The sequence below is a fragment of the Meriones unguiculatus genome, chromosome 2 (assembly GCF_030254825.1).
Source record: "Meriones unguiculatus strain TT.TT164.6M chromosome 2, Bangor_MerUng_6.1, whole genome shotgun sequence".
NCBI lineage: Eukaryota > Metazoa > Chordata > Mammalia > Rodentia > Muridae > Meriones > Meriones unguiculatus.
Window position 1 is genome coordinate 179,434,218 of NC_083350.1, and position 264,724 is coordinate 179,698,941.

Below are 264,724 nucleotides of genomic sequence, written 5' to 3' on the forward strand. Positions count from 1 at the left end.
ATCTCCCATGCTCATGGCTTGGCAGGATTAACAGTAAAAATGGCCATCTTACCAAAAGCAATCTACAGATTCAATGCAATTCCCATCAAATTACCAACACAATTCTTTACAGACCTGGAAAGAAAAATTCTCAACTTCATCTGGAATAACAAGAAACCCAGAATTGCTAAAACAATCCTCTACAATAAAAGATCTTCTGGAGATATCTCCATCCCTGATCTCAAGCTGTACTATAGAGCAACAGTTATAAAAACTACATGGTACTGGCATAAAACAGAATGGTGGATCAATGGAACCAAACAGAAGACCCAGAAATAAACCCACACACTTATGGACACCTGATCTTTGACAAAGATACCAAAACCATACAATGGAAAAAAGATAGCATCTTCAACAAATGGTGCTGGTCTAACTGGATGTCTACATGTAGAAAAATGAAAATAGATCCATACTTATCACCCTGCACAAAACTGAAGTCCAAGTGGATCAAAGACCTCAACATAAAACCAGACACATTAAATCGACTAGAAAAAAAAAGTGGGGAATACCCTAGAACTCATTGGTATAGGAGACAACTTCCTGAACAGAACACCAACAGCTCAGGCTCTAAGAGCAACAATCAATAAATGGGACCTCATGAAACTGAAAAGCTCCTGTAAAGCAAAGGACACTGCCATCAGAACAAAACGACAGACAGCCTACAGATTGGGAAAGGATCTTCACCAACCCTATATCTGAGAGAGAGCTAATATCCAGTATATATAAAGAAATCAAGAAGTTAAACACCAACAAATCAAGTAATCCAATTAAAAATGGTGTACAGAGCTAAACACAGAATTCTCAATAGAGTAATATCAAATGGCTGAAAAACACTTAAAGAAACTCAACGTCCTTAGTCATCAGGGAAATGCAAATCAAAACGACCCTGAGATTTCACCTTACACTAATAAAAATGGCTAAGATAAAAAACTCAAGTGACAACACATGTTGGAGAGGTTGTGGAGAAAGGGGAACCCTCCTCCACTGCTGGTGGGAATATAAATTTGTACAACCACTTTGGAAATCAGTCTGGAGCTTTCTCAGACAATTAGGAATAGTACTTCTTCATGATCCAGCTCTACCACTCCTAGGCATATAGCCAAAGGATGCTCAAGTACACAATAAGGACATTTACTCAGCAGTGTTTGTAGCAGATTTATTTGTAATAGTCAGAAGCTGGAAACAACCCAAATGCCCCTCAACTGAGGAATGGATACAGAAAGTGTGGTACATCTACACAGTGGAATATTACTCAGCAATAAAAAACAAGGAAATCATAAAATTTGCATGGAAATGGTGGGAACTAGAAAAGAACATCCTGAGTGAAGTATCCCAGAAAGAGAAAGACACACAGGGTATATACTCACTCAATGCCTCTACCATCCAGGGTATCAAAGCAGATACTGAGACTTATGGCCAACCTTTGGGCATAGGCAGAAAATCTTATGAAAGAAGTGAGAAATAGTAAGACATGGAGAGGACAGGAACTCCACAAGGAGAGTAATATAACCAAAAAATCTGGGTACAGGGGTCTTTTCTGAGACTGATACTCCAACCAAGGACCATTCATGGTGATAACCTAGAACACCTGCACAGATGTATCCCATGGCAGTTCAGTGTCCAAGTGGGTTCCATAGTAATGGGAACAGAGACTGTCTCTGAAATGAACTGATTGGCCTTCTCTCTGATCACCTCCCCCTGAAGGGGGAACAGCCTTACCAGGCCACGAGGAAGACAATGCAGCCACTCCTGATGAGACCTGATAGACTAGGATCAGAAGGAAGGAGAGGAAGACCTCCCCTATTTGTGAACTTAGGGAGGGGCATGGGTGGAGAAGGGGGATTGAGGGTGGAGTTAGGAGGGGAGGTGGGAGGGAGCTACAGGAGGAATACAAAGTGATTAAAGTGTAATTAATAAAAAAAGACACAAACCATTTAATTCAAAGGCTATTGATGAATCATTTCAGTTGTGCTGATCTTGAATTTATTTTCCCTCTGATCTTCTATCTGCTCTGGGCTGTATGGTAGTGAATTGCTTTCCGTAGGACAGTCTTCTTTGGTTTCTTGTCATTTGTTGCCCTTTTTCTCTTGGTGAACATATATACATGTGAAATGAAGTTGAAGTCTACATGGTTATAGGTCTGGGATCGCCTCAGGGCTACTGGGATGCCCAGCTCTGAGGAACAATACTCAGTCTGAGGTCCATCTGATAAAATAAAATACAATTGTACAGAATGTAGGCTGTGTACCACTATTAATGGATGAGGCCAGGAGCATAGAAAGGGACAAAAGAACTCTTTTAACAATAGTTTTATAGACTGAGTAGAGCAAGGAAAAAACAGTAAACTAGAGTCAGAAAATATAAAACTATCATTTTATTGCAGAAGTGAGAAAAGGAGCATAATAATAAAATCATTAAAAAAGCAACTGTGTATTGGTATGTTATAAATATTTAATTCTTCTGACTAAGGGAAAGTAAATGTCAAAGATCTTTAGAAATGAGCACACTAATAATGATCCACTAAAGTCTTTAAAGATTTAATTTTAAATATTGTTTAAGTTTGTGTTTATTTATTTATTGTGTATGTCTCTTTCTCAGTATACATGTATGAGCATGTACATGCCACATTGTGCATGTGAAAGTCAGAGCACAATTTTCAGGAGTCAGTTACCTGCTTCTACCCTGTAGGTCTTAGGAGTGAAAGTTATGTTACATAGGAACCATGGTAAGTGTCTTCACCTGCTGGGTATTTCACCTGCTCTTCTATGAAGATCTTTAATTTGGAATTCATTGTTTGAAAATTTTGTACAGTGTATTTGATCCCTGAATCCCCACTCCTACTTGACTCCCCTTCTTCAATTACTCAACTTTGTTTCCTGCTGCCCACACGTTACTAGTTGTGTGGCAGTCCACAGAAAAGTACGACTTGCCAGAGCACTCTAAGATAGAGCTGACTTTATTCCCCCAGTGTCTAGCAGCTATCCACGGCTAGGGATGAGGTCACTGTGTCCAGCCCCCCTCTCCGTGTTGGACGTGTCCTGTGGCTGCGGTCATAGCCACAGTATGTTCTCATCTTCATCTGCCCTACTATGTGTAGACGACAAGGTCTCCTTACAGCCATCCACTGCTACTGTCTCCCACTCTTTCTGGCCCCTTTTCCACAGTGGTGCCTGAGCCTTAGGAAAGTTAGGTGCAGTATGTTTGTTCCTTTAGAGCTGAGCACTAGAGAGTCTCTTATTTTCTACACCTTGACTACTTATGAAGTGTCTGTGTTAATCACTATCTCCTACAAATAGAAGCTTTTCTGATTAGAGTTGCGAGATGAATTCATGTGCGGATATAATAAGTCATTAGGAGTTAGTTTAATGCTATGTCCATTTAGCAATAAGAGTCGGTTCTCACCTCAGAGCCTATGACCTTGTCTAACCATGGGTTCTTGGGCTGATAATGTTACCAGGTATGGGGTTCATTTGATAGAGCAGGACTTAAATCAAACCAGAGTATGGTTGCTTATTACCATGATGTTCAGCTCACTATTTCACCTGTGGGCATGACTTTCTCCATATGTCATTGTTACAACTTGTAGGGTTTATAGCTGGGTAAGATTAATGCTTATTTTTCTCCTCAAGAATGGTTCATAGTACCATCCAGCACTATGGCATAATTAGTAGGGATGAAGCCTCCAGGTCAGTACCAGCTTGATTTCCCCATGTTCGATGACTCAAGCATATGGTATTTTCAGCAATAGAGTCTTAGCATCAAGTTCTGTTGAAATAAACAAAAGTGGCAGCTGTTGGGCAGGGTGGGGGTGGGGGTTCCAGGGAGTTCCCTAGCCAAGAACTCCAAATGAAGTAATGATTCCTTATACTGGGCTTTTCATTTGTTAACCAGTGGTGTTAGGTAAGAGCATTATAGCCTCATTATAGTGTAAATGAACGTTAATTCTTTGTCTGTCTGTCTGTCTGTATATATATATATATACATATATATATATACATATATATATATGATTCTATAAAAAATAGCTGTGTTTCTGTGTATATAGGGGTGCTCACAGAAGCCAGAAGAATGTGTCAGATCCTCTGGGGCTGGAGTTATGTAGATAGGCATTTTGTAGCACACTCTTAGCCACTGAACCATCTCTTCCACACACCCCAGTGAATATTTTAATTATAAAAAGTCTATTGACAAGTTTCCTTTCACTTTTATTTCAAAGGACAAAGGATTTTGATATGCAACAAAATTAAATTACTTCAGTGGCATTTTATTTAAATACTTCAAAAAAGCAGAGAACGTTTGTGTTTCTATTTTCAAAAATGAGAGAGCTAAGCAGAGTAGCTTACTATTCCTCTCCAGTACTTAAAGAACTATCACCACAATGTTATATCTGGCTAATACTGGAGAGTAAAGATGTGGGGGGAAGCCAATGCTCCTATTCACACAACAAGCCATGGCATTGTTTGCCTTTTCTTTTCCTTTCCTAATCAATAAATTCCTCATCGTTCCACTTATAAACATAAACAGTTTTATTATTCATGAATTTTGATTAATAATTCCTTTCTCCTGCATGTAAACTTTCCTCCCATGTTCTCTTTAGATTCATCAGTAGTCATCAAATGAACTGTTAAAATTTAATAAGGGAGCAGCACCTGGGATTAATATTAACCAAGCAGCTACTACACGGTGTGTTGATTCCAATGATATTTTTTCTAAACAAAAGAATGTACACAAGCATAAACACAGTTCCTTTCCTACCTTGTGAAAAAAAATGTCATATGTGTATTATTTCTTTGCTTTAACTTTCTTGAAACATTGCCTAGTATTATATATTAATATTTCATTCTCAAATGTAACTTGTCAAAATAGAGTTGTGTCGACCAGCAAAAATCATAGGATACAAAATTTTTCTGCTTCCCCCCAAAAAACATTGTTAACACAGTAGTGAATAAATAAAAGGAAAAGGCAGGAGGGAGCCTTTTTATGGTGAGAGAAATGCAGACGATGACAAAAGTTATAAGACTAAGAAAAAAACAAATCATCCTTAGAACTTTCCCTTGAAACAGCTTTGCTTTTCAAAAAAGAAAAATGTCCTGCTGAGTCAGCAGCCTTTTGGTTGGGGGGGTGGATAAATTTTAGGTGATTTTTGAAATACTAAAAATGCTCACTGGCAAATATGTAGCACATAGACAGATAGACTAAATCTGCTTGCTTATAAAGATTAGCCTAAGCTCAGAGAACCACAAATTGCAGACAAGTAAGATCAAGTAGAGGGGAGTGGGATAACAGAGAAGCACATCAGTCCTGACAGTGTCCTGATACTCAGGAAAAACGCGTAGTCTGTGGTATTCCCATTTTTACTGGTCTTTTTTGTCTAGCTATATGGAAAAAATTATATGAATGGGCTCTAATTCTTGTTTAGTCATAGAACTGTTCAGTCAAGCAAGATGATAATGAATCTCTACAATGGGAAATTGATTGCAGGCTCTCAAAATCTCGTTTTATTTATGTTCGGAAATGTGTGGATGTGTCGGGATTTCTTAGTGGAAATTTTTCTCTCGTCAATATATTATCCCATGAAAAGCAGATGATGACTGCTACTGAAATGCAAATTTATTTTGTCTTGAGGTATCATATATTGTCAACCTGAAAAAAAAAAAGGTAAAAAAGGAATAAGATTTTCTAAAGAGCCAGATAATCTGGTCTGTAATATGTTTTCAATACAGAAGATAACCAGCTCCATCCAGTTAAAAATCTGAGCATAATATTTGACCCTGGAAAATGTAACCTTTTAAACAGAAGGCTTATTAATAATATAAACAGTCACGTGTATATTTTGATTCTTATGTGTATGACATACAATTGAAAATATGTGAAAATCATGAGAGATGAATTGTTTCTACTATGAGATCTGTTTTTCAAGGAAGACTGAATCCTGAAGATGACTAGTGTTATGTAGCTTTTCAGTGAGCACTGAGCTCAATAGGCTCATTGCAGTAGCACCTTGAGTGGCTGCAATGTGTGTACACCTTGTATCTACAGAAGGAGCCATGCATGGTCTCTGCTACAGTTTGATTGATTTTTAAGGTTTTGTTGTTATTTTTCATTATTATTATTACAATTTATTCACTGTGTATCCCAGTTGTAGCCCTCTCCCTCATCTCCTCCAAGTCTCACTCTCCTTCCCTCTCCCACCCCCATCACACTTCCCTAGTCCACTGATAGGGGAAGTCCTCCTCCCCTACTGTCTGACCTTAGCCTATTAGATCCCATCAGGATTGCTTGGATCTTCTTCCTTTGTGGGCTGGCTAGGTCACCTTACCAGAGAGGCTTGATCAAGGAATAGGCAACTGAGTTCATGTCAGAGATTCTCTCTTCTCCCCTTACTAGGACACCCACATGTACGCTGATTTGTCTATTGGCTACGTCAGAACAGGAGGTCTAGATCCTCTTTATACATGTTCTTTGGTTGATGCATCAGTCTCTGCAGTCCCCCCTGGGCTCAGCTTTTTTTGTTTGTTTGTTTGTTTGTTTTGTTGGTCTCCTTGTGTGGCTCCTGCCCCCTCTGGGTGTTTTTATATACACCTTCTTCCATAAGACTTCCTGTGGTCTGTCCAAAGTTTGGCTGTGAGTCGCTGCATCTGTTTTGATACTCTGCTGGTTGGAATCTTTTAGGGGACATCTGTGATAGGCTCCAGTCCTGTTTCCTCTTTTCTACCACTCTGATATGTATATTGTTTTCCCTTCTAAATGAGAATTAGGCATTTTCCCTAGGAACATCCTTGTCATTTAGCTTATTTAGTCTGTAAATTTTAGTATGTTTATCCTATATAACATGGCTAATATCCACTTATGAGTGAGTATATACCTTGCGTGTCTCTCTGCTTCTGGGATTTCCATTTTCCTGCAAATTTAATTATTTCCTTGTTTTTAATTGCTGAGTAGTATTCCACTGTTGTAAATGTACCACAATTTCTGTATCCATTCTTCAAGTGAGGGACATCTAGGTTGTTTCCAGATTCTGGCTATTAAGAATAAAGCGGCTATGAACATAGTTGACCAGAAAAAAATACCATTAGATTCATACTTAGCACCCTGAACAAAACTAAAGTCCAAGAGGATCAAAGACCTCAACATAAACCAGACACACTAAATCTGTTAGAAGGAAAAGTGGGAAGAACCTTGAACTCACTGGCACAGGAGACAACTTCCTGAACAGAACACCAACAGTTCAGGCTCTAAGATCAACAATCAATAAATGAACCTCCTGAAACTAAAAAGCTTCTGTAAAGCAAAGGACACTGTCATCAAAATAAACGAATGCCTACAGACTGGGAAACTATCTTCACCAACCCTATATCTGACAGAAGGCTGATATGCAGAATATATATATAAAGAACTCAAGAAATTAAACACCAACACACCAAATAATCCAATTTAAAAATGTGGTACAGAGCTAAACAGAGAATTCTCAACAGAGGAGTATCAAATGGCAGAGAAAGACTTAAAGAAATGCTCAACATCCTTAGTCATCATTGAAATGTAAAGCCAAGTGACTAAGATTTCATCTCATACCCATCAGAATGGCTAAGATCAAAAACTCAAGTGACAACACATGTTGGAGAGGATGTGAAGAAAAGGGAACCCTTCTCCATTGCTGGTGGGAATGTAAAACAACCACTTTGGAAATCAATCTGGCACTTTCTCAGAAACCTTGGAATTGTGCTACCTCAAGATCCAGCTATAACATGTTTAGGCATATATATGAAAGATGTTCAACCATACAACAAGGACATTGGTTTTTAAGTTTTTATAATATTTTATATGTAGTTTATGGTAGGAAACTACCATTGTCATATATCATCATATATGCAATTATTTACACATGGTTTTGCTTCGTGACTTACTTTATTGATTCAGGTGAGGTATAGCAATAAGCCTATGTCTAAAATCTTCAATAACTCTTGATAGGAAAACAACTGGTTAGCATCTTTCTTCAAACAACATAAAGGCAGAAAGTCATGTGGGGGAGGAAATGCCCTGGAGTCTACTTTGGGACACCTTTGCAATATCTGTAAAGAACTGTTAGGTATCTCAAGTAAACAATGGAATCTGCATAATGAGAAACCAGAAACAGGACATGCAAAATATAGTTACAGTGGTTGAAGTCACAATAATGGTTAAAGAGAACTATCAAATACCAAAAAGGGGGTAAAGGGAAAATCAATGGACCCTAACATCACAGCAAACAGTAGAAGATGATACTGCTACAGAGACCAAAAAATGTACACAAATAAAATTGTATCCAGATAAAAGTACATTTTAAAACCAATGAAAATGGGAATTAAAAAAGAGCATTACTTTCAAGCAAGTTAAGTGCTTCAGAGAAGCAATAAAGTTTTTGGTGAATAAAATCTTGTTCCCTGGTATAAGAATTAGGTTGAGAAACTGACTGTTAAATTGAAAACTGAAAAGAGAGAGAAATATACTGCAGAAGAATACTTCCCTATATTTTTAAAGGGAGACTTTTAAGCTAAATAGATGCTCCTGACCTGAAGTCAGTCATTAAAAATGTATTCCCATCATGCTGGTGTCACACATCATCTAAAAGCCTGACACTTGAACTGTGAGGAGAATGCAGAAGGCTCTTCCCAAACAGAGCGTTATCACTGTCTCTGGTTATTTATTTCAATACAACCTACGTGACATCTTCAGAGCCAATTAGCTTTTAGATACGTATTTTTCAATGGGCAGCCTGCCTGTGTGCATGATCTACAAGAGGCATTTATCTACTAAATGAAATAACAACCTTAAAGACAATCTACTTCTGGTTCTCATAACAACCAGGGAGCAGGCTGGGCCTCCCCTTCAGCTATACTTACAATTAGAGATGTTTTCCAGGGAACTTAGGACATTGGAAGTTCTATAAATGAATGAAAGTGGTTGAGAAATCTAAATCAGCACTGCAAATGAAATTCGCTTTTGGACAATCCTGGCTTGACCACCATGGATAAATCCAGAAAAATGTTTCACAGTTCCTATTCCATGGTTATTGGTAAACATTCTTGGTTCTCTACTGAGATCTGTGGAAATTTAGAAGAGGAGTAGGCACCAGGCAGAGCTCAGCCCTTGCTGCCTCTATAAATGAGAAAAGGCATGAGAACCTTTTTTTTTTTTTTTGCTTTTTAAATATAATTTTTATTTATTATAATTTATTCACTTTGTATCTCAGCTGTAGCCCCACCCTCATCCTCTCCCAATCCTGCCCTCCCTCCCTATATCTTCTCCCATGCCCTTTCCCCAGTCCACTGATAGTGGACTCCTCCCCTTCCATCTGACCCTAGCCTATCAGGTCTCATCAGGACTGTCTTTCATAGTCTTCCTCTGTGGTCTGGTCAGGCTACTCCCAAGCTCAGGGGGAGTTGATCAAAGAGCCAGCCACTAAGTTCATGTCAGAGACAGTCCCTGCTCCCCTTATTATGGAGGCTATTTGGAGACTGAGCCGCCACGGGGCACCTCTGTGCAGGGGTTCCAGGTTATCTCCACGAATAGTCCTTGGTTGGAGTATCAGTCTCAGAAAAGACCCAGAGTCCCAGATTTTTTTTTTTTTTTTTTGGTTCTGTTTATGTAGGCTTTTAAAGTATCAAAGCACACCTCTTCTCCAACAAGGAAGGACTTCCTAATCCTTTCTAAAGAATTCTACCAATGGAATCCAAACCTTCAAATACATGAGCCTATGGTGGAGCTCTCTTATGCAAACTACTACATGGACCCTTTGTCCCATTGCTTCTGAGCCTGTGTTTGGAATGTATAATACAAGAAAAGCCACTCACTTCGTAGTCTAAAAGTAAGTGGGAGAGAAAAGTGACGGGCTCCCACTATGAGTTTCTTTTTCTTTTTCTTATTAGTTACATTTTGTTAACTCTGTATCCCAGCTGTATCCCACTCCCTCATTCCCTCCCAATCTCACCCTCCTTCCCTCATCTCCTCCCTGCCCCTTTCCAAGTCCACTGATTGGGGGGGACCTCCTCCCCTTTCATCTTGTTTTATCAGGTATTTTCAGGACTGGCTGCAAAGTCCTCCTCTGTGGCCTAACAGGACTCCTCCTCCCTTGGGGGGTGGGGAGGTCAAAGAGCCAGCCATTGAGTTCCTGTTAGAAATAGCCCTTGTTCCCCTCACTATGGGAAACCAATTGGTTACTGAGCTACCACGGGCTACATCCGAGCAGAGGTTCTAAAGGCATGAGAACCTTACAGCGTGGAAACCTTTGTGTGTAGGAACTGGCAGCTGAAAAATACCAAGTTAACAACAACAACAACAAATATCAGTTTTCTCCTAGTATTTCTGAATGGCCTGCTTGCCTATAGACACAGACTATAGAAAGAGTCTCTTACTTGGCCATCCCATGTTTTTGTTTTTGTTTGCTTGCTTGCTTTGAAATGAATTTATTTATTCACTTTACATCACGGTCAAGGCCCCCTCTCTTTTCTCCTCCAGGCCCCACGCTCCCTCCCTCTTCCCCACTCTCCTCTTCCACAAGAAGGGAGGCCCCCCAACCCACACCCACTCATAAAGTCGAATCAGGATTGAATGAGTCCCCTATGGCCTTGTGAGGCAGCCTCGCCAGGAGGAAGTGATCAAAAAACAGGCAACAGTGTCCTGTTAGAGACAGCCCCTGCTCCCCTTACTCCCAGGAAACCCACATGAAGCCTGAGATGTCCATGAGGCTTCATGTGGGCTGTGTAGTGGCCTAGGTCCAGTTCATGCAAGGTCCTTAGTTGGTGCTTCAGTCTCCCCAAGCCTCTCTGGGCCCTGGTTAGTTGGTTCTGTTAGTCTTCTTGCGGAGCTCCTGTCACCTCCAGGTCCTTCTATCCTTCCTCCCACTTTTCCACAGAACTGTATATCCTTCCCCAAATGTTTGGATCTGTTTCTATTCACTACTGAGTGGAGCGACTCAGAGGACATCTATGCTAAGCTCCTGTCTGCAAGCATAGCAGAGTATCTCTAATAGTGTCAGGAGTTGGCTCTCCCATGGAGGTGGGTCTCAATCTCTGCTCCATCTTTATCCCTATATATCTTGTAGGCACAGTAAATTTTGGATCAAAGTTCTTGTGGGTGGGTTGGTGTTCCTCTCCCTCAACTAGGAGTCCTGTTTATCGAATAGAAAGTGGAAGTGGTAGAAGAGAGGGAACAAGGTAGAAGAGAGAAATAAGGGTGGAGATCAGTTCTTGGGAGAGCGGAGGAGGTGGACAGAGGGCCTACAGAGAGAAGAGAAACCAAAGGCAAACACATTGCTGTGATAAGCTCGAGAACTAAGACAGGGTAGGCTTCTTGGAGGATATGGGGTGACTCTAGAGAGATCCCTCGTAGCAGGGGGTCGTGACTAAAGAGCAGATCCTCTTCTGTTCCTTTTCCCACCTTCAACTTTTCACGAGTCAGTACAAAGTAGTCAGTACTCGTTTGCTCTGCTGGGTGGCGCCAGATCACCACATAAGTGTGAGAGCCCAGCAGCACGAATTATTTACAACACACACACACACACTGCATAGTTATGTTTATGATCTTTGCTCTATATTTTTAATTTCTCTAACAATCAAGTAAGGACTCTAGAAAAAATGGTTAAAGAAATATTTCAGATATAAATTCACAGAAGACTTTTTCTTCCATTAATGCTAAAATACTTATGTGCAGAAATGCCTCAACCGAATGCCTACATGCCTACGGTTGTTTTCCAGGTAAAGAGGCAGACTTAGGTACACTATTGTTTGCAAAGCCCCTTACTGGGTGGCGGGACCAGCAGAGATGCCAGCCATTAGGTTGTGCCTGCCCCTCCCTGGGGGCTGTGTCGATGTCTGTGGCCAATGTTACCAGGGAAAGCATGTGATGTGCAGACGTCTGTTGATGTCCCTGGGCTGTACTGCTTCTGAGGGCCAGGTGGATGTCCGTGGTCTGTGTTGCTGCCTGAAGCCATGTTGCCACCGAATACTGATGTGAGTATCCTGCCTTGCCACCTGAGGCCATGCTGCTATCTGTGGCCCCAACTACCTCAGAGGGCTTTGTCCCGGACCACGTGGAGACCTGTGATATGTGATCCACTGACTGGAAAGAACAAGGAGGCTATTTTTTGCTGTGATAGAAATGACTGCAGACTCACAGTTAAGAGGGAGGGACATGGAAGGCTTCTATCACAACCTCTCCTCCCACCCCTACTTCCCCACCAGAAGAAAGTAACAGCCTCGGCAGGAAGCACCAAAGAGAGCCCTTAAGAAGTGTTCTGGGGTGCTCAGGTGTGCCTCTCCACAACTGATGGCTTCTGGCAGGGGGGCTGGAGGGGAAGGACTCAGCTCTATTTAAGGAGCAGGCCACTGAAAGTTTGACTGCACTCCGTGAGTAGATAACACAAAATACAATATTTTCATTCTTAGTCTAATTTTTACTTTTTAAATTTATTTACTTACTTACTTACTTATTTGGGGGGGGCAGACAGGCCACAAGGATGTGGTGCATGTAGGCATCATGAAAGGACTGGGAAGTGAGTGGATCAGGACTCCTCCTGTGAAAATCCCAGAAAATCAACAGAAACATTATGCTGAAAAATGACTCTATATAAAACTTTATACTTACTGATGTAGTCAGTGCTAAGCTGGTCTTGCCCTTTTGTGCCACTAGCTCCTTATAGGACGTCTGTTATATCCCTAAGAAATCTCCTCCAGTGTCTCCAAGTCTACTTTTCACCAAATCTTTATCCTCTGAGGTTATCATAGGCAACTATAGACTCCCAACTCATAGGGAGGGACTGTGATCCTTGTCAACTTGCCCTTGTCTCATGGAAACTATCCTCCCTCTGGGTCCTATAATTGCAACATCATATTGGAGGAATTGCTACTTTGTTGACTAGACTGTGCAGAAAATCTCAATGTTCTGAAAGAGTCTGTAGAGAAAGCTTCTTTTGTTTATTCAAGACCATAATAACACAGTCCACAGTAGCTGAGACTACTCAAAGAAAATCTACATTTTTCAAACTTATTTGCATTTATTTCTGTGACTTATGTATATAAAAGTGATAAGTGCAATTTCTGCTTCACTAGTTTTCTAACAAAATTGCTATCCCCTATCATTTTTTTTATCATGCAAGTAAAGGCATTTCCTAAGGAAACACAAATTTTATTAAGCTACTGTATTCCACTTTAAAGAGTGGTAGCTAATTCTTTAGCTAACTAGTACTGACGTTAATAGACCAGTGAATTTCATCTCCTGTGTTTGAATTTTTAACACCGTCAGCACGGAGCTCTAGTTGCTTAACGACCAGAACAACTCTAGTACAAGAATTTCCACTCCATGACAAGCCAGCTACATCTGCTATTCTCACAGCACTAATGACTTTAAAATCAAAACACCTTGTCTTTCCACTTCCAACAGAGTATAGCTTTAGTTCAAGGCTCGGTGCGTGACTGATGTTCATAAACAGAAACAGAAAATGTTTGCAATTTCTAAAACTGGGGCATACTGGTGAGCTACTTTCCTCCTTATGCAGAAGGTGAACCATGAAAAGGTTCAGATTTATAAGAAGCCCCTCCAAACAGCTAAACCAAACATCAAGCTTGAAAACAGAGCACACTGCCAATGCTTAATCTGGCTCCCGCATTTTCACCTGCCAGAAAATATGGCAGTTCATTAGAGCAGCAGTGAATAATGTTGACATCTGATCTCTGTTTTAATAGTAGATGTCACAAAATTGCATGGATGCGGAAATGTCTTACGACTCAATGCAAAAGAAAGAGAAAGATCCCTCTAAAACCTAATCTGTCAGATGAAGGGAGATAAGAAACTCAGCTTTATTGTCCTGTTGACACTGATGATGTATAACAGAGCCCCAACTCGTCCTGTTGCATCACATGAGCCTGCATCAGTGAAAGTTAGGGCACACAGAGACACTGATCTCATTGATGGACCATCTTTCTGCAAAGGGCATTCCTTGAGAGAACTTTCTGCCATACTTTATTCACAATAATTTCAGTTGTAGGTTTGGCCTGCCAAGTCTAAGTACCTAGATGTGAAAAAGGCTCAAAAGTAATTTAAAAAAAAATCTCAATTTAGCAATAACAGCAAAATGATTGATGAAAGACTTCAACCCACAGTTATTTAACCTAATGTGTCTTCCAGAATAGAAGTAGTACCTTCACAGTGCTTGTTGTTACATCTTCATTAAGAAATCATAGCCAGTAAAAAGAAAGTGCCCATCAGGACTCCGAGTAAGTCTCAGAGAACAGAATCCTGAAATAAATGTATTTTGTCTGCTGTTCCCCTGGCTTTATAGTAAAGCAAGTTTGCCTTATTCTCCTTCAGAAGGCATTTCTTAAATTTGTATTTCCTAGTTCTTGACAATCAAGTAAGACAGGGTTAAATGTAGTATAAGCTTGTGGGAGAGATAAACAATCTTCTGTGTCTGCTTTCATTCCCTCTTAAGCTGTCCAATTGTAAGTTAAAGGATTTGCTTTTATCCCTACTTCTCCAACCTCACCTATAAAACAAACAATTTAGAGTTGAGATAAGGAATTGCATTTAATAAAGCATTTGCATTTTCCTTGACACTCCTAAGACTCTAAAATGTTGCTTTATTATATTTGAGAGTCATTGGGGAAGAGTGCAAGCAAAGGCCCATATGTTCTATATGATATATGAGTCTTTAAAACTTCTAAAGCATACCATAGGTTGAAAGGAAATAATGGCCATTCTCTTACTTAAGCGAACCTTCAAAACAGCTGGTAAGTTTGGATCTATGAGAATTCTTCGCATTTACTGAGTTTCTTCATAAGAGAAGCAGCTTTTACATGCACACAAGCAAACTCTTGTGTTCTACCCCTGCCTCTCTGCTCTACACTATGGTGACTAGTGGCATTTCCATCAAACCTCCAAGTCCAAACTACATCTTTGTTATTACAGGCACAGCTTTATGGCCTTTTCCTTGGATCTTGCAGTGGATATTCTCCAGAATATCTCCAGATATTCTACAGTCGAAAACTTCTTATTGTCAGTGGACTTCACAAAGCATACTAAGCAAGGGTTGGAGATGGGGTTGGGGTTCTTTGGGAAGTGAATTCTAGGGTACAAATATGGAAAACATAGTTATAAAAAATAGATTACCCAAGGTCAAGAGTTATATAAGTTCCTCAACAGTGTGTGCTTTTAGCTTCTAAGAAAATCTTGGTAAAACAAGGACCAGAATAGGCTTGTCATGTGGGACTAAACTCCCATGTCTCATTATGAACATCATGTTATGTCTTCGGCAGCAATGGGCTGGCAACCAGGATAAGATTGAGATGTTAAAGCTCTCGTCCTGTTTCCTATTAATGCCTCATGATTTCAGCGTTTGAAATTCAGACTTTTGACAATAATGGTCTACTGTGTTATGTTTTGAGTTGTAATCAGACCACACAATACTAAGTCTCTGAGTTTCTGAAAAATGATATCTGAGTACAGCTAAGAAGAACATAGCTTATCATAAATAAGAAATTCCCAGGGGTCTATGAAGATTTCACATGAATTATTTATAAAAATCTATTATGGCAGTATATGCTATGTTGACCTAGCTAAAGTATGAGCCTGATTAAGATCTAACTTTATAATCTGAAGAATATAAATGTACAAATGTTTTTTTTCCTTTGCAATAAAGTTATTTATACATTAACAGGTGCTCACAAGTTCCATAAGATCCCAATAAACCTCAATGTGACTTTTAACCCTCTCGCACCATAAACTAAGGATAGAAATGTATGTATGGTAAAACAAAAGCAAAAACCAAAAACAAACAAACAAACAAACAAAAGACAAAAAACAAAAAACCCAAAAACACAAGAGTGATGATTTCTCAACATTCTCTAGATAGGACGTTAAGGAGAGAAAATCACATTCCTCCTGAACTGAGCCCATTTTTTAGGTATGGGAAAGGTTCTTGTTACATGTCCAACCAAATGGTACACATTCATTCATTTAGGCTGTTAGCTAGGAATGAATGACATTTAGGCTATAGGCGATAGAGCCTTCAAACACAGAGCATTTGAGAAGGAGGACTTCAACATGTTTCCTAATGCCAGTGTATCTACAGGCTTCCACGGAGTGCATACACACCTCCACAGTCACTTTATGAAATTGTTTTGGCCTACATATATATATATATATATTTGCACAATTTAGTGTCTAAAGGGGGATAATAATTATATCAATGCAGAAATTGCTTAGGAAATCCAAAAATTCATAAGAAAAATTATCCAGGAGTTGTTTATCAAGAACATTTGTTTGTTATCTACAATGATATATAAAAATATTTATAGCAGTTTCTAAGCTATTGTAATTAAGTGATAAGATCAGTCTGGACTGAGATCCACTGAGACAAATAACTTACTCAGTGACAGCTATTTTGGGTGTACATTTACAAATGTCATTTCTAGAAAAACTGTTTACACAGCTCAGAAATCACTTTGCTGAAAACTAACATTTTTACATAAGCATCTGTTATGTTACATTATTCCTGGATAGACATGAACAAATATCTACTCGTTCCATATAGATAACGAACAACAGCCCAAAGTATGGATAGCATCAAAGTACAGTCTGGTGAGGCAGTGAGTTCTATTGGTATAACTTACAGAATATGGATGAAAAGTTAGCTACAGGAGCAGATGCTTCAAAGACAGCTGCATCACCAAAGGTCCATCTTGACATCAGTGACTGTTCACAAAGGCTTGACACCTGGAACTCATTGCACAACTTAGAAGCAGCTCAACAGACTGGAGAATACCTTTTCCAGATGGTCCTGCTGCTCAGTTTGGGCCTTTTCAAGGCATCTCAGCTTGTCTGAGAGTGACTCGGCTGTCATTACTTTTGGAGACATAGGAGCTAAGTGAATCCTATCAGTTTCAGGGACTTCCTGAGGTATTTTGAGTTTCTTATTTATAGTCTTAAGGAGCTTCTTTTCTGTTTCACCCCTTCTTCTCCCAAAACACCTTTAAAAACTTTCTGTCATAAAATATACTGTTGTTTCACTTCCTTTTAGTATCCTGTGTCTTAAGAAGTTTCCCTCTGATATGAAAGGTTTTAATCTTAGAGGAAACTGCCACACAACATTAACAGCACTATTGCTACCAAATTCTCTAAAGCATAGCCAATTTGAACAGAGGTGGACATACATCCCAAGGTAGACCAATCAAATTATTTTAATCTCTTGGAGTTGACATTGATAGATGATAGCCACTCTCTTCTATTGGTTTATAAAATGGGAACTTAACATGGGTTCTAGCAAGGCCATATGCATGAAGCAACTACAAAGCCTATCTTCGAAGACAAATCAATTTTATCAAGACCCCCAAAGGAAAGTGAAGGAAAAATATATTCTGAAAAAAATATATATATAATAGCTTTCTGGGGACTCAGTGTATTACTGACCTCTAGTGTCTGCTGAAGCTGTGTTCTTTCTCCTTGGGCAATCAAATTTCTCTGTATACTCAAATCCCTTTTTCTTGTATAACATGGATAATTTTCTTGCAGGAAAAACCTTGACTGAACACTGATGAATTTCTAGTTTACCCTATAAAGACTACTGCAAACAGTGAGGAAACTAAATAATTTCCCATTCTTGGAACAAACAATCTCTAAAAACAATGTCCTTATGTACCTCTAAGTGAAAAAGACATTTAGAAAAGTTTTCTATTGAATTTCTGAGACCTTCCTGGTGGCTATATTTTAGTGTTCTTAACCATCCTATAGTCATGTGCAAATATTTTATTTCTATTCTCCCTTCTTGATTGGTGTAAGAAAAAAGGGTCTGATGCTAGTGTACTTGAATCAGTTATCCGCACTGTAGAGCTGTTCATTGCCTCTTCTCCAATATCAGATACTGGTTTTGCAGATTCACACTTCCACTCCTTTCTTTACTTACTACAGATCTTAAAATAATGTTTTTCTTATGTCATTGAAGCTTATATAAACATACAATGCAGTGGTGCAAAGTTTTTGTTTCATGGACTAGTTCTATACTTGAAAGTCTGTCTCTTTCTGCATTTATGAAATTTGTAATTTAGAAATAACAAACAATATTTCTGTTAATGATAAAACTTCTAAAATTAGGAAAAAAATCACTGTGAATGCCAAATAGTTTTGCAATACTAGGAAAGAAAGGTAATGTACAGCATATTTATGCTAAGTAATTTTAAAGGAGCAGTAATGTATATGATAAACACATAAAATTCTAGAAACCCAATTTCAAAGCTAAAAATATCACAGAGAAGAGTAGAAGTCTTTGACTTTTTCTAATCTGGTTTATTTCTCTTGCAGTGAACAGATGTGGCCTTGTACATGTCTTTCCCATTGCCTGTTGCTGAGCGCTGTAGTATGCCACTGGTCACTCATGAGAGTCAGGACGGTAAGCTGAGAAAACAGCTTTAAATATCATCACATAGGCGGGGGCGGAGCCAAGATGGCGACTAGCACACACAGTTTCTGAGTGGTGGGATACCTGATCTTCTGAGTTGGAGAATGGAAGGACCCCCAACCCAGGAAAACCACAGCGAGGCTTTCTGAACAAAAGGGAACATCGCAGGAGGTGAAAACTTTGGCCTCCGGTCACCCGGAGACTTGCTTGGGGAAGGAGAAAAACGATCCTTTGTTCTTGCGGCACTCCCTTCCCCCAGACCTCCTTCCTCCTAGGCACAGTGGCGCAGCGACTCATCTTTCTCAGCGCAGACCTAACTGCCTGGGGTATACGGCCGCTGAGACCCCCAAGCACTTTAGTGGCAGACAAAAGCCAGCAGTAAGTGTCCCAGAGTCCCAGATTCGCGCAGCGGCTGCACCATCCTCCCAGGGCGCGAATCTGCTAGACACCATACTAGCTCCACAGGATCGCCATCACTGAGGGTACAGCCCGCCCAATTCCACAGTGACAGAGAATACACTATATACTCACCAAAACCAGGCAGAAACGTCATACAACCTGGACACACCAGTCGCTGGGCCTCCCAAGCTTGGAGAGCACAACGAAGAGATCCCAGGACTTCCCAGAAAGCACTGGGATTAGCAACCCAGTCTCCAGTTACAGTGGGACGTGGTGACGGAGCAGCACTGAACTGGCGTGGCACCACAGCCCTCCAGTTTAAGACTAACCAGGGCCAAACCAGAGAACAGAGAGCCTGGTTACCCCATCCCTGCTGAAGTGACCACCCTGAAATCTTCAGCTGCAGCAAGACCTCAGAACCTGGCAGTGACAGCAGCACAGAACTGGCGGAACACATCAAAGAAGCAGGGCCAAACCAGAGAGCAGAGAGCCCCGGATACCACGATCTCTGCCAAGAGACCTGCCTGTAAGTGAGTGCACCCTTGAGAATCTGCAGTTCCCCAGATCCTGGGTCCTTCTAAATCAGAAGCCAGGTATCGAACCTCCCTCCCACCCACATACCCACTTTGGGAAGCAGAGGGGCACTAGGGACATTGAAGTTCCTGCCCTGTGGGCCTGATTGAGGAGTTAAGACAGTTAATGCCAGAAATTGCGCTGCGATCATCATTAGTGCCTGCGACATATACAGTGCAGAGCCCCTCCCACACACTCAAGGGTTCAACATTAGCCATCACTCTGTCCCTCCAGAAACTCATCCACGCACACTTACACACACAGACACACACACGCGCGCGCACACACACACGCTTGCAATTGCCCCATTTGTGTCTGCATACTTTCCTCCCACAGGTACAGCTAGTCCTCAGCACACACTGAGAGTGCTCAGCTTCCTGAAGAACTCTCCAGATACCAGAGAGAGACAGCACCAGTCTGATCTGCAGAATCCAAAAACAAACAGGGAAGGTTTCAGATAAGCCAATGGCCAGGGGTAGGCGAAAGAACACTTCCAACATAAATCAGGACATCATGACTTCACCAGCAATCCCCAAAATCGATGGATAATCCAGATGGATTCAGCAGAAGCACAGGAAAATGATTTTAAAGCCATGCTTGCCCAATTATTTGAGGCTCATAAGGAGGAAATGAACAAGTCTTTCAAAGAGATGGCCAGTCAATTGGAGGCAAAGAAAGAAGAAATAGACAATATCCTTAAAGAAACACAGGCAAACATAGCCAAACAAATAGATACACAAGTAGAGGAAAAATTAGTGGCATATAAGAAGGAAATGAAAAAAGAAATAGAGGCCATCGTAGAGAGACAGGAATCCAAATTCAAACACATGAAAGAAATGGTGCAAGGAATGAAAACAGAATTAGAATCAATAAAGAAAACACAAAATGAGAAAACCCTTGAGCTGGAGAACTTGGAGAAAAGATCAGGAACCACAAAAGTAAGCATCACCAACAGAATACAAGAGATGGAAGAGAGACTCTCTGGAGCTGAAGACACACTTGCAGAAATGGATACTTCTCTCAAAGAAAAAGTAAAATCAGAAAAGTTCCAATCACAAAATATCCAAGAAATCAAGGATGCTATGAAAACACAAAATCTAAGAATAATAGGAATTCACGAAAAAGAAGACTCCAGACTCCAAGGTCCAGAAAATATTTTCAAGAAAATCATAGAAGAAAATTTTCCCAACTTAAAGAAAGAGATGTCCATAAGTATACAAGAGGCCTACAGAACTCCAAATAGACTAGACCAGAAAAGAAACACATCACGTCACATCATAGTCAAAACACTAAATCTACAGAACAAAGAAAAGATATTAAAAGCAGCAAGGGAAAAAGGCCAAGTAACATATGAAGGTAGACCTATCAGAATCACACCAGACTTCTCATCAGAAACTATGAAAGCCAGAAGGGCCTGGGCAAGTATCATGGAGACTCTAAGAGATCACAAATGTCAACCCAGACTACTATACCCTGCAAAGCTTTCAATCAACATAGATGGAGGAAACAAAATATTCCATGACAAAACTAAATTTACACAATATCTACACAGCAAACCATCCCTACAGAAGATACTAGAAGGAAAACTCCAATCCAATGAAAACAAATTCACCCAAGAAAACAGGGCATACAGATAATGTCCCAACAAAAATGAAAAGAAAACAAGCAATGAAACAGGGTTAGATCATCGACTCCATTACAAAAAGAACTAACATGCATTGGTCACTATTATCTATCAATATCAATGGACTCAACTCACCAATAAAAAGACACAGGCTAACAGAATGGTTAAGGAAACAGGATCCAACATTCTGTTGCATCCAAGAAACACACCTATGCAACAAAGACAAACACTACCTCAGAGTAAAGGGCTGGAAAACTGTTTTTCAAGCAAATGGTTCCAGAAAACAAGCTGGAGTAGCCATCCTAATATCTAATAAAATAGACTTTCAACCCAAGTTAATCAAAAAAGATAAGGAGGGCCACTATATTCTCATCAAAGGAAAAATCCACCAAGAGGACATCACAATCTTGAATATCTATGCCCCAAATACAAGAGCACCGACATTCGTAAATGAAACATTATTAAAGCTTAAATCATACATTGATCCTAATACCTTAATAGTGGGAGACTTCAACACTCCACTCTCACCAAGGGACAGATCAACTAGACAGACACCAAATAGGGAAATAAAAGCACTCACAGAATCCCTAAATCAAATGGTCCTAATAGATGTCTACAGATCATTTCACCCAAACTCAAAAGAGTACACTTCTTTTCAGCACCGCATGGAACCTTTTCCAAAATAGACCATATAGTGGGCCACAAAGCAAGCCTCAACAGATACAAAAGGATTGAAATAATCCCTTGTATACTATCTGACCACCATGGACTACAGCTCGACCTCAACAACAACAGAAACAACAAAAAGCCGACACGCACATGGAAACTGAACAACTTACTACTCAATGACAGCTGGGTTAAGGAAGAAATAATGCTGGACCAACTGGATGTCTACATGCAGAAAAATGAAAATAGATCCATATTTATCACCCTGCACAAAACTAAAGTCAAAGTGGATCAAGGACCTCAACATAAAACCAGATACCCTAAATCAATTGGAAAAAAAAGTGGGGAACAGCCTAGAACTCATTGGCACAGGAGACAACTTCCTGAACAGAACACCAACAGCACAGGCTCTAAGAGCAACAATCAATAAATGGGACCTCATGAAACTGAAAAGTTTCTGTAAAGCAAAGGATACCGTCATCAAAACAAAACGACTGCCTACAGATTGGGAAAGAATCTTCACTAACCCTTTATCTGACAAAGGACTAATATCCAGTATATACAAAGAACTAAAGAAGCTGAAAAGCAGCAATCCAAGTAATCCAATTAAAAAATGGGGAACAGAGCTAAACAGAGAATTCTCGACAGAGGAATATCGAATGGCATAAAAACACTTAAAGAAATGCTCATCCTCATTAGCCATCAGGGAAATGCAAATCAAAACGACCCTGAGATATCACCTTACACCCATCAAAATGGCCAAGATGAAAAACTCAAGCGATAACACATACTGGAGAGGTTGTGGAGAAAGGGGAACCCTCCTCCACTGCTGGTGGGAATGTAAACTGGTACAACCACTCTGGAAAGCTATCTGGCGCTTTCTAAAACAAATAGGAATAGTGCTTCCTCCAGATCCAGCTATACCACTGCTAGGTATATACCCAAAGTTTGTTCAAGTACACAAAAAGGACACTTGCTCAACCATGTTTATAGTAGCTCTATTTGTAATAGCCAGAACCTGGAAACAACCCAGATGTCCATCAACGGTGGAATGGGTACAGAAATTGTGGTATTTTTATACAATGGAATACTACTCAGCAATCAAAAAGGAGGAAATCATGAAATTTGCAAGAAAATGGTGGGATCTAGAAAAGATCATTCTGAGTGAAATATCCCAGAAGGAGAAAGACAAACATGGGATATACTCACTTATATAGACCTATAAGATATGATAAACATAATGAAATCTATACACCTAAAAAAGATAATCAATTGAGCGGACATGGGGTAAGATGATCAATCCTCATTTAGAAAGACAGATGGGATGTGCATTGAACGTATGACAGGAGTCTACTGAGCGCATCTGAAAGACTCTAACTAGCAGTGTTTTCAAAGCAAAGACTCATGACCAAACCTTTGGCAGAGTACAGGGAATCATAAGAAAGAAGGGGAGTTAGTCTGATGGGGAAAGGATAGGAGCTCCACAAGGACCAAATATATCTGGGCACAGGGTCTTTTCTGAGACTGACATTCAACCAAGGACCATGTATGGATATAACCTAGAACCTCCACTCAGATGTAGCCTGTGGTAGCTCAGTAACCAATTGGTTTCCCAAAGTGAGGGGAACAGGGACTATTTCTAACAGGAACTCAATGACTGGCTCTTTGGTCTCCCCACCCCCAAGGGAGGAGCAGTCCTGTTAGGCCACAGAGGAGGGCTTTGCAGCCAGTCCTGAAGATACCTGATAAAACAGAATCAGATGAATGGGGAGGAGGTTCCCCCATCAGTGGACTTGGAAAGGGGCAAGGTGGAGATGAGGGAGGGAGGGAGGGACTGGAAGGGAATGAGGGATCGGGACACGGCTGGGATACAGAGTTAATAAAATGTAACTGATAAAAAAATTAAAAAATTAAAAAAATATATCATCACATAGACAGTTTGACCTTATAGAGGATCAAGATCCCTCAATCATTCACATGCAAACTTTTAAGTGTTGACTGACAGTGTGAAATCACACTGTGTAGATAATTAAAAAAAAAGTTTAAAACTGAATAAGTATCTTAAAAATTATTTTGGTTTTGCATTTTACCTAAGCCAAATTAATTTTTATATTTGAGGCATTCTATATCAAATATTCTGAACGGAGATCCTATTTCTATTTTAAATATATTAATTTAAAAATACGTTGATAACATTTAAATATGCATGAATAGTGATCCATGGAATGAGCTTTTTCAAAGATGTATCGTCGTTTCGATAGAGTTAATAAGTTAGCAACCGACTCTTCTACAATACTTTATATTCCCCATGTTATTTTCTTCTGTATAGACCTTGAAACGTAACTGAACCATTACAGCATTTTTCAGGTTTGGTGTATTATTTCACAACAAAATACCTGACAGAAACAACATAAGAGAAGAAGAGTTTCTTTCAGCGCATTGTGTGGGGAAGGCAAGGGAGTATATGGTGGTGGAAGTGTGTGCCAGCACATCACATTGTGACAGACAGGAAGCAAAGACCTACACTGCAGGAAAAGCGGCCTTGTCTTTAAGGGCCCACACATCCTGGCATACATAATCCATCTTGGCCCTACACAAAGGTTCCACTATCTTCCAAAACACAGATACTAACCAGGGACTATGTGCTCCAGACAGGAAACTAGGAGGGATATTAAAGAATCAACCCATATTATTGATATATCTTAAACCTAACTGACTGGTTTAATTAAATTTGATCAAAATCAAAGAGTAGAATTATATAAATCACTAGTGAATGCTGAATATAAGTCAAGACTTGAAATATTTGACAATTTCAACCCACAAATTGTCTTTAATGATCTCTAGGTAATTTCATCAATTTCTCCTTACAGTCTTTTGAAAAAGCACCAGTGTACACTGATTTAAATATAGTCTACTGTTTAAGAGATCTAATTCCTTGCCACATTAAGTGTGAGAATATGATACTGTTCATCTCTCCCTTGTGGGCATTCAAAGCCCTCTGGGAAGAGAGGGTAGAAAGCATTCCCTGAAGAGGCCCTATCTCACAGGAAACTACTGTGGAGGTCACAGAGAGAAAACAGGTTCTAGCATTTCTGTCACAACTATGTTTTTCTTCTTTTATTCAAAGGAGAGGTACAAATATAGACACAAGGTGAGAAAATAAGCATAAAGGAGAATAGCAAACATTTACTCTATCAGTAAGAAAGTAGAATTTTGGTCAATGGTTTCCAGAACTTCTCATATAGGTTAACTATTCACATGCAAGTCATATATTACCCTTTTCATATTATTTTTTTGAATATAGATGAATTTTATATGTTTGATGTTACAAAGACCAGGTCGCCCTAGTTGCTTCACCACCTACTAAAAATGCTGCTACTTCTTTTGTATGACAGATACCAAAATTCAGAACGCCAGAATAATATCAGTTAAAAAAATAATTTTGAACTCAAACAAAAATCATTGTGTGCATGCTTAAAATGTAATTCCCAAATCAATGAACAGTAAAAGAGACCTTAAAAAGAGAGTGATGTTGCACGTATCTCACAGACTTTAAATAAGATGAATTCAAAAGTGTAAAGGAAGAGAGAGGAGGTAGTGGTGGTGAGGAACTGGAATAAGCAGAGGGAGTGGAAACTGTACTCTGATTATACTGCATGAGAAAAGAATCTATATCCTGCACAAAACTCAACCCAGCTGTATCAAAGGCCTCAACCTAAAACCAGATACAAAAAGCTTGGTAGAAAAGAAAGTGGAGAATAGCCTTGAACTTACTGGCACAGGAGACAACTTTCTGAATAGAACTGCTTTATCACAGGCTCTTAGATCTACAACTAATAAATGAGACCTCATGAAATTGAAAGGCTTTTGTATGGCAAAGGACACCATCAATAGGACAAAACAGCAGCCTACAGAATGAATAAAAGCTCTTCACCAACTCCACAACTGGGAGAAGGCTCAAATCTATAAAGACATCAACAAACTCAATATTTTAATTTTAAAATGAGGTACATATCTAAACAGAGAATTTGCCACAGAAAAATCTCAAATGACTGAGAGGCACTTAAAGATGTATTGAACCTCCTTAGCCATCAGGGAAATACAAATCAAAACTTCATTAGGATTCTCTCTTATACATGTCAGAATGGCTAGGGTCAAAAGCACAGTGAGAGCACATGCTGGTGAGGATGTGAAACACAGGGACAGTCCTTCATTGCTGGTGGGAGTGAAAAGTGTTATAGCCACTTTGCAAATCAATATGGATTTTTCTCAGAAAATTTGAAATCAATTTATCTCAAGACCCACTTGTATCACTTACAAGCATATACTAAGAGGATGCTCCATCATACCACAAGGACACTTGCTCAACTATGTTTGTAGTATTTTATAATTCTCAGAAACTGGAAACAACCTAGATGTTCCCCAGTCAAAAATGGATCAAGAAAATGTTGTATATTTACCCGGTGGAGTATTACTCTACTGTTAAAAATAATGACATCATGAAATTTCCAGGGAAATGGATAGAACTAGAACAAAATCATGAGTAAGGTAACCTAGACTCAGGAAGACAAACATGGTCTGTACTTGCTTATAGGCGGATATTAGCTGTTAAGTAAAGGATAACTATGCTGCAGTCCACAGATCCAGAGATTAAATAAAGAGGAGGTCTCAAAGGGTGGGGTTGGCAGTATGGTGGGAGCAGGGATCTCTCTGGGAAAGGGGAATAGAATAGATTTCGCAGGAGGACTGGGGGAGGCTGAGGATGGTAACAGTCAGGATCAGGTGTGGGGGTGGAGGAAGAAATTACTGGAATTAGGGTGCATTTGGGGTTTATGTGGAAGTCTAGCATAACTGAAACTTCCTGAAATCTACAAGGTGATCCTAGAGAAGACTCCTAGTAATGGGGGATATGGAAACTGAACTGGCCATCTTCTGTAACCAGGCAAAACTTCAGTGAAGGGATTGGGACACCAATCCAGTTAAAAAAAAAAAAAAACAATCTGGTCTGCCTACAAGATAGGCTGGGGTAACACTGACCCAGAACTTGTTGGAGTGGCCAACCAATGACTGGTTTATCTTGGAGCTCATATGGCCAGGAAAAGGATGAATAGGCCAGAGACCTGGGATAAAACCAAAAAAATCTGGCAGAAAAAAAAAATCAATGAAGTGATTCCTGATGATATACTTCTATACTCATAGACCAGATCCCTGCGCGGTCACCACCAGAAAGGCTTCAGCCAGCAACTTCCAGGGGAAAATGCAATCAAACATTAGGCATAACTCAAGGAACTCTGAGGGTAACAAAGACTGTAGGAGCTATTGGGGTAAAGGGCAACACAAGAACATGACCTACAGAATCAAATAGCCTAGGCTCATAGCAACTTGCATAGACTGAAATGTTAATCAGAGAACCGGCATGTGGGTGACCTGAGTCCTCTGTGTATATGTTGTCATTGTGTAGGTGGAGTTCTTGTGAGACTCCTAAGGGTGGGAGTAGGGATGTCCCTGACTCTTTGGCCTGCTCTTAAGACCTTTTACTCCTGCTGGGTTGCCTCATCCAGCCTTGATTTGAGGATATGTGCCCAATCTTACTGTAACTTGTTATACTGTGTTTGATATTCTTGGGAGGCCTGTCTTTTCTGAAGAGAAATGGAGGAGGAGTGGATTTAGAGGAGAAGGGAGGTATGGAGAGGGACTGGGAGGATTTGAGAGAGATGAAACTGAAGTCAAGATTAATGCATGAGAGAATAAATAAACAAATAAAACAAACAAATAGAAATTAATCTGTACAATAAAATGGGAAATTTTAAATTAATAAATAAATAATGCCTGAATACCAGGCAAAATCTCCAAAACCATAATACAAAAAAATAATAGAATTAAATACAAGTTATATCCAACACAAAAATGTAATAAACTGTAAGATATTACAATATAAACTATACCAATTCATAAAAAGTGAAACATTTAAAAATTTAGGATCCTGTGATAGGAGTCAATGCAGTCTATCATGTATGGACTTAAAAGGCAGAAAAGCTAATTAGAAGAAAAATATTTGGAAAAATAATGGCCAATGAATTAAAATTTTGTGTTGTAAACAGAAGACTAGAAATTTTCCTCAGTTCTTTAATTTGGTGAAGTATAGATTTGAGTACTGCGGCAGAGGTCTGCTGCGCTGCCTACCAGATGTTCTCATTTGCAAAGCCTCAACTTAATGAAATGTTAGTTTCAGCCTAGTATTTGTGTAGCCTTGGAAGCTAGGATTGATATTATTAGTAAACATTGCCATGGCATCCGTGTAGACCTTTTTATTATCTCCAAAAGGCAAAGTGTAGCTTCCCCATTTCTGCTTTCATCTGACTTAGAAATAGGGATTTGACCACTGAAACTTGCAAAATAACTAGTATTAAAGTAAGAGCATAGGAATGGCTTCAAAGGTTCTAGAGTGACAACAACCGGAACTCTTTTACTTAACAAAGATGAGAAGTTCTGTAATTTTCTCAATCTCTTTATCTGGAAAGTTGAGGAGCCAGTCTCTTGCGGATTGCTCTGGCAGTTGAAATCGAAATTTTCTTATACAATTATTACAACCTTTCTGTCTGCGTTGCACAACAATAAAGACAGGCACTGCAGTGCTTCCAGTGGGTTTGGCCCCCATAGACTCGTGTGTTAGAGTACTTGGTCCATAGGGAGTGGCACTATTAGAAGGTGTGGCCTTATTGGAGTAGGTGTGGCCTTGCTGTAGGATTGGTTTTCTTTTTTTTAATTATTTTTTTATTTTTTATAATAATTACAGTTTATTTACTTTGTATCCCAGCTGTAGCCCCTTCTTCATTCCCTCCCAATCCTACCCTCCTCCTTCATCTCCTCCCTGCCCCTCTCTAAGTTCACTGATAGGGGAAGTCCTCCTCCCCTTCCATCTGACCCTAGTTTATCAGGTCTCTTCAGGACTGGCTGCAATGTCCTCCTCTGTGGCCTAGCAAGGCTGCTCCTCCCTTGAGGGGGGAAGGTAAAAATGAGCCTGCCACTGAATTTATGTCAGAGACAGTCGCTATTCTCTTTACTAGGGTACTCACTTGGATACTGAGTTGCCGTGGGCTATGTCTGAGCAGGGGTTCTAGGTTATATCCATGTATGGTCCTTGGTTGGAGAATCAGTCTCAGAAAAGACCCCTGTGCCCAGATATATTTGGTCCTTGTAGAGCTCCTGTCCTCTCCAGGTCATACTAACTCCCCCTTCTTTCATATAATTCGTTGCACTCTGCCCAAGGTTGGGTTATGAGTCTCAGCATCTGCTTTGATATACTACAAGGTAGAGTCTTTCAGTGGCCCTCTATGGTAGGCTCCTGTTCTGTTTCTAGTTTTCTCCTATTTCCAATGTCCATCCCATTTGTCTTTCAAAGTGAGGATTGATCATCTTACCCTGGGTCCTCCTTCTTGTTTAGCTTCTTCAGGTGTATAGATTTTAGTATGCTTATCCTATCTTTTAGGTTTAGTATCCACTTATACGTGAGTATATACTGTGTGTGTCTTTCTACTTCTACGATACCTCACTCAGGATGATCTTTTCTAGGTCCCACCATTTGCCTGCAAATTTCATGATTTCCTTCTTTTTCATTGCTGAGTAGTATTCCATTGTGTAAGTCTACCACAATTTCTGTAACCATTCTTTCATTGAGGGACATCTAAATTGTTTCCAAGTTCTGTCTTTATTACAAATAAAGCTGCCATGAACATGCTATGAACATGTCCTTGTTGTGTACTTGAGCATCTTTTGGAGTGGTATATCTGGATCTTGAGGAAGCGCTATTCCTAATTGTCTGAGAAAGCACCAGATTGATTTCCAAAGTGGTTGTACAAGTTTACATTCCCACCAGCAGTGGAGGAGGGTTCCCCTTTCTCCACAGGCTAAGGACGTTAAACATTTCTTTAAGTGTTTCTCTGCCATTTGATGTTTCTCTATTGAGAACTCTCTGTTTTGCTCTGCACCCCATTTTTAATTGGATTACTTAATTTGTTGCTTTTTAACTTCTTTAGTTCTTTATGTATACTGGATATTAGCCTTCTGTCAGATATAGGATTGGTGACGATCCTTTCCCAGTCTGTAGGCAGTCATTTTGTTTTGAGGAACATGTCTTTTGCTTTACAGAAGCATTTCAGTTTTCACTAGGGGAAGAGCTTTGAGGTCTCAGAAGCTCAAGCCAGTTCTCTTCCTGCTGCCTACAGACCTGCAGACCAGACGTAGAACTCAGAGCGCCTTCTCCAGCACCATATGTGCTTGCATGCCCATGTCTACAGGCAGGTTGCCATACTTCCTGCCATTATGATAATGTACAGAACCTCTAAAACTGTAATAAGTTAGCCCCAATTAAATGGTTTCCTTTATAAAAATTCCCTTAGTCATCATGTCTATTCACAGCAATAGAGGCCTAACAAAGACAGGCACTTACACTAGCAATTTATACTTTTATGTATTTGTCATAGAAAAAAAAATTGGGGGTCACATTTAGACACAACACTTGGCAATTATCCATTGTTGCATAGTCACAATTTAAGCCAATCCAATTTCTGTATCTATCTCTAAACATAAATGGAAACCATGATCCATAAACTGCATATACTTATTAGGCATAACTCAGTAAACCAATCACCATCAGACAAATCCACTTAATTCCTTGGCCTTGGATAAATATTAGTGTTTAGCACTGATCACAAAAAGGTGAGATTCTTTATGCTTTATAAGGCGTGTCATAGTTGCTGTCAGGTGAGCTTCTTTATTTATGACAGGAAGCCTTTGTATAACATCCACATAGCTCATCGAACATAAAGAACTATAGCCGGTACTTGCATGGAGCCTTCACACTATTTCTAATCTCTTTGGCATGATAAGGTACTCTGCAGGCTATAGAAAAAGAGACCTAGACATCAACCCAGCCACAATACCCTCCATCTACCATCTGCCCAGCCTGCAAGACATGCTAGGACAGTTTAGGCACAGAACTTGTGTGAATGGCCAACCAATATTTGGTTTAAGTTGATGTCCACTCCATGGAAGGGAGCATATGCCCAAACAGTGCTAGGATGCCCAGGAACCAGAGACTAGATAGTCCAGAGACCTAGGGTAGAAGAAAGTATGGCAAGAAAAAAAAATCAATGTAATGATTCCTAATGATATTCTGCTATAGTGATAGATTGGTGACTTGTCCAGATAAACTTCATCCAGTAGCAGTTGGGAGCTGCTGCAGAGACCCACAGCCAGACATTTTGCAGAAAGAGTCTGAATTGGAGGGCTTATCCAGGTCCCTCACCTCAAATATAGGGGAATCCCACAGAATAGGGGGAAGGAAAGACTGTAAGGGCCAGAGGGGATGGAGGACACCAGGAAAATATAGCCCACTGAATAATCTAAAGGATGCTCATATGGGCTCAAAGATACTGAAGCAACAAGTAGAAGGCCTCCATAGATCTGCACCAGGTCCTCTGCATATATAATTTTGTTATTAGCTTGTTGTTTTTGTGGAACTCCTAATGGTGGGAGAGGTATATCTCTGACTCTTGACTGCTTTGGGACTCTTCTCTTCCTATTGGCTTACTTTGTCCAGTCTCAATATGAGGGCTTTTGTCTTGTCTTATTTTATCTTGTCTTATCCCATTTGGCTGTTGTCTCTTGGAGGACTTTCTTTTCTAAAAAGGGGTGGATCTAAGGGAGAGGGGAGGTGTCAGTGAGCTGGGAGAAGTGGAGGGAGGGAAACTGTGGTCAGGATGTATTGTATGAGAGCAGAATCTATTTTCAAAATAATGAATAAATAAATAAATAAAGTGCTGATATTCCCAACTCAGACCCACCAAATTAGGAGCACAGAGCCTGGGACTGAGCCACTTGTGTACTGACGGTCCCACCAGGTAACTCGGATGCAAAGAAAGTGTAAGAATTGCTACTAACAAATGACGGGTCATGTGACCTTAATCTTCACTGTCGACTTGACTAGACACAGAATTGCTGGGAAACAGACCTCTGTGCATGTCAATGAGGGCATTTACAGAAAGGTTTTGACTGGGCAGGGAAGGTGGCCAGCATCATCCCATAAACTGGGATCCCGGGTTGAATTAAGAGAGAGCTGGAAAGCCAGCCAATCACCTCCCTCTGTTTCCTGATGGGAGAGGCAATGTGATTACCTGCCTTATGCCCAGCACTATTCTTTCTTTGACTGGAATGTATCCAATCAAACTATTGTCTAAAACAAGTCTGTGTACCTTAAAGTTTCCTCTTATTAGGTCACCAGATTAAGAAAAGTAACCAGTAAGTTAGAACCAATGTTTCAACCACCAAATCTACTATTAACTACACAGGGCCTTGAAAAAAAAAAAAGTTAATATTTCAGAATTCAACTCTCAGTTTTAAAGGTGTAAAAGACTTACAAAGATTATGTAAAATACTGTGTTACTCAGAAATAGTAAAGTTATCCCTAAATGTAAGCTACTACTGTTTAACAGAATAGAAGGCATTCTTACAATTTTTCTTCTGAATATGTTCACAGATATAAGAATACAAGCAGAATGACACAAATCATGTTAAATCAAATGATTCATGTGTGATATGTGTATATAATCCAAAGAAAAAAATCCGTTTCAGTTTCTGTAGATGCCTGTGAAAAACTTGCTGAAATCAGCTTTTAGTGTTCTGTGATGCGTTTAAGTACATGCTTCCAAATATTATTAGCAAGGTCATCATCTGTTACAAGCAGACAAAGATGTTTGTTAGTCAAAAACCTGCTCCAGTCAAGTTCTGTGCTGCCCATGGCGTGTGCACACACACACACATTTCCAAATGAAGTTTGCTTTTATATTATAAAAATTATTCTGAACCAAGAAAGCTATGTGTGGCTGCACACAAAGCACCACAAGTGTGCTTTGTTTTCTGTGTCTTTTCTTCTCTTTGGAGAAAGGAACATTATTGTCATGGAGATGAGCAATTTGCATGGAAAAAAATGTTTAGAACATTATTTCTGAAAACTCTCACATAATTAGAAAGACAGAAAAAAAGAATCCAGAATGCTCTTCTACCATATTTCAAACATCAGGGTAAAAACACACATGTACTCAGTGCTACCTCATGCCAGGGACCTGGATCTCCGTGCCGTACATTCACTGTTCTTGGTCAGGCTCACAGCACGGATCCAGGGCCCTGGCTAACACATCCTGTGCTCTCTGCTGTGTGAGAGTTTTATAGTCCACCCTTAATTTGATATCCACCAACAAAGTGGCCAAAAACAGAGAGAAAAACAGGCAAAGTTTCTTTTTAACCAGTACAGCCCTCTGTGACACCATTTCTAAATTCTGACTTCACTGCTAAAATCTCGTTCCACACAGTATCAAGCTCTAAGGCATCTGAGACACAGCTTTCAATGGATACTAGAAAAATGTGGTCTATTTATGACCACATTTTGTAATATGTAAAACTATGTAATATGTAAAACTCATATTTTCACATCTGAGTTATCTCTCCTTCTTTCTGGCCTGCCATGTCTATGTTGATGGCTGTGATTTGCTGTCCAATATAAAATACCCTGTTAAAGGCCAAAAAAAAAAAAAAAGGAATACTAGCAGTTGACACATATAATCCCTCAAATAGCAATGAAAATGTAATTCTGCTCATATCACAGTTTGATCCAGCTATTTTTGTTTGGTGTTAGCCCATGCTACAGAGGTGTTCTGTAAGAAACTGGAAATATCAGATATATCATCTTCTAAATATGTCTTATGGGCCGCTTTGAACAGTAGCATCAAGATGGTGCAGAAGGAAGCATTTTAAGCAGTGTATCTGTCTCTTCATCATCTGGGCTTACAGGGTACACACTGGCCTCTAAGTATTACACCGCTAAATACCAATTGTAAGGCTCTGTGGGTTAAGCATTAGAGGAAGAGAAACAAGTTTCCTGATGAAGTGACCACTGGCCATCAACAACTTTGTACAGGGAAAGTTTGGGCATAAAAACAGACTAGTTATTCTCAGACAATTAGGAATAGCGCTTCCTCAAGATCCAGCTATACTGCTCTTAGGCATATATCCAAAAGATGCTCAAGTACACCACAAGGACATTTGTTCAACCATGTTTGTAGCAGCTTTATTCGTAATAGCCAGAACCTGGAAACAACCTATATGTCCCTCAGTTGAGGAATGGATACAGAAATTGTGGTATTTTTACACAATGGAATACTACTCAGCAATCAAAAACGAGGAAATCATGAAATTTGCAGGCAAATGGTGGGACCTAGAAACGATCATCCTGAAAAGCAAAAAGCAGAAAGACACACATGGTATATACTCACTTATATAGACCTATAAGATAGGATAAACATACTGAAATCTATACACCTAAAGAAGATAAACAAGAAAGAGGACCCAGGGTACGATGATCAATTCTCACCTAGAAAGACAAATGGGATGGACATTGGATGTAGGAGCAAACAAGTAACAGGACAGGAGCCTCCCACAGAGGGCCTCTGAAAGACTCTACCTAGCAGTGTATCAAAGCTGATATTAAGACTCATAACCAAACCTTTGGAAGAGTGCAGGGAATCATAAGAAAGAAGGGAGAGTTAGTATGACCTGGAGAGGACAGGAGCTCCAAAAGGACCAAATATATCTGGGCACAGGGGTCTTTTATGAGACTATTTTTCCAAACAAGGACCATGTATGGATGTAACCTAGAACCTCTGCTCAGATGTAGCCCTTGGTAGCTCAGTATCCAAGTGGGTATCCTGATAATGGGAACAGGGACTATTTCTGACATGAACTCAATGGTGGGCTCTTTGACACCCACCTCCAAGGGAGGAGCAGCCCTGCTAGGCCACATAGGAGGACTTTGCAGCCAGTCCTGAAGAAATCCGATAAACCAGTATCAGATGAATGGGGAAGAGGTCCTCCCCTATCAGTGGACTTGGAAAGAGGCAGGGAGGAGATGAGAGAGGGAGGGTGGGATTAGGAGAGAAAGAGGGAGCAGGATACAGAAGAGATACAAAGTTAACAAACTGTAACTAATATTAAAAAAATAAAAAAAATGGAAATAAAAACTGAACTTTTGGTTTAATGAATTAAATATCAAACAAAGAGCTGAGGACAAAGGTTGTGGATAGGGTACTCTAGCTTGCACAATGCCATGGATTCAACCCCTAGCATCACAGAGCCATTACCAATAAATATCATACCCTTAAGGAAGGTGTTCTAAATGTGTATAATGTCATAGACAAAGATTCCAGTGAGAGAATATTCTAGGAAGTTATGTTTTGTGAAAAACACTTCTTATAATAATAATAGCTCAAAAGAATTAGTTCAAATATGAGGCTCTGTTGAGTAGGCCAACATTTGAAACAAATATATATTTTTAATATAGGATTTCTAACTCTTTTCTGTACAGGTTAGGACACTGAAGCCCCAGAGAACTGAGGTGACAAGCCAAGAAGCATAACCCTAAACAGTAAAAAATGTTTCCACAATAGCGTGCTACCAACATGGTCACTGGAGACATAAGAAGGCAGAAGAAAATAGAGTTTTTAAAAAATATTTTACCTATTATGTCTCAGATTTAGAGATAATCACATAAGCAACTGAGGTGGATTGAGGAGAAGATATATAGAAGATATATACAAGAGAAAGTACTCTTAGCAAGTAAGGAGAACAAAGCAGATGCACCTCCCCACCAAATGCAGGAAGCCAGTCTCAAGCTGGCCCACCCTCTGGCTCCCTCACAGGGTTCATTTCAATGCTCTGGGCCATGCTGTGAGGACTTATCTTATTTTAACAGGTTTAAAGCAAAGAATTATAATGATAGCCACCTGGAGTTTTCCCTTTGTCTTTATTGCTTTCAGTTGTTTATCTAATTCAGAATTGTATAAATATCCTCCCAAACCAATATTCCACATTTGATTTCATGTTTCCCAATGCCTGTTTTGTTACAGAATCCTCTATAATATGCCTGGAACTCTAACTCTATAATGTCAAATTAAGTTGATTCCAGAGTGTCCACTGGAGTCCTCACAGATGGGTGAATATTTTGTCCTAAAGAGGGAAACAATGTGACTCAAATAAAAATGAACAATAGACTAGATGTTTATAAGGAGTATTATTTTAATAAAATTTTATATATAGATGATGTACTTTCCAAATCCTAAAGTTTTCAATAGCTTTTTGACACTGGAAATTAGTTAATACTCATTTTATTGAAGGAAAAGGTATGTATTTCAGATACTGTTACTTTCATGATATAGGGCTACTTTAAATACTGCAGTCACTACAACTGAAAGGGAAGATTGAAGGAATTCATCTGGAAAGCAAATTGCCAACAGTGCTTCTAGCTCAGAGTCAAAGACGAAATATGTTCCTTGAACCCACACCAGAAAGCTTGTTTCTCTTTGCTAGCAGCTAGAATTTCTCTTTTGAAGCAAACAACACACTAGTAAAGAGAATGAAGTTAAACAGGAAAATATTCAAACTTCCATATAATGTAGATAGCTTCAGTAGTAGAGAATTAGAGGCAAACATTTAGCAAATTTTATTGCAGAAAAGCAAATGTGCTTTGTTTTGAAAATCATGTTCTTGAACTTAAAATTAGCTTCACCTAATTACAGCACCTTAATTATTAAAGCTTCACTTGTTTCCTAATCATTGTTTTTATTAAGACCATTCATTTTACTATTTGAAATCAGCTTCTTGTTGTCTTTGCCCCTTGTTTGCTGTCTTTCAGCAATCAGCAACAATACCTCTGCTCTCTGAGGCCAGAGACTTTGTTAATTTTGTGCACAGGTATATCCTAGAGCCCAGAACAGTGCCTAGAACCTTGCAGGAGCTCCATTAATATTAGGGAATGTAATGAATGAGGTCCCATGTCAGGCTAAAATGTAGAACCTGGAAGAGGATTAGGACTGCAGTAATATAGAACAAACAGAAAACATATCATATCTTAGCGAAAAAGAACTTTATTCTTAACTGAGCTCATATGCTTGCAGCAACAGCAAAGTTGATATATTTTTAAATTTTGAATGTTTATACATGTGATGGTGTGCATGCATATGCATGAGTTTTGTATGTGTATTTGTGTCATGTTTGTCCACAGGTATGTGAACGCGCCTGTAGATGCACAAGGGTGCAGAGAAGGATGTCAGGTATCTTGCTCTACTACTCTTCAAATTATTCACTTGAGTCAAATCTTTCATGGAACCTGGTGCTAGCCTGACCATAAAGCCCGAGTGACCCTCCTGTATCCATCTTCCAGGTGCTAGGGCCACTTCACAGCAACTTTTCATGTGGGCTCTAGGATCTAAGCTCAGATCTAAGCTGAGCATCAAAATATACGACACTGTCATTAGAGTTATTTTTATCGAGAGGCAATTCAGAAGCAAGCACAAGAAAAGCTCTCTGCTTCCCCTTCATTTACCTTAAAGAAGAAAAAACACTTATGGAACAAACCTTGTCCTCTTGCTATCAGGAAGAAAAATTGTTGATCACAGAAGGGAGCTTTCAGCATATCCACGCTGGATAAGGCATCATAGATACCTGGCTAATGCCCTTAACCAGTCAGACTCTGGGCATCATTTCCCTGGTTTCCTGCATCATGCCAGCTCTTCCTACATCATGCCAGCTCTTATAGACTCGAGATTCTTTTTGTTCTTCAGTTTTCCCCAGACCTTACTATTGTTTGTCAAAGATGCTGTGTATAAGTTATCATTCAAATCATATATTAAAATTTATTCATTTTCCACGGGTTTCCCCTAATGCGCATGAAACATATATTAACATGCATGTTTATTTGCTCTTATTATTCTACTTTTGTTACAGAGAGTCCCAAGAAAGAACTATTAGGTCAGAGAGGAAATTGCTGTTCTCTTTCTACAAAGGCTTAGTCTTCTAGATAAGATAGACACGAGCCCAAATTTATCCCTTTCAACAATATTTTCATGCACTGACTAATTTCTCGAACTTCATTGAGTCATAGGTCCCCCTGAGAAGCAAGGTAATATTATTTCTTGAGATGTTGACTACATTTAGCATAATAAACATAGAATACCTATTTCAATGCCTGGAATGTAATTAGGGCACAATGTGGGTAGTTATTATGATTAAGCTAACTGTCAAAAATTGCCAAAAGATATTTTCCATCAGCATAAAAATTCATTAAAAAACTGAAGCATGTGAAGCTTTTTTGAAGTATAGCAGTTTTGTTTCTTCTAAGGTTCAAATGTTAGACTTCAGAGCATAGGGCTGACCTAGTTAGTTTCATTGTTAATGTGACATACCCAGCAAGGAGGAATCTCAGTCAAGGAATTGCCTCAATCAAGTTTTACTGTGCCCATGTCTCCTCCCAGTCCCACCCACCTCCCTCTTCTCCCCCTATGCCCTTTCCCTAGTCCTCTGATAGGCGAGGACCTCCTCCCCTTCTATCTGGCCCTAACCAGGTCTCATCAAGGTTGGCTGCATCATCTTCCTCTGTGGCCTGGGAAGGCTGCACCCCTTGGGAGAAGCTGATCAAAGAGCCAGGCACTGAGGTCCTGTCAGAGACAGCTCCTGTTCCCCTTACTAGGGAACCCACTTGGAAACTGAGCAGCCAATGGGCTTCCCCTGAACAGGGGGTCTAGGTGCTCTTCATGCATGGTCCTTAGGAGTATTGGTCCAATGCAGGCCCCCTGGGCCCAGGTATTTTGGCTCTGTGTTCTCCTTGTGGAGTTCCTGTCCCCTCCAGGTCTTTCTATCTTCCTCCTCTTCCATAAGGTTTCCAGCACTCTGCCCAGAGTTTGGCTATGAGTCTCAGTATTGCCTTTGATACACTGGTGGGTAGAGTCTTTCAGAGGTCCTCTGTGCTAGGCTCCTGTCCTATTCCCTGCCTTCTCCTGTTTCCGATGTCTATCCTGTTTGCCCTTCTGAATGAGAAGTAAGCATCTTCCCCAGGGTCCTTCTTGTTGTTTAGCTTTTTTAGGACTATAGATTTTATTATGTTTATCCTATAATATATAGCTAATATCAACTTATAAGTGAGTATATATCGTATGTGTCTTTCTGCTTCTGGGTTACCTCACTCAGGTTGATCTTTTTTTCATATTTTTGTGTCACTATACTTTGAACATGTTCACCATCTCATTGGTTACCTTTCTTCCTGTTCTGATACGAGCCTCTCCTCTCTTGTCCTCTGTATGTGAGTGTTTCTGTGTGTGTGAGTGTGTGTTTTTGTTTTCTTTCCTCTTCCCATTATCTTTCCTTAGAGATCAGACCTCTACTCTTGCCTGATGTGTCTAAAACAAAAAGGGGGAACTGTAGAGAGCTGTGTAATGCCGCGCCTTAAAGATGGAGCTGGTTTCCGCCTTCCACCTTCCCGATGGTGAGTGGTCTCTGTCACAAACAACTCCATATTTGGCTAAGGCTGAGCATCTGGCTTGCTTCCCTGTATGTGGACCTATCTGCATTGCCCACGTGGCATGCTGGGGTTGGCTACCCAGAGGCTATTTAAGCTGTGGGCTGGCTTTCCCCAGGGTCAGAAGATTGTTCAAGGTTCCTGAATAAATTGCACTGAGAAGAACAACAACAACAACAAAAATCAGAACGAAGAAGAGGAGGACCTCCCCTATCAGTGGACTTGGGAAGAGGCATGCATGCAGAAAGGGGGGGAGGGTGGGACCGGGAGGGGAGGAGGGAGGGGCTAATGGGGGGATACAAAAGGAATAAAGTGTAATTAATAAAAGTTAAATAAAATATTAAAAAAAGAATCTAAAGCAAACACAGTCCAGCAGTTACAAGCACTTGCAGTTCTTCTAGGCGACAGGAGCTCAGCAACAGAGAGCAATAAATGCATGTAATTCCACCTCCAGGGGCTACAACTCCCTTTCTGGCTTCTGTTTACACACGCACACACACACACACACACACACAGCGCACAGATGCATATAGACACATACATACAGATAACTAAATTATTTTTAACACACATATACTTGAACATTCATGTTTATTATAGCACTGCACACAACTGACAAAAATCAAAGCAGCCTAGATGCCCCTCAATTTATGAGCAAGTAGATAAAGACAGTGTGGTTTATACACACAATGAAGATTGAAACATCCATAGAGAAGAATAAAATTATGTCACTTTCAGGAAAATGGAACTGGAGATTACCATGCTAAGTATAATAAGCCAGATTTAGAAAGATAAATATCACATGCTTTCTTTTGTATTCAGAATCTAAATATTTTATAAGATATGGACATACTATGGAAAATAGGAATGGGATTATGTAATGAGAAATAATAGGTCAAAAAGGGGGAAAAGAAGAAGGGTTCTTTATGGAGGACAATCTTGGCTGTATCTATCAATGCTATGCTAGCTAGTTTTTCAAAATTTACGGGTAGTAATCCTCTCTAATCACGTTGACTTGGTTGCCATTTTTATATATGCAAACTAAGAATTTTATCAAAGTTTTCAGTATTCCTGTTTTCCATATACATCTATAGAATAAATCAGTAGGAAAAATGATGATGAATCCCAAATGATACAGAAAAGTACAGACATTATTATAACACAAGGAATATCAAAATTAGTGAAATACACAAAACTTGTAAGCTGTTCACAGATCCTAGGATCTCTACACCACAACCTAGAGAGGAATCTACCATGGGTATTCTTTCTTGGCTTTATTCTGCTAAGGTCCAGATAAAACTACCATGAGTGGGAATCCAACAGTTCAGTCTTTATATTTGATATCTAAATTTATTTTTTGTGTGTATGTGTGTGTGCATGTTTGTGTGTGAGAAAATGTACATGTCCACATATGCATGCATATGTGTTTGAGGGTGAACATGTCTGTGTATGCATCCATTTGGACACATACATGTGGAGACAGGGAGGCTCCCATTGTGACACTATCCACTGTTTTTGTTGTTGCTGAGATAGGTTTCTCACTGGCTTAGACCTCCACAAGAAGGCAAATATGGCCACCCATTGAGTCTCAACGAAAAGCCTGGCCCTGCCTCCCCAGTGCTGCAAACACAAGCACACCAGCACGTTTGGCTGCTCTTTACCTGGGTTCAGCGGCTGAACGCAGGCACTCGTGCTTGCAAGACAAACACTTTACCAACTGAACTCTCAGCCCCTGCCAAACAAATGTGATGTCAAATTCTCTTAGAATTTTTTGAACAATTGGGATTTATTTATGTTTTATATAGCACAGTTCTTTAGAAAAGCATAAGAAGGAAAAGATTTATATTTGTCTTTACTTATTTTATATGCACAGTTTTAATCAGAAAATGTTCGAAAATTTTTGAAATGATGACATTTTACCCGTCAACCATTTTCTAAAGATTGTCATGTATTACGAGACCATGATTTTTATTCACAGTGAATCTAAATCTCTCCCTTTCATTGTTTGGATGTCAGGATCTGTCACCCTTCCCATAAACAAAATCGATTCTAGAAAAAAAGAAAAAAGAATACTTTAGAAATTTCTGGAAGAAAAGCAATAATTATTTTCTTCACTATTTAACAATGCTTTACTCATTCTTTTCTACAAAGTCTGATAGCAAGACCTTCTCCTTTGTCTAAAACATTTAGATCATCATTAATAATTTTAGTAGTTTGAGACATATATAAAACCTTACAACACTTTATCATGTAAATGCATTAGTCTTGTTTTCCATGAGAGACTTTTTCTAAATATAGAGCCCCGCCAGGCAATAACAGCATAATAAAGTAGTGACGGGCACAATGCACCTTCAAGTCTAAAGAACTGGCAGGGATCTTTTTTTTTTTTTATGCACAGAATATGAGCCTCAGGGTTAAAAGTGCAGTTTCCCCAGGCGTCCTTTAGCAGTGAATCAAAGCGTACTTCACTGCTAAAGACAATATTTTCATATTGCTAGTACTTTCAAGTGCTCACTAAATTGATATAATACCGAATACAAGTACAAACACCTGTTTTCAGGCAGTCTGTGTTTGGCAGTGAATGGAACAAAGAACAAGAGGACAGACCAGGAATTAATGATGCGTCAAACCTGGATTTCACCTGGGAAAGGGAAGTGGCTGAGGATCAATGACAAAGACTGCCATAAACCTCTTAATTGCAGATTGATGAAGGTTAATTTTAAAGGTGGCAAAATAAATTTTGCTTAAGTTAAAGCTAATTAAAGCAGTTAGATATCTTAGAAATAACAGCAGGAAAGTCCTATGCTTAATTAACTCCTTACCATTTAATCAAAGACAGACACATGAATTTGAAGGCAGTGGGGAGGGTCATATGGGAGGATGGATGTATGGGAGGAATGGAGGGAGGAAAGGGAAGAAATTATATTATAATCTCAAAAAAGAGATACAGATGTGCTCATAAGAGAGTCAGTGACATGAATGGAGATGTAATCCCCAACTGATGTTTTTTCTTTTATTTTTCTTCAAAATCTCAAAATTATACCAGGACAAAGAAGAAAATAAACAGTCAGTTTTCTGCTAAATGAGGATGGACCTTTCTCAGGATGATTAATGAATTTAGCCACAATAGGAAGCATCACTAACGTGGGTCTCCATAACGTTCTGTCATAAGATACTTCTCAATAGTTGGGAGGGTTTCAAGTCAAGTTTACAGGTAAAAAGATCAAATAAAATTTAAATGCTGCAGTGTACAACATTTAGCAAACACCACCGATCCCAGTGTTTTCAATCTGGTTATTTTACCATAGGGAATCACACTTTGAATGGATCTTTCTATGCAGTCACTGCCCTGGACTCTACTAAGTTCTGAGAGTTGGTGGAAGTCCCTTAACAAAAGACCAATGGCTGTAGAGAGCAGGATGGACAGGAATACTGCTTGCATTGTCTCCCCTATATATGTGTCCACTACATTTAACTAAATTATTTACTCCAGCTTTCCATCCAATGGAAACGATTCATAACTGCTAGTATTAAAGTGCATAACATTACCAAAACATATAACTAGATTCCAAGATTTACTCATAAATATTATTCAAGATGATTCTTCCTTTAGCTCAAACCCAGAATTCTAAATGCAATAATTTTTTTGGATCAGGAGTACTGTCACCTTGAAAACTGTGACTCGGTGCTTCCTCAGAAATGGCACATTTCATGTCTTTGATAATTTTCATCTGGCAGCCTACAGAGCTGGTGTACTACCTCAGCTTAGGAAAACAAGTGAGTTATTTCTCTCCTGCAATTTTAATAGCTGCAGATAAATATACTGCAATATACAACTCCCTTAGAATGAAAATCCAGATAATATATAGAGTTGTTTTCTTTACATGAGGAGTATTTGATAAAGATAAAAATTTAAATCCAGATTTTAAATCCAGACTTTAGGTTGTACAAACCTAAAGTCATCTGTCTCCATACTTCAAAATTGTCAACTGAAAATACTTTCTATAAAGCTTAAGGCTACTTCATGACCTGCCAAGTCAACATGTTATTCTTATCATCTTGTGGAGTTCATTTATGAGACAGAAAAGTAAATCACAAAAGGTACCCTGCTTTAAGATAACAGCCTTAATGATTTTTAAAGATTTTTTTTTAAAAAATTCTTTATGCACATTAGTGTTTTGCTGAATGTATGTATGTGTACTGTGGGGGCGGGGAGAGCTGTATGGAAGCTAGAAAAGGGTGTGTGATTGCCTGGAACTGGGTTTAAAGACAATTGTGATGTATATTCTGGGAATTGAATGCAGCTCCCTACAAGAACACCAACTGCTTATTATCACTAAACTATCTCTTCATCCCTATTCTAAATTTTATATCACAGTTCATACCTCCTAGCAAATGAGGGAGCACTTGCATTAAGCAACACTTTAAAGGAATAACTCTAGCTGAAAAAGCTTCATTATAATAATGGCCATAGAAATTGTCACTCAGGTCTAATCGTTAAACATTATCACAAATGAACCAGTAGATGGATTTTTTATGTTTGGAATTTTCACTGCTGTAATACAGGATGAAATTACATGGCCTTAGAATAAAACCATCAATTTAGAGAATAGAATCAAACATAATGAATCTAAATGCCATTTACTTGTGCATTGATGTCTACTTTAGACTCATTTCTTTCTATTCTTCATACTCAATAATTACATACACTAATTATTAGAAATGAAGATTGTTCAATAGATAAAGATGTATGGGTCAAACAGTATACTCAAAATGTAAATCCACTACTGGGATTTAAATTGTTTTAATAAAATCTCAGTGATTTTAAAGCTGTTTCAATATTCTAAGAATAAATCTTTTAAAAAGGTCCACTGGCATTAGCTTTATAGAGCTAGAAAAAAAAGGTTAGTGTATCTTTTATTGTACCACAATCAAAATCTCTAGTTAATGTAACAAAATCACCTTCTCAGACTAACTATGCCTCTTTTCCTTATGAACATATTACTTTATGTTTATTGACTCATTTTTAATGAGATCCTACTATGTACTAGGTAGGATGTAATAAGCTTCTAAATTATTTTATGTTGTTTTTAAAATATTCATATTTATAAGCATGAAATACAGAAATGTAACTTAAGAGAGATGATCAACACGAGTTGAATTGTTAATTGAGCTGGCCATGACCTCATGATGTGTAGGACTATTGACATTTTTTCCCAGGCTTTTTGCCATGCTCTAGGCTGAATGAAATATTCTGCATTTCCTGTGTCTTGTGACTCTCACAGGACATTGTTGTTGCTATCTTAAGGATTCCCTAAAGATGACTTCCCCAGTGCTTTCATACTCTGGCAGATCTTTTTATAAAAGTGAATGTTGACAATCTATCCTGACAACCTGGGCTTGTATATTCTGCCATTGGGCCAAATGGCCATCTATACCGTCACTACTTACTATGCCCTTTTGTACCTTATCGAACCCTCTTTTGGAGCGTTGAAGTCATGCTTGGTCCCACCTTTCTTCTCAGAGCCTCTATGAGTCACTCTTCTCACAACTCCACTATTTCCAGTTTCCACCGTAGTATCACAGCAACTTAACCTCGCTTGTCACGCTGCCAGCTTTTAATTGTATGGTGCTAGGCAAGCTACATTTTCTGTCTCCTAGCTTCTAAATCCTTATTAGTCAAATGTCTAACTGCTGGGGCTGATGTTAGCTTAATACATGGAGCAGCTGTGCCAGAGACCATGTTACCACTACCCTAATTCAGGCTCTCATCACAGCTTATAATACCATACCTGATGTACAAAATGAATTTAGCAAATACCTATCGAAAGAAGATAAGATTTCACATATGTGTATAAAACTGATAGCTTAATTTAATCAGTACCTACAAAGAGATTTCAAAAGGAGGTACCTGTTTGGGTGTGCTTCATAATAAACAGAAATGGATGATTTGCTAGAAACTGAGTTTGAGTCAAACTCATGATCGCAGGGATGTTCATACCTATGGAAAAAAGGCATCAGTCATTTACATATTTACACTTACTATATATAAATAAATTATATTATAGTAATTTTCATAGACAAAAGGACTTTGCATAATACATCCTAAACACAAAGAAATGTGTAATTAATCTTAACTCTTCATACAGAGGACTAAATATTCGCCTGTTCATGAATTCATTCTGACTTCTCATTTCTGTTCAGTGAGGAAGAACACCAAATACTAGATTCAATTTAGTGGAAGCAATGAAAAATGTCATATTCTCAAAAGTAATTTTCTGCCCACTATTTACATTATATGATCTGTTCTTAAAATACTTCACCTTTTAATTCCTTTGCTGACATGTTTGCACTTTATTGTTGTAGTTCAGACTGTGAGGATCGCATCTGTGCTTAGAAGTACTTATTTTGTACTTACATTGCCAGAGTTACTTTGTGATCTCAGCATTTCTTGTGTGTGAATACATATATAATTATTTTATTATAATAAACTATATTTTACTGTAAAACTAGAAGCATATATTTTCTTATAATTTTTTGTTATGATAAGTAAAATTAGTTCAGCTTACATGGCATTTGTCAATAATGTTGGAAATTTCAGTGGTCAGACTTTTTTTGCTAGGTTTTTTTTTTTTTTTTTTTTTTTTTTTTACAGTAATCTCATTTTTACACTAATTGCAAGTACTCCTCAACTCAGATCTGACTGGGCTGGAGTGAGATCTGAAAGTGGCAATTTCTGAGTAGCTCCAATGTGATGCCTTGCTGCTGGTCTCTGAAATGCATTTCTTGTCTCAATGTAAACTGCATCTTAGTCTCAATGGCCCTGTAAAATTTTGTCCAGACACAAGGAAAAATAAAGCAACATGTGTAGTCAAAATTGAAAAACAATGAAATATAATCTTACTAAAATTGCATGAGTGATGATCTTCTATACTGAATAACCATGACAATTCCACCCAAATTACCAGTGGAATAAGCTCAAGTCTGAAATGTTGAGATAAATCAAGAAAGTAAAGCCAATTTTACTTCCATTCTCCTTTTCTGTGAACACTTTTTTTGTCCCTTTTTGTTCTTGAACAACCCCAGAGCACATTCTTTAATGTCAAAGTCTCAGGCTATTCTGGGGCATGATTCATCAGGTTATCTGCTGACTCCTATTTCCATCTCCTAATGAGTGTAATCCTCCTCCTGGAGAATTCTAGCTTTACAAAGAGAGGCAGTGTGCAATAGCAAGATGGCTTTGAGCTAAAACCAGGGAACCTGAGAGCAGTTTAAAGTCTGTCAATTAACAGCACGGCCCCAGGCAAGTGGCTTCACATTTCTGAGGCTTTTCCTTCACTCATATAATTAGAAAGTTGCTCAGTAACTGATGAGAACCCATTCAGCATTGTGTAAAAGCAGATGAAATTTTGTGTTCATGAGACATTACCCTTATCTGAATACATAGCTCTGGTTTCTGTAAAGATTGATAGCGTTCATTCCTTTCAATCTGTGTTTCTTGAGCATAGCAACACAACTCCCTTCAAGTGAGGACGGAATGGCAAAGATAGACCAGGGTGTCCCACTTAGTTGTCAAAATTCATGGTACAATGCAGTACTATGAATTAATAAAGAAATCACCAGGTGGATATGGTTTGGGAATATTTATCAATAAAACCTTTTAACTTATGACATTTTAAAGCATTCATTAAAATCTAAGTAGTGTGAAAAAATTAAAACAGATCTATGAAGGAGGCACTATTTTTTTCTTTTTTTTTATTTCTGGTTGATTTCAAGCCTTTGCATCCATTATCTTTTCCAGCATTATTTACACACAGCATAGATACTATTCAAAATACCATCTATGCAATGTAGTGCAGTCTGGAGATTATTCTTAACCTCGAATGTACACACGGGCCAACTATTGAGTTCAGGTAGCCAGGATCTGACTGACTGAGTGACTCCTGAATGAGACTTGAAATTCTGCGTTTGTAACATGTGAAGCGCTTGCGCTGGTCTGCGCATGTGCAGTAAATGCGTAAATGCAGTAGTAAATGCAGGCTGCGAGTCACAGTGCAGCGCTTGCTCTAGATGGACGTTGACTGGGACCATGCACGGAAATTTAAGAAAAACCTTATAGTTTGGACCTCACCTACAGAAACACAGTTGTAACTGTTCTAAAGCACTGTCTGGGCGTAGATTTGTTAAAAAAATATCCAGCTGGCTCTAATATTGCAGCTAAGTTTCTGAACCCCTACTACCGAGATAATAACAAGAGTTGAATTAGAAAGCTAACCGCTAAATCAATATAATAAAGAATAATATTAAAGAGGACAGCGGTACTGAGCACTCTTAACAATGAAGATTACATGAGTCCTGACAATTTCTCCCCAGATCCTATGTGCTAATTAGTAGTTATTCCAATTTGCAGATGAAAAAATATGAATAGATGACGCTCAACTGCTAACCAAATCTTTTCCTTTCACATTATGCTTAAAGAACATATATATATCACATACATATACCTTCTTCCTTTATACAGAACAAGAGAAAAGCGAGATTGAAAGACGGCAGAGCACCCCAAAGCCTCCCCCTGCTCACCACTATCCCTCGCTTCTCAAGAATCCATTTGCTTTACCTGTGGATGTTGCAGCTTCGCTTCCATCTTCATTTATCTCAAAGAAAACTTTCTGCATGACTTTGGAGACATACACTTCAGATGAATCTGATGAAAACATGAAGGATTCTTTAACAGTTAAAATCAAAGTTTTTGCCATTAAGTTTAAACAATTATACGTTCAAAAATACAGGAATGGTAATTGAACAAATGAACTCGCTCTAATTTAGTCACTTTTCTGGAGATGTTTAGGGTAACTATAAAATTCATGAAATATACAGTTAGGACAAGTTTGCCCAGACATAAATTGCATAGGCAGAAAGGTATAACCCTCAAATCAGGGGCCCTACTATGAGGAGGATTTGAATGGAGGCTTCCCACTTCACCATAATCTACAGAAAGAATGAAAGATCAACGTCAAAGCCAATTTGCTTTTTAAATTATGTATTCACATCTGCTCTGATGTTAAAACAAAATTTACTTTCCTTCAAAACTGGTTATGTCATTAAAGTAAAAAGCCCCTGTGTTGTCTGTCAGAAAAATCACTTCAGAGTGGTGCATTTTAAAACCCCAATAAATGTTTTAGTGTAGGACAGTGTCTAGCAACATTTGCTCTGTTGTGCGTGAGTGCTGAGGGTCCCTTTCCCCACTGGTGGAACTGATGTGAAATGTTTCTGGCATCGTGGCATCTTAAAAGTGCAGTCATCAGCTGTATATCATATCAAGTCAGCTTTGCAGGACCATATATATCTATTTCATATATATATATAATTATGTAATCGTAAATGCCTAAATTATATAAACATATGAATTATGTAAATATAAAATATTGTGTATAAATAATTAATAATTTATAAAATATATAATGATATAAATTATAAATATACAATTATATTTATATATCTACAATTTATATATACTTATATATATATACAATATAATTTATAATTATAGTTTCAGTGTGGATTTTTCAAAATACAAGATGACACATGTAAGGATTGCTTATAAGAATTGCCAGTTAAAATGGCACCCAAGACACACTAGCTTAGGACAATGAACGTGAGTTCTGTAGACTCATTGCTATCTCTGTCTTTGTAGTAATCATTTCTTTTAAATCTCCATGAAAAGATAAAAGCTTATAAATTTTAAATGAAGGAGCCTACAATATTTCTAGTTTTTCTAGATGTTCAAGTGAAATTTAAGTATTTAATGTTTTATTTTTTAATTGTGTGTGTGTGTGTGTGTGTGTGTGTGTGTGTGTGCGTGTGTAAATGTAAATGTATGCAGGTGCTGGTAGGCCACAAGAGGGTGTCAGACACCCTGAAACTGGAATTACAGTTTTTTGTGAGTTGCTATTGTAGGTGCTGGCCATACTACGTCTTCTGCAAAAGCAGCGAGCAATCTTAACTACTAAGCCATCCCTCTATGTGCTAGATGATTAGGTGGCCTACATAATTTCACTACTTTCCAAAGATCATTAAGACATATTTTCTCTCTTAGAATAAAAAGTTGAGGCTCCTAAAAATTAAGACATTACTGAACATGACTTAGGAACTAATAGCATAGTAAAAAGTCAAATTTGAATCCCAAAGTTTCAAAGGTATAAAATATTATATCCAATTGTCTGAGAAAGTGCCAGATTGATTTCCAAAGTGGTGGTACAAGTTTACCTTCCCACCAGCAATGGAGTAGGGTTCCCCTTTCTCCACCTCCTCTCCAGCATGTGTTGTCACTTGAGTTTTTGATCTTAGCCATTCTGATGGGTGCAAGGTAAAATCTCAGGGTGTTTTGTTGTTGTTGTTGTTTGTAGTTATTTTTAAGTTTTTTCATTATTATTTTCTAATTATTATTATTTATTCACTTTGTGTCCTGGCTGTAGCTTCTTCCCTCATGTCCTCCCAGTCCCACCCTCCTTCCCACTATGTCTCTCCCATAGTCCACTGATAGGGGAGGACCCCTTCTATCTTTCCCTAGCCTATAGGTCTCATCAGGACTGTCCGGATCCTCTTTCCCTGTGTCCTAGTAAGGCCACCATGCAAGAAGGAAGTGAACAGAGAGCAGGCAGCCAAGTTTACACAGTGGAATACTACTCAGCAATTAAAAACAAGGAAATCATGAAATTTGCAGGAAAAGATCATTCTGAGTGAGGTATCCCAAATTCAGAAAGATGCACTTGGTGTATACACACTTATAAGTGGAGATTAGCCATAAAATACAGGATAAACATATTAAATCTATAGACCTAAAGAAGCTAAGCAAGGAGGACCCTAGGGAAGAGGATTAGTCCTCATTCAAAAGGGCAAACAGGATAGACCTCGGAAGTGAGAGAAGACAGGGAACAAGATAGGAGCCTAGCACATAGGACCTCTGAAAGACTCTACCCAGCCAGCCATGTATTGAAGCAGATGCTGAAACTCATAGCCAAACTTTGGGCAGAGTGCAGGGAATCTTATGGAAGAAGAGGTAGATAGAATGCCCTGGAAGAGACAGGAACTCCACAAGGAGATCAACAGAACCAAAATATCTGTGCCCAGAGTGGCCTGCAGAGACTGATGAATCAACCAAGGAAAATGCATGAAGAGGACCTAGACCCCCTGCTCAGATATAGCCCATGGTCATCTCAGTCTCCAGGTAGATTCCCTAGTAAAAGGAGCAGAGGCTGCCTCTGGCATGAACTCCGTTGCCTGCTCTTTGATCACCTCCTTCTGGCAAGGTTGTCTTACTTGGCCACAGAGAATGAGGATCCAGTCAGTCCTGATGAGACCTGGTAGGCTAGGGTCAGATAGTAGGGGAGGAAGACCTACACTATCAATGGACTAGGAGAGGGGATATAAGGGAAAAGGAGGGAGAGAGGGTAAAACTGGGAGAAGATGAGGGAGGGGATACAGCCGAGATACAGAATGAATAAATTGTGTTAGTAATCATAATAAGATCAAAATCAGTGAATTATGCCAGTATAAAATATCTATTTCTTGCAGATGCTCCATATCACTAATATTAGAGTAGTTTAGACTGCATTTTGGTAACATTTTATTGTATAAAAATAAGTAAGCATAGCAGGTGTTATAGCCTGGATAAACATCCTTTCAAAAGCCTCACGTATGGTAGGCTAGGTCCTCAGGTAGGGGCAAGAAATAGATGACACTGAGAGAAGCTGGCCAATGTGTTTTTAGAGCATCCTGTCTCTGCTCCTTCCTTTCTCCCCTCTCTGCTTCTTGTCTTCTACCACATGTCACTGCAGCCCTTTGTCTGGTCCAGTCCCAGAGGGCCAAACCACCATGGACTGAATCCTCCGATACCAAGAGCTAAAGCAAACTGTCCTGTTTTGTTTCATTATATAAGCATTTGTTTACTGCCCTGCAAAGTAGTAGATACAGCATACGCCAATTATACCAGCTGTAGTGTTAGAATTGGCTGGTTTATTTCAATCAGTGAGGCAGGACCAAAATGTTAAAACAATTTAAATAGCTAGCCCAGGAGGGAAGAAAAGCAGAAAATGTTAGATATTTATTCTCTGTTAGGGATTATTCTTTTGTACAAATTATTTTATGAAGCAGCTTGGAAGTGTTTTCATAAATCATCTTGTGAAAGGCTTATGGAAGTTACAAATTGCTGGAGTTTAAACAGTGAGTGATGTTTAAATGCCTAATGTGTACTGACTGAGATTCCTAAGACCAGGAAGAAGTTTTAAGGGGAAGAAGTGCTTGAAAAGTTCCTGGTTATTATGGGTTGTGGAGGTAGCTATGGTTCAGGGCACCTTAAAATAGCATCTCTTGAAGTGTTTAATGTTGACTGTTACTGCTGGTACTGTAGACACTGGCAAGAAGTCAGATCCAATTGCCTGTGTGGAAACAAGTAGCTGTGTCATGAAGGTGATAAAGAACTTGTATGGCACCTGTGCACATTCTCCACTTCCTTCAGACACTTCCTGCAGTCTCCACCCATGGACCTACATGATTGGTGAATGAATAAACCGACCAATACGTCTCCAAGTCTACATAGTCACATAAAAGTTCAAAAAGGCTTTGTACTGCATTTTTTATATATGGTGATACAAAGTAGACTAGTCAGCTTACCACCACAGCCCTGTATATGACAGAGAAGGCTGGATTTTTCAAAGTGTAGGTGGTGTATATGGCACTCTTAAGTTCTACTTGTTCAGTTATTTAGTTTTCAGTTATCATTTTTTGTCAAGGACAGAGCTAAGAGAATGTCTGGTGTAGCTGTGGAGGTAAGGGAACCAGTAAGAAGAGGTTCCCTGGATTTATGTTAGCATGAACATTCCATCTCCATTTGTTGTCATCTTAAAGGCATCTGGAGGTATCTTTGTGGGCTTTGATACTACACTACTAAATTACATTTGAAAATTAGTTGTCCATTTGAGTGTATTTGTCCTACTTAAATGACAGATGACCTGTTGTAATTCCCATTTTGAGTAAGGGAATACAAACAGGGCAGAATATATATATAATTCTTCCATTTATATTGTTTTATTAAAAGTATGGTAAGAATGTTTATCTAACATTAAGAAATGTTTTCTGGGGCTGGAGAGATGGCTCAGAGGTTAAGCGCACTGGCTGTTCTTCCAGAGGCCTTGAGTTCAATTCCCAGCAACCACACGGTGGCTCACAACCATCTATAATGAGATCTGGTGCCCTCTGCTGGCTTGCAGGTGTACATGCAGACAGACCACTGTACACATAATAAATAAATAAATCTTTAAAAAAGGAAAGAAGTGTTTTCTGATTTTCATTGAGGAAAACTTCTGACCTGGGGAGACACAGGGCCTATGAATAAGATGCTCAGCCTTAGTGTGACATTTATTCACTACACAAAAGCTTTCTGGGTCTGAGTGCTCTGTCTTTTAAGATCAGTCTGCTAATATAATTCCAGGAAAACAAATCAACATGACAATATAAAAATTAACTCATCAGCAGCATACCTGTTATTCCAGAAAGGTCACAGCCACCACTAAACATCTCAGTTACGTTTAAAGAATATAATGCTTCCTTGAAATCTAATTTTTGTTCTATTTTAAATCTGTTTCAAAAAGATGAAGAAAAAAATGACTTAAGACACAGTGCACATTTTCTAAGAAAAAAAAACATTTTATGACATAGGTGACTTGGCAAAGTTTATATTATGAATCTTTGGTTTTCACCAGCCTGGTTTCATTTTCTTACATCTCACATCTTTTATATCCAGTTCCATTAATTGGTTCCAAATAGCTAATAACTTGCTTCCTAGATATATTTTTTTGGTGGGGATGATGAATAGGCTGATTTTGAAGTAACAGTTACCAACAAAACAGTTCTATCTAAATTTCCTTGTTTAACTTCATACTTTGTAAGAAGTATGAACCTTTCTTCTAGAAATTTTCTGTATTCAGGATGTTCTAAAAAAGATGTTCAGTAGCAGATGCTCACAACACTAAGAAAAGAAAATAGCAGTCAACAGTCCTGGAGAAAGCTTGTTGGCTGTGATACTCACTGAGGCATTTACCACTCAGCATCCTTCCTATGCATTCTCACATTTGCTGTGGCTCTTTATCTTGTGGATACCCCTAATATCTTAATGAAAACTTCATGTGGGTAAAACATTGGAAGGGAACAGGGCAAAATGGATAAGAGTTATCAGGTCAGGGGTCAGAGACCTGAACAGTGTTTTTAATACTAGCCTATATGAAAAGACTACAACATACAACTTACCTAAGTTCCTCATTTATGAAGAAGGAACTAACTAGAGAATCTCAGAGATTCTCTTGGGTATAGATTTTTCATAGTTCCAAGAAAATTGCAGGTACTGAATCTCATGGTGTCATTTAAATGGGGGGGAGGGCTAGTACATTGTTATTGCATAGATGCTTAGAGAATGTTTTTTATTAAGCTATCATAAACTTTTTTTTTAAGGCAAAGGCATGTGTTATCTGTAAGTGCAGAAATGGATTTTCCTGCTTCAGTGACATTCCCCAGAAACTCCCACCTCAAGAGCTCCCACCTCAAGTCCCTGGACTGACAGGGACTTGTCCTACTATATGTAAACAGCTGTTGGAGGATCCTGGATCTAACACCTAAGCTAAAGCCAGCTACAAATTTGATGAAAAATAGATCTAATACAATCACAGTTTTAATTGACAAGTATTGATTAAATTTCTTTGCTGTAGTTTTTCAAAGTAACACATATCCTATGGGAGCATACTAAAATTATTTTCTGACACGATAATATGTATTTTGAAATATGCTAAACATTCCAAAACCTAAGTACCTGGAATAGTGGGGCACATGAAGCCTAAAAATCTATTTTGAATGAAAGTAGCTTATTTTATGCTACTATTTTCAACTTCTTAATAATTTCTTACTGGAAAAAATTAAATATGATTGCTTTAAAAGTATTCTCTGTCTTTATTATACTCTTTGTACTGAATAGCAATAAAGGTGGAAACTATATGTTCTAATATACCTACTATTTTTAGATTAATAGCCCAGCAATTTCAGGATAATGACAAGAATACTGAAGACTTATTACAATGTCTAATAATGTGTAATTATCACTAGAAAGTCATTTAAATAATAGTCCTGCTCAGAGAGTAGTCCAGTGAAGCCTACAGCAATAGAAACACATTCAGTCATTTGATAAAAGCATAATCTAAGGCCAATACCTAATTATCCATAATTATTCCAGCCATGAACAGAGGGTATGAAGTAGCACTTCTGTGGTTAGGCACTTAATATAGATCACAGTTTTTAATGTTTATAAGATTCCTAGGAAGTCGGCCTTATCGTTATCATTGACATGGAAGAGAGCAATTGTAAGAAAGGTGATTTCCAAGCTCAAGGTCAAGCCAAGTATGAGAGCTATGATTTAAACTTAGGTCCATTTAGATCAAAGCTTGTGTGCTGACTCTTTCTGTCTTCTAATCAAACTATAATTCGAAACCATGATCTTCATCAATATATGCAGTATGAATCATTATTCATTACAGTCGTGTTTCATTTCCCTTGACCCTAACCTAAATTCATCAAAAAAAAAAAATAGCCAAAGGTAAAAGAGTAAGCAACAAAAGTGGCGGTTAGATAAATATTAAATTAAATAATCATGAAATAAACTATTTAGCATTCTATTTGCTTTTCAAGTGGAATTTGCTTCCATGTGTAAGCATTGAGTTGAAACGGGTCTCACATACGTAAAACCTGCAGACAATGTAAGAAAATCTGAATTTCTGTGCTAAGATGGACCCAGTCATGGTTTCCAGTAACTTCTGTGAATTTGCCTTATTAATTCCCTCTCCTATACACTGAGTGTTCTCAGTAAGTGGGGAAAAATTAGAACCTCTTGATGTCTCCCTGTGAGTCCCTATCCTATTAACTCAAGTACCATTGTGTACATAATGACTTTAGCTAAAAGTAACCAAACCAAATCTATAGAAACACAGCATTAGCATTGAAATGTAAAAGCAGAGACTGGGAGACAGTTTTTCAAGTGTTTGCTTCACAAACATATGGACACAAGTTCGGATCACAGGACCCATGTAAAGGCCACTGTGCATTAGGATGTGTTTATAATCCCAGCATTCCTATTGCAAAATAAGAGGCAGAGACACAATAACAGGCTTCATACACATACACATTGGCAAATGTCAAGGTTCTCAAACAAGGTGCAAAGAGAGAAATGACACCTGAGCTTGTCTTCTAAGCTCTACACACAAATGTGCACAAATGTAGGCCCACACACATGAGGCACAACACAGAGACATGATATATATGCACATATATGTAGTTTGATACAAAAGTAAGGTTCTGTGTAAGTGAAATTTGCTAACAGGTTGCCTTATCTACAAGCATTAAGTGCTCACTTTTTATCTGTACACATAAACACATTCTAACGATGCTTCTTCTATACAGGAATCTGACACACCGCAGGCATATGTTAGACTCTCCAACCTAATAAAGCTAGAACATTTAGCCTACTGTCACTCTTACAGGCTTTGACTCTCAGTTCATTCTATGTCTAAGAAGAAAAGGGGACCTTCTACAAATAGGGGCTATAATCCAATCCATCCCATGTTCCTTCCTACTGTCTCTTGTATATGGACAACACATGATGGTGGTTTGTGTTGCTCAGAGCTGATGTTGTGTAGGGCCACACTTAGGCTGCTAACTCCAAGGATTGCTGGGCTCTATCAGAAGCTAAAGAGAGGCAAGGGCAGAGTCCAGGCACAGCCTTCAGGTCCATGTGGCTTTAAAAACAACTTGACTTTATAGTTTTAAACCAAAATTACGAGAATGAATGCCTGTTGTTTAAATCAACTAGCTTGCTCTCTGTTTCTTCTTCACGGTAGCTCTGGAAATCTGATGACATTGATTAAATTCTTCCAATCACTTCACTTACCTGTTTATAACTCATTACGTACTCACAGGTATAAAATAAATGCAGCACTGAATAATAAATTTTAAACTTCTCACTGAACATTATTTCCAGTGTCCACACAGTAGAGGCACGGAGATGGTGAGTTTCATGCTAGCCTGGTCTACATAGTGGCTTCAGAACGAACATGGGATACACATAGTTACTCTTCAGAGATGGTGCACAGATGGTTGAAACAAAGTCATCAGTCAACACAAATATTTACTGAGCCTATATAATTTTCTTTCCACTGTTCATAAGTAAACACTTTTTTTTTTTTTAGTAAGAAAATGGTTAGTTTGGAGAAAATGTACTTCAGAACTTTGATTTCATGATTTTAGTTTATAGGAGTATGGATCAGATCTAGGAGAAATGAGAAGAAATTCTGAGGGGAGAACAAACTCAAGGAAGTTAGAGAATAGGGATAAGATCTGGGAGGAGTGAGGGGAAATAATGAGCAGAGCAATGACTACGGTCAAAATTTGATGTATGAGTATGAAATTCTCAATTAATAAACTAGTATATTAAAAAGTATAACAAAATGTTAACACACACTAAAACATAAACTTTGCTCCTTTGGTACACCATTGGCTCTGAATATTCTTTTTTCTCTCAGAAACATATTAGTGTGCATAACCATTGCTGCCTATCGGATCCCTTGTAATTTCAGTGGAGTGTTATTTACCCAAACCTGACCAAAGGATTCCATTTATAACTCAAAGATCAGTAGCAGAGAACATGACCCACCGAGGCAGGCTGACTTCCACTTCCTGTTCATGTAGCTCAGAGAACCATCTCCGGATGCGATGAACAGTAACTTGTTTTTCCACTTCTTCAATGCTCACATCTTTTGTGGGAAGAATGATGACTAAACTAAATTCATCAGCCTTGTAAGGCAGTTCCAAAACCTGGCATGTCATAAGTGACTCAGAAAAATAACCTGGAACAAAGAAAGTTCATTAAATATATTTATCAGTTATCAAGCCCTTATTTAAAATGTTGTTTCTCATATTACCGTATTTTGCTCTCAACCGAGCCTTCATCATTGGAACTTTGACTGTTGAGCGGTCTTTCTTACTAAAATCTGTCATCTCTGTGTCTTCTTTTCTGAATTTCTGCTTCCAGTCACCCTTGAAATAAATGGCATTTACCAGGACCAGACGAGTCAGGGGGCCAAATTCTTCCTCTGAAAACATATCTTTAATTTTTCCTATAAAGAGGTTGGAGAAGAATGTCGGGAGAAAATTAAGTAATGATGTAATGTAATTGGCTAAAATAAGCTAAAGAAAATATGTCTTGTGCAGAACTGGTTTGCACAGGGTATTGTATCATTTAGCTTTGGCAACTGTAAGAGCTAAATACTTCTCTAAGAAATAGGCACAAACAGAAACACCAAGAAATAGAAAATGAGAGTGTTCTAGGAAAAAAAAATGCACAGAGCTACGTAACGAACTCTATGGTGAGATCATGTCCATGAATTGTTGTTCAGACAAGAAGAGAACTGAAATATGTCTCCCTGTATATTCATCAGTATTATTCAGACCAAAGGACTAGGTTGCCCACCAGGACAACCAGATTTTGTAGTTCAGAGGTAAACCCAAATTTATTATTCTCATAGCTGCAGCCAGTGACCAGTTGTTAGTCTGATTTTGGTCTTCAAAACAACCATCTCTTCTTCTCTTATTTCTCTGTGCAGTAAGCAATTCCATGTCCATAAATACGTTATTTCCTTATTTCACATCCCTATAAATCCTGCTTCTCACCACCATGTCACAGTGTCAACGGATACCTTTCTTTTTGTGCTTGCCCATGAAGATACAAGTAACAATTCACACAATCACAAATTTCTTCAGAGTAATCATCATCAAAGAAAGAATACTACTAAGGGTCCATTATGTTATTATTTTACACATATTGTTAAGGTTTCTAACAACTGTAATATTTTAATAGTGCCCTAATTTTAAAGAGAACCTTACAATGCTCTAAACATTGAACTCAAATCTAACCTCTATTTAACAACTTTGTAATGTTTGCTACATAAGGTCTAAAATTAGATTGCCATATTTATGATAAGATTGTTAGCCTTAGTTTTAAACATTAACATAATCTACTAAAATATTTACAGTATACTTGGGAAAGTGGCATTTGGAATTGACATATCTAATATATTCCTGGCCCAAGGTAGGCTTCCTGTTTTCATGCCTGAAAAAAAAATCAATACTTGAGCAAGAATTATTGCTGAGATATTTCCATCAAGAAGAGGAGGGTGTCTGGAAATTAGTGCATAAGTCAATACACTTTTCAATACACAGTTCAGAGTTTCTGTAGATTTTATAATCTAGCATTAATTTAAATAACAGTGAGATGAAATGAAGATGTGTCCCCTTTGATCCACAGTAGAATGGGAAAATATTCAGCCACTCTTTAGGGTATTAAAAGCTATGAATCCAACAGGAAGTAACAGTTTTATGAAAATGGGAAACTTTACCATCTGTTTTGCTTTCTACCCAGGTGCTTATTGTCTGTGCGCAAGATTTTGCATCCAGAAAATCCACCAGTTTTGTAGCACTCTGAAAAAACTGCTTGTTGCCATGGAGATATGTTTCCTTCACAGTGAATCCTTCTTGGAGGTAGAGGGCACTGGCAAGATTAAATGTAAATTCTTGTTTCTTCTTCGCGATGGCTGAAAAAAGTGACTTCAGCACAGAAAATTCCTCTCCTACAAAATAATTATATACTCACATACTGAACAACATAAAAACAATAACTTTGCCACATGTCCTGATTCTTATCACCAATATTCCATGCTGAGACTGAGACGTAACTAACAATGTGACATCACTATAAAGATTTTGAACATTTACCTCCTATAAAATGTGAATTTTGCAGAAAAATCAATGTTTATACTAGACATAGAATGACCATGTAAATTTAATTTTTTCTAAAACAAAATTATGAATTTATGCAGGCTGAAGAAATTTAAAAGCAGGAAGTTTTCATTTAAGACCCCTTTCTTTAAAAGGAAAATGCTAATGAATATTGGTGGAGGTATGACAACAATGAACACTTTTTCAAGGTTACTTTTATTTCAGCTTCAAGAGTGCATGTTCTTTACCAAGAACTACAGCTGTCCCGGTTTTAAGGTTTACAAGATAAGCCCTGTAATCATCTCTAGACTTACATAAAAATCAGAAGTGCCTGTTTGTTTTGGCTATCTGTGGGAACAATAAAAGCCTGTAACCATTCCTACTAGAGCTACCAGGTAGAATCAATTAAAATAATTACTACCAGCTGATTATTGGTGAATGGATCTTACCACATAAGAATGGATCTTACTTCACATATTCCTAGAGTGCTCTGTATGACTCTAGGACTTGCCTACTCTGATGATTCCTTCCATAATTTCTTAGTCATTTCCCAATATTACAAACATTTTATGTACTTCTGACTTAATCCTGGAACTTGGTTATCAAGCCAAAAGCCATTTCAGATCACAGATTATTTTTAGGCTTCATTACATTTTCAGCAAAAAACTGAAATGTCACTTATGTAACTTGAAAGTTGAGAGTATTTGATTAATCTCCATTAAATGAAATAAACATAGTTCACCATTAAAACATACTCATCAAGTAGAATTATGGAGTGGGCTGCGGAGATGGCTCAGTTAGTAAAGTGCCTGCTGGGCACATGAAACGATTTGAGTTCATTCACCTCATAAAAGCCAGGAAGAGCATTTCATGCCTGTAATCCCAGCATAGGTAGGCAGAAAGGTGGCAGAGGTTTGCTGTCCATCCAGTGTAGCCAAATTGGTAAGCCTAGGTTAAGTGAAAGAACCTGTCTTAAATAATAAAGTGGAGAACAACAGACCAAGTCACCTGACATAGACCTCTGACTTCCACAAGTACTTGCACAGCCAGGCACACACACAGAGGAATACACACACACACAAACACACACACACACCATAAAACAAGTATCATTGAAAACTTCTTTGTAAGTATCTAAGGGAGATAAAGTATGAGAGTACACATCCTTTAATTATAAAACTAGAGGTCATAGTCTTTGTGTGAGTAAGTTGGCACTGGAGAGCTGCCTTCACATGTTTTTCATCCAGCTGGGGGGAAGCTACACTTTGGTCCCTAACATCTCCATGGTCTCGGGTTCTTGAACAGGCACAGTCTGTATATATATATAAAGGAAGCCATGACAGATTATTGCGTTATCTTTGAAACTTTAGGTCCTCTTCCCACAGGAACAGAGACAAGGATATGCAAGATTGTAAGTTTAAAAATACATTTCATGAGGTCCCATTTATTGATTATTGCAAGTAAATGGTGGGATCTGGAAAAGATCATCCTGAGTGAGCTATCCCAGAAGCAGGAAAATGCACATGGTATATACTCACTCATATACACATATAATATAGGATAAACCTAATAAAATCTGTACACCTAAAGAAACTAATCAAGAGGGAGAACTCTGGCTAAAATGCTCAGTCCCTATCCAGAAATGGCAAAGAGGATGAACACCAGAAGAAGGCAAAAAGAGGGAACAAGTCAGGAGCCTGACACAGAGGACCTCTGAAAGGCTCTGCCCTGCAGAGTATCAATGCAGATGCTGAGACTTATGGGCAACCTTTGGGCAGAGTGCAGGGAATCTTAGAAAAGAAGTGGGAAACAGTAAGATGTGGAGAGGACAGGAACTCCACAAGGAGGGCAACAGAACCAAAAACTCTGAGCATAGGGATCTTTCCTGAGACTGATACTCCAACAAAGTACCATGCATGAAGATAACCTAAGACCACTGCACAGATGTAGCCCATGGCAGTTCAGTATCCAAGTGGGTTCCATAGTAATGGGAACAGGGACTGTCTGACATGAACTAATTGGCCTGCTCTTTAATTACCTCCCCCTGAGGGGGAAGCAGCATTACCAGGCCACAGAAGAAGACAATGCAGCCACTCCTGATGAGACCTGATTGACTAGGATCAGAAGGAAGGAAAAGACCTCTCCTATCAGTGGAGTTGGAGAGGGGCATGCATACAGAGGGTGGAGGAAGGGAGGGATTGGGATGGGAGTGAGGAAGGAACCACAGGGGGGATACGAAGTGAATAAAGTATAATTAATAAAGAATTTTTTAAAAATTCATATAATTATATTTGATGACCACCATGATTTCTGACAACCCTGGGCTTTTTTTTTTTTTTTTTTTTTTTTTTTTTTTTTTTTTTTTTATAGGAGGAGATGGAGAAAGTTAAACTGTTTTGCTTAGTCATGCAAGGATTCTGGATGCTGTTATTCATTCCTCAAAATGGCATATTTCAGCTGTTGGGTGGCTATGGAGAGGACTTCCCAAGCACAAAAGCTTATCCAAAATAATTAATGACAACGGCAAAGGAACAGAATTCTGAAGTAATTTTTTAGGCATTTATAATTTAAGGACACTTTTAAAGGAATGGTGGAGGGAAAAAGAAGAAGAGAAAAATAGCTGTTCCTCATTTATCACAGCAAATAGAATCATGTCATATGTAGATCTAAGACCTATTTCAAAGAACTGAACTTTGATAATTACTGGGCTTCTAAACCAATGTAAAACTATCACTAAATATCACAAGATTGAAGGAGATTTTAAAATTATTAGTCTTAAAATTTTAATTATATTATTAGGTTAATGACCTCATTTAACACAGATTGAAAAGAATACATATGCATGGCTCCTAATCAGCAATGAGAAAAACATTTAATTTCCTAAAATGGAAACATGGAGAAAAATGATGGGGTGAATCTGTTTGATTTTACTAGCCCTCTAGAAAATGTTTTTACAATTCAGCACTGGTTTTCTTCTCCTGATGTCAAGAATCTGAAGGCCAATAATGTGTGCATGTACCTAAGGGCTGGCGAAAAGGCTCAGTCTGCAACATCCTTGCCACTAAATTATGAGGTCCTGAGTTTGATCCCAAACTCAAACATTAAAAAAAAAAGAAGAAATAAAGAAAGAAAAAAAAAAGGAAAATCTTCAATTTCTTTCTTCAGAGACTTGAAATTTTTTTCATACAGGTCTTTCACATGCTTGGTTAGAGTCACACCAAGGTACTTTATGTTATTTGTGGCTATTGTAAAGGAGGTCATTTTGAGAGGACCTAAAATCCCTGCTCAGATGTAGCGCCACCTCCAAGTGGGGGTCCCTCCTAAGGGGAGCAGGGGCTGTGTCTGGCATGAACTCAGTGGCTGGCTCTTTGATCACCTCCCCCTGGGGGATGTGGTCTTGCCAGGCCACAGAGAAAGACAATACAACCAGTCATGATGATACCTGATAGGGTGAAACAGAAGGGGAGGAGGACCTCCCCTATCAGTGGACTTGGGGAGGGGCATGGGAGGAGATGAGGAAGGGAGGGTGGGATTAGGAGGGAATGAAGGAGGGGGCCAGGATACAAATTGAATAAATTATAATAAGTGATAATAAAAAAAGAAATAAAAAAAGAAGAAAAGAAAATTCTGAGCGTAGCAACACACGGTTATGAGCTCAGATCTATGGAGACAAAAACAGATGGATCCTTTGGGTTCACTCTTCAAACATCTTAATAGCACATCCCAGGGCAGTCCAAGATTATCTCAAGAAAGGGTGTGTGTAGAGGACTGAAGAGATGTTCAGCAGTCAAGAGCACGTACTACTCTTCCAAAGGACTAGAGTACCATTCTCAACACCCATGTCAGGGGCTCACCGCAATTTGTTCCTACTCCAGCAACATGTCCAAAACCTTTGTCCTCCTGCAAAGGCACCTGCACTCAAGTGGGTCTACACACACACACACACACACACAGTCATGTACAAGCACCTATGCACACACAGGACACACACACACACAGGACTACATGCAGTTTAAAACAATAAAAACAAGTTCTTTAAAACCTGGACAGTTGAAGAACAGCACTGTCTCCTGGCCTCCAAAATCTCATTACATTCATACATGTGCACTCACACATACACATGTGTTAGTGTACACACACACACACACACAGAGACACACACACAAAGTGCCGGCTCCACTCTTGTCAACTTCCTCAGCTCACTTCAGACTGTCTGAGGACTCTTCTCCATCTGCTTATCCTTCACTCCCTCATTCTTTCTCATTTCTTAACTGTGCATCTTTTATTTCTTCATTCCTCTATTTCATTTTCTTACTTCATTTTCATTATTTTGCCTTTTGATTTTCTTTTCCTTTACTACTTATCCTCCTTGTGTGTCTCTATGTCACTGGGAAGGAGAACTGCAGATTCCTCTCACTGTTTTGCCATCTGTATATACCCTTATAAGGACAATATAAAACTTCCCTTAAGACTCTCACTGCATCCTTTTGTGAAATAACACTGGCCAAAGTACTCAACTCCCTTTGCTTTGTCTTTCTCATATGTTCATTAGGGGTATATGTATCTTATGTAGCTATTATAGACATCACATCATATGGTTTGCATCAGACATGTAGAGACTACATCCATGCTTGGTGGAACCTCATTATTGTTATTACTTTGATTTTTACATTAATTCCTACCATTCTTAAGACATTTATGTTTCCATCTAAAATGTTTCCATCTGGGAATTTAATTTCAGAGACCTATTTGATAGCTTACCATAGACTCAACTTTGCACGCATTCATAAACAATATATTACTTTTTAAAGCAGGGCCAGGAGATATGATGTGTCTGGGAGTAGAGTGCTGGGACTTGCTGAAATTAATCAACATGACTACAGTGGCTTCGTTATACATTACTCCCCCCCCAAAAAACCCATTTAGCTCATTAGTAATACCTCTTTTGTACAAAATTTCTTTTATTTAAAACGAAGCAGCAAATATTATGAGAAGTCTTAACCTTAGATGTACAAAAAGGAATTAATGCTCAACTAAAAGGAGGTTTGATGGTGTTCAATCAGAGGATTGACCTCGTGCAGGAGCAAATTGATACCCTATGGCAAATCGCTCAACTTGGCTGTCAATGAAAGTATGCTGGACTTTGAGTCACTAGCATACAACATGAGAATTTTCCCTGTGCTGCAAATCTGTCTAAACAATTGTCTAGCTATATTTTAGGTAATTGGACTGGAGAATTCGATACTACGATGGAGCAGCTGAGAGTGGCTATTGTCACGGTAAATTCTACCAGAGTGGACGCAGGACTAGCCACAGGATTATCATCATGGATTGCTGCAGCCATCAATCATCTGAAAGAAAGGGCGGGCATGGGAGCGTTAGCAGGCCTTCTGGTGTTGGTCACCTTGGTTTGCCTGTGGTATAGATGCAAGATTAGAGTCTCACAACAGCGTAATGCAGCCATGACCATTCAGGCCTTTACAGCCATTAAAGCAGGACAGTCTCCCCAAGCATGGTTGGATACCATAAAAAGCTAAAATGTTACGCTCAGGATGCGAAGCTAAGCACTGCACTCAGGGTCAGCCGCTTTGGACCCAGAGAAGAGCATGTCTGGTTGCATGCGGGTTGATGCCCCAGGTCCCGCCTCTGAGAAAAAGGTATCCCACGGGTCTGATGCTCTTTGGGTGGATGACACCTAAATGAACATCAGTACAAAGTCCCAATTTATTTCTAATATCAGAGATCAGACCTCTACTCTTGCCTGATGCGTCCAAAACAAAAAGGGGGAACTGTAGAGAGCTGCATAATGCCACGCCTGAAAGATGGAGCTGGTTTCCACCTTCCACCTTCCCGATGGTGAGTGCTCTCTGTCACAAACAACTCCACATTTGGCTAAGGCTGAGGATCTGGCTTGCTTCCATGTATGTGGACCTATCTGCATTGCCCACGTGGCATGCTGAGGTTGGCTACCCAGAGGCTATTTAAAGTGGGCTGGCTTTACCCAGGGTCAGATGATTGTTCAAGGTTCCTGAATAAACTGCATTGAAAAAAAAAAAAACAAAACAAAACAAAAAAAAAAAAAAAAACGAAGCAGCATAAGCCTTGCCAAAACTTTCAGAAAAACCAGTTCCTATATACATATAAACTGTGCTAAGGAAAATATATTGAAATTAATTGTTTTTGTAGTAACTAAACTCCCAAATCAAAAATTTAAATGTAGATGAGGAAGGGAGGAAGGGTTTGGGAGGGAAAGAGGGAGCGGGATACAGCCAGGATACAGAGTTAATAAAATGTTACTAATAATAAAAAAATAAAATAAATAAAAAAATAAAAAAATAACATCCTCTTCAACAGTTGATGCTTGGAAGTCTGGAGAATAACATGTGGAATCATGTGATTGTCATTATTACATTGTAGACATGAAAAGGTATTTTTAACTTCACTAAATAAAGGTCCCTGACATTAATTTAAAAAAATTTAAATGTTTCTGCTGATGTTCAGGATATGCTGTGGGATAGGAATATAAAGACTTAAAACTAGGATCATTATGAGCAGGAAGTATGAGTCAGACGGCCAGGGAGATGTCTCCAATGCAATGTCAGGTGACTACACGGGACCTTAGGAGAGTCCAAAACAACCACGCACATTAAGAAACTTTTGACGGATTACTTAAGTGCTCCCTTGCCGCATTTTATAAAGTTAATCAGGAAGCTTATAAAGCACATGTTAATGGTCTTTTGGTGAAGTAGTACAGTACTTTTGTGAGAGAAGTATGAGAAACAACTACTGAAGAAAGGTTGAGTAATTAATACCCTTTCCACAAGAATAAATAAAATGAGAGGTTAAATTATATTTTAAATTAGTTCCATAGTATTAAAAATCAGTAAGTGGAAATATACAAAACATTCAGAGAAAAATACACAAATATATAGAGAATGTTATTTCTGTATAAGATTTAATTTCTTAGTAAAGTATTTTGCTACCCATTTTAGGAGGAAACAATATAAGTGAATAAATTGCATACATGCATACATTATCTGTTCGGTTATGATTTGGTATTGTCTGTGTTTATTTTCATCTCTTGAAGTTTTTTGAGCTGAGCTTCTCTCTGATATGCTAAAACTAAAGCTGACCATATCTATAGACAGTCACATGGAAGACATTCACCTGATGAGGTAGCCTGCATCCTCAAAGTTTGCCGGATCTGCTGTTGTGCTTTTCCTTTTGCGCCTAATTGGACCATTCCAAGAAGCATAGTTGTTCCGAGAGGTGAAAATATGATGTTGTTCTTGTGGGATAAACAAATAGCCTTATAAAGATCCACTGTGAATTCAGCATTTTTCTGAGCCGCTGTTCTTGAAACTTGACTCTCGGAAACAAACAGCAGAAAACTCCACAATATGATCTTATCCATCTTGACTTCTGTGTAATAATGTAAAATGTATTGGGTTTTTTTTCACACTTTGTTTATTGATTCATTTCACATCCTGATTACAGCCTCCCTCCTCTCCCAGTTTTCCTCATCGCACACCCCTTTACCACATTCTCTCCTCTCCTTCTCCTCAGAGGGGAGGTCCCCCAGGGGTACCAACCCGCCCTGTCACATTATGTTGCAGAGCTAGGCACATACTCTTCCACTGAGGCCACACAAGTCAGCCCAGCTATGGGAACTGGATCCAAAGAGAGGCATCAGAGTCAGAGAGAGCCCCTGCTCCAGTTTTGGGGGGATCCACATGAAGACCAAGCTGTATATCTTAAAACAAACTTTATCATAGTAAGCTTACCAGTAGAGTTTTCATCTATTACATTACCCTGCACATACGTGTAAGTATACTTATAAGATGTATATGTATGTCTATGTATTTATCTGTACCTATATATCTATATACACAAAATATTCTGTGTAAACTAGCATAATATATACTCTGAGTTTCCTAAAACCAATGGTAAAGCTCTAGTCTTACAACATTCTAAGTGACAGTGCCACTTTTAACTAACTTTGTGATTCTTCTCTCCTTTCTCTTGACTTTAATGCACCCCTGTGACTCTAACACAAGGGTTCAGATTTTGTCAGGTTACCTGTTCAGGGTATGTCAAAGGCTTTATAGACCTAAAGCAGCAGAACCAGGAAGCCAGGCAATCTAAGCCAGCAGGGCGGTCTGGCTTCCCCAACAACAGCTCTTCTCATACACTAAGAATTTACTTCTAAGATCAAAATATGACAATAGCTCACTTCACAGCTTTTCAAAGGAGAGAAAAGGAAATGAAGAAAGAGTGAAAGGAAACAAAATGCTGGTCAAATGCAAATGGTAAAATAAAAACAATGAATGAAATTTTCAAACACTCTGACTAAACAATGAACAGCTGTAAGGAAAACAGCAACATAAAACTATAACTATTCACAAGAGTGCTCCAGTCATAAAGTGTCCGCTAAGATAATCACAAGAAAATCAACTACCTGACTATACCTTCAGTGGAAACAGTTTTGAATGTTTCGTAGAATAGTAACGTTGAGTTCTCAGAAATTTCAGTAATGCTAATTTTACTTTACAAATTATACCTATTAACTATTAATGGGGAGCTAGGACAGGATCTTTCAATGAGAGCAAAGAGTAAAGCCTTTAAAATAGTGTCATTAGCCTTGAAGACCTAAAATACTACATTCTTAGAGTTACAGGGTAAAAGTTACTAAGAGACATTAGTAGATATAAAGGAAAGAATAACCGAATAGCCTCAAAAAGTAAGATATAAGCTATTATTTTTGGTATTTCATATTTTTAATATAAGTGGAAAGATTCTACTTGCAAAAACATTTTACTTTACTTGCGTTTACATTTTACAAAGGGCAAAATGTAATACAAGGCAACTAATAGAAAGTAATGTGTTTATAAGGCATGATATAGCTGTAAATGGTCATACAGATGCTTTATTTAGAATTAAATCAATATGCTACTTTTTGCAAGGATAATAGTAAAAAGCAATTTATGAGAGAAATTTTACACATAAATTAATGTGTAGATATTATGCTCTGATATATTTATATGCATGTATATATGTACATATATGTTTATATATAAACATGGCTTTGGTTTTAAATTTTTATGAATATATATAGTATATTTATGAATATATGTGTGTATTCAACTTTTCAGAATATTCCTGGACAAAATATCTGTTTAGAGCTATGTAAGGCATCAAAATGTTATCAGTACTCTTCAAAAAACTTGGACTTCATTAGATATATCTTTATGTATTGGCCAACAACGGGATAATAAATATTAGTAAGAATGATGTAACTCTCCCTGACATAGAGTCTTGGTCTTAAAATAATACTGGTACTGGTACTTCTCATAATAAAAATTTACATCTATGAGCAGCCACTTACACTATAAATTTTCTAGGCACTTAATAAATTATAGCATCAAACAAATAACTGATTTTAAGTTCGGTTTTGAATAATATCTTACCAGAAAGAACAAAAAACTAAAAAATAAACAACATGATGAATAGTTCTATAAGAGTTTGACCTTTCTAGAATAAAGAGATTTAAGGTGAGTGAAAGTAACATTTTATTTTTTAAAAATACTTTAATTATTCTTGCACAAAAATGAATCAAATAGCCATCTCCATACTTAAACAAACAGTCCGTGTTACTAAATATCTACTTTTAAATTTTAAGGTACTTACCCCAGATTAACTTCTGGTTGTTTACTGGAATGCTGTAAGTAAAATATGCTTACTGGAAAACACTCTTATATGAGGTAGCCGCTTATCGGTGAAGGCCAGCTCTATTTATCCTGAACACTGCATGATTAATTCTTCCACAGCCAGAGCAGGTGTGCGCTATGCTGTGATGGGATCAAGTTAATGAACAATGATGAAATATAAATGAAAGGAAAAACAATATGACAAAAATTTAATATTATTTCATCAGTTATTTCATTTCCTTTAAAAATTGAAAAAATGTGACAGATATTTATATGTGCTGGACTCTAATAGGACACCAAGTAAGATAAAACATTCAACCTATCATAAATGCTGCAAAGTACTTGTGAGGAAAAGGACAGGCCAAAATCAAATCCACTCTACAACTGCCACAATTTATCACCTCACACACAGGTCAGAAGCATTTCCTGTGTCTATGAGTCCTATTCTAACTTAAAGAATCCATATTGATAAATATACACTTATGTTTATTTATGTACATTTATTAAGAATATTGAATTTTACCAAATTACACTTTAAAAATACTGTTAATCCCAGGTAATTTGATAGAGAACATTGGGGTTACTTAAATGTGATTTTATCATTCTATATAACTGTCTACACAGCACCCATCAGTAAAAAGCAGATGTATAATTCAATGGGTTTTTTCTCATTTTCATAGTTCAATTCTATCATGTCAGCGGCAGGAAGGTATTAAGCACACATATCAATTGTGTGGCCTCTGAGAAATGGAAAATTTAGTGTGGTTTCACTGAAGCAAACATGTGACTATTGATCACCAAATTTAATAGTATTTCTGTTAACCTCATGAGAATGAAATAAAATATATGCATCTTAAAACGAATATCTTAAAGGAACACATCTTCTAAAATGTTTATCCCATACTTTGGACCTTGTTAATGGTCTCAGTGTTCTAGCATAGCCATGACCCTGAGACAGATCTGAGAAGCATGATGGCTACGAGAAGCCGCCATAGCCTAATTAGCTAGGTTTTACTGTTTTCAGCACTACAGATCCAAGCTAGATTGTAATTCCCTCTGGCCAACATCTTTTTCCATCAACCAGCATTACTGATTATAGAGGCATTCCCAAAGGTTTGTTTGTTTGTTTGTTTGTTTGTTTGTTTTAATCTTAGGGTTTCTTCCAACATTACATTTTCTAACCTAAGTATTTTTCTAGATTTAATGATGCCATAATTATTTCCCAGACTGTGTCTGTCCAGTACAGGAGCACTGCCTTCTGACTTGTTCTACACATATAACCCAGGCCAGAAGGCTAAGACAATCTGCCAGTGCTTTCCTCCCACGTGATGGCACCAGCGACCGTGCAGCCCTGGTAACCTTAGCGACCAACGCGCCCTGCCTGCACCTTCCTCAGGTCACAGCGCGATTCTTCCAAGAACCAGCCAGTACTTCTCTTCCTAGAAAGGTGTACAGAGCCGCTCTGCCTTAGACCATTCAACGTGAGTTTTCTGTAGACACCTTAAATTAGAATAGTTCAAATGAAAAAACAAAACAAAAACAAAAAACAAACAAAAAAGTGCACTTTCCCACCTTTTCTAGAGTAAAAAAAAAGTAACTGTGAACTTTTGTTTCCAGGTTTAATTTTAGTAGCCAACAAAGAATAGTTGATTGTAAACTATTATTATATACCATTTAAATAGCTTTACAAATCTGTTCTTTTCACAACTATATTTTGCCCCTAGACAGTCAAAGAAAATGTGTTCATTTTTTTATAAATTTTAGTACCATCAATAACAAGGATTTAGTTTTAATCTCGTCACTTTTTTAATATTTTATAGTTCATTTTTTAAAATAAAAATATACTGAATTCCAAACTTTAAATGCACAAAGGCAAATGTACTCATCAATAAAAAAAATTTAAAAGTTAAGTTTTCCACTTGCTCACAGATGGATCTCAGGCATCTTTTATTCTGTCAGTGTATTCCATATATTTTGAGTGATAAGAACAACATATTCTGAAAAGAAAAAGAGTTACATTATATCTAGTATAGATTTACATATTACAAACAACTATTGAAAATCAGAACACATTTTATGTGACAAGTTCCTTTCACTGTAGAAAAATGGTTCTTAAATAATTGCATCTAAATATTAATTTCAGGAACACTTTATAATTCTCCAGTCTATTAACATTTGACAGGCAAGACCCTGCTACTTGCTTAGCACAATTAGGTGCTGTGAAATATGAAAGAATAGTTAAGATGTAATAAGTAACTGTCATCCCTTTGCCTTTTGTGTCTATTTTGCCAGGTTTTTAGAAATGACATTAAAAGAGACTTCCAGAGCTTTAAAGCTTCTTTTGTACTTTGTAAATTCATCAACTGTACTTTGAGGCTGCTCCTCATAATTCTTTTCACAAAGTAGAGCCTAAATAAAGTTCATGAGTGATGGAATTAGAGTTCTACAAAGCATCCAGCTCTGATGACATAATAGTCTACTAAGAGAAAATCAGTCTATATGGAGCAAATTATATTATACCACCAATCTCTTCAAAAAGACTTCGTCTTGGGAAATAGAAATAAGATGTGACTATTGAAATAATTTCTAAATTATACATAAAACCAAATAATTTCTTTTTTGATCTCAGCCTAATTAACCATTATATTATTTTTGAATCCACTTGAGAAAGCTTAAGGCCAGGTGAGGTTTTGTTTTGTTGTTTTGTTTTTGTTTTCCTGTAAACACGTGAACAAGTGGACTTGCCTCTGCCTTCTATAACCAAACTCTGAATGACTAGATGGATTCATGCATTCATGAATGGGTAGATGACTGTAGATGGAGAAAAGAGTTGTCACAGACGATTTAGTATTTTTATGATATCCCTTTTACATCTTAATAATCCTTTACATTTCTGGGAATGGACCTCTGATTTCAGTTCACTGTACTATCATCAATCTATGACTCATAAATCATTGTTCTGAGTTTGTAATGATGGCTTATCCAGCCAAACACTCCATTTACTGTAGTTTGCTTCTGTTTGAAAATCTAAAAGAATCCTTTATATCAAAATAATTTTTTTTAATTTTTATTTTTTTATTAATTACACTTTATTTACTTTGTATCCCCTCTGTAGTTCCCTCCCTCCTCCCCTCCCAATCCCTCCCTTCCTCCTCCTTCTCCACGAATGTCCCTCCCCAAGTTCACTGGTAGGGGAGGTCTTAGCCCCACAAGGAGAGCAACAGAACCAAAAACTCTGAGCATAGGACCAAGTAGCATGCATGGATATAACCCAGAACCCCTGCACAGATGTAGCCCGTGACAGTTCAGTCTCCTAGTGGGTTCCATAGTAATGGGAACAGGGACTGTCTCTGAAGTGAACTGATTGGCCTGCTCTTTGATCACCTCCTCCTGAGGGGGAAGCAGCCTAACCAGGACAGAGAGGAAGACAATGCAGCCACTACTGATGAGACCTAACAGACTAGGATCAAAATAATATTTTTAAATTTTTAAAATTTACATTGAAATATTTTCAAATTTACATAAATTTGCCTGTATGGTACAAAGACCTGCAATCTCCATGATCCTCGTTCAATTTCTCCAATAGTTATTATATCCTTGGTCAATATAAAAGACAGATACAGACAGATTATAGATAAACTGTTAGGTAACAACTAGGTGAGAGACATAGGTACATACATGTATACACAGATGTATATGTGCTTTTCATACTCATAATACTTTTTAATCCTTTGAGGGCACGATTCAGCTTTCTATTACATAGAAAGATTCCACAGCATATGATATATCTCCTGTAAAGAGCATTTTCCAGATAAACAACTCAACACACACACACACACCCCTCATGTATTTTTGCCATATATGATTGCAACTCAGTGAGAAGGTAAAGGCATATACATTAAGATTTATATTATCTGACTCACTATTCACAAAAACGCAGACAGAAAATAAGTCTATATTTGGAAACCCTTTCACCTCCACCCATTCCCAAGTCAAAATGTTTGTTCTAACGATGCATGAAAATCTATTATTAAATCCCGTCTCATTAAATATATCCTGTGAAGTGAACAGAACCATGAGTCACAAATGCCTTCATCTTAGAAATAAACAGACCAGAGTTATAATCTCAACACTGACATTTTATCACTAGACAATCTCATAATGAAACAGTATCTCACATTTCAACATTAAAATAGATTAAGTTTAAAGGGTTGCATATGGGATTTAAATATATTAAATCTGTTGGTTGCTCATCAAAATTATCTGCTTTACATTAATTATTTACTAACATGTATTATTGCAGTAGTTTTAAAGTCCAAATATTTTTAAAGCCTCTTTAAAATATAAACAGATACAAATAAACTGAAGCTATGGAAATGAATTTATTAATTCTTTCTGAAAGGAACAACAAAAAAAATCACAATATTGATTTCCTGGAGCATGATGATGTAAAGGAAAGTTTGTCACAAGGAGAATCAGTATGTTTCAAAGCCAAACACTGCCTAATGAGATCTTCAAGGACACCGATATCTTTATGAAAGAAGGACCAGGCGCTTTGCTGGTTGTTCCACTGGTTTTTCTGGCTATTAACTGTTTGGGTGTGGTAGGCTACTGGGTTTTCAAGTACAGAAGGCCAATCACCCTCACCAATTCCCCACTCAGGGCACAAGAGAATGAACATAAGAATGATCACTAGGAAATAGCAATTATTCCCATTTGATTATTACATATCAGATACATGTGCTGAAATATTAACCTCGCTGCATACATCCACGCGTGCAAAGATCACATGCTAGTCAAAAATACTTGAAAATATTTAATGACTTGTCAGTGTTCACAACCCCAATATGGTCATTAAGCACTTCAATGTCTACTAAATTTTAAAACTGTGCACCACAAATTTGTACATCTAAAATAAAAGGTATATTTAAAAAGAACAAGATGTGCTGTCATTGTCAATATCAGTATCAAAACTGTTGGAGTAAAATTATGAAGAATAAACTATTTAAAGTAAATTTCTAGAGTTTTTTGTCTTTTCCATACACATATACATATGTTAGTAGTGAAAGGACTTTATTTCCCCTTTTAATTCTAGTTTACAGTTCAGCGTAGTAGAGAAATCACAGTGGCAGGAGCTTGAAACAGCCAGTGATACTGTATCTGTAATCAAGAGCAGAAATGAATGCACACATGTCTAGTATATAGCTAGCTTTCTGTACTCTTTTTTAATTAAATTTTTTGTTTTTTATATTAATTACAGTTTATTTACTTTGTATCCCAGCTGTAGCCCCTTCCTTCATTCCCTCCCCGTTTCACCCTCCCTCCCTCATCTCTTCCCATGTTTCTCTCCAAGTCCACTGATAGGGGAGGTCTCCTCCCCTTCCATCTGACCATAGCCAATCAGGTCTCATCAGACTGGCTACATTGTCTTCCTCTGTGGCCTGGTAAGGCTGCGACCCCCTCAGGAGGAGGTGATCAAAGAGTTCTTTCACATATTTTAATGAAAATTTTGTAGTAAAACACATTATAAATGTTTGTCTACGGGAGCAATTACAGGAAATACTAGGTAAAATACTTTCTTCTGAAATAGATAACCCCACTTGGTATTGCTCTTCTTTAAACCAATCTTTCTTATTATTAGACTGCAAAGACAGGGGAGACTCGAGTGCCGTCAGCACAAACACATAGTCTGAAGGAAACGTTTCTTGATGCTTACACATAAAGTAACAGAGAAAGGACTTCTGGGTATTTCTCAGCCTTCGTGGGGGTGCTTTATGTCACAGTGGTGTGTTTGTTACTTGATCATAATTACTTCTTATTTCTCTTTATCTTCACTTCATTTGTTTCTTGACACAACGGCTTGTCTTGTCTTTCACGGTCGAGAATTTCTTTGGGGAATAGGCTTTTCTCATCAAATACAGCTTTCAAAGCTACAGAATGATGAAGGAAACAGCATGAACATTACATTTAGTAAGAGACCCAGTTAAATGAAATAGCAAAGATAAATCTCTCTCTGTTTTGATTTAATTTTTTTGTTTTTCTTTGTTTGTTTTTCCTGAAAATCTGTTTCTGGAAACAAGAATGTACTGGGAAGAGTTTTTTTTCTAAGCTTCTGCTATTCATTTATGTTTATTTAAATATAAAGTACTCCTCTCACACACACAGAGGCACACACAGATACACACATATATACACACGTACTTACACACACATGCACATACACACACATACACATGCACACACAGATTGTGCTATTCCTTTATGGTATAATGGCAGAGACTAGTGATTTAAGGGTGAGAACTAAATAAGCTGATGTTTTCTGTTTTTGTTTTTAAATCTGCTTAACAGCTATCAAGGGCTTGTAAAGAGCCCAGAGCAAATTATGCTGTGTTGAAATAAAACAATTAAAATAATCAACACAGAGTTTGACTGTCTGAATGACTAAACATACACACATATCCTTAAAAAACATTCTAATGTGCAAGAACCTGTAGCTTCAAAACAGAAAAGCAGAGGAAGAGATAACTTACTCCTATTGCAGGTGATACTGCACAGCAAGAAATGGGAGGAATTTGTGCCACACAGTCTAAGAAATAATCTTTGCCTCCTGTGTCACTCTATCATTCCACAGGTGCATACCGGAAGGACATTATGCAAACGTTTTGTACTAGAGCTCTGGGACACACCAACATAGCTAAGTCATAGGCTTTACTTTGAACTGGTTGAAAAGCAGAAGCAGTACTCATGTTGATTAAATCACAAATATCATAAACAATAGAATATGGTGCTGACAGAAAATAGGCAACACAAATCACACATAAGTAAATAAAAAAACTTAAAACAATATGAAAGGATTAAGGTAAAGCTTTAGGTATTATTTGATATGGGGTTGAAGTGCAGGCAGGATTTTAGTTATTTGTTATGAAGATGCAGATGAAGAAAAAATGACAAACATGAACAGAAATGTCAGCTAGAAAAAGCAAAGTGTTTGCAAGTACAGAAAAACGGCACCTTTCTAGGTGATAGGATAACTAGGTACAATAGAGTACAGACATAAAGAGGAGAGAAACAACATTGCTGAAGCTGAAGCTTGGCTTTTGAGCATGTTAAATACCAAGCCGAAGAATACTGAACAAGAAAAAATGGAGGGAACCAACATTGGATTGCTCCTTTGTCCTCCACATGTTCATCATGTGCTCACTTACACACACACACACACACACACACACACACACACACAAAGTATCTTTCCTGAGTAACACCGACTTATGAACCTGCAACAACTGTCTTCAAGGCTACACAGCTTAAAACCTTGGAGAACAATTTGTTCAACTGTTAACAACAACCACTATTGCTTCATTGGTCACACAGATCTTTAAAGAGGCTGAAAGCATCCTTTCAGAAATTCAGAGAACGAAACTCCCTGAAGGGGTACCATGGTCTCACAGGAAATCATCCCTGACAAGCTTTTCAATCTTTTCTTGTACTAGAGTTCTCAGTGACCTCCAGATACGGTAACCTTTGTTCTGCCCCTGACAGACACCAATTTTGCTTCCGTCTCAGTGGCTTTATACTTCTGTGCATGGTGCTTAGACTGCTCTGCCTCAGTGTCTGTGTGGAGTCCATCACTTGGAATTTGCCTCTCCAGTCAGACCTCCTCTGGATGCTTTAGGCATGCTTTGCACCGGCCTGATCATATAGCTCTCTTGTGGTAATTTGGGTACTGCATGTGAAAAGCTCTGTTACAGTTCCCTGCATAGCGCAGATTCTCTTTCATTCATTTATTTATCGTGTTAGTTTTCCCCTTGCTGTGACAAATACTGAGAACAAAATTTAAGGAAGAGGTCACTGTTCCTTGGCTCCTTTGATCCTGGACCCACGGGGAGGAAGCACGTGGTGGTTGAAGCTTGTAGGCGCACTTGCTCACCTCACCGCAGAAAAGCCGAGAGGCAGGGAGCAGGAACAAGAAAAACCCTCAAGGACATGTTCCCAGCGACCAGCTTCCTTCCTCTCCCTAAAACTTCACCTCTCCTGAATAGTTCTTCTATCTGAGGACCAGGCACTCAATACATCAGAAAAACAGTTCATATTCAAGACACAAAACTTGTTGTCATCCTCTGAATGACAAGTTCAATGGGGGAAAACCCTTGCCTGACCTTGTCCCCAGTATTGTCTCCAGTTAATAGTAGATCAAATATCATACTTACATACATGCATGCATGCTCATTTGTTGAACTAATAAACAAATAAATGGGTGCTGCTCACTCCTCAGACTTTGAGATCCTTACATTGCAGAGATTGGGGCACAATAATAATGAGAGCAGTGTAGTTGTTCATGGTAAACATAACCATATGTTCATGTGTTCAACAATAATGTCCTGAAAAATCAAAACCTGGGGCCTGTTGAGATAGTTCAGTGGGTAAAAGCACTTTACCGCAAGCATAATAGCCTGAGTCTGACCACTGGGATCCACATGATAGAAGGAAATAGCAAACTACCACAAGTTGCCCTCTAACCTTTACATGTATCATGGTGTAAACATGTTCTCTCTGTCTCTGAATCTCTGTCTCTCTGTCTTTCTCTACCACATCTACAAAGAAAAATAAAATAAATAATAAATAAACATGTAATAAAAATTTAAAAGTTGTGTCTATGGGTTGGAGAAACAGTTCAGCATTCAAGGTCTCGGATGTTCTTTCGGAAGACCTGAGTTCAATTCCTAGCACCCATGTTTGACAGCTTACAACTTCCTGAAACACTTGCTCCGAGACATCTGATGCCTTCTTCTGCCTTTTAAAGGCCCCAATGCATATGACACACATGCAAAGAGACATACCCATACACATAAGTAACAATAAATCTTAAAATGGAAATCTGTTGTCTCAATAACCATTTGCATTCATTCTTTCCTACATGGAAAAATGCAGCATTAGCCTACTCATCACTTAACTTCATAGCTGGCTGTCTGACAACATTTTCTATAATGACAACCACAAACTATTTTTAAAGTGATAAAAATAAAGTATGTGCTGGTTGTAAAGTACTAAAAAAGAAAAAAAAAAGCATTTTCACTAAAATAATACGATGTCCTGACTTAAAAATGACAAGGTTGGTTTATCTGCTTCTAACTGGACATCTTTTCCCCACTAATTATCAACTTCATCAGACTGATGACAATAACAAAATTCTCAAAGATGACCTGAAACGTGGAAGATGCTGTGTAAACAGCACATTGAAAGCAGCTGTGGATAATCTGTGAATGTTCTGAAAAGGTTCTGAAAACCTTCTTCCACATATTTCTAGCCACATTTTCAATACTGCACACTTCTGAATTGCACTCTTTATCTAACTGCAGTGTACATAATAGATGTGAGACTCACTTGAGAGTCTTGCTAAAATCTATTCTGATTCAACCAAGGGCAGAAACCAAGTCTCTACCTCTCTAACAGTTATGCTCAACCTTGTGATGTCCCAAGTAAAATGCCTCAGCATATGTTCTAGGTCAGCATTGTCAAAGCCTGCTCAGTTTTAGCCTCTATCAGATTATAATAAGCTGGGAAGAGTAGAGAACAGAAAAATTGTGGTCAGGATGCATTATCTAGAAGGAAGTTGGGTCACTATTAACTCATCCTAGAAGCAGATGTTGAGACTTTGCTATTGAGTCCAGCTAAGTAAGATGACTATTTTCTTCTGTCACGTGCTTCCTTCCTTGGTGTGATTCCTAGCCATAGGCCCAGAGTAGTAAAGCCAAGTAGTCATGAAAGAAAACCTCTGAACCCATGAGCCAAAATATTTTCTCTCCATGTTAAGAGTCATCAAATATTTATCAGAGCCTCAGAAAGCAGAGCAGAGCAGAAGGTTACTGGTGGATACGCAACTCTACTTTCAGGTAGATTTAATTGACTTCCTTCCCTCTCTGGAGACAGCAATTTGGGTGATTGTGTTTAAAGTATGTTAGAACACATTTCCCTATACAAATTATCATTACTAATTCTCAGTTCTTTTTCCCCTATAAAGCTACAACCATCTGACCTAACTTTTCCAATTATTGTCCAACATATCACCACCCCATGACATCGCTAAGAACTAAATCCCAACAGCTCAGACACTGCCAGGCTCTAGGAGTTTCAGCCATCCAAAACTACCACCTCCCAACATGTGGTTCAGCCAGTGTTTCAGGAGCTACGCCAAACAAGGATTGCTGAAAGACGGTGTCTGAGATCCTGCTTTCTCATACCCAGAAGGCTTCCAGATTCCTCTGGCTTGCTCAGTAGTAACTGATATTAATTCATCACCCACAAAGCAGGGCCTGACACAGGCAATGTTCACTTTTACCTGAGACTGAGCTTCTGCAAAGTAGAAATTGTTAAGAAAGCCCATCTGTCCTTTGTGCTCCAGAAACAATTAATCACAAAACACCTCAATTTCTCTCACATTACTGAGACACAACCCTCTCAGTCCTTCTTCATTATTTTCAAAGACTCACAAATGACTTTTTCATTTGTGCAAAAGCACAGGCTTCCTTCCAAACCTGGGTTGACCCTCCTTAGTGAGAGGCATCCCTATTACAATGACCTAAATAAAATCATCTCTAATTATTATTTGTAATTTGTCTCAACAGACCACAATGACAGCAAAGCCCACATTGCCTGAAGTGCCCTTAATACAGCACATTCTCTACACTGGAAGTTTTAAAGATTCATAGAATCAGTGCGATGGTTCTGCTAGTTTACTGGGAAACTTGACCCTGTGCTAGCTTTAAGTGCTGTGAATAAGACATATAAAAGGGAAGTTTCAAGCTGTTTGAGAACCCACTGGGAACAACATGGACGCTAAGGAGAGGGAGCACAAGATGTTTCAAGTTGAAAAAGAAAGACAGAGAATACAAAAGAATATTAAAAGCCAATAGCCAAGACTGAAAAGCTACCTGGGGATTACGAAGTGTTCAAAAGCGTCCCATGTTCTAAAGTAATATGGTACAATTGCCAAATAATCTTTCCCATTGTTTCTATGTTTTACTACCTTTATAAATGGAACTTCTTTCTTGGAAAGTTATTACTTTAAAGTTTACTGGGGATAATGACTATGTGCTGAATGCCCCATTCCTATCTTTTCTAGATTCCATTCCCAAGACCCACTTGGTCATAATGGTTATACAGTGCATTTAAAATTCGAGGAAAAAACCAAGTTGAACTTTAAATTAATTCTAACATATGCACATCTTGGCTGTATTTCTCCTCACTCCTCATGCTTTATCTTTTCTTCCTACCAAGGGGCATATGTGCATATACAGTGAGAGGTGTTATAACTATCCACTTATCATATAGGACTTAAGGCCCACTCCACGAGAAGGAATCCATGCCCGACAATCATCAGGTGGTCACAAGTATGGCTACGGATTTAGGGAAAACCGAATACCATGGTCTGCTAAAAGAGCATAGCAAAAAAATGACTCCTAAAAACATTCAGCCATGCTCATAGGTGAGTGTCTTCCTAGGCCATCATAAGAAAAGCTTTCTCCTGTATTGGAACATGGTCCAAGACTGTGAGGAAAATTCTGTGCTCCAAGAAAACAAGACAAGAATCCTGTGACCACAGTTTTCTCAAAAACATCAAAATGTTCTTGGAGTGTGTTCTCATGCTCCTTCCAGGTGTAGCAGAGAGGAGTGAGTTTACATCAGATTATTTATTACAACTGGCCATTATCTGTTTATATGCCTCAATAGGAAAAAAATATTTTGCAATATGTAGCTTGTCCTTGTGATTATATACAGCTTGAACTCATGAGAACTTTTCTCATGTGACCTTTCTTAACCCTAGGAGCATAAATTGTCAACTGCTCTGAATAGAGCTGACTATTGCATGAGACTTTAGTCCAACTTATATTTTGTTCCCATTCTTCTAGGTTCCACAGCCTCTAGAGTGGTGCACTCTCCTGTAATAGATGAGGGTGGGTCCCCCTTCTCTGAGATGTAGGAAAGGAGAGAAAGGGGAAAATAGGGAGGGAGTGTGGAACCATAAGGAGACGAGGGAGGGGGATACAACTGGGATGTAAAAAAAAAAGAGTAAATTAAACTTAAAAAATAAAAGAGAGAGAGAAGGAGACAGAGAGCACCTTGAGAAAGCCATGAGGAGCAAGCCTGTAACCAGCACTTCTCTACACCGTCTGCATCAGCTCCTGCCTCCAGGCTCCTGACTAGTTTGAGTCCTTACCTTGGCTTCCCTCAATAGACTGTGGCTCAGATACACAAGCCAAAGAAAGCATTTTCTCCCTGAGTTACTTTGGCCATCATGCTTCAACACAGCAATAGAAACCTTAGTTAAGACCTGTGTATATCTGTGCTTGGATGGTGATGTGTATGTGTGTAAGTATGCTCCATTCATGTATGTGAGTGTGGGCATTTTTGTGGAATGTAACGTGTGTAGGTCACAGAACAGGTATTTGTCCTCATACTCCATCTTGCTTGAGACTGTTCCCCACTATTTATTGAATATTAGCTAGCCCATGAGCTTCTGGGGATTCTCCTGCCCCCCACCTTGCATCTCACCAAAGGAGCGCTAAGGTTATGTGCATGTGCTACTTCACCCAGATTTATGTGAGCATTAGAGAGTTGAACTCAGGTTCTCACACTTACATGGGAAGCACCTTACTGAGGAAACCATTTCCCCAGCTCCATCCTGGGCTTTTTTGTGTTGTCGTTTTGAGACAGGGACTCTCAATGGGACCCAGGGCTTTTGATAGACTAGGCTGGCTGGCCAGTAAGATTCAGGGATCTCCCTGTCTCTGTCTCCACAGCAGTAGGAGTATAAGCATGCGCCACCATATCTAGTTCTTATATAGGGTCTGCAGATCTCACTCAGATCCTCACTCTTGCATGGAAAACACTTGACTGTGTAAGCTATTTCTACAGCCTTGTGTTTACCTTTTAATATTATGAATAGACATAATCTTGTTTTCCCTGTAGACTTTCTGTATTTTCCACAGTTCCCAGATTTATCTACTGTGATATATTTGTTTGCTTATCTATTATCTTCCAAGATCTTTGAAGGTTGAACTTCTTCAGATTATCTTTGTGTCTCCAACATCTAGCACTGATGCAAACGAATTCAGTCTCTACCTTAAGAAATGCTATGTACCTAGAGGGAAGGCAATCAATATCTAGAATGGGCTAAATCCATTCAGTATTGATATCTGCAATGAGTAAACTCCAGGAACCATTGTAGAACATGTTACAATTTTTCTAATGTCCCCTTGATTTCTAGGTGGCATCTCGCCTCATTCTAACTCCTCTACTTGTGTGGCTAAGTCTGTTACTGTCTCAACAGATGAAGTTGCCCATTACAGCCATTGCATAATCATTTTAATTTTTATCTCTTTACCCCTCGTGAATCTTTTCTTGTCTTGAATTCTAGACCTCCTTTCTCGCAGTTTGAGACCCTACTCATCCGTTAAGCCTCAGCTCAGATGAGATTCTTATTTTGAAGTGCTTCCTAAGCTCCAGCCAGAAGGACTCCGCCTCATGCCGGTGCCTTTGGCACAGCACCCTCATCGGTGTTGTGCCATATCACACATTCTGCTGCCACTGCTTTGACTAAGCTACGATGTAAGGCTCTTGAAAGGCTGAACTATTTTCACTGGAAGACAAGGCAGATGATTTCAAACACTTTAAATTTTTACTCATTTATCATTTCTACTGTGGAAGAGAAAGACTGGCAGAGATGGGAGCCCAGAGCTGGCACATGAGTGCCACAAGCATTTGCAGAATTCAGAGGGCAACTTTGAAAAGTCAGTTCTCTCCTTCCAAGGTGAATCACAGCTAATAACCTTGGATCATTAGGTCTGTATGACAGTACCTCTGCCAAGTGAGCCATCTGACCAGCCCATGGGAAAAAAGAAGAAAAGCTAAAGAAAGAAAATTTGAAAGAAACTGTATATCCTTTAATTGTTTTCAGAATATAGTATGAAAAAATATAAAATTAAGAAATCAAGGAAGAAATTATTGTTCTTCATAAATTCCTTAGTCTTCTATATATTTGCAGTATTGTTACCCAGATATCAACCCAGCCCCACGTCCACCCAAAGAGCACTCTTCTGTCTATAAGGAGAACTTGAGTTGTCTTTCCTGATGTTGTAGAACGTGAGTACACACACAGGAAGGGACTCTGAAGGCTGAGGATAGGTTTGTGCCTTTGGTTGCCTCTCTTTCCCACTATTTACCCTGTGCCTTGTATGTATTCCGTGTTGTGTTTGTCTTGCCTGAATTCAGTCTTCATGTCTTCTTGCTCCACCTTGGTTCCCTTATGTCTTCATACCTTGTGCTTTACCCTGACTCTTTGAATCTATTTTTCACTAGCTACTCCCAGGTTCTCTGTGGTTCATGCAAAGACATAAACTTTTCCCATATTAATTCAGTTTTTAATGTGTGTAATGAGCCAATGTGTACATCTTCACATATGTGTAGATGTGTGTTGGTACATGTGCATGAGTGTGCATGTGTGCATGAGGCTCACAGGTGCTTTCGGGTGTTCATCAGCCACGCTCCACTTTATTTGTTGAGGCAGGGTCTCTTGCTGAATGTAGAGCTCACAAGATGGCCAGTTGTAGCTAGCCAGCTTCCTGTGAGCATCCCCTCTCTGACTCTGCTGATTTGGGGTGCTAGCGTTACAGGCTGCAACCATGCATGTCCATCCAGTCACATGGGTTCCAGAGATCCAAAATCTAGTCAATAGCCAATTCCTTATATTTAGACCCATCTTCCCACACACGTATCCTTCTTAAAGGTAAATTATTCTGATAAAAAAAATGATGATGACATACTAGACGCCCCATTCCGTGCACTTAAAGACCTAAAGTAGTGATGGGAGGGGAACACCAACCCACCAACAAAACCTTGCACCCAAAATTTACCCTACCTACAAGATGTGCAGAGATGAAGATAGAGTAGAGACTGAGGGAATGTCCAATCAATGCCTGGCCCAATCCATGCCATGGGAGAGAGCCAACCCCTGACACCACTAAGGATACTCTGCTATGCATAACAGTCCTCTGAGAGGCTCCACTCAGTAGGGGATCAAAATGGATGCTGAGATTCACATTCAAACAAGTGGAGCTTGGGAGTCCGGTGGAAGAGGTGGTGAGAAGAGGGGGTAGGAGGACCCAGAAGGGACAAAATTCTATAAGAAGACCAACAGAGTCAAATGACCTAGTCCCATGGGAGCTTGCAGAGACTGAAGCATCAATCAAAGAGTACGCATGGATTGGACCTGGCCCCATACACATATGTAACAGATGGCCAGCTCATCTTCATGTGGGTTCACTAGTAAGTGGAGCAGGTTAGTGTCTCTTACATGGACTTTGTTGCCTGCTTTTCCATCACTTTCCCCTAGCAGAGTTGCCTTGCCTGCCCTCAGTGGATGAAGATAAGCTTAGTCGTAATGTGACTGGATGTGCTAGAGTGGGTTGATGGAAGGAGGGCTCCCTTTTTCTGAGGAGAAGGACAGGTGGCATAGGGAAAAGGGGATAGGATGGAAGGTGGGACTGGGACAAGAGGAGGAGAGGGGGCTACAATCAGGATATGAAGTAAAAAAATAAAATTTATTTTTTAAAGACATAAAGTTTATGGATACATACATCTAGGAGAAATGGGCAGGAAACCCCAAAGAAATATGCAAATATTTACAAATTTAGAAAAGAGGAAGTTTAAGAAAGACCTAGCAAAATGATTATTGGAGACTGAAAAGTGTAGTGATAAGGAAAGACAGTTTTTCCAGATGATAACTGAAATTTGAAAAGAAAAATGTGACCAGTTGGTTTTCCTTTCCATTGAGGACTAAGTAAAAAGAAGTTTAAATGCCTTTTGGTGTGGAAAGAAAACAACCCCCTCTTGCAAAAGTATAGGTCAGAAACTGGAGAAGTTTAGAGACTGGGTCTCAAATGGCTGTCATGGAGCTCTGTTCCTTTCAGTATTACACATTGAAAACACTCCATTTCCATCAATTCTTTTAAATGAGATCCCCTGCAGTGCCATATGCTTTCTCAGAGCCTTGCCCAGTGTCAGGTTGTGTTGCCTGAATTCCCACAAGGCTTCCTTTGTAGGAAAGATGTTTGTACAGATCTTATTCTTCAAAGGCTCACAAACTGCAAACTGCTAGAATAATCTGAAAAAAAAAAATAGAGCATGCTTGTATACACGTTCTTTCAAAATCCTCAGAGACCTCACTTGCATTTTCCAAGTTAAGCTTCCTTGTCCTCTCTTATTAGCCCCACGGTGCAGCTGGAGCCTTAGAGACAATGTGCTTTAAGTAGCCTCTATTTATAGAGGCATGGCAGATTCAGGGTATCCATGGCAGTCTGCTCTCAGAGCAGTGACACAATAGAATCCATTTCACGTGTTGCAGCCTGCTGGCTCTTCTATCTGTGAGCACAGAGCTGTAAATCTTGACAACCACACCACACTTTGTTTCACAGCAACCTACAAGGCAAATGTGTTATTTTCATGATATTCTACTTTTACGCCCTTTTCCTTTGATTGAGTTGCACAAAGAAAGGATGGTGATTGTAGACAAGCTGAGGACTTACTTTCAGAGAGCAAAGGAAACTGTGGACCTTGGGGCTCATCCTCCTCTCGATCTTCCTTAAAGAATTTGCAGGGGTCTAGAAGAAATGCAGGTTTACTCACTTCGGGCAGCTCTTTCAGGATTCTAAGGCTTAAGGACCCAAATGTGCCTTCAAGCACCAAATTTAAGGGAAGAAGGAGAAAAAAGGGACAATGTCATAACTCTTTGAAACAAGCTAATGAGTTTCCAAATTCACTTTTTTAAATTTTAAGCTTCCTATTACTTCGCTGGTGCAGCTGCAGGAATCACTACCTCCTCCAAGCACAGCTCCTCAACAGAAACCCATAGAGTCCTTCCTATTAAAAGGGACAAAGAGAAACTCAAAGCTTCCTTTTCATTTATTTTGCATTGTGTTATGTTTTTCTACAATAGTCTCTTGAAAGCTGACATTCTACAGTTTTGGAAAGGCTTCAATTTCTCTTTAATCTCCAAGAAAATTATATCTTTTGTGAAATGGAATATATTCTTTTCAGTGTTTCTTGAACAAAAAAAATCTAAAAATTTGAATTGACAGATATATTTTCATGCAACTATAATATAAAAAGAGAACAGCATTTTATTTATTTTTGTCTGTTGAAAAGTAAAGGATCTATGTGAGCCACACATTAAGAACAAAGTTCTGAACAGACTGACAAAAGTTTTTGCTTCATGTGACACGTGAGTACTAAGAAGTCAAAAAATACTAATTCAAGGAATAGTCTTATGTTCTGTGGATATCAGTCCTGTGGAGGCACGAATGCTGCTTTTCCCATCAAGCTGCACCAGGTCTGCAAGGCAAACCCTAAGTCCATGATTCTCCAACTTTATCACCCATCAGAATTATCATTCAGAGAGCTTATTAATCCATGGGTCACCATGTGCCATCCCTGGCCTCTGCTTTTTGATTTTTATTATTTTATTTTGTGTGTGTGTGTGGATGAAAATAGGATAAAGATACTAGAATTTGCATTTTTAATGTGTTTCATAATGGCAATAGTGCTAGGCCAATAATCACTCTGAGATTCATGGTGCTAAGACCAATGATCATGCCCTTTTGTAAAGGTTCATCGCAGTTATAATACCTCAAGTCCCTTGTTTATAAGTCATCAGAATATACACAATTGGTGAGTTCTACACCATTTACCATTCATAAGTTATGAAGCCATGGTCTGTGGTAAGACAGCTGGCACTGGTTAGAGTTCATGTCATAGGTCCCTGACAAAGATGCGCTTATGGACATTGTCAACAAGTTACCACGTACATTTTGAGAGGAGTTTCACCTAAAGTCAATACATTGACACGAACTCCTGACAGTTCAGCTATTAAATATGTGTTTAAGTGTCCAGTTTCATTACATTTTATAGCTTCAGGAATAATCTTCATCTATGCTTCTAAGAAATAGACTTTAGTATAACAATGATTCCGTGTTTCAATTATCATAAGCCATCATCATCATGATCATGATCATCATCATGATCATCATTTTGAGACAGGGTCTTCTTATATTTCCCAACACAGTCTAAAAATTCTGTACTCAAATTACCTATCTTTACTTTCTAAATGCTGGGATTGCAGATACATACCACCATTAGAATTTTTCAATTATATTTTTCTGTAATTTTTCTAGAAACTGGCACAGTGGCTCATACCTGTAACCCCAGCACTTGGGAAGTGAGAGGCAGGCAGATCTCTGTGATTTCGAGGCAAGCCTGATTTACAAACTGAGTCCAGGACAGCCAAAACTACAAAAAGAAATTCTGTCTAGGAAAAAAAAAAGTAGATTATAATAATACCTTCCTCATACGGCTTTGAAATTCCTTGAAAAAATATAATTTTCACTCGTTTCATATTTTTGATTAAAATTAAAATTTTCACTAGCATAAAAAACATACATATAATAATAATTTGGTGCTATATGATGTTTTCACACATACAGACATTGTGTAATATCTAAATAAATATAAATGTATCTTCCCATTTTGTGATGAAAATATTACACAGTTACCCTACTATGCAATAGCCTATGGCAACTTCTTGCTTTTATCCAGCTGTACTGTCTCTGTTGGTCAAGATTTTCTTATTCCTTCTCCTATTCCGAACGTTTGTAAGATCAACATTTTTAAATTCCACTCCTAACTGTACTGATGCATAGTTTTCACTGTCCATGAGTCTGGATTCACAATCACCTGGTGAGCATACATCTGGCCCCACTCCATAGGCTGTGACTCGACTGAATGGACAAAGGAAAAGGGCCTCTCTGGTTGCTATGGACACAATGTGACCCAGGGAGACTCAGGTGGTAAGGCTTGCAAATGCTGTACCTACTGAGCCATCTTACTTGCCCTGTATTAGTTGTTTTTTTGTTTTGTCTTATTTTGGGGTTTTAAGAGTGTTTGTTGGGAAGAGGGACTGCCTCTGACATAAACTGATTGGCCTGCTCTTTGATCACCTCCCCCCCTGAGTGGGGAGAAGCCTTACCAGGCCACAGAAGATGACAATGCAGCCACTCCTGATGGGATATGATAGACTAAGATCAGAAGGAAGGAGAGGAGGACCTCCCCTATCAGTGGACTTGGGGAGGGGCATTCGTGAAGAAAGGGAAAGAAGGGTGGGATGGGGAGGGGAAAAGGGAGGGGCCTATGGGGGATACAAAGTGAATAAAGTGTAATTAATAAAAAAAATATTTGTTTGTTTGTTTAGTAGTTAGTGGAAAGTATTTTGATTCTGGTGTTATTCTTATTTTTGGAACTATAGCAAGTACCTTATATATGTTTTCTGGCTTAGATGGCTTAGACCTTATAGATATGTTATATATGTGATAAATCTTGCATGTTATTTAATAGGATCAAGTCTTACCCTCCTCCTTCATCAGATGAAGAGAATAGAATCACACATTATATTTATGAAGGAAAAATGAACATTCTTGCTAGACAACATAGCTTGTTGTCCTAATCACGTTACTCTATAAAATGTCATTTTATAAAATGTCATCTATACTGCATCAATAGCAATTACTTACTGGATGATTTTTGTATAATTTCACCACAGCAAGGTTTCTTTGGCTTTTCCTTATAAATATTTCTCTTCTTATATTTCTGACTAAAATTCATTTCTTCTGATGACCTGATACTGAAAGAAAATAAGTCATGATAAAATGTAATAGCAATGATAAGGATGGACAGATACTTTCTATGGTAATATATATTTTACTTTTACAAAAAAGCGTGTTTATTTCCATGTTGTATGTCATGACCGTGTTACTTGCTTGAACTAGTGACCAGTACTTTTTATAAAATGCGCACTACCCAGGCGATAGCGTAGAAGAGGAATCAAAGGTGTAGTCCAGAGTGACTGTTCTGTAGCTACAAGGTCGCGGGAAAGTTATTCAAAAGAAGACTTTACAGAAGCAAATCCATACTTTCCTTGTCTTGTGCTCAGGTGACATGACCCACAAAAAAGGTGAGCATTATTGTCACGTGTCAGTACCTCCTAAACCATGGCTGTTGTCTGATAGTATCCAAAAGCAAAACACAATCAGTGCTTTTAAGCTTCAATATGGAACTATAAGAAAACTTTAGATGAGCTGGAATGCACACAAAATCTCCTATCAGTGAAACTTGGGGAGCCTTGGTTTCATATGCAATCAAATAAAACTCAAGCAGCTGGCATGCCTAGGAATGATTTAATTATTTGATCACCAGAGTGGAGTCTACTGGATTTTTGGCCTTCTGAAGATAGTTATTGTTGGACTAATCAGACTTTGCAGGCTACTCTAATAAATTCCATGCACACGCACACACACACACACACACACACACACACACACACATGTGCGCACACACATACAAACACACACAATCAGTTCTGTTTAAAGAACTCGGACTATTACAAGAGGGAAATGTTTTATACCACTATACAATCTCACTAGAGAAGAGAAAATAAGTTCAGATACTTGACATTCATTATCACAGATGTCTAGCTTAAAATATAAAACTTTTGTTTCCAAAAGTTACTATGAGTGTGTAAGAAACACAAGACCTGAAAATACCCACCTTCCTCAAGTCAAGTAGAACAATGAGAATTTTCTGACTTCCTACTTCTGAATCCATTTCCCATATGTCCTGCCCTTTCATGCTCACCACTCTCCCACATGCTAATTTTTATTCCCAATTTCTTTACAGATTTTTTAACTATGGAAAATCATGAAACAATTCTTAAACTCTCAGACTCAATTTTATTTCTATATAATGACACTCCTGTGTGTGTGTGTGTGTGTGTGTGTGTGTGTCCATGCTTTGTTCATGAAAATAAATGTAGAAAACAGGGAAAGTGTAGATCCCCTGGAGCTGGAGCTACAGGTGGTTGTCAGCACCAGATGTAGTACCTGGAAACAAACTCTAGTCTTCTATAACACCAGCAAAGTCCTTTCTATTGACCCATCTCTCACAATCTTGTTGTGTTTTTTAAAGAGGTCAACTAGGTAAAAGTTCCATGTTGTGCTGTAGTGGAAGTTTTTGTTTCTTTAAATACTCAGTTATGTTATGTCAAATACATTTCTGTTTTAATCCCAAGTGTGGGAAATGGGACTGCTTTTGTTTGTCCACAGCTGATAACTGCTTCCTGTGGGGCATGGTCTTTGCCAGCTGGAGACTGAGGACTCTAAGAGGGTATAAATACCAGAGCCCAAAGAGAGAGGAAGAAGGAACACTTCAAGGAGCCTGACAGGAGAGGAAAAAGGCTGCTTGTTCATCCTGCCATGTTTACCATTTGCTGTTGCTGGACTGCTAGATTTCCTGAAGACGGAGACTGGTCTTTTCCCAAAGAACCTAGCAACCCTATTTGGTCAGAACTAAGTCCAAAGCTGTATACATCCCCTTTCTCCTCCATCCTTCTTTCTCTCCTATCTAGAATTTCAGAGTTGGAAGGCAGGAAGAAGCTGACAGAACCCCAAATAAAGCAGAGTTTAAAAACTAGCACCTATAATGTGTCTAATATAATTCAATCAATGTTAATTTATCTCCTTTCTTTTCCTGTATTCTATTTTTAAAGTATTTCATGAACTCAGCTTAAAATATCAATACAAGTGAAGTCAACCTGTGTATCTTTATAAATTTACTATCCAATGTACCTTATATAAGTTAAGAATTTGTTGACTGATTTTTTTTATATTTTTTTTATTATTTATTTTTATTATAAGCATTTCACTCTGGAAAGCATATTTAGGTTTACAAAAAGTCATGACAATGGCACAGAATTCTTGATCACTTACTCAATTTTCTTGCTCCTTTAGATATCTTACATTAATACTTATTACATTTTTAAGAGAGCAACATTAGGAGCTGGAGAGCTACCTCAGTAGTTAAGAGTCTTACTCTTCCTGTAGAGGACCATTGTTCAGTTTCCAACACCTGTATGCTAGCTTACTGCTGTCAAGTCCAAAAATCTCTCAGGACAAATGGCTATCAACGGTCCCTACTAGTTTACCAAAGTACATGTTTGTGTCTAGACTTTCTCGGTATCACAACTACCTGTGCCTCTTCTCAACTCTTCTTAGCCTGTCCCTACCCTAAACTTTTCCAGCTCTTGGGCTTCCCTATCCCCAGGTGCTCATTCCTATATAACCCTGCCATTTCAACTATGTGAACGCCTGGCAACCTCTTTATCCTCTTCTCTTGGTACTCTCTCTCTCTTGCTCCTGTTTCTTGGTCATCTCTTCTCTTCCTTTCTTGTTCTCCTCTTCTCTTCCTTTCATGGCCTGGTTCAGTCTGCTGGCCATCTTCAATGCATTACTTTATCTCCCTGCTCTAGACTCTTCCAGATGCTTCTGGATGTACCCTCTCATATGTCCACAATAAAAGCATCTTCCTCTCAACCATACCTTGGATTCATCATGTCCTCACTTTATATTACTATTACCTATAACTGTTGTTCAAGGGAATCTGATGCCTCCTGGTCCCCATTGGCTATTATAAGCAAATCATCCACATGAACTTAGACAACCACATACATTCTTACAAATAAAGTAAATCAATTTTAAGAAATTATTTAGTTTACAAGTCAACATTAGTGCCTGATTATTAACTAAACTGCAAATTTTAATAGTGTTCTTCATGTTGTTCTCTTTTTCTTAATGTCTTTTTTCTGTAACATAACAATTCTGCTTAAGTATCTGAATTTTAAGCCTTTTCTAACCTATGACACTTTCTCATATTTTTTGTTGTGTTTATCACAACCTTGACAGTTTCAAGGAGCACTTGTCATATTTTCAGTATACTAACCCTTAATTTGGACCTGTCTGATGTCTTTCATGTGGTTGCACTGAAGTTGTTAGTCGTTGGGAGCAAGACAATGAGGGTGAAGTGCTGTATTGATTGCACACCATCAGAGACACACTGTCATTTGACTGCTGATGTTAAACTTTATCACCCAGTGACTATTATATTGTCAAGTTCATACTAATAACAAGAGTACTGAACTCATTGTCATTTTATTTTTCTTTGGAAGAAAGTTACCAAACCACCCTTAATTTAGGGAAGGTGAGGAGAAAAGTCAGCCACTATTTTTGAGTGTCCACATATCTGCAAAGGATCCATTTGGAATCATTTTCTAAGAGAGGTTTGTGTAATACCCAAAATTAAGCTGTAAGTGCCTCCTGCACAGGCACCAGATAACTTCCGGAAATGCTGGGAATTGTAGTTCTTGAAAAACAACAATGCTTCATGGGAATGTATGGTGACCAAAGGTTTGTCATTATGAGCCTGTGCAACATGTGCTTGAGGCCATTAAAATATCAATTTTAATCAAGTGGGAAATTCTTGGGAATGGTCCTGACCAAAGTTTATCTTTTGGTCAGTATTTAATTTTTAATAAAGCTTTCTTCAAATTTGGCCCAAAAGGTGAAGTTATTTTTTTCTGTTGTTGTTGTTGTTGTTGTTTTCTGGAGAATCCCTGGATTAATAGTTTACTCTCTGAAAATAAACTTTGGAGATCCAAGATACCAGCAACCAGCACTCACTGTATCACAGGGCACAGGATCTGAAACTCCTAAATTGGGGAGTGGAAGGGCATCTGAAGCTAGAACATCAACATCGAGGCTTCCTGAGGGAGAGGGGACAACCCATGAGCTGAGACCATGTGGATCCAGGTCACCTGCAGACATCTCCTGGGATTGAGAGTTTCCCTGTACTTCCCCTTGATAGGCCTCCCTCCTCAGCAGAAGCGGCCCACAGTGCCCACTGCTCCTAGCATGGACCACCAGGCAGGGTAACTGAGAGAGCAGAGGTGGACCTCCCAGTTCTGTGACAGCGGGCCTCCCAGGTCTGCAGATACGGGCTTCCCAAGGCCTCCCAGCTAGCGATTGTAATGGCCTCTCAGGTCTGCAGTGCTGGCGGCAGCTGCACTTGCCTCCAGAACCTCCCAGCAGACCTCTGTACCAGCCTCCCACGTCTGCAGCAGTGGCAGCAGGGTGGCAGCTAGCATGCAGAGTCCCAGATCCAGGGTCCCTCTATGCTAGCAGCCAGACATCGGTAACTGACCCACACACCCAATGTGGACAACTTAGGGATCCTCAGTATGGCATTCTCAGCTTTGAAGCCCCTGTTCTGTTGGGTCTACCAGTGGAGTCCAGACAAACGATTCCTGGAGTCCAGACAAATTTGAATACCAAGAGGAGAGTAAGACAGTCCTGAAGGCCACTGGAGTATTCAGGGAACTTGTGCTTGCACTTTGCACCCGAGAACAGCACCAGCACCCTCACCCCCTCCTGCACTTAAGCCCCATATTCCAGGCATCTACATGTTCTAGCAACCTGTCCTTCAAGGCACACCTCCACTCACATGCCTGTGCTTGCTCTCCAGCATTTGTTCACCTACTCTTGTGACCTTTCCTGCCTTAGGTACTACTGAAACACCAGCACACACTCTCAAACCAGGGCACCTCTCTCATCTTCCTGAAGAATACTCCAGACAACAGAGACAGATAGATCCAGTTTGAAGTACAGACTCCAGGAACAAACGGTGAATATTATGGATAAGGAGTTGGCTAGTGGTCCGTGTAAGAACACATCCAACAAAACTCAGGACAACATGGCTTCACCAGCAATAGCCAAAAGCAATAGAAATTTTAATTCATCAGAAACACAGGAAAACTACTTGAAAGTAGATTATCCAGTTATTATCCAGTTATAAATGAACAAATCTTTCAAAGAAATAGCCACATAAATGGAGGCAAAAAAAGAGAGAATAAACAAAGCCCTCAAAGAAATACAGGCAAAGACAGCCAACAAATAGAGACACAAGTAGAAGCACAATTCATAGCATATAGAGAGGAAGTGAAAAAAAAAATAGAGGCCATCATGGAAAGACAGGAATCCACATTCAAACAGATGAAGAAAATGGTGCAAGGCATGAAAACAAAACTAGAATCAATAAAGAAAACACAAACAGAGAAAACGGTGAAGCTGGTGAACTTAGAGGAAAGATCAGTAACCACAAAGGTAAGCATCACCAAGAGAATACAAGAGATGGAAGGGAGAATCTCTGGTGCTGAAGATATGCTTGCAGAAATTGATACTTCTCTCAAAGTAAAAGTAAAATCATAAATATTCCAAACACAAAACATCGAAGAAATCAAGGACGCCATGAAAAAACAGAATCCAAGAATAATAGGAATAGACAAAAAAGAAGATTCCAGGCTCCAAGGTCCAGAAAATGTTTTCAAGAAAATCATAGAAGAAAATTTTACCAACTTAAAGAAAAAGATGTCCATAAACATACAAGAGGCCTACAGAATACCAAATAGACTAGATCAGAAAATAAACTCTTCACATCAAATAAAAGTCAAAACACTAAATCTACAGAACAAAGACAAAATGCTAAATGCAGCAAGGGAAAAAGGCCAAGTAAATATGAAGGTGGACCTATCAGAATCACACCAGACTTCTCATCAGAAACTATGAAAGCCAGATGTCATGCAGACTCTAAGAGACCACAGAAGCCAACCTACACTACTCTACCCAGCAAAGCTTTCAATCAACATAGATGGAGAAAACAAAATATTCCATGACAAAACTAAACAATAGCTGCACAGCAACCCAGCCCTACAGAAGATACTACTCCAATCCAATGAAAACAACTACACCCAAGAAAACATAGGATATAGATAACGTCACAAAAAAATTTTAAAAAAAAGTAATGAAACACAGTAATGCCACCAACTCCACCATAAAAGGAACAAACATTCATTGGTCACTATTATCTGTCAACATCAACAGAATCAACTCTCCAATAAAAAGACACAAATGAACAGAATGGTTGCAGAAAGAGGATCCAGAATTCTGCTGCATACAAAAAAAACACACTTTTCCAACAAAGTTTAAACACTACCTCAGAATAAAGGGCTGGAAAAATGTTTTTCTAGCAAATGGACCCAGAAAACAAGCTGGGGTATCTATCCTAATATCTAATAAAATAGACTTTCAACTAAAATTAATCAAAAAAGATCAAGAAGGGCACTTCAGTTTCATCAAAGGGAAAATCCATCAGGAGGAAATCACAATTTTGAACATCTATGTCCAAATACAAGAGCACCAACATTTATAAATGAAACATTATTGAAGCTGAAATCACACATTGATCCCAACACCTTCATAGTAGGAGACTTCAACACTCCACTCCCAAAAAGAGAGAGATCATCTAGACAGAGCTAAATAGGGAAATGATGACACTTACAGAGGTCCTAAATCAAATGGACCTAATAGATGTCTATACTTTTCATCCAAACTCAAAAGAGTATACCGTCTTTTCAGCACTTCATGGAGCCGTCTCAAAAAATTGACCATATACTCAGTCACAAAGCAAGCCTCAACAGATACAAGATCAAAATAATCCCTTGTATTCTATCAGACCAACATGGCCTAAAACTAGACCTCAACAACGGAAATAACAAAAAGCCTATATACACATAGAAACTATAAAAACTCTCTATTCAATTACAGCTTGGTCAAGGAAGAAATAAACAAAGAAATTACAGACTTTCTCAAATTCAATGATGAAAGCAGTGCCAAGGGAAAAGTTCATATCGTTAAGTGCCTCCAGAAAGAAGATGGTAACATCTCTTTACAAGCAACTTAACTGCACACCTAAATGCCTTAGGAAAAAAAAAAGAAGCAGATACACCCAAGAGGAGTAGACGATTGGAAATAATCAAACTCAGGACTGAAATCAATAAATTAGAAATAAATAAAACATTTCAAATAATCAATGAGATCAAGAGCTGGTTCTTTGAGAAAATCAACAAGATAGACAAATCCTTAACCAAACTAACTAAAAGGCAAAGAGAAACTATCCAAATCAGCAAAATCAGAAATGAAATGGGGGATATAATAACAGACACTGAGGAAATCCAAGCTATCATAACTACAAAAGCATATATGCCACAAAATTTGAAAACCTAAATGACATGGAGAATTTTCTTGATAGATTCCATTTACCAAATTAAATCAAGATCAGGTAAATAGATTGAATAGTCAAATATCCCCCAAGGAACTAGAAGCAGTTATCAAAAGTCTCCCTTCCAAAAACAGTCCAGGCCAGATGGTTTCAGCGCAGAATTCTGCCAGACCTTCAAAGAAGAGCTAACTCCAATTCTCTTCAAACAATTCCATAAAATCCCCATAAAAAGTGGGGAATACCCTTGAACTCATTGTCACAGGAGACAACTTTCTGAACAGAACACCAACAACACAGGCTCTAAGATCAACAATCAATAAATAGGACCTCATGAAACTGAAAAGCTTCTGTAAAGCAAAGGACACTGTCATGAAAACAAAATGACTGCTTACAGATTGGGAAAGAATCTTCACCAACCCTTTATCTGACAGAGGGCTAATATCCAGTATATATAAAGAACTAAATAAGCTGAAAAACAGCAAACCAAGTAATCCACTTAAAAAATGGGGAACAGAGCTAAACAGAGAACTCTCTGTAGAGGACTATCAAATGGCAGAGAAACACTTAAAGAAATGGTCAACCTCATTAGCCATTAGAGAAATGCAAATCAAAATGACCCTGAGATTTCACCTTACAACCATCAGCATGGCCAAGATGAAAAACTCAAGTGACAACACATGCTGGAGAGGTTGTGGAGAAAGGGGAACCCTTCTCCACTGCTGGTGGGAATGTAAACTTGTACAACCACTCTGGAAATCAATCTGGCGCTTTCTCAGACAACTAGGAATAGCGCTTCCTCAAGATCCAGCCATACCACTACTGGGCATATATCCAAAAGAGGCTCAAGTACACAATAAGGACATTTGTTGACCATGTTTGTAGCAGCTTTATTTGTAATAGCCAGAAGCTGGAAACAGCCCAGATGCCCCTCAACTGAAGAATGGATGAAGAAATTGTGGTACATCTACACAATGGAATATTACTCTGCACTGAAAAATAAGGAAATGATGAAATTTTCAGGTAAATGGTGGGATCTGGAAAGGATCATCCTGAGTGAGTTGTCCCAGAAGCAGAAAGACACACATGATATATACTCACTCATATATACATATAACATAGGATAAACCTACTAAAACCTGAACATCTAAAGAAACTAATCAAGAGAGAGGACCCTGACTACAATGCACAATCCCTATCTGGAAAGGCAAAGAGGATGGACATCAGAAGAAGAAAAAAACAGGAAACAACCTAGGAACCTACCACAGAGGGCCTCTGAAAGCCTCTGCCCTGCAGACTATCAAAGCAGATGTTGAGACTTATGACCAACTCTTGGGGCAGAGTACATGGAATCTTATGTAAGAAGTGGGAAATAATAAGAGCTGGAGAGGATGGGAACCACACAAGGAGAGCAACAGAACCAGAAAATTTGAACACAGGGAACTTCCCAGAGACTCATACTCCAACCAAGGACTATTCATGGAGATAACCTAGAACCCCTGCACAGATGTAGCACATGACAGTTCAGTGTCCAAGTGGGTTACATAGTAATGGGAAGAGGGACTGCCTCTGACATAATCTGATTGGCCTGCTCTTTGATCACCTCTCCCTGAGGGGGGAGCAGCCTTACCAGGCCACAGAAGATGACAATGCAGCCACTCTTGATGTGATCTGATAGACTAAGATCAAAAGGAAGAGAAGAGGACCTCCCCTATCAGTGGATTTGGGGAGGGGCATTCGGAAAGAAGGGGGAGAGAGGGTGGGATAGGGAAGAGAGGAGGGAGGGGCTTATGGGGGGGTACAAAGTGAATAAAGTGTAATTAATAAAAATTAAATTTTTTTTAAAAAAAATCAAGTCTCTGAAGAAAGAAATTGAAGATCTCAGAAGATAGAAAGCTCTCTCATGCTCATGGATCAGTAGGATTAGCATAGTGAAAATAGCCATCTTGCCAAAAGCCATCTACAGATTCAATACAATTCCCATTAAAATGCCAACACAATTGTTTACAGACCTTGAAAGAACAATACTCAACTTCATATGGAAAAACAAAAAACCCAGAATTTTCAAAACGATCCTGTCTAAAACAGATTACCTGGAGATATCTCCATTCCTGATCTCAAGCTGTTCTACAAAGCAATAGTCATAAAAACTCCATGGTACTGGCATAGACACAGAATGGTGGATAAATAGAATCAAATAGAAGACCCAGAAATAAACTCACACACCTAAGGACAGTTGATTTTTGACAAAGAAACCAAAACCATACAATGGAAAAGAGTCAGCATATTCAACAAATGGTGCTGGTAAGTGGATGTCTACATGTAGAAAAATGCAAATAGATCCATACTTATCAACCTGCACAAAACTAAAGTCCAAGTGGATCAAAGACCTCAACATAAAAACAGATACTCTAAATCGGTTAGAAGAAAAAGTGAGGAAGACCCTAGAACTCATTGTCACAGGAGACAAGTTCCTGAACTGAACATCAACATCACAGGCTCTAAGTGCAACAATCAATAAATGGGACCTCATGAAAGTAGAAAGCTTTCAAAGGACATTGTTGTCAGCATAAAAATGACAGCCTACAGACTGAGAAAGTATTTTCACCAACCCTATATCTGACAGAGGGATAATATCCAGAATATATAGAAAACTCAAGAAGTTAAACAGCAACAAATCAAATAATCCAATTTAAAAATGGTGTACAGAACTAAACAGAATTCTCAATAGGATGGCAGAGAAACACTTAATGTTCAACGTCCTTAGTCATCAAGGAAATGCAAACCAAAAAGACCCTGAGATTTCATCTTACACCCAGCAGAATGGCTAAGACCAAAATCACAATTAACAACACATGCTGGAGAGAATATAGAGAAAGGGGAACCCTCCTCTATTGCTGGTGGGATTGTAAACTTGTACAACCACTTTGCAAATCAGTCTGGTGCTTTCTCAGACAACTAGGAATAGCGCTACCTCAAGATCCAGCTATATCACTCCTAGACATATATCCAAAATATGTTCAAGTACACGACAGGGACATTTGCTCAACCATGTTTGTAGCAGCTTTATTTGTAATAGTCAGAAGCTGGAAACAACCCAGATGTTCTTCAGTTGAGGAATGGATACAAAAATTGTGGTACATTTATACAACGGAATACTTCTCAGGAATTAAAAACAAGGAAATCATGAAATTTTCAGGCAAATGGTGGAATCTAGAAAAGATCATCCTGAGTGAGGTATCCCAGAATCAGAAAGACACACATACTATATTCTCATTTATAAGTGAATATTAAACATATAATATAGAATAAACTTACTAAAATCTGTTCACCTAAAGCAGCTAAGCAAGAAGACTGACCCAGGGTAAAATGATCAATCTTCACTTAGAAAGACAAAAGGGATGGACATTGGAAGTGGGAGAAAACAAGAAACAGAACAGGGGCCTACCACAGAGGGCCTCTGAAAGACTCTACCCAGCAGGCTATCCCAGCAAATGCTGAGGCTCATAACCAAACTTTGTTCAGAGTGCAGGGAATCTTATGAAAGAAGAGGGAGATAGAAAGACCTGGAGGGGAAAGGAGCTCCACAAGGAGAGCAACAGAACCAAGAAATCTGGGCACAGGGGTCTTTTCTAAGGACCAAGGACCATGCATGGAGGTAACCTAGAACCCTGCACAGATGTAGCCCATGGCAGCTCAGGCTCCAAGTGGCTTCCCTAGTAAGGGGAACAGAGACTATCTTTGACATGAACTCAGTGGCTGGCTCTCTGATCACCTCCTTCTGGTGGGGGGTGGGGGGAAAGAGCCTTATCAGGCCACAGAGGAAGACAATTGCTGCCTGTCCTGATGAGACCTTAAAGACTATGGTGAGATGGAAGGGGAGTAGGACTTCCTCTATCAGTGGACTTGGAAAGGGGTATAGAAGGAGATGAGGGGCAGAGGGTGGGATAGGGAAGGAATGGGGGAGCAGGCTACAGCTGGGATACAAAGTAAATGAACTCTAATTAATATAAAAAAACTAAAAATTGAAATTAAAAAAAGAAAAACTTTGGGTAGCTATGAAGTGCTTTCCCAGTAATGCTGGATTGCTTTCCTTCAAAACAGGCTATTATTTTCTATAAAAAGTTAGCATATTATCTAGACTGGAGAGATGGTTCAGCTGTTAGGAGCACATTCTGTTTTTGCAGGGGACCCCAGTTTGATCCCCAGTACCCAGACTGGATGGCTAACAACTGCCTGTAACTCCAGTTCCAGAAGAGTCCTTGGACCTCCACCGGTACCTGCATTCATGAGCACAACCTCACACACACACACACACACACACACACACACACACACTCACACTCACACGGAAAACTAATAACAATGAATGGGTTTGAACCTAGCATATTATTTGGATACTTCTGGGATCCGCAGGCTAAACTGAGCATTTTAAGATTGTAAAAAAATCTGTAACAGTTAAGAATTTGGTGGTGAGTTGAGGGGAGGTAGGCTGCCATAGAGGCAAATTTAGATTAATTATTGAATTAATAATACAGTTTCACTAGAAAAGTGTTACAGACATAAAGTGAATGCAAAAGCTTGAGAAATAGGAAGGTTCTACATCTGAATAGTTAATAGTGGACCTTGACTTCCCAAAGTGTGATCACCACTTACCCCAGTTGGACCATTTGCTTTTTGCAGCCTCATTCAGAATAATTTAGAGTATTATTTGTAAAAACAAAACCAAGCAACAACAAATTGTTTCATTCAGAGAAAGAGAGAAGTAGGCAGAAAGTCAAAGAAGCTTCCAGGAATTATAGGATGTTGATTGACTGACTTAGATCACTACATATAGAAGAGGATTAAGCTAATAAACCTTTAAGGCAAAGGGCATCTCTGTGTAAAAGCCGGATTGTAAAATCATCTATCTACCCTAAGGCATTTTCACCATTCAGGAGGGTGATTATCTGCTTGCATCTACTGTTCAGGAGGGTGGTTATCACCTAGAAAGAGGTGAACATTCTAAGAGCAGATGCTCAGATAAAAATAATGAAGCAGTGTAAGGCATGTACAGCCACAGGCATCTAAGGGCCTCACAGACCTGTTATTGCTGTCTTTGATGGCTGAATGCCACTTGTCCCACTAAGAAGCTGGAGGACACCACCTGGCTGAGGGGTCTCGTAACTAGTTAGCATATCAGAGTCTCCTTCATTATGGGAATTAAGCAGATAAACCTCTCCACCAACTTAAGAATGAAATGACCGTGCACCACCACCCATAGCCTGCTCTTTCCTGAAGGGAACCAGAGATGGAGTGGATCTGGGGAAGAGGGAAGGTGTGAGGGGAGGCATGAGTGGAGGAAGGGGAAACGGTGGTTGGGATGAATGTATGACAGAATGAATTAAAAAGATTCAGAAGAATGCAATAAAATCCTTAAATAAATGTCTGTGGTTTTCTTTTTTTTTTTTTTTTTCCCCTTCAAAACTGGTTTCCATGGTAGTGTGGGAGGAGTACTATGGCTTCAGCAGACTTGACATCAATATTGTTCTGCTCTGGATGAAGACAAGAAATACGGTGACTGTGACAAGAACTCCAGAGTCCTGCTAGGCATAAAAAGAAAATGAAATGGTAGCAGCTCTGCTACACGGTTTTTCACAAAATACTGGGTGATTCGGGGAACAACTCTTCATCATTTTAATCCGCTACATGCTGGGCAAGCAGCATAACATAATACAAAAGTTTTGACTCTACAGCTAGAATGTCTGTTTGAATCCTTTCTGCAGTTACTTAGTCCTCTCTTCCTGACTTGCCAAAGTGTGAAGTGGGGATGAAAATAACATCTGACTCCGGGAGTATAGAGAGAGTAAACGCCTTAGGTGAAAAGGCATCTTAAAACAGTTCTATCAGATGATTTTATGCTAAGAAGGGAGCTCCAACACCACTTTATACCAAATTCTGGTACTCTTGGTAACTATCAGAATAATCAGACAAAACATCACTCTCAAATATGACTCACTCCCAAAATGATAGCTTACTGTTTTAGTGTTTTGAAGATCTAAATTTCAAAAATTAACAGATTTTCATGTTTAGTGTCTGAGCATAAGTTAATTATCACTACAGATTGTTGGCAAAAGCTGACTATCAGTCCTTTAAGACCTTTATGTCAGATAATCTCTAATGTAAAGTAGAGCTTTATGAGCTTTATGTTTTTCTTTGTGCCTACCCACTTTCTAATTTATTTTCTCACATGACATCTATTGACAAAATAATTAGGTAATCAATAGCACATACAATTTTAAATATCAACTCCTTAATAATAATTAGAGCAAATAGAGCACTGTTATTACAAGGGTACAAGATAAACTAATATTAAAGTGTGGTTTCTGCTTTATGAAAATTGCTATGAAGTTAATGTAAAATTCTATTTTATTTTTCATCTGATTTTATCCTGATTTCTTGTAATTAATTCTTCTCTCTAAATTAATTTTTAAAATAATGGATAAAGGGGAAATGTGACAGATAGTCAAAGAGGGAATAGAATTGCCTACTATTTCTGTAGAATAATAATGAACTTTGATTAATGGGTACTATATGAATGGACAGGTTTGTCTTATCCATAATAGTGATTAAGTAGCAGAGCATGCCTGCAAAATGTTACCTGAATGCATCTTGTAGGAATTCTTCAAAGAGGGGCTAAATGTATTTTTTAAAGAGTGTTACTGGGGCCAGGCTAATATGCCTCTAACATTTATTTGAGCTTCACTATCAAATTATTAGAAGTTAATATTCATAGAAAAATTCACATTCACAAACAAAAACTCCAGTTTACAACAATGAGGAAGATTTGGGGGGTTGGCAGGGTGTGTAGGGACATGCCTTTAATCCCAGCACATAGGCAGCAAAGGCAGGACAATCTCTGTATGAGGACAGCCTGGTGTATATACCAGGTTCAAGATCAGCCAGGACTACACAATGAGATTCTGTCTCAAAATAATCCTCTCCCCCCAAAACCACACATACACACAAGAAGGAGGAGAAGGAAGAGGAGGAGGAGAAGAAGAAGAGAGGGAGGGAGGGAAGGAAGGAAGGAAGGAAGGAAGGAGGGAGGGAGGGAAAGAGGGAGGGAAGAAGGGAGGGAAGAGAGAGAGAGAGAGAGAGAGAGAGAGAAAGAAAGAAAGAAAGAAAGAAAGAAAGAACGAAAGAAAGAACGAACGAAAGAAAGAAAGAAAGAAAGAAAGAAAGAAAGAAAGAAAGAAAGAAAGAAAGAAAAAGAAATCCCCCAAAGATATCAAGGAATGGCCGCTGAGCTAGTTCAGTGTATGAAAGCACTTACCACCAGCCTGAGGATGAGGATCAACTCCAAGAATTCACATAGTGAAAGGAGAGAATCAGCAAGCTGTCCCCTGATCTCTGGACATACAGTGAGGCACATGTGCAAGTACTCAGGGTCACATACACAAAAGACAACAAGTAAGTTCAGCAATGATGACTTTCTGCACAAAATCAAACCAATGTGTCTTGGGGAAGGACTCAGGAGCCCACACCCCCAACTGAGGAGTGTACTGGGGTTGGGGAGTCAGCTTCTTTTCCAGGTTGTGGCCCTGGAAAATCAGCTGTGCTCCAGTACATGACAACAAACTTTTGAGTATATGTAGGGAGCACAAATAAAACTCAAAGGTTATAAAAATTGTGAAAAGAAAAGAAGGCTTGAAATTAGGAGGGACAGTAGGAACAGAAAGTGGATCTGAGAACAGTTAGGAAAAGGCATCAGGGTGAATAAAACTAAAATACATGCATGTGGGTATATAACTTCCAAAGAATTACTAACCACATATTTTCAAAAGATATGTTATGGGAGAAGTTTAATGGCAATAGAAGTGTCCAGTCTTGAATCAGAAGCAAGAAGGAAACTATTCTCATATGAGTGTGGGAAAGGCCAGAGGATTAAACAGAAGTTTTAGCAAGATGAGCCTATTTGAGACAGGGTCATTTTGTTGTTCACGGCTGCCTCCACAGCCAAGCTGGCCCATGAGCACTCTCAGGAATTCTCCTGTTTCTGCCTCCATTTTTGTGGTAGGACCACTGACGTTGCAGACGCTTAGAACCATATCCACCTTTCACATGTATTTTGAGGATTTGAACTCAGGTCTTTGTGCTAGCACTGAGAGCACTTTATTCATGGTCCCATCTCCCCAGTCCTACTATATTTATCGTATGTGTGTGTTAAAACTATATATTAGGCTCCCATTCATATTTGCACTTCAATTAATTTCTAAGACATTTGTATATGTTAATAATACATAGACAATGGGGAAAGTGAAAATATGAAAGACAGAAAGACCCAAGGTAATTTATTCAATTACTAAAGGCATTTAATATTTTTATTCTTAACATTTTGCACAATAATTGAGCAACAAGTAGTTGGTTTAATATACATACAAAATCTCCAATTTTTTTGAAAACCTTGGCTAAACACTTTGGGGTGGTGGGGTGAGGAAGTTTGTCCCATTTTTACAATGTTTACTTGTCTTTATTTTCATAAGTATGCCGGGAACAAAATGTACTGAGCAAATGCTTAAAACTTGGCAGTTATTTTTGCTTCCTGTATTTTATCTTTTTTCTTTTTACTTACTTCTACTTTAAAATTTTTGCTTGGTAAAAAAAAAAAAAGTGTTGCTTCTACAATAAAAATATATCCTGAGGTTATACTGTCTAAATGTTTCCTTTTGCATATAATTCCCTAGTTTAAGTAATTTTGTAGAAATATGCGTCAGTGAGCAACATTCTTCCTTGGCCAATGCACCAGCTCGTGCCTCAGGGTTCTGGCCCTTGCTTTCTTCAGTGAAGGACCATGATGAGTGTAAGTCTAACAAGCCCTTTCCTCCTCAATTTGCTTCTGGCCATGGTGTTTCATCACAGCAATAGAAACCCTGACTAAAATGGAGCACAGACCTCATATACTATTGCTTAAGAATGTATGTCCATAATGGTTATTGTTTCCTATTATATCCTTCATCTGTTCCCTCACTGTTTTTCATTTTCAAATAATGTAGTGGTTTAAATGAGATGAGATCTGTATTCTCTGAATACTTGATACCCAATTGGCGATGCTGTTTGGCTGTTTAGGTAGGCATAGGAGTTTGGAGGTCCTGAGGGAAGTGAATCTCTGGGGTGGGCTCTGAGGTTTAAAAGCTTCCTTCCATCCTCAGTTTGTTCTGTTTCCTGCTTGTGGTTGGAGATATGAGCTCTTAGCTCTTTCAGCAGCCATGCCTGTCTGCTTCGTGATGAACTCTTATCCCTCTGGGACCATAAGCCAGAAATAAGCCCTTTCTTCTATAGGTTTCCTTCGTCATGGTGCTTTATCACAGCAGTAGAAAAGTGACTAATACTAAATTTTTTTTCCAGAAATCAGGAGAGGGAAGATCTGTTTTCTCTGTATCAGTTGCTAAGTTAGCACTAAGACTGTTAGTCCTTCAGGTTCTCCATTCATCTTCATCTTCCCAAGGTTTACATTTAAGATAACTTTTTTTACCACCTACCTACTTCTCACACGTGGCTTTATGAAATATTTTCTTTGCTATGGAAACCAGATGTTCATGTATAAGCCAGAATAGTACAGGTACCAGATTATTATTTCTGAGAAAAGAACTGGGGGTATTTATATGAAAATAAAACTTAACTTATTTAATTTTTCTTCAGGTTTTTCTTTCTTATTCCTTAACTATACCTTTTTCTTCCCTCCATCTTTCACACCACATTCCTCTCCTCTAAATCTACCAACATCTGCAACTGCCCAGTCATCAAACAGAAAATTTCCTCATGTCTGCATGTTGTCACATACATTTGTATTTCTTTTGCATTTTTGCAAAAGGACAGGAACTAGCCTAGTCCTCTCCCTATGCTTATGCATTTGATTAAGGAAAAGGGCATGTGTTTCAGAAAATATTTTCCAAAGGTGAAAAAGATTTATAAAATCTTAAGAAATGAGCACAAAGTTCAGCTGACAATTTACAGCTCATAAATTTGCTGTCATGGTCCTGGACACATTCCTGGGAGAATCAAGGGACACAAGCAACAAGTCAATTGTGAGGATGAATTTGTAACCATTTTCTTTCAATTACCACATAATCCCTAAATGACAGTATTATATACTGTCTCATAAAAACAATGTAAAAGTTATTACAAGCCAGCTATTTGGAATAAGGAGATTTTTAAAGAGTACAAGCAGTTGTTCTTGTGTGGCTTTTGTCCCTTGGAAAGTATGCTGCACAATAGGGAAAACTGTACCTGCCTATCTTGAAATTGTCCGTGGCCCTTAGACACACATTCAGTGTGGGAAAAACAACTGAGAGAAAACAAAACTCCAGTTTAAGGGAAAATCTGTAAATTTAAAACATACCAGCACTATTTTTCATAAAACAAGGTGTCTAGGAGTGACAGGACATGGAACAAAATGAGACAGAAATCCAGCCAGAGGTAAAAAGTTCAAAACACTGATTTTTTTTTTTAAGGTAGCAATCCAATTTGTCATAGAGAATGGAAAACTAGGGTCACAGGATGGCATGACAGTTAAAAACACTTGCCAACCAAGTCTGAAAACGTGTGTTCAGTCACTGATGGAAGAAATGAATTGACGCCTCAAACTTTCTCTCATGAAATAATATATACAAGATAATTATTGACAACCATGCTAATTTGTTTAATTAAACGTATATTAATCTTTTTCTTAGCTGGAAACCAAGAGCAAGCTCATGCCTCAAAGTCTCATTTTGTTAAAACTCAGGGGTAAAACAATTTTTAAAGAAAAAAACATAATTGTGTCAGCATCTAAGGGGGGATGGAGTAACAGCTTTCTTTTTGCACAGCTTATTGGTATTTCCAGACAAAACATGACAATTTTTTCTGATTTATAGCTTCTCTTAGTTTTATGTTTTAGCCTGCACAAACATTTATTATTCCAGTTAATATGTCAGAGTTACAGACAATCCTAAAAGTTTTGTTAAGGTAGATGTTATTATTGGGGTATGAAAGGCTGAGTAGTATTTACGCAGACACTAAATAGAGCCAGGACAAGATGGTTTTACGTTAGTCATTTCAGTCTGAACTCGACCTCATGGTCTCTTTCTGTCTCTCCTGTCTCTCTTTTTGTCTTTCTTTGTCTCTGGCTCTCTCCTTGTATCTCCTCTCCTCTCTGTTTCTTATGTACAAAATAAAAATGTATTTTAAAATTGGAAAACTGGCCTGTTGGCTGGCATAGAAATATCTACATTGACTCCTATAGCAATATGGAAAAAAATAAGGAACATGATTTTTCTGTGTTGCCCTTAGTTTACTAGTTTTCTCATCTGCAATCGAGTTGATAGGGAGCACTTATGCCAGGTAAAGTCTTTCCACTCTCTGAATGCACATATTGGCAATGTTCTAGTTCTAAATTGAAAATGTCCTTTGCCTGAGATTAAATTGCTACTTGACATTCTGGAAAGCTACAATACAAAGAGATGGCAGAATAAATTCTAAAGTTCAATTGAGTATAGCAGGATGTTAAGAAGAGAACATGTGTTTCTTTTGTCTCTATGTCAGCAGATGAAAGCATATAAAAACATAAAAAATATTAATTACAAGTTAAAAACATCTATCTCTTTCCCTTCCAAAGTGCTGTGGTAAATTCCTTATAGTGGCCCCTTGTACTGAGGGAGTAGCTTCAAAGCTGACCGTCTAATGCTAGTGTCCACTACCACGCTGAGGAAGGAAGAGACAATATTATCCCAGGAGATCCACTGTGCATTCATGCCTACTTCCACAAAGTGAAGCACACTTCCCATTCCCTTATTTGAGTTTCAATACATGTTGAAAGTTTAAACCCTGAAATGATATTAGAGGGTCACAGTGAATTGATATCTCATTAGCCAAACTTTGAGGCAGAGTGCCAGGATCCTAATGGAAGAAGAGGAAAGTAGAAAGACCTGGAGGCGACAGGAACTCCAAAGGAAAGAAAAAAAAAAAAACAGAGCCAAAAATACCTGGGGCAAGGGGATACTGCAGAGACAAATACTCCCCCAAGGACCCTGCATAGAGAGGACCTAGACCCCTGGCTCAAAGGAAACCCAGTGGCTGCTCAGTTTCCAAGTGGGTTCCCTAGTAAGGGATACAGGGGCTGTCTCTGACATGAACTCAGTGACCAGCTCTTTGATCACCTACCCTTGGGGAGTGCAGCCTTGCCAGGGCCCAGAGGAAGATGATGCAGCCAGTCCTGATGAGACCTGATAGGCTAGGGTCAGATAGAAGGGGAGAAGATCCTCTTCTATCAGGGGACTAGAGAAAGGGCCTAGGGGGAGAAGAGGGAGAGTGGGTGGGACTGAGAGGAGACAAGTGAGGGGGCCACAGCCGTGATACAAACTGAATAAATTGTAATAAATAAATATACAAATAAAATTAAATTTAAAATAAGATATAAACAGGTACTTAGGCAAAATGTTATAGGTAAGAGCTCCCCAGCTGAGCAGGAAGAGAGCCCAGTAGAACGCTTGGTACTGTAATGTTGAATTATGGATTTCTGATGGGCCAAAAAAACAAAAGTAAAAACTCAAGCAGAGTTGTGCACAGGCACTTATCTAAATACACCTGTGTGCATTACTTCAAGAGACAACCAATAGGAGCATCCATTTGAAACATTGGAAACAGAGATCCCTTGGGAAGGGCACCCCCCTCCAAACTGTATGTATTCCTAGATTAAATGCTCAAGCTTCGCCTGTGTGCTAAGGACTGTGATTCCATCATTTTTCTTCTCCATTATCTTCTCTGCTTCTTAACTTTACAATTGAGAGACAGATCAGTGAGTGGCCATTCTATGTATAATATTCTACTGGTCAACATAAAAGAACATGGTAGCACTCAGTTGATGCATGTTGGGAATCTTATAGAACAATTGTCTTATCATTTTAAGCACTATTTCTTTCTGTACTTAAAATAAGTAGTGAGTGAATTTCATCTTTAAGCAGTAAGCTCAAATGCCTACCAGAATCTGCTTTGTCATTATGCATGTATAAAGGTAGAAGAGCTTTTTTAAAAGCATGTAATAGTTCTTTACTGAATCAGTAATAACCTTCCAGAGAATATCACCAGTAAATTCTAGGAAACATGTAGGTCTCAAGCAATACCAATTTGGTTCCAGAAAATGGGAGAAAAGGAACATTTTGTAACTTATTCTAGGGAGCAACCCAGTTCTTATACCAAAATCACACACAGAAAAACTACAGAGCAGTCTTTTTCATGAGCATAGTTTCAAAATCTTTAACATAATATTGTTAAGTTAATTCAACATTATATAAAAAGAAATTACATATGGTAATCAGGTGGGATTTATTCAATTATGCAAGACTTGTCTGCCATTTAGCAATCAGTTTATACTATGCATCTACCTACCACTCAACATCAGATTAGAATGTGTTGTAGCTAATATAAAAAGAAAAGGAAAATGGGTGGATATTGGAGAAAAAAATAATAACATTTTTGCCTGAAAACAATATTATCTATAGAAAAATAAAAAGTCAAAAAACACTTTTGGAAACAATAAGTTGTTGTAGCAAGACTTAGTGATACAGATTTTTACCAAAAATTAAGTTATATATTATCAACAAACAAGTGAAGTATACCATTTATATTAACAAAAGCATTGAAATATTTAAGCATAATCTAACAAAATACACAAGAAGATATCTATATTAGGGAAACTATAAAACTCTAAGTAAAGAATTGTTGTTTTGTTTTATTTTGTTTTGAGACAAGGTTTCTCTGTGTATTCCTAGCTGTCCTGGACTTGCTAGGTAGACCAGGCTGACTTCCAACACTAAGATCTACCCGCCTCTGCCTCCTGAGGTTTTGGGATTAAAGGTGTGCTCCACCACTTCCTGGCAGGAAAGGATTTTATTTTTTTAAGACCAATACAAATAGAAAAATACAATTGTAGAGCTGTTTCCTCTGAATTGAAACATTCCCTTCACTAGGAAGGGGCAGGGCACAAGAGACTCGAGGGAAACAAAGGTCACATTCTAGAAAGTGGAAATTTGCAAGATTCTGGAAACTAGCTCTTATAATTGCAGTAAACAGACACCGTATAACCAGTCAGGCTGGAGAGAAATATTTCTTCCACCTGGCCAGCTTCCCGGTTGCAGTTTTCAGGAGTGCTACGCTAGCACAGGCTTCTTAAGACACCACTACTGTTTTGAGTCACTTCTTCTGTATGTTAAATCTCAACCATACTTCATTAAAAGCTCATCAGTTCACCAAATTGGACTTTGGTTCAATCATTATTTTCTCTGTTGTGTATTCACTCTCTGGTTGCTAAAGGATATGTATGTTTTGTGACTTCTCAGGAGGACCCTATCATGTAATGGATAGTCATGAGTAGAAATAACGTCACTTGTTTGTCCCAAGCTGACCTATATATTCAATGACAACTATAATTGTAATTCTAGAAATTTATTGTATGGATATCAATACACTGAAGTTTTTATGAAAAGGTGTAAGGCCCAGAACAGCCAAAAGAATAAGGAGGAACAAAACAAGAATACTATGAACAAACTCTATCTTTCTTCAAGGCTTATGGTTTTAGTAACCAAGGCAGGATTATGTTGATGAAAAACACAGACAGCTAGATCACCGCAATACACTAAAGATCAGAAATGGACTCGTGTACATAGAATGGAGTTATTATTTATAATTGTATCCTACATAATTGTCAAATTGTGAAGCAATCAAAGCATCAGTTGATAAATACTTCATAAAAATTATAAATATTTGATAAATACAAATATTTGATGAAGATTTACTGTTCATCCATATTACTTAGAGCTAAAGAGAAATAAACTCTCAAGTCTTAAGTGAATTTTGAGAAACTTATCACTTAGTGAGTGAAGCTATCTTGTAAGAGTGGGTCACCACACACTCTTAACTACATATTATGGAAAAGGCAATGCTAAGAAGAGAGCACAATACCTGGAGGTGCCTAAATTCAGGCAAAGAAAGGTGGATATGTAAGCAGGACAACGAACATAAAGCTAAGAGGAACGGGAGCTGGAGCAAAGGAAGCTCCATGCAAGTATCTCCGAAATGCATCCTGGAGGGAAGCCAAATTAGCTTAGAGGGTTGAGAATAGAGTAATGACTGCTCAGTGCTCGTGCTGTGAAGCTTATTAAAATAATGTAATAGAGTCTCAATTATTTGTGTGACAATCAGGTTAAGAGAGAAACTAAGAAGCAAACACTGTTTTGTAAAAATAACATTTACAGAGAAATAATAAGTCTGATCAACACACAAAGGGTAGAAGTTAAGTAGAGTAATACATAATTAGAGTTAAGCTCATGGAAATTCTTTTGTTCAGATTTCTGTGTATTTTACCAAAGTCAGGAGTAAAATTTTACAAATATTCTGAAATGGTAGTGAGTAATGAATGGCAGGAAAATAAATGACAAATATAGAGATTAACAATAGAGAGATAATTAATAGATTCCAGAGAGATCAACAAATAGAAATCTACATGATAGATAATAAAATAGATAACAGATAGATAAATACACAGATAGGCAGGTTTTTGCCAAGAAAGAGACTATTTCTTAGTTGTTGTTGTTTTGTATTGTTTTTGTTTCTCTCCCCCTCTCTCTCTTTCATCTTGTGACACAGGGTTTCTCAGTATAGCTCTGGATGTCTTGGACTCACTTTGTAGGCTAGGCTGGCCTCAAACTCAAAGAGATCTTCCTGCTTCTGCCTCTCATCCACTGGTATTAAAGGTGTCCATCCCCACACCAGGCTGAAAAGAGACTATTTCTAACAATTATCTTGAGGTCAGAGTAGAAATAGAAGTGTAACAATAATAATTTTAAAAGGCCATGGATTAAAGATGGGGTTAGGGAGAAATGAGAAAGGAGAAAATGCAATTACAATTTAATTTAAAAAATATTTAGAAAAACAAAGATTAGACTACACAGATTAGAAATCAATGCCCGCAATCCGAGTACTCATGAGACTGGGGCAGAAGGATCCTCAGTTCAAGAACAACCTGGGTTGCATGGCAAGACTTTGTCAGGCCACCCCTGACTGAGACAGAGACTGTGGGAGAAAGACACAGAGGCACGGAATAAAATGTGAAGGAAGGAAAAAAATTAAAAAATTAATTGAGGCAAGGAATAAAATACATAAGTAGTTCTAAGAACACAGCAACACCACAATAATCTTCAAATCTTAATAGAAAGTTGGAGGTTAATTTAGATATCCACACAGATCCAAGGAAGGTAAGATCAACAGTACCTATTTGACTTCCTATCTATACTTCACATCTACATAATGATTAAAAGTACTTACATGTTTGTTGAGTTATCTTTGTTTTCCTCAGTAAGTTGAGAATGTTCTGTTGAATCTGAGTTTGAGCCCTCTTTAGAAAATAAAGGATTTGCTTTCATGCTTTCCTCTTGAATCTTACTTTCTATTAAATTAGTATCTTGTTTAGGAAGAGAAAAGTAGTTTTCAATATTCCAATGGCTTGCCTAAAAAATGGAAATCTATTTTAATAAAATGGATTTTCATCAAACATTTATGTGCATTTATCATGTATAAGATTATTAAATGAACTCATGGATAGTCACAAACAAAAATGACCAAGACTAGCTTATATTATCTCATACATTATCTTGTAAGATATATTATATGTAATATGTAATATAACATACAATCTCATAAGTTATATTACATCTTGTCTTATATTCTTGTAGGGGAGATAAAATGTATATAATTTTTGTAAAGATAGAACATGAACTACATCATAACAAGGAAGTATATTATCCAGCAAAATTATAAAGAAACAAAAAAGTTATTGTCACTTAGACTTTTATTACCTGAAGCAAAAGAAGATTAAAAATAATGAAAACCTTTAAGTCAAAAACTTTACAATTAATTATTCTGTTACTTTCTGTGTACTCAACTTCTTAAAAAAAAATCCTCAGAAACAAATCTAGGTATTAAAATTTCCTAGAAAATTGCATACAGCAGTTTTCATGGGCTTTGGCTACAATGGCTCCTGTTAACATATTTTGTATCTTGCACACAATATTAATTTTCTTGTATGCAATCAGCACATAGAAATGCTTGGTAAGACACATCATACACATAAGGTAAATAGATTTCCAGAGATATTTAACTAGCGTAGAAATGGGTCTAATTTGTCCTAAAAGGTTTACAAAGTAAAAATTTCAGACGATTTCTACTGCTGTGACAAAACATCATGACCAAAAAGAAGTTGGAGAGGAAAGGGTTTATTTGGCTTAAGCTTCTATTGCTGTTCATCATCGAAGTAAGGACAGGAATTCAAACACAGAAAGAACCTGGAGGCAGGAACTGATGCAGAGGCCATGGAGGGGTGCTGCTTACTGGCTTGCTTCCCATGACTTACTTAGCCTGCTTGCTTATAGAACCCAGGACCACCAGCAGAGGGAGGGCCCCACCCACCATGGACTGCCCCCCCATCCATTAATAAAATGCCTTAAAGGCATGCCAACAGTCCCTTATAGATTTTCACTGCTCTCAGATTAGTCTGTGTCAAGTTGACATAACAGCATCCAGCGCAGGAGCCAAGCAGAGCATGTTAGGAAATGTACTGAATTAAATATGAGACAAAAACAGAGGGGGAAAAATGCCATTTTTGTGTGTGTGTCTCTTTACACACAATATGCAAAAATAGGAAATGTACTGGCTGCCAGTGGTCCTGATTGATGTAAGGAAGCTGCTTTGGTTTAAGCGCACAAAGATTATGTCATCCAAAGACTTGAGAGTTGAGTGCTTGGTCCTTAGTAGGGTGGTGCTGAGAAATATCTCAGCTTGTAAGACCATCATAATATGTATTTTCCATTCATTGGTCATGACCCACAGATTGAGAACCAGTATTCTAGAAATATCAGGAGTGCTGTTAAGCTGCTAGTATAAAATCTGTCCAACTTTTTAATGTAAGCACCTAGTGCTACAGACTTTCTTCTTAGCACCATTTTCATTGTGTTTCATATATTTGGACATACTATGTATTCATGTTCCCTGAATTCTAGAAACTCTTTAATATTTTTCTTTATTTCTGTCTTGACCCATTTTTCATTCAGTAGAGACTTGTTCATTTTCCATGAGTTTATAAGCTTTTTGTTGTTTCTGTTGTTGATATCCAGTTTTAATCTGTGATGGTCTGAGAGAGTACAGGGTTTGTTTGTTTGTTTTGTTTTTTCACTTTTACTATATCTAATATTTGTTTTGTGTCTGAGTGTGTGTTCAATTTTGAAGAAAGTTCCATGAGATGCAGAGGAAAAGGTATATTCTTTTCTGTTTAGGTGAAAAGTCCTGAAATACCTGTTTGGTCCATTTGGTTTACAGTATGAGTTAGCTCCAGTAGTTCTGTTTCTTTGTCTTGATGATACATCCATTGGCAAGAGCTGACTATTAACATCTCCCTCTATGGGGGGGGGGAGAGCAATGTATGATTTAAGCTGTGGTAGTGTTTCTTTTACACACTTGGTTTTCCTTGTCTTTGGGGCATAGATGGTATCAATTGAAATGTCATCTTGGTGGATTTTTCCTTTGATGAGTATGTAGTGTCCTTTTCCATTTCCTTTGATTACTTTTGATGTGAAGTTTATTTTGTTAGATATTAAAATAGCTACATAATCTTCTTAGTCCATTTGCCTGGTATATGTTTTTCTAACACTTTAATTTTAGGTAATGTCTATTCCTGATATTGAGTTGTGTTATTATTATTGTTATTATTATTTTTATTTCCATTTTCTTGATTCTTTGTCCATCTCCTTCAACTGATTCTTTGTATTTTCTTGGCTTTCTTTAGGGATTTATTCATTCCTCCCTTTTTTGTTTTTGTATTCTTGGATTCCTTTGGGGTACTTACTTGTTTCCTTCTTAAGGATGTCTGTTATCATCATACAGTTGGTTTTAAGTTCTTTTTCTTGTGCTTTAGCTATGTTACAATACACAGAGTCTGCTGTGTTAAAATACAGTTAAAATGTCTCCTCTAGAGGAGACATACTGTCCTGACTGTTATTGTCTTCTTATGCTGGCATTTGGGTTTGGGATGATTGGAGGTGTGGGTGCTGATTTCTGGGTTTTTCTTTGTTGGGTGGGTGTTTTATTCCTTGTTTTCCTCTTCCTTGCTGGATTATTGAAGTGTGTGATGGCTGTGCTTGGCCTGAGTTGCTGGTCTGCTCAGCTGGTGTGTTCACAGGAAAAGTCTACTGGTGTTGGAGACTGGGATACAGTGAAGAGTGGGAAAAGGGAAGTCAGAAGGGGATGATCATGGGATCCATGGGAGATGTAGACCCACGGGGAAAGCAGCTGCACCTGGTGATCTACTGCAGTGCTAGGGACTACCCTGAGGGATTGGCTCTAGAGGGCCACACAGAGAGAACACATCTGCAGGCAGCCTACCTGCTTTTCTGGTGGCCATGCCCTGTGGTTGAGCAGGAGATTCCTATTGCCATTGGGGGATGTGATACAATGACTAGTGGGGGTGAGGAAGCTTAAAAATGGCTAGTCTGTGAGATCCACAGGAGGTGAGTATGAGAGGAGATGTGGGGTCAGGGTGGGGAGAAGAGAGGCTGCAGCTGGTGTGCTGTTGCAGTGCTAGGGATGATACTGAGAATTTTTCTTAAAAATATTCTATAATATGGTGTTGAGTCATCACGAGCCACCATCTCTTCATGTCTCATGTGTTCTTCTCCTCAAGGAGCCAGTTGTAGTTAGTGGTAATCAGGGGAAGTGGTAAGAGAGTTACAGCTTCAGAACTGCATGTCAGTTCATTCATAAGGTGTAAACTTTAGATAGCAGAGGATATACTCCCATGGAATAAGCCCAGATTCATACTAAATGCCAAATAAATTCTAGAATTACAAAGAAAGAATGTGCGTACCTGACCAAAGATCAAGGCAGGAGCATTGGAAAGTCCAGTCACACAGACACTGCAGTCTGCAGAGGAGGAAATGATAAGCAAATGACCACTTGACTCACATATCTCCAAGGAACTTATCCGGTCTTCATGGAGTTGAAACGATCTGAGCAAAGTTGGAGCCTGGGTGATTCTGCTCTCAGTGGAATTAACACAATAATCCTGAGTGAAAATAAATACTCAAACTTTAAAAACTACAAATATTAAATGAAGTATAATAACACCACTGTTTTTAAAGCCTCATGTGCAAATAGGGAAAAATATCCATTTAGAAATGATAACTTATGATCCACATTCAAGAGAGAGATCATGATGATAAAGGTTAGGAAAAAATAGTAATGTTGAAAAAAGTCTTGACACTGAAATGACCAACTTTAGAAAAGACAAAAACAGAAAGATAGTAGGCAGAAAGGAAACATGTACAATGTAAGTCATTATCTAATAGAAAGGAGCTTGGCCACATAGAGAGGCCTAACATTGCATTATCTTATGAATTTTTTAATGGAGTGGGCCATTGGTTATTTTTAACCAACTGGCTCAGCCTGGTGATAACAGATGAAGGATGAGTACACTAGATGACATTTAGAATTTATTTCATTGAAGACGTATGTGACTATTTAGGTCAAAGAGTACTACAGTGAAGTACTGACAAGCCAGCATCCCAGCGACAGGCAATTAACCTGGCTGTATATTAACAAGATTCAACACTGAGAAAAATCTGTTTCTGGTTTTGTGAGTATGTGAGAGAGAGAGAATGAATTACTTTTCTAAAGTCTCTGCTAGACCTCCTACTCAGATGAAACCCATTGTAGCCCAGTCTCCAAATGAGTTCTCTAGTAAGGGGAACAGGGGTTGTCTCTGACATAAACTTAGTGGCCAGCTCTTTGATCACCTCCCTCTGCAGGGAGGGGTGTGTGTGCAGCCTTGCCAGGCCACAGAGGAAGACAATGCAGTCAGCCTTTATGAGAACTGATAGGCTATGGTCAGATAGAAGGGGATGAGTTCTTTCCCTATCAGGAGACTAGGGAAAGGGCATAGAGGGAGAAGAGAGGGGAAGGGTGGGACTAGGAGAAGAAGAGGGAAGGGGCTAATCTGGAGATACAAAGTGAAGAAATTGAAATAGATAATAAACAAACAAACAAGCAAACAAATAAATAATAAATATAAAAAGAAAAATTAAATGTGAGAACCTATATATGATAAAGATAAAAAAGTCTCTGCTCAAAACATGTAAATGGTTTCTTTAAGTTCAGAGTCCAATTGGGTTACATAGTAATGTGAAGAGGGACTGCCTCTGACATAATCTGATTGGCCTGCTCTTTGATCACCTCCCTCTGGGGGGGGGGGAGCAGCCTTACCAGGCCACAGTAGAGGACAATACAGCCACTTTTGATGTGAACTGACAGACTGAGATCAGAAAGGAGAGGAGAACCTCCCCTATTAGTGGACTTGGGGAGTGGCATGCAAGCAGAGGAAGGAGGGAGGGTGGGATTGGGAGGAGAGGAGGGAGGGGCTTATGGGGGGATGCAGAATGAATAAAATGTAATTGATGAAAAATTTAAGAAAAAAGGGAAAAAAATAATTTAAGAACCTTAAATGACTTTCAAAAGTGGAGGAAAACATGGAGTTAGTCAATTGGCATGGAGCACATCTCGCCCCTGGGGGCAATGGTCTCCTGAACCTACTCAGACTTCGGACACCACCACTGCTAGTTCTAGAACTGACGCAAGATGTTCCAACGAGGGGTTAAGGCTTCTCATAATATTTCCTATAAGCCCACACCTGTTTGTCTATATCCCCCATTTTTATTCATTATTAGCCAGATAGAGCCAAGTAATTGTGGTAATGATACTTGCTTTTTTGCCCAATGCTGGAATGCTAGTAAATTTAGGTATGCCCTGGTTACTCGCATGCCTCACTGGGTGCCTGTGCCCATTGATGCCCCTCACGCTATGACTCTCTTCAGACAGAAAATGGATCTTGGAACTACAGTCACCATTGTTACTACCATCTCATTGACGGCTGTTGGAGCTACCACCAGGGCATTAGCCATGAGTCATACTGGGCAGACTGCTCAGACCCTGAATAATCATTTAGCCAATGTAGCTCATGCCTTAGTTGTACATAAAGGAATTAATGCTCAACTAAAAGGAAGCTTGATGGTGTTCAATCAGAGGATTGACCTCTTGCAGGAGCAAATAGATACCCTATGGCAAATCGTTCAACCTGGCTGTCAATGAAAGTATGCTGGACTTTGTGTCACTAGCATACAACATGAGAATTTTTCCTGTGTTGCAAATCTGTCTAAACAATTGTCGAGCTATATTTTAGGTAAGTGGACTGGAGAATTCGATACTAGGATGGAGCAGCTGAGAGTGGCCATTGTCACAGTAAATTCTACCAGCGTGGACGCAGGACTAGACACAGGATTATCAACATGGATTGCTGCAGCCATGAATCATCTGAAGGAATGGGCAGGCATGGGAGTGTTAGCAGGCCTTCTGGTGTTGGTCTCCTTGGTTTGCCTGTGGTATAGATGCAAGATTAGAGTCTCACAACAGTGTGATGCAGCCATGATCATTCAGACCTTTACAGCCATTGAAGCAGGACATTCTCCCTAAGCATGGTTGGATACCATAAAAAGCTAAAATGTTATGTTCAGGATGCAAGGCTAAGCACTGCACTCAGGGTCAGCCGCTTTGGACCCAGAGAAGAGCATGTCTGATTGCATGCGGGTTGATGCCCCAGGTCCCGCCTCTGAGAAAAAGGTATCGGACGGGTCTGATGCTCTTTGGGTGGATGACACCTAAATGAACATCTGTACAAAGTCCCAATTTATTTCTAATATCAGAGATCAGACCTCTACTCTTGCCTGATGCATCTAAAACAAAAAGGGGGAACTGTAGAGAGCTGCGGAATGCTATGCCTTAAAGATGGAGCTGGTTTCCGCCTTCCACCTTCCCGATGGTGAGTGCTCTCTGTCACGAACAACTCCACATTTGGCTAAGGCTGAGGATCTGGCTTGCTTCCATGTATGTGGACCTATCTGCATTGCCCCCGTGGCACGCCTGGGTTGGCTACCCAGAGGCTATTTAAGCTGTGGGCTGGCTTTCCCCGGGGTCCGAGGATTGTTCAATGTTCCTGAATAAACAGCATTGAAAAAAAAAAAAAAAAAAAGATACTCAGGACAGAGCCCTTCCTCCTTTATCTAGGAAACAGACAAGATGTCACTCACATTGTCAGATAGTTTTTATGAAATCTTCTGCTTAAGATAATATTGATGATGGTGTGAGAATATTTTCTGTTTACCTCTATGTTCCAGATTTTTAACCATCCATCAGTATCTCCAGTGGCAAGGTACTGATTAAGTTTATCAGTAGACATAATAATGGATCCAACTCCTGCATGAGCCAGAAATTCAGCCAGAAGCACTTTCTTAAATGTATCCCAGAACCTGACATGACCAGATGCTCCACATGAGACCAGATTAGCACCTCCTATTAAGCAGAAAGAAAAAAAGCCTAATTAGGAAAATACACACAAAAATCTCAAAATGGCTTTTTCCAGTGGCTCACTCTGTGAGGAGCGTATGAGAATGGAGAGGTCAGTAGCCCTGCAATCTATCCTGAGCACCACTCGGATTTTCCTAAATTAGAAGTTGGAGGTGATTTTTTTATAATATTGCTTCCACATTAAGAAAATTTGTGTGGGTTATTCATGAGATAGGTAATATAAACTATTCTGCTAAGTTTGGTTTTCTTCTGCTCAATTATTACATTGATATTATTTGCATTTAACTTAGATATGATTGATTTCCATTTTCCATAAATTTATAGCATAATTACTTAAACATTGTGACACTATTCTGACAATATAAAATGTATTTTTCCTAATAAGCCACTGGACATGTACACAAAAGGCAACAACCCTCCTACATAGATCCAGTTGCACATATGCCTTTATGACAGCACAGAAGTTGATTTTCAACTGAGCAGCAAACCATGGCTTCTATTTATGTGTTCATTTTTAAATCTTTATCCAGAAATTTATTGTATGCCTTTATGGAATCCTTTTTGTTGTTGTTAATAGATCTGGAACTAACCCTTTAACTTTCCATTTACAACGCATGCTTTCACAAAGCATTTTATGCAAAGTATTCTTCTGTGGAAAATTTGTCATTAGATAAATCTGTACATGGCTTTCCTTTTGTTTCACAATTGTGCTGGTGATTAACAGCACAGTTAAGGTGGACGTGATAGCATGTTTGCCCCAGCAGAAACAGTCTAGAAATCTAACTGTAAGAGGAACCTACAAGGGCATGAGAGTAATTTAGGATTATGTTTCATAATGTGAGGATAAGTATGTTGGGAAGAATAGATAGTTTTATAATCTCTTCCAACTTCATCTTAAATATTCCATAAGGTTTCAAAATAAATGGAGGTATAACTTTATTGATAGAAAAAATTTCATATATATATCATGCAGGGTTTCCATTTGAAAATTCAATGTGGAAAAGTGATTATACAAATATGGCTCAGATATGTTCATTTCTTTTTCCAAACACATAACACTCATGTCTGGATCTCTAATGTTTTGGACACACACACCCACAGAGACACACACACAAATTGACTCTCAAAATATAACTTAGATGAAAATGGAGCAAGATGTATGCTGCATCCAAATCCTGCTATAAAAGTGGGCACATTGTTATTTTGTCTATAAACTAGCAGGTCCCCACAAAAGGTCACAGGATAGCCCAGTGAGAGTATCACATGGACTCTGACCTACTGTAGAAAGTATAAACCAAATGCCAGTGGTTCTCAGAGCACCCACAAACAATACTGATGGTGTGAACCATGCAGCCCTTGTGGTGGGATAGCCAAGCAGTCCAAACCTCCCCATGGATTTCAGTCCCCAACCTCCTCAGTGCACTCCCTCCTCAGTACAGCCACGGATATCAGTACTCACTACATGTGGACCTACACATTGACACATGTATTTGTAGCCTGAACCTAACTATGCCCTCTGCCCTTCTCAAACCCTGCAGATTATGACTGAAACGCTGATATACATTGCCCTATGAAATAATTGTTGGAATCGTTCTCACTCTCATCTCAACATAGACGACAGGTAAAGTATGTGGCAGATCCCTTCACCACCCTCCCCAGCCTGAGCTTCCTGTTCAAGTGTCCCTGGCTTTTCATGGAGCAAGGCAGGCTTGATAGCTATGCAAAGTCAAATACCATTAAACCTAGATAACAAAATAGCTTGAACTTCCTTTACTGCCCCTTTTCTCAAAGTCAAAATTGAAACACGTATTTTACCTGTGGCCGCACTGATTTTTCTTGCTTCAAGGAAACAAAGTCTTGTAACAGCATTATTACCCTCTGTGTCAATCTCAACATTTCTAGCAGCCACGGTGGACTGGTCTGTCATGCACTGCGTTGAACAACTTCTGTTGACATTAACCTTTTGGGCTTCCAGGTCTGTGATGAAGAGAAAGCCAGGGCTCTTGGTGAACAGAACTGCCTTCTGTTCAAATCATCACCCTTGAGCAACAATGGGCCTTCTCCCATCCTAGTCACCAGTGAGACTCCATCAAATCTCACAAAATATACTGAGTCAGCGCCAACCAGGCCTTCTGCAATTCTCTTCTACAACCCCAACTAGAAGAATTATTTGATTTCAATTTGCTTTGCATATGCCAGGCACACTTCTTGTGTTTTCCCTTATTATGAATTAATTAGAACTTCATATCATAGTCATTGCTAACATTACAGAGATCCCAATATGTTCGAGATCAATGTGTCTCTAATGGCATGAAATTCTAGTTAATGCTATCTTTCAAGTATTTAATGAACATGAAATCAAGTGAATAAATATATGCACACTTAAATAATCTTTTTTAATGGCTCTATTTGTTCATGGGTTACTCTGGAAAGGACATTCCTAATGGTAGTTTAATTATATACTTAGAATATCCTCAGGCCACATTATGAAAATTGAAAATGTTCGTGTCAAAATCTGTTGATAGTTTGCAAATAGTTTTGTAAAAATCTCTACAGAGATACTTACAAAATTTAAAGGCGAAAAATATGCTAATTCTCAGCTGATAAGTCATCTGGTAAAGTGCTTGTCACATTTACCAGCAAGTTCACCTGAGTTCCATCTGCAAAACGCACTTAAGAAATAAAGGGCATCTTAGCAGGCACTTATAACCCAAAGCTGATGGGAGGTAAGGATGGGTGGATCCCTGGGGTTCACTAAAGATCAGCCCAGTCTACTTCACGAATTTCTGCCCAGTGAGAGACCCCATCAAACACTAAACCAAGGTGGAGGGCGGCTGAGGAATGGCAGCTGAAGTTGAACTCAAGGCTCCCATGCATGAGCAAGAGCAAGAGGAAGAGCAAGAGAAGGAGAAAGAAAAGAAGGGGGAGGAGGAGGAGAAGGACAGACAAGAAGGAGAAGTGTAATAATGTCCTTAACGTCTTTTAGAAGTTTGGTGTTGTGATCTGAATGAAAATGGCATCCATTCACTCTGAGGTTTAGATACTTAGTTCCCAGTTGGTAGTGCTGTTCCAGTACAGTGTAGCTTTGCTAGATTAAGGGTGTCACTGGAGGCAGGCTTTGAGTTTTAAAAGCCACATGCCTTCCAAGTTACTTTCTGTTTCATGTTTGCAGTTTAAGGTGTGAGCCCTCCGTTTTGTGTTCCTGCCACCTGCCCCCATTATGTCATTTATGTACTTTAGTCCTCTAGGAACATAAATGTAAATAACCTTCTTCTATAACTTGTCTTTGTCCTAGAGTTTTATTGGAGTAACAGAAAAATAACCAAAACAAGTAATTCTTATTTCTTTGTGTACTTAATGATAGCCACAGTTGGGATTGCTCTAAATATAGATGGTACTCTCTTGAAGGCAAGGGAAGAGAAAGAGGCAGAATTACGTCAAGTCCTTGGAATGTTGAGATGAATCTTAATGGTCAGTTCTTTGTACATAAAGCAGCTCAGAGCTTTGTGTCTGCAGCCATATAATCCCTCAAATTTTTAAATTGTTAAATTGGTTTTCTTACTGGCAATAAATCACTCTTCAGCTTTTCACACACATGCATACGCACACGCAAGCATGCACACAAGTGTTCATGCACGCACGCGCACAGACACACACACACAAATACTGCATCTGATGGCCAGTATCTTAGTAAAGTTAAAATTATTCTCTGTGAACTTAGCCAACTGAGACAATAGGAAGTAACTCAACCATAGGAAATGGCATAACCATTAGCTAAAGAAACTAATCTGCAGAAAAACCTTTAGTTTCCAAAGAAGCTAAACTAAAACATGAAAAGCAATTGTGAAGACACTTTACTTAAGTATAAAATATTCATGAGCTCTGCTAACTGTTTTAAAATATAATATACGCATGTCTAATGCCCTCTCGGGTTTCTAAAGTAATAAATAATTTATGATATCCAGGTGGCATAATATTTAATACAGGCTCCAGACTGAGGCTGAGCAGCCAATCATGTGAACAGAGCTCCCACTTTCTCACCAAAGGATACCCAATATTACTCAAAGGCAATTCTGAAAGTTTTATTGGCTAAATCTAAATGAGATAAAAATGAGAGTCCTGCTTCCTGCTGCCAGTAATACAGAAATGCTGACATAGCATAAAGAGAAAAAATGGAGTGCCATGGATGGTTTGCGAAGCCGAGTCAGTGTCAATGTTCTTCTTAATCACTGTGTTAAAATTACACTATCACTAATCCTTGGAGTTTACAGCCAGTCATCTATAAACTAGAGGTACACAGAATCAGTTGTGTGCATAAACACCCGGGCCTACTCTCCTCCAGGTCAACACAAATGTCAGTTTCAAACTTGCACTTACCAAATTTGGATGTTAGCTGCCTCTGGTGTTCAGGGTGAAAAACATGGTAAGCATTTTCTGTGCTGTTGTTCCACAGAACAATTTCACCGTCATAGCTCCCTGCAGAATCAAGGGCAAGGAGCATAAATTACCAGATAATTATATAGAAAACATGCAAATGGAAACAAAAGGAAGCTATTATTAATGGGCATTATACAAAATGTCATAAGTAGTAGGTATTCTCTATTTGTGGAGACATAAATAATAATGATACCTGGTACCATAGTGACTGTACAATTTCAATATTTATAACCTAACCCACACAGTTGGTGGATAGAAGCCAGTTATCTCTATTTTTTTACTGTAATAAATCATTCAGGCTCTGAAGTTAAGCAAGTTGAGTTTGAATCCAGGTTCTTCCAAATATCAGCTCTGTAGCCTTACACATGATATTTAATTCAGCTTGATGCCAAAGTTTCTGGGTTAATGATTGTACTTACCTTATAGGGTTATTTTAAGAACAAAAAGCATTTACAGTGATGTTAATTACTAGGCAGGTATTGAGAAAGTGTAAATTACCCTTAAAGTTTTATTCCTATATACCATTTGTGTGTGAGAGAGCTCTTTGCCTTTCTTTCATCTAAATTCTTCGTGAAATGTTTTCTCCAGTCCTGCAATTCCTCTTACAGAAAGTCATTGTTCCTGTTTTTGCAGAAGAGAGAAAAACTCTCAAATGGAAAAACAGGGTCAAGCCTGTGCTGTGGAGAAGTCACCTAGCAGTGACCAGATGGGATACCCAGTGTGTCCACTGAGGACAGTCCACTACTATACAGAAGAAAACTGGTAAGACACACAGAGGACAGCTGAGTTGGGGTAGGGTATATATATGGTGACTTCCTGAGATTCCTGAGAGGAGAGAAAGGCATATTAAGCTTTGTACTTTTCTGGATTAAGCAACCTTCTTAGCTCAGAAACTGGGTAAGGGGTGGATTTCACTTCCCCGTGGTGGATCTACTACTGTCCACTCAGATTCCAAAGTGCACTATTAGCAAAATCCTTGACTAAACATTCTTCCCGTATAACTGAAGACCTGAGAATGAACTGGGAGTTAGATCTAATGTGCCTACCACAGGGTAGGAAGTGAAGACAGGAGAATCCTTGAAGCCCATGGGCCAGCAAGCATAGGTAGCCTCAAACACAACGTAAGCTCTTTTAGCTCAATAGACTGGGCTTATAAAATCGAATGCACTATGTATTTGCTTTTTAACTGTGAGACACTGGGCACTTTAGATTTTTACTGCAAGAGATGCTCATTAGACACACATTCTCAGAGACCATGATGGCTGTGAAGAGTATCACCATGCACCTGCTAAAGGGATGTCCTTGCGAAAAAGATGCATCTGGTCTAGTAACCCAGAGAAAGCAGACGCTGACCTAAAGGCTGCTTGGCAAAAGGAACTGTTTAGACTGAAAAGATCTGTGGACATTAAAGGATCTTTTCATGCAATTTGGCACTTTGTAACAATAGAAAAATTAGGACACAGCCTATTTTGGTATTTGAAGAAAATCCACTTTATATCCCTATAGAATCTTACTTGATTATGAGAAGGGGGGGATGTTTTCAAATTCCTTTGTCTCAAAAAATATACAAATTAATTGTTGATTTCCCTTCAATCAACTTCTATGCCCTCAATTAAGATTTAGGCTATCAATGACATTTAATTACTTGGTTCTTATTTGAAATGAGAACAACTGTGTTTCTTAATATATAATTTGTCATAGACAAAAAGAGATTATGTCAAAAAGTTAATTTGTTCTATTCCATATACATGAAGAGGTGTTAACATGTAATTTAAGATAGATAAGAAAGAGAGTTAAGATGTTCCAGTTAAGAAGCATTTGCCTGTCACCAAGTATGATTCTTACCCAAAAGTTCTAATACTTCTTTTGAAAAATGAATAATACAATCAAAAGGTAGTGTTTGATAATGAGTTTATTAACTATTAAATAATTTAACATTGTGTTAAAACATTGCACTGCACAGAGGTAGCCCATGGCAGTTCAGTGTCCAAGTGGGTTCCATAGTAATAAGGACAGGGACTTTCTCTGACATGAACTGATTGGCCTGCTTTTTGATCACCTCCCCCTGATGGGGGAGCAGCCTTAACAAGCCACAGAGGAAGACAATGGAGCCACTCCTGATGAGACCTGATAGACTAGGATCAGAGGGAAGGGAGGAGGGCCTCTCCTATCAGTGGACTGGGGAAGGGGTACAGGTGGGGAAAAGAGAGGGAAGGTAGGTTTGGGAGGGGAGGAAGGAAGGAGCTACAGGGGGAATACAAATTGAATAAACTGTAATTAATAAAAATTATATGTGTGTGTGTGTGTGTGTGTGTGTGTGTGTGTGTGTGTATGCATTGCACTGGCTATCCAAACCTTAAAACAAAGATATACCCCAAATTATTCTCAGCCACAGAGAATTGTGTGTTAAAGTTTAAATGAGTTACAATATTATACAGTAGCTGAGTAGTAGATCCAGGGTTGTGAAACCACAGATATGGTCATAGAAGCTGGTAGCCCTAACTACCATAAAAACAAGAAATTAAAGGAGCTATAAGACTGCTTCATTGGGAAATCTATTTTTCAGTTGAGAAACTTTTTTTTCCCCAAAACATACCCAAATCCAACCAAACCATCTCTAACCCATTGTCCAGCGAAGGCTCAATTTACCTGTGGCAAGAGTTTGTGGAGGTAAAAATGCAGCACACAAGATGTCATCTTGGTGATGGATTCCCCCTTTCCATTCTTCAGACTGGATGAAAAACTGATTGAAGTTCTGGGGTCTAAACACAGTAACTGATCTGGAAAAATGATATAGAACGTAGCTGCAAATATAAAATTGGTACCGATATTGAGCAGCCATTATCTACTTTAATGGTGCAATTTGAAGTCTAAAAGACTATAGCACCCAAATGTTATCACCACTTGTCATCCATAATAAAGTAAGCTTCCCACTGAAGTCTCTTTAAAACTCTCACATTGAACCTCTGGCAAATTATAAATGCTTAATGTGGGAAGGTTAATTATCCTCTCATAACTATTAAAACCAAGAATACATCCATTTATCAAAATAATTGTCTGTTTCCAAGACCCTAATTTTTTTTCTCACATGAAACTATTAAAAATTTTATGAGAATAATAGGAAAAAGTAGGGTTTCTTTATGAACAAATATTGTCTGGTACTGAAAATGAAATCAATAGGATTTCTCTCATCAAAGTTTTTTTTTTTTTTAAGGCTGTTTAACATGTAATCACTCCTGACAGCATTTTCCAGAATTGGGGTAGCCATGAGGTTTATTCTCCTGCAGTCCACTGTATCTTTTTTATTATTATTATTATATAGTTGCTTCATATTTTAATTTTTATTTTTTATATTAATTACAGTTTATTCACTTTGTATCCCAGCTGTAGCCCTTTTCCTCATTCCCTCCCAATCTCACCCTCCCTCCCTCATCTCCTCCCATGCCCCTCTCCAAGTCCACTGATCTTTAAAAGCTATCATTTGTGGTGTTTGAAAAAATGACATCCCAGGAAGTATGGTAACTGGAAAACACAGAAACAACTATTTTCAACAAGTCAGCTTTGAAGCCATGATGACAAATTTGAGTGTAGACCAGGGTAGAAACAGAATGGACAATCTAATGTCTCGGATGAAATGATGGAATATAGACAGTAGTTTATGGGAGAATCGGCACTGCTATGCTTCTGTTCTGGTGTCCATCAGTATTAAGCCTCCCTCTTTTCATGGCTACCCTCATGTCAAATGACCATTTGTTACTGTATCTTGAGTGTCACTGTCATTCTTCCTCACCTCCCTGACACTGTGCTTGCTGCCCCACTTGATTGTCCTACAAAAGTTATTCTTTATTTGTGAACAAGAGCTTTCTTCTCCTTCTTGAAACTCCTGCTTCCACTTTGCAAAATACATCACGTTTTTTGGTAAACTGTCCTGTTTTGTCTGCATTTGCTGTGGAAGCAGGCTCCACCCTCTCCATTTCCAGACCCAAGCATGTTTGTCTCAAAATGTCCTCCCAGGCCCTTTGTCTTGAGACAGGCTGCTCCCCACCAACTCTGTGACATGGGGATGGGGAGATGACAGAAAACTAGCCCAAGAGTGACAGTAAATCATTTCCAGCAGATGTTACTATTTTTTATACCATGATATAAAATATCTTACAGTTGGAAAAAGTGTTCAATTGGGAACTCCAGCTGAGTTCTACCTTAACCTCCCTAGTCCATTTCTGCTACATGGGTTTTCGACAAAACCCGGCAGTTTTGAGCACTGGATTTGACAATGTTTTGATACCTACCTGGCTATCAACCATCTCTTACTTGCTGTCTATTCCTGAGTCTCTCTCTCTCTGTGTTTTCCCCCTTATTTCTCTCACCTCTTTGAGCTAAGCATTCTTTATGGTCATTGTTCCGCCTTCTCTCCATTTATTCAAGAGGAGCTTCCATATACCACCGTGCATTCGAATATCATTTCCAGACAAATGGCTTTCTACTGATCTTCATCCACAACACTTACCAGGAATGGATGGTTTTCATTTGCCAGTTGGTAGTTCTATACATATTACCCTTCCATTGCTAACATGTATTTTCACATAAAAATCAAATTTGCCAGCTAGTTTTCATACTCTATTCTGAATTTTGTAATCTAATTCACAGGCCAGCAGGACATCCTCTCACATTACATTTTGTTCACTGGTCATACATACTTACACTTTGCGTCATCTATGTGTGACATATGCATCTTTTCACTCCCACTTCAAAGAGCCACTCACGCCTTCCCAGTACAGAGCTCTCCACCCCACTGGTCAGCAAGTTTAAGAGGCTCCAATCTCACTGTTGACAAGTGTAATTTCCCAGATGAATTCTTCATCCCTGATACCAGTTTCACCCTTACATCCTGGAGCTTTCAATATTCCTTTATTCTTCAAGCAAATATTGCCTCTCCACAGAATTCATTAAACATTTAAAACCAGGAGACCAAAATAAATAAACCCCTAAGTGAGATATCGTAAGTGCTAAAGCAGCACTGATTAACTGCCATGGAAGTCTAGAGCACAAGTCACAGGTACCTTTGAGGACTGATGTTTATTTTACCATAATAAATGTGTAAAACATGAAAGAAGGAAGCCCAACAGGAAGAGAAGACAGGACAGTGAAAGATTAATGCCTTGCTTAAAAACATTTCCTGGGTTTTCGTTTCCTAAATGACAAAATTCAAATGTGTAAGCCTGTTTTCGAGATCCAATAATATATAGACTTAATCTACTTAAGTATTATTTCTCCTTATTCTTTCACCTTTGTCTTCTAACAATATGTGAATTCCCAATGAAATTTTGACACAAAAAGCCAAAAAGTACATATTCTTTGTACAATATTGGATAAATATTTTTAACTTATTTTTTATTAATTATAGTTTATTCATTTTTGCATCCCAGCTGTAGCCCCCTACTCTGTCCCCTCCCAATTCCACCCTCCCTCCCTCATCTCCTCCCATGCCCCTCCCCAAGTCCACTGATACCGGAGGTCCTCCTCCCCTTCCCTCTGACCCTAGCCTAACAGGTCTCATCAGGATTGGCTGTATTGTCTTCCTCTATGGCCTGGTAAGGTTGCTCCTTATTAAAATAGAGATAATAAGATAAATAAAATATTATCTTCAACTGAACTGTACAGATTACAAAGTTTCAAATTTACTGTCTTACAAGGAAGCTTTAAAATGTCAGGAGTAGCCAGTGCTAAGTGACTGAGGTGGGTTGTCTTGCCCAAATAGCATCCTTACTGCTATTTAAGCAGCTTGGACATTTCTAGATATTTGGTTTTCCTTTGTTGTATGTTCTATTTTTCCATGGGAGCCACGTGTTTGTGTATCCCATGCACCATCTTCTCAGGCTACTCATGTTCCATGAAGCTTCTATAAAAACCAGCATGTGAAGAAATAATTCCTTTCTGACCTATTGAATTATTCAGTTTCACAAAATAGATTAAGATTATATCTCAAAAATCCTCAATGAGATTATAAGTATAAAGAAACATGGATGTTGATTTCTTGACCTTCTGTAACTCTTCCACATTAGGACTTTCCCTGGAGTCTCTGATCCCTTCTTGTGTTTTATTTTCTTTGGTAACATTCATCACTGGGTGGCATTGTATTCTATACAATTTTTGTCTTTTTTCTCTTCAGTAAAAAAAAAAAAAAAAAGACAAAGAAGAAAGAGAAAAACTTATGAAAGTAGGAACTGTTCCATCTTTACCATCAATGTTAGAATAATACTTCATACATAACAGGGGCAGTGTACATATATCAAAACCAGTGTAAGAATTATTACTCTATTAAAATAATTTTAATGTGAGTATCACTAAGGCTTAGAAAGATGTTACAAATAAGAACATTCAAAGTTCTAAAATTCAGTTTATTATCATGATACCATGTGCATATATTTCTATGTTTAACTACTAATCTGCTTAGGGAGATGAGTATGGAGTGGGAGAGAGAAACACAGGTCAGTTTTACATCTATTGTATCTATTGAAGCCAAGGTTCAATGTCAGCTGTCATTTTGTCAAGATTCCTGTGTTAAATGGAAATAGATATATTCAGGACATACCACCCACGGCACAAAACGCTTTTCATAATATGCTACAAAAGTAGCCCTTTTGACATTTGACCTTTGTGTTAAAACTCTGAAAAACTAATTACCTGGCACTTTTCGCTTAAAACCTAATCTAAAACTTTGATTTGAAATGACAGTGACCCTCAAAATACCCCTCAAGAATCTACGCTCAGTTCTCACCTTTTTCATTTCAAAGACTACTCTTTTTTAAATGTGAACTTTGTCAAGAACAAAATTAAGTTTCAGAGTGAGCCAGTTTTCAGTCCATCTGAGGAGTCAGGTAGACTTTTTCTTTGGTACTGAAGGAGTTTACCAGCTGGGCTCCGTCCTTCGGAGGTAAGATCCCACCAGTACTGCCCTGAGCCATTCTGCTACGTTGAAAGAAGCTGATCATGAAAAGAACCCTATCAGTAATCTGTTCCTTCAGAGTTTGGTTGCTCATATGTTGTTGGTCCAGTTATTTTAGGTCTCATTAATACTTCTCCTTTGATCTGTAACTTTTTAGATTTATAATGAGTATCTCAGAGGCAGAAAATCCATTTCTAGTCAATTTGTTTTGATTTATTCTCCTCTTTTCTTCTTCCTAAAACTCTATGAGGCCAAACTTTGGACACTGAAATGATCAGAAAATAAGGGTTAGGACATATCTGTGACATTCAAATTTACTTATCCTATCCTTAGTTCCAAAATGATAAATTTAAAATAAGTCACAACTTTAGACTCATCTATTCTGACTTTTTTTCCAGTAATAGGAATTATTTTAGTCACATGGGGCTATAGCTCCTAAGAATGGCAAATTATGAAGATCTTAACATCTTCTCTTAGTTAAGTTTTATACCTGAGCAAGTATGAATCTTTAAGGTCATTTCATTTAGAAAATACCTTTTAAAACCAAATTAAACTAGAAATCAACTTATTTAATTTCTAACATCATAAATAGAAGTTGCATGAGTAGCTTGGGACAGTTTTTAAGTAGTATTTACACTCCTTGCCTTGTATGTCATAAATTTCCCAATTAGATGTGATGTACTGACAGGAGGAATCACAATTCTTTGCAATCAGCATGCTCTATTTTCTAATTCAATGGTTGCCACCTAGGCATAGCTTATAAAATATTATTGGAAGAAAAGGGGGAAATCTTTAGAGTGCCGTTAAATTGATATCAGTGTGTTTATTTATATGTGTAAATGCTTCATTAGCTTTGCTCAAAATAAACAATCTTCAGCCAGGCCTGGTGGCATACTCCTTTAGTCCAGCATTCAGGAAGGCAGAGGCAGGTGGCTTTGTGAGTTTGTGAGTTTGAGGCCAGTCTGGTCTACAAAGTGAGTCCAGGAGAGCCAAGACTACACAGAAAACCCTGTCTCAAAAATAAATAAATAAATAAATAAATAAATAAACAGACAACCTTTTCTGTCATTTGTCATACCACATGTGCATGTGTGTATGTGTGTGTGAGTGCGTGTGTGTGTGTGCGTGTGTGTGTGTGTGTGTGTGTAGTGCTGTTCCTCGCCATGATTTTATTTTACTTTTTGCTGCTCACAAGTAAGTGCTGAATTGGGTAATTCAGCACTCTACTGCCCAGTTTCCTTGTCTACCATTAATTCATTCAATAAATATACTTTTTATATATGTATGAAAATTTTAGAAATACTTTTAAATATATTAGCAATATCATATATGTTAGAAATTTCATGTGTCTTTAAATATCTATATGATTTAGGTACACATTAGAATATGTAGTTAATAGAGTGCATATAAGGAAGGCTATACACATAACTTTGGAATAAATAGTCTTAGGTTCAAAAACGTACAAAAGAATACTGTACACAAAGGGGAGAGGAGACCTATTTTCTCCGTTCTAATTGTAAAAATGAATGTGGTAGTAGCGAAGATGTCTGAAAAAACTTGAAATAGAAATAAATGTCAACAACATTTTTAAAGCAGGACAAGGATTTCTAGATACAGTGAAAAACAAAGACGTGAGCATGTGTAGAGGATATTTTTAAGGACTGAGAAGTGAGCAGAAAAGGACAAATTAAAGCACTCCGGTATTCATCCAAGCAGACATGATGCTCTGAATGAAGCAGCTGTAGTACTCACAGGAGCAGATTTCCAAATAGTTAGGATACAAAGTGGACTAGCCTTAGCAACTTGAGGCTTGTGAGGTGGAGGCAAAAATCAGTAAAAATGGAGGTCTAATCCTGTGGCCATGAAGTAAAGCTGAAAATCTGAGAGGAAAAGTGATCTCAGAGAAGAGGATAAACAATGTGGTCAGATTAGAACACGCTGAGTCTTGGATTTCAGTGAGAGATCTCTATACGTAAGCACATTAGGCAGCTTAGAGGTAATAACTTCAGGCAGAGAGCTGAGGTTTCTGGAGTATTTGGCTGCCTACTAAGATGAAGGTAAGGGTTAAATCAGGTAACTTAGGCACAGCACACACCGCTGCGTGCACCACACACCAGCTGCTGTATTTAGGTGCCTCCTTCATCAAAAGCAGTTTCTGCTCTATCGTGAGCACAATGATCAAACCAATCTCTGTGTTTAGATAGAGACCGGAGTGAAAGCTTCAGCTTAACCTAAAGGGCTCTCTCTGGATTTCACAGAAAGCTTAGTGATCGTCAGTCTTTACCTTTTCTTCTCTAATCACTGAACCATACTGAGCTGGCTCCACAGGCCATATTTCTTCAGCTATAACCAAGTACTGGCTGTGTGGCTTTATGAGCTAAAGCCTCTTAGCAGAAATGATCCTATCTGGTTCATGAAAAATCTATCCTAATATAATGACTTCAAGGAAACTTATTTTGTAAATCCACATCTATAAATGTTGTGTAATATTACTGGTAATTCATTAATACAAACTTCAGATAAAGGAACCAAGTCTGACAACTCTAAGAAAAATAGAAAAAAAATATAGAGGAAGATGGAAGAGTACTGATTTTATTTCATTCTAATCTTCCTAAATCTTCTCTTGGTTCACAGGTAGTGACTAATGCTCCACCAACATCTACTAGAGTGTAAGATGCTTCTTAAGGCTCTTTTTTCAACAACTTAAAACTTCTAGTAGTTTAAATTCTGTCTTATAGGCAATTAGAAATATTGTCTTTGGTAGAGATAATTTTGCTAAACCATATTCATTGCAGCCGTATTTCTTATAGCCAGAATCTGGAAACAGTCCAGATGTCCCTCAACAGAGGAATGGATACAGAAATTGTGGTACACTTACACAATGGAATACTACTCAGCAATTAAAAACAAGGAAATCATGAAATTTTCAGGCAAATGGTGGGAACTAGAAAAGATAATTCTGAGTGAGTTATCCCAGAATCAGAAAGGCACACATTGTATATACTCACATATAAGTGGATATTAGACACATAATATAGGATAAACATACTAAAATCTGTACACTTAAAGAACCTAAGCAAGGAGGAAGACCCTGGGTAAGATGACTCTCTAAAAATATAAAGAAATGTTATCTGCAAATTTTGTTTTGCATTAATTTTTAGTGTCCCACTTTTAACATTCTGGATGTAAACTGGATCAGCTGGATACCTCCACCCTGCCATGGAATTAAAGACTTTTTTTTTTTCATAACAGTGACCTAGCAGTAGAGCTCAAGCCTGCTGCTGAGTTGTAAGTTGATAATGGCTAAAGATGGCTCCTAGGGATGTGAAGAAGTGTCTATTGATGGCTGGCACTGTGCTAAGAGCTAAGAGTTTTATATGTGAAGAAACTGGAATGGCATGGCCTGTTTTTACTTTATATGTACAAAAAGTAAGCAAAGGGGGATTAAATAGCTTCCACAAATCAAAAAACTCGTGGAAAAATGAGGATGGAAGTCTGTTTCCCTGTAATTTTTTAATCCCTATGATTTTTTAATCATCAAACTGCCATTGAAAACAGTAGTCTAAATACAATCATTTTTATATAAACCCAGTGTACACTGCTGATTTTCTAGATATTGAAGCTGTCTGAACCCTAGCTTCAGAGCATTAACATTCTGACTATATAACAAACAATACCAAGAAAGTTACTTATTACAACATTTTGTGAATAATCAAAATTCTAAGTGATAAATTCTCAAAACACAGCACACTTGATTTTTTTCTGATGTTTATACAGGTACATAGAAAAGGCCTTGTTTATGATCCTTTTGATTTCTCTAGAACAGTAAAAGGAAAAAAAAAGTGTTTTTCCCCTAATTTTGAGGGGAAAATTCCGATAGTGGCATGGAAGAAGTGCACCTGTGGAAGCAGCAGTGTATGATCCACATGCATCTCCACAGTGATTGAAGAAGGGGCTGGCACAAGTGTCCAAGAACCATTTCCCTCCTGTACCAAGGGACAGAGCTCTTCCTGTGATGAGCCTAACCATAGGGTTGATAGGGCCTTTGGAGGTGGCTTATGGATACACTTGGAGCTGCAGGGTATAAAAACATATCAAGAGAAAAGGAAAAGGTTTCTTGTAAAATTGGAGGAGACAATTTATATTAATAAGAGATTTCTAAATTTATAATATAGGAGAGACTTGAAAACTCAAGAGATGACATTACATATTTAACTGAAAATTTTTAAATGAAAAGTTCAAATTCCCAAGCCCAGGAGAAAGCCCCAAGTGGCTCTTCCTGTCACCCAAGCTGCGGAAATCTTATTTTATTCATGAAGCATTTGGTCAATTCCAACTCATCAGCCAAAGCTAACGACAAGTTAATGACTCACAACCCAATGGGACTTCCATGCTCTCCTTTTATATTTTGATTAAATAAAAGCAACCTTTTTTCCCCTTTTTGACATTTTGCATATGCATATCATACCTCTCCCAGCCCACAATCAGAATAGTCTTCTTAAGAACCAGGATCTGTGAAATATCCACAACTCCATCTTGTCCAACATTTAGGGTGTGGTGACAATATCCATTAAAGTCCCATACCTGGAAGAGAAAAATGAAAGCCAATATTGAGATGGAAACATGAAACTATCTTTAGTGTTTGAAACAATACACTGTAATACAAAGAGTTTGTTAAATATGGTGTTTACATTTAGTGTTAGTTTATCTTGGCTGTCAATTTCTTGAGATTTAAAATCACTTAAGAGACAAATCTCTGCCTCTCAACTGAAGAATGGATACAGAAATTGTGGTACATCTACACAATGAAATATTACTCAGCAGTGAAAAACAAGGAAATCATGAAATTTGCAGGTAAATGGTGGGACCTGGAAAGGATCATCCTGTGGGAGCTATCCCAGAAGCAGAAAGACACACATGATATATACTCACTCATATAGACATGTAATATAGGATAAACCTACTAAAATCTATACACTTACAGAAACTAATCTAGAGGGAGAACTCTAGCTAAAATGCTCAATCTACATCCCAAAGGGCAAAGAGGATGGACATCAGAGGAAGAAGAAAACAGGAAAAAATTTAGGAGCCTCCCACAGAGGGCCTCTGAAAGGCTCTGCCCTGCAGACTATCAAAGCAGATGCTGAGACTTATGGCCAAACTTTGGGCAGAGTGCAAGGAATCTTATGAAAGAAGTGGGAAATAGTAAGATCTGGAGAGGATAGGAACCCCACAAGAAGAGCAACAGAACCAAAAAATTTGAACACAGGGGTTTTTCCTGAGACTCATACTTCAAACAAGTACCATGCATGGAATAACCTAGAACCCTTGTACAGATGTAGCCCATGGCAGTTCAGTGTCCAAGTGGGTCCCATAGTAATGGGAACAGAGACTGCTTCTGACATGAACTGATTGGTCTGATCTTTGATCACTTCCCCCTGATGGGGGAGCAGCCTTACCAGGCCACAGAAGAAGACAATGCAGCCACTCCTGATGAGACCTAACTGACTAGGATCAGAAAGAAGAAAAAGAAACCCTCCCCTATCAGTGGACATTGGGAGGGGCATGCGTGGAGAAAGGGGAGGAAGGGAGGGATGGGGGGAGGGAACTAAAGGGGGGGATACAAAGTAAATAAAGTGTAATTAAAAATAAAATAAAATTTAAAAAAAGAGACAAATCTCTGGGTGTTTACTCTGAGGGTGTTTTTGGAAAAAAAAAATTTAACTCATATGAAAAGACCCCCTCTAAAGGTAAGCAGCTGATTCCATGGGCTGAGGTCCCAGACTGAATGAAAAGGAGGCAATGGGTGGTGAATTGGCACCATCTGTTTCGTGACTGCAATTTTAATGAGACCAGCTTCTTAAGGCTTCCCTACCCTGATGCACTGTACTTCAAACCAAGACCCCAAATAATCCCCTCCCTTACGTTGCTTCTGAAACTTATTTTTTTCACAGTAACATGAAAAGTAACTAACACAAAAAATTAGTTCCAAGGAACAGGTCTCTTCTGGTGACGAAACTAACCACGTGGTTAAAAGGCCTTTGGAACTAGTTTGTGGAAGTGGTGTGGATAAGTTCAGAGGGGCAGGATACAGAAGTTCTACAATGCCGTAAGAACTTCATATCCTTGTGGGAGGGTTGTTGAGAGGAATGTGGTTAGTAGAAGACAAGATCATGAGCTGTTAGAGAAGAGCGGGAACTCTGAGAAACTAGGCTACAAGGTATTCGTGTTATAATCTGGCAAAGAACCTAAAAGCTCTTCTTCTTCTGAGCTTAGGCCCAGCATGAGCCTAATTTTCAGAAAGGATGAAGAGAACTCAGGAGACCAGATGTCATCGCTGCAAAATTGCAAAAGGTTTATTTTAACCATTGCACAATGGGGTCACCCCTGCCAGTCAGCAAAGAGTGGCACTGGGAGAGAAAGGCCTTGGGTTTTTAAAAGACAAGGCATGGGAATTTTGAAGTTGCAGTCTTGGCAATTTAGGATTGGATGAGGAAGCTATAAAGTAAGATAATTGGTTCATCTTAGGTGCTCAAGCTTGGCCAGTCCTGCCAAGTGTGGATGCAGCTGCAATTAAAGGTGGGGGTGGTTAGCTCATCCTTGAAGATTGGGGCTGCAGCTTTTGGCTGGCGGTCAGGGTCTACTCAGAAGGATTGAGGCCATCTGGGTTGGTTGCTAAGAAACACTATCTAGAAGACAAGGGTCTGGTCATTCTTTTTGCTAAGTGAAGGTCATTGCTCGCTTTTTTATATGTGTGCTCACAGATAGGGTCACATTCCTCTGTTCTCTGGAAAGGTACTAAGAGGCTTTAGCTTAACTTGGACCTAAAACTCAAAACTATAGGCCTTAGAAGACATATAGTTTACAAAGTTAATCTGATCCTTTCAAACTCAGTGGAGCTGAGTTTTAAAGGAAAAGACTAAGCTGGGTGCTGTGGCCCATGTCTGTAATCCCAGCGCTCAGGGAGGCAAGGAAGGCAGATCTCTGTTAGTTTGAGGCCAGCTTGGTCTACAAAGTGAGACCAGGACAGCCAAAAATACACAGAGAAACCTTGTCTCAAAAAAAAAAGAAAGAGAGAGAGAGGGAGAGAGAGAGAAAGAAAGAAAAGAAAAGAAAAGGGAAGGAAGGAAGGAAGGAAGGAAGGAAGGAAGGAAGGAAGGAAGGAAGGAAGGAAGGAAGGAAATAAAAAAGAAAGGAAAGCAAAAATTAGCCTCTTTCTGTGTGGGCACTTGTGTTTGCATGGGTATGTGCTTCTGCTATTTTATTTGTTTTGTTTTTGTTGGGTTTTTTGGTGGTGGTGGGTTTTTGTTTTTTGTCTTGTTTGTTTTTTGTTTTTGTATTGTTTGGTTTTGTTTTATTATTATTATTATTATTATTATTATTATTATTATTATTAAAATGTATTCACTTTGCATCTTGGCTGTACCCCTCCCTCATCTCCTACCTGTCCCACCCTTCCTCCATCTTCCCCCCAATGCTCCTCTCCTAGTCAACTGATAGTGGTCGTCTTCCTTCTCTACTATTTGAACCTAGCCCATCAGGACTGTCTGGAGGTTATTCTGTTTTTTGTTTTGTATTTTCAAGACAGGGTTTCTCTGTGTAGCCTTGGCTGTTCTGGAATATAGACCAGGCTGGCCTCAAACTCACAGATATCCTCTGCCTCTCAGAATGCTGGGATCACAAGAATGCACCACCTGGCCCGGCTGGTGGTTTGTTTTAATCTAGTTTGTTTGTTTGTTCTCCCTGCCTGTTTATTTTCTAAAAACAGAGAAAAAAAAAGGCATGGAGTTGAATGGTGAAAAAGTGGAAAATCTAGAAAAGAGATGAGGGAGGGGAAATTTTGATCAGAACATACTGTGTAAAAAAATCTATTTTCAATTAAAAAAAGTAATGGAAATAACATTCAGTCTGAATAACATTCAGGCTGTTTGGAAGAAGATAAGATTTAGATTGTTACATGACTAGTACTTATTGTTCTTATCTTGTGCTCCAATGAGAGAAGAACAAATAGATCAAAGCAGTATAAAAAATGTTCGGAGAAGAAATGGATTTGAGTGAGTTTAAAGTTGCCGACGGGGTAATTGCAATGAAAGCACTTATAATTATTAAGAGATTAATGCCATTAAAGAGATAAATAATGCTTTTCTTAAGAACAATAGAAAATAGCAGCCTGGCAGGGTTATACACACTTGTAGTCAAGCAGATGGGAGGCAGAGGCAGAAGGGTCTCTGTAAGTTCAAGACCAGCGTGTTCTACAAAGTAAGTTCTAGGACAGCCAGTGATATACAGAAAACCCCTGTGTCAAAAAAACAAAAATGAAAACAACAACAATAAAAAAGTGCCATGATGTCAAGACCCCAACCATCAAAGTCTACAACTTCTAAAAATGCAAATGCAGAAGTCATGCCAGTCAGAAAAACAAGTGAGAAACCCGCTTGGCCATGGGAAAGTCCTACCCCCTAGGTCCAGTTCTCAAAGGGCACTCCACTGCCCTCCCTCCTTGACCCCCAATTTGGGATGGACTTTCAATTCCCTCGTGCAGGCCACCCCAGTCAGAAAAACAGGTTACCCCTTAGAAAAACAAGTTCAGGTCATTCCACCCAGAAGAACAGGTGCAGGGCACATCAGCCAGACAAACAGGCTAATTCAAGCAGAAACTTGCTGCTTGACCACTGACTTCACCAACAGCCAAAACACCAGCTCTCAATTCAGGCAGAAACTTCCTAGTGGACCAGAGAGCACACCAGCCACCAAAAACCCGGACAGGTAGCCCACCTGAAGAAATCCTTTGTGCTTTCAGTCCCTCTCCCCCGACTATCCCCAATCCTTAATCCTCATATCAATCCCCAACTTGGGAAGAGACCACCTGCTGGTCATCAAAGGCCGAGCTAGCTGCTGTAAGTCCAGAACCCAACTCGACAGAGATTCCTTATTGGCTCAGAGGTCATACCAGCCACTAGAAATCTGGGCCACAATGGCCAGAAGTCCAAAGAAAAAACAAAAACCAGGAAAAAACCCACCCATCCAACAAAGACAAACTCAGAAATTGGCAAATAGAACTTTAACCATCCCAAACCCAGATGCCTAAACTCCAGTGTAAGAACAAACTCAACGACAGCCAGGGCAATATGACATCACCAGACCTGAATATATAAGTACATCAAAACCAGAATATTCCAAAACAGCTGATGCACAAGAAAACTACCTTAAAACTTTATGAAGATGACAGAGGTTCTTAAAGAACTTTATCAAACACTATGGATTAAAGCTGGATTTCAACAACAACAGGAAGTACAGAAGGCCTACAAACTCGTGGAAATTGATCAACTCTATAATGAATGACTATTGGATCAAGAAAAAAATAAAGAAACATACCTATATCCCATAAGAGGATGGAATCAGCCATTAAAAGAAAGTGTCCCAACCTCCCTCTCCCCCCCCCAAAAAAAAAAGCCCAGAGTCAGGAGAAATTAGTAAAAAATTCTACCAGATTTTCAAAGAAGAGCTAATGCCAACACTCCTCAAATTATTCCACAAAATAGAAACAGAAGGAACATGGCTAAATTTATTTCATGAGGCCACAGTCACCCTGATATGCAAACCACACAAAGATTCAAATAAGAAAGAAAATTACAAGCCAATTTTTCTCATGAATATTGATGCAAAAATACTAAATAAAATACTTGCAAACCAAATCCAAGAAAAATCTCAAAAAGATCATCCACCATAATCAATTAGGCTTCATCCCAATGATTCAGGGATGGTTCAACATATAAAAAGCTGCCAATGTAATACACAATATAAACAAACTAAATGAAAAAAACATGATCATCTCATTAGATGCTGAAAAGGCCTTTGACAAAATCCAACACCCTTGCATGATGAAAGTTTTGGAGAGTTCATGGATAAAAAGGACATACCTAAATATAATAGAGCCAATTTATAGCAAGCCTATTGCCAAAATCAAATTAAGTGGAGCGAAATGCAAATTAATTCCACTAAAATCAGAAACAAGTCAAGGCTGTCCACTTTCTCCATATGTGTTCAATATAATTCTTGTAATGCTAGCTAGAGCAATAAGACAATTAAAGGAGATCAAAGGGGATACAAATTTGAAAGGAAAAAGTCAAAATATCACCTTTTGCAGATAATATGATGTTATACATAAGTAGCCACAAAAGTTCTACCAGGGAACTCCTATCACTGATAAACCCCTTCAAGTGAAGTGGCTAAATACAAGAGTAACTTAAAAAAAATCAGTAAACCTCCTCTGTACAAATGGCAAGTGGGCTAAGAAAGAAATCATAAAAACAACACCCTTCACAATAGACACAATAATATAAAATATAGTGGGGTAGCTTTAACCAAGCAAGTGAAAGTCTTATATGACAAAAACTTCAAGTCTTTGAATAAAGTGATTGATAAAAATATCAGAAGATGGAAATATTTCCCATGCTCATGAATCAGTAGGATTAACATAGTAAAAAGGCCATTAAACCAAAAATAATGTACAGATTCTATGTAATCCCCTCAAAATTGCAAACAAATTTACAGACCTATAAAAAACAATACTCAACTTCATATGGAAAAACAGAAAACCTAGGATAGCTCAAACAGTCCTGAACAATAAAAGAACATCTAGAGGTTATCATCATCCCTGATTTCAAGCTGTACTACAGAGCTATAGTAATAAAAAAAAAAAAAACTGTATGGTATGAGCATAAAAACAGACAGTATGATCAATGGAAGTGAATTGAAGACAGAGAAATAAACCCACACTTGGACACTTGTTTTTTGACAAAGAAGCCAAAACCATACAATGGAAAAAAGAAAACATCTTCAACAAGTGGTGCCATTCTAACTGGATGTCTGCATGTAAAAAAAAAAACAAAATGCAAATAGATCCATATTTATCACCCTTCACAAAACCCAGGTCAAAGACCTCAACATAATACCAGACATACTAAATCTAATAGGAGAGAAAGGGGAGAATAGCCTTGACCTCATTGGCACAGAAGACAATTTCCTGAACAGATCATCAATACCACAGACACTAAAATCAACAATTAATAAATGGGATCTCCAGAGAAGAGCATGTCTGATTGCATGCGGGTTGATGCCCCAGGTCCCGCCTCTGAGAAAAAGGTATCGGACGGGTCTGATGCTTTTTGGGTGGATGACATCTAAATGAACATTGGTACAAAGTCCCAATTTATTTCTAATATCAGAGATCAGACCTCTACTCTTGCCTGATGCGTCTAAAACAAAAAGGGGGAACTGTAGAGAGCTGCGGAATGCTATGCCTTAAAGATGGAGCTGGTTTCCGCCTTCCACCTTCCCAATGGTGAGTGCTCTCTGTCACGAACAATTCCATATTTGGCTAAGGCTGAGGATCTGGCTTGCTTCCATGTATGTGGACCTATCTGCATTGCCCCCGTGGCACGCCTGGGTTGGCTACCCAGAGGCTATTTAAGCTGTGGGCTGGCTTTCCCCAGGGTCAGATGATTGTTCAAGGTTCCTGAATAAACTGCATTGGAAAAAAAATATATATATATAAATAAAATAAAATAAATTTAAATAAATAAATAAATGGGATCTCATAAAACAGAAAACCTTCTGTAAGGCAAAGGACACCATCAGCCAGACAAAATGGCAGCCTACGGAATAGGAAAAGATTTTCACCAACTCCATATCTGATAGAGGACTAATATCCAAAATATTTAAAGAACTCAAGAAACTAGACATCAATAAACCAAATAATCCAATTTAAAAATGTGGTACAGATCTCAACAGAGAATTCTCAACAGAAGAATCTCAAATGGCCAAGAAGCACTTTAAAAAATATGTCCAGAATCCCTAGCTATCAAGGAAATGCAAAAAAAGGACTTTGTATTTTCTTCTTATGCCTGTCAGAATGGCAAAGGTAAAAAGCATAAGTGACAGAACATACTAGCGAGGATATGGAGCAAGGCAAACCGTCTTCCATGGCTGGCCAGAGTACAAACCTGTACAGTCACTTTGGAAATCAATATGGAGTTAATCAGAAAAGTATTTGGAACTGATCTATCTCAAGACCCAGCTAAATCACTACAGGGCATATACCCAATGGACACACTATCCTACCACAAGGACACTTGCTCAACTATGTTCAGAGCAGCTTCATTCACAATTTCCAAAAGCTGGAAACAACCTAGATACCCCTCAACCAAGGAACGAATAAAGAAAACACAGCACATTTACACAACAGTGCATTACTCACCTGTTAAAGAAATAACATCATGAAATTTGCAGGGAAAATGGATGGAACTATAAAAACATGTAATCCTAAGTGAGGTAACCCAGACCCAGAAAGACAAACATGGTGTGTAATAATTTATAAGTCTATATTAACTATAAAATAAAGCATAATCGTGCTACAGTCCACAGACCAGAGATGCTAAGTAATAAGAGGACTTAAGGTGGAAAGGCAAGGATCTTCCTGGGAAGAAGAAAAAAATAAATTTTGTGAGTAAACTGCGGGCCTGCAGGGATGGAAACAGGAGAGATCAGGTGCAGGTGAGATGGAGGGAGAGAATACGGGGAGAGATGACTGAAATGGGAGCACAGGGCATTTCTAGGACATGTTATAGACCTAGTGCAATGGAAATGCTATGGAATCTATGAGGGTGACCCTATCAAAGACTCCTAGAAATAGGGGACAGAGTGCTTGAACTGACCATCCTCTATAAACAGACTAGGTCTCAAGTGGAGGGACTTGAACACTAAACCAGCCACAAGACCTTTGACCTACAGCTGGTCTTGCCTTCAGTGTCTTGGGACAGGCCCTAATATAATTCTCATCAGAGAGACCAGACAAACAGTCTTCATCCAGAAAGTTAAGGGGATATATGCAGAGTGCCACAGCCAAACATTAGGTGGAGCTCAAGGAGTCCTGTGGAGGAGGGGGAAGAAGGATTGGAGAAGCCAGAGTGTTCAAGGATACCATCAGAACACAGCGCCTGAAATCAATGACCAGGACTTGGGGATTTGCAGAGATCAGGAAGCCTGTTGGGATCCAACCTAAAGCCTCTGCATATATGTTATGGTTATGTAGCTTGGTCTTCTTTGTGAACCCTTTCTCTTCTATTGGGTTGCCTCCCCCAACTTTGATGTGAAGTTATGTGCCTTGTCTTATTGAAGCTTGTTATGCTGAGTTTGGCTGATGTCCCTGGGAGGACTGGTCCTCTCTGAGGGGAGGAAAGGGTGTGGATCTTGGGGAGAGGGGAGGTTGGAGGAGAGAATGGTGGAAGAGGAGGGATGGAAAACCACAGTTGAGAGAGTAGAATAGGTATATGAGAGTAGAATAAATATTTAAAAATTAAACAATTAAAAAACCACTGTAAGAGTTAAAATGCTTTAATAACCTGCATATTAAAATAACATGAGTTATAAGAAATTAAAATTCATTTGAAATAAGAGTCCAAACAGAAAATGCTACCAAAGTTATTTCTTTCTTGAAAACATCTCCATTCAGATATGTATTCACAGATTTGGCCATCAAGGCACACAGAAGCCACTGTACTTGTGTTAGCAGGAGACAACCTACATCTCGAGATGGCAGCCGACCTTGGCAGCAGCATCCACATGAACCAGGGTTGATAGATACACAAAATTTGGGAGTTAATAATTTAGGCTTTCACCAAGTTTTCAGAAAGCTGCTGAAGCCCAGAAACATTCAGTAGAGTCTGGTGCCCACAGAAAGAGTTTTAAGAGGTCATTGTGTGAAGCTGAGAGGGTGAACTGCCCTTGCATTCTGGTGCTCAGGGTGTTAAAGATGCTAAAAATAAATAATATTTGCTGAGGAAAAGTATGTGCACAGAGTGAAACTTAGCAAAAGAGCATCATGTATGATGGAGGCTGCCAAACTAGAGGGTCAGGGGCTATCCATGGCTGTTGCGGTCCACATGATTTCATTATGACCACCAGATAAAGTTGCTGCATTGTATGTTTGGCATGTTCTTGCTTTGGCCCAATCATACTTAGCTGTGCCTTCATTTCTTTCTTGTAGACTGGGGATATTGATATTTTTAATATGTAATGGAAGTGTGTGTGTGTGTGTGTGTGTGTGTGTGTGTGTATACAGAGCTCACAATTACTATATTGCCTTGAGTTGCAAATAAAAATCAAGTTGCTCACTAACTTCATACGAAACTTCAGAGTTTGGGCTTTTGAATAATGTAAATGCTTATAGATAAATGGAATGCATTTTTTAATTATGAGATGTCCACAAGCCACTGAGGACTCTAGTGAAATGATTTGTGGTGTGAAGGAAACTTGGAAGATGTTTGTTTAGCGTGCACAGCATCCTACATTTGATCCGCAACACTACACACAGAAAAGTGGTGCATGGGTATTAAGTTAACAAGGAATAGGCTGCTACTGATTAATCTTGTTAAGCTGTTGGAATTTAAAGTCACTGAAGAGACAAACTTCTTCTGTTTGTCTCTTAAGATGTCTGTTAAGATTTTTTCCAAGGTTTAACTGAGGAGAAAAGGCCCAGCCTTACTGTGGTGACTCTATCCTAGACACCATGATATTAGACTGAGCTGTAAAAAGAAAAGCTATAATAGCATCCCTCTCTTTGCCTCTTGGTGGGAGACGTGATATGACCAACTGCCTTCTGCTCCTTCTGCCATGTCTTACCTGTGTGATGGACTGAACCAGTGGGTTACAACCCTCCTAATGTTGAGACCACTTAAATCAGTTCCCATGTTGTTGTGACCCTCAACCAAAAATATTATTTCTGTGGCTGTTTCATAACTGTAATTCTGCTACCATTATGAATTGTAATACAAATACCTGTGTATTCCAATAGTCTTAGACAACCCCTGTGAAAGGGTTGTCTGACTGCTTTGAGCAGTCAGGTTCAAAGGGTGTTATCCACAGGCTGAGAACCACTGAACTAAACCATAAAACTATAAGGAAAATACCCTATGTACTAAAAATAATTCCAGTAGGTAATTGAAGTAGAAAATTCTGGTTTCCTTCAAGATTGAGTCTTGTCATTTGATGTTTGGCTGCAAGCTGGGTACTTGATGTTTTGCCCAGGTTGGCCTTTAAGAGGGCACATGATGTTTTGCTGTCAGCTCTCAGGTGCTAGGGGCATGACTTTGGCCAGCTGAGAACATCTGTGGGTGGACTCTGAGGGAAGGACATATATAGAGGCCCATGCACAGTGAGACATTGCCTTTTGGATGGACATCACTGCATTGATCTTCATGCTTCAACGTGTGGCTTCTCTCCAGAGAGCTTCTCCGGGCAGTCCAACTGAGTCGTTTGGCTTTCACTGCTTCTTGTTGGCCTTTGGGATGGATTGCTAGTATCCTGAAGTCTGAGTCTCAAAATCCCCTAAAAACCCATTATCCCTTATCAGCTGGAAGTAGATTAAAGAGGACTACAGCACTTTTCTCTACTAATCTCCTACCTAAGGCTGTGGGGACATTGGAAGGGAGGTAAAGGTGCTTAAGAATGCTAAATTGAAGGAGCAGAAGAGAGGATCAGAGAAGGAATCAGACCATGCCATGGGTTAGTGTGGGAAAGGAGAACGTGGCCAGATCAGCATGGGTGGAGGAACATCAATAAGTATTTTGGGACCCTGGATGGAAGGTAGCTCAAGATTGGGGCTGAGGGTAAAGTGAGTTCAGAGAGTTAATATCTGCAGTGCTCCAGGTAAAGGCTATTTTATAAAATTTTAAAAAATGCTAAATTAAGTAGTTTTGGTGAAAATCTAAGCCTCCAGATTATGGTATAATTAGCTAAAATCTCAGCATTCAAATTAAGATATATATAGCATATATATAATATAAGATTAAGATTAATTAGTTAAGAATAATAAATTAATTAAGACATATATCATATACATATATTGCTCCTGTGACACTAAAATTTTTGGAAAATCTAGAATAAATAAGAGTGACATATTAATGGATGATTGGTGACTGGAAACCTTTATACAGATTTAAGGTAGGAGCTGATTACAAGACAAACCAAGAAATTAGAGAGTTGACAATGAGAGTCCTCCAACTTCTGTGAAAGAGAAATTGAAAGTGTAGTTACTCATCTGTGGCTAGAGATGCAATTAGCCATGCTCAAGCAATGAAGGATTAATAATAAAACCAAAGAAACAGGATTACATAGTTTTTAAGATGAGCCTGGAAGGTGTACTCTTCCCCAGCAAAAGGAAGACATGGGAACCCCATGCCCCTGCCCATAACTCCTTCAGACTTTTCCAACTGGCAATTTATCTGTCCCATCTTAAATATTTTAAATAAATGGGTAAATATAATGAAGTGTTTCATGAGTTCTCTGAGGTGCTCTTGCAAATTGAAGTAGCACAATTTGGGACCATATGAACCTTCATTTAAAAACGCATGGATTAGGGGCACAGGTCACAGTCTGTCCTTAAAACTGTCATCCCAATTGTAAAGCAGTCAACTGGGACTGAGCTCTCAGTATGAAATTCTAACCTAATTGCTGTGTAGATAGTTTAGAAACTGAATTGAGAACACCTAATTGGTACCTGTTGGAAAATCCACCACACGATTGCTTCTGTGGGGGAAAAAAAGTCCATAATTTTTTAATGACCACCAGTGTGCCATTGAATTGAATATTTTAGGATCTGTTGATATCTTGGTTATTTGTTTGTCCTTCCTTATAATATAGAAACTTTACTTCTCAAGGATGACTAAAAGATTGACTGTCTGATTCAGGACCTGAAACATATTTATTCCCTGCTGAATCTTCTGTCTTTTGCTAATTAAACTTCCTGGGGACACAGGTTGCCATGCCCATTCTTAAAGAGTGGTTCTGCTCTCTTTACTCAGGCAATGAGATATTGACAGGGCCAATACATACACTACCACGTGGTCACTGGCAATCAGAACAAAGCCCTAAGATGAAACATTTTTGACAAATATCATGCAGAGGTTGAGTTGGCACTGTGTATCAGAATTAAAATCAGTACATTATTTGACTTCAAAGTTCAACATCTGAAAACATGTATCACAGATACAGTCATTCTGTGAGAAGCAGCATGTTTTTAGGCATACCCTGTAACACTGTTTATAAACCCTAAAATTTTGAATCAAATTAATCCTTATTAGCAGGAGACCTAAGTTGTATCATATGATATAACCACCAGGAGATGCATCATGCTGCAGGCATCGTTCAGTATTTAAAGCATATGCTTATAATGTGCATGGTCCTTGTTGCATATTCAGTAACACCTTCTATTATGCAAAAAGAGATGCATTCTCTGCATATTTCTAGACTCATTTAAAACTCTAACAGTTATGGAACCTTTCTTTGACTAAGTTGCTTCAACTGCTTAAGCTGTAGTGTCCTCAGTTGTAAAATATAGATTTGACCTTGTGTTGTGTGTGTGTGTATGTGTGTGTGTGTGTGCGCGCGCATGTGTGTGTGGTAAAGATGTTGTAGAAATTAGTGAGCATCATTATTTATGTAGAATATTCAGACAAAATATTCAGAGAACCGTGAAACTGTAGACCAACATGTACAGTGGTCTGTTATCTGGTATCAAAAAGCTCTTCTATGCTAGAAATATGGTCTAGAAACCAGCAACACTGCTATGCTCAGGGGAGCAGCTGGGTACAGAGAGTCTGTGTAGACATTACTTCAAAGATTAATTAGCTTTCAGAACCTTCAAAACTCTGATAAATGGAACATAATGTATATTCTTTGATCACACAGCTTCTGATCTGATATCTTAAATTATAAATGGGGTTGCAAACTATCACTCATTTTTATTTCCTCACAAAATATGCTCAAAGAAGTTGAATCTTTATTTATGTATCTAATACAAACATTACTAGACTTCAGATTATGTTGTGTGACTGTTATTAAAATATAAAATATTTTAAAATACATCTTAAATTCAGTAATTATGCTTCTAAATATATTTCCAGATTTATTTTAGTATGAAGTTATGTGTATATTGTCTCTGAGTGTACATGTGAACATGTGTATGGATACCCATGGAGGCCGGAGAGGATTCCCTGGAGCTAGACTTTCAAACCATTGTGAACTGTACAATATGAGTAATGGAATTGAGCTCAGGTTTTCTGAAAGGTTTGCTGTTGCCCCATCTCCTCGTCCACTAGAAAATGAAATAGTGACTTCTACAATGTGCACGCTTCTTCAGAGAATCCAGGGTTGTCTAAATTCTTCATCCTTGTTACATTGCTTTTCTCTAAACATGACTCTTACTCTGCTGAACTAACAAGATTCCTTGAAGAAATATGATACCCACCAGGGTATCAAAACAGATGCTGAGACTCATAACCAAACTTTGGGCAGAGTTCAGGGAATCTTATGAAAGAAGTGGGAGATAGAAAGATCTGGAGAGGACAGGAGCTCCACAAGGAGAGCAACGGAACCAAAATCTAGGCACAGGGGTCTTTTCTGAGACTGATACTCCAACCAAGGACCATGCATGGAGATAACTTAGCCCCCTGCACAGATGTAGCCCATGGCAGCTCAGTCTCCAAGTGGATGGCCTAGCAAGAGGAACAGGAACTGTCTCTGACATGAACTCAGTGGCTGGCTCTTTCATCACCTCACCCTGAGTGGGGAGCAGCCTTAGCAGGTCACATAGGAGGACAATGCAACCAGTCCTGATGAGATCTGATAAGCTAAGGTCAGAGGGAAGGGTAGGAGGACCTCCCCTATCAGTAGACTTGGGGAAGTGCATGGGAGGAGTTGAGGGAGAGAGAGTGGCATAAGGAGGAGATGAGGGAGGGGGCTACAGCTGAGATACAAAGTGAATAAACTGTAATTAATAAAAAATAAATTAATTAAAAAAAGAAACAAAAAAAATACTGAAAAGATCTGTCCATCCCAAGTTCAATGCAGTGTTTATCATGGATCATTTTGCAATATCTACAAGGTCTGCCTTACCCTAGACTCTGTAACCAGTTCCTTCTACATAAGGGGTAGGTGGCCCTTAATCCCTTGCTTTATTTTTGCCTGTTTCACACTCAAGGAGTGGGTAAAGAGGCTCTGCCTGATTCCTTTTGCCTGGCTAACACTGCACTTTCAGCTGTTACTCTTTTATTTCATCTCATCTGTTTGGGCCAGTGCGACCAGAGACTTTCACCCATTGTACCAGACCTCTTATGTACAGTGTTTTGTTTTTTTTTTCCTACACCAAAGTCTCCAGTTCATGTGTCATTGATGTAGCCTTGCATAGCCAATGTTCTACTGACATCCAAAGATTTTCATGTGGAATCCACACTAGCTCCCTTCACATGCTGATGTAGCAGCCAAGGCTTTCACTGACCTTTCGCAGCTAGTTTTGGATAGTGTCTCTACATATCCAGGAAGCTTCCTGTGACTCCTCTACACTATGACCGAATGCATTATGCACCCCATGCTGGTGGTCCACTCATGATCTGTCACGGGAGGTAGTCTAGCATCTTTTGGTCCCCTGCTATGACAGGTTTGAAGATCATGTAAAGTTTATTCAAGAAACTACTTTCTGTTACTTCACAGTGTCACCAGCCATCTCCAGTTAAAGACTACCACAGCTCTTGGGACAGAGCTGAGAAGTGTCACTGCTAGTTATAATTTCTAGTGGATGTAACGGCTTTACATGAAGATAGGATCATGATGGAAAGGAATGTACCTCCCTCCTCACAGAAGAAATAAATGGTAGTAATAAAGAAAGAGAACTTAAAGAAATAAGGTACTTTTGGTTTAGGATGGAAAAGAAATATGAGTATGATTATAGTTTTATTATCCCAGCTCACTATTTTCATATGACAAAATGCAAGTTATTAAATATGTTTACTTTTAAGCATTCTTTTTTTTTTTTTTGAAAAAAAATTACTGCCATTTAAAAACCTTTATTTTGTTGCCTAGCCCTCATTTCATAAATCTATTTAAAAAAAAACTAGAGATGTTTGTTGAGGTATGAAAGCATATGAAAATTATTCAGGCTTCTTATCCTCCAAAGTAATCACACACTAGAAAAGGCATTCTGAAATAAGTATGGATAACCGTGTCTTTTTACAAATAATTTATTCAGAAAAATCATTTATTCATCATCCTAATAGCTTCATTATTAGCTGGTTTATTTAGCTCTCATCTGGTCTTGTCTTTCTTCCTGCTAAGCCAGAAAGGCAAAAGCAAGCAGTTTTAACTGTGCCTCCACACACACCCTTAGCGCCTCCTGAGATCTGGGCAGAAAAAGCTTCATTTGGTCATACCTTTACAGTCCCATCTGTGCTGCCAGTCAAAAGCCGGGTCTTATTTGCATCCAAGGTCATGGTGCTGATCTCTGCATTGCCATGGCAACCATCAAACTGTTTGATTTTCTGCCCAGTTTCTATCATCCAGAAGGACACAGTAGACCCCACATCAGAGCTGATTACCTAGGAGAAAATAACATAGTGGATAAATTAAATATAGTTTCTGGATCAACCATTTTCATTTCAATAAACATACCTAGAGTGCACTTTCACTGAGACTCCCCAACATCATCCACAACAGTTAATGATGTTGTGTAATGTGTTTTCTTTTGTTTGTTAAGCGGATAAAATTTCAATTTCTAGGTCAGAGCTGAAGTAATGAAGTCATGATCCTCTTTATCAGTGCAGATAGGAGACTGTTTCCTTCCCTCCCACCCTATTAAGCTGAGTCTCTAGAGGCCATCTTGGCAAAACTTCAATGTCAATAAAGTTGTAAATCTTTCACTTTTAGTTAAGAAGGACAAACCTCTTAGTTATGGTACTGTGACACTATTTACTAAACAAAATTAGACTTTTTATTTGTGATCTACTTCCAAATAGCATTAAAGAAACACTTCCAGCCACTATGGGAAATAGTTAATTTCAACAATTTACTAGAACTGTTGCTTTTTTATACCATTAGTACTTTTCTTGCCTTTGCTCAGTGACATGTGTGTGTGTGTGTATGTACTTCTGTGTGTGTGTGTTTTACAATTATTAGTTTGTCTCTAAAATCAAAGAACATAGGTTAAATATAAATAAACACACTTCAAGAGGAAAGCAACAAAACAAATGCTAAGAGGAACAAGACTAAATATGACAAAAAAGAGAAAATGAGGGTTTGATAGAGGCAAGTCAACTGCTTCCTTCCTCTCTAGCATTTTTAGTTAAAACCACTCTGCCAGTGACTGTCTCTAGCCTGATCTTATGAAGGCATCCTTTCAATTTAAGTTTTCTCATCTGAGATAATTCTAGCTAGTGTTGAGTTGATATAATGCTAGGACACAGTCATTGCAAACATGATCTCACAGAGTCTGTGACGGTCTGGACACATTGTTCACAAGACTGGGTCTATAAATAGTCAATTATGGATGAAGGAAAATGTCACATGGGCTCCAACCTCTTCCTCATAAACTATTGGCAACTGATAAGTTCTGAAAGAGCAGGAGTGATTGTCTTCAGTTGTGTACCCAACCGTGTGATCTAGTAGAAATTTCCAAACTTGTAGTAACACAGACAATTCCAGTTAAAATGAGTGAGACACAAAGCAAACCAAAAAGACATGAATGTAACAAGGGAATGGACAATAGAGTATATGACAGGAATATAATAGAGACAAAAGTGTGTGGCAATAAGAGTAGTCAGTGTATTAATTATATAAATGTATTAAGTTGTCAAAGAAAAAAGTCATGAATAAAAACATGAGAAAAAGTCATTGTTATTAAAAAAGAGAGTGAATACTGCTACAAAGGCTTTTGTAGAGAAATTTTAATTCATAATATGGCTGTTTTGGCAAAGGATCAATCCAAGATCTTCTAGGTCTGTGTGATCCAGCTGGAATACAAACACACCTTTAATCTAAGAGACAGAGGCAAACAGACCTGAGTTCAAGGCCAGCCTGGTAGAAAGCAAGTTTCAGGTAGAGAAAAGCTTAGATCCAAGAATGGTGGTATACACCTTTAAGCCCAAACAATGATAGTAAGGTTAGTTTGTAAAATGAAACACCCATGTTTGAAAATGATGTCTAATTGAGTGGAAGAAAAAGAAATGAATGAATCAGTGAAAGGTTTGAAAGAATAGGATATGACCAACTCTCAGGAGAAGAGGAAAGAAAGGGAAGCTACTAAATGAGCAATGGAGAGAGAGGGAGAGAGAGGCGGTTTTACCTGGACAGTAATAGAGAGACAAGTTGGAGAGAAAGACCTCGGTAAAGACCAAATGAGGCAGATAATGAGAAGGAGGTAGGAAATTAGAACAGATTGCTGGAGTTTGTTGGAGGCCAAGCAGAGCAATTCCTTTAGCTGAGAGAGAAACCAGATTGAATAAACTGAGAGAGGAGTTTGAGCCAGAACAGCTGAGTTGAACCAGCCAACCCCGAGTTCAGAAAGAACAGGAAAGGGTGAACTGATTAAGCAGTAAGTCTCAGAGGCTGAAAGCATTCTAGGCCTAGATTAAATGGTATAGAAGCTAGAAGCTTGCAGGATTCAGCCTACATTAGCAGACAGAGGCAGTAATCTTCCAAAATAACAATTGAAACAAGTGAATAAAAGTTCCTTTTACAGGCTTTTGTTTGTAAAGGAACTTTGAACAGAAGAACAGCCATTAAAGTAGGGCTGCAAGAAGACCACATGGAGCCTACTAGAATCATCCATGTAAGAGTGTCTTGGCAAATGCTTTTTCAGCATCTAGGGAGATTATCATGTGGTTTTTTTCTTTCAGTTTGTTAATATGGTGGATCACATTGATGGATTTCCGTATACTGAACCACCCCTGCATACCTGGGATGAAGCCTACTTGGTCATAGTGGATAATATCTTTGATGTGTTCTTGGATTTGGTTTGCAAGTATTTTGTTAAGTATTTTTGCATCAATGTTCATAAGGGAGATTGGCCTGAAATTCTCTTTCTTTGTTGAGTCTTTGTGAGGTTTAGGTACCAAGGTGACCGTGGCTTCATAGACTGAGTTTGGTAATGTTCCTTCTGTTTCTATTTTGTGGAATAGTTTGAAAAGAATTGGAGTTAGCTCTTCTTTGAAGGTCTGGTAGAATTCTGCGCTGAAGCCATCAGGTCCTAGGCGTTTTTTGGATGGGAGACTTTTGATGACCGCTTCTATTTCTTTGGGGGATATAGGACTATTGAATTGATTTACCTGGTCCTGATTCAGCTTTGGTAAGTCAAATTGATCAAGAAAATTGTCCATTTCATTTAGATTTTCAAATTTTGTGGCATATAGACTTTTGAAGTAAGTCCTGATGATTGTTTGGATTTCCTCAGTGTCTGTAGTTATGTCCCCCTTTTCATTTCTGATTTTGTTGATTTGGGTGGTGTCTCTCTGCTTTTAGTTAGCTTGGCTAAGGGTATATCAATCTTGTTGATTTTCTCAAAGAACCAGCTCTTGGTTTCATTGATTCTTTGAATTATTTTATTTGTTTCTAATTGATTGATTTCAGCCCTGAGTTTGATTATTTCCAGCCATCTACTCATTTTTGGTGTGTCTGCTTCTTCTATTTCTAGGGTTTTTAAGTGGGCCATTAAGTTGCTTGAATGAGCTGTCTCGAATTTCTTCTTGAAGCCACTTAGTGCTATGAACTTTCCTCTTAGCACTGCTTTCATTGTGTCCCACAAGTTTGGGTATGTTGTGTCTTCATTTTCATTGAGTTCTAGGAAGACTTTAATTTCTTTCTTTACTTCTTCCCTGACCCAGCTGTCATTTAGTAACAAGTTGTTCGGTTTCCATGTGTGTGTAGGCTTTTTGCTATTTCTGTTCATGTTTAAAGTATTGGAGAGATCAGGGTTACAAGGCACATATCTAAACATAGTAAAGGCGATATACAGCAAGCCTATAGCCAACATCAAACTGAAAGGAGAGAAACTTAAAGCAATCCCACTAAAATCAGGGAAAAGACAAGGCTAACCACTCTCTCCATATCTCTTCAACATAGTTCTGGAAGTCCTTGCTAGAGCAATAAGACAGTTGAAGGAGATCAAGGGGATACTAATTGGAAAGGAAGAAGTCAAATCATCACTATTTGCAGGTGACATGATAGTATACATGAGTGACCCCAAAAACTCTACCAGGGAACTCCTACAGCTGATAAACACCTTCAGCAAAGTGGCCGGATACAAAATTAACTCAAAAAAAAATCAATAGGACTCCTGTATACAAAAGACAAAAGGGCTGAGAAAGAAATTAGAGAAACAACACCCTTCACAATAGCCACAAATGACATGAAGTACCTTGGTGTAACCCTAACCAAACAAGTCAAAGACTTGTATGAAAAAAATTTCAAGTCTCTGAAGAAAGAATTAGAAGAAGATATGAGAGGATGGAAAGATCTCCCATGCTCATGGCTTGGCAGGATTAACATAGTAAAAATGGCCATCTTACCAAAAGCAATCTACAGATTTAATGCAATTCCCATCAAATTGCCAACACAATTCTTTACAGATCTGGAAAGAAAAATTTTCAACTTCGTATGGAATATCAAGAAACCCAGAATTGCTAAAGCAATCCTCTACGATAAAAAATCTTCTGGAGCTATCTCCATCCCTGATCTCAAGCTGTACTATAAAGCAACAGTTATAAAAACTGCATGGTACTGGCATAGAAACAGAATGGTGGATCAATGGAACCGAACAGAAGACCCAGAAATAAACCCACACACTTATGGACACCTGATTTTTGACAAAGATGCCAAAACCATACAATGGAAAAAAAATAGCATCTTCAATAAATGGTGCTGGTCCAACTGGATGTCTATATGTAGAAAAATGAAAATAGATCCATACTTATCACCTTGCACAAAACTGAACTCCAAGTGGATCAAAGACCTCAACATAAAACCTGACACATTAAATCGGCTAGAAAAAAAAGTGGGACATACCCTAGAACTCATCAGTACAGGAGAAAACTTCCTGAACAGAACACCAACAGCACAGGCTCTAAGAGCAACAATCAATAAATGGGACCTCAGGAAATTGAAAAGCTTCTGTAAAGCAAAGGACACAGTCATCAAAACAAAGTGACTGCCTACAGATTGGGAAAGAATCATCACCAACCCTTTATCTCACAGAGGACTCATATCAAGTATATATAAAGAACTAAAGAAGCTGAAAAGCAGCAAACCAAGTAATCCACTAAAAAAATGGGGAACAGAGCTAAACAGAGAATTCTCTGTAGAGGAATATCAAATGGCAGAGAAGCATTTAAAGAAATGCTGAACCTCATTAGCCATTAGGGAAATGCAAATCAAAACAACCCTGAGATTTCACCTTATACCCATCAGAATGGCCAAGATCAAAAACTCAAGTGACAACACATGCTGGAGAGGTTGTGGAGAAAGAGGAACCCTTCTCCACTGCTGGTGGGAGTGTAAACTTGTACAACCACTCTGGAAATCAATCTGGCGCTTTCTCAGACAACTAGGAATAGCGCTTCCTCAAGATCCAGCCATACCACTCCTGGGCATATATCCAAAAGAGGCTCAAGTACACAAAAAGGACATTTGCTCAACCATGTTTGTAGCAGCTTTATTTGTAATAGCTAGAAGCTGGAAACAGCCCAGATGCCCCTCAACTGAAGAATGGATGCAGAAATTGTGGTACATCTATACAATGGAGTATTACTCAGCAAAGAAAAATAAGGAAATCATGAAATTTGCAGGTAAATGGTGGGACCTGGAAAGGATCATCCTAAGTGAGTTGTCCCAGAAGCAAAAAGACACACATGGTATATACTCACTCATATAAACATACAGCATAGAATAAACCCACTAAAATCTGTACATCTAAACATACTAAGCAAAGAGAGGACCCTAACTAAAATGTTCAATCCCCATCCTGAAAGGCAAAGAGGATGGACATCAGAAGATGAAGAAAACAGGAAACAACCTAGGAACCTGCTACAGAGGGCCTGACGGGCAGAGTGAATGGAATTTTATGTAAGAAGTGGGAAATAGTAAGAGCTGAAGAGGACAGGAACTCCACAAGGAGAGCAACAGAACAAGAAAATTTGAACACAGGGAACTTCCCAGAGACTCATACTCCAACCAAGGACTATTCATGGATATAACCTAGAACCCTGACAATACAGCCACTTCTGATGAGAACTGATAGACTAAGATCAGAAAGAAGGAGAGGAAGACCTCCCCTATCAGTGGACTTGGGGAGGAGCATGCATGCAGAAGGGGGGAGTGAGACTGGGAGGGGAGGAAGGAGGGGCTTATGGGGGATACAAAATGAATAAAGTGTAATTAATAAAAGTTAAATAAAAAATAGAGTGTCTTGGCTAATCAAGTCATCCCCAAAGTAGGAAAGAATGGTAGGCTGAACAAAGTGATAAGCAGTTGGTAATACTGATATCTCAAGAGAAACAGAAAAATCTGGTTCACGTCACTCTGTAGCCTCATTCTCTTCTCGGAAATTATAATTCTGATTAAATGATTCCTTTAATGACATAAAACATTATTCTTAAAGTAGTATGAAACTTCTAAGATGAATGAGTTGTATCTTTGATATAATGTGACATAATACTTTATCATCCCAAGTATATGACTATTTCCACTTGATTTTGGTTGATGACCCAGATAGTCCCGAAAATGTGCTCAAGTTTAACTGTTTCAAGTGTCTAAAGTTGGGAATGAAGGTCAATCATATTAATTAACCTCTGTAGGCATTACTTTGCAGAGATAATTACAACAACTAGCACAAACCTTGTTAAAATGCTTAAAGAAGCTAGTATTTGTAAATCTCTAACTATAACATACGGTATTGCTGCAAATAAGCTATATAAGTTATCTGTGTTACTCTTCTAAGCTTTATTTGTCTGGCCTATTATCGTGGTTCATTTATCTTTTATATTCAGATCAACTTGGGCAGAGTGCAGGGAATCATATGAAAGAAGGGGGAGATTGTAAGACCTGGAGAAGTCAGGAGTTCTACAAGGAGAGCAAAAGAACCAAAATATCTGGGCACAGTTTTGTTTTTGTTTTTTTTTTCTGCGACTGATACTCCAATCAAAGACCACTCATAGAGATTACTTAGAACCCCTGAACAGATGTAGCCCATGGCAGCTCAATCACCAGGTGGGTTCCCTAGTAATGGGAACAGAGACTGTCTCTGACATGAAATCAGTGGCTGGCTCTTTGATCACCTCCCCCTGAGTAGGGAGCAGCTTTGCCAGGCCACAGAGAAGGACAATTCGGCCAGTCCCGATGAAACCTGATAAGTTAGAGTCAGATGGAAGGGGAGGAGGACCTCCCCTATCAGTGGACTTGGAGAGGGGCATGAGAGGAGATGAGGGAAGGAGGGTGGGATTGAGAGGGAATGAAGGAGGGGACTACAGCTGTGATAAAAAGTGAATAAACTGTAATTAATATATAAAAAATTTAATTAAAAAAGAAATTTCAAATTATGCCATGGCTATTAGTATCTTACAAAATTATTATTTATTTTATTTTTTCATGACTTTATTCATATATAAAGTATTTTCATAATATTCACCGCCTTACTCTGTTCTCCTCTCTTAGCCCCATTCCTCTCCTAACAAGCTCCTTTTTTTTTAAGCATCTTCCTCCTGTCATGTCTTTCCAGTCTTGTGTGAGAACTAAAAAGTCATGTATTCATGTCTCTGTGTGACATGCACTATAGTTAATTTGAGTTGCCTGTATAAGCATGGAAGGGGACTATTTAATTGAGCAATGACAGCAACTTGCCCACCCCTACATTGCCGAAGACTCACCCTCCATCAGCAGCTATTAACTAAATCTCTTCACTAGGGTTGGGGTTTCATGAGCTTCTCTTCTAACCATAATGAATTATTAACAGACCAAGTCTTATTCAGCTCCTAGGCAGGTAAACCCAGCTGTTTTAAATTACTTCATATGGACCATGTATGGATATAACCTAGAACCTCTGCTCGGATGTAGCCCGTGGTAGCTCAGTAACCAATTGGTTTCCCATAGTAAGGGGAACAGGGACTATTTCTGACAGGAACTCAATGGCAGGCTCTTTGACATCCCCACCCCACAAGGGAGGAGCAGTCCTGCTAGGCCACAGAAGGAGGACTTTTCAGCCAGTCCTGAAGATACCTGATAAAACAGGGTCAGATGAAAGGGGAGGAGGTCCTCCCCAATCAGTGGATTTGGAAAGGGGCAGGGAGGAGATGAGGGAGGGAGGGTGGGATTGGGAGGGAATAAGGGAGTCAGATATAGCTGGAATACGGAGTTAATAAAATGTAACTAATAATAAAAAAATAAATTAAATTAAAAATAAATAAATAAATAAATAAATAAATAGCTTCATATAACAGCCACACATGTCCAGACAACAATGCTACATAAATTCTAAGAAATTTGGACTCTATACTCTATAAAGAAATTCAACTTTTCTAAGCATAAGAAAACTGTATGATAGTGATTTTTAAAGAAAAGGCTAAAGCTTTTGAAGGACTTTGTAGCTAGTCAGCATTTGCTACTTTGTGGTTTCCCTTTTCTCTCTTCCACCCTTTTAAACCTGTTACACTTGATAAGAGAGAAAATAGGATGGCAGGAAAAGGGGGGCAAAGTTATTGTTAGACTACTTTGAGCTGATGAAGGGTGTCAGTTCCTTGGGACAAATTTGATATTTATCATCAGGATATCTAATTTCTTCTTCTCATTTCCTTGCACACAACTACTTGACAAACAGCAGTTAACAGTATCCAGCCAACAACATCAACACAGACCCCTTGGGGCCCGAGCATTTATATCTTCTCAGAAAAGTTTCCAGAATTCCAAAAGCCACACACTCGCAGAAGCTATCTGTAGCTGGCAAAGCTGTGCTACAGCATGAAGCAAGACAGCTGCTTCGGAGCAGCCCTATGTCCCCACACCTGGGATTAAAACAAAAACACATTCCCATCTGCGTTTTTTAAGGAAACCAAAATGACAAAATTTTCACTAAAAGACTTTATGATTTTGATTTCCTATTCAAATTAAGCAGATACTACATGTTATGCTGCTCCATACTGAAAGGTGAGTGTTCTCCTGCAGAAACACACATGAAAGTTGCATTTTTAAATCCATGTTGAAAGACTTGCCCCTCTACCCTTTCTCTTAGGTAGGCATTTGTTCTGGAATGAGTAATGTGCACCTCCTGCTGCTTTGTACCTTCCTCCCTGCCCACCTGGGTGAGCTCCAGCACACTCATCATCAGTTTTCATCACCTTTCTCTGCTCCTTTAGCAATGTTGCATGATATATGAATCAACTGTGACAACAGCACAGGGTTAGTCTGATGACATTATATGGCAACCTGCCTTCCAGTGCTGTCGCAAGAAAGCAGTGCTCTGAAACCAGCCAGGTCCCCAACGCATGACCTGCTTTAACTCAAAGCTGCTCACCTAGGGCAACATTGGAGAGTCAGGATAAGAATGCACATGAAAAGATTTCATGCTTAATAAGAGAAGAAAATATAGTTAATATAGATTGGCAGATTAGCAAAGTAAAGTAACCGCAGGACACTAGGGCCCTTATTTTTAGTTTGCTATTTTTGTCGGTAGTAAAGCCCAGGAATAAATACTAGCAACACACCAATGTGCTTCCTTTTGACTACAGCAAGTTTCTTTAAGTATGCAATTCAAGCCTGGTTGTCTTTAAGCAGAATAAAACTCAGCCAATGACGAATTGCTATCCATCTGCAGAACAGCCACCTAATACAACATCCCACTGCAAATGGGTCTCCCGTGCAGGGTAGACCTGCTTTGACATGAACACAATCCACTTTATGTACCCAAGCTAATATGTGGCTAGGAATATACGGGATCTTTCTGTCTCTTTCCTCTGAGGCTGTCACAGCTAATCAGACAATTTCAAGAAATTGGAGGCTATAGCCATGTCACCTGATTGTCTTCTTGCAATTCCACAAATAGCCAGCAAAGTGAGTTATCGTTCATCTGCATCCAGAGTAGGGGTCTAAGCAACAGCATGAATCAAAAGTGATAGCCACAGATTTCATTGACTACCAGGGAATGGAAATATTTTATCTAATTGCTGCTTATAATTTTATTTCTTTAGTTGGTTCTATTTATGGCTTCGTAACAGGAAGCAGATTACTTCCTTTATTCTCCTTTTCCATCAAATCACTAGGAGTAATTTCTCAGCAAGTGGGGAGATGAGAATGCTGGCATGCTGAGAACTGTCATACACGCTGGCTTCAAATATTTTCAGACAACCATTCTCCACCTATAAGTTTTCTTCATCAAATGTTGCCTCTTCTTATGTTAATTTATAATTTACTCTTTCACACTAATTCCTTCGATTCGTTGATCACCCCATTATGTGCAAGAGTAAGACTTATGTAAGATAATGAAATATTCTTCTTATCTTTTGTGAAGAGGGGAAATGTGATGAAATGAAATGAAGAAGGAAAAAATAAATAGGTAAAATGAATTAAAATTATGTTGAGTAATTACAATAATTAGAGAGGAAATGTAGCTGAAATGGAAGCAGAAAGTGCTTTGTATAGCTTCAAAACTGAGGTAAGATATAACTGACATGAGAAGGGAGTTGTGCAGATATTTGCAAGGGAAGAATTTCAGGTAACACAAATAGCAATGCAAAAATCTTCAAAAGAGTGGTGAGGAGACACACAAAGGTTAGGTGGTGTGATGGGGTAACAGCCATTGGTGGAGGCTTTCTACAGACAGTATACAGGAATTGAGAACACTCCACAGAGCTCTACATCACCACTTAGGACAAAGCATCTACTCTAATATATATTCCTAAACACTTAGAATTATTAAATAACGTACAGTATACAGTCATTTAAAGTAGCAATGCATACAATAATACGCATACATGTATAACACATATATAACATAAACAACATATATTATATATGTTCACTTATATAAGAATAAAATATTTTTATGGATCCTACCTCCCTTCTGTAGTTTTAGTATGACCATGCATTTCTCTGTTTGGTTTAAGAATCCCAGAGAGGTCATTACTCCACATAGAACCAGAAATGAAGGGAAAGGTGGGATGCATTTGGACCTGATAGGTCAATGGTTGGAGAAGCTGGCCAGCTATTTCAGTATCCTGATTGCAAATTAGTGTGAGGGGGCGTTGAGAAAATAGGTGGCCTCTTCTGATAGCATAATTTGAATTTCAGTTCCATCTGTGTTACAGAGCACACAGGAAGGAGTCCTTCTGAGCTGTGGTTTCTCTTCCTGGGCTCTGTACTAGTCTGCAGCCTACTTCTGAGGGCATGAAAGAGTCCTCCTAAAGTGCTCGACCCTGGTGATAAAGGATCTTCCAGGTGGACACAGGCGATGGCCCTTGTTTTTGCTTCTGGGATGTGCTTCTCAATTCCTGCGTGAACTGGCAGGATGTTGCACTCTAGGCTGGCCCCAGGCTCTTCCCTATTTTGTGGTTGTGGGATTTTGGTTACCAATTTGATTGATGCTTAAAATTGCCAGGTGTTTCTTCCCCTCAGGCAAAAGGGAACATTTGGGTCTCCTCCTCCAGTGGCGACGCCATGAAAAACTCCTTTGTGCCTCCCGGGTGGAGTTGGTGGGAAATTACTAGTGAGGAAATTTCTGCAAACATTTTATTTCAAATACAGGCAACTGCCTTGTCTGTCCCCAAAGAAGGGGTTTTCTGTCTTAACTAATAAAACGTGAAGCAGTACACCTTCCCCCTCCCTGCCATTCCCAGAGACGCCCTTCTGGATTTATAAGCAAGCGTTCAGAAACTTATATTGTACGTACTGCAAAAATAGCCACATTTACACTATAAACTCATAAAGCCACTTGCCTTCAGAGGAAAAACACTGACTAGATAGATACAAGGGGTGAGAGGGACTTTTACCATATTTACGCTTTTGTTCTTATGATAAGAGTGTTACTGGTTCCAAACAATCATATGCAATAAAATAAGTAAGTATGCAGTGAGCATACAACCATGTGAGACTAGAACAGACTATATGATTTTATTGTGTGATTAGAGGACATAGCCTCAGGACTTATTTATACTCTATTAAAGTTTTCAGCTGCCCAATGGGGAGGAAGGAGAACTGTGGTTAACATAAAATATGTCACTTAGAGCCTAACAATATGGCAGCAAAGAAAAAAATGTGATTAGTTTTATTTTTCCAGTTCTGTTTAAAATGGAGTCATACTGATTGTTCCCTGAACACAAACACTAAAAATATGGTGTATCTTGTAAGGCAGATATAGCTTTTCCTCAATTCTATGTTATATCTTACCTCCAATTTTACAATTACCAAGAGAACTAACACTTAATTATTGAAATTCTTAAACAACACAATCATTTTCTAGCCCCCACCAAAAGAAAAGGTGTGCAAAAGAAAAGACAGGTCTGTAGCTCTATATTTGGTGACTTATTTTACTTGGAATTAAATTGTTGTGACAGTGTGAGACTTGATCCTCAAAAGCAATGACACTGTGGATAAAATCACAAGTTCCAGTCTGAAAATTTGCATATCCCATGTCCTATACTAGTTTATAGGGACATCAACAAGAAGGTTAGGACTGCTGGAGAAAGCCCACTGTTAAAGGAAACGACCATGGATGTGACGACTATGTGTGCTCTTGGAGTTTAGATAAATTCGACAGGCCGGCTATGTACCTAATTATCAAATATGAGCATCTTTTTTTTTTTTTCAATGCAGTTTATTCAGGAACATTGAACAATCCTCGGACCCCGGGGAAAGCCAGCCCACAGCTTAAATAGCCTCTGGGTAGCCAACCCAGGCGTGCCACGGGGGCAATGCAGATAGGTCCACATACATGGAAGCAAGCCAGATCCTCGGCCTTAGCCAAATGTGGAATTGTTCGTGACAGAGAGCACTCACCATCGGGAAGGTGGAAGGCGGAAACCAGCTCCATCTTTAAGGCATAGTATTCCGCAGCTCTCTACAGTTCCCCCTTTTTGTTTTAGACGCATCAGGCAAGAGTAGAGGTCTGATCTCTGATATTAGAAATAAATTGGGACTTTGTACAGATGTTCATTTAGGTGTCATCCACCCAAAGAGCATCAGACCCATCCGATACCTTTTTCTCAGAGGCGGGACCTGGGGCATCAACCCGCATGCAATCAGACATGCTCTTCTCTGGGTCCAAAGCGGCTGACCCTGAGTGCAGTGCTTAGCCTCGCATCCTGAGCGTATCATTTTAGCTTTTTATGGTATCCAACCATGCTTGGGGAGAATGTCCTGCTTCAATGGCTGTAAAGGTCTGAATGATCATGGCTGCATCACACTGTTGTGAGACTCTAATCTTGCATATATACCACAGGCAAACCAAGGAGACCAACACCAGAAGGCCTGCTAACGCTCCCATGCTCGCCCATTCCTTCAGATGATTCATGGCTACAGCAATCCATGTTGATAATCCTGTGGCTAGTCCTGCGTCCACAAATATGAGCATCTTTTAACCTTGATATTCATTGCCAAGAATTTCTCCTAAGCAGTAAAATCATGACTGTGAATATATTTACATACAAAAACATTATAAGGGCAAATTAACCATCAAAGAAAATGGATCAGTGAAATAAGATACCGAGATACACTACAGCGCCTCTTAAAAATATTTTGAGCTGCATCAAGTGCTAGGTTTGAAAGCATGAGGACCACAGTTCAGCACCCACACAAATGACAAATGGCTTCAGATGCTCATCCAGAGCTCTGGAGGAGGAAAAATAAGCCCAGATTAGGCTGGCTATCAAAACTAGTTCAAATGATATGCAATAGTACTACAGGTTCATTGAGAGACCCTGCCTCAGTATGATGGGAAGCAATGAAAAAAGGTAGCTGGTGACAACTCTGGCTTTGAAACACACACATAGAGAAAGAGAGAGAATGAGAGAAAGAGAGAGAGACAGGAAAAAGAGAGTAGTTCTAGCTTTGGGTATAAGAAAATATATTCCAATGTATTACTGAATTTAAAACGTGGGCCACACATCCATATTTGTTTGAAATAGTCTCTGCACTAAGACATGTTGATGACCCCTTAGCAGCAGTTCCTTCTTTAGTTGAGCTTCACTGCCTTGTTTTAATTTCCTATGATTAGCATATATCTTTTCATGTAATATTTTATACAAGTCAGTTATTCTAATGAAAACAGTGGACACTTTATGTAAAAATTCAGTGACATTTAAATACCTAACTTGACTAAAATATATTAAAGGTAAAGACAACTGACCTGGTGTTTTGTAAACCCACGTGAACTTGCATTATTAAGATGAGGGTCAGAATCATGAAGCAGACGTTTTGCCTATTCTACTTCATATGACATTTAAAATGCTGTTTTAAGATTTCCTGTAGTTATGGGTTTTTAAGAAAACCCTCACTTAAGAAATCTGTGCAAACACTATGAAAACTAGTCCAGCATATGGAGTTACTTTAGTTACTTTAACTCTTTCAAAAGGACTTTCCATAGTCTTCCCCATGGAGTCACTCATGCTATCTGGCTGGCTGTGAGGACATGCAGTGCTTTTAATAGACTCTGTATGGCTTAGCGCCTTCTCTTAGACAGGAGCTGGAAAAAAAGAAGAAAACAAAACATGCAGAAATAGATTGGCAGAAATGTGCCATGGTGCGTTTGTATGCGGCCAAGGTGAGGCTTCCACTCTGAAGCCCAGCTGGAATGAAATAACATTGAAATGTGGGCAAAATGTGGATATGACAACAGAAGACGAGAAGGTTATCACCAAATACAGACAAAAAATAAATCTTCAAGATGTCCTAAAAGAAGACAAAGAGTACGAACCAATGGGCTCCATTCCAGACTTTTTTTTGGGGGGGAGTATTATTATTTTTTAATGTATTTATTTTTTATTAATTATAGTTTATTCATTTTTTATCTCAGCTGTAGTCCTCTCCCTCATCCCCTTCCAGTACCACTGATAAGGGATTTCCTCCTCCCCATCCCTTTGACCTTAGCCTATCAGGTCTCATCAGGACTGACTGCATTGTCTTCCTCTGTGGCCTGAAAATGCTGCTCCCCCCCTGAGGGGGAGGTGATCAAAGAGCCAGCCACTGAGTTCATGTCAGAGACAGTCCCTGTTTCCATTACTAAGGAACCCACTTGGACACTGAGCTTCTATGGGCTACATCTGTGCAGGGGTTCTAGGTTAACTCCATGCATGGTCCTTGGTTGGAGTATCAGTCTCAGAAAAGACCCCTTTGCATTTGTCCCCTGCCACATGTTTAAAATGAAAGATTAGATAATTCTCGGAATTTACTGAGAAAATCAGTTTCCTCAAAGCAGTGACAGTCATGGGAAGTGTTCAGAAGCTAGGAGAAGTTTTCTGGTAAATAGCAGGGGATTGCCTTGAAGACTCCAGCACTCAGCCTAACCAGAGCAACCCTGGAAAGCACAGGGCTGCTCCTCCTGAGCCCCTCCTGAGCCCTTCCTCCAATGTCCATCCTCTTTGCCTTTCTGAATGGGGACTGAGCATCTTAGCCAGAGTCCTCCTTCTTGCTTAGTTTCCTTAGGTGTACAGATTTTAGTAGGTTTATCCTATATTATATGTCTAATATCCACTTATGAGTGAGTATACCCTGTGTGTCTTTCTGCTTCTGTGATACCTCACTTAGGATGATCTTGTCCAGTTCCCAGCATTTACCTGCAAATTTCATGATTTCCTTGTTTTGTTTTGTTTTGTTTTATCACTCAGTAATATTCCATTGTATAGATGTACCACAATTTCTGTATCCATTCCTCAGCTGAGGAGCATCTGTGCTGTTTCCAGCTTCTGGCTATTACAAATAAAGCTGCTACAAACATGGTTGAACAAATGTCCTTGTTGTATATTTGAGCGTCTTTTGGATATATGCTTAGGAATGGTATAGCTGTATCTTGAGGAAACACTATTCCTAATTGAGAAAACAGGGAACAAGACAGAAGCCTACCACAGAGGGCCTCTGGAAAGCTCTACCCTGCTGGTTATCGAGGCAGATACTGAGACTCATAGCCAAATTTTGGGCAGAGTGCAGGGAATCTTAAGAAAGAAGTGGGAGATAGTAAGACCTGGAGAGGACAGGAGCTCCACATGGACAGCAACAGATCCAAAAAGTCTGGGTACAGGGGTCTTTTCTGAAGCTGATTCTCCAGCCAAGGACCACTCATGGAGATGGCCTGAAAACCCTGCACAAAGGTAGCCTATGGCAGTTCAGTATCCAAGTAGGCTCCATAGTAATGGGGACAGGAACTATCTCTGACAGGAATTGATTGGCCTGCGCTTTGATCACCTCCCCCTGAGGTGGGGAGCAGCCTTGCTAGGCCACAGAGGAAGACAATGCAACCACTCCTGAAGAGACCTGATAGGATCAGAGGGAAGGGGAGGAGGACCTCCTTTATCAGTGGACTGGGAGAGGGACACTGGTGGGGAAGAGGGAGGGTGGGACTGAGAGGGGAGGAGAGAGGTACAGGGGGATACAAAGTGAATAAACTGTAATTAATAAAAATATAAATAAAGGAAAAAAGATTCCTGGTCCACTCAGACACACATTTTGGAAAGTGATCTAGCAAGTATCCCTACTCCCACTTCTCTACCCCAACAGTTCTCAAAACTCTTGGTCTTGAGATCTCTTTACAGTTTTATAAACCATTGTGGAATCATAGTAGATTTCATTTATACTCAGGAAAGTGTATAGATAAATATAATGTGAATAATGAAGACAAACATTTATATGTGCATAAATTTGGCACATTGTACAATTAAAGTATTAACTCTTACAGTATAAGGATACATTCCTTAAACTTCCAGAGGCATTATCTCATCACTCGTCCTGTAGTCTCTAGAAAGTTATATTGCAGACCTGTGAAAGAAGTGACACAGAAAATACTTGTGACATCTCAGATCCCTGAAGATTTGACTCTCCCAAGGATTGAGATCACACTGTGAGAACTCTTGACCTCGAGTCTGTGCTTTGTTTTTTTGAAGCCAAATGGAAATATCAGTGAACAGTGTTCATATTCTGGCTTCAAGCCACGTAGCCAATCTAGGCTTCCACAGGAAGTCCCAAACTAAATCTGTCCCATTAAATTCACAGTGCACACCAAACTTCAACAAGGCTCCTGCTGCATCTTCTGGCTGGAACTCAGTCTTTTTCTTAGAGATTCCCAGGCTAGCTTTCAGGGAATTGCAGAAATGTCCTTCAACACAAGGCAACATTGCTCACTTTTTCCTGACCTTGTTCTTTCTCCATTGCATGATTAGTATCTACCTAATAGTGAATCTGAGAGGGTGATCAAGCCTTCCCTAGAGAACGGTCTCCCTGATGTACTGCGGGTTGGTAGATAAAAATGAGATCTTAATAGTCTTTGGCTTATTTCTTACACCTGATAAAATATGGTATTTGATATGTCCATCTACTCTAAAACAGTAATCTTCTGCTTCCTCATAGGACTTCGAGGAAACAGTTTTCTCTGCACTTCTCTAGAACATACTCTTATGATGTAATGTTAAAGTGTTTTTCTTTGGCTTAGTACCTAAGAGAGGGTGTTGATGCCACACGCAGATCTGTGTGCTGTGAATATACGTTCATGTTTTTAGTTATTTATTATGTGAAACATAAAAACAGAGCTATATCTGTCTTACAGAGGCATTTCCTACATCCTCTGTGCATGTGCAGATTCCTTTGTCTCTGTAGCTTGCCTGTGTGTAACTTTGCTTTTATTTTCTCCTCCCAGGAGGACGATTCCGGTTCTTTTCTGTCTCCGGCAAGCTGAATTCCTCATGGAATATGGCTCATTTTATCGTTAGACCACACAGAATCTTAAAGATTTATACACAGACCAAGCATTTTCACCTTGCAGATCTCAATTAACAGGATGTCCTCTGGGAAACAAACAGAACCTGCTCTCAGTGGCCACCAGGCAGCCAAATTAACCAGTTGCCTCCATGAAGTTCAGTAAAACATTTGCAGGGGGATGTTTCTGTGCAGATGGAATTCGCACTGAATGGTTTTGACAAGGATTTTATCTCCTAGGATAACCAGCAAACAGGGTATCTGGGGTGGTGGCTTGACACGGTGCCCGTTACTAACAACGCGCTTCCCACCCCTTGCGCAGAATCTGAATTCCTCGTCCCTAGGCCAGTGCAGAAGCTCCCCAGCCTTGAAAAGCAAGAATGGGATGGAGTTGTTGTTTAACTGGCCATAAGCTGGAGATCTGCTTTCTGCATCACTCCCAGTATGCTGTTCCCATGGGGCCTGAGGTGCTGACGGCAGCAGACTTAAACTCCAGTGTTTCCTGCTTCTTCCTCCAGGCTCACAGTGCACCCCACCACCAGCTTGCCAGGCTGGAGGACCTTTTCTGTCCTCCATGGAGGGCCAGGATCTATGTGGCATCAGTCTCCAGAAGAGCCAAGCTTCATTGAGATTCAGGTAGCGATCCCATAAGCACAGGCTGCAGTGTCGTTAAAGTGGTGGGGAGACAAACAACACTCGTGCTGCATACCAAGCGGAACCCCATTTAACTGAATCATTCTCTTATGAATACATTCCATGCTGCCACTTTGAGCCACTGCTGTAAAATATGCTGGAAAAAAATAAGTCTCTGCTAATTACATTTCATGCATATTTCAGAGCTTTCCATGGGGATACAAGAGGGTGGTGATCATAAAAGGGAATATTAAAACCAGGCTCACCTGTATTTTGGCCCAAAACCTGAACTAGAGGCTACCAAAGATTAGTATGATTATATCGTGAGTTGTGTTGGCTTCAACACAAATGTTGTGATTCCTCATAACTCTATCCGTGTTGCTGCTGTGACAGGCAGAAAATGAAATTCTTCTTTGAATCCACCCGGACACACATACTGCAGAAGAGCATGGGGCTGTTCAATCATTTCCTTTCTGTATACCCTTTACTAGATTCGTCATTGTAGTTTTTAAATTTTTTGAAATTTTAATATAATAACATCATTTTTCCTTTCCCTCTCCTTTCTCCAAACTCTCCCCTGTAGACCCTCCTTGCTCTTTCAAATTCATGCCTCCTTTTTTACATTAATTGTTGTTAAATGTATATGCATTTATATGCAGTCACATATATGTATTTCTAAATGTAACCTCCTCAATCTGCATAATGTAATTGGTACATATGGGTTTTAGCTGACCATTTGATACTAGATAAACAAATGTATGTTCTTCTCTAGGGAAGACTATTTCTCTCACTCTCAGCCTTCCTTGGTTTCCTGCATTGCTTTGCTTAGGATCCCTTTTGGCATATCCACTGTTATTCCTGTTCAGTTCATAACAAAATAACCTACACATGCCACTTTACTAAACCAGCCTAAGTCCTAAACACACTCTAAATATTTGTCCTTATTCTACCATAGATCAGTGCAGTCCTTACTCCATATCAAGGAAGCTTCTCATTGCAACAGGAGACCATTGCCTTTGTGTTTATGTTAGTTTAAATAAACAAAAGGACACACTGACCTGGTGAAGCTGTCAGGATAAAGCAGAGAAGTGTCCTTACCTGCTTCAAGTGGGAGTTGTAAAGGACACAAGTGACCGCTTTCAAATGGCTCTTCACCCTCTTGCTGACTTCATTTTTCATGGCCAACAAGGCAAGCTGATTATTGAAGGAGATAAAAAGTCGTCCATGGGTTTCATCAAAATGGAAAAGGCACCTGAAATCTTGAGTTTTGGGGAAAGAACAAGCTATCCTTTGAATGGACAGCTGGTGTTGAATATCCCAGAGTCTCAAAACCTAGATGACAAGTGAAATAATAAGGAAAGATGAAATAAACATGTCAACAATAGCTCTGTTTCAGGCAGTATCTTTCCATTTCTCTCTTGACACTTATTGTCTCCACAGCACAGTGATTGCTTTGTACTTCAATCATGGCACTGGTATTTTATGTTTCAATTGGAAAAAAAAAACTATAAACTTCTTTAGGGAAAGTACTGAGTGTTCTTCCAGTCTCTGGGATCAGAGAATAGGCTGAGTGTGGGCTTGCAATAGGCTAAACAATGGTTCCTAAAAATCCTTATGCAGGAGTCCCATAATCTGAATGTCATTTTACAAGTCAAAAGTGATTTTTCCAAATGTGGTTCAATTAAGAATTTTAAGACTGGAGAGTAACCAATAGCTTTAGCAATAGCCTAGGTTGTTATAGGGCTTCCTTGGGATCCCTTTGCCAACAACTCAATTACATGTAACCCAATACCAGAACAAGAAGCTTCATTTGGTGACAAGGGATGTTCATCTGGAGCTCTGTCTCCTCTGTTATTTGTTGATTCCATTTAGATCACCTTCCTATTTACTTTTGTAAAAGTGTCTGCTGTGTTGGGTTTCCCAACAACCCCTCAAATCACTCTTAGTTTTACTTATCCCTCACCATAGTCCTTCCTTCACCCCCATTGCTTTTCCTTCTCCCCATTTCATCCTCCTGGTCCATCCTCCCTATCCACCCATAACTATCTTCCCCTTACTAGTGTGATTCAATCATTTCACCACAGTTCCTTCTCTATACCTAACCTCTGTACTTATATGTAATGTAGCTTGCTTTTCAAAGACTTAACATCTCACATCCGCCTATAAGCAATACATACCATGTCTGTGTTCTTAGGTCTGGGTTATCACACTCAGCATGATTTTAGTTTTATAATTCCATGCATTTATCTGTGAATTTCATGATTTCACTTTTTCAGCAGCTGAATAACATCTTACTATGTAAAATTTACCACATTTTATTTCTCCATTCATTCACTGATGTACATCTAGCCTGTTTTTAGTTTTTGGTTATTACAAACAGAGCAGCAAAAGGCCCTATTGCTGAAGACAACACCTACACAATTCATTGAATTCTGAGAAGCTGAACTGGTACTTACTTAGAGCCTTCACCTCTATTGGTACCAGGAAGTACTCTGCATGCTACCAAAGAAACAGGCAAACACCAACCAAGCTACAAACCCTTCAATCTACAATGGTGACCTGCACAAAAACATGCTCATGCAGTAGTGGCACAAAGCTTGTAGGAGTAAATAACCAATATCTGCTTGAATTTAAAGGCTACTCCATGAGATAGCACTCATCCCTGACACTGCTTGGGTAGCAAAGAACCAGAGACTAGAGAGGCTGGAAACCGAGAGCAAAAACAAAACATTACAGCTCCACTAAAGGAACGGAGTAACAAAATGACTTCCAGGGATATTCTGCTATATGCATAGATCAATGCCTTGCTCAGCCATCGTCAGAGAAGGCTCCTCCTATAGCAGATGGGAATAAATACTGAGGCTAAAATGTTAAGTGTGTAAAATGTGGAGATAATGAGAGACAATGGAACATTTACTCCTAAATGGGATGTTTCTATCAATTCCTTCCTCCTCCTGGCTCTGGTAACAATGCAGAAATGAAATGAAATAGGAGGTGAAGAATATTGTAAGAGCTGGGGGAGGGGGGTGGAGGACACCAACTCCTCCTGAACCTAGAAAGTATCTTTAATTGATAACCACTCATAAATGAAAAAGTTGTGTTCTCCAATGAGGTCTCACTGAGCATACAAACTCATGTCCACAGTAGAAATGTACTCCAAATGTACTTTGGAGAGTTTTTTGCCTCATAATGCTTTGAGTGTTTTCTTCTTCTCCTCCTCCTCCCTGTCCTCCTCCTCTTCTTCTCCTTACTTTCTTTCATTTATTTATTTAAATTTTGGTCTTACCTTACAGGTCTTTTGCTTATATATTATTTCTGATTTTGTGCTTCATTGAGATTTCTGTGTTCACCAATGTGGGTGAGTCTCTGATTCTTTACGTGTTTCTTGTGCTTTTTTTTTTTCTGTTCATTTGTTTGTTGTGTCCTATTCAATTTTGTTTTTTATTTTATCTTATTTTATTATTATTCTCTTCTTTTTTGTAGATGTCTGGGTTTTTTCTTTTCTAATGAGAGATAGCAAGACAGGATTGGATTTGAATCTGTGAGAAAGTGAAGAGGAGTTGGGAGAGGGGGTGTACCATAATTTGAATATCGTGTATAAAAAAAAAATCTATTTCCAAAAATTTTTTTTCAATGCAGTTTATTCAGGAACCTTGAACAATCCTCGGACCCTGGGGAAAGCCAGCCCACAGCTTAAATAGCCTCTGGGTAGCCAACCCAGGCGTGCCACGTGGGCAATGCAGATAGGTCCACATACATGGAAGCAAGCCAGATCCTCAGCCTTAGCCAAATGTGGAATGTGACAGAGAGCACTCACCATCGGGTAGGTGGAAGGCGGAAACCAGCTCCATCTTTAAGGCATAGCATTCTGCAGCTCTCTACAGTTCCCCCTTTTTGTTTTAGACGCATCAGGCAAGAGTAGAGGTCTGATCTCTGATATTAGAAATAAATTGGGACTTTGTACCGATGTTCATTTAGGTGTCATCCACCCAAAGAGCATCAGACCCATCCGATACCTTTTTCTCAGAGGCGGGACCTGGGGCATCAACCCGCATGCAACCAGACATGCTCTTCTCTGGGTCCAAAGCGGCTGACCCTGAGTGCAGTGCTTAGCCTCGCATCCTGAGCGTATCATTTTAGCTTTTTATGGTATCCAACCATGCTTGGGGAGAATGTCCTGCTTCAATGGCTGTAAAGGCCTGAATGGTCATGGCTGCATCACACTGTTGTGAGACTCTAATCTTGCATATATACCACAGGCAAACCAAGGAGACCAACACCAGAAGGCCTGCTAACGCTCCCATGCCCGCCCATTCCTTCAGATGATTCATGGCTGCAGCAATCCATGTTGATAATCCTGTGGCTAGTCCTGCATCCACTCTGGTAGAATTTACTGTGACAATGGCCACTCTCAGCTGCTCCGGGAAAAAAATAATTTAAGAACCTTAAATGACTTTCAAAAGTGGAGGAAAACATGGAGTTAGTCAATTGGCATGGAGCACATCTCGCCCCTGGGGGCAATGGTCTCCTGAACCTACTCAGACCTCGGACACCACCACTGCTAGTTCTAGAACTGATGCAGGATGTTCCAACGAGGGGTTAAGGTTTCTCATAATATTTCCTATAAGCCCACACCTGTTTGTCTATATGCCCCATTTTCATTCATTATTAGCCAGATAGAGCCAAGTAATTGTGGTAATGATACTTGCTTTTTTGCCCAATGCTGGAATGCTAGTAAATTTAGGTATGCCCTGGTTACTCTCATGCCTCACTGGGTGCCTGTGCCCATTGATGCCCCTCACGCTATGACTCTCTTCAGACAGAAAAGGGATCTTGGAACTACAGCCACCATTGTTACTACCATCTCATTGGCGGTTGTTGGAGCTACCACCAGGGCATTAGCCATGAGTCATACTGGGCAGACTGCTCAGACCCTGAATAATCATTTAGCCAATGTAGCTCATGCCTTAGTTGTACATAAAGGAATTAATGCTCAACTAAAAGGAAGCTTGATGGTGTTCAATCAGAGGATTGACCTCTTGCAGGAGCAAATTGATACCCTATGGCAAATCGCTCAACCTGGCTGTCAATGAAAGTATGCTGGACTTTGTGTCACTAGCATACAACATGAGAATTTTTCCTGTGCTGCAAATCTGTCTAAACAATTGTCGAGCTATATTTTAGGTAATTGGACTGGAGAATTCGATATTTCCAAAATTTTAAAGAGAAAAAAAAACAACAATAACAATAACAACAAAATACTTTAATATGTATGTCAGTTCCCTCCTGACCACTGAAAACAACCTGTAATTTTAGTTTCAGAGGCTCCTATGCCCTACCTTGACACTTTAATGCTCCAGGAATGCATATAGCACACATAAATGCATACATGGACACATATACACATAAAACAGAATAGAAGAAACTTTTAAAAAACTTTAAGTACTTTAAAACATTCAGATGAATTATTTTGGTGAGACTAGAATAACATGTTGTTCTCTAAACATTGAAGGAGAAAGAAAAGGAAAATGCCAGCAGCACAATCTGAAGACTTTCCCAATCTCGCTGGCTATGAAGATGGAGAACATGGCAACAAAAGGCATTGGAAAAGAAAGAGAAGTGTTTTGTTTTGTTTTGTTTTGTTTTGTTTTGTTTTGTTTTGTTTTGTTTTGTTTTTCCAGAGCCTCAGAAGGGACATAATCCTGCAAATATATAGATTTAAGCCTTGTGATGGTCATGCAGAACATGGCAGAATTCTAATCTACAGAACAAAACACAGCATACTGTAAAATTGTGTTCTTCTAACCTGTTGTCATTTGGTTATTTGTTCTACTATAAATAAAAACTAAATGGCATTCTTTCTCTATCTCTCTACCTCTCATGTCTGTGTGCTTGCATATTTTTGTGAAATACATGGCACTAAATGAAATCAAGTTCAAATAAACTAGATATATTACTTAACACAATCAAATTAATCAGGGGACTATAGAGAAAAAACAATCTTTGCTGAAGGAAAGATAGTTTTCACTTCAACAGATATTAGCTAATTTTCTTTCCTTATTCTTCCATTCCTTCATGGCTAATTGCATTCCAATGCCACTAAATCACAGTTTGTCATCTGGATATGTACTAGTACAGGGTATCCATTATGCTACAGACTTGACATAGGCTAATTTATAAAGCTACAGCAGAGTCCTGGGGAACCAGGGTCAGACTTGCTGCACTGTATCAACTCTTACAAATAAACACAAAATGAGGTGGACTCCTTGTTGGTAGGTGAGCTCCAGCAAGTTCTTTATCTGTCTTGAGTTTTGAATGCAGCACTTACCTCATCCAGATTTTTGAGAATTAAGTGGGAACCCACACCAACAATTTGTCACAGATCTTAGTAATTGCTAAATGAATGTTCTACTATACTGTTTACTTTATTGTTTGCTGTATTGAATATATACAAAAGTATATATTCTCACTTAAGAGAAACAATAATTTAAATAAACTAGTCTAACTAGTTAAAGGTAAGAATTTCTAAAGATAGATTATTTTTAAATGAGTGTTTATCACCTCCTAAATCAGGTAGATTCATAGATCTTGATGTGTTTCAAATGATATGCTCCTGAGGAAAAATAAATTGAAAACAGCAGTGTTTTGTCACTATACAAATTCATATACTCATGCATACAGAGAATTTATTTTCCTTTCTTTCTTTTTTGTGCATAAACATCTCCAACTTGTATGAGCAGGTTCTGAGACTCTTCAGCACAGGGATTTCAACACCTACACATCAACACAGTGACACAAAGACACAAAGAGCATCTGTGGATGCTCTCCTACACTGTCATTCAATCATCTTAATTCCAATATTCAGATTCCACTTCTACTATGCTACACTCTGATTCTCTCTCATTTTGTGTCTATTTTCAAAGAACAATCACCCAGATCTTGTTTATTTTCCAAATATTTTTTAAACTCCAGTAAGATGATAGAATTGTATTAAAAAAACATTAATAAAATGTAACTGATAAAAAAAAAAAAAAAAACACCTGGAGTATTTTACCTTACCCTAGATTTCTGAGTCCCACACATTTTGCACCTTAGAGTCTTTATGATTAATCCATAATATTAAAAATTACCATGTTAAAGAATATGACATATATCTATATTAATCACTTATCCATACACATATGCTCAGCTCTCCTGCAAAAAAAAGGAAGAATTACTTATACTCTCTTATTACTTATTCCTGTACTTCATATTCTTGCCAAGCTAAATATTTTAAGGTCCTACTGCTGATCATGCTGTTAAATAATATATCTACACATTAACTACTGCTTCACTACATTTTTTCTGAGCACCTTACTGTTTTTAAGCATCTGATTTAAGCAGCCCACTTGGCACTGAGCCAGTTTTCCCAGGAGCCTTTTACCATTACAAGGACTGTGGCTTCTTTAGGTCACATTTTGACATTAACTGATTAAAGCATTTTATCATGATTTTCACCCCTGTTGAGTTTGGTTCAATCATTGCACCTCAAGAGGAGTGAAAAACACATGCATAGGCATGCATGACTCCTTACTCCCTACACACACACACACACACACACGCACACACACACCAGAAGGACTTTCTTGGTAAGAACTGCTGGGTCTTAATGATTGATAAGTGTTCTTTGTGTTTAATTACTATTTGAAATGTTCCGTAGGTCTGGAGAGTTGGCTTGCCAGTTAAGAACACTCATTGCTCTTGCAAAGGACCAGACTTAGTTTCCCACATCAGGCAGCTCGACCTCTGTAACACCAGATGATTCAGTATCTCCTCTGGCCTTTGTATATACATACATACACACACATACACACAAAGTGGAAATTTCTGGTTTCTTTGAAGACTGAATTTTTTCATGTAATGTATTATTGCAAGCAGGATTTGTGATGTTTAGCCCAGATCAGTTTGTGAGAGGGCATGTGATGTTTTGCTCTGACCCATTAAGTACAAAAGGCAGGACTGTGGTCAGCTGAGAACATCCATGGGTGGAATTTGAGGAAAGGATATGTGCAGAGGTCAAGGCAGAGTGCTTTTTGGATCGACATTGCTGTGTTCCAACACTTGACTTTACAGAAAGAAATGTTCCAGAGACTTTCTCCGAGAAATCCAACTTGGTCTTGCAGCTTTTGCTCTTCAGCCTTTGGACTGAAGTGCTGGCATCTTATTACTGAGTCTGGTAATCCCCAAATGGTAATCCCCAAATGACCCATTGACCCTGACCAGCAGGAAGTAGACAAAAGAGAACTGCAGCCCTTTTTCCTATTAATCTCCTACCTGAAGTTGCAGAGGTAAGGGGGTTTGAAAGAGAGGTCAAGGTGCTTAAGAACCCTAAATAAAGTAGGTTTTGTGAAAAAACTAAGTCTACACACACACACACACACAAAAACACACAAATAAATAAATGTAAATCTTTTTAAATGTGTTAGTATCTCTATAGTAAATGTCTACTCTTAAAAATATGCTAAGCTACATCAGCAGCCCTAAGTTAAGTTTTATTGTTCTTTTTCAGAGATATTCTGAACCCTCTCAATTAGTAATCCCATGAAATTCATTTCCATTTTTACTTTGTCATGTTTTCTCTCTGCTGGGAATCAGGCAACAATAGAGATGTGTGAGCACCGCTCCCCTGCGCTCCTACAAACTACTTGGTGGCATGTGAATCCCTTAAAATTCTATAAATTCCTCTGCACTATTGTTTCCTATACAAACGGGTCTTAAATTTGATGTTAGAGACACCTTAGATCTCCTTAAAACTGCCTACTTTAAATCTATTTTCTCAGGCATTTAAATCAGAGTCTTTGAAGTCAGTCTCAGAAAGTATTATTTTAAAAATAAATTAATTTTCTTGGTCTTTTCTTTTGTCCCCATCTGAACTGTTCTCTAAAGTTTTATGGTCTAGTCAATGCTAATCTCTATGAACAAGGAATCTTTGCTTAATAACTAATATCTTGGCTATTAATAACTAATATCATGACTTGGCTATTAATAACTAATAACACATTACTTGGCTTTGACCCAAATGATGACTATCTACCTCTTTTGTACTCAGTTTAGATACTCTTAGTCACATATTAAGTCAGTCTCATCAATCAAGTCATTTGCAAAAGCATTTATAAAAGGTCTCGCCACATGTGCTGGCTAGATTTCTGTCAACTTGTTACAAACTAGTGTCATCTCAAAAGAGGAAACCTCAGTTGAGAAAATGCATCCATCAGACTGACCCATAGACAAGTCTATGGGGCATTTTTTGCTTGATTGATTGCAAGGGAGGGGCTCAGCCTACTGTGGGTGAGAAGATAGTCTTGGGTTTTACAAAAAAGTAAGCCAGAAAGCAGCACTCCCCCCTGCCCCCCCAGTCTCTGCTTCAGTTCCTGCCTCCAGATTCCTGCTTGAGTTCCTTCCCGGAGTTCCATAATTTATAGTGGAAATATAAGCCAAGCAAACCGTTTCCCACCTGGGCTACATTAGACCATGGTGTTTATCACAGAAATAGAAAGCAAACCAGAACATAGCATATGAGTGGCAACTTGCATTTGAACACCCAACAGCCATGTAAAAACACGGGCATAGAGGCTTATGTCTGCAAACCTAGTGCTGGAGAAGTGGAGACTTGAGGATTCCAGGAACTAGCTGAGCAATCAGACTAGGTAATTGGTGAGCTCCTAGTCCAGGAGAGACTCTGTCTCAAAATAAATAAGGTGGACAATTATGGAATACATCTGATGTCATCCTTCAGATTCTGTATACACGTGCACATACATATACAAACAATAGGATTAGAGCTGTGTATCACCATATTCAGCCATTAATAGTAATTTACTGTTTATTTTTCTTTTTAAGCATAATAAATTCCTATTGAAAATTTGGCTCAGTAAGTTTAAATAAATTTATAAGTTCTTATCCACATGTGCTGATTCTACTTACATATGATTCCTATCAAATTACAATTGCTATACCAATTCATATTAGTCAGTTTCTTGAATTCATTCTTAGTCAGGACCTGCTTGGGGCTTTTTACTTCATCTCCATCTTCATATTATTGGGAATAAAGACCCAAAGTTTTTACTTTTATTAAAGAAAAATTTAGTTTTTCACATGATGAGAGCATGCTTTCACTACCTCATTTCATGTCAATTGTCAAATTTTTAAGAATACAGGATTATAAATACGGTAGCATTTATGTGTGTGAGAAGTGGAAGCCAGCACAGAAGACTTCAGATACTCGGAACCTATTTTAATCCAACTTAGGTATGTCATTTTACATATGCAGTTTTATCTATCCATTTCTTCACCTTTTTGTTGAAGCACTATTGCTAACTCTGAAATTATGTCACTTGTGCAGAGAACATTGTAAAATTGCTCAGACTGTTATCTAAACATTCCCAAATCACATTAGAAAGTGTACTGTGGGGAGGATTGTAGTAAGATGTAGGATGGAGCTTTGTTTGCATTCAGGCCATTGCTGAAAAACCCTGCTCCCTACCAGAGATGGGAAGAATCACTATAACTCATGCAGAAAGAAATAAAGCTACAATCAACAAGCATTTTATTTTTACTGCAAACATCACATATATAGATAAGTAGCTGCATGAATAGGGAGGCGCATGAACAAATGTGTGGACGGACAAAGACTCTCATTTCAGCACACATTTGAAAGCTGAGTCAGCAGCAGATCAGATTTAATTCAAAGTACATGGTGTCAAAGATGGATAATTTTGTAATAATGACCAAAAAAGCGAAGGGGGGGGGAGAAAGTTGATGGAAAATATTATATATGAGGAGGTTTCCTAGTGTTCACAACAATGTTTTTAAAAATGGAAAAATAGGGAAGAGGCTCGCTAGGGCTTTGAAGACTGCAGCAGAGAAACCTGGCTGGTTGCTCCAAAGGGCACGGCACTGAAGGTGCTGACTGCCCTGGATATACCTTTACATAACAGCTGCATTTATACATAAGACTTCTAGTAATACACAAAATCATAATCAATAAACACAGGGAATTTTGTTTGACAGGGTAGAGTCTCACAGAATCTATATTTGGAATACATCAGCTCCAAGTTTTAGCTAAAGTCAAGAAACAGTTGTTTCTCCTCTCTGAGGAGCAGTTAAAAATTGCAGGGGGACTGAGCTGCCTATGGGCTATATCTGAGAAGATGGTCTAGGTCATCTCCATGCATGGTCCTTGGTTGGTGAATCAGTCCCTTCACGAAACCCTACGCTCAGATTTTTTAGCATTGTAGATCTCCTTGTGGAGCCCCTGTCCCCTCCATGTCCTTCTAACCACCCCACCTTCAATAAGACTTTCTGAGCTCTGCTCAGCCAAAGGTTGATAATCTCAGTATCTGCTTCTATCCCCTGTTTGGATGGAGCCTTTCAGAGGACCCTCTATAACAGGCTCCCTAAGGGGAGCAGAGGCTGCCTCTGGTATGGTATGGACATAGACCCTCTGCTCAGATGTAGCTCACAGGCATTTCAGTTTCCATATGGGTACCCAAGTAACTGGAGCAGGGGCTACCTCTATTATAAACTCAGTTGCCTGCCCTTTGATCACTTTGCCCTAGAAAAGAGGAAGAGGATCCAGGCAGTCCTGATGAGACTTGATAATCTAGAGATAGACAGCAGGGGAGGAGTACTCCCCTTTCAATGGGCTAGAGGAAGAGATTGAATAGGAGGGAAGAGGGAGGGAAGGTGGGACTGGGTAGAGCTGAGGAAGAGGGCTACAACTGGAATATAAAATAAATAAATTGTAAAAAATAAAATAATATTTTGACTTCTTCCTTTCTGAACTGAATCCCCTTGATCTCCTTTAAAGTACCACTGTTTGCAGATGATATGATAGTATGTATGAGTGACCCCAAAAATTCTACCAGAGAACTCCTACAGCTCATAAACACTGTCAGAAAAGTGACTACATACAAAATTAACTCAAAAAATCAGTATCCCTCCTGAATACATAAGACAAATGGGCTGAGAAAGAAATTAGGGAAACTGCACCCTTCACAATAGCCACAAAGGACATAAAGTACTTTAGTGTGACTCTAACTAAGCAAGTCAAAGACTACTATGAAAAAAACTTTCAGTCTCTAAAGAAAGAAATAGAAGATATCAGAAGATGAAAAGATATGCCATGCTCATGGCTTGGCAGGATTAACATAGTAAAAATGGCCATCTTACCAAAAGCAATCTACATATTCAATGCAATTCCCATTAAAATACCAACACAATTCTTTGCAGAACTTGAAAGAACAATTCTCAAACTTCATATGGAATAATAAGAAACCCACATCGCTAAAACAATCCTCTACAATAAAAGATCTTCAGGAGGTATCTCCATTCCTGATCTCAAGCTATGCTATAGAACAACAGTAGTAAAAACTGCATGGTACTGGCATAGAAACCAGCTGGTGGATCAAAGGAATCATAGAGAAGATCCAGAAATAAACCTACCCACTTACGGACATCTGATTTTTGACAAAAGACACTAAAGCCATTCAATGGAAAAAAGACAGTATCTTCAACAAATGGTGCTGGTCTAACTGGATGTCTACATGTAGGAAAATGCAAATAGATCCATACCTGTAACCCTGCGCAAAACTAAAGTCCAAGTAGATCAAAGACCTCAACATAAGACAAAACACAGTAAATCTGTTGGAAGAAAAAGTGGGGAAGAGCCTTGAATTCATTGACACAGGAGACAACTTCCTGAACAGAACAACAATCAATAAATGAGACCTCATAAAACTGAAAACCTTCTGTAATGCAAAGCAAAGGACACTGTCATCAGAACAAAACAACAAACTAAATATTGGAAAAAGATCTTCACCAACCCTATACCTGACAGAGGGCTAATTCCCAGAATACATAAAGAACTCAAGAAGTTAAAAAGCAAAAAATCAATTATCCAATTAAAAAATAGGGTACACACTGTCTCCATAACTCTTCCACATAGTACTTGAAGTCTTACCTAAAGCAATAAGACAACTAAATGAGATCAAGGGGATACAAATCAGAAAGGAACAGGTCAAAGTATCACTGTTTGCAGATGATATGATAGTATACATGAGTGACCCCAAAAATTCAAACAGAAAATTCCTTAAACTGATAAGCACCTTCAACAAACTAGCTGGATACAAAATCAACTCAAAAATAATCAGAAGCCTTCCTGTATACCAAAGACAAAAGGGCTGAGAAAGAAATCAGGGAAACAACACCCTTCACAATAGCCACTAATAACATAAAATACCTTATGGTGACTCTAACCAAGCAAGTGAAAGACCTGTTTGAAAAAAACTTCAAGTCTCTGAAGAAGGAAATTGAAGACAATATCAAAAGCTGGAAAGATATCACATGCTCATGGATCGAGAGGATGAACATAGTGAAAATGGCCATTCTGCCAAAAGCAATCTACAGATTCGATGCAATTCCCATCAAAATACCACCACAATTCTTTACAGACCTTGAAAGAACAATTCTCAACTTCATATGGAAAAACAAAAAACCCAGAATTTCCAAAACGATCCTGTACAACAAAAGATCATCTGGAGGTATCTCCATCCCTGATCTTAAGCTGTATTACAGAGCAATAGTAACAAAAACTGCATGGTACTGGTGTAGAAACAGAATGATGGATCAATGGAATCAAATAGAAGACCCAGAAATAAACCCACACACCTGTACATTGATACTTGATTTTTGACAAAGAAGCCAAAACCATTCAATGGAAAAAAGATAGCATCTTCAACAAATGGTGCTGGTTCAACTGGATGTCTACACGCAGAAAAATGAAAATAGATCCATATTTATCACCCTGCACAAAATTAAAGTGCAAGTGGATCAAAGACCTCAACATAAAACCAGACACACCAAATCAGTTAGAAGAAAAACTGAGGAAATGCCTAGAACTCATTCGCACAAGAGACAACTTCCTGAACAGAACACCAACAGCACAGGCTCTAAGAGCAACAATCAATAAATGGGACCTCTTGAAACTGAAAAGCTTCTGTAATGCAAAGGACACTGTCATCAAAACAAAATGACAGCCTACATACTGGGAAAGGATCTTCACCAACCCTATATCTGATAGAGGGCTATTATCCAGAATATATGAAAAACTAAAGAAGTTAAAAAGCAACAAATCAAGTAATCCAATTTAAAATATGGTATAAAGAGCTAAACAGAGAATTTTCTGTAGAAGAACATAGAATGGCAGAGAAAACCTAAAGAGATCCTCAACATCTTTAGCCATCAGAGAGATGCAAATCAAAACGACCTTGAGATTTCACCTTACACTCACCAGAATGGCTAAGATCAAAATTTCAAGTGACATCACATACTGGAGAGGATGTGGAGAAATGGGAATCCTCATCCATTGCTGGTGGGAATGTAAACTTGTACAACCACTTTGAAAAGCAATCTGGTGCTTTCTCAGACAATTAGGAAAAGTGCTTCCTCAAGATCCAGCTATACCGCTCCTAGGCATTTATCTAAAAGATGCTCAAGTGTACAATATGAACATTTGTTCAACCATGTTCGTAGCAGCTTTATTTGTAATAGCCAGAACCTGGAAACAACCCAGATGTCCCTCAATGGAGGAATGGATACAGAAATTGTGGTACATTTACACCATGGAATACTACTGAGCAATTAAAAACAAGGAAGTCATGAAATTTGCAGGCAAATGGTGGGACCTAGAAAAGATCATCCTGAGTGAGGTATCCCAGAAGCAGAAAGGCACACATGGTATATACTCACTTATAAATGGATATTAGACATATAATATAAGATAATCATATTAAAATCTGTACACCTAAAGAAGCTAATCAAGAACTGGGTAAGGCACTTAAAAAGGCAAATGCGATAGACATCAGATGAGGGGAAAAACAGGAAGCATGACAGGAGCCTACCACAGAGGGCCTCTGAAAGACTCTACCCTGCAGGTTATCAAAGCAGATTCTGAGACTCATAGCCAAACATTGGGCAGAGTGCAGGGAATCCTACGAAAGAAGGGGGAGATAAAAAAACCTGGAGGTATAGGAGTTCCACAAGGAGCAGGAGAGAAAAATCTGGGCACAGGGGTCTTTTCTGAGACTAATACTCTAAGCAAGGACCATGCATGGAGATAACCTAGAACCCCTGCACAGATGTAGCCCATGGAAGCTCAGTGTCCAAGTGGGTTCCCTAGTAATGGGAACAGGGACTGTCTCTGACATGAACTCATTGGCTGGCTCTTTGATCACCTCCCCTTGAGGGAATGCAGCCTTACCAAGTCACAGAAGAAGACAATACAGCCAGTCCTGATGAGAACTGATAGACTAGAATTAGAGGGAAGGGAAGGAGGACCAACCCTATCAGTGGACTTGGGGAGGGGCATGGAAGGAGAGGGGGAAGGAAGGATGGGATTGGGAGGGGTTTAAGGAGGGGGCTACAGCTGGGATACAAAGTGAATAAACTTTAATAAATAAAACAATAAATAATCTTTTTAGAAAAATGCAACCATGAAGTTTGCAGACAAATGGATGCAACTAGAAAAGAATCATCTGCAGTAAATTAACCCGGACACACAGAGAGAAATATGACTTGTGTTTGCTTGTATCTAAACATTTGCCATTAAATAAATGCTCACTAAGCTATAATCCTTGGACCCAGAGACCCAGAAAGGTAAGCATAGATAAAGGGATTAGGCTGGGTGGGGGCAAGAAAACAAATGTATCTTCCTGGGAGGGGGAAATAGAATAGATTTTATGTGTGGACTAGAACCAAGGCTGGGGGGGTGGACAAAAACAAGAGGATCAGGTGGAGAAAGGGGGAAAGATGGGATTGAGGGAAGCAATGAGGGGAGAGACAGCTAATATTGAATTTGAGGGTGGAAGCCTCGTGCACTGGAAACTTTTTATAATGTATGAAAGTAATCCTAATGGAATTTCCAAATAACGAAGTAGACAGAACCCCTACTGTCTTGTCACTAAACTAAGCTTCAAGGATCAGTACTGAGTTTTATCCATTTGAGTTGTTGGCCGATGGGTTCCCATGGAAATCCTCAAACAACCTAGGCTTTTGCCATGACAACAGGTACTGACAACAAAGCCCCCTTGCTTAAGACAACACCCACACAAATCACTGAACATGGAGATGTAAAACCTTCACTCCCATGTTCTAATGTTTGTGATGTAATCTAAAGGCTACCAAAAGAAAAATGTAAGCACCAGCACAACCACAAAACCTTTGATCTGCAATCTGTACTGCCTGTAATATATGGTAGGCCAATGGTGGCACAAACCTTGTGGTAGTAACCAAGCAATGTCTGATTTGACTTAATTCCCACTCCATGAGATAGAACCCTTACCCAACACTGCTTAGGGAAGCAAGAACCAGAGGCTAGTATCTCAGAGATTTAGAGTAAAGCTATATGCTACTGGTCTAAAAAGAGAAATTAGGAACAATGCCTTTTTAATTAGATGGTGATTAAATAAAAGAATCATGGCCAACTATACCATGAAATAGAATATAAGAGAAAAGACTGACACAAAATCACACACATGAGAGCACATGCATATGCACATACACTTCACAAAAAATGTTCCCTATGAGATATGTTTAGGAAAATATAATGCAGAAAAATATATTGTTCCTAATATGCATATATACAAATAATAGGCACCAACTTGTATGTATACATACACACAGACTAACATATAACAACATAGTACAATATGTTATGTACATAACCATACTATATAAGAGGAACAGCAAGTGTTCATAGTTATTTCCTGAGCTAGAAATAGCTTTGAAGAAATAGAAAGATATTTCTGACTTTGCCCCTCATGCATCTTCATGATTTGTAGTTTTTAAAGGAGAAACTTAAGCCATTTGCTTGTGCAATTGAAACAACATTAAAATCCTTTGCCCATAGATTAACAGATGGAAGTCGGGCCCTGCCAGGACCAATGGGTAATGTCCAGTCATCAATACAAAATCCCAGTGTATCTCTTGCCAACAATAGTTGTAATAGCCTGTCCATGGCAGGCTCTGGAAAAAAAAATCATAACCTCAAACAAAGGATTTAGTTAAAAGTTAATATAGTCATGGTGGCCAAATCAGGATTAGTGTATTCTATGAGAGAATGGTTAGGAGCAAAGGGGAGTTGAACCAAACTTTCTAAGTGGAATATTGGTCACCAAAATGAAACATTTCCTGCTCTGAAAGTCCCTACTTTAAATGAGCAGAAAACCAGTTTCCATCAAGACCTTTCTACCAGTCTAATATGTTAAGAACAGCAGATTAGGAGTAATCCAAAGGAAAGTCCATTAGACTATAATAATTTATTATAATATCAAGTTTTAAAGGAATAAAATTGTTTCATCATCCCTTGAAAAGTGTCAATAGAACAACCTTCCTGAAAGAACTAGAGTTGCAACTCATATTGTGAGGAAGTTATATAGATCTGGTTTTCTTTGATCCACAAATTCTCTAATTTAGTAACTGATTGATGATAGCACAATCTAATCAAAGGCCCTTTATAAAACAAAATGATGTTTTATTTTCCTTCGAGCTCTAGTTTAACTATAGTCATATAAAATATCCAAAAGAATTTTGCAGCACTAAAGCTGAGGCTTAGCCCAACAGCAGAAGGCCTGCTGTTTGCTGTAGACATGGGGAGTCAGATTGTCTGACATTTATCAAAGTGAAATGCATTCCCACCAGTCTGAGTGACAGCATGACATGCTTTATAATGATGCAACAGTTTAGAAACCAAAGTGAAAATTGAAGGGCAAAACTGCTTTGGAAAGAGGCCACGAAGGCGTAATATCGATCGCAGCTGTATGTGATCAATCCTGATTCAAAAGGCATGTTTTTGCACTTGCTTTTAAGGTTGTAAAACCATTCATAGAGCTCCATAACGATGAAATATCTGATACTTGTTTCATTTTTGCCTGGTTCAGATTTATTCACTTAACTATAATGTATCAAGGACCTTGCACAAGTAAGGCACAATCCAAGAAAGATACAGTTCTTAACTTCCAGAACACTAACACTGCCTTAGGAGTTACACTACTCATATAGTATCTCCTGCCATGTGATTGTACTATTAATATGTGCTAGATCCTAGGAGAGATAAAAATAAATTGAACACATAGCCATTATCTTCAAGTCAAATTTTTAAAGATAAAGTACAGATACACAGCGCAAATTGTGTTGAGTTTAATAATTGAAGTCAGAACAAAGCGTTCAAAGATTTCAAGAAGTAAGACAACTAAATCCAGGAAGGCACCCAAAGAGGTCTATTCTGAGTTTCTTTGCTTCTTTGTATCTGAAGCAATAGTCCTTCACTTAAATCTAGCAACATATGGTCACAGTAAACACTGCAAGCTTGTGGAAGATTCTGCTACTATAGGCTAAAAAACTACTAACATCTTAGGGAAGACAATTAATGACAAACGTATGTTCCAATGAAGGGCAATTGGAGTACACAGAAGGAAACACCCACATATAATGAGCAACTCCAAAAGATCTGGCGGCTGTCACACACGCTTCCATCACACTGTAGTAAAGGACAGGAAACTACAGGAGAAAGGGCCCATTGCACTGCTGGTAAACTGTATGGTGGTGAGGTCCAAGGGTCGATACAGCTCGAGTGTAAAAATAGTAAGTTAGAAGAAAAAGAAGTGAAATAGGCTGGTCAATTAGAGGGGTGTGTGTATGAAAAGTTAAGAATTTGAGAGTTGTGAGGGGAACAGGGACTATTTCTAACAGGAACTCGATGACTGGCTCTTTGGTCTCCCCACCCCCGAAGGGAGGAGCAGTCCTGTTAGGCCACAGAGGAGGGCTTTGCAGCCAGTCCTGAAGATACCTGATAAAACAGGATCAGATGAATGGGGAGGAGGTCCCCCCCTATCAGTGGACTTGGAAAGGGGCACGGTGGAGATGAAGGAGGGAGGGAGGGAGGGACTGGGAGGGAATGAGGGATCGGGACACGGCTGGGATACAGAGTTAATAAAATGTAACTGATAAAAATAAAATAAAATAAAATAAAATAAAAAAAATTAAAAAAAAGAATTTGAGAGTTGATAGATAAATGGAGGATAGAGGTAAGAGAGTGAATGTTTTCACTCATTATTTGTTTTCTTGAAAACTCTTGTTTTAATATAATAGAAGGTGTGAAAGAGCCCAGTTTTTCTGCAAGTATGAGGACATGGTAAGCAATGTCTACAGTATTCAGTGTTTTTAAGGAAAACAGGTGAGATAAAAAAGGGGGGTCTCACTATGTGTCCGTGGATTGCCTAGAACTCAGTCGTAAACAACGCTGGTATTGAGTAAGCAGAGATCCACCTGCCTCCAAGTGCTGCAGTTTAAAGTGTGCACTACCACATCCAGCAAAGAGGTTTCTAAAGTTAGAAGGAGCTTGGATGAAGAGGCAAGATGATGGACAGAAGGTGCGTGTCTAAGTTTTAGAGTTTCTGCTGTGACACAGATATATTTCTCTAATATAGAACAAAAATTTTCTGATTCTCAGAGACTATCGCCATTTATTCATTTTTTCCTCTTGAAATCTATCATTCATATATGTATATGAATGGCACACACACACACACACACACACACACACACACACATATATATATATATATATATATATATATATGAATGAATGAATGACTGTTTGCCTGCATGTATGTCTTTATACCACATATGTGCCTGGTGTCTGTGGAGGTCAGAAGGAGGGCATTGGTCTTCTGAAACTGGTGTTATGGATGGTTGTGAACTCAACAATGAGTTGGTCAGGAACATAACCTGAGTCCTCTGCAAGAGCAACGAGTTCTCTTAAACACTGAGGCATCCATTTTGCCATAAATCTATCATAGTTTTTACTGAATCTGTAAGGTATGGGATTATGTAGAATGTAAAATTTTATAATACATAAAAGGTAAAGTTTTGGAGATTAAGAAATTTATTTAATTAGATATCATAATGTGCTCAGAATTCAATCTAGACTACATGAATTTTGAGCCTTTGTCCGCCATATTGAAAATGTCCCATGAAGAGCTTAGAATGTATCTCAGTGGCCGAGTGTGTGTTTGGCATGTATAAGGCTCTAAGTCAAATCCCTAATATCTCCAAGTACAGACAAAAGCTATCCAAGAAAGATCATCAAACGCATAGACATTTAACTGAAATTTATCATATACTTGATATTTTCAAGTAGCTTAAAAGCATAATTTAAGGAGTCTCTTAATATAAAGTGGTAATGGTTAATCAGCTGTGCCTTTTCACTATTTTACCAAAGCAACATTTCCTTACTGCCACATCCATTTTTTCCATGTAGAATTAATGAAAACTTTGAATGCTCTTTAGATATGACATCCAATAAAAAGAATTAAACCTATGAGTACATGATTTGAGCAAAAGTTTAATCAAATACTTTTTATCCAGTTGCCCAGAATACTTATGAAGCAACAATCAATCAATACTTGTTTCAAATCCAGATTTCTCAAGACTTCATAGTTAGCCAATTTGTATGAATGACTGACAGCTCTGAGAGAAATTTGGGGCCCAGTGCAGATTTCTTTAGGAACTAGGAATGCAGACAGAAATATTAGACATGTAGACTTACTTACTTTATCCCTGGAAAAGCTGAAAAGTTGTTTTCTCTCAGCAAAAAATTGGACTGCTATGACGCTGGCTGAATGACCCCAGAGAACACCGACTGGTTTAGAGATAACATAAGGATTCCAAAGGCAAACTTTATTGTTGATGCCAGCCGTTGCTAATCAGAATTTAAAAGAAAATAAAATGCTTTAAATTATCTTTTGGGAATGAGCTTGGCACATATCTGTCTCTAGGGTGACAAATGACTCCTGATGAACACTAATGCACCCTGTCTTAAAGGAAGAAAAACTGTCCTTGCCTAACTAGACTTGAAGTTCAGGTGAACTGAGGGCGTGAGTGACCTTGAGGCACAGGCTAGAGGAGGAAAAGATAATGTCACTTAGGAATCCAGCCACAGCCTGCCTGGAAAGAAATACACTCTTTCCTCTTAGCCCCAAAGTTCCCTATCTCTGGGACACAAGTAATTTAGACAGCATGAGGAGTAATTTGGGGGCAAAAAAAGAACAAACATTTAAAAGTCAGAAATAACAAATAGAAGTACTAAGAAAAAAAAGCTATTTTTATCACTGTTTAACTAGTCAAGCATACAAGGCCAGCATGCAATCACAAACACTTCCATCTGGGTTTACTGTAGGATCTAGTATTTTGTTGTTGTTGTTGTTGTTATCTTTTATTTTATTTTATTAATTACACTTTATTCACTTTGTATCCCCCATAAGCCCCTTCCTCCCTCCTCCCCTCCCAGTCTCACCCTCCCTCCCCTTCCTTCACGCATACCCCTCCCCAAGTCCACTGATAGGGGAGGTCCTCCTCTTCTTCCTTTTGATCTTAGTCTATCAGAGTGGTGATCAAAGAGCAGGCCAATCAGATCTGGTATTTTTAATCATGGCTTCTCTATATTCAAGGATCATTTCAAGGCAAGGCTGTAAGTATGTGAGTGTGCGGGATGGACTTTAACTCTCTGGTTGTTTCTTGGCCTTTAACTTGTTATGGAGCTGGGATTGTTATGTTTTCCAGTGCTGCTGAAAGTACCAAACAGATCAGTCTAGAGGACCTGAGTAACTAGTCAGCTAGTGAGTTAAATGGGTAATATTTTAGTCCATGCCAAATTAGTTCACCAATCCCTTCGGCCCTTTATCATATAGGTATGGTATTCTTGGAAATCACTGCATCTCACCAAAACCATGTTGAAGTGTTTTATATCAGCTTTTATTAAGTATCTAATTTTTAACTAACATCAGCATTTTTCCTATGAATGATAGCTACTAAATATGGATCTCTATGACCCATACCATAGCTCATATGTGTTCTCTATTAATTTTTCAACAACAGATCTACATGACAGCTTTATAATTCTTGAACTTACATATAATATCAAATTATCAAATTTCAGAATATCTAGGAATTAGAAACCGTATTCTTGACAACTCTCTAGGGTTTGAAGTTATACCGATGTGTGCAAATGTGTGTGTGTGTGCATGTGTATATGTGTGAATGTGTGTGTGTTCACGTCCATGTGACAGTAATGAAAGTGATGGATATGTTTGGGTGCAGCATTTGACAGTGTTAGAAAGATGGCAGAATGGCAAATGTACAAACTGTTCTCTTTCCCTATGTCATCTTCCACCCCGACCAATTTTAATAAAAATTTAAAAACGACTCATTAAAGCACTGGGGTGCTCTCTCATATTTCACCCCAGTGCAATTCAAACGCATTGCACATCATATGCATCATTATCAAACATTCTAGGGCAATAAAATGTGAACTGCTCAAGTTGATCTCCCTGGCAATAAAGCGACCAGGTGCCGCACTTCCGTGCATACAAATATGCGAACTAGACGATTTATGAGGCCCTCGTACTTATCATGATTTATTTTACATACCAATTAAATTGAGCCGAGAGTGGTAATCAAAAGCATGAATGCCCTGGGCAATGTTGAAAGATGTCATCTTAAGGAGTTTTTTTGACTTTTCTCTCCATGCCAGCACCACAGTGCTTGTACTGCTGGTTGTACTGGAAATGAAAGCATCTAAAGAGGCAATGTAAGTAACTGAAAAAAAAAATTAGAATATACTCTTCAACTGATTGTTCACAAGGTATTAGCAAGATAGAAATATTTAAATATGTAATGGTAAAAATGAACCCCAGAGTGCGATAACACATCTCGGCACTCAGAACAATTCACTCACACATTCCTTCCACCAAAGAATTTATAGCAAGAAAGCACAGCATATCCTCCATTCTGACCTTCCTTCCATCTAAAAAATACCGTGAGGGTTTGGTTTGTTTGTTTAGGAACACAGATCAGGAAACAACACACATCACAAAAATCACAGGGCACTCTATAGACAGAAAATGAACAGATAGTCAACGTTTTGTGCTTTTTCTCCCTGACCTGAAGCAGGTAAACAAGTACCAGGAAGCATCAACATACTGTAGCTCATGATCAAATGACAGTTTATTTTAAATTTGACCATCTAAAATGCTTAAGAGTAGATGGGCCAAGACTCAGACTTAGTATGATTTCCTAATGAAACTAAGATTCGGGTCAGACTTTGTGGAGCAAAATCCTATTTCCTATGCAAATAGCAGCCTAGACACCTTGTATGTTGATGGGCTTTCATTCTTATCAGTTTCACTCGCTCCCAAACACAAGTAACAGTAACGGCTCCTCGACCAACATGGAATATGGCATCCTCTGCTCAGATAGAGATCCTCTCTTGCTTTTTGCTCAGAAAATAATTTACTTGTATTCAAAATTGAAATCCTAACGCTTTCTGACTTGATGCCAATATAAAATTCCTGAACCACACAAAGGATTCTGTCACTTGTATAGCAAGAGGAAAGCTGCTTAAATAGAAGTGCTTTTAATTTTTTTTTTCTGCCTGCTGCTTATTAGGTAGAATCAAGTGAGGTAGGGTTGGAAGACAATTCTCAGTGGATCAGGAGCATTTCTGTACATTTAATGAAGCTGAGCCCTGGCTGACCTTTATTCAAGATTATCCTTTCAAAGACATATGCATAAAAAACAGCCTTGGAATGAGAGATAGTGTCTCCCTTTGAAGCAAATGGCAAGCACGCCTGCTACCCAGGATAACAAGGAAGCTTTCTCCAGAGAAGGATATGCATGTCCACTGATTGTATAAAAAGCTCAGATTCCTGAGAGATGGTTTTTTTTCTTCTTCTCTAAAACATCCATGCACAGGCACAAATATGCCTTTGTGAACATATAGCAAATGTGTCGATACTTACACTGTTTGTTTTCCTATGAGATAGATAGATAGATGGATAGATGGATGGATGGATAGATAGATAGATAGATAGATAGATAGATAGATAGATAGATAGATAGATAGATAGATAGATAAATAGATAGATACATAGATAGATACATAGATAGATGGATGGATGGATAGATAGATACATAGATAGATACATAGATACATAGATAGGTGGATGGATGGATAGATAGATTGTTTAATTTTTAAATCTCTGACACTGGCATCTTATATTCTTCATCACTGTAGGAATTTTCATTCCATGGCTCACTTCAAGTGAGCTCACAACATTGTGCTGCTGCCTATACTGAGACAATATACTTAATCTTTAGCTAAGTTGAAATGAGCATGAGGACTGGCAAGATGGCTAAATGCAGGTGAAGGTGCTTGCCTCCACCTGATGACCTGTGTCCAGTGCCCAGAACCCACATGATGGAAAGAGTGAAGAGACTAGCATGCATTGTGCACCGTCCTCCACACTCATGCCGTGGTGCACTCATAGACCCCACACACTCACTCACACCAAAAAAGGAATGTAAAGAAATTATTTTCAACAGTGAGAAAACTCAGTCCTCATAATCCTTAGCAGGGACTGCAATGGTTAAGTATCTGTAGCCTCTCAGATTGATACACTGAATCCTACTCTTTAAGGTAATGATAATAGGAAGGGTTCCTCTTGGAAGGTGATTAGGGAATTATGACCTCAGAACGCAGGTTGGTGCCCTAAATAAGAGATCTGAAGGAGGTAGTTTGTCTCTTTCTTTATGAGAGGACACTGCTGGGAGATAGTATCTATAATTCAAGAAGTGTCCTCCAGACACTGTGTCGACTGACAGTGCAATCTCTGAATTTATGTCATTCAGAGCTATAAAAACTCTATTATTTATAAGATATTCAGAATATGTGTTTACATAAAATATGTAAACAAATTTCCAAATAACTGCTAAAGACAAGGAAGCTGAAACTCAGCTAGGTACAGTCCTTTCTACCTAGCCTATTCTATTGAGTCAATTATTTCTAAAAGCAACTAGAATTCAACCATTCATTCAAGAGCTGATCTTGACAGTGGGAATAACTTAATTTAGTATATATTATATTATCTCCCTAGCAAATAAATACCTCATATGAACAATTTATGTTTAATGAGATGGAGATGATTTAGAATGCCAACTACCGATATCATTTCTCAAAGGATGTCATCCTCTCTTCAGAATTACAGGTATTTGCTAATACCTGTGCTGTGATGAAGATACTGGAAAAACTAGATTCACTCTACCTTAGACTTGTAGCTCTGAGCAGAATAAAGAAGATATATAAATCAAATAATTAGACAATATTTTATTCCACAGTAAATTGCTACACTGAATTTTACATGGATGAGTTAATAGAAAGACATTCAGTGCTTTAAGACATTTCACAATCATTTTGTTGATGCCAGCATTCTATTGAAGAGAGAGATGACAAAACACCTCACTTGTAATAAAGGAGTAGAAAATAAACTAAGGAATTTGTTGAGTGTATTGACACATATGTGTTATTAGCAAAAGAACATTTAAGTATAACCTAAGTGTGAGGCTTATCAGTTCATAGTGTCTACTGCTCTTGCAGAAAATCTGAGTTTGGCTCTCATTATTAATGTCCAGTGGCTCACAAAAAAAAAAAAAAAAAAAAATCCAGATCCATGGGTCTGACAATCTCTTCTCACCTACCTGGACAACTGCACTCATATGTACATACCTTATCCTGAAATACACATCTCTACACATAATTATTTTTTAATCTGAACATTAAGAATCCCCCAAGAGAAACTGCATATCAGCACATACTCATAAAGCCATCTCTGAAATGGGAGAACAAAAAAATATAAACTCCAAAATTGGGAGCCCACAGAAATACAACCTACTTTTTTTTTACTTTACAGATGAAGAAAAATGGAAGGGGGAAAAAAAAAAGAAAAGAAACCTCACCAACAAAAGTTTAATAATAAGGCTAAAGACAGAAAATGATTATTTCAAACTTGGGTCTGGAGTTCTGATATTAACCTTGTTATCAGACCAATAGTGCATAACATGGAATATTACAGATCCAAACTGAACACTAGATGCTGGCAGAGGCAGAGTGCAAATTCTGTATGCAAAGCCAGACTCCTTGACACCTAGGACTTCTCACGTTGTAACATGCGGAGGAGTCACTGAGAGATCAAAATGAAAATGCACATTCTCACTGTGCAAGCCCAAGTTTAGGCTTTACTTCTGTGGTCCCTGATGTTGCTACTTATATTCCCTGAAGACTGTACTTAAAGTAAGAAGATGCTGGAAAGAATTCTGTAGACATCACTACATCCTCTAAAGGACTAATCAACATTTAAGTTTCAGAGACCAACTATTTATTTAGAATCTTATGTAAGTCACAGACTTCATCAGAAAGATGTGCACAGAAACGATTTTTTGTATATCAGGATTGTAAGAACTTCCACATCATAGTCCACACCTGATAGAGCTGAGGAACTCAGGGAATGAACATGAGTACAAGGAAATGTTGGTAACATGGTTTAACATCTAGTGCAGCCTGCCCTGGAACTCGCTATTTGACACAGCCTGGACTCACGCTCACTTTCATCTGAGACTCTCAAGAGCTGGGATTACAAGTGTGTCCCACCATGCCCAGCATCCTTGGGGGATTCAAAGCTTCTTTTACTAATTATTTATATTAACCAAAGAACTGATTCTGCTTTTCAGTTTTTACTTATTAATGCAAATCAATGTAACCAAATGTTGAACTGAATTTCTCCTGAATTGATGTTAAACACAATTTCTTCAAGACAAAAAGAGGAGCCAAGATGCAAAAGAGAATCTCAGAAAGAGAAACCCCCTCTGGTGCACAGAATAACTCACTATGAAATGTCAAGAAACAGAAGAGATGCTACTGAACAAAACAGTCCATGCGTCCAGTCTGTTTCTCACTCATCCTCCGTTATTAATTTTCCTTGTTCTGTGGGCTATTTTTATAATGATGAAGATAATTTGCCGAATCCTTCTCATGTACCAGGCAGCATGCCGGGAGTTCTCAGCTTATCATAACCTTCATTGTGTAAGTTATTTGAGGCTTGCTAATGAGGAGAGAGACATTTTCAGACTCAGTTTGCCCTGGGTCATGTGGCTAATTACAGGTGCAGGGGAGACTCCGCTGACTGTGAGCTCTCCTTTTCTGTTGTATTCTCCTTTTCCACTAAACCACACTGCACATGGTGGGACCACATCTGGGATCACTTCTACCATCAGCTACATTTCTGACCCCTGTGGCCTCACTCTGAAAATAAGTCCCCACTCGAATTTCATTCAGTCTTTCCTTTCCCTACTCTATGACTACTGAATCTCCATGAGAATCACAGTCCTGTGTCTTCCCTGAATCTCTGCACCCTTTTCTATGACCCACTGTACATCCTTCTGGTGAAAGAAGAAAAGAGACTGAGGCAGAGAAGGAAGGAAGCAGGGAGGGAGGGGAGAGAAAGAGGCCTAAAGGAATAAGCAGTAAGGTGAGATTCCTTATAAGACAATTCATTTCAGGTCCTTTCACCTGCTGCATGATGGCAATTTTTCCAGAGATATCAAAAGCATGAATTCTGTAAGTGCAAAAGTCCATTCAGGGACTCACTGGATATATTGCTTTTGTTTACAAAAATGTTGAAGATTACTACAATATGGCAGTCAAAATCAATATTGTAAGATCCAACGTATAAATCATTGTATCATAACTATGTCATCAAATCTATGGAAATTCCATAATACAACTATAATAGAATCAAAACAAAATATTCCTCTCCAGAAAATTACTTTGTCACGTGTTCTCTATTATACACAATTACCATCTTCAGTTTGGGCCATATGAAAGACACATTCCTTCATCCTGCTCTAGTGTTCAAATTATTGTTCAAACATTTAAATCTGCAGCTTACCAGGTGACATTTATGGGTCTGCAAGTTACATACTGGAGCTTCAACAATTCATACCTTGTATCTAAATCAAGATATAACTTGTTTTTCATCAAATTGTAAAACGACAGAGCTCCTAGAGACTCATGAGAAAATATGAGAGAAGAGCCATTTCTTTAAAACCACATTATCTAAAAAGGAAAAATGATTCCGAATCTTCTATATATGTAGTAAGAAAATGACATACCATAATATATTGGGAGAAAAAACTCTAGAACATTAAGCTATGGAATAAGATGAGCTGCATAAATTAATTATTTGTTTTCCACATTCCTAGTGAGTTTGGAGATTAGAAGAAAAAAACACTTCTAACTTAATTTTATGTAACATATTAATAATAAAAGACAAATGAACATATGGGTCTAGGAAAGTGTTTATGTTTTATACTTTTACTTTCTTGCTACAGAGGGATTTAAAAGGACACAACAGACTTTTTTATATTCTCTCTCTTTTCTCTCTCTCTCTCTCTCTCTCTCTCTCTCTCTGTGTGTGTGTGTGTGTGTGTGTGTGTGTGTGTGTGTGTGTGCAATGTGAGTGGAAAGGAACAGGAGACTTGAGAAAGGGTAGCTCAGAGGAGCTGGGGAAAAGAAAAGAAGGGCAAAGTGGTGCAATTCTATTTTGATTAAAAACATAAATAAAAATTAAAGACAAAATAAAAAGGCATTAAAAGCACCCACCATTGATCCTTGTCCCCATGTGTACTATCAAAATGAAACTGCAAAGTAGCAATCGGTTAAAGTGAGAAAGTGATTTGAAAATGAAAAGTAATACTTAAAAGTGGGGCAATGCTCTTAAATGCACTTAAAATAACATAGAATCTACCACCCTACACTTGGAACAGTCCTGAACTGGTGTGGAAACCTGGGTCATTTATAACTAGGAATTCTACACAGGTTCAGGCCTTCAGTCTGAGTTATGTGAGTCAGCACACCACCTTACGCTGATGTTTGTTTGTTTTTTAATTTCTTTCTCTTTCTTTCTTTCTTTCTTTCTTTCTTTCTTTCTTTCTTTCTTTCTTTCTTTCCTTCCTTCCTTCCTTCCTTCCTTTTCTTTCTTTCTTTCTTTTTTTATTTTTTATTTATTACAATGTATTCACTTTATATCCCAGCTGTAGCCCCCTCTCTCATTCCCTCCCAATCCCACCCTCACTCCCTCGTCTCCTCCTATGCCCCTCCCCCAATCCACTGTTATGGGAGGTTCCCCTCCCCTTCCATCTGACCCTAGCCTATCAGGTCTCATCAGGACTGGCTGCACTGTCTTCCTCTGTGGCCTGGTAAGGCTGCCCCCACACCTCAGGAGGAGGTGATCAAAGAACAAGTCACTGTGTTCATGTCAGAGGCAGCCCCTGATCCGCTTACTAGGGAACCCACTTGGACACTGAGCTGCCATGGGCTGCATCTGAGCAAGGGGTCTAGGTTATCTGCATGCATGGCCCTTGGTTGGAGAATCAGTCTCAGAAAAGACCCCATTTTTTTGGTTCTGTTGCTCTCCTTGTGGAGCTCTTGTCCCCTACACGTCTTTCTATCTTTCCCTTCTCCCAAAAGATTTCCTGTAAGCTGCCCAAAATTTGGCAAGGAGTCTCAGCCTCTGCTTCAGTATCCTGCTGGGTACAGTCTTTCAGAGGCCCTCTGTGGTAGGCTACTGGCTACTGTCTTGTTCCTTGTTTTCTCCGGCTTGCAATTTCTATTCCATAGGAACAGGCTTTCTGAGTGACGATTGAGCATCTTCCTTAGGGTCTTCCTTCTTGTTTACCTTCTTTAGGAGTATAGATTTTAGTATGTTTATCCTATATTATATGTCTAATATAAGTATTATATTATAAGTATGTCTGATATAAATATTATATTAGACATTTATATAAGTATCACATATATAAGTATGTGAGTATATACCATGTGTGTCTTTCTGCTTCTGGGTTATCTCACTCAGGATGATCTTGCCTAGTTCCATCCATTTGCCTACAAATTTCATGATTTCCTTGTTTTTAATAGCTGAGTAGTATTCCATTGTGTAAACGTACTACACTTTCTGTATCCATTCCTCCATTGAGGGACATCTGGGTTGTTTCCAGATTTTTTTTTTTTATGAAGAGGCGTTATTTTCAGTTTCTTGTCATACCTTCGCACTTCATTCTCTCAGCCTTTCCCCTCGACTCACAGGGCTATACTTACTCCAAGCAGCAATCATATCAAAAATTAAATATAAGAAACAAAAAGCTACTCAGGCATTAAAAGTCAAAACATGTTTTTACGAACAAAATCCACACTGCTAAGTATAGTTGTGAAAGAAGATGCCATTGATTTCTGTGTTTCCTGAATGTCAGGTAGCAGTGCGAGCATAATACAAGCAGGCTGCCAGAACAGTCCTTCCCTCAAAGCCAGGTCACCAACGCACAGCTAATTCCTGCTGTCTTAAACACAGCATGATGCCAGACAAGGACAGCAGGGTCCAGCCCCTCAGGGATGCGACCTCTTTTACGGAAGGATCATTTTCATTCTGGGAAGCAGAGCAACACATGCTCAGTCCCTAGATCAGCTTCACTCGCCAGCTTAATCCCCATCAATTATAAAGACTCCCTGAGGTAACACAACCTGCTGTCTGCGTTTAAATGCTCTAGCACCAGCTCTATTAATTACTGCAACAATTAGCGATTTTGTTATCATTGTAAGCTGGGTTTTATCTCCTGTGTGTGACCAAACAAAGTGTGAGAATACATTATGATGCAATAAAAAAAGCCCCTCGTTTTAGTTTTAGCAACATTTTTTTCCAATTCGTATTTTCTAGGCAAGAATTACCAGTGAGCAACAGCCCAACCATTTATTGTTTGTCTGTCTGTCTGTTTGCTTGCTTTCTTGCTTGCTTGCTTGTTTCCAAGTCATAGATCTTGCTCTATGACTCAGGATGAACTTTCTGGGTACCAGGATAACCTCCAACGTACAATCTTCCCTCAGAAATTGAATTCTAGAATTAAAGACATGCACCACCACACCGGGCTCATGTTTCATTAATAGCTACAATCCCAGAAAATAACTTCCAAAACAGACCATTCCTAAAAGGGAATTCTCTGTGATTCAGACTGTCTCTCTCCTACTGCCCCAAGTATCTGCATTCATTCTGCAGTCACTTCAGAGTGTAATTATTTTTCTGTTAAACTATGACATAGAGCCATTAAGACAAGATGAAAACATTTTCTCCTTCAAACTTTTAATAAGTCTGAATCTTAACTCCTGGTTAAAGCATGTATTAACATATTTATGACTGACACTGAGTTTCCATTTGACATTTCAGCATAACAGAAATTTTAGCTTTAGTTTTGCTAAAAGAAAAAGTATTTCCATACTTGTGTTTCCTTGCTCGTGTGTACATTCTCTTGCACTAAGGAAATGAGCAAACGTGCTTGAGTGTGTAAGAATGTCTTTCCACGCTGCTGAGGTGCGACGCGTGTAAAATCCAAGCACCAGTACTTGCCTGCTTCTGGAAGAGCAGGACTTGGGGGTCAGGGATGGTCCACAATTGCTGCAAACCCCAGTGAGCTACTCTTTGCTCCATTTCCCATCTCTCCTCCTTCCCTCTTCATTTTCCTCTTCCTCCATTCTCTTCATGCTAGAACAACTGAGCTCCAAACAACAGAAAGTCATATTTAAGCTGGTATCTGTTGCTACATCTCAGAAGATCCCTTTTTATTGGTTAAGAGTTAAGTAGTTAAATTTTAAACTTACCAACTAAATAAGAAAAGAATTTTAAATTTCTTACTTTTGTGTGTGTGTATGTATGCTAGGTTATGTGTGTGAGATAAATTGTGTGTCTATATGTGTGGGATAAATTGTGTGTGTGTCTGCATGTGTGTATGTATGCATGCATGAACTAGGGCCCCATGAAAATTAGGTAACTACCCTACCACAAAGCTATATACACAGCCCTCTTTTCAATTTAATTTTGAGTTATAGTCTCAGAAAGTTTCCAGTCTAGCTTTGAGCAGACTCGGCAGCTCAGGCAGTTGTCATTTTCTTGCCTTAGTCCTGAGTAGGTGTGGACTGATGTGAATACACTTACATATATTTACACAGAGATACAGGATAGCTAGTTAGGTAGATGATGATAGATGATAGACAGATAGAGAGACAGACAGACAGACAGACAGACAGACAGACAGATAGATAGATAGATAGATAGATACCTGATGTTTAATATTTATTACCAACTTGACAAGACCTAGAATACACCTTAATACAAGCCTCTGGGCATATATGAGCGTGATTATCTAAGCTATATTGATTACTATGTGTGTCTGGGAGGAATTTTCTTTATTACCTTCACTGAAAGAGAAATGCAAAGACAAGCATGGTGGCCCACACCATTAGTCCCAGCACTTGGGGAGGCAAAGGCAGGTGGATTTCTGTGAGTTCAAGGCCAGCCTGTTCTACAAAACATGTCCAGGACAGCGAAGGACACACAGAAAAACCCTGTTTTGAAAAAACAGAAACAAAAACAAAAGAAGAAGAAAAGGGAAATACCCATCCTGAATATAGGTGTCAACTAGATAAGAAGATAGAATAAGATCTCAGGGAAGCTTTCTTGCTTTTCTTGTTTGCCTTTATATGTCACTGTGAGTTTATCTACCTGTTGGCATGGTCGTCTCACCTGTTGCTACCATTGTACTGCCCTTCACTGACACTGGAACCCTGGAAAAAGACTACCAGCTCTCCGGGAATCCTCGGTACCAGACTGAAAGTGCTTCGGCATTTGGCCTCCTGTACTGATCAGCTACCAATACTCAGCCCCTTCAGTGTGAAAATGATGTTTATTGGATACATATGTGTGTAAGTATATAGGTATATAGATATGTACATACATATTTATATTTATACATGTACACACATTTTATTGGTTCTTACTCTCTCTACAGAACCCTAATACACACACATACACGCACACATACACATATATAATCCTTACATATATATTATTAGTATTTATATCATATATCACTAGTATATATATAATTGTATATCAGCATTTATACCGTTAATATATATATATGTACACACATATGCATATACTTTTTGGGGGGAGTTGTTTTGTTTTGTTTTTAGAGACAGGGTTTCTCTGTATTGCCTTGGCTGTCCTGAACTTGACTTGTAGACCAGGGTGGCCTCAAACTCGCAGAGATCTGCCTGCCTCGGTCTTCCTGAGTACTGGAATTACAGCTGTGCACCACAGCACATGGCTATATGCAGATACTTTTATGTAGCTAGTTCTTGGTTTACAGTAATTTTAAAAGGTATATTCTCACACTGGATATTTTAGGTCATAGATACATTCTCTACTCTGACTTACTTTTGTACTGTTTATCAACAGGTGAAAATGAAATGGTAAAAATGATTAGAAGCAAATTTACCCTGCCTAAAGAACAGTCTCATACAGTAAACAAAAAGACAAATGATTCAGAGATAGTAACCTGTGCTATTAACACTGATTTTAAGAGATTTAAATGAAACTGAGGAAGACTTATCCTACTGTTTTCTGTTCATAGTTTATTCTTTCATTTATAAGTGAACACATAGCACTGAATTCAAAAGCAGCTTCTATATCTTACTTCAGTTCATTTCCAGTACACTAATTCTAATTTTGGTGTTACAAAAATTTGACACATAATTTTGTACATGTCACAATAAGAGATGATCCGAAAACATCCAGTTTTCTTTTTCCCAACTAATATCCTGCCAAAATCAGAAAATGAATAGAATGTACCAAATATATAATTTATATTGAAAAAAGTTATAATATACTGTCACTTGTATACATATTTATTTGGGGCCAAATATTAGAAGAGCAATTCCAACAACATGAGATCCAAAAATCATAAAGCTGTCAGAAAAAGCCAACTGTGGGTGCATTTGATCATCTTTTCTAAAACTATGTTAAAATTATTAGTAATATTAATTAGTAATTAGTAATTTTAGTAAAATTAATTAATAATATTAATTTTGTTAGCTTATACTCAAGTCAAGGAGATTGGTAATTTCTATTCTTTGAAGTAGATTTTTACTAATGTAGTAATTTTGACATAAGAAAGTCACCATAATCCTTTATATCAGTATAGATATATTACACTTTGCTCTTGAATCATCAGTGCCTTTTTTTAAGAATTAAAGTATGATATGAAAATCCTTAACTCACTAAGTTTTAAGAAAGTGCATTTTATAGATGCTAAAATAATCTTTTCACTGAAAGCTGCTACTCATTCACTCTAGACAAGAAGAACTCAGACATTATATCAAAAGGGAGGAAAGGAGTGATAGCGGAAAGGAGGGAAGGTGGGAGGGCATAAAAGGAAAGTGGGGAAGAAAGAGAGAAAGATGCAGAGAGAGTCTGAGATAGCTTATCTATAATTTGGAGGTGGAGAGAGAAGAACCTCATGTCCAATGCCAGCCTGAGAGGTATGAAGAACTTCCTCTAAAGAAAGAAAGAGGAAAACAAAGGAGAAAAAGGGAAAAAATGTGTATGAAGTGACCTTTCTTATAAAATGTTTTAAAAATTAAAAAATATATGTATACACAACAAAAATAATAAAATTGATTGCTATAATAAACAAAATAAATTGTTAGTAAAATTAATCAAAAGGTTAAAAAATACAGAAAGAGAAGAAAAGAAAATTACACCATAAAAAAGACAACTAATGTTTTTCATAAGAACACAAAAATGTTAAAAAAAAAAAAAAAGCACTGTTGAGGAATTCACTACATTCTTTCACTAAGCAGTGTTTGAATAACTGACACAGGTTAGGATCACATTGAAATTGAAGCTGAATAAATTCTATTCAGCTATTTTCTGTTTTCTATTTTCTTTTTCTGAGATTTCTGAGTGCATAGTTCACCTGAATTAATTGGATGAAACATATATTTTAGAGAGAATAAAAGAAGTAATTCCTGCTAGCATTCAGGAGATAAAGTGAGTCTAGGCCGAAACCAGCTGAGAACCAATTATTGGTTTCTGTGTTTAAACATTCCAGGTGAAACATTTTTCAATAACAAATATAAATGTAGAAGAAAATGGCTGTTTCTCCTGTTACCGTTCAAATTCAGTACCTTGCCTGACCCAGTATCCACGATGAAATGTATGCTGTAATATGTAACAACATTTGTGACATCCAGAGAGCAACTCTGCCCAGTCAATGGTCATGGTGGCTTCTTCATCATCACATGCATTAGCAGGTCGTTCAAAAAGGGAAATCATGGCTGCTGTGAAGGCAATTGCTTGAACCTTGTACCATTGAAAAAGAAGAAAACATAGACAGTGTAACTGCTGTTCGACAGTTCTGTGTCCTTTAAGATTAACAAGGAATGGATCATGAGTTAGGAAGATCTTCTCCAATATTACTTAAACCTTGTAATCAGTGACAGTAGAAGAACAACAATAGAGTTGGTAAAGTGATTTCCAAGCATAGCTTTTCATTATAAGAAGGACTTGCCACCAAAAACAATAAGAATGGGTGCATTCAACAGTAGTGAAAGAGAATTGATTATTAAAGCCTTTTCACTGTCGGTCACATGTCAAAATCATTGAGTAAGTAATGATTACTCTCATCCAAGGTGCAATTTCATAGAAGGAGAAGTAACTGTATCCAATGTCACAAGTTCAGTATTACCATCTTTGATGCCTCTACCCTTTTGTCATGTGATACAAAACATAAGTACTCTCTTAACCAGCTGACAAAGGACATCCCCCATTTCAAAACAATTAATTTTAAAGGCCCATGGAAAGTAAACTCAGACATTTAATGATAAATATTTATTAATATTGGGATCTAATGAATTATTTCATAATGTAAAGTTTGTAAGCATTTAGATTAGAAAAAAAATGACTACATACAGACCAGAAGATCATAATAAAGGTTTGTATTTTATAAGCAAAAGGTGGAATTGTAGTATTACCCATCTCTTCCAGGTCTAATGGCTGTAACTTTATATTTTGTAACACGGAAGGTCATACTCAAGGCATTTGAATTTGAGCTACAGTTTGAGGATTAAATCCTTATTGTGAAGTCTTATCTTCCCCCTCACTTACCTTTCCAGTTATATCCCCAAAAGAAAGAATGGATTCTTTGGGATCAAGAGGATCATACCAATAATCCATGCAGATGGGAGCTCCTTTCAGGCCTTGTAGTTTGTATTGACAAGGAAATTCCTCTTTAGACAGTAGATCATAGAAACAAATCTCTTTGCTTGTAAAAGCCACTGCTATCTAGAGTAGCCAGACAGAAAAACCAAAGGATATTTGGTGGATTTAGTGAAATTGGTATACAAAGCAGACATGAAAATAAATTTCCAAAGTTATTTTCTGAAAGCCTTTAGCAGTGTTATAAAAGTATATATAGTAGCATAAATTGTAACATCAGGCTTGGGGCTGGAGAGATGGCTCAGAGGTTAAGACCACTGGTTGCTCTTCCAGAAGTCCTAAGCTCAATTCTTTCGTGGTGGCTTAGAATAATGAGTATAATGAGATCTGGTGCCCACTTCTGGAGTTCTGGTGTACATGCTTGCAGAACATGGGATACATAATAAAATAAATAAATCTTAAAAAAGTACAAAACATTTAAACCAACATCAGGCTTTCCCCAAAACAAAACAAATACTTTAATCTTGAAAGGCATTTGAGCACCCTTTCTTTCCTATTTTATTCCTACATCCACCAGTATCATCCATCCCTAATGATATTGAAAGTTAATCATATTCAAAATGAAAACGACATGAGTGATTATCTGTGATGTCGTTTTAAGACACCTAAGAGAAAGGCTTTAGAAAGCAAGTACTTCTGCTCATGTCTCCTCCAGGTAAAATGAGATGCACCAAAGATGGATGAAGCTCTCTGTCACTGCTCATGTCATACTTGATACTGGCCAGGAGCTCTATCCTACCATTTTCTGTTCTTTTTTGTTTCCATAGGTAGAAAGTGTATTTATAAACATTTTGTACCTTGTTAACATTTTCCAGAGAAACTAAGCTTGTCACCCACAGGTATTTGAGTTTGGTGGCATCTGAAGTGATAGGAAGTGTTTCTTGCAACTTTAAGTTCTCTCCCCAGATTCCTAGCAAGCCTTCTTTGCTAATAGTCAAGTAACGACTGGAACTTTTTAAGAAAACTACTTTCTGGATGGTATCCTTGTGTTTTCCTGGGAGGAATTCCAGGTCCTTCCATTGGGGAACCACTGTTGCCTTGGCTCTTTCATCTCTCTCGTAAAGTGATAGCAGTATAAATGAAGTCAGCTTGTCCCAGTCAACTAAGCCAGCCCGGGCCACATCCACTTTGTCAAAGAGTTCTCCATACTCTTCCTTTGTGCCCCAACCCACAGTCTCTGTCATCTTCTGTATGAATTCTTCCCTGGGCATACAAATGGTTTGCCTTGGATCCTGAGACTGAAAATGGAAATAAACAACAGAAAACTCATCACAAAGAGAAGATCCTGTGATTCCTCTAGGTTGAAATTAGTCAGCAAGTCTTGCCGCATGGGAAGAAAAATGTCTCCTATTTTGGAGTGTTATTATACTTATATGAATTTGGGCAGGAGTTACAAAATTTGTGGTGCTAGAAGCTGTGTCTTCAATTACAAATGTTAAGGCAGGAGAGCTAGAGAATATGTGTTGATAGAAACAAGGATTGAAGAGATGTGGGGCATTAGCCATGCAGCTGAAAAAGGCAAGTTGTGGATTCAGAACGCAAGTAATCCTGATAACAACTTTGTTAGCCCAGCAAATCCCATTTTGTACTTCTGACCTCCAAACCATAAATCAATAAAATAGTATATGCAAGCTACTATATTTGTAGTCATGTTTTATAACAACAACAGAAATCTAATAAAGTGGTCTAGAAGAGAATGGATAAACCCTTGAAAAGGCTTATTAGAGCCAGTAAAATTATTAAAAAATGAAATTCTAATTCAAGAGTAAGAAATCTATTTCTGTAAACACACTATTCTAAAAGACACTGAAACTGTAGTTATGTTCTAAAAAGCATCTGCAAATGATAAGTTAGCAGATATTAAAGCATGGCTCCCATAGGAAATATCGGGTCAGGTTTCTACAAATGTCTAGGCACACCATTTCATAAGGTGCTAATACATCATTTTATTTTATTGTATTTCTATTAAAAAACACCTTATTTCATATTATTATTACCTCCTCCTTACTGAATTCAGAACCACCTGATTTTAATTCATATCTGAATGAAGTAATTATGTGTGTTTTGAAATTTCCTAATATTTCTGACCTTGGGAACATTAGTAACACTTCATAACTGTACTTGGGATCCATTTTAAACAGCAAATCATGACTGGGTCAGGTAGGGAGTTAGAGGAGGATTGAAAGAAGTGAGAGAGGAAAAGAGGGAGCAACAATGGAGAGAGGAAGGGAGGGGAAAGGGGAAGAAGGAAGAGGAGCAGGTGGGAAGGCAAGAGAGAAAAATGACACAGACAGACAGACATGGAAATGTGGCTCTAAGGAGATGGATAAGACATAATATCCTGCGTTACAGTGTCAGGGCTAGAAGGAGGTGACAGAATATCAACCTCATTTGATCTTTTTGTGAGTCTGAAACAATTTTATTCTTTAAACCCCTGGGAAGGAGCACGAAATTGATGTGGTTTAAGAAGAAGTCTGGGGATGGAAGGCAAATCACAGTCTACATGTATTTCAAGTAAGAATAGAGCTTAGTGTCAGTAGAGGGATTTGTGGTGAAGGAATCAACTTTCCGTATGAGGGAGCCAAAGAGTGAGGATACATCTAGTATATGAGGTATTGTGTAATGAAGCTGCTCTAACAAAAGAACATTTTGTTTGCCATGTTAGTGTCATTCTTCCTCACCATTCCTTTCCCTCATGCACATTTGATTCTGGGCCCATCCTTATGTAAGAATTATCTTTTTTTTTTTTTGCTTTTCATCATCATCATCATCATCATCATCATCATCATTATTATTAGTTACATTTTATTAACTCTGTATCCCGTTCCCTTATTCCCTCCCAATCCCACCCTCCCTCCCTAAGCTTCTCCTTGCCCCTTTCGAATTCCACGGATTGGGGAGGACCTCCTCCCCTTTCATCTGGCCCTGTTTTATCAGGTATCTTCAGGGCTAGCTGCAAAGTCCTCCTCTGTGGCCTAGCAGAACTGCTCCTCCCTTGGGGGGTGGGGAGTCAAAGAGCCTGCCATTGAATTCCTGTCAGAGATAGTCCCTGTTCCCCTTACTATGGGAAACCAATTGGTTATTGAGCTACCACGAGCTTCGTCTGAGTAAAAGTTCTATGTTATATCCATACATGGTCCTTGGTTGGAGAAACAGTTTCAGAGAAAACCCCTGTGCCCAGATATATTTGGTCGTTGTGGGGCTCCTATCCTTTCCCTGTCATACTAATTCCCCTTCTGCCGAAGGTTTGGTTATGAGTCTTAGTATCTGTTTTGAAATGCTGCTTGGTAGGGTCTTTCAGATGCCTTCTGCGGTAGACTCCTGTCATACATCCTATGCACATCTCATTTGTCTTTCTAAGTGAGGATTGATCATCTTACCTCGTGTCTGCTTTCTTGTTTATCTCCTAAGTAATCATGATTCACATTCAGAAAAAAAAAGAATTTTCATTGATTGGCCTTACCCTACGCATTTCTAAAATGGGTATATTGGTATCAGTCATGGCAATGTAGTTATGAAGAAAATCTGAAATATTATTGTATAAGGATGGATGAGCATGATCAGTTAGATAAGAAAGATTTGTTTAGGACTTTAAGTAACTAAATTAGCTTTCTAAAAAATAATTACACTCAATGTTTTGACAGGCATAACCCATCAATCTTACCTTCACTAAATTATTTTTAGTCTGGAAGGTTTAGATAGATGAAATGTTTCGAGGCTCCTATTTTTAGTATAAACAAAGGTAACTGGCTCTCAGTGCACTCCATCAGAGACAAAGCTGAAAACTGTTTTTAAAAATTGAGTGAATTGTGATCTTTAGTGTAGGTTGTGCAGAATAGCATGCAAGTTGTTAGCTTATCGAGAAAACACTTTAAAGCAGACCTTCAGTGTGTGTTCTGCAAGCTAACAACTGTGTGATGTTGTTGAGAGCAGAAACCACTCTGATAATTAACAATCTTCTCTTGTGCCTTCAAACACATGGAATTGCAAAGCTGGCATAAATAACAAGTTATGTTCCCTGAAGTAATATAAACAGCTGCATAAAAAATTTCAGCATGTTGATAATGCCGACATAGACTCAGAGAGGAGATGAGAAGACTCCAGTCTATGGGCCTGATAGAAAGGCGTGGAGGTGTGTAGGACGTCCTCGATGGTCGCAATGGTTCACTCCGTCCCTGTTCGCTTTCAGTTTTAAATTAAAACCGTTTTGTTTTTGCACATCTTTGTTAAAAATGTTCCTCCTTGCCATTCCTAATTTTAGCTCCATGAAACCTACGTTTTGAGGGCATGTGTTTATAAATTCTATGCCATTTGAGTAAGTTGACAATTAATGTATACTACATATATAATATTCTGTATACAGAGCATGTAAGATAATTTAACTCATGTATAAACTCAATAAATGTAAATTATTTGCTAAAGGTCTTAAATAATTACCTGCCCAAAGGGTTAAGGGACCTATAATTACATACTTTAATATTAATAGCCATTTAGTTGTCTAGACATACAAATAGTTTTTTTTTTTTCCTCTGTCATTAATGACTATTGTCTGAGAATTTAACTAAATGTGTGTGTATGAAAATTCGAGGTGTACATTAGTGTTAATTTCAGGAAATTATCTTCTCTATAAGGAGTAGCTTGCTGCAAATTGAGTAAATCTAAGAGATTTACCAGAGTATCAAAATATGTGTAGAACAGCCAAACAACAGAATCTTCTAAAGCTCCCTTCCATGGGTATTTTTCATTGTGATAACAGAGGCTAGATCTGAGCTAAAGGCCAATCAAACTCTTCCAGCTGGTTTTCATACGAAGTACAAATAGCAAGCTGCCCTCACCTAGGGCAGAGCAAAGCTTACCTATTCCTAAAAACCATGACTATCACTGTACAAGATCAACAGCTCGCTAAGGGGAGCAGACACGCCTTCTGTCTTGAGCCATTTTCAATGATCTGCAAAACCAGAGGGAGTCTCCATTCTGAGCTCATGGACTTCTTAGCAGGGAATAACTCCACGGGGAAAAATCTAAAATAACCCCTCAACCTGTAAATGTTCTGACATGCCATGATTTAATTGTTATCATCACTGAATATTAGTATTTTTGGTACCACAACACACACACATACACAAACACACACACACACACACTTGTTTAACTAGAATCTTAAATTTATGACTGAATTAGCATGTTCTTATTTGTGAGTTATATTATCCCTCAGGGTTTGTGTGAGATTCTATCTAGTAAGATAAACTGTATTAAAAATTGTCAGTTATATTAAATGTCAATTATTATCACTGTAGATGCAGCCACATCAAGCTAAACTTGCAAGCATACATATAGTATAAATAGGGAAATACTAGGAATTTGAGCACTTCATTTAATTATAAACCAGTATTAAATAATTAGTTCACATTCTTTTAAGTGAAAGTTGGTGACTATAGCACAAATAGAACTGTTTTCCCAAAAGAAAGTGTTAGTTTTAGTTTGAAAGTGAGACTTTCAGATAAAACTGTTTCATTATGTACTTAAAAACACCTTCTTTTACCCCTCTAAGTACCTGGCCTAGCCTTCTTGAACTAAATAATAATAATATTAGTAATAGTAATAATACTAATAATGATGTTCTCACCTCTCAGAACATCTCTCCTAATTCAGATAAGATGTATATGCAGTTGGGAAACATATAATCATTCTGCTCAACATGACATTTTAAATTATTTGCCAAGTCTGTTTCCTAACAAAACATCCAGGTACTGACTCCAGTTCCTATTCTGAGAACACCAAGAATACATGCAAATATAGCCAGAATGCCTCCCGATTATTACTTGGTACAACTTTAGACTTTAGAAAAAATCTGTGTTTCTGAATATATTTTAAATAAAGAACATTATAGAGATCATTGCATTGTGTATTTTTTAACTGGTAAAGAGTAAAAATTAAAATCTCCAATAATAATCACTTTTCTAGATTTTTTTTCTAGGCAGGAGTCAGAATCACTATGTATTATTTACTAAATGATGTCCTACCATTTACAAATAAAGATATGTAGAAACCAGTCTTTCATTTTGATTTTTCTGTTTACATGGAATCTATACCTTCAAAATGTACACTTACCTTTATCATCACAATATTCCAAGAAGCCTTTATTAATAAACTTTTCTACTATTTTCAATGTTCTGGTTTTATATTTTTAAAAAGCCTATACATATATCTTATATCAAATAAATAATTAATTCTGAAAAAAACTTTCCTAGAAGCAGAATTTCTGAGACAAAATATTTATATACTATTATATCTTAATTTTTCTTTATTATTATTATTTGTTACATTTATTATTATTTATTACAACTTATTTATTTTGTATCTTGGCTGTAGTCCCCTCTCTCATCTCTTCTCTATGTATTATTTTTGATAGACATTCATATTTTTTATTATTTGAGAAAGTCATACTTGTATATATTGGGTTTTGATCAAATCCTCAATTTTCCCCTCCAATTGCTCCCCTCTCCCCACATCTCTTATCTCCCTACTTCCTCTGATTTGTTTTTAAACTCACTTAGTTCATTTAGTACTCTCTGTGTGAGCATGAATATAGAACAGTAGCTGTACATTCATTCCTGTGTACAACAGCACTGTCATGCCTCACAAAAGCTGTTTTGTTGCAGATGTCTATTCTGGTTCTGACAAGGGCTGGTGGTATAGACGTACCATTTAGAAATGAGTTCTTCACAGGCTCTTGTTCCCTGCACATTGAACAGTTATGGATTTCTGCGTTAATTGCTATATATTACAAAACAAACTTTCTTGATAAGGACAAATGAGGTGTCCTAATTTCTGGGTAAAGGGTAAGAAGATGGGGAGGGACCGTTTATTTCTACAGCCATTTAGATTAATAGTATTGGATTCTCCACTATGACCTAGGCAGTGACAGGATTTCCATACAAGGAAGGAATTCTTTTTTTTTTATGAGACAGACCTTAAATTTAATCCAAAAGTGGTTGGTTACTCCCGTAACATTTGTGCTTTATTGCACCAGTGAACATGTTACCAGGCCATTTATTACTGTTACTCACAGGGTTCACAGCTCAGTAAAGCTGTTGATTACTTTTCTCCCCTGGCAGTGTGCATAGAAATTCCCAGTACTGTGAAAGCTAGCCAGTAGAGATGGAGCTTCAAGGTTTGTACCAACTTGATTTCTTCATGTTCTCAAGAATGTGTCATTTTCACTAATAGGTTTGTACCATAAAATTTTGGAGGGTAAACAATAGTAATAACCTGCACTGATGAGAGAGTCTTGTGACACCCCTGACTGACAACTTGAAAAAAATGTACCCAATACCTGCACTAAGCTTTATATTTGATTGACTAATGTATCTGGGAGAGGCAATGTTCTCCCCATATTCCCTCCACTACCCAGTTTGACATTACCCTCTCCATTTAATTTTTAAAACGTTTTCTTCTTCATATAACCTGGGTTCCATGCCCCTTCATTTGAGATACACCCCCTCTGGCTCCTTCCTAGTTTTTGTGACTTTATGAGTATTCCAGGTTAAGTACACATGTCAAAGGCTTTTAGCTAAGCATTCGCATATCTGAGGAGGTGCTAGATTAGCTACACTTGCCTATTTCTTAGTTCCATCTGCTTGAAGTACCTTATTCCATCTTTTTGCTCTAAGGTGATATCTATTCTTATGTTGTAGTGTGTTTTGGGGAAGAAACAAATAGAGCAGTTCCTTCTTTCTAATTCCAGTATTCTAGTCTGTGTCTCTTTCCCGAAGAAATGAGACCATGAACAGAATTGTTATTTATAGATGTGTATTAATTTCTGTCACTTTCTTGATTTTTGTACTGTTTTCTTAGAATGCTTTTTGATTAGCTGTCCTGACATTATTTATTTTGTGAAACCTTTTAAGGGATGCTTATCCTTCTCTTCAGATTGAAGAATCTCTTTTGGTATCCTCTGTAGAACTCATTTAGAAGTCACAAATTCCTCTTATCTATTTTTATCATGGAAAAATTTTATCTCTCATTTAAGTTTTAAGGGGTAGTTTTGTGGAGTAGAATAGTCTGATTTGATCATAAATGTCCATTAAGAACTTGAAATATATCCTTCCAGTCTTTCTGGCTTTAAAGCTTTCCATTGCTATTCTACTAGGTGTTATTCTAATAGTAATAGGTGCTATTCTAATGGGGCCGACTTGACAAGTGATTTGACCTTTCTTTGGTCCTGTCTATTTGGTGTTCTGCATGTTGTGTCTTTGTTACACTTAGACGGTCATCTCTTTTTATAGGCTTGGAGAATTTTCTTCTTGTTTTCAGTGATAGTTTCATGCCTACATAGACTTGTTCAAAGTTCTTGGAGAAAGTGAACTGAGGTTGATTGTGGCAACTGAGATCAGTCAGGAAGCTGGTAGTGCTTTGCTGAATATCAGAGAAGAGTATGGAGTAGCTAGACAGTCCCTGGCTGGGATTTGGCACACTCAAAAGACAGAGAAAGGCTCAGAAGAAAGTAGTGGTCCCTGGAGAATAGTGTTAGGGCTGTGATGTGACTGGGCTAAAGGGTAGACTGAAAAGGTATTCACTTTGGGACTCCAGAGCATGTGGGAAAGCCATAAAGTCATTTGAGTGGAGAAGGCAGGAATCTGGCAGGAAAAGGCACTATGCAGAAGGTACTAGGTTCTGGCAAACAGCCAGGGATAGAAATGACACATCCTTAGTCTTTGAAATTCCTTGCTAAATTCCTCTCCAAGTGGTTAGACAAATTTATATTCTTATTAGCAAAACATAAGGTTATCTATACTGAGGACTGTGACCAAAATAGGGATTTGTTTTTATTAAGACTCACCAGGTAATGTTAATGCATAATTTTTAGAACTAAAACCATTTATATGCTTTTTTGGAAAAAGGCAATATATTCTCAAAGCAAATACTAAAGTTCATCCTTTAAATTCTGCCAAACATATGTCCTAAATATAATAGCAATACTTAAGTAATTAACCAAGTAACATTCACTCTTTTCTCCTACTTAGAGATTTGCACCTGCTGACAGGAATGCACATGTAAGTTTAAATCTGTGAGGAGAGCTCAATCCAGCTTGGGGAAAATTCTAGACATTATCTCTACTGCCAATGTCTGTCAATGGATAAGTGTGATACTGGCCTAACATTCATTATCCTTATTCATTGTTGAATATTTGCTAGCAGAACCTGAAAATAGAGTTCAAAGATAAAAGATTTACTTCCAATCATCAACTTATGAGTAAATATACAAAAAGATGAACACCATAGAAAGCAACAAGAAGTTAGTTTACTCAACAAACACAGAGCCATCCATTCGGTGGCAAACACTGTTATAAACACTCAACATTAACTTTAAACATGGCAAACAAGTTAAATTATCTTCAAATACTTTCTTTCAGTGGAAGCCAAGGTATGGCAGTTATAATGAGTAATGCAAGCTCCCTAAATTACTAAAAGTAACAAAGGCTAGAGCATCACACTATTGTTTTTCTTCACATTAAATTCCATGTGGCATTTATGCTTGATGATGTTATGTAAACATCAATATTAAGGAGATACCTTAGCTTGTACTTTTTCTTCTTTTGTATTTACTACAGACCGTTGGAATTCAACAATGCTGCTCTTTCTGTACAAGAAAAGTTCATTATAGATCTTTAAATCCTGTTTTCTCCAGACCCACTAGTTTTATTAAGCATTTCAACAAATTAATATTTTTCCCAGAAACTGTGTGATTTTTTCAATGTTCCATTACAGTTGAATGAGCATACACTATCAAAATGCATCCTTTCTCTGTATCTATAATTAAATTTAAAATTAACATGCTGCTTTCTCATGCTTCATTCCATTGTGCTTGCCTCAATTTCCCTCAGTTATAAACCATGCTGGTTATGAATATGTATTGGAGTCACTGTCAAACACTGTGAACATTTTTGAAGCAGAAGATAAGATGCATTATTTCAGAACAAATGCATACATTTATGACATTCCCTGCAATTTCCATCTGTCTGAGAACAGTCACGAGAGGCTGAGTGACAGGACAGGAGAGATCAGTTTGCTGGCTCAAGTTTATAGCTTTACCCTGCTTCAATGGTTTAGTTAGTTTCAACTTTCACTTGCTGTTTGATCGCAGTCATTCAAGTTCTCACCAATTCGGATGGAGTCAGCCTATGGTAACTAGCAGAAGCATAGGCCTAGAGATCCTTGAACTTAATTTATATGTTTACAATAAATAAACTCTGTGGTGTTGGAATTGAACTGGAGATATTATGATAAATTCATTATTTTTAAAAAAATCTATTGATCAATGAAGTATAGATATTGATGTGGATAACTATAAATAAATTCTAGCACTGTCAAATAAAAAGGAAGCAATGTCATTTCCAGTAGCAGTAAGGACACAGTTTCTCAGATCATAATTGTCTAAAATCTATTTTCCAATAAGTGGAACTGGGGTCTTGAGAAAAATGGCACATTCCAGGTTTTGGGCAGTAATGGCATTTTGTTCAAGAAAAATAAAAGTGTAAGAAAAGGTTAATGAGAGATATTAAAAGGTCACAGAAGCTGACTCAAAGAGACCGACTGCTAAATGTGAGGCAAGTTAAACATTAAAAAGAGTAATGCCATGCAGCCAGTTCTCATGAGACCTGATAAGCTAGGATCAGAGAGAAGGGGAGAAGGGCCTCCCCTATCCGAGGACTTAGAGAGGGACATGGGAGGAGTCGAAGGAGGAAGGATGGGATTGGGAGGGAATGGGGGAGGGGGCTACAGCTGGAATACAAAGTGAATAAACTGTAATTAATATAAAATAAAAATTTTAATTAAAAAAGAATAATGCTGGGCAATGGTGGTGCAGCACTTGGAAGAGAGAGGCAGGTGGATCTCTGAGTTCAAGGCCAGCCTGGTATATAGGACAAGTTCCTGGACATCTAGGGCTATGTAGAGAAATCCTGTGTCCAAAGTAAATTTTAAAGTAATAATAATTATAGCTAGTAAGATGTTAGTATGAAATATGAGTCCATGAACCTGTGGTGCAACTCAGATGAAAGAAAATAGGAGTGAGAAGGGAAGAATGAGATAAAGTAGTCTTATAGACAAATGCCATTTTGAGAATAAATAAGGATTAACTGAAAACATTTAAAACCATCATTTTCTAATCACTGGTTCCTCCCAAGATCATTGACAACTAAGCAGTAATCGTGCCAGTGAGAATTAGTTTGTTTAAAAAAAAATTCTTAATATGAAAGCATCAGCTAACAGGTACCTTTGTAGTGGATAACTCAAGTGGACCTGCTTTAATCACAGATCTAATTCATTGGCATGTACATTTGGCATGGCTGTGCTCCCAAACATGACAAAACAGCTTAAAAAGCATCAAGATTTGCTTGATGCTGTCTGCAGGGTCAGTCTATGTTCACTTGGCTTTGTAGGCTTGTACAGAATCTCTTGATGGTGTAACCATGTGGCAGAGATGTTTTTCACCTCATGCTGTGAAGGAGGCAGAGAAAAGGTTATGGCAAAAGGGACCGGGGTAAACCCTAAAGACACACACCCAGTAATTTCCTTTTCCAATTAGGCTCCACCGTGCACCTGTTATCATCAGAATATGTCATTCCATTTTAACTCCATTAGGATATGTATTCATTCATTAGATACAAGTCTTTGTGATCAACATGTTTTTAGAAATGCCATCACAGATAACCTAAATGATGCTTTACTGACCCCACCAGGTATTTATCAAATTAACGCCGAGATTACCCATCCTTTATGATATTACTCCTTATGTCACACAAGAGGTAGACAGAATATATCCTCTGCAGTGTCCCAGTCAAACATTAGAGGGCCAGAACCAAACAGTGAAGAAGCAAGAATCAAATCCTTACTGTAGTTTGGAACATCCTGCTGACACAGGTTTTTTTTGAAATATCCATTTCATGAAAGATAAAAGAAAGAGCTCCTCGAGATTAAAGGAAACCAAAGGGGAAGACTGACTGAGCAAATGTGTGATTCTAGATTGCATCTGGCTTTAAAAAAAAATGTATAAACAAAAAAAATTAGGAAATAAGTAGGGATATTTTAATTAATTATTTTTTTATTAACTACACTTTATTCACTTTGTATCCCAGCTGTAGCCCCCTCCCAAACTTACCCTTCCTCCCTCATCTCCTCACATACCCCTCCCCCAGTCCACTGATAGCTGAGGTCCTCCTCCCCTTCCATCTGACCCTGGCCTATCAATCTCATCAGAACTGGCTGCATTGTCTTCTTTTATGGTCTGGTAATACTGCTCCACCATTAGGGGGAGGTGTTTAAAGAGCCAGCAACTGAGTTAATGTCAGAGACAGTCCCTGTTCCCATTACTAGAAACCCACTTGGACACTGAGCTGCCATGGACTACATCTGCGCAAAAGTTCTAAGTTATCTCCATGAATGGACTTTGGTTGGAGTATCACTCTCAGCAAAGAGCCCTGGGCCCAGGATTTTTGGTTCTGTTGCTATCCTTGTGGAACTCCTGCCCTTCCAGGTCTTTCTATCTCCCCCTTCTTTCATAAGATTCCCTGCACTCACAGAACCAGAAAATTTGAACACAAGGAACTTCCCAGAGACTCATACTCCAACCAAGGACTATTCATGGAGATAACCTAGAACCCCTACACAGATGTAGCCCATGGTAGTTCAGTGTCCAAGTGGGTTACATAGTAATGGGAAGAGGGACTGCCTCTGACATAATCTGACTGGCCTGCTCTTTGATCACCTCCCCCTGAGTGGGGAGCAGCCTTACCAGGTCACAGAAGATGACATTGCAGCCACTTTTGATGAGAACTGATAGTCTAAGATCAGAAAGGAGAGGAGAACCTCCCCTATCAGTGGACTTGGGGAGTGGCATGCATGCAGAAAGGGGAGGGAGGATGGGATCGGGAGGGGAGAAGGGAGGGGCTTATGGGGGGATACAAAATGAATAAAGTGTAATTAATAAAAAATTTTTAAAAATTTACATGATAAATAAATAATAAAACATAAAAAATAAAAAAAGAACACATTTAGAACACACACACACAAAAAAAAGATTCCCTGCACTCTGCCCAATGTTTGGCTAAGAGTCTCAGCATCTGCTTTAATACCCTGCTGGGTAGAGTCTTTCAGAGGCCCTCTGTGGTTGACTCTTGTCCTGTTCCCTGTTTCTCCCTCTTCCAATATCTGTCCCATTTGCCATTCTGAATGAGGATTGATCATCTTACCTATCCTCCTTCTTCTTTACCTTCTTCAAGTGTACAGATTTTAGTATGTTTATCCTATATTATCTGTCTAATATCCACTTATAAGTGAGTATACCCCATGTGTGTCTTTCTGCTTCTGGGATACCTCACTCAGGATGATCTTTTCTAGTTCTCTCCATTTCCCTGCAAATTCCATGATTTCCTTGTTTTTAATTGCTGAGTAGTATTCCATTGTGTAAATGTACCACAATTTCTGTATCCATTCCTCCTTTGAGAGACATCTGGATTGTTTCCAGGTTCTGGCTATTACAAATAAAGCTGCTACGAACTTGTTGTATACTTGAGCATATTTTGGATATATGCCTAGGAGTAACTCAGAATTACTAAAACAATACTGTACAACAACAGATTGTCTAAAGGTATCTCAATCCCTGATCTCAAGCTGTACTACAGAGCAATAGTAATAAAAACTGAATGGTACTGGCATAGAAAAAGAATGGTGGATCAATGGAATCTAATAGAAGACCCAGAAATGGACCCACACACTTACAAATACTTGATTGTTGACAAAGAATCCAAAACCATACAATGGAAAACAGCATCTTCAATAAATGGTGCTGGTCTAACTGGATGTCTACATGTAGAAAAATACAAATAGATCCACATTTATCACCCTGCACAAAACAAAAGTCCTAGTGGAACAAAGACCTCAGCGTAAAATCAGACACACTAAATCTGTTAGAAAAAAAAAGTGGGGATGACCCTTGATCTCATTGGCACAGGAGACAAGTTCCCGAAGTAGGGATATTTTAATGTCTATATTGTTTGGTAATATATGAGGTTAAACTTTCTCAATGCTAAATGGCATTATGGTTATGTAGAAGAATATGTCTGTCTCTGCAGACGTATGCTGAGCTAATGAAGGCCAACTTATGGTGCCTGAAAGTCACTTTAAGTAATTAATGTAAAGCCTGTTATATAAAATATGTATGAAATAAAAATAAAGTGTCAAAATATTATGAATTCAAAATGTAAAACTATTTCACTGAATTTGTCTTCCTTCTTTCATGTTTTCTATGTGTTTGATAAAGCTTTAAACATACCCTACCTCTATGTTACATCGCATGTCCAATCACTCAACAAGTTCTGTGCATCACAACTATGCATGTCATTTTAATCTCTCTTCAGTCCCTTCTGTAGTGGCAAATCCACTGTATCAGCTTTCTAACTGTCTTTCTTCTTCCTCTCTGCCTACTGTCAATAACACTTTTATTCCTACAGCATTCTAAAAATACACAGGCTTAAAAGTTGTCTCTGAATTAGCAGTCTTCTTGTGTGATTTCCATAATTAAAACATCCTCACAGCCCTCAAGATAAACCTCACTTCCTTTAAATGTTTCCATAAATCCTTCCTGATGTTGTTGTAGCTTGGTGCCCCAGTCTCATCTTTTATTGCCCTTTGCTTTTGCAGATGTGTTGTGGAAGGAATATTAGAATCTGTAGGGATTCTCTACCCCAGCTAGTTCCCAAATAATCACGACAGAGAGACTATGATTTATTTTATAAGCTTTGAAGCACAGTGACTGGACAGATATCAAATTTCAAAGCTATTTTTGCTATTTCCCAGATACACACTCTAAGTTACTTGCCATAATTGTTCCTGCCTGAGCTGTTTTTGTTTTGTCAGACCAGTTATCATGGCCATGTGCTCATGGTCCCTACTGTTTCATGGCAACTTTATTTCCTGTGGTTTACTCTCCTCCTGCTATATCCTCTGCTTCTGCTCTCTCCTCCAGACTTCATGGTCCCTCTGAGATCTCAAGCTGGGAACCTAAGCTCTGCCTACTTCTCTTCTGCCCAGTTAATAGGCCTTAGTAACTTTATTAACCAATTAACTTTAACTTTGGTGGTACAAGGTTTGCACAACAAAGACCAGTGTACATGAGAATGTACGCAACTGCAACCAGATCTTCAGGGCAGTAAACAGCACTAGAATCCGTAGCCAAACCAACAAGATGCATTCTCAGATTCCTGAAAGAAGATAACAAAAATGCACCATACTGGTCACATATGATGTCACATCTGTAATACTAGCATGTGGGTAAACAAGGCAAGGGGGTCAAGAATTTGAGTACAAGTCAGGCTACATAGTGCTTTCAAGGCTGACCCTGGGCTTCAGCCATGTCCTATCTAAATCAGCCAAATCAATGAATGCCTCATACTCCTTTGGTAAAATGAAGCTTTGTAATTTTTAGGAAATTACTTTAACTCTCTTCCTACCTGACTGAATGATGTCTTACCCTCAGATGAAAGCTTCGATGTTTTATGTGAGAAGGTTTCAGGGAGACCTCTTGCTGGTGTGAGAAAGTAGTTTCTTGTTTGAGTCTTAATTGTTCCCCAAAAGCTCATGTGTTAAAGGTATTCTTTGAAACCTGTTGAGCTTTGAAAAAGTGGCTGGGGTATAAGATCTCCATCTTCATTTGTAGATTAATCAACTAAAAGCTCGTGCTGTGAGAGCATTGGGACGCAGGGAAAACTGAAAGCTGGGAACAACTTGGAAAAAGTTGATCACAGTGGGCATGCCTGGGAAGATATGCATTGTCTCTGGCCTCTTATTTTAGGCCTTGCTTCCTGGAAGTCAGGCAGTGATTAACTTTCCTACGTATGACCTTCTACCATGATGTTCTACCTCAGCACAGGCTCAGAAACGCAGAGCCAAGTGGACAGGAACTGATCGCTCTGAAACTGAGAGTCAAAATAAACCCTTCCTTCTTTGCATCACTTTCTCTGGCATTCTGTAACAGTGATAAAAATTGACTAGTAAATCTCCTTCTGTTTTCTTCTAAATCCAACGACAAATCACAATGTACCTGTAAGTTTACTTTCAGCGTAGTCTTTAGTGAGTAAAGTCCTCAGTCTAAGTATTTCTCAGTTGTTATATAAAGGCAATTATGTAAATATAGTGTTGTAAGAATGAGAAAATGAATGAATAGAAGAATATGTGAATATGGGCATTTTATAAATACTCTCCTATGTGTTGCAAATACCTAGTTTACCAATAATAACGTTGGAGTGGGAGTCAGAGTACATAATGATGGCAAAGAAATAGAGCAATAATGTATAAAATAACTGTGGAAAAGTAGGAACAGGTTTGAAGAATTATATGATGATAGATTTTCATGATAGAAAAGATACAAAGCTTTTTTTTTCACAGTTGTTAAGAAAGAACTTAATTAGTAGGAATTTATTAGGTTGCTAATTAAGGCCAACAAGTGATAAAAGAGACATCATAAAACTAAAAAGCTTCTGTAGATGAAGGAAGAAGATGCCATAGAGCTCAGTAAGAAGGAATTCATCCCTGGTATTATAGACTTAGTCCATTACCGATGGATGGTGAGACCACGGAACTTAGAGGAGAGCCTGTCACTCCAACTTTCATGAATTTGTATTCTAAGTGTGTATTCTTTTGTTGCTGTTGTTCACTTTACACTCTGATATCATGTGACACAATGGTCTGGCTGAGCCTAAAACTCAGATAATCAAGAATAAATCCCTTACTTGAGAGTTCTGTTTTCTCACCTCTTAAATGAAGGTCTCTGTGGTTTCTTGTTGAATGCTAAAACTAAGTGGAAAAAAAGCTGATAAAAACTAGAAGAACAAAGTACTATAGAAAGAACAGCTTCTGTGTTCATCACAGTTTAAATTCAGCACAGTAACATATGCATTTTGTACTGGAATTACATAATCTTAAGTAACTATGACACATTGACATTTTAGTAACATTTGTCTTTCATTGAATTATAATATAGGCAAATTGTCCACAAAAATCATTTGGTGTACTTGTCCCGCTACAAATGCAGTTCTATTTTTCTGTAGTTGAGACCTCTACATATATTAACATATGCATTTTTAAATTTTTTAATATTATTAATATTTTAATGTTAGGTTATGTGTGAATCAGAATTTCACTGATTAGTAAGTATTAACAAGTATATAAATCTGCCTCATTCCTTTTTATAGCGAAGTGTTACTGTTCTTTTTATAAAACTGTGTTTGTTTCTCTCTTAACCCAACTATCACTATTCTTAACCCTCTAAACTAACTGGTTTCCTCCCAGGGTAAATCCCAGGGAAACTTGCACTTTGTTACTTTCCTGGCTGAGATCTCTCTTCTAGTCCAGCCTTCTCTCCACCCATGGCTGAATCACTTTTTTCTCTAGCTCCTCCTCCCCTGGCTAGCAGGAAGTCCATCCCTATTCTTTCCCCATGTTCAGTGATTGGTGGTAAGGTGTTTTATTGGCAAATAAAGATTCAATTGCAGAGCAACTTTTTTTTTTATGCTAAAGATGCCAAAATACTTTATTTTAAATTACATTGCAGAGCCATAATGACAAAACCAGCACAATACTGGCCAAAGCAGATAAAGTAACCAATGGAATACAATAAAGGATGTACTCACATGACTACAAACATCTGATTCTCAACAAAAGCACAAAAATCATAACTTGACTAAACAAGACTAACAAATAAAGCTGGAAAAACTGAATATCCATAGTTGAAGATTTAAAAAAATCAGATCCCTACCTCCAACCCTTACTAAAATCTACTCTGACACAACCAGAGAAAAACAACTCGATATATAGGAATAGGCAGTAACTCTCTGAGTAAGACTCCAATAGTGCGGAATGTACTAGTATATAGAGAAAATCGAGATTTCATCAAATTAAAACACTTCTTTTTTTTTTTTCAATTTTTCATCAATTACACTTTATTCATTCTGCATCCCCCCATAAGCTCCTCCCTCCTCCCCTCCCAATCCCACCCTCCCTCCTCCCTCTGCATGCATGCCACTCCCCAAGTCCACTGATAGGGGAGGTTCTCCTCTCCTTTCTGATCTTAGTCTATTAGTTCACATCAAAAGTGGCTGCATTGTCCTCTACTATGGCCTGGTAAGGCTGCTCCCCCCCAGGGGGAGGTGATCAAAGAGCAGGCCAATCAGATTATGTCAGAGGCAGTCCCTCTTCACATTACTATGTAACCCAATTGGACTCTGAACTGCCCTGGGCTACATCTGTACAGGGGTTCTGGGTTATCTCTATGAATAGTCCTTGGTTGGAGTATGAGTCTCTGGGAAGTTCCCTGTGTTCAAATTTTCTGGTTCTGTTGCTCTCCTTGTGGAGACCCTGTCCTCTTCCCTAGGAACCTCCCACAGAGGGCCTCTGAAAGCCTCTGCCCTACAGACTATCAATGCAGATGCTGAGCCTGATGGGCAACTGTTGGGCAGAGTGAAGGGAATTTTATGTAAGAACTGGGAAATAGTAAGAGCTGAAGAGGGCAGAGCAACTTTTACACAACATTGAGAGGAGATTCTCAGAACAAGGATTGCAATCAGATAAAGAGGATACAGAAATCAGCATTTGAATTACAGAATAACCTTTTGCCTACAGCTAAGTTTTATGAATCTAGTGTACAGCTAAGTTTTATGAATCCATGCACCCACAGATTAATGTTATAAATATTCTAGTTTATAAGCAGTAGTATATTAATATCCTGGTGTGTGCTTTTTCTCTGTATATATTCAATTTTTATGGTATTTTATATAAATAAATATTCATTGTTTTTTGAAAACTGTGTGTGAGATAGACTTATAGATAGGTCAATTGGTCAATAGATAGATGATAGAGAGAGAGGGAGAGAGAAAGACAGATAACATCTTTCAAAGGTTTTTACAACTTACTATCTTAGGAATTGCATCTATTTTTTTTCTTGAGTTTTATTAAACATTGCTGTTTTATTGCTGAGTTTTATTAAATGGTGACTATTAGTCATCACTTTCACCTTTGGCAATTTGGTGACTGAAAACAAGACTTCTTTCCTGATTACAGCTTTAAAGCACATTCCTAATTATTTCAAGTGTCTTTTTACTTGATTGGCACCTACGTATGTGAAGCTCTACCTTAAAGCATAAAATTTATTATATATAAAATAAAGCTACATATGACATGTACATGGACATATGTGGAGAAACAAACACTTGGAATTAATAATATTTAGTGGGGATTAAGAATAATTAGCAGAATGAAGCATTGCTATTGGGAGCAATGCAGTAAATGACAATGTGCCAAGGTGAGGGAAATGATGTTGTGATTCCTTTTTGTAAACTATTATTTTTGAGACTATAATATAATTATATGATATCTCACTTCTTTTTCCTCCATCCAACCGTCCTGAATACTCCTCATTGCTCTCATTTAAGTTTATGACCTCTTTTTAAATATACATACACACGTGCACACACACACACACACACATATATGCAGGCACATACACATATTCCTAAATATAATCTGCTTGGTCTTTAGGTGTTAATTTTATGCATGTTTTCAGGGCTGGAAACTTTACGTTCCTTGTTTTGTGTTTATGTTTGCATATATGATATATGTATGCATGTTTTTATGTGTGAATTCAAGCATGCATGTGCCATGACACGTGTGTGTGTGAAGATGAAAGGATGACACTGAATAATTAGTGCTCACTTTCACCTGGTTTGAGACAGGGTCTCCTGCTCACTGCTGTGCACTCCAGATGAGAGGCTTGGGAGGTTCCAGGGACTCCTGTCTCTGCCTTCCCTCTTACCACAGGAACACTGCCATTGCTTATACATGCCACCATCTGTAGCTTTACACCCTTTTCTGGTTTCTTTTACAACATTCTCCTGCTTCTTGATTTCTGTTAGCTATGCCAGTGTTTCACTTTCAGTCCCGTTAATGATGTCCCTGCAGTCTATTCTTAAGCACTGTGCCCTCTGCTCCAGATCTTTAATCTAATCTTCACCATGGTCTAGCCATCCTTGTGGAGATTCCTTCATCCTGACCTCTCCCAGTAATTCCTTGACTTTGAGTCATCTTTATACAGGTAATAGTGTTTTTCCTAATAAAAGTATCTGTGGTAAGAATTACAAAACGGGCTCTCTATTCCTCCAGGTTCAATCCCCCAGTCTTACCCCAAGCTCTGCAGCAAAGCACGTGGCATACCTCCCTGGCCCCCTGTTCCCATCTTCTGTACATCTCACAGATCTTCCCCTTCTAATCTCTCTCCTCCCACCTGTTACTTTTTTCCAACCCCCAATCCTAGCAGGCACCCCCTGCGAACCCAACGGCCACTCTGCCAGGGCAACAAGAAGGCTGATGGCAGATCCACACTTCTCTCTCTGCTCCTCCAGATTCAGTACCCCAAGTTTCTCCCCAGCTCTGTAACAGAAAACCTGCTGCTGTTCCCCTTTCCTCTCCAACCTTTCCTCCCATCCCCATCCCCACCCCTGTCACCAAGAACAAAGATCTTCAAACATGACTTCCTCCAACCCATCCAATTATTCCAGCCTCCAAGACCAGCAGGCATTCTTTCAGAATACACCGGCAAAGCAGAACAAGAAAACAGCCCCCAACTTCAGCAGATCTCCCCAGCTAAGCTACAGGCCATGTCTGCCAGAAAACCAGGTAGGCTGCCCATAAACTCTCTTTTCTGTCTTTGTTTCCCAAAATACAAAACCCCAATCTCATTCCCAAATGCAGCAGAACACCCATGGCAACCTTCTCTGCCCTACCTCCCATCTCCTACACATCCCACTGATTTTTCCCCTTCCTCTCCCAACTTGTGGCTTTGCGCCAGACCCCAACCCCAGCTTGCACTTCTTGTTAACCCAAGGGCTGCTCCTCCCAGAGGAACAAGTAGGCTCACAATGGGGAAACAGGTAAGCTGAAGACCTTAACTACCCCCTCCTCCCTTCTTAACTATCCCTCCTCCCCTCCAAATCAAATGCCCCAGTCTAGCCCCAATTGCTGTAGCTGAACACCAACTGTGGTCTTTCTTCCCCTTTGCTCTCCTTCACTGTGTATCTCACAGATCTTCCCTTCCTAGATCCCCCCCCCCCCGCCCCTTGCTTTCCCCCAGCTCCCAACTTGAGTAGGCATCCCATGCTAAACCACAGGATACACATGCCAGAAAACCAGGTACGCTGCCTAGAGACATTCTCTCAAAGGTAGACAGTTCTTCAAGGTAAAGGGTTGGAAAAAGATAGACCAAGCAAATGGACCTAAGCTGCTGTTGCCACTTTAATCTCTAACAAAATAGACTTAAAAAAAAAAAACTAATAAAAAGAAATGGCGAAGGACACTACATACAAATCAAAGGAAAAATCCACCCACAGATTTTTTTTCTTCAATTCTTAACACCTATGTACCAAACGCAAGGGCAAACACACGTGTAAAAGAAGCGTAACTACAGCTTAAATCCCGTATTGACCTTTACACACTCATAGTGTGAGACTTTACTCAGTACCCCACTTTCAGAAATGGACACATCATCCACACAAAAAAGAAAATTGAGAACTATTAGGGACAACAGACATTATAAACCCAGTGGACCTAACAGATGTCTTCAAAACATCCAACCCAAACACAAAACAATATATCTTCTCTGTACCTCATGAAACTTTCTCCAAAACTGACCACATACTCAGACTCATAGCAAGTCTAAACATGTACAAGAAGTTACATAAGAAATACCTTCCTGCATCCTATCAGATCACCAGGGATTAAAGCTAGAAGCCAACAATAAAAACAAGAGAAAACTTACAAAATCGTGGAAAATGAATAATTCTCTACTCAATGAAAAACAAGGACCAAATATATCTGGGCACAGGTTTTTTTTCTGAGACTGATTCTCCAACCAGGACCATACATGGATATAACCTAGAACCCCTCCTCAGATGGAGCCTATGGCAACTCAGCATCCAAGTGGGGTTTCCCTAGTAAGGGGAACAAGGTCTGTCTCTGACATGAACTCTTTGATCTGGCTGGCTCTTTGACCTCCCCACTCCTGACAGAGGAGCAGCCTTGCTAGGCCACAGAGGAGGACATTGGAGCCAGTCCTGAAGAGACCTGATAAGCTAAGGTCAGATGGAAGGGGAGGAGGTCCTCCCCTATCAGTGGACTTAGAGAGGGGCAGGGAGGAGATGAGGGAGGAAGGGTAGGATTGGGACAGAATGAGGGAGTGGGCTACAGCTGGTATATGAAGTAAATAAACTGAAATTAATATAAAAAATATAAATTTAATAAAAATAAATTAATTTAAAAAGGAAAGAAATTTAAAGATAGAAATAAGGAAAGATATTAAAGATTTTTCTAGAATTCAGTGAAAATGAATTTGGGTGCAGCACACCCAAACTTATGGGACACAATGAAAGCAGTGTTAAGAAGAAAGTTCATAGCACTATGTGCCTACATTTAAAAAAAAAAGAAAAAGGAAAAAAGAACATGAAAGATCTCATACTAGCAAGCTTATAGCACACTTGAACACTCTAGAACTAAAAGAACAAGTCACTACTGAAAATAGGAGACTTCAAGAAATAATCAAAGCTAGGGATGAAAGCGATAAAATAGAAACAAGGAAAATAATACAAAGAACCAATGAAACAAAGAGTTGATTCTTTGAGAAAATCAACAAAATAGACAAACCCTTATCCAAACTAACTAATAGGCATAGAAAAAAATATCCAAATTAACAATACCAGAAACAAAAAGCAGGACATAACAATAAAGACTGAGGAAACCCAGAGAATCATAAGGACATAGTTTAAAAACCAATACTCCAAATTGGAAAATTAAAAGAAATAGATAATTTTTTAATAGCTACCAGTTAAAAAAGTTAAATCAAGATTACATAAGCAACTGAAATAAGCATATAGCACCTAGTGGAAGAGAAGCAGTCATTAAAGCCCTTTCTGAGAGAAACTGTGGTCAGTATTAAATAGATCAGAAAATAAATATAAAAAAGAAAGAAAGGGAAACAAAACAAAACAAAACAAAAACAGTTCTCCCAAAAACAACAACAAGCCCAGGGCCAGATGGTTTGAGTGCAGAATACTACCACGCTTTCAAAGAAGAGTTAAGGCCAATAGTCAAAAAATTATTCCACAAAAAAGAAACAGAAGGAGCACTGCCAAATTTATTTTCTGAAGCCACAGTTACCCTCATACCCAAACCACATAAAGATTTAACAAAGAAAGAGAATTACAGACCCATTTCCTTTATGAACATAGATGTCAAATACTTTCTAAGAACACATCAAAAAAGTCATTCATGGATCAAGGATGCTTCATCTTAGAGATACAGGGATGGTTCCATATGTGAAAATAATGAAATACAATCTACTTAATAACAAACCGAAAGAAAAAAAACACATCATCATCTCATTAAATACAGAAGAGGCCTTTAACAAAATCCTATACCACTTAATGAGAGATTATGGAAAGAACTGACATACCTGAACATAATAAAAGTTATTTACATTAAGAGCATATAACCAATACCAAACTAAGGGGAGAGGAACTCAAAGTAATTCCAGTAAATTGTGAATAAGATAAAGTTGCCCACTTTCTCCATATCTGTTCAGTATACTATTTGAAGTTTTAGCTAGAGCAATAAGACAGATAAGAAGATCAAGGAGATACAAATTGGAAAGAAAAAAGCCAACATATCATTATTTTCAGATGACATGACAATAAACATAAATGACCCTAAAAATCCACCAGGGAACTGCTATAGCTGATAAACACTTTCACCAAAGTGGCTGGATACAAGATTGCCTCAAAAAAAAAAAAAAAAATCAGAAGCCATTCCATATATAAATGAGAAATGGTCTAAGAAAGAAATCAGGAAAATAACACCTTAGACAGTAGCCTCAAATAATATAAAATGCCTTGGGGTAATTTTTCCCAGACAAGTGAAATACTTATGTGATTAAAAAAAAAAAAAAACCTTTAAGTCTTTTACGGAAAAAAAAAAGAAGAAGATATCCCAAGACGGAAAGATCTCCATGCTCATGGATTGGTAGGATTAACATAGTAAAGATAGCTATCCTACAAAAGCAATCTACAGTTTCAGCAAAGTCCCATCAAAATCGCATCACAGTTCTTTACAGATCTTGAAAGGACAATTCTCAACTTCATATGGAAAAACAAAAATCCCAGGATTTCTAAAACAATTCTGTACAGTAAAAGAGCAGCTGGAGGTCTCATTCTTCACTACTTCACTTGTAGTGCGGGGGTGGGGGGCTATAGTGATTAAAACCATATGATACAGGCATAAAAACAGACACATTTGTCACTGGAATCAAACTGAAGACCCAGACATAAATTCACACACCTACAGAAACTTGTTTTTTTATGTATATTTTTAAAAAGCCATAAATACATGCTGGAAAAAAAAAAAAAAAAAGACAGCATTGTCAACAAGTGGTGCTGGTCAGACCGGCATGTAGAAAGATGCAAATAGATCCATATGTATCACCCTGCACAAAACTCAAGTCCAAGTGGATGAATGACCTCAACATAAATCTAGACACCTTGAACATGACAGAAAAGAAAGTGGAGAATAACATTGAATGGATTGCCACAGGAGACAACTTCCTGAACAGAACACTAACTGCTTAGCACTAAAGTCAACAATTAATAAGTGGAACCTCATGAAACAAAAAAGCTTCTCTGTAATGGAAGTTTTTGTTTCCTTAAAAACTCAGTTATCTTACATCGATATGTTTTTGTTATAATCCCAAAGGTGGGAATTTTGGTTTGTTCACAGCTGATTATTGTTTAGTGTAGAGGCATGGTCTCTGCCAACTGGCATTAATTAAATTCTGAGGCCTTTCAGAGGTTTAAATATGATAGCCCAAAGGAATAAGGTGCAGCAGCTTGGAGGCTGCAGAGGACTGCTTGCTGCACTTGGTGGCTTGCTGGTTACCTGGACTTCCGGATAGTCTGTAGACAGAGATTGGTATTGCCCCCAGAAAATCCTACATGACCCTACCCAACTGGAAGAAATAAAGAAGGCTACGTCCCCTTTCCTTTTCAACCTCTTTTTTTCCTACCTGGGACTAGAGGTCTGGTAGGGAGGTATAAGCTTTAAGGAACCCCAAATAAAGTAGCATTTGAAAAACTAGCTCCTATACTTCTGTAAGGCAAAGAACACTGTTGAGCAGACAAAGCAGCAACCTCCAGAATGGGAAAAGATTTTATAAACTCCAAATCCAATAGAGAACTAATATCCAAAATATATAAAGAACTTCAAAAATTAGGTATCAAAAAAATCCAAATAATCCAACTTAAAAATAGGGTACAGAACTGATTTTAATTTTAATTTTTCAATTATAATAAAGGAAACAAACAAAGTGTTTAAATGTTTAAGTGAAAAAAACTTAAATGTTTAACATCTTTAGCCATCGGGAAAATGCAAATCAAAACTACATTGAGATTCCATCTTACACCTATCAAAATGGCTAAAATCAATAACATAAGTGACAGCCCATGCTAATGAGGATGTGGAGGAAAAGAACATTCCACCATTACTGGCGGAAGTACAAACTTGTACAATGACTATGAAAATCAATATGGCCTTTTCACAGAAAGTTGGGATTCGATCTACCTCAAGCTCCAGCTATACCACTCTTGAGAATATACCAAAGGATGCTCCGGCCTACCATAAGGATATTTGCTCATCCATGTTCATTGGAGCTTTATTCATACTAACCAGAAATGGAAACAATCTAGATGTCCCTCAGCAGACGAATGATAAAGAAAATGTAGTGCACTTATACAATGGAATATTACTCAGCTGTTAAAAGAGATGAGACCATGAAATTGGCAGATGAATGAATAGATGGAACTAGAAAATAATCATTCTGAGTAAGTTAACCCAAACTTCCAAAAGATAAATATGATATATATTCACTTATAAGTGTATATTAGCTGTTAAGCACATGGTAACCAAGCTACAATCCATAGATCCAAAGGAAACAGGAGAGGTCTCGGGGATAATATATGATGTCCCTGGGAGAGGGGAAGTAGAATAGATTATTGGAGTCACATCACTAAGGGTACTCTTTCTGTATAATGTCTGGCTGTCGCTCTTTACATCTGTCCCATCTGCTGCCGGAGGAAGCCACTCTGATAATCACTGGATAAGGCACTGCTCCATGAGTAGAGCAGAATACCATTAGGAATTGTTTGATTGATTTGTTTTTTTAGACCAGTACTATTTGGTTTTACCTTAGATCTCTGGGTGATCTAGTCTCTCAATGTTGGTTACCCAAGCCAATTGTGGGCTCTTTCTCCTGGAGTGGGCCAAACCAGGAGGTTCGGTAGGTCAAGCCAGACATGGCTTGCCTACTCCCACAAGTTCTATGCCACCGCTGCCCTAGCAAATTTTGTAGGCAGAACAAATTGTAGGTCAAAGGTTTTGTAGCTGTTTTGTTAACAGAGTTATAGTCTAAGTCCTTTCTGATACAATGAGTGCGAGGGGGAAAAAGGACTTTATGATTTATTCCTGAGCAAGCATGAGGTAGAGCTTTGGGAATTCACCAGGGATAATTTTTAGGCTTCCAATTTCTAGGTATTTCTGATCTGGTAGTGTCTTATGTTACTAAGGGTGTGCTATCTTTGCAAACATATGACAAATGTAACAACAAAATTTTGTAGGTTACCATTCCTTTTAATCGATTTTTAAAATTTTTGTTGTTTAATTACAATAAAGTTTGTCGGTGTGGCTGTCCCCTCAGTCCCTTTAGTGCTGAGTTGTGCAGCAAGTGAAAGCAGGTGGCATGGCTGCCTCCCAACACGCTTCCCCATGGCTACCTTCGCTGTGGCAGCCTGACCAGAATACAAGGTTATAACATTTGTTCACCAAAAGCACACTTTACCGTCTCCCCTCATGCGCCTCAGTCTCTGTAACAAAAATACAGAGAGAAACTGGGAAGGCTGTGGCCATGTTAGAGATCCTCACCAAGTTGTGCACAAAGGCAGCAGCATTTGGGAAGACACTCTTTTCATTCAGGCCAGTGCATGCCTTCATTTCCCTGACTTTCTGGTGGTGACACTATTTCCTAACACTGCCCATAAATTTTAACAAGTCAGACAAAACCACCAAAGAATCTCCTCTGCCAATTTCAATTGTGCCAGTTGTAGGTGCGTTGGTTCTATTCGGATGGTGCTGAGGAGGGGGACCTGCAGAGCTGTACTGATTTTCTGCTTTCATCCAAAGTAAGTATTTGATTCCACTTCAGGGAGCTGAGGGTGGGAGGCTCTAACCTGCTTCTTTTGTTCAGCAGGTGGCAATTGATTATGGCTACTGAATGAACTTTGTGCTACATAATAGAGTTACAGATTAAGCTTTGCTTATTTACTTTCTCACAAGTTTCCACTGAGGTGCCTTTAGAAAAGAAAAGCTAATAATAAAAGTGTAATGGGTCATTCTTATCTTTTTATCCTTCAAGCCTTTCTCTGCAGTGATTTCACCCTAGGAATTGTTTATTTGCTCATTATGCAGACTCCATCTTAGAAGAGCACAGAGCCTGAACAACCTCAACTTAATGCACTTGGATTTTTTGTTGTTGTTGTTGTTGTTGTGTGTGTGTGTGTGTTAAGGCTTTATCCTCTTTGAACCTAGTTCAGTACAGTAACACCTCAGAAGAAAGTTGGCTTGAGCTGGTGGATTCTTGAGGCTCACAGGCAAGTTGGCATAGTATCTGGGCAATGGAAGAGTGGCAAGACACAAACTAGCCCATCCCAACATCTACCCCATCTGTGAAGTGCAGAATTGAGTGAAGATACAAAACTGCAGAAACCCTATGACACAGGACAAGAACAGATTAACCCAAAAAAGTCCTAGGATCCAGTATTGAAAGTGTGGCAGAAGCCAAAGGTCTTCAACCAGACCAATGACTCATTGCAAGGAACATTTGTGAATGAAGCTATAAGGGTAAAAACTATAGTGTGGGACACACTGTGACACACCACAGCTTCCACTGCAAGATGCTTTTTTGGCTTTGCTTTGTTTTGTTGTTTTGTTTTCGTTGGGTTGCAAAAATGGAGAGTGGATATGGAAGGATGGGGAGATGTGTGGAATTGGGATGCATGATATGAAATTCACAAAGAATCAATCTTTTAAATTTAAAAATTGAGAGTGATTAAGATATAGCCGCAAGGTTGTCCATCAGCCTCTACATGTACCCATATACATACATGCATACCCACCACCTTTGTGCATCTTCATGCACATGAACATGCACATACATACATACATACATACACATATGCAAAAAGGGAATTAAAACTAAAAAATCAGTAGGCCTTGGGCAAATTATAGACTACAATAGGTCTAGCAAGCCAAGCCTGCAGCAGAATGCATGAGCCAGGGACTGAAGCAAACACGGCAGCTGATAGAAGGAATTCAGAACTCAGTCCAGAAAGTCCATTTTTTTTTTTATTATCCAAATCAAACAGATAATGGAGCAACCATAAGCAGAAACAGAGGTACACAATAGATAGTGTGAGGAAAAGAAATGCTTGGACACATTGCAGCCATGTTTCAAAAGAATCTCAACATACATGGGGCCCCTATTGGGCTTTTCAAAGAAATCTCATTTCCCTTGGACCTCAATCTCCATCTTTTAACATTCCTACAGCACCGGCAGCCACAGCCAGTCTTTCTCTTGCAATTACTGGCTTTTGAAATTCTAAAGAAAAAGTAAAGTAAAACATCCAGGGACCGTGCCTTTTCTCAAAGCATTGCAAACTCTGCAGAAACCTTGGAGCAAGGCACTTTACAGTTCTATGAATAATCCTAGCTCAACTCCCTTCCAGCTGATATGTAGCCATTTGACACCATCACTTGAAAGAAAATGAAACTCTATGTTCCCTTTTAGTCCTTCTACCCTTTCAACTTCTTTGTTCCTAAATGGATAAAGACATCAATTAAAACTCTTTGTCTGCAAATAGAATGGGAAATAAGAGAAAATGATGCCTTTGTACTCTCTGGGAAGATTTGCCTGTGAAACTCTCATTTCCTATCATAAATGAAAAGAATACAGGACAATAATGGCAAGTGTCATTTGGAGGCTTAACTTCTTTTAGAAAACATGAGTTAGAATCAAGGTAATGTAAGATGTTATGTGGTTCAACCTCTGCTAGTCAAATAAATTATAACACTTAATGTTCATTGAGAACTTTTCTGCGAGGACAAGCACTGCTCTAAGTACTTACACCCCACCTGGTAACAATAAAGAAGTTACAATTTCTCTATGCTAAAATAAAGGCTCACCTATAAGTGGATATTAGCTGTAAATTGAAGGATAACCACGCTACAATCCACAGACCGAAAGAAGATAAGTAACATGGAGGCCTCAGGGTGGGAGAAGGGGAATCCATAAATCTTACTGAGATGGGGAAGTGGAATACACATTGTGGGTAGACATGGGGAGGAGACTGGATGGGGTTAGGGGAGATAGGAACAGGAGAGATTGGGTGGAGGGAAGAGAGAAGGAGACAACTGGAACTGGAGGGGGACATCTCTGGGATGAGCTGGAAACCTAGGGCAGTGTAAACTCCCAGGACCTATGAGGATAACCCTAGCTAATACTCCTAGCAATGGGGTATTTGGAGCCTGAACCAGACATCTCCTGTAACCAGGAAAGACTTGCAATGGACTGACTGGGACACAAACCCAGCCACGAAGCCTTCAACTTACAATTTGTCCTGCCTACAAAATGTGCAGTGGTACAGATGGAGCAGAAACTGAGAGAATGGCTACCCAATGATTAGTCCAGCTTGAGAACCAGACCATGAGAGGGAGTCATCCCTGACACTGATATTTTGTGATACTTGCAGACAGGAGCCTACCTTAACTGTCATCAGAGAAGCTTCTTTAAGCAACTGATGGAAACAGATACTGAGACCCACAGCCAAACATTAGGTAGAATTGGGGAATCATGTAGAAGAGGGGGAAGAAAGATTGTAGGAGCCAGAGGGGTCAAAGACTACAGAATCAACTAACATGGACCCATAGGGACCAAAGAGACTGAACCACCAACCAGTGAGCATGCATGGGAACAACCTAGGTCCTCTGCACATATGTAAGAGCTGTGCAGCTTTGTCTTCATGTGGGACTTCTAACATTGGGAGCAGGGCCCATCCTGACCGTGTTGCCTGTCTTTGGAGCCCCTAACTGGGCTGCCTTGTCTAGCCACAATAGTCTCCTAGTCTTACTGCAATTTGAGGTGCAGAGGCTGGTTGATGATACCTATGAGAGGCCTCCTCTTTTCCGGAGATAAAGAGAGGAGAGTGAATGGGAAAGAGGCAAGAGAAGGGGAAGGATTGGCAGGACAGTAGGGAGGGGAAGAGGAAAACTGGGTGGAGGTAAAGTTAATCAATCAATCAATTAAAAAGAAATAAAGGGCCAGGTGTGATGGTTCATGCCTGTAATTCCAGCATTCTGGGAGGAAGCAGCAGGTGGATCTCTGTGAGTTTGAGGCCAGTTTGGTCTACCAAGCGAGTCCCAGGACAGCCAAGGCTACACAGAACAACCCTGTCTTGAAAAAAAAAGAAGAAAGAGAGAGAGAGAGAGAGAGAGAGAGAGAGAAAGAGAGAGAAAGAAAGAAAGAAAGAAAGAAAGAAAGAAAGAAAGAAAGAAAGAAAGAAAGAAAGAAAGAAAGAAAGAAAGAAAACATTGAGGCACAAAGATACTGGTTACATAGCAACACCGTAAGTGGCAAAGCTGTCCAGCATGTCTGACTTGCGCCTCTCAAACACAGTGATAAGTATAACTAACTACCATTATGTCTACCATTGTATAATGGGCATAATGACTTGCTTTGTTCCTAAATCAATCTGTGTGTGTGTGCGCGTGCGTGCATGCGTGCGTGTGTGCGTGCGTGTGTGTGTGTGTGTGTGTGTGTGTGTGTGTGTGTGTGTATATCTATGTGCACTTGTATTTGGGGACCAGAAATCAATATCCAGTGTCTTCCTCAACTGCTTTCACCTTACTTTGCTGTTGTTGTTTTGGTTTGCTTTGGGTTTTTGTTTGTTTGTTGGTCGGTCGGTTGGTTGGTTGGTTGGTTGGTTGGTTGGTTGGTTGGATTCTTGAGACAAGGTTTCTCTATGTCGCCTTGGCTGTCCTGGACTCAGTTTGAACACCAGGTTGGCCCCAAACTCACAGAGATCGGTCTCTGTGCTGGAATTACAGGCATGCACTATCGTGCCTGGCTTCACTTTAGCTGTTAATACAAAGTCTCACACTGAACATGAAGCTATCACATTCAGCTGGACTAACTGGCCAGGGAGCCTTGTCTCCAGCTTCCCTACGCTAGAATTCCAGTTGTCTTTAGCTGTCCAGCTTTTACAGACATACTGGAATCAGACTTGTATCCTCATGCTTACCAGTCTCTCCAGAACCTCACTGCAGATCAAAATACAAAACATACTTTTCCTTTTTGTTTCATTTTTGACATTTTGCGTATTTATTTATTTGTCTGTTTGTTTATGTGCTTGCATATGGTCAGCATATACCACAGGACACATATGAAGGTCAGAGGAAAACTTTGTGGAATTGGTTTTCTCTGTCCACTTTTCATAAGATTCAGGGGTCAAACTCAGGTCTCCAGGATTTTTTTTTTTTTTTCAGGCAAGCCTTGAGAGTGCTGCTGGGCTGAAGGTATGGCTGGGAGCAGCAAAGCCACCTCACTGGGTCACCCTCTTTGCATTTCCCCTTATCTGCTCCTGACACTGAGCCCCGGCCATCTGTGCACCTGCCATCGGGTGGTTCCATCCTGTCTGCTGTGTGTACGAAGGATGAAAGCACTGCCTGTCGCTTCCTGAAAGCACCCCTGCGGCACTCCATTTTAAAAGGAAAACTACCGCAGACTCCAGATGTTTGTGGAAGCTTGGAATTTCACTCTCTTCTCCTTTATAGTCTATGTGCTTTTTGGTTTGCTCATCTTGTAATTTCAAAATAAGTGGTTAGTTTATTGAAAAAAAAATAATATTACACGCAGCACTCAAATTTCCTTTGGATGTTGCAGTCTGGATGTGGTTCACTCAAGGCTGATCTGTGTTTCAAAGGGCACCCAGCCCTGACATTTGTTAGCAGTTTCACTAACCCACCTACTTTATAACACCTTAACTCCCCTGCAGACTCCAGCATTCAAATCCTCTGTTTTCAGCATCAGAACAAAACTGCCACATTTCTGTTCATTCTGGAGCCAAAGCTGTCATAATCCGCTGTTATATATTTTGATTGTCCTCAAGCTGTCAAACTGTTCTCAGCAACTATCAAAACATGCCAAATTCATTTGTGATGGTGGGCTTGTGAGACTGTAATCTTTCAGACAAACGGGGTTAGACAAATAGCAAATACAGAAAAATTAAAAGAATGAAATGCAGTATGCCCCGTGTTATTAAATATGATAGAGTTTGCTACATAGAAATGATTGATATTTATGAAGGCAGAATCTGAATTGTTGTACAAAGCAGTGTCAAGTAGTTTTCAACAGCAAATGTTTTTTCTTTAGTTAATATTATTTTTAATTTGCTCTGCCTTTGTCTCTGTCTCTCTCTCTGTATGTGTGTCTGTGTGTGTGTGTGTGTGCATGTCCACAGAGGCCATAAGTATCACTCCATCTGGAGCTAGAGTTACAGGTAGGATGTGAGATGCACTACATGGACCTGAACTCAGGTCCTCTGGTAGAGCTTTACAAACGCTCTTAACTGCAGAGCCATCTCTCCATGCTGCCACATCTATTTTTACTTTGAGATAGCCAAAGGTTAAAATATGTGCCAGTTACAGTTCGGTACAATTGCTGGATTTCATGTTTTATTAATCTTAAGACTGAACTCCAAAACATTTTTTGTCTGCTTCCAATTAATAAGACACTCCAAGAATGCCCTGGAAGAGCTGAGGGAGCCCTGTGATCACATCTTAGCAAGTATAATGAAGTGAAAGGATGGAGGTTTATGTCTGCCTCAACTCCCCAACACTGAATGCCCCTCTTCCTAACTGCATTTGGAAAGTTAAATCTCATTTTGAAGTATGTTACTCTTTATATGTAGTTGAAGAATTATAAACTAATTGGATAAGGTAAGAAGAGACTAAGTATCCAGCTTTGGACATTGGTCATCATGTGGTTTATTTTCAATGTGGAATTAAAACAAAACCCTCAAATTTTGCTTTGATTGCCATCACTCCAGGAAAGAACAAGAGGCCTCAGAAGCAGGTCCCTCGTTATGGGGTTGTAGGCCTCCACAGTGCCCATACCGACTTTGAAAGGCTGCATCCCTCAGAAGGAGGCAGAAGTGAATTTTCACAAACTGAACTCGTGCATTTGCATTTTCCTAGTTCTACTTCCGTATCAAGTGCAGTGTCAGCTATTTACCAGGAGGTTCATTTAGTTGTCTGGCTTTTCTCATTCAGAGGTGTAAGTTTTACTTTTTGGAAAAATGTATTCATTTCTAAGAAAATGTGCCAAAATAAATTTACTTTTGATACTGATGATAGTGTTATGTAACAACTTCAAATGAATTGATAGTATTTGTCCCAAAAAACTGAAGGGTAATGCTACTACACACTCAGTGTTAAGCGTGAGTCTGCCTATTTTCGAGTCCCTTCTTTGATTATTAAATGTATTGAAGTATGTGTGTGTGTGTGTGTGTGCGCGTGTGTGCGTGTGCACGCGCGCGTGTGTACCTTAGCGTGTGCAAGCACACATTCGTGAGTGCATGTAGGTAAACATGTATGCATACAAGTATGTGGAAGCCATAGATCAGTCTTGAGTATCATTCTTTTTGAGACAGGGGTGCTCATTAGGACTGATTGGCTCACTGACTATGCTGGTAGGCTGGCCAGGGAGCCCCAGAGAGCTCCGTATCTCCACTTCCTCAGCACTAGGATTGTAAGTGAGCAGCTGCACACCTGGCTTTTCACATGGGTGCTAGGGATCATACTCAGGTCTTCATACTTATGTGACTGGCACTTTAACTCACCTATTTCTCAGGCAGGATATTAAGGTATTACTAAACAAGAGAGTGTGTTTCACATTACCGTCTTCTGTGAAGAGCCCAAATCCTCTGGTCAGTAAGCTTAGCACTTACCTCAAAGACCCGTTGTATCTTCACAAAGTCTTCCACACTGAGCTGGTTTTCAAGGGGGCCTACACCACAGTCTTCGCTAGCAGTAGCACCTTCCATTTTCTCAAGGCATGTTGGCTTTGTCTGTGGCCCCATGTTTAATTCAAGGGCAGCATTGGAGCAGCTCCTAATAACTTCTCCCCTCTTCAGCATCCTTCAGCTCCCTGTGTTTGTTTCTCTTGTTGCTGCTTCAACAGGTGCCTTTGAGAAGGAGTCCAATATAGAATAGAATTTAAAATGAAAGTTTCAAACATACACTTAAGATGTTGAACAAAGGTAGGAAATGAAAGCCTTCAACACCTTCCCTTCCTTGAAACCATAGTTAGTTTTCAAGGCCTCCAAGTCAGCTCTTTATATTCTGTTTAACCTGAATTCACTCGGGCTTTGCCACTTCATAGCAACTGACAAGGAAACCCCTTCTCGTCCACATTTAAATGAATTAGAAAGCAACTTTTTTCTAACCTCTTTGACTAACCTTGAGGACTGCTTTCACTCGTGCTTTTCAGCTGTGTTTTCTCTTCTGGGGATGTTTGGGGATGAAGGTGCACAGCTCCAAAGCTTCTCCACATAGTGAGGTTCCTGCACCCAAAGGCCACCTTCCCAGTAACACAGAGTTGTTTGTTTTCTCTGGTCTGGTGCTTTTGTGTGTTTCCTGGTAACCAACATCAAGCCAACTGACTTTCCCTTTACTTCCCTGTGCCTGAATGACTGAACAGAAGGTTTGACTCTTTAATGTAATTTTAAAGTTACCTTTTTTTTTTTTTTTGGAAAAATTTTTCACTCTACTCACCTTTTTATTAAGTGATGTCCTCTATTATTTAAAAACAACTTTGACAAGTATATTTCCTATGAAACAAGGCTATATGATTAGCCAAAAATAAAAATAAAAAAATAGAGCCTGACATTCAAGAATTTTATACTTTCCACTCACAACTTATCTTACTTGTATTTACTAAATATATATTCTTCATATTTCCTTTGTCATAGGTTATATGTGCATGTTGTAAGGATAACTCAGAAAAGCCTTCAACTCATTACAGCTGTAAGGAAAAGCAAAACAAATCATTACGTGATAAACGATGATAGTGTTACTGTGTTTCTACATTTATCTGTACCACCCCCAGTTCAGCTAATTAACTGAAAAGGAGAAGCGGGGGAGACGGAATAATGGTCTTTGTTTTGTTCTGTTATTGTTTGTTTGGTGTTTTGGTATTGTTTGTGTTTTTATTTTGTTTTGGGGGTAGTTGTCATGTTCCAATTTCCAGGAACTACACTTGAAATTTTTCATTCCTTCCTTTGCCCAGACTCCATATAACGTCACAAAGCACACAAAACCATTATCCTATTTTATGAGTGATGTGACAACAGGAGAAGTTAGAAAGATAAAATCCCAGCAGAGTGGCTCCCAGGCATTAAATTTTGTGTTTCAGATGGTTATTTTGCATTGCATTTTCATCTTCTTGAAGGGAAACCTGACAGGAGAGCTTCCTTCAGGTCTGATCCAGCTCTAAAGGTCTAGAAGCTCCATCATGAATGGTAATGCCGAGGGCCTTTCTCAGAGCACAGAGAACACTTTCTGAAAGCATTCCTGTGCCAACTTAGAATAAATTATAATTTCACTCACAAGTCCATCCATTCACTCACATATCTATTTTATGTTCAAAATCCGTAAGAACTCTTTGAAATTGATGGCTGATTTTGTTAGATTAATAGTTTAGTGGAGCAGTTACCTGTCTCATTTGGCTTCCAGGCCACTTACAGTGTTGTAAGTGTCTCAGAAAGACTCTGGAGTCATAGGCACAGAGGAAAGGATGGCTCTACAGAGTGTAGACAGAGTATCACAGAGGCAGAAAGGCAGATGGGCGAATTGGCAAGTGTATCTTTTCTTTGTGTATTTGTGCATGTTTTTGTTTGTGTGGGTGTACATGTGTGTATGTGCATGTGTAAAAAAAAGGGAAATTCCAGTTCCTTTATCAACTGCCATCCACTGCTGCTTATTATTATTATTATTATTATTATTATTATTATTAAGACACTCTCTCACTGGGTTGGCCTTCCCGAATAGGCTAGGTGAGCTGACCAGCAAAACTGATGTATCTTTCTGTTTCCTGTCTCTGTCTATCCAGTACTGGGATTATAAATCTGCACCATGTTGGCCAGCTTGTGAGCGCATTCTGAGGGTAAAACTTGAGTCCTAGGGCTGGTAAAGTAGGCACATTATCCATACAATTATCCTCTTGGCTCAATATTTAGCTTTCCTGGATTAGGCTTCCTTATAAATTAGGAAAATATTTTTAAGACTACAGCCATGAATGTCACTATGTTATGTCACATGGGATCAAATTTTGTCTTCCTACCATTTTAGCGGGTTAGTTAATAGTGGTTTATATCAGCTAGTGCAGTCCCAGGAGTGTTTGTAAAATAGTTCATAATGATATTCTGCAGAGTCGATCTTTGTTCAGTAACAGATACTAATGAGGGAGAGATGAGGAAATAGGAAAAAAAAAATCTGTGAAGCTACACCAGAAGAGGCAGGTATCCCACTGGCTGATAATGCAAAAGCCTCTAATTATTCTAAGACCATTAAGCTGCCTGGCCTACTTAGCTTCCACAAGATGCATCTCTAAATGTGTTCATTAGTAAGACAGGAATGTGTAATGAGCAACTAACCAATTTTGCTAGAAACTAATTAATTCACATAGTTGTCTTTCTGAAAAATTATGACAGCAGAAATCATTATTGATAGCAAAGTCTTAAATGGCTCTACTATGATTTAGGGCCATGTGGATAATTTCCAGGTTACATTTCTATAGTATTCTAAAATCCATGACTAAGCTATTCACTGTTTAGCTTGACCTCCTTCACCATTTGCTGTGAAAATTACAATTCTGTAAGGAACATCAGGATGAAGTCTCTGTGCTCATTGTTGCCATTTAGCTAAGGCAAAGGACTTGAACAATACTGGGTCAGTTCTGCAGGGTGAGGCCAATCTCCATCAGCAGAGTAGAGCGTCTGGTACCCAAGGGCTAATGAGATGACACACCCACTTGCCTCTGATTTCCTTGGAATCTTGGGACTGAAAAACTTCTACCACTGAATAGACACTCCCTCTGTAGCCTTATTCCCATGCTTCACTCGATACACAAACCACTTTGCTTTTTCCTTTCTGTAATTACTCTGCAGTGAGGTGAATATTGAGCTTCCCTTACCCTTTATATCTCCCTTCCCTTTGGGCTGGAGTCATTTCTAACATTTTTCCCCTCACCTAGAATTCGCTTTCCACTTCTTCATTGGAAATTGTCCCAAGTCGAGGCTACTGCTTCTCTGGGCCTGAAAAGAAGAGAGTTACTCCCTACTGTCTTCTTGTCCCATAAGCCTTCCCAACACGACCCCATTGTCCAAACAGTTTAAAAGCAGCTTCCTCCAGAGCCTATGGTAGAACACCGGGTTAACGTCAACATCGTTTTAGTCCTTGGATAAATATTGGTTTCTTCACTCCTCTGTTCTGTGTCTTTAAGGTACAATTAATTGTTCTGTCTAGTCTACAAACACATAATTTTGTTTCATTTTCATACATTAACCACAATAGTGGTTTTTTCCTATATCATAACATACCTCTTTGTGTCTCTTTTTCCTACTAGGATAACACCTTGAAAACACATCTTTACCTCAGGAATGCCCATGACCTTATATTACCCTTCAGAAAGCTGCTCATCAGCCACACAATAGCACAGTGATGTGGGCTCATTCTTAGAACAGCATGAGTGAAAGCAACAATACCTATGAGTTACTAATCAGTAAGCGGTCCTGCACACTGATAGCACTGAGTCAGAAAAACAGACATAATCTCATCAAAAGAGAGACATCACTTGAGATGCTATGTTGTTGATGGCTGGTCTTGACCATCAGCTTGACAGAATTTAGAAGCACCTTAAAAACACACCTCTGGTAGGATTTGTAGGACATTTCCAGAAAGAATTAGTTGAAGGATAACCTTGATGGTATCCCTGAAAGATACTTAATGGTTCTCTTTCTCTCATCCCAGTACATAAAACCTGAAATTGCATACCAAACTAGGACCGGTGCAGTGATGCTAAGAACATTACATAAATCATTTTGTTAGGTTCCCTTAAAAACCCTAGGCAATGTGCAGGATAACTGCCACCAGCTTTCAGTGAGGAAACTGAGTCATACAAAGTTAAGGGTTATGTATCAAAGAAGCACCAGAGCTGCATGGAATCCAACCCTAGACCTTTCAGTGTACTTCATCTTATAAATCCCCAGAAAGAAAAACCTGCTAAAAGGCACAGTAAATTCCAATCCAATTTAGGAGCTATGAGGTACAAAAAGTTTGGGAACACAAAAGTAGATCCTAGGCAATAAAGTGAAAGGTGCTTAGAAGTCAGAGTCAGGTCACATCCAAGTCTCGGTTCTTTATTTTCAGTCCTATAATCACAGGCAGTTTGAATCAAAATAAAAATGGTAATACTGTTTAATGTGTAGAATCATTTTTAGGCCTAATGAAAAACTATAATGAAGACTGAAATGTATGAACAAGTGCACAGTAACAGCAAAGAAAAGGTGTAGTTCCTGTATCCTTGGGAAGGTGAGTGAGCAGTTTGTAAAGAGGCTGGATCATTGCAATTGCCGGCCAGAATGAAGCCAATTTATCTACATCAGGGCATGCCATGTCCACACTGAGACTCTGTAATCATTTTCATTGCTTCTAGGAAGGAGTAATGTCTAAAGCTATCCCATAGAGCAATGTCATATCAGTATTTCAAGAGTAGCATGAAATGCAATTGTGGGCAGGGGTAAAAGGAGTTATCACTTTGCAAAATCGTCTTCGTTTCTAGCATTATGAAGAGCTAATGGCCATTGCAGCAGTCTTTACTAAGATCTGGTCTGCTTGACACTGAATATTTTGTTAAAGACCAATTTATTCTTTGGCAACTTTATACGTGTATATAATACAGTCTTGTCACATTCATCCCTTTAATCTCTCTTATCTTTCTCCGATCCTGCCAATCCCCCTAGCTTCCTTCAGCCAAGAACCCTTTGCACTTTCATGTCATATTGTTTTATATCTTTTTTTGAAGTGTAAGCTATTGGATTTCCCTAGGATCTCTCACACAGCGTTTGTGTGACACTATCCACTAGAACATGAGTAACTAACTCACCAATAACAATAGCCTGAAGACTATGATTTCCTCTCCTGCAGCAGCCCTGCATTGTCATTAGTTTTCCCATGTGTAGCCCTGTGAGCCCTTTCTCCATCTGTAACTGTTAATAGCTCAATCTTATTCAAGGTCTATGCAGGCAACCACAGCTGGAAGTTAATGAGCACCCTGGCCAGGCCAGGCCAAGCCCATAACAGTGTATCTCTTTCATAGACCTCTTCCCTGACATGTGATGCTTACATTTATTTATTTATTGCTCTGTCTAATTTTTTTTAAAAAAGATATATTTTGCATTAGCCAGCTAAAGTGTGACCCTCTTAAGCTGCTATGATACACAAATCACTGAAGTCTGACTCTTTTTCCTATTGAGAATTACAAACTTCATTCTACATTGAAGGTGGGTTTTAACTCCACATGAGCTTACAAAATGGAGTAGAGTAAGTGATATAATGAAATAAAAGTGATACATAGTAGAGCCAGGGTAGAGAAACGTCAATATGCACCACACACAAACATGCATGCCACACACCCAAACAGAAGGTCTTTTACTGCATGGGGTTTTTAATCTAGAAAAGGTTACAGAAAAGCAGCAGATTGCCAGTCAATATATTCTCTAAATCAATTTTACAGCTTTTGCTTTTATGCCCTTTGTTTTCTTTTCTTTTTTTCTTCTCCACTTACTATTTTTCAAAAAAAGAAAAGAAAAAAAATCACATCAGCTCACTCTCCTCTGAAAAATGCTGCCATTTCACCTTTGTTTATGGCAAGGAATTCTGTGTAAAGAAAGAAAAAAAAGAAGGGGGGGCGATGAAGGGGAATTCAAAACTTGTAAAAATCAAAGTTCAGAAGCAAAGTGCACTTTAGAAGATTGAAAGCTGTCCTCCCAGGAGAGAACGCCACCAAAACAAATGCTTCTCCAGAACATGGTGTGCCTGAGCACAGAGGTTCTAATTAATGTCCAGAGAAATGGACTCTGATTCTTCACAGCAGGGATAGGAATTGTAAAATTAATATTGGAAAGCTACCCGAAATCAAGTTGTTCCTAGTACTCAGGGAAGTCATCTTCGGAGAAGCAGATGGTGCTTTTTCAGTCAGCCATTGTCTCAGCCAAATGCTGCCATGGAAAATGCATATCAATTACTCAATGCATTTTGGTATTCTACTTTTCAAGATAAACTTTTACCACTATCTCAAGAAATATGAAATTCTTTGGGGTATGCCTTAAAAATATACTGTGGAGTTAGGTAGGGATATACACATGTTCAGAGCCGAAGACAGGAGTGCTAATGACATTTGCGTCTCCACTACAGATGGCAGGAGCTATTAGCTCTGCAGAATGCTCATCCATCTACTGAGAAAACTTAGCAGTGGAGATGCTGTGCCTTATAGCCTTACAAAGTAGGTTATTAAATATAGGAAAGAAAGATAATTCTTAATAAAGTGGGAAATGATGCACAGATCTGACAGTAACCAATGACAGGGACTTAAGGGAATCACTTAAATTTCTGGCTTCAGAATCTTCTTGCTTAAATAATAATTTTTAAAAAATGAAATGACAGGATCACTAAGGTTCCTACAAGTACTTATGTTATAAATTAGGGAGGAGGAGGCTCAAGAATTCAGTGAGCTCTGCCGGATAAAAAGGGTTGCTATGTTCCACGTAACGGCATTGCATGAACACTTGAAGTATAAAGACAGCATAACTAACCATCTCCAGGACATTTTAAAGATGGTAGGTAATATCATAACACATACCAAGCATGAATCTGTTGCTCAAGCATCTGTTTATATCAGCCACACTCAGCCAGGCACTACCTGTTTCTGAAAGAACAATGGAATTTTAGCACTTGCTTTCAGCAAATGGATTTCTCAAAGAAATCCCATCTGCATGCATTTGTTTATTCATTAGCTATTCACTTCCCCATGCATTGTTCGGCATTCATTAGGATAAGCTGACTTTTGTTTTCATGAGATGTACAGTCCGTCAGGTGAGATGAGCTGGGTTTGCTGTACATATAATAGAGTGAGGTTGTGTCCAAGGAAGAAGGCACAGGGAATTCAAATCTACAGCTGCAAGGTTAGGAAAGGAAGAGGCATTGAACTTTTGTCTATAACAGCACTGAAATGATGATTAGGAAGTAGGCAGATCAAAAACAGAAGAAAGAAGGGACAAGCAAAGGAAATGATCTGTGCTATGATATAAAGACACCAGTTTTCATAATAGATTCCTGGCGTCAAAAATGGTGAAATTTAGACGGCTCTTTAAAATGGGGAAGAAGGGTATGTAAGAAAGTAAAAAAGACTGGCTGGAGGGTTAAACTGGCCCAGAATTAAACCACTGTGTTGTCTCTGAGTAGTCACTGAGGAAACACTGGGACTCCAGAACTTTTCAAGTTTGGAATTTAACATGATGTTAAGGAATTGAAAGACTGAGCTTTTCACTGGTTTCCTAGCAGTTCAATCCGAGGTAGATTTATAAATGATCCACACAATTTTGAAAAATCCAATGTTTAACCCCACCCTAGAACAATTACATAAAATCTACCTCTGCAGGTAAAATTTAAACACAAGCAGTTTTTAAAACACATTAAATGATTCTTGTGTACAGCCAGAGCTCAGACTACTACATTGAAGGGAAACTGCACTGATAATAAGGAATTAAAAAAAAAAAAGGAAGGGAAGAATGAGGAAATTGACACTAAGGCCTTTTCCTAACTGTACCATGCATGCCTGCAGAACAATAGATACTCTTCTGTAGGCAAGCAGTGATTCTCAGAGCTGCCCCCCTTGTTTTGGCTTCCGTGGGCATTTTGTTAGAGGAAAGTGTTGAGTTAGAAAGCATTATTTTACAACCATCTTTAGTAATCATTGGTCCAGGAAAGGATTCTTATCAATGGATGAAGATTTCTCAGGAAATAAAATATTTGTACCATCTCAAAGTAGCAACGCAACAAATTGCTATATAGTACAGGAGTTAAGAAAGTTAACATCACCAATGATCGGGTAAACAGACATTATGTGCATTCTAATGTGATACGCACTGAGGTTCCTTATGTCACTTCCTCAACAACCCTGTGAAAATACCTGAGAAGAAAAACTGTAAAGGTCAGGGCTGGCGAGGAGTGCTGCAAAATAGTGAATCTGGGACATGATAGGACCACTGCACTCATGAGCTCACAGTATAAAATGTATAAGAGCCAAACTAGTTCAAGTCACTCAAGGTTCCAGCATATATGCCCTATCCTTAGCTGCGGAGCTTTGGAAGCTGAAGGCTTCCAAGGTAGGGAAGTGTCAGTTTTCTTCCTGGAAGTAGCTCCTCTCATGGTCTGTTGGCTCAAACTCCAGTGGATGCTACCTCACCTGCCCAGAGTCTCTGACATGAACTGATTGGCCTGCTCTTTGATCACCTCCCCCTTCAGGGGGAGCAGCCTTACCAGGCCACAGAGGAAGACAATGCAGCCACTCTTGATGACACCTGATAGACTAGGATCAGAAGGAAGGAGAGGATGACCTCCCCTATCAGTGGACTTGGGGCGGGACATGGGTTGAGAAGGGGAAAGAAGGGTAGGATTGGGAATGGGGAGGAGGGAGCTACAGGGGGGATACAAAGTGAATAAACTGTAATTAATAAAAATAAAAAATTAAAAAGATTTTCTAATCAGATTCAATGGTTCATGAAAAAACGGAAGCAAAGGTTTTATTTTTATTTTTTTTTTCAATGCAGTTTATTCAGGAACCTTGAACAATCCTCAGACCCTGGGGAAAGCCAGCCCACAGCATAAAAAGCCTCTGGGTAGCCAACCCAGGCGTGCCATGTGGGCAATGCAGATAGGTCCACATACATGGAAGCAAGCCAGATCCTCAGCCTTAGCCAAATGTGGAATTGTTCGTGACAGAGAGCACTCACCATCGGGAAGGTGGAAGGTGGAAACCAGCTCCATCTTTAAGGCATAGCATTCCGCAGCTCTCTACAGTTCCCCCTTTTTATTTTAGAGGCATCAGGCAAGAGTAGAGGTCTGATCTCTGATATTAGAAATAAATTGGGACTTTGTACCGATGTTCATTTAGGTGTCATCCACCCAAAGAGCATCAGACCTGTCCGATACCTTTTTCTCAGAGGCGGGACCTGGGGCATCAACCCGCAAAAGCAAAGGTTTTAAGAGGCTCTGGTGGGGAGCAAGACCTGGGAGGAGCTAGAGGGGAAGTGAGTAATTGACAGGATCAAAATATATTGTTTAAATGTATGAAATATTCAAATAATCAATAATAATCAAAGAAAATATGTAACTGAATCTAATCATGAATGATAGGCAGACAAATGGAATTCTACAAAACACCCATTATCACTGAAAACATGATTCAAAAAGTTGAAGAAAATTTGAGGTTGACAAGGACCATGTATGGATATAACCTAGAACCTCCACTCAGATGTAGCCTGTGGTAGCTCAGTAACCAATTGGTTTCCCAAAGTGAGGGGAACAAGGACTATTTCTAACAGGAACTCAATGACTGGCTCTTTGGCCTCCCCACTCCCCAAGGGAGGAGCAGTCCTGTTAGGCCACAGAGGAGGGCTTTGCAGCCATTCCTGAAGATACCTGATAAAACAGGATCAGATGAATGGGGAGGAGGTCCCCCCTTATCAGTGGTCTTGGAAAAGGGCATGGTGGAGATGAGGGAGGGAGGGAGGGACTGGGAGGGAATGAGGGATCGGGACACAGCTACGATACAGAGTTAATAAAATGTAACTGATAAGAAAAAAATAAAATTAAAAAAAAAAGAAAATCTGAGGTTGAAAATATGAAGTTTGGCTTATGAATCTGGGCTGCCTGCTGAGAGGGTATGGGGACAACTGGGCTAAGAATGGGAAATGCACACACACACACACACACACACACATATTTAAAGTAATGTGTTTAGGATAAGGGTCATGAAACTTAGAATGTTATCAACAGAGCCAATAAAAATGTAAAAATTAATAAATTCACACATGTATATTATACTATTTTGCTGTTTTTACCCAATTTCTTCTGTGGCTTTAATATTTTTTAATGCTGTACGATAGAAGGAAGATTCAGCTTTCAGGATATGGCCCACACTGTTGTAGCATCATTGGATACCTAGGGGCTGTGGGCAGCCTCACTGAGAAGCTGTTGCTTTTTCTCACTTTGGCTTTCATACCTGGGAGTCTCAGAATGCCATCTGCCCTGTCCAGGTGTCCTTCACTTTGTGGTCAACTCTCATCCGCTTTTATTAACACTGGTTATTCATGGCCCCTTGAGTATGGCAACCACGGAGTATAGGTGCTTGATCCACTTCAGTCCTTTAATCAGTTTTCATTCTCCTATGTCCAGAACACTTAATCTCCTTCAGATTCCTTGGAGTTGATGTCGTAAAAGGGATTTTATAAAAGTGCAAATGTCTAAGTATTTCAGCAACTGGAAGAAAAGCTGCTGAGCAGGAGGTTAGTCCTTTCCTCTGGATGGACAGTTCAAATTCACACCCTGACGTCTCTCTCTTCTCTCTAACCTGTTAGTAAGAACTCGTGTTTTGTGCAGGTCATCATGTTCATAGTAAGGAAAGACAGACTGTTTTCTTATATTCCTTTGAGGTAGAAATGGCCACATGACACAATTCTGGCTAATGGAAGTAAACAGACCTGGAATATGTTGGGAGCCCAGAAGGGCTGTTGTTTGGTTTAATGTGGGGAAAAAAGGCAATTGTTCTTCATTTTGCTCCCCCTATTTAGCCATTTAATTATTTAGCCGCTTAATCACCATTGACAAGTACTTTTCTCTTATTCTTAATGTGTGAATAAAAGATACTAATTTGAGTGTTGAGGGCTAAAGAAGGAGTTAAACAGATTTAGTGTGTCTGGTTCTATGTTGAGGTCTTTGATCTACTTGGACTTTATTTTGTGCAGGGTGATAAATATGGATCTATTTGCATTTTTCTACATGTAGATATCCAATTAGACCAGCACCATTTGTTGAAGATGCTGTCTTTTTTCCATTGTATGGTTTTGGCTTCTTTGTCAAAATCAAGTATCCATAGGTATGGGGGTCTAGTTCTGGGTCTTCTATTTGATTCCATTGATCCCACCATTTGGTTTCTCTGCCAGTACCATGCAGTTTTTATTACTATTGCTCTGTAGTACAGCTTGAGATCAGGGATTGAGATACCTCCAATCGATCTGTTGTTGTGCAGTATTGTTTTAACAATTCTGGGTTTTTGTTTTTCCAAATGATATTGAGAATTGTTGTTTCAAGGTCTGTAAAGAATTGTGTTGGTATTTTCATGGGAATTGCACTGAATCTGTAGATTGCTTTTGGCAGAATGGCCATTTTCACTATGTTAATCCTACTGATCCATGAGCATGGGAGATCTTTCCATCTTCTGATACCTTCTTCAATTTCTTTCTTTAAAAATTTGAAGTTTTTGTAAAACCAGTCTTTCACTTGCTTGGTTAGAGTCTTACCAAACAATCTGGTGCTTTCTCAGACAATTAGAACACTGCTTCCTCAAGATCCAGCTATACCACTCCTAGGCATATATACAAAATATGCTCAAGTATACAACAAGGACATTTGCTTAACTATGTTTGTATCAGCTTTATTCATAATATCCAGAATCTGGAAACAACCCAGATGTCCCTCAACAGAGGAATGGATACAGAAATTGTGGTACATTTACACAATGAAATACTACTCAGCAATTAAAAACAAGGAAATCATGAAATTTGCAAGCAAATGGTGGGAACTAGAGAAGATCATCCTGAGTGAGGTATCTTAGAAACAGAAAGAAACACATGGTATATACTCACTTATAAGTGGATATTAGACATATAATATATATATATAATATTATATATAATTACATATAATTATATGTAATAGATATATAATATATGTCTAATATATATATCCTATATAAACATACTAAAATCTATACTCCTAAAGAAGCTAAATAAGAAGGAAGACCCTTGGAAAGATGCTTAATCCTCAAAAAGCAAATGGGATAGACATCAGAAGTGGGAGAAAACATCACAGAGGGCCTCTGAAAGACTGTACCCAGCAGGGTATCAAAGCAGATGCTGAGAGTCGTGGCCAAACTTTGGGCAGAGCGCAGGGAATCTTGTGAAAGAAGGGGGAGATTGAAAGACCTGAAGGAGACAGGAGCTCCACAAGGAGAGCAACAGAACCAAAAAATCTGGGCCTAGGAGTCTTTTTCTGAGACTGATACTCCAACCAAGGACCATTCATGGAGATAACCTAGAATCTTTGCACAGATGTAGACCATGGCAGCTCAAATGTCAAAGTGGGTTCTCTAGTAATGGGAACAGGGACTGTCTCTTTTTTTTTTTTTTACAAAACCAGTTACAGATCATGTCTTTATTTAGCATTCTAAACACTTTCTTTTTTTTTTTTTTTATAGCCCCTCCCTCATCTCCTCCTGGTTCCACTCTCCCTCCCTTTTTCCCCCATCCCTGTTTTCTAGTCTTCAGAACAGGAGCGCTTTCCTCCCTTAACAACTGACCCCAGACTTTCTTTTTTTTTTTTTTCAATGCAGTTTATTCAGGAACATTGTACAATCCTCGGACCCCGGGGAAAGCCAGCCCACAGCTTAAATAGCCTCTGGGTAGCCAACCCAGGCGTGCCACGGGGGCAATGCAGATAGGTCCACATACATGGAAGCAAGCCAGATCCTCAGCCTTAGCCAAATGTGGAGTTGTTCGTGACAGAGAGCACTCACCATCGGGAAGGTGGTCTGATGCTCTTTGGGTGGATGACACCTAAATGAACATCTGTACAAAGTCCCAATTTATTTCTAATATCAGAGATCAGACCTCTACTCTTGCCTGATGCGTCTAAAACAAAAAGGGGGAACTGTAGAGAGCTGCGGAATGCTATGCCTTAAAGGGACTGTCTCTTATGTGAACTCAGTGGCTAGCTCTTTGATCACCTCTCCTGAAGGGGGAGCAGCCAAACCACAAAGGAAGACAATGTAGCCAGTCCTGATGAGACCTAATAGGCTAGGGTCAGAAGGAAAGTGAGGAGGACTCCCCTATCAGTGGACTTGGGGAGGGTCATGGGAGGAGATGAGGGAGGAAGGGTGAGATTGGGAGGGAAAGAGGTAGGGGGCTACACCTGGGATACAAAGTGAATAAACTGTAATTAATAAAACATGAATAATTTTTTTTTATAAAAAGAGCTAAACAGAGGGCCCTGAGAGGGGCTAGAGGAAAGAGAGGGAAAGGGAAAAGTAGTGTAATTAAATTTTAATTAAAATATATAAAATAAAAATAATAGCCATAGTAATACTAATAAAGTTGAATTGTCCATAAAAAACATTGCTTGTTTAAACATTACCAAGTATTGTTCCCTGTAATCTAATACTTTACTAACCAATACAAGCAATTAGAAGCACAGAGACCACCATCCTGTCCATCATTCATACTAAGGCTCTGTAATAACTTTCTCTATTTCTCTGTCTTTTGTGTTTCAAGCCCATCAGAAGCATCAGGAGGAATCACACACCCCTCTGCTCTTTCTTTCATCTGTTACTTGGGCAGCATTTGTTTTTCCAGTGTGCTGTTTTTCTTCAGTGTAGAGAACAAAGATTTAAAACTAAATAATGAACTCTACGTTTTCCTTTGTTATAGGCAGGATGTTAGGAAGAATTCCTTTCTGTATTTTAAGGAAGCTGTTGCCTCAGGTTCTCCTGGGCATACTGACTTGCTGGAGGAGTTCTGCAGCTCACAAGCATGTGCAGAAGCAGAGAGAACACAGGTGCACAAGTGTATGGATGGGCTCCCTCATTCTGCATTTCAGTGGTGAATCTAAAGGTAAAACTAAATGGAAGATATGTATCAGTAATGACTTTCTATGCCTGCCCCAGCTCCTAAATAATGACAGAAAGACTTTCGCTTATGGCACTAAGATGGGCAGATTCTAAATTATTTTAATGTTGCATTAACGTCCCAGCCACTTGCCCTGTTTCCTGTTCTTCCTAGTCTCATCCTGGTACCTGCTTCTTCATCTGTGTCTGGCGGCGACCTCTGCCTCTCTCTGTAGTCCCCACCTGGGATCCCTTCTCTCTCTTCCCGAAAGCCCTACCTCCTAATTCTGTCTTAGCTTATTAGCCATCATATTTTTATTAAAATAAATCAGAAGTTGATGCAGAACAATCTTTACAAAACATTTAGACAGGGAATGCTTCATAAAAACGAAAATGTCAAAGTCCTGGCTGTAATCAGACCTGCACTGGGCACAGAAATCAGCTTTCCAATAATACAAGGTTAATTTTTACACAGTGCACAAAACATCACTCCAACAAAGATGGGTGAGGAAATGTACTTTGGAGGAAGTGAAAGGACTAAGAGGATCTCATAATGCAGCATCAGGAAACATAACCTGAGCCGCTGAATGGCAATACTCTCTGAGACCTCCTACGCACTGCGCCTTGCAGGTCAGGTTGCCCTGCTTATAAAGTACAGGTTACCTACGTAACCAGGTAATGGGGGTTTGTTATAGGTGTCTGTGATTAAAAAGAGAGACTATGAAACAAAGGAGATCGGCAGAGAAGAGAAGCAAAATCCAGGGAAAGTAAAAGCTTACCACAGAGTGAAGCAGGTTCACACTTGAACTTGAACATCATTTTTTCAACGCTTGGGGAGACTTGGAAATTGGATTATTTTAAGTCAACTGAATTTTTTGTCTGAATGTAACTTGAGCAAGATTTGATCTAGTGTGTGTGTGTGTGTGTGTGTTTGTGCCTGTTTCACTTTTCTAGTTTCAACTAACAATTTGCCCTCTGACTGACCCTTTTTACCTTATCCCTATTTGTGGTTTCTACTCTTAACATTGGCTTCTCTGTGTGCCTGTTGATTTGAACCTTGTGTTTCTTCAGCTTCCCTCCCACTGCAGACCTATCCTTAGAATTACCCATTTTAGAACTTTCAGCAAGAATCTGAAGTGATCCTACCACCCATAAGTGTCCTGTCCTGCTCCCTGGACAAAAACTGTGGGTAGGCAAGAAGCTCTTTGTTGTTGGGAGTTTGTGTATCTCTCGGCATTTGGCAGCAAGGAACACTGGCAGCAGACATGGAGGTCTAACAGCAGAAGTCAGCACCTTCTAGTGTTACAGTCCTTCTGAAGGCCTAGGAAATCACGAATCGCTAGTCCTCGGTTACAGCAGGTGCTATAGCTCCTGGGCAGGATTAGTTACCAGGACTCCTCTGTTTGTAGTGCCAGCCAGTGCAGTAGCTTTTTATAAGACAAGAAATTGAGATTCTTCAGTAACTAAACTCAGTGTTACATCTTCTAGCCTGTACTGAGACTCATGCCTTAAGAACTAGACATCTCCCTGGAACCCTCCCCGTGACTACGGTCTAAAGTTTGTATCTGAATCTGTCCAGCCTTCTATTCCTCAGCCTCAACGTTCTGCGTTCTGCCTTCTCTTGACATCTCTCTACTTTTGCTACTTTTCTTTCTGCTCTGGCAAGTCTCTCAAACTATGCAGCCACCAACACTTTAACTACTAAGCAGCTGTCTGCCTTGCTATTTCCCAGCTTAGCTTGTGACTGCCTTTCAGCTGACTCCCTATGTGAGCCTGTATAGCTCACCTCCATAGCCAGAGAAAGGGTGTTTGGACCTATCATACCATATACTACCACCTGCAAATGGAGGTCTGTGTCTTTCCCCAATCACAGAAGTCCCCCAGTTAGGCCGCCAGGGTGGGAGTTCCCCATTTGGCTTAGGTGAAAATAGCTGCAAGGTCACTTCCAGTTCCTTGAGACTTATGGCAGGAAAAAAAAATCTTGTACTGGCTGAGGCCACACCGTTAAGGACTAGGACAATCAGCTACAATATTCATTTAGTTGTCAGGCAAAGCTTCCATGGAGTGTTCCAGACAGCGGTTGCTGACATTACAGTCATCCTGTTGACGATTTGACTGACAATCCTTTTGTTCAAGACAGCCTGAACTACAAGGAGAGAGGCCAACAACTTAAGTTGGATTGTACATTCCCCAAGTTCTATTTATATACAAGAAAAGGAATGTGGCCTGAAATACTTCAAATAAGAACTTGAACCTATCATTAATCCTCACAGTCACTCTAACAGATTTTTAGTACCTGTGCAGTGACCCAGGGAAAGGGAAATCATCCTTACGTGTCTCACCCATTTCAGGTAAGCTATCAATCAACATTTTCTGCCCTTCAACAGGTTTCTATAACGAGAAAGAGACACATGGGAACAGACAACAATCTCTTTGTTTCAGTGTGATTTGGGCAGAGGCACTGGGTGGGGCAGGTTCATTAAGACCATGATGGGGTGGGCTTGTGAATACCACCCACAAAAGGCCTTTGTTAATGAGTGTTCGGATGTGATGTTAATCTTAGCTGACAACTTGATAGGATTCAGAAACAGCATGGAAATACACCTCTGTGTATGTCTATGGGTGTTTCCAGAAATGTTTATCTGAGAGGAAGAAAATTCACCCTGAGTGTAGATAGCACCATACTATAAGCTAGCATACAGGATTGAATAAGAGAAAAGTGAGCGCAGCACCAGCTTTAATCAATCAATCTTTCTCTCTCCTTCCTGTGATGGCTACTCTTGGTTGTCAATTTGACTACGTCCAGAAGTAACTAAAAGCCATGCTGTTGTGTACACCTGTGAGGGATGTGTCTTGATTAGATCCCTTGAGGTGGGAAGACGAACGCTAAATCTGGGCAGCGCCTCCTGGTGGCAGCCAACATAAAGAACATGGACAGGCTCTTGCTCTTTGCTTGCTTACTCTCTCAAAGGTAAGTTCCTTCCTTCGCTGGTATTAGAGCCTATTCTTCAGGTTTCTGCCATATACTAAAGACCAGCTGAGACATCCACCCTCATGGACCAACAACTAATAGATTCTTAGACTTTCTGTTGAGAGACAGCCATTGTTGGAATGGTTGGACCACAGCCTATAAGCCACTATATTCATTCTATCAGTTGTTTTCCTAGAGAGCACTGACAGTGGATGCAATCTAACCAGCCACCTATGCTCTTGCTACCCGTGACTTTCACACTAAGATGAATTGTACCATTAAGCTGTGAGCCAAAAATTTTCCTGTTTTTTTTTTTTTAAGTAAAAAGTAAATAAAGTTAAGACTTCATTATCCTTTAAAGGTATTTGAATTTCATCTGGCTTCTATAGAAAGAAGAGCTATGTTTTCTGGGGAAAAAAGTAATTCCTGGTGAATAATGTAAACATAGAGCATGCCATTTTAAACTGTTCAAAATGTGTGTCCTATGTTAGTTATTATTATGGGTGTTGTGTTAATGACTGCAATATTGTTTGATGCTTTGTCTGTCATTTGTTTTAATTTTAGCCATGAGTGTCTTGATCTATTGGAAAAACAACAACAACAACACACACACACAACTTTCCCTCTTTTATTAAACATAGATTCTTTTCTCCTACAATAAAATCTGAATAGTTCCCCTCCCCCTCTCTCTCCAAGTTCCTCCCCACCTCCCCTTCCATCTAGATCTACTCCCATTCTTTCTCTCATTTTAAAAGGGGGCTTCTAAGAGATAACAAAAAAAACATAACAAAATAAAATATAAGATTAAAGCAAAAATCATTACATCAAAGTTGGACAATACAAGTCAATGGAAAAATAAAGGAGCCCCAAGAGGAGGCATAGGAGTCAGAGGCCCACACTTATACATATTCAGGAGTCCCATAAAAGTACTAAACTGAAAGCTGTAGTATATACACAGAAGATTGTACACTATGTGACTCTTACCTTTGGAGAATCCTGTTGCAACAGCCTCACTGCTCCTAAGAGTCCATTTTTTCTTGGAGGACAGAATGAAATTAGGACAAAAACTAGTAAGGGTAGTTTCTCTAAATCAGAATAGAAGGATCTATGTGAGGGGAGGAAGAGGCCCAGTGGAGCCACCATGAGGAGCAAGGGAGGAGAATGGACAAGTATGATCAACAGAGAGTGATATATGAAAGTATTGTAAAGAAATAAACTATCCTATAGCCTTACAAAAATAATGTTTAAAAAAGAAGAGAATAGAAGGAATAGAAATGATTAAGAGTTGGGAGTGAAGATTTGCATCTAAGTATTGTTGAGAGAAATCTGACGACTGGGAATACAAGAACGTCGGTTTAGTAAGAAACAGGTAGTGCTCCAGTCTACAGAAAGGCTTCAGGGAAACAGAACTTCCATTCACAAATGGCCCTCTTGAAAAACACATCAATTCAAAAACCCTTGTATCTAGGTGGGTGATTTCTGGGAGGGACAGAAGAGGCAAGATTATTGTAAGGATTGATTATTAGTATGTGACCTTCATTTTCCCCTTTGAGTTGTTATGTTTGAGGTTTTTGTTGGTTGTATCCTGCCCTATAGCACTTATCAATGTAAAGTAACTCAGTGCTCATTTTGGTTTGTCCTCTTCTGTGTTCTCTCTCCCTCACCCTTTTTTGGGGGATGGATATCACATGGTAATTTCTTCATAGGGCAACATTACTTACCTCGCTGTTTTCAAGTGTCTTTATTAGTACCACACAAAATTTCACAATCCAGGCAAGTAGCATCTTCAGTGCTATGAGCAAAATTGAATTCTCCTAAAACTCAGGTTTTGAAACCCTATCCCTGAATGTGATCTATTTAGCGGGGCTTTAAGGAAGTAAATGTAGATGCAGACAAGAGTGTGAACATCATAATGGCATTAGTACTCCCTTAAAAAGGGATAGCACAGATGTAGTTCAGGGTCCAAGTGGGTTCCATAGTAATAGGAACCGGGACTGTCTCCAACATGAACTGATTGGCTTGCTCTTTAATTACCTCCCCCTGAGGTGGGGTGGTGCAAAATTACCAGGCCACAGAAGAAGACAATGCAGCCACTCCTGATGAGACCTAATTGACTAGGATCAGAAGGAAGGAAAAGAAGACCTCCCCTATCAGTGGACTTGGGGAGGGGCATGCATGCAGAGGGGGGAGGAAGGGAGGGATTGGAATGGGAAGAGGGAGGGAACCATAGGGGGGATACAAAGTGAATAAAGTATAATTAATAAAGAACTAAAAAAAAGAGAGAGAAAAAAATTAATAAAAAGGGATAGCAACTTTCGTATATATGCCTAGGAGTGGCATAGCTGGATCTTGAGGAAGCGCTATTCTTAATTGTCCGAGAAAGTGCCAGATTGATTTCCAGAGTGGTTTTACATTCCTACCTACAGAGGAGGAGGGTTTCCCTTTCCTCACAACCTCTCCAGCATGTGTTGTCACTTGAGTTTTTTATCTTAGCCATTCTGATGACTTTCAGGTGAAATCTCAGGGTCGTTTTGATTTGCATTTCCCTGATGACTAATGACATTGAGGTCTTCTTTTCCTTCCTTCTGATCCTAGTCAATTTGGTCTCATCAGGAGTGGCTGCCTCCTCCCCTCCCCTTTCTCCACACATGATCCTCCCCAAATCCACTGATAGGGGAGGTCTTCTTTTCCTTCCTTCTGATTCTAGTATATTAGCTTTCATCAGGAGTGGCTGCATTGTCTTCCTCTGTGGCCTGGTAAGGCTGCTCCCCCCTCAGGAGGAGGTGATCAAAGAGCAGGCCAATCAGTTCATGTCAGAGACAGTCCCTGCTCCCACCCTCCTTCCCTTATCTCCCTGCTCCTTTCCAAGTCCACTGATAGGGGTAATGCTGCTTCTCCCTCAGGGGGAGGTGATCAAAGAGCAGGCCAATCAGTTAATGTCAGAGACAGTTCCTGTTCCCATTACTATGGGACCCACTTAAGACACTGAACTGCCATAGGCTACATCTGTGCAGGGGTTCTAGGTTATCTCCATGCATGATCCTTGGTTGGAGTATCAGTCTCAGAGAAGACCCCTGTGCCCAGAATTTTTGGGTTCTTTTGGATATATGCCTAGGAGTGGTATAGCTGGATCTTGAGGAAGCGCTATTCCTAATTGTCTGAGAAAGCGCCAGATTGATTTCCAAAGTGGTTGTACAAGTTTACATTCCCACCAGCAATGGAGTAGAGTTCCTCTTTCTCCACAACATGTGTTGTCACTTGAGTTTTTGATCTTGGCCATTCTGATGGGTGTAAGGGAAATCTCAGGGTTGTTTTGATTTGCTAATGACATTAAGCATTTCTTTAAGTGTTTCTCTGCCATTCGATATTCTTCTATCAAGAATTCTGTTTAGCTCTGTACCTCATTTTTAATTATATTACTTGATTTGTTGCTGTTTAACTTCTTTAGTTTTTTATGTATTCTGGATATTAGCCCTCTGTCAGATATAGGGTTGGTGAAGATCCTTTCCCAATCTGTAGGCAATTGTTTTGTTCTGAGGACAGTGTTCTTTGCTTTACAGAAGCTTTTCAGTTTCATGAGGTCCCATTTATTGATTGTTGCTCTTAGAGAGCCTATGCTGTTAGGACAGGAGCTCCACAAGGAGAGCAAAAGAACCCAAAAATTCTGGGCACAGGGGTCTTTTCTGAGACTGATACTCCCTCCAACCAAGGATCATGCATGGAGATAACCTAGAACCCCTGCACAGATGTAGCCTATGGCAGTTCAGTGTCTAAGTGGGTCCCATAGTAATGGGAACAGGAACTGTCTCTGACATTAACTGATTGGCCTGCTCTTTGATCCCCTCCCCCTGAGCGGGGAGCAGCCTTGCTAGACCACAGAGCAGGGAAATGCAGCCAGTACTGAAGAGACCTGATAAGCTAGGGTCAGATGGAAGGGGAGGAGGCTCTCCCCTATCAGTGGACTTGGAAAGGAGCAGAGAGATGAGAGAGGGAGGGTGGGATTGGGGGGTAATGAGGGAGGGGGCTACGGCTGGGATACAAAGTAAATAACCTGTGATTAATATAAAAAAATAAAAATTATTATTAAAAAAAATAGAAATGTCACTTCAACTGTACCAAGTGAAACTATGCCTCTGTTTGGGGAAGGGGGAGGAAGCAGTCTCAGACCTTAATGGTAGAATGTGAAATTCAGCACCATGGACTAGAAACTGGTACTATAACACATTACTTATATTCATATTTTTAGATGCAATAATTCCATTTATAGGCTACTCTAATGATATACCTTAAATCATGGGTACTGGGAATTGTTCCCTGGGCCTCTGGAAGAGCAGTTGGTGCTCTTAACCACTGAGCTAACTCTTCAGCCCCCTAAAACAGTGTTTTAAAGACATTCATTTGTAATTATGTAATTTGTAATACAGCATTATTTGTAATTTTGCAAAATACTAAGAACTATCAACATGTCCATGTATAGACTGATCAGATAAACTACGGTGAATAATGGGATGGTATATAAAAAACAATAACATATTAACTTATATGGAATGATTTTTAAGAGATAAGAAGTATGTATGTGAAATAAGAAGCCCAAGAGGAGATACTCAGTGTCACTGTCAATAGGAAAATGCAGATTAAAGCCACTTCTATTTGGCAGTGTACACTTGATAATTATTTCTCCAGCACATGGAGACTGAGACAGGAACATCGGGAATTCAAGGCTAGCCTGTGCTACAAAATATCCTTCCCCTCCAAAAACAGTAAATAAATAAAACCACTTCACTTCACTTCAGTAAATAAATAAAAGTTGTGGGCTGAGGAGGAACACAGCACAAGACTAAGGTTTTGAATTTGGATTTCCAAAACCCACATAATACTACAGGAGTGGGCATCTGTAACCCCAGTGCTTCTACGCCAAGATGGCAGGTGGAGATAGAAGAATTCATGGTGGCATGTAGGCCACTTAGCACTGTGCACACTGTACACACAGGCGGGGTTGGACATCTGCGACTGTCTCGAGACTTCTAAGTAGACCTTATGGCACACACGCCACGGAAATGTGAATCCACACAGACAAGTGTGAGCCCACAAACACACACACTCAAAGATTTTCTAAAAGTCGTTAACATGTGATAAAGGTGTAAGAAAATGTGGCACCCTCATATATTACTGCCAAGGATGTGAGACAGCACAGGTACCTGGAAGTTATATATAAAATTAGCGAACAGCAAGTACATTGTTCAATACCCGTCAACAAAAATGCAAGTCTAAATTCAAGAAAGATTTCTGCCTAAAACTTTATAGCCTGAAAATAATTAGATGTAATCGAAATGCCAGTAAAATTTTAGATGGATAATGGAAAATAAGATACATGATGGATTGCTCTTCAGCAATAAAAGAAACATGCTGATATGGTGAGTTGGAAGGCAGAGAAGCAGATGTAGAAGACAACACCATATTGTGGTGACTTGAAAGAGAATGGCTCCCACAGGCTCACATATTTTAATGTTTGTGGATGAACAGCTAAGGATTAGATGTGGTCTTTTAGGAGGTGTATCGCTGGGGGTGGGCTTTGAGGTTCCAAAGCCCAAGCCAGGCTGTGTGTGTGTATGTATGTCCCTCCCTCTAGCCCCCTCTTCCTCTCTGTTTTGCTCTCTTGCTTGTGGGACAGATGTCTCAGCTATGGGTCAAGGGGTCTGCTTGCCAACACGCTTCTGTTCATGACGAGCATGGACTTACCCTCTGCAACCGTGAGCAAGCTCCCAGTTAAATGCTTTCTCTTATAAGTTACCGTGGTCAAAGTGTCTCTTCACAGCGACAGAACCGTCAGTGAGACACTTACAGCTGTTTGTATGAAGTGTCCTAAAAAGGCAAACTTACTGGGACAGAAGAGTTGCGCACTTTTGTGTGGAGCGGGAATGAATGAGAGCTAGGAATAACTGAGCGTGAGACTCCACGGTGACTACTCTACACCGATGGTTAGGTTGCTCCACATTACGTTTTTAACCACTCAACTAAAACGCATTTTGTGGCAAAATTATACCTCTAGTTGGTTTTAAGCGCAGATACATGAATACCGGAGTCAGCTAAGGTTTGCTATTATACCTATTTTAGAGAACATATGTGAAGCACAGGTGGGCTGGTGCACAGCGTTAGTTCCAGTGTTGGGAGCTGAAGGAGGGAGGTGAAGCCAAGGCTAGTGTGGTCTGCAGTCACAAAAAAAACCTAAGAGACTTAAAAGTGCATCCATGCAGAGTGACGGCTATGGTTTGAAAATGTTTGTCCTCTGTATGCCACTGGAAGCTATTAAGTGGGTGAAAACATTCTAACCATGGGAGTTGGCAGGAACGCCTTTGGATGGTGGCAGGCTTGCAGATCAGAGGTGAGGCCGTTTCACAAGGAGAAACCAGGTTCTTCAAAACTATTGGGCTGCAGCACCATGACTCTCAATTGTTGACAGCTTCTCAAATCTGGACTAAATTCGTAGGCTAAAATAAACCTCTGTAACAATCTGCAGTGATGTCAGGAGCAACAGAAAATAGACTAATTCTTTCTGCTTGCCCACTTTTAGTTTTAATTCCCAGTATTTGTATCTTGTTCTGGGCCAACCACAAGGTTTTTCTCCCTACATAGCTGCTGAGGAAAGGGTAGAAAGGAGAAAAATAAGTTTGCTTTTTATAGTTTTCTTTCATAAAAAGAAACACAGGAGAGGAAAGAAAGTACCAAAATAGGGTCATGAACAAGTGCAGAAGGGCTGAAGCTCCTCTGTAAATGGGTTCTTTTACTTTAAAATCACTAAATCAGCAAGGGTAGGGAGTGATTAGCAACTACATCTTAAACCTTCAAGCAAACTGAAGCAAGCAACTGCACTTCCACAGTGAGTAAAAAACAAGAAGTGATCTATGAATGCATATGTAACATTCTTAATCTTTAGCAGGACAAGAGGGAGAAAATCCTGTTCAGCGAGCTGAGCAAAATAACTCTAAGCCTCTCTGAGATACATTTCTGCAATGAACAAGTGAAGTGATTGGGACCATGGTTTAAAGTTTAAGGCACAGACATATAGTAAGAGGCTGACAAAAAGAACTCTGTGGAGCTTGAACGTGGAGTTGTGAATTAATTTCTGAGATCGGTGCTAAGGGCACATGTAATTTGCACGTATGCGGCATACATTTCCTACTTTGTCTGCTGAATGGCTTAGCTGCAACGACCACATCCAACATACAGGTCTAAACTTCAGTAACTTTTCTTTGGTTCCACGGAGACACTGCTGATCACAGATCTTTCGATGCTTCTATTAATTAACAAGGTTAATTCTGGGCTGGGGGTGAGTGACACAAACAGAAGAGAGTTCACAGGGCACAGGAGCCAGCCTGAAGGAGCTATCTGGCAAATTAAAAATAGATTGAGAACCAAAGTATGGAATATAAACCATTGGGAAAAACAAAAGACAAAAACACATACAAACCTGTAACGACATTTAAATTTAGGTGGAAACACAGATGGATGAGACAATAGATGGGATGGGGAAAGAAGACTTCTGTTTGCAGTAGAATGTCCAGTGCTGACTGGTACACGTGGAGAAATAATGCTTGAGTTGGAAATTAGATCAGAGCAAGAAACATCAGTATATGTTCATCCCTGGAGGAAGATGTTAGCATATACTAAGAAGCCTCCCAGAGGTTTCTAAGTAGTAGAAAATTATATCATACATTGGAGAAACACGACACAATAAGCAGGAAACTAGAATCAGAGAGAAGATAGATAGGAGCTCCAAATCTCATCTTCATTTCAACTATCACTGCAATTTTCTGGCCAAGGACGTATAACTTGGATCTAGTAAGAAAACCAGAAGTGAAGACCAACTTATAAAAGACACTGAAGCATGGAGAGTACTGGGATACAAGGCAGGGCAAGCAAACAAGATGGCAAAAGGTATATAGTTTTTCCTCTGAGTAAATATTATTCTTGTAAGTTTTCTGAGAGTGTGAAATTATTTCCATATGCAAAGTTAAAAAATAAAAGGACAGACATTGGCTCCTCACTCTAATATCAGCCCCCAAACACCTATCATTTACTCAGTCTACTGTGGGGCACTTATGTCAGGAAATAAACCACATTGTTATCATTTGTGTCCCAGTAAACCAGAAAGGGGTGTGGTGAAGTAGCCTCTTACAGTCTATTTCTGGCTATGGAGCAAAAATAAGTGGAGAGAACACACAGAAGACATGAACCAAAAATTCAGGCCTCAGCTGACAGCTATGCTATCATCTCACTTCTGGTTCTTCAACTATGAGATTAAATTATAGAACCCTTAAGAGATCAAATTAAATGAATGCATTTTCAATAGTACTTGACACAGACAGCACCAGGACAAAATGTTCCCTTCCATGCCCCTCCACAGAAGCTATCTGAACAC

At 38.8% G+C, this 264,724-nt stretch overlaps 2 protein-coding genes across 2 annotated transcripts; both read right to left on the reverse strand.

The window, feature by feature from the left end:
• Positions 1-41,075: 41,075 nt before the first annotated feature.
• Positions 41,076-68,717, reverse strand: Serpini2 (serpin family I member 2). The gene is made up of 9 exons (XM_060376945.1): positions 68,680-68,717; positions 66,160-66,414; positions 58,614-58,844; positions 57,141-57,335; positions 56,873-57,065; positions 52,665-52,762; positions 47,744-47,830; positions 45,038-45,127; positions 41,076-41,175 (listed from the first exon to the last, which is right to left on the reverse strand). The coding sequence occupies exons 2-9, from the start codon at positions 66,404-66,406 to the stop codon at positions 41,099-41,101; spliced, it is 1,218 nt and encodes a 405-aa protein (XP_060232928.1). The 5' UTR covers positions 66,407-66,414; positions 68,680-68,717; the 3' UTR covers positions 41,076-41,098.
• Positions 68,718-73,143: 4,426 nt separating this feature from the next.
• Positions 73,144-239,900, reverse strand: Wdr49 (WD repeat domain 49). Its single transcript, XM_060376946.1, has 19 exons — positions 239,795-239,900; positions 239,284-239,520; positions 205,880-206,320; positions 204,972-205,148; positions 203,993-204,167; positions 191,518-191,685; positions 189,642-189,790; positions 170,092-170,325; positions 150,864-151,028; positions 135,068-135,183; positions 126,303-126,433; positions 123,594-123,692; positions 121,032-121,193; positions 119,014-119,201; positions 115,669-115,866; positions 112,080-112,261; positions 88,316-88,425; positions 85,280-85,426; positions 73,144-74,629 (listed from the first exon to the last, which is right to left on the reverse strand). Exons 2-19 carry the CDS (start codon positions 239,470-239,472, stop codon positions 74,508-74,510), a joined length of 3,153 nt encoding a protein of 1,050 aa, XP_060232929.1. The 5' UTR covers positions 239,473-239,520; positions 239,795-239,900; the 3' UTR covers positions 73,144-74,507.
• Positions 239,901-264,724: the final 24,824 nt, after the last annotated feature.

Excerpts from the sequence above, each read along its gene's own strand:
- Wdr49 (XM_060376946.1), bottom strand. The coding sequence starts at position 239,472 with ATGCTGAAGAGGGGAGAAGTTATTAGGAGCTGCTCCAATGCTGCCCTT. Across the intron at positions 121,194-123,593 it reads GCAGCTAACATCCAAATTTG|ACCTGGAAGCCCAAAAGGTT; the intron begins GTAAGTGCAAGT and ends TCTTCATCACAG. Across the intron at positions 74,630-85,279 it reads GTTTCCTTTGCTCTCTGAAA|CTTTGAAAGCTGTATTTGAT; the intron begins GTAAGTCCTCAG and ends ATCATTCTGTAG.
- Serpini2 (XM_060376945.1), bottom strand. The coding sequence starts at position 66,406 with ATGGATAAGATCATATTGTGGAGTTTTCTGCTGTTTGTTTCCGAGAGT. Across the intron at positions 58,845-66,159 it reads GATGCAGGCTACCTCATCAG|GAGAGGAATTTTCTGTGCTG; the intron begins GTGAATGTCTTC and ends ATTATTTTGTAG. Across the intron at positions 45,128-47,743 it reads CGAAGCTGCAACATCCACAG|GTATGAACATCCCTGCGATC; the intron begins GTAAAGCAAATG and ends TTTTTTCCATAG.